This window comes from Papio anubis, chromosome 2 (genome assembly GCF_008728515.1).
Source record: "Papio anubis isolate 15944 chromosome 2, Panubis1.0, whole genome shotgun sequence".
NCBI lineage: Eukaryota > Metazoa > Chordata > Mammalia > Primates > Cercopithecidae > Papio > Papio anubis.
In genome coordinates, this window is record NC_044977.1 from 17,887,914 (window position 1) to 18,114,506 (window position 226,593).

General features: G+C 37.8%; 3 protein-coding genes and 1 long non-coding RNA gene across 16 annotated transcripts; 2 read left to right on the forward strand and 2 right to left on the reverse strand.

The window, feature by feature from the left end:
* The first annotated feature begins 2,911 nt into the window (after positions 1–2,911).
* Positions 2,912–40,926, forward strand: ARL6 (ADP ribosylation factor like GTPase 6). Of its 6 annotated transcripts, XR_001899493.1 has the most exons (10): positions 2,912–3,377; positions 6,514–6,663; positions 19,363–19,424; positions 19,821–19,889; positions 24,405–24,499; positions 27,613–27,742; positions 31,358–31,413; positions 31,541–31,553; positions 37,775–37,963; positions 40,508–40,926. XR_001899493.1 is itself a non-coding variant. In XM_009198692.2 (9 exons), the coding sequence occupies exons 2-9, from the start codon at positions 6,541–6,543 to the stop codon at positions 37,806–37,808; spliced, it is 582 nt and encodes a 193-aa protein (XP_009196956.1). In that variant the 5' UTR covers positions 2,912–3,377; positions 6,514–6,540; the 3' UTR covers positions 37,809–40,926. The 6 variants fall into 6 exon arrangements, 4 of the variants coding, with proteins under 4 accessions (XP_009196956.1, XP_003893881.1, XP_031518814.1 ...); XR_001899494.1 differs by lacking the exon at positions 31,541–31,553; XM_009198692.2 differs by having other exon boundaries at positions 37,775–40,926.
* Positions 40,927–61,622: 20,696 nt separating this feature from the next.
* Positions 61,623–186,392, forward strand: CRYBG3 (crystallin beta-gamma domain containing 3). Of its 2 annotated transcripts, none has more exons than XM_003893829.5 (22): positions 61,623–62,284; positions 83,102–83,168; positions 105,172–105,602; positions 116,697–122,868; positions 124,536–124,580; positions 124,819–124,934; positions 125,899–126,046; positions 131,490–131,626; positions 133,224–133,338; positions 134,245–134,280; positions 137,732–137,865; positions 140,826–140,952; positions 146,388–146,530; positions 146,647–146,773; positions 147,982–148,014; positions 153,579–153,688; positions 157,101–157,227; positions 175,100–175,239; positions 178,204–178,327; positions 182,581–182,739; positions 183,720–183,879; positions 184,658–186,392. In XM_003893829.5, exons 1-22 carry the CDS (start codon positions 61,824–61,826, stop codon positions 184,744–184,746), a joined length of 9,201 nt encoding a protein of 3,066 aa, XP_003893878.3. In that variant the 5' UTR covers positions 61,623–61,823; the 3' UTR covers positions 184,747–186,392. The 2 variants fall into 2 exon arrangements, with proteins under 2 accessions (XP_003893878.3, XP_009197033.1); XM_009198769.3 differs by lacking the exon at positions 61,623–62,284 and adding an exon at positions 77,621–77,639 and having other exon boundaries at positions 184,658–184,983.
* Positions 67,320–177,344, reverse strand: LOC103881073. 2 transcript variants are annotated; one of them, XR_004182024.1, is made up of 7 exons: positions 119,331–119,422; positions 119,063–119,167; positions 118,020–118,135; positions 106,346–106,473; positions 104,891–105,031; positions 73,877–73,965; positions 67,320–67,404 (listed from the first exon to the last, which is right to left on the reverse strand). It is a non-coding gene; the product is annotated as an uncharacterized LOC103881073 (long non-coding RNA). The 2 variants fall into 2 exon arrangements; XR_004182025.1 differs by lacking the exons at positions 118,020–118,135; positions 119,063–119,167; positions 119,331–119,422 and adding exons at positions 157,256–157,338; positions 176,316–177,344.
* On the reverse strand, positions 183,404–214,104 carry RIOX2 (ribosomal oxygenase 2). 6 transcript variants are annotated; one of them, XM_009198735.3, is made up of 10 exons: positions 214,009–214,104; positions 208,793–209,263; positions 202,917–203,036; positions 200,476–200,604; positions 195,810–195,913; positions 192,184–192,286; positions 191,242–191,410; positions 188,748–188,836; positions 187,217–187,306; positions 183,404–186,761 (listed from the first exon to the last, which is right to left on the reverse strand). In XM_009198735.3, the coding sequence occupies exons 2-10, from the start codon at positions 209,222–209,224 to the stop codon at positions 186,603–186,605; spliced, it is 1,395 nt and encodes a 464-aa protein (XP_009196999.1). In that variant the 5' UTR covers positions 209,225–209,263; positions 214,009–214,104; the 3' UTR covers positions 183,404–186,602. The 6 variants fall into 6 exon arrangements, 5 of the variants coding, with proteins under 5 accessions (XP_009196999.1, XP_003893879.1, XP_009197006.1 ...); XM_003893830.4 differs by having other exon boundaries at positions 191,242–191,413; positions 214,009–214,103; XM_009198742.3 differs by having other exon boundaries at positions 213,542–214,080.
* Between the last annotated feature and the right edge of the window lie 12,489 nt (positions 214,105–226,593).

The following is a 226,593-nucleotide window of genomic DNA, read 5'->3' on the forward strand; positions in this document are numbered from 1 at the left end:
AATCTAGATGCTCTTTAGATAATGTAGTAATTCCGGATGCAAAATCATAGTTGTAAATTTTTGAAATAATGTCTTTAGGTTTAAACATAAATTCACAGAAATCACTATAAAAAAACTAGTAAATGTTTTTGTAGCAATTTTATATTGGAAAATATTTTGTGAGATTCAAGTAAATTAAAGTGTTCATTGCAGAGGCAGTAGTGCACAGAAATTGCAGATGAAAAAAGGGTATACATAATATCAACTGTTGAAACACAGCTTTAAACCAAAGTTTACGCCAAAAACTTGCAGTAAGTTATAAATCAGGGATTATCTATATTCTTTTAAAAGTTGCTGGTGAGAAAATAACGCTAAAAGTATCCTGAATTAATCAATTAACCAGAACAGTGCTGTATTCATTGTATCTGACTCTTATTTTTTATAATTTTCTTACTACAGTTCTAAGTCAGTATGAAATTAAAACTGGTGAGAAGGTACCTAAAATTATCTTCTGTTATAGTTACCTTAAGTGGCTTTAAGGAAATCACGTAGCATTTTTAAAGCTTGTTATTGTCATAATACAATGAAAAGAGTCAAACTAACTTCTTAAATCAAGCAGAATAATTGTATCTGGGCCTCTGAATGTACTCTTGAGAGGAGTTTCAGTTGACAAAGCACCAAAACAGCAGATTCAACCATATGAAATATTTGTATGTATTTATTTTTAATAGAGATGGGGTCTCCAACCTCTGGCCTCCAGGGATCCTCCTGCCTTAGCCTCCCAAAGTGGTGGGATTACAGTGTGAACCACTATGCCCAGCCTTTATGCTTTTTGTTTCGTTTTGAGTGCAGGGTGTTACCCTGTTGCCCAGGCTAGAGTGCAATGGCACAATCTCAGCTCATCACAACCTCTGCCTCCCAGGTTCAAGCGATTCTCCTGCCTCAGCCTCTGGAGTAGCTGAGATTACAGACACGTGCCACCACGCCCGGCTAATTTTTATATATTTAGTAGAGATGGGGTTTCACCACGTTGGCCAGGCTGGTCTTGAACTCCTGACCTCGTGATCCACCTGCCTCAGTCTCCCAAAGTGCTGGGATTACAGGCGTGAGACACTGGGCCTGGCTGCCTTTATGTTTTTTTGAGGTTAGTATTTTCAAGGCTGACATTTTTTCTAGATTATTTAACTGTTTTATTTCATAACATTTATCTCTAATAACAAGCCATCTATCAACTATACTTATCTAAGATAACTATTTGACTAGCTACATTCTTGTAAAAGAATTAGCTGTCTGCCTTGGTTTCCTGAAAAGCTGGATGCTCAATGTGTCCATTATATTTCCAGTTTTCACCTAATGTTTCATACTAAGCTGAAAGAGGTGAACTCAACCTAGAAGCAGAAAATATCAACTCCAGGCAGGAAAATTTGAGTCTGTCCACGAAAGTTTTCTGAAATATAATATTTCTGCCTATCGCTAAGAAAAAAAAAAAAAATGTTACATTGTTTGCAAGCACATTAGCTTCCATCTCTTAAAAGTGAGTCACAACACCCAGGCACACAGAAAAGTGTTCAACACCTCCCTGTCAATGCATTCGGGATCAGAAGTTCAGAAGTTAAAGAACCACTACAGTTAGTGTTTGGGTCAATTTTGTTTATACAATAAAAATCTCAAGACACAAGAAGACAGGACATTATTTATTGAACAATAAATATGTGTCAAACATTTGTATATCTGTTATCTCTTTACTACTCAGAACTACCTGATAAGATAAATACTGTATTTTTGAAGGTGAGGATAGAAGCACGGAGAAGGGTAAATTGGGTTAAGACCACACAGAAAGAATGTATTTCCATATTCCATTTTACAAGGACATTTGTATGTTGATATGCATCCAAAGGGTCTTTGTTTTGTTTTTGTCTTTCAACAAGAATCACTAATCCAGGGCCGCTTTTGTTTTTTCGCTGTAAAAATGACAATTACATTTGGAAATTTGGAGAAGTGACAAAAGATAAATCACCCCATAATCACACGCTTACAACCGTCCCCCCTACCATATTACTTTGAAATAATTCCTTCTAGTCTCTTTTTGCACCCTCTTAGTCCATTTAATAGGCCAAATGAATTGACAGGCCAAAGAACAGGTAGTGCAGTAAACATAATACTAACTAGCTGAAAAGGGTCGCAGGCGGTGGGGGTGGGGGTGGGAGGGGTCAGAAATCCTACACCCATGGCAAACAAACAAAAAAAAGGAAGAGAGAGAAACCCCTATTTGAAGAATGAGGCCATTCACTGGGGGTGAGGTTAGTGGGGCTGGGCAGATTGAAAGGCTAGATCTGTAAAATGATTGCACCTGTAATGTGTCCGTTGGAAAACGCAGTAATAAAAGATGTGGGGAAGGGTATGCCTAAATATTTTCTATTTGAAGACTATTTGTGACTATGACTATAAAATTCAAGTGCAATTTAAGAAGGTGGCCAACTTTAACTATTGACTATTAATACCTTTCCTAACCACCTGCCGATTTGATTCTGGAGACTGTAATCTACTCACAGGAGATTATGCCTGGTAGAAATCTCTTCGGGAGACCAGACAACTAAGAAGCAGGGGTACAGGCATACTTTCTTAGCCGAACAACGCCTTTTGACTTTTTACATCAGTTCTCCCCTCTACCTTCCTGCATTAACAGTTTTACCTCTACAGGGACTCAGGGTGGCAGGCCTATCAGAGCCAGAGGAGAGTCGGTGCGATGGGCAGCGGCGGAACTCCGGCGCACATCTTGCCCCAGGGGGGACAGTAGCATCTCGCAGTCGTTGCCACCACGCTACGCTGGTGCCTGGTAACGACGCTCTCACCCAGTCCCTTGGATGCCCAGGAAGACCAGGGTCGAGCGACGCACACGCAGCACACGCCAAACGCTTCCCAGAAAGCTGTGCGCGCGCCTACAACTCCCATCATGCTACGCGGGGAACTGCACGGCTCCTCGCAGGAAATAGGCAGCTCACCCTGCCACCTGTGCACACATTTTTCTTCAATGTATAGTTCCTCGGCGCGCCTCTGGCTGTTTCCCGGAGCTCTTCAATCCCAGAAGCTACAGCACAACGGCCGAATCGCCAAGACCCCCGGGGAGGCGTGGCTTCAGCCGGAAGAAGCTCCTGTTGCCAAGGGAACGGTGCCTGCCAAGGCGCCTGCTCAGCTACTGATGCACAGGCTGCTGCAGAGGCTACCGGTTTTCCCAACTTGTAGAGACGGCTTTGCTCATTACCAGGCATCCTTCCCATGTAGGCGTAGAGAAGAAGGCTGAGGGACCCTCGCACCAGATTTCCATCCCAGAGACCGATACGAGTGGGTCCATTCCTGTTACCAGCTCCTACGCCTTCCGGACTAACCTCAAAAACCAGGTAATCTCCTCAACCCTGGTTTAAAGCCAGCGCCACCCTCTGCCCCCGTCAGTTTTAGAATTCCTCTTTGGCCTTTCCCATGTTTTTCACACCACGCGCGTAGTTGTTGCTAATGTCTGAGAAGTAGAAAAGAAGGTGAGTAAAAGAGGCCATAGAAAACTTACTAAACTGGTTTGGACGAATGTTTGTTTGGTTAATGGGTTTGAACAGAGCCCAACTTAGACCCCTGTATTTGGGGGGGGGGTGTGTGTGTGTGTGTGTGTGTGTGTGTAAGTGTAATTTAAATTCCATCATCAAAAACTGAAAGCCGAATAAGAATGTTTATTTTGGGTCATAAAAATAGGCAACATTTCAATCAACACTTTACAGAGTTTACTAAGTATCATTCGTGGTGTTTTCTCTGGGCTACCACTGTGTTTCTGCAGCTTACCCTCTAAGCTGTTAACTGTGGATAACATTCTAATTCCTCTGGACTTCTCTGGCAATATGTAATCCTTTAGGAAACAGTCTGTCAGACAATAACCAAGAGAATTTGGCTGGTGTGCAAAGAGAGGGTTACAGTAAGATAAGAAACAAGAAAGGAAGATTGGAGCCAGATTGTGAACAACCTTAAAAGCTATGCTTGGAAGTTTGAGCTTTATTCTGAAAGCCAGTAGTTGTCGATAGTAACTTCACACCGGAAACACTGGGTAGCTTTTAAAAACTACAGATGCCCTGATCTCATTTCAAAAATTTGGATTCAGCAATTGATTTCAGAGTGCAGCCAGGGTTGAGAATCATGGCTATCAGAGTAGGAAGCTGCAGAAAACAATTGTATCTGTCACTGCACACTTAAGACACGATAAATAAACGTTGAGTAGCTTGAATTATCTTTTATTAATTTATGCATGCAGAAAGTCAACTTATGGAAGGAAAATTGTAACTACTTGAAACGTAGAAGTTTAAAGGCTCTATGATAGTTGTTTATAAAGCAATTTCAATAAATGTGATTACCTCTTTAAGAAAAACTGCCTCCTCTTCTAAATTGTGTGCCCCAAAATATTTCAGTAACAAGTATCAAGTGATAATCCATGGAAAAGTGATGGAAAGTCACAATACAAGGTACTGTGAAAAACGAATATTCAAGCATCAGGCTTTAAACACTCAGTGCTTTATAGTAGATGCTTAGAGGGCGGAAAATGTTAGAAGTGGTCGTTTTTAAAAAAATAAGTTCTAAATTGTATGAAATGGAGAACAAGATATAAGTATTTATACCAATATGTTTACGCAGTAAATAAAGTGAGTAGTAGCAAATTTTGAAATCAAATGGTATGTGTTAATTGCTTCATGACATCAGAAGGTTAATTTAAAATAGAGTCTACAAATGCTGGTCCTTAAGCTGTAATTTAAAGAAATGGGCTGAATAAGATTTGAATCTCTAATACAAGGAGAAAAGTCGATTGAAGTGGCACAAATGGAAGTATCTAAGGTCAAACTCATCCTTGGGGAAAGACAAACGTGGTTCTGTTATAGGCCTCACCTTTTGGCATGGCGTTGTACCATCTCTTCTCTGCACATCACTGAAATTCAGTTTTGAAATTTCTACCCATAATCATGTCCCAAAAGGCCTAAGCAAAATGTTGACTATGCAACCTCCTTTTAGATACAGTTGTCTTGGAAGCCTCTTATTGATAAAGTTACTGCAGCCTCACATCCTTCAAGGTATGCCCTTGACTGAAATTGTATGGAATAAAAAGTATTGAAGAAACTGTAATATGATAGGTTGCTTATGCAACCTTAGATGGAGATGAGAATAAGTCAATTTAATGAGAATAAAAACATTAGAGAACTGTGAAAGTGACTGTTGTTGAGTAATGGGAAATATTTGGTGCAGAGATGTATTGTAGCAGTCCCTGCAACAGTAGGGGGCTGGAAAAAGGGATCTCCCTGTCCTCCTACCACAAAGTAATGGTTTGGGGAGCAATGGACCCAAAGTGAGCTCCTTTGAAAAGTTTAGTTTGGAGACCTGAAGTGTAAATTTAACAGTACCTTAGATGAATATAAACAGCCATAAAGTTACCACATAGCAAGTTTTATGTACATAGCAGTTTTATTTGACTTCCAAATACTTCTATTTTTGGATTGCTGATAGTTTTTGTTTTGTTTTGTTTTGTTTTTTTCAGTTTGCATTGGAAAGATTTTTTTTTTTGAAGAATCAATACAGTTGAACAAACGAAATGAAAACTTTAGGGACACCTTAACAAAGAAATTTTTAAGATTTTTAAAAAACTAAATTAAAATCTACAATTAAATATACGATGAAATTAAAATTCTTATTCTATACTAATATGATAAAGTTCTTTTAAAATAGCACTTAGTAGGATGTTTCTGATAAGTAACAGTTAAAAAACAGATATTTAGTAAAGTTCAGTAAATTGAATGTTTGTGTATTTATGCATAACCTTCACAAAGGGATTTATGGTGACTTACAAAGACGTATGTATAGGATAAGGGGAAATAAAGATAAGTATTTCAAGATTCTTTGCTTCTACTGACAGAAAACCCTACTTAAACTGGAAATAACCAAGCAAGCAAAAAAAAAAAAACTGAATTTATTATAACTTCATATTATTACAAAATATAACAATGGGGCTGGCTTCCGATAAAGATTTAACAGTGGCTTAAATGATATAACCAAAATCTCAAAATCTTTCTGCTTTTCAGATCTACCTTCTACTTTCTGAGTTTCAGTATCAGAATACATAAGCCCATTTGCCCATTCACTGTTTCAGATTTTCTGGAAAGGCTACAGCCTAATTTTTCCACATTTTCAAGTATCACAATGCGCAGACTCCAAATGATACTGAGGCTGACCATGTTTTATTGTTAAATATTATAAATTACAGAGAGAAATGTTGTTATTTCCAAGGCATTCTTCTGTGTTGCCACCTGTTATAAGCTGCAAATCTGCGTATCAGTTAAGGCTCCTTTCTGGTAATCAGCTTACACTCTGTTTACTAAGTGCGAAGCCACATTGACATAGTTTTCACACTATTATTATGTGTATTTAAATTATTACCTTTTAAAAATACATGTACCAATATTTTCCATAACTTAAGGTGCCTTTGGGTAATATTTTATTTCTTCTTAATTGCAGGTGGTTTGTAAATATTTGAATTACGTTATGGGATTGCTAGACAGACTTTCAGTCTTGCTTGGCCTGAAGAAGAAAGAGGTTCATGTTTTGTGCCTTGGGCTAGATAATAGTGGCAAAACAACTATCATTAACAAACTGAAACCTTCAAATGTAAGTAGCTTTGTTAGATTCTTTATGTATTTTCTGTCACTAAAGAATATTAATGTGCAGAATTATGTTATATGACATTAAAACCGCGTATAATCACATTAAGATATTCTGTTAAACTTTCAGTACCTTTAAGTGTCCTGAGCCATAATTTGCAGTGTATTTTATACAGCAAATCTTAATTACTAAACTGGAATATTATTTTCACTTGTCTTTTCTTTCAAAAGATCTTCACAAATATACTGAGTTTTCTTTTTGATATCATTGCCTTCCTTTTAGTTTCCTCCTTACAGGAGGAGCAAAATGAAGAGAAAGGTGAAACATTTTTAAAGGTTCTATGGACAATTAGACAATTCTCAAAAGTATAGTATGCATATTAGTAATAGTAAGCAAGATGATTTTAACCTACAAGTGTATGAACATATTGTAATAAGTGAAAAATATATAAAGCTAATACATTTAACATGTGATGTATAAGTTAAAGTCTGGTGCATATAAAGAAAGCCTATCTAATAGTGCTTTCCTAATTTCTGGCACCAATTCTTGAGCCTTTATGTTTAGGCAACTCTCCTGCCTTATCAGAAAAACTGACATCCAGGTCCAGGGAGAAGTGATTGGATTTCCTTTTTTTTTTTTTTAATGGTAATGGTAACAGCCAAGGAGCCACTTGAAATGGGACTTCTTGAAGGGTTTCAAACCTCTGTCACTCAGTTATAGATACAGATACAACACTTGCTCCCTTCCCACACCAAGCTCGAGAAGAGTCTCTTGTAAGCTTGCATCCACTACTAGAACATTATTTTTAAGGAATTAAATAAAATAAGTATAGAAATATACAATGCTCTAATAGGAAATGCCTTGCAAAAAATCATGCCCATCTCGTTTTATAGTAAAATTGTCTCACTTTTGTGGATAAAATCAGTTTCTAGATAAGTAGTTCTTTCCTGGACACAAACTAGTTTTTCCTATTAAGCTCTCTTTATGTGTATTTATTGTTAATGTACTGAGGTTGCTGGCATTTCTAAACTGAATAGGGAGAGAGGAAGGACATTTTAACCTGATAGCTTTTTTTCAAGAATCTAGTCTTAGCTGTCATGTTTTTAGAGATAGAATCTGTATACCTTTTTCAAAAATTTCAATCTTTATTCCATTCCCCAGTATGCGTGCTCGCATTGGCACATCATCCAGTTTTTATGTCATTTTTTTATTGATACATAATAGTTGTACAAATTTAGGGGTTACATGTGATAGTTTAATACATGCATACAATGCATAATAATCAAATCAGAGTCATTGGGATATCCATCTCAAACATTTATCTTTTTTATATGTTCAGAACCTTCTAATTCTTCTTTTCTGGTTATTTTGAAATATACAGTAAATTATTGTTAACTATAGTCACCCTACTGAATTATCAAACACTAAGTCTTATTCCTTTATCTAACTGTATTTTTATACCTGTTAACGAACCTCTCTCCACCCCTCTCTCCCCACTACCCTTCCCAGCCTCTGGTAACCACCTACTCTATGTCTCTATGAGATCTACTTTTTTAGATCCCACAAACAAGTGAGAACATGTGATACTTGTCTTTCTGCACCTGGCTCATTTCACTTAACTTAATGACCTTCAGTTCTGTCCATATTATTGCTGCAAATGACAGGATTTCAGTCTTTTTTATGGCTGAATAATATTCCATTGTGTATATGTACCAAATTTTCATTATCCATACATCCATTGATGGACAAAAATTTATTCCATATCTTGGCTATTGAGAATGGTGGTGCTATAAACCTGGGAGTGCAGGTATCTCTTTGATACATTGATTTCCCTTTTTTTGGATGTATTCCCAGCAGTGGGATTGCTGGATCATATAGGACTTCTATTTTTAGTTTCATGAGGAAACACTATACTGTTTTCCATAGTGGCTGTACTAATTTGCATTCCCACCAACAATCTATGAGAGTTCCCCCTTTTCCACATCTTCACTAGCATTCATTATTTTTTGCCTTTTTTGGTAAAGGCCATTTTAACTGGGGTGAAATAATATCTCATTGTAGTTTGATATATGTTTTTCTGATGATTAATGATGATGAGCATTTTTTCTTATGTCTGTTGGCCATTTGCCTATATTCTTTTGAGATATGTCTATTCAGATCTTTTACTCGTTTTTTTAGTCAGATTTTTTTTTCTTGCTACTGAATTGAGTTCCTTCTATATTCTGATTATTAATCCTTTGTTGAGTGGACATTTTGTAAATATTTTCTGTAATTCTGTAGATTATCTCTTCACTTTGTTGATTATTTCCTTTGCTATGTAGAAGCTTTGTAGCTTGATCTAGTACCATTTGTCTATTTTTGCTTTTGTTACTTGTGTTTCTGAGGTCTTACTGCCCAGATCAGTGTCCTGAAGCATTTTCCCTATGTTTTCTCCTAGTACTTTGATAGTTTTGGGTCTTAGATTTAAGTCTTTAATCCATTTTGATTTGACCTGTGTATATGGTGGGAAATAAGGGTCTAGGTTCAGTCTTCTACATGTGGTTATCCAGTGTTCCAGCATCATAAGACTATCTATCCTTTTCCCAAAGTATGTTCTTGTATGTCTTTTGGGAAAATGAGTTGGCTGTAAATACATTGATTTATTTCTGGCTTCTCTGTTCTGTTCTGTTGGTCTATGTGTGTGTGTTTATGCCAGAACTATTCTGTTTTGGTTATCATGGCTTTGTAGTATAGTTTGAAGTCAGATAGTGTGGTACCTCCAGCTTTGTACTTTTTGCTCAGGATTATTTTGGCTATTTGGGGTCTTTTATGGTTTCATATAAATTCTAGGATTCTTTTTATATTTCTGTGAATGTTATTGGTATTTTCATAGGGATTGCATTTGCTCTATTAATCTCTTCAGGTAGTATAGATATTTTAACAGTGATAATTATTTCAATCCATGAGCATAGATAGAATAGCTTTTCATGTTTTTATGTCTTCTTCAATTTCTTTTATCAGTATGTTATAGTTTTAATTGTAGAGATCTTTGGTTGGATTTATTCTTAAGTATTTTATATTTTTGTAGCTATTATATATGGGATTACTTTCTTGATTTCATTTTCAAATTGTTTGTTCTTGGAGTATATAAATGCTACTGATTTTTATATGTGGACTTTTGTATGCTGAAACTTAACTGAATCTCTTTATCAGTTCTAACAGTATTTTTGGTAGAGTCTTCAGGTTTTTCTAAATATAAGAACATGTCATCTGTAAACAAGGATAATTTGAGTTCTTTCTTTCCAGTACTGATGACCGTCATTTTTCTTACCTAACTGCTCTGGCTGGAACTTCTAGTATTGTTTTTGAGTAAAAGTGGTGAAAATGAACATCCTTGTCTTGTTCCAGGTGTAGAGGAAAGACTTTTAGTTTTTCTCCATTCGGTATATTAGCTCCACCAGTATAACATTAGTATATTAGCCATGGTTTTGTCATTTATTTGGCCTTTATTGTTTTGAGGTATGGTTCTTCTAATCCAATTTGTTGAGAGTTTTTGTCATAAAGAGATGTTGAATTTTATCAAAAGATTTTTCAACATCTATTTAAATGATCATGTGGTTTTGTCCGTGATACTATTAATGTTATGGGCTCGTATATTGATTTGTGTATGTTGAACCATCCTTGCATCCCTTGGACGAATCCTACTTGATCATGGTGAATGAACTTTTTAGTAGGTTGTTAGATTCAGTTTGCTACTGAAGCAACTGTTTGAAGATTTTTGCATCTGTGTTCATCAGGGATATTGGCCTGTAGTTTTCTTTGTCATTGTGTTCCTGACTAGTTTCGGTGAAGATACTTTGTTGAAGATTTTTGCATCTGTGTTCATCAGGGATATTGGCCTGTAGTTTTCTTTATCATTGTGTTCCTGACTAGTTTTGGTGTCAGATTAATGCCAGCTTTGTAAAATGAGTTTGGAAGTGTTTCCTTCTCTTTACTTTTTGGGATCATTTGAGTTGAATTAGTATTTGTTGTTTAAATGTTTGGTAGAATTCCATAGTGAAGCCATTAGGTCCTAATATTTTCTTTAATGGGAGACTTTGTATTAGTGCTTTGATCTCCTTACTCATTATTGGCCTGTTCAGGTATTTTATTTTTCCATGGTGCAATCTCAGTAGGTTGAATGTGTCCGGGAATTTATCCACTTCTATGTTGTCCAATTTGTTGGCATATAGTTTTTCATAATAATTTCTAATAATCCCTTGTATTTCTGTGGTATCAGTTGTTATTTCTCGTTCTTAAGTTCTAATTTCGTTTATTTGGATCTTCTTTCATTTTTTTCCTAGTTTAGCTAATGTCTTCTCAATTTTATATTTTCAGAAAGCCAACTTTTTGATTCTTTGATCTTTTGTATGTTTTTAGTCTCACTTTCATTTATTTTTGTTATGATCTTTATTTATTTCCTTCTACTAATTTCGGGTTAGATTTGTTCTTCCTTTTCTGGTTGCTCGAGGTGCATCACTGGGTTATTTGAAGTCTTGCTACTTTTTTTTTTGAGATGGAGTTTCGCTCTTGTCTCCCAGGCTGGAGTGCAATGGCGCAATCTCGGCTCACCACAACCTGTCTCCCAGGTTCAAGTGATTCTCCTGCCTCAGCCTCCCAAGTAGCTGGGCTCACAGGCATGCACCACCACACCCTGCTAATTTTGTATTTTTAGTTGAGACAGGGTTTCTCCATGCTGGTCAGGCTGGTCTCGAACTCCCGACCTCAGGTAGTCTGCCCACCTTGGCCTCCCAAAGTTCTGGGATTACAGGTGTGAGCCACCGTTCTCGGCCGCTACTTTTTTGATATGTGTGTTTATTGCTATAAACTTCTTGCTTAGTGCTGGTTTTGCAGTATCCATAGATTTTGGTATGTTGTATTTCCCTTTTCATTTAAGAAGGTATTAGTCAGGGTTCTCTAGAGGAACAGAACTAATAGGATAGATATTTATAAAGGGGAGTTTCTTAAGAAGTATTAGCTCACACAATCACAAGGCTCCACAATAGTCTGTCTGCAGGCTGAGGAGCAAGGAAGCCAGTCTGAGTCCCAAAACTGAAGACCTTGGAGTCTGATGTTCAAGGACAGGAAGCATCCAGCATGGGAGAAAGATGTAAGCTGGGAGGCTAAGCCAGTTTAGCCTTTTCACATTTTTCTGCCTGCTTTATATATTCTGGCCACACTGGCAGCTGATTAGATGGTACCCATTCAGATTAAGAGTGGGTCTGCCTTTCCCAGCCCACTGACTCAAATGTTAATCTCCTTTGGCACACCCAGGATCAGTACTTTGCATCATTCAATCCAATCAAGTTGACAGTATTAACCATCACAAGTCCACCCCTTGTCAATACACGTCTCCTGAGATCATACATAATGTTCAAATAAGGACAATAATAAGGTCATAATTACGCCTAACATAATACAACTATCCTTCTTACAACCAGAAATACACCAGTCCCCAACCCAAATGCTATTACATAAAGTCAACAGAATTTAAATGCTGAAATGAAGTTAGTAAATCTTATGTCACATGATAAAGGAAAAAGAAAATAAAATGAATATATTTTCATAGTACAAGTTTATACATACACAAACATGTTTTTAACAAAAGGAGGAAATGCTCATGGCAGTTACAGTCTTTGTTTCTGTAACTGTTCACATGGTCATAGCTGGTATTGATGACTACCTTTTTCTACTACCTATTCTGTATTCCCTTTGCCTTCAGCAAGCACCTCAGCAGGTCCTGTTTGTTTGTTTGTTTGTTGTTTTTGTTTTTTTCCTGGTGGAGTGACCCAAACCTTCATTCCTGAAGGGTCTGGTCTATATGTAGTCCTGCCGGATTGGGCTCTTTTAGTTTCCCATTGACCTTAATCACAGGGCATGGTAATACGAAGAGATGCCCTAATGGATCTCCTGTATTCCATGCATACTCTTCCTTACCTCCGTTGTGCAGTGATCGTCCGATTTCATCTTGATAGTCCCAGACAATCACCCCAGCCAACACTGTAACTCCCTTCTTAGCTTGTTGACTTAAAGGTAGGAGGAGCCCAAAGTGTCCAGGTGGCAATCTTAACTTCCAATTGAATGGAATCATTGTTGTATCCCCCTGTGGTAGCATTCCCCCTCTGGAACTAAGACCTCTAGGCCAGCTGTATGTAATGTCGTGGGAACAGAAAGCAAAAATTTTGCTAGTGGATCACTAGGGGTAATGGTAAGTGGTGCCACTTCCACTGTTAGATCTGACATACAGAGAAGAGCCATTAACAGGGCTCTTCAAAGATGCAGGTGCTGCCCTCACAAATCTATTTCACAAAGCACTGGTCAAGGGTATATCTTCTAGACCCACCCCACCCCCGGCCCCAAGCTGGGATAAGTAGGTCTAAAGTGACTAATCCATTCCACCAGCCCAATCTTCCTAAGCCTTTGGGTCCCTTCCTCTAAATTAAACCAAGGGAGATCAGGCATTTCCAGCTTGCTCACAGTGGGCCACCTTTTAATCCACATTTCAGCTGACCAAGCAAATACTATTAGAACCTTTTTTAACTCCCAGAGCTGCAACATTAAATGCAGAATCCCTACTTAGTAGGCCCAAATCAATAAATTCAGCCTGATCCAACTCTGTGTCTTCCACCATTATCCCACACTCTTAATACCCATCCATGCCTGTTCTCCAGATTACTGTTTATATAAATTAGAAAACTCAAGCAGTTCCTTTTGAATGTAGTGCACCACCTTGTGGATCACACTCTCAACCTCACCTCTAGGGGCCCCCCCAAGACTTTAGTTATAGTTCTAGAAGCAGGTAGGAGTATTGAGAGTGGCTCTTGAGGAGAATCAACATTATCTTGCCTGGCAACTGCCTCAGGGGATGTCATCACTGTTGCCCAGGCAGTGCAGGATTTATCTCCTCAGACAAAGGTGGAAAGGCTGATGGCAGCAGGGGTAGGGGAGGGGATGTTGCCACTACTGGGAATGGCAAAGCTGTTTGTTCTGGCAAAAAAAGTTCATCAGAGTTTATAAGCTCAGTGTCCCCAGCTTCATCAGGGTCCTCCCACAGGTCCCCATTCCAAATTGCAGGGTCCCATTATTTTCCAATCAATGCCCTCACTTTAACAGTAGGCTCCTGGCGAGGCTGAGCATGCACCTTTCATTGCAGGTCAGCAACTGATATGAGAACTTGTGCCTGTTTTTCCACAATTTCAGCTCTTTCTCTACAGGAGATAAGACTCCCACTTAGGGCAATCTTAACAGATTTGAGGCTCAGTATCTACTTCTGAAGCCAGGAGTTACAATCCCTGGGTTCATAATTTTCTTTCATTACTTTGTGCAGTGAACTTAAGAGTAACCAACCAACTTCATTATGTTCCTTGGTTCTCCTCCACATATGGTCAAAGGTATTATGTATAGAGTCACTAAACTCCATGCCTCTCACGAGCAGTGAATCAGGAGTGTCAAAGGCATTTATTTTGCATAACTCTCTAAACAGTTCATGCCAAGGACTAACAGTGTTCTCCATACTATTAAAAGTAGAATCTTTAGCATTTTGAGGTCTAATCATATTAAGCAGCCAACTCCAGAAACCCCCAAACCAGTGAAAGAACTCCATCCTTAATCTGTTCCTCTAGAACCACTCCTGGTACCAAAATCTGTATTAGTCAGGATTCTCTAGAGGGACAGAACTAATAGGATAGATAGATATACATATAAAGGAGAGTTTATTAAGTAGTATTAACTCACATGATCACAAAGTCCCACAATATACCATCTGCAAGCTAAGGAGCCAGGAAGCCAGTCCGAGTCCCAAAACTGAAGAACCTGGAGTCTGATGTTTAGGGGCAAGAAGCATCCAGCATGGTAGAAAGATGTAGGCTGAGAGGCTAAGCCAGCCTAGCCTTTTCAGGTTTTTTTGGCTGCTTTGTATATTCTGGCCACACTGGCAGCTGATTAGATTGTTCCCACCCAGATTAAGGATGGGTCTGCCTTTCCCAACACACTGACTCAAATGTTAATCTCCTTTAGCAGCACCTTCACAGACGCACCCAGGATCAATACTTTGCATCCTTCAATCCAATCAAGTTGACACTTAGCATTAACCATCACAAAGAACTTTTGAATTTCCTTCTTAATTTCTTCATTCACCCATTGAATATTAGGAAGCATGTTAATTTCCGTGTGTTTTTGTAGTTTCCAAAGTTCCTCTCGTTACTGATTTCTAGTTTTATTCCATTGTGGTTAGAAAAGATACTTGATATGATCTCTACCTTTTAAAATTTGTTCAGATTTGTTTTGTTGCCTAACATATGATCTGTTTTGGAGAATGTTGCATTCGATGATGAGGATAATGTATATTCTGCAGCTGTTGGATGGAATGTTCTATAAACGTTTATTAGGTCCTTTTGGTCTCAAGTTCAGTTTAACTTGGATTTCTTTTATTGTTGATTTTTCTGTCTGAATGATCTATTACTGAGAATGGGGTATTGAAGTCCTCTCCTGTTATTGTATTGCAATCTTTCTCACCCTTTAGCTCTATTAATGTTTGCTTAATATATTACGGTGTTCCCATGTTGGAGGCACATATATTTACAATTGTTATATTCTCATTCCGAATTTACTCCTTTACCCTCATATAGTAGTTTACTTTGTCTCTTTTTATAGTTTTGACTTGTAATCTGTTTTATCTGATATGAGTATAGCTACTCCTGCTCTTTTTTGGTTTTCCTTTACATGGAATGTCTTTGTTCATTTCATTTTTCAGCCTGTGTGTATCTTTATAGATGAAATGAGCTTTTTGTGGAAAGCACATAGTTGGGTCTAATTTTTTAAATCCATTCAGCCACTCTATGTCTTCTAATTGAAGAATGTAGTTCATTTACATTTAATACTATTACTGATAGGTAAGGACTTAGTATTGCCATTTAGTTAATTTTTCTCTGGTTGTTTTGTAGCTCCTATTTTCCTTTCTTCCTTTCTTAAGGGATATTACTTGTGCTAATCTTAGTACTGGATATTTGTTTTTGGTTTTCTGTGGGAGATATTGAAGCCTAATTGCTTCTTGCTTCTACTTAATTTTGGTGATGTTACCCTTATTCTTATTCTTATTCTTTTTTTTTTTTTTCTCTTTGAGACAGGGTCTCGCACTGTCGCCCGGATTGGAGTGCAGTGGCACAATCTTGGCTCATTGCAACCTCCATTTCCTGGGCTCAAGTGATTCTCCTGCCTCAGTCTCCCAAGTAGCTGGGATTATAGGTGTGTGCCACCACACCCCACTACTTTTTTTGTATTTTTAGGAGAGATGAGGTTTCGCCATGTTGACCGGGCTGGTCTTGAACTCCTAACCTGAGGTGATCCGCCCGCCTTGCCCTCCCAAAGTGCTGGGATTACAGGTGTGAGCCTCCATGCCTGGCCACCCTATTCTTAATAAGTAAAACAATCTAAAATTGCTCAGTTGATAACTTGCATATTCATTTGATAACTTGCTTATTAAATTTCTCTCATTATAAAAGAGCATAGGTTTTTCTCTTGTTCAGCACTGAATCTCAGATACCTAGAATAATGCTTGGCACTTTGGATGAGTGGATTGTTGAATGATTTTTTAATATTTATTTTTGGCCAGGGGATTATGATTGATACCACCAAGAATATCATTTTTATCAGACTTAAACTAACCAAACAGGATCTCTCTCAGAAATCTTATTCTCTTCCTGGTTATTTTGGTATATCCTTGACCTGTCTAGAATGTTTTGTTCCACTCAGGCAATACAATAACCACAGGAGATTTGTTCCAGGACACGCATTCCCCCCCACCCCCTTCCACCCTCCTACCTATATTAAATGGTATAGTATTTGCATATAACTTATGCACATCCTCCCATATACCTTAAATCATCTCTAGTTTACTAATAATACTTCAATACAATGTAAATACTATGCAAATAGTGTTTATTGTATTTATACATTCGTAATGTTTTTATTGTTAAATAGTATTATTATCTTTTTTAAATTATTATTTTCAATTCATGTTGGCTAAACCTGTGAATTTAGAAGCTATAGATACAGAGGGCAGACTGTAATTCCTATACTCTTCGTTTACTTTGTGCCATTCCCTGTCCAATTTTCAGAATGACCAAATGTATTTGTTCTTGGATAGAGCAGAGGGAGACTGATACTGTAAACTATCTCTTAGAATACATGGGAGGAAAATGAGTTCCACTTCAGTCTAGAAGCAATTGCTCACATATCTTGTTCTATCCTGATTAACTTGTGAAGTTTCTTTTTTTTCCTGATTGCTTTCTACTAGAACTTTTGAAACGATGGAAAGAAAAGAAAATTTATTAATTTTATTCCTACAAGTAAAATAGCAAGTTTCTCTGGAAATAAAAAGAGTTTGTGAAGAAATTAGGTGATCATGGGGAGGCTAGGGAAATGTTCTAATTACAGTTCATTGAAGACAGGGTTACTATTTTAATAACATTTTACATTTTAATAACCCTGTTGAGACTTCTTTAAACTTTAGCTTCCTATTTTGTTATTGTTATCTTTTTCCTCATAGTAGTAGCTGATGATTTTGTCACATGATTGGCACATTTAAAGTCCTTAAAATCAAAATAATGAAGTTGGGGGAACATTAAAACTTAGGAAACTTCTTATTGCAAAGGTTGTTCTGAAATGAAGGAACCCCAGGGTATGAGGCAGGAATCTTAGTAGCAGGAAATGAATTTTGTCTTACATAAACAGAAATATATTTTTGGAAAAATACTAGATCAGGTCTTGGAATGGATAGAAGGAAAAGGAAAAAGCTAAGTAAACAAACTTCAGAAAGGCAAAACAAGGGCAGCTCTGGAGGGCCTTTCTTCTAGCGCATTACCATGCTATAAGGTGACCAAGCTCCAGTGAATTTTGAGCTTCTGTCTTTCCTTGAATTTAAATTTCCCAGAAGTAGACTACCAGAGTGAATGTAACAGTGTGAGGCAAAATTTTTCCCTGTATTGTTTTTTTAATAAAAGCAACAAGATGAACTGAAGGGAAATTTTTTTAAAGTTATAATGACAATATGGGAAGAACTGGGGATGAGACTGAAATCAGTGAGCATATAATTATAATAATAGCAGACATTTGTTGAGCATTTACTGTGTTGAGTATTTTACATCCATTAACCTACGTAGTTATCATGATAAGTTTATGAGTTAAGGATAGTAATAACATATTTCACATTTGAGAAAACTAGGCTTAGAAAAAATAAGTAACATGTTCAAGGTAGCAGAGCCAAGTAGGAGCAATTAGGAGGCTGGTACAGTAATTCAAAGCAAGAAATGATAAGGGTCTGAACTAAGTTAGTGAAATAGAACCAAAAAGCGTAGAGCGTGATTACATAGAGAATGTAAAAAAACGGAGGAGTCAATAATAACTTCTAGGCATCTGGATCAGCAAGTGGATATATTTTTATTCAAACAGAGGAATAGTTTTTCTGGTGAAAGTGCTAGGAGACATTTAACAAGTTAGATTGTTAGTATAATACATTTTAATCGTCAGTGGGACTTGTCAACATGTCTGCTACTCTACTCTAACCCCCTTTCACTCTCTTCTCCACACAGAATTCCTTATCATTGCCTTCAAGCCCTTACGTCTCTTACCTCAACACATCGCTCTTTATCTTACCCAGCACACTTTAGACATTTAGGCTTTCTGCATTTCCTCAGTGGCAAGTTCCTTCCTTCCTCAGGATCATTGCACTGACATAGTGCAATGATCCCGACAAAGAACATTCTAACTGGAATGTTCTTTGTCAATAACTTGTCATGGTTCTTCCCCTCCTGTCATTCACTCCTGGGTCAGATGTCACTTCCTCAAAGAGACCATTCCTGAGCACCTTTCTTCCATGCCACCTTCCAGCTCCTTTCTGCTGCCTCCCACCCCCAAAACATTTGTTTTTTGCACTTATCTCTGCTCAAAATTGTGTTCATTTGTTGCTTAGCTTTTCAATTGCTATTTACCTCTTCTAGCTTGTAAACTCCATGAAGGCAGGAACCATCTACACATGAGGGCAGTCTGGAACGTACACAAACTCAATAAGTATGTGTTGAAAGATTAGAAAGTGCCGGGCGCGGCGGCTCACGCCTATAATCCCAGTGCTTTGGGAGGCCGAGGCAGGCGGATCACAAGGTCAGAAGATTGAGACCATCTTGGCTAATACAGTGAAACCCTGTCTCCGCTAAAAATACAAAAAATTAGCCAGGCGTAGTGGCGGGTGTCTGTAGTCCTAGCTACTTGGGAGGCTGAGGCAGGAGAATGGTGTGAAGCCAAGAGGTGGAGCTTGCAGTGAGCCGAGATTGCACCACTGCACTCCAGCCTGGGCGACAGAGCGAGACTCTGTTTCAAAAAAAAAAAAAAAATAGAAAGTCCTACGTGTGAACTCAGGGTGACTTATTAAACCATATATAAAACGCTTATGTCCTTGGTAACATGCCACAAGCCACAAATGTGAATAAACATTATGCAGATCCATAATTAGTAAACCTTGAACTTCTATAAAGAATTCACACAGAGTGATTCTATTGAAAAAATTATAAGTGTATTAAATCCTGTCATCTCCTTAGTGACAGATTTTAGAAACTGAAAATGTGGATACTTTAACTTGAGGAAAACTCGTTTCTGGTCATTGTAAATTTCTGAACTTTGTCTTTTCTCTTAAAGGCTCAATCTCAAAATATCCTTCCAACAATAGGATTCAGCATAGAGAAATTCAAATCATCCAGGTAATCCACTTTATCCCTTAACAAAAAAGTTACTAGTGAAAAATAACAATATTGGTCTACCTGGTCATTCTTCCTACCCTTAGAGAAAGTTATTTGTTGTTTCAGAATCTCATAGGTATTAACGTATTTCTACCACTATGGTTGGTTTATTTTTCAGAATTTAGAGTTTAGACAAACTCTGATAACTTCACTAGCAAAGAAGTTTTTTATGTTATTTATTGCAAAATCATGTTTATATTAATACATTTATTTCATAGAACTTTTACTTGTAAATTGGCCCATGTTGAATATTGCATATGAAGGATAATTTCTTTGATTGTAAGTAATTTAAAATTTTAAGTAAAAGTTATGCTTTAGTTAGTTTATAATGTAGTCATGCTTTGCTTCTTTTTGTAGTTTATCATTTACAGTGTTTGACATGTCAGGTCAAGGAAGATACAGAAATCTCTGGGAACACTATTATAAGTAAGTACATCTGTGAATGTTGCTAACTAGATGTTTTTATTTTGCAACTAATAATAATTAGAAATCCAAAGAATTATATGACTAAGTTGTTTGGCTTTTTTTTCATGTAATTTATGAACATTTCCTAATTTTAAAAATATGTAATCAGACTCAACATTGTTTGTCAAATGCTTCAGGTCCTTCATGACTTCGGGCCTTTGCACGTACTATCCTCTCTGTTTTTAATGCCCTATTCTATCCTACTTCACTTCAGTTTAAGGTTAACATATTCCTGCTTTAAATATCAGCTAAAAAGTCATCTCCTCTGAAGTTTCACTGTTCTGCCCAGTTATTTTGTCCCTCCTGTTCACATGGCACGTTGTCCATTTCTATCTCTCTAATCATACTTACCATATCTTGAAGTTATGTACCATAGCTGCCTCCCTAGTGGAAGTGTGAACTCCTCAAGGGAAGGGATTATTCATTATTCATATTATTTTCTCAAGACCTAGTATGATGCTCAGCATATAGACCCAGTAAATATTATTGACTAAATTTAGTTAAAAATAACAGTGTTGCCTAACAGTTGGTCCATTGTTCTATGAATAATTTAAAATGAGCTATTTTTCAGCATATGCAAGTCAAGTGCTCACTAATTTACAGTTGGCCCTTCATGTCCTTGGGTTCTGCATTCCTGGATTCAACCAGTTGTAGATCAGAAATATTTGGGGGAAAAAATGCCATAAAGTTCCAAAAAGGAAAACTTAAATTGCCATACACAAACTACTATATTGAAAGCAATGAACAAGGTCATGTGTAGGCATTGTATTAGGTATTACAAGTAATCTAGGGTGACTTAAAGAATATGGAAGAATTTGCATAGGTTATATGCAAATACTAAGCCATTTTATATAAGAGACTTGAGCATCTGCAGATTTTGAGTTTGAAGGGGATCCTGGAACTGATCCCCCAACAATACCAAGGGATGACAATACTTCAGACTAATGGCTGTCAAGTTACTAGGACCCAAATGTGTTATACCTTCTGGAGATTTGCATATGGTATTAAAATAAATTCATTAGCTTCTAATATTGTTAGGACTCCATTTAAGAGTAATGTAATTCACTGTTAGAGTCTGAAACTTAAAAACGGTATCTCTTAACTAAACTCTCTTTTGTGATTATGAACTCCTGCCTTGAAATGGTATGTGATATTTACCATATAAGATTTAGATTTAGATTAACTCTTTACTAATAATGTGAGACTAAATATTATATGGTATATATTTGGGATATGAACCAGAGGAGATTTATTCAAATTTTTTTTCAATGAGTCCTTCAATAAATTGAAGGCCTATTTAAATCATAGATCCAGAAGACTTCTGAGAGAGAGAGAAAAGATAGTGCTTCAGATACAAGGGTTAGTTTGGAAAAGGAAAAGTGGCATGTTTGTGGTATTCTGCATTAAATTCCTTAGGGAGATGTGTTTTATGTGTTTCTTGTTTGTTTGTTTAGGAAACCTGAATTTTCAGTACAGGATTTTTTAAATTCCTCCTCCAATTAGTTGATAAATGATTTCTTTTTAAAAATGTATTTAGCTACTTAAAAAATACTTTAATTTTAATTACAAAAATATATATAGAGAGAAAATAGTAAGAAAGTGAAGTTTGTTTTTATTTGATTTTAACTCCTTTTTTCTTCATACTGTTTTTGGATGAAATTATGAATTCTAGAATAGAGTGGTTACACTGTAGATTGAATGGAGAATATGATTACTATTGAAAAATCAACAATAAAAGTAAATTTACTTTCTCTATTTTCATATTTTTCTAACTGTGAAAAAAAAGTACATCTTGATCTATTAAAAGTACATCTTGATCTATTAGACTGAAAAAGGTTACAAAGATTAATAAAGTCTGCTCTTGTCAAAGTGAGCCACTCCTGTGAGAATGTAGTATCTTTTTCGGGGTAATTTATTGATATCTGTTAAAATGAAAAATGTTTATAACCTACAGCAAGCATTTTTACTTTTAGAAAAGTATTCTATGACCAGGGCTTATAGGCAAAAAATATACATAGAAGGTTGTATGTTAGCATTATTTATAACATTTTTATATCAATTATGTAAAAATGTTACTATCAGTATTTATCTTTACTATAAATATGTACTTGGTATATATAGAAAGAAGAAAGTTCTTAGTGGATTATGCACCAAACCATTAGTAGCATTTTTTTTTGGAATAGTAGGATTATAAGGGAAGTTTACTTTCTTTCATTTTCTTTTCTTTTTTCTTTTTTTTCACATCCTCTTTGGTGAAGAGAGACATTTACTTTCTAACATATATGATGCCATAATAATATTATGTAATTTTTACGTGCTGTTTTTACAACATAAAAAGATAATAGTATGCAAAAATATAAGGAATACACATTTTTTAAATTTGGAAAATATCGAAAAGAATATTGAAAACATGTTTCCCATAAATCTCACTGTTCATAAATTCACCATTGTCAGTCTTTTTGGTATCTTTCTTCTCCTTTTGAAATATATAACATATACTTTATATAAATAAGGAAAAAGGAACCATCTAAATTATGTATCATGTATAATTTTGTATCTTGCTTTTTTCAATTAACACTCTGTGGTATGCATAAATCAGGAAAAACATGCAATAAATACAGCTAACGGCTGCCTCATATTTTTTCACACAGCTTTGCCAAAATTTCTTTAACCATTTCTCTACTCTAGGACATGAAGGCTATTCTCAGTTTTTGAAAATTGTAACAGTCCTTCAGTCAAAATCTTGTTGTATAAGTCTTAGCCCCAGTTCATGATTCCTTAGTATGAATTTCAGAAATAAAATCACTGGCTCAAAGTGATTGAACGTTTTTATAAATCTTGATAGATGTTTCTGATTGTTCTGGTTTCTATATATACTGTTAATGTATGTCTCTGATAATCAGCATTGTCCTTTTTTAATGATAGGAGAAAATGGTGTATAAAAAGTTTTATTTTGTATATTCACTTGATTTTTTTTTTTTTTTTTTTTTGAGACGGAGTCTTGCTCTGTTGCCCAGTCTGGAGGGCAGTGGCGCCATCTCGGCTCACTGCAAGCTCCACCTCCCAGGTTCAGGCCATTCTCCTGCCTCAGCCTCCCCAGTAGCTGGGAGTATAGGCACCCACCACCATGCCCGGCTAATTTTTTTTTTTTTTTTGTATTTTTAGTAGAGACGGGGTTTCACCATGTTAGCCAGGATGGTCTGGATCTCCTGACCTCATGATCCGCCCAATCACATTGAAGTTTAAAATCTTAATTTATGACTAGAATAAGTGATTTGCAAAAAAAGTACAGATGTCCAATAAATATATGAAAAGATATTAAACCTCACTGGCAATTAATGAACTAGATCAAGATAATATGCTATTAGAGTGGCAGTTATTGATAAGAATGATAGTAGCCAGTGCTGGCAAAGGAGTGAGAAAAGTACTGAGTCATGTAAATTGATATGGCATTTCTGGAGGACAGTTTGGAAATGTTTTTCTGAAACTTTAAATTATGTATGTAGTCCTAGAAATGTTACTCCTAAGAATAAATCTTAAAGCATCAAGAACTTTTTAAAAATAAAGGTATGTAGGAGGATATTTGCCTTAAAGTTTTTCATAATGATGAAAATTGAAAATAACCTAAAAGTCCAGCAACAAATGTTTGATACAATATTTGATGACACATCCATGCAATGCAATACCTTAGAACCATTCAAAGAAGGTAGTGCAGAGGAATAATCAGTTATTTTTTAAGTGCCTGTATGATCCATCAGTGAATCCTTAACTAGTTCAATCACTGGTTATCAGCTTTTTAAAAAATCAAATAGAATAAAATAAAAGCTATTTGTAAGTATTTTTTTCAGAAGACTTTCACTTAAAATATATCTATATATACTTATGTGTCTACTGTATCTTAATGCAAAATATATTTCTTACTATGGTTTATAGTAAAAAAAAAATTTGACAAACATTGATGTAGTGCTTTAGCATTTCGTATAAAAGTAGTAAAACCATAGTTGTAAAAAAAAAGTCGAGGAAATTTACATATATATTGCAAAGGCAAGGTATAATACAGGATTCCATTTTAAATACATATATAATTTATTCATATGTAATATATACAAAGTGTGGCTTTATACCAAAATATTAATAATTATTGCATCTGTGTAATAGGGTTATGGTGTTTTAACTCATTTTCTCATATGCTGATATTTTAATGAAAAAATTACTCAATTTTTTAAAATTATGAAATAGCAAGTCATTAAATTTATTTTATTATCCAAATGAAAAGGTATTTTACATGAAATATGACTAATGGTTAATATATTTATCAGTCTTGGAAACTAACAAGAAACAGTACCAAAACTTCCAATGATAAACGGACATAGGACATAAGGAGGTAATACTTACGTTAGGAAATGCCCATGGATAATAAACAGGGAAAAATTTATAAGTAAAGCTTTAATTTTTCTTTTTCTTTGCATTACACAGAGAAGGTCAAGCTATTATTTTTGTCGTTGATAGTAGTGATAGATTAAGAATGGTTGTGGCCAAAGAAGAACTCGATACTCTTCTGAATCATCCAGGTATGTGTGTGTCTTTCAGTCTGTATCTGTTCTTTGGGGTTCATTTATGTGTAATGTTTTGTTCTTTGGGTATTGCTTACACTATGTAATTATCTTTCATTTAAAATTGTTGAATTTAAAACATATACATTATAGAGAATTTATATTTTGTGTACATCACCATATTTTTTAAATTTTGCATTGTAATGTAAATATAAAGCATTTTGCAATGTTTTTGGGGTCTCTAACATTTATTTCCTTCCTCAAAAATAAAAATGCCCTTTTTTTCTGATAACATAAGTAATTTGTGCCAATAGCAAAAAAAAAAAAAATCAGACAGAAAAAGAAAATAAAGATCTGTGTATTTCAACACCCATTAAAATTATTTGTTACCATCTTTTCATGCATTTCTCTATGCGTATCTGAGTTTGTGTGTGTGTTTAATCACAGCATTTCTTACATATTTCTTATGGGAATTCCTTTAAAACAAATCTTTTTTATGTTAATTTCCAACTGCCAGCTCCCCATCTCCTTTCAAGATACAAGTGTTTGGGTATTTTTTTCTTTCATACTTTTATGTATGTCATATTATGCACACACACACACACGCATATACATATATAGAGAGACACCAAAAATGTTGGGTTGAGGGCTGTGGGGACTATCATTGTTACTTACCAAAATGGAATCATATTCTTTACACTCTTCTATATGTTTCTATTCTCAATTAACACTTGATGGATATCCTTCCAAATCAAATTATGTGTAATTATGTAGTTATTCTTTTTACTGATGCCTAATATGGTTTACTATGAATGTACCACAGTTTATTTCATCACTCACCTGTTGATGTATACTTTCCTCCCGCCCAAGCCCCCGCTACAAACAGTGCTCCAGTAAGTAGTGTGGAACTCTGCATTTCTAGCCTTCCTCATGCCAAAAAAATTTAAATAGTGCTTGTGCCAGGACTTTCAAAAAAGGATGGTGGTTTAAGAGAACTGTGGATTTGTAAGAAATGGAATGGAAATAGTATGAGGCTTTCTAATAAATGTTACTGCTTAACCACAATATCTTTGGTATTTTTAACAGATGACCTCAAGCCTGTTCAAATTTTTCGAAAAAAAAAATTATCCACCCTGTACGTTTTATGTGACTTTTTCATGTTAAAAACTTAGCAGTCTTGGCTGGGCATGGTGGCTCACGCCTGTGATCCCAGCACTTTGGGAGGGATTACACGCGGGTGGATCACTTGAGGTCAGGAGTTCGAGACCAGCCTGGCCAACATGGTGATACGCTGTCTCTATTAAAAATACAAAAATTAGCCGGGCATGTGCACTTGTAATCCCATCTTCTCGGGAGGCTGAAGCAGGAGAATTGCCTGAACCTGGGAGGTGGAGGTTGCAGTGAACTGAGATAACGCCGCTGCACTCCAGCCTGGGCAACAGAGCGAGACTCCGTCTCAAAAAAACACAAAAAACTTAGCAGTCTTGTATCTAGATTGAGAATGCATTTTTGATTATGTCTTCCTTTCATATTAATCTTTACAGTTTTATTTCTAAAAAGTGTTGGAATGTTGAGCAGTAAAATGAAATAGTTCCTACAAAATATGCTTCAAACAATGGGGACTTTGGTTTCCTCAACTGAAGCCTTGTCTATGGATCTTAATGTGCTAGGTCCTTTATTTTATGGGATAGATTTCCAAGGGAGGGATTTCTCAGCTGAAGTGTATATTCACTTTTTTAAAAAAATTGACGGCCATAAAAAAATCTTTGAATAGCAAAATGTACTGTGAACAGATAAAGACAATGACAGGCAAGGGAAAATATTTGCAACTCATATAATAGCTACAGGGATATTTCTATACTACTTGTGTTTCTAAAAAATCAGAATATAAAAGCTTGATAGAAAATGGGGAAAGGACATAACAAGATAAGTCAACAAAAAAGTAAATTTAAACATCTTTTGAATATACGGAAAGATTCTTGGCCTTTCTATTACCTATGATACAGAAAATATCAAAAAGTTTCATAGCACTCTTTTGGCTAGAGGAGTGGAAACACTCATTCTTATACGTGGTTGTTGAAATGTAAATTGATATAATTTTTAAGAGAAAACAGTTTGGTAATCACTGTCTATCAAAATAGAAATTTATGTCCTTTGACCCAGCAATTCCACATCTCAAATTTATCCTAAGGACATACTGGCCGGTGTACAAAATTACCTGTGTACACATTTATTCATTACAGGATTGTTCATAGTTGTAAACTATGTAGCAGGTATCTGAGTTAGTTTCTAGTTAAATAAATTAATAGTACATAGTACTAAAAGAAGAAATAGTCCAGAACTGTTAAAATAAGGAAGAAGCTGCTCTGTATGTACTGATATGGGATCAGATCCAAGATATGTAAATAAATGAAAAGATAAAGGTAGAAACTGGTGAGGTTGGCCTGCTACTATTTGTATGAAAATAATATCTAATAATTATGTTTTCTAATACATAAAATATTTCTATGAAGATGCCAAGACACTGATGTTATGGGTTGCCTTTTCTACAGAGACCATTGTCCTAGGACAAAGTTAGGAAGGAGATTCTTTTACTGTATGCCATTTTGTGTCTTCTGAATTTTGAACTATTTAAATGTATTATCTATTCAAAAAAATGACAAATGTTTCCAAAATCATGACAAGGTAAAAATATCTTTTAAAAATCTAGCTTGTTACTTATTATATTGTGACTAAAAACTTAAAGAAGTTTCCAGTTTCTTTTCCTTCTACTTCTACTTGAAGTTTGCCTCCTTTCTGTTCACAATTAAAAAGGAAACAAACAAAATATTTAATGCTTTTTTGTAGGTACTTCTCTGTAATGCTCATTGAGCTCCCAGTCCCAGCTCACCCATCTTTGGGTAAAGCTCCTAACCAGAGGGTAGATGGTCTTAGGAAGTATTTTTTAAGTTTTCTTAGTGCTCAAATAACACGCCTAACAGTGCGACAGTATGTGTCTTTAAATGTTTTGGTATGTATGATATGAAAAAAAATTGATTAAAAAGCAATTTCATGGGTTTCAGTACTAAAGATTTGCTACAAAATGACCTAAAAAGCTGGAAGTGTGATGATAGTCCTATTTTCTCTTTTAGATATCAAACACCGTCGAATTCCAATCTTATTCTTTGCAAATAAAATGGATCTTAGAGATGCAGTGACATCTGTAAAAGTGTCTCAGTTGCTGTGTTTAGAGAACATCAAAGATAAACCCTGGCATATTTGGTAAAGTTTTATATTTACTTTTCACTTTGCTTTCTGAAAAACATACAAGCTTCAAAGTTGTTTCTTCTGACCTCATTTTTTAAAAATAAGTGGTCAAACATGGCGGGATATAAGCTAAGGATTTTGTTTTATAGAATTGTGGCCTTGTAGCTTTTTACAAATATGTTACTGTTAAAAATCTTTTTCAAATTTTTGTGGGGATAGGAAAATATAAACAACTCTTATAATGGAATATAACTTAAAATCTCACTTATTTACTGAACTTCAGCCACACTGATTTCCTTCTGCACATGGAGTCAGCCAAGCACAGTCCCATCTCAGAGCATATGCACTTGTGTCCCCATCCTTTGAATCATTTTCCAAAATAATTTTCCTGGTTTGCTAGAGTCACTATTACCATGTGACTGCTTTTTGTTTGTTTGTTTGTAGTCTGTCTGCCTATACAGGTATGTTAGCTCCCTGACAGCTGAGATTTTGTCAGTTTTCTTCACTTTAATAACCCCTACAATAGTCATAGTACCTGGTATGTAATAGGTACATGATGCATATTTGTTAAAATGAATAAATGGAAATGGAAATTTTAATTTTACTTAGACATCCTAGTAAGGTTGAACTCTTAAGTAATTAACGTTGAAATTGTATGCATTGTTTATTTGGAAAACTGTTTCTTATTTAACTCCTTTGTGCCTTTCTACCAAAATATTTTAATAAGGATAAACAGAGATTGTACATTAGATAGTATTTTTGCGCCTACCACTACCATATTAAACTCCCTTCTACCCACCCGCCTACCTCTCTGCTGTAAGAGGTCCTTTCCATGCCAGAGTTTCCCCCTTTTTATAAGAAGGTATCTATGGGGAAAGATTGGAAACAGAGGCAGAGAGATGCACTTCCACAAGAAGGTGAACTAGAATATGAAGCAAGGAGGTAATAGAGTTCAGAAAACAACTTTAGGAACTAGTTTTGGTGCTGAAAGAGTAATGTAAAGATCTTAGGAAAGCTCTTGAAACTTTCCAGTATTCAAAGCCTCCAGCACCTCTTCCCAGGAGCTCAACCCTGCATATCCCAAGTAAAACTTTCGTTACTCTAGGATCAGAAAAAAGTCAGTGTCTAATAAATGATTCTTGAGTTGGAATTTGAGGTCCTGTGGTATTTGGTAGGTAAAGAATGGTGGGATTTTGGATAAAGAAACATCTTGAGCTAGAGCCTTTATATTTCTCTAAATCATACCTAAGATGATTACTTCTAAAGTAGAATAATTTTTAATTTCTGTGTTGTATTAAGTATTGTGACTGCTTGATAGAAAGTGCACATTGAAAAACATGGATCTAATTAGTAAATAACCCTCTTTTCTACTTAAAATAATTAACCATTAAATTTTAACAGATTTATTTATTCAATTGTGACATCTCAGTATTTCTCTGTGAGAAAAAAGTAATATCCTGATGCTTATAAGGATGTAGGATGTTATAGTGCCAGTTGCTAGATTTTCTAGATAAGTTATAGAAGAAAGCAAAATGTTTCTTTTAAACATGTGTATAATTGTGACTTCTCCTTAATTCAAATTGGACCTCTTCTCACTAGGTTCAAGTTAATATCTCATTTATTCGTTTTGTTCTTTATTCTTGGCAATATTTTTAAAAGCATGTATAAAATTGAAAATATATTTATCCTTTTTCTATTTTAAATACAAAAGTAATGCTCAGTGATACAGAGACAAAATATTGTCTGTCTCCTGCCTTGGGTACAAGTAAATTTACTGAGCAATAAAGAGAAGATCCTAGAGAAGTATAGTCTGATAAATTAAAGAAAAATTTTGTGTTTTATATTTGACTATTGTACTAAACATATAGTCAGCTCTGATTTTCAGGGTCTGATTGTGTTATTCTTCTTCAGATGTGTTCTTTGACTCAATCCCTGGCATCATGATTGTGTGTGTGTGTGTTGTATGTGTGTATGCTTGTTTACCATCTTGTGGGGGAGACAAATAAGAAGCAACTAAATGTATAAAATGTCAGCTGGGTGGATGAGAAAAAATAAAGTATGATAAAAAGAGAAAGAATAATGGGAGTTGCTCCCTCTCTGAGACCTAATTGAAGTTAGGGAGCAATTCGTGTAAAGATTTGGAGGAATAATTGTCCAGAGAGGCCAGCAAGAAAAAGCCTCTTCTTGGATGAGAATGTACCTGTTGTGTTCCAGGAGCAGCAGGAAGTCCAGGTTGGTTAGAGCAGAGCAATCTAAGGGGAACTTGTAGGAAATGAGGCCACTGAGAAATAACCAGGGGTCATATCACACAGGGCCCAGATTTTTGCTTTATTCTTCCTTATTTGAGAGGAAAGATAGAATTCAAACATTTGTTATGAAAAGATGCAGTTTTTCGTAGAATAATGACACCTACACCAGAGGGGAAGGGTTTTGTTGTACTAATTGTTTGGAACTATAGGTGTATGATGAAATTAATATATTTCTCTTTCTTGATTTAAGTGTTTCAGTTACTGATGTCTTACTCTTACCATGGATAATCAGTAATTTGCTTTGAATAGTTGTGTATTTCATGTTGTTTGTTTCTTCCTTTGTATTTTATAATAATTCTATGATAAGCCATATTCTTAGTCTAACAAGTAATTTCTGGGAGATAATTTTTATTTTGATTAGAATTAAGTTAATTCTTTTAGGTACTTCACTATACTTTTTAAAGCTATGCTTCAGCATACTAAAAGGAACCCTAATCATTCAGAAAATCTAATTGTATATATTAATTGCTATTATACAATTATATTTTGAAAATAAATGCCTAGATCAATAACTGTACCTTTGAAAAAAGATTATCTAATACTCTAAAAATCCTCTGCATTTTATTTTAACTTATATACTTAATTATGATTATACATAAAATCTCACAATCACAATTTAAGTTTAGTCTCTCAAAAATGGAAAGACAATGGAAGCACCCTGTTTTAGGTGTTTTATCTACATACTTCAAGTGTTTAATTCTCACAATTACCATATGAGGTCAGTGGTACTATTCCGCACTTTACAGATGCTGAAACTGAAGGCAGAAGAGTTCAATGACCTGGCCAAGCTCCCTCAGCTAATAAGAAAATGATTGAGATCTACCAAGTTTCTGTTTTACTCTACCAGCTTACCAAAGCTATAATTATGAGTTTTTATCCTAAAGATATCAAATTCCATTTCAAAGAAAGGCACACCATAATATGGCTGTATTATAACCCAAGTCAAGCATTTCTAATAATGAGATGGAACCATTGGAACTGAGCAAAATAGGATAGTGGACTGTACAAAACTTTTCTACCACTGGAAAAATAATTCAAAAGTATTTGTTTTTTTAATGTCAGTGTAAGAACTAGTCCTAGGATAAAATAACTTTTCTGCGATATGGTTTTCAAAATCTGTTTATAAATTATAAACATATCTTGTTTCTGAGCACTCAGACTTTTATTTTCTGGTTTATTTTCAATTTCAGTGCTTAACCAGCTTTGCTCAGATGTATGTTATTATAATATATTAATTCTCCATATGGCAAAATTGTAATCCTTTATTCTTACAGTGTTATGATGTAATGAGATGGCTATGTTTCTATGGATTTTATTTCAGTGCTAGTGATGCCATAAAAGGAGAAGGATTGCAAGAAGGTGTAGACTGGCTTCAAGGTACATCACAAAATACTGTGTGTCTTCAGCCTTTGTTTCCTTTTTATTCATACTTTTATCTTTTTTTTACATTTTATTTTATTATATCATTGCCTTTTTTCCTCTTTCCATTTATTTCTGCTATCAGAAAAAATAATACAGTAAGTATCCAATACCTTGTTCCATTTATTTCTATAGCATATTGCTAAAGAATATTTTTACATAAAGTGTTTGAATCTTTACAGTCAATATATTTGACTCATATAGAAAATAACTTAAACTATGACAACAAGTTTCTGTCAGATCTAGTAATAGAAGCACATTTAAATTTTGGGACAAATGTTAGGCCCTACTGTCAATAACTAAAAATAAGTCTGAATGACATGTTTCTTTTAAGAATCATGCTGGCCAGGCATGGTGACTCAAGCCGGTAATCCCAACACTTTGGGAGGCTGAGGCGGGTAGATCATGAGGTCAGGAGATCGAGGCCAACATGGCAAAACTCTGTCTCTACTAAAAATAGAAAAATTAGCTGGATGTGGTGGTGCACACCTGTAATCCCAGCTACTCTGGAGGCTGAGGCAGGAGAATCATTTGAACCCAGGAGGCAAAAGTGTAGTGAGTCGAGATTGCACCACTGTACTCCAGCCTGGCAGCAGAGCAAGAGTCCGTCTCAAGAAAAAAAAAAAAAAAAAAAGAATCATGCTGTACTACAGATATAGCTCCATTTGTATATTACATGTATACACAACTTGTAGTACTCATATTTAGTATTACAGATGCTGATCTTTTATTGATATTTTGTATATTTGCAGTTCTGGTTGCTATTAATCAAAATAGTTATAGATTGGTACAGGCTTACTATATTAGGTAATAAATTAACATATATCATTTACCCTAATGGTCTCTCAGCCAAAAGAATGGCTTGAAGCACACAGAGCAGTAGATAGATGTGAATGAAACCAAGCTCATAGGTTCTTATTGCAGGATCCCAATGGCCAAGTCAGAAATTGCAGTTCTGAGCATCACAACTAAAGATCATTTCTATGGGGAATGTCTCTGCCCTGAACAAGAGTGAATAACAGGATATTATAAATTCTAGCTATAGTCTCATAGTTACAAATTCTTCTACACAAACCTTTTAATGCCAGTTGTGTCTGATTTTTTTTAAATCTTCTGCATGTTGCAAACAATAGCAGGGATATATCACATATCATGGTAGATCTAAGAGTAGCCTGCCTGCTCATACATCATAGTATTAATTTCGTTCAAAGTATGAAATGTGCATTTCATAAATATCTGTATGTGTTGTTGGTAAAATATGGTGGTTTAGTTAACTAGACAGACTATTATTGTATTTTTGTGTCTTTTATGTTTATGTAGTTATAACATCATTAAACTGCAAGGAACATTCAAGTCATATTTTACAATTAGTGACACTTAATCAGGAACCTCTCGTGGTTCTCAGAAGAACTAGCGGGATTTTTCTGTGAACCCAGCAACTTAGTTTCTTAGACTGCAGTAATGAAGTGTTCAAGGCAATGGGATGGATTTCCACCAGAAACAGGCTACAGAGGAATATTCCAGAGAAGATACCAGGAGTATGTTTTCAGCCTCATTTCATATTTGACAGAGTGCTTACCATTGCTAACAATGAAGATACAGCATGGATGGAAACCCTACTGTCACTCGTGATAATGTAATTCAGAGCACAGTATTTACTGAAAATAGGTTGATAGTCTTCTAGATTTTAAAGTGTGGTTCTCCATCCCTTCTTTTCTGGTTTTATTTTGTCATTAGCAGTTAGCCACTAGGTGTCAGTAGCAATCCAACATCACAATACCAATTGCCAAGTCTGGTCTTGATACCTAATTTTTGTTTCTTTGACTTTTCTGATCCATCATTATCTGTCTTACCGCCCAAGTTTTTGTAAGGAGGACACATTTTGGAAATACTTTTGTGTCCTTGTTTTTCCATATTACTTTATGTACCCTTTACAATTTTCTGCAAGGTAAGCAGTAGTACCTCTATTTTGTATAGAAAGCATTGACTGATAGTAAAAAAAAAAAAAAAGCTTAGGCTTTTAAGTACAACAAATTTATTCTACTACTTATTAATTTACCTCTCTGTCTGTTAGCTGAAATCTCTTACCTTGTGAAGTTTTTTTAATCTGTAAAATTGAAAAATAAAATGTGTTAAATTTTGTACAGATTAAATTAGATACTGTTTAAGTACCTAGCATAAGAAAGCACCCTGTAAATATTAAGTTTACCCTTTTACCTAAACACTCTGTTTTAAAAAGGAGGAAACTAACCACAGGATAAAAGAGTGTATCATTTGGTTTCAAATAGGAGATGCTTTGGTTATATTTTCTTTCCTTCTTTCCTTCCTTTCTTTCTTTCTTTCTTTCTTTCTTTCTTTCTTTCTTTCTTTCTTTCTTTCTTTCTTTCTTTCTTTCTGTCTGTCTGTCTCTCTTTCTGTCTTTCTGTCTTTCTTTTCTTTCTTTCCTTCTTTCCTTCCTTTCTTTCTTGCTTTCTTTCTTTCTCTTTCTTTGTTTCTCTCTTTTTTTGTTTTTTTTTTTTTTGATGGAGTTTCCCACTTGACACCCAGGCTGGAGTGCAGTGGTGCGATTTCGGTTTACTGCAACCTCCGCCTCTCGGGTTCAGGCAATTGTCCTGCCTCAGCCTCCCAAGTAGCTGGGATTACAGGTGCCCACCACCACGCCCAGCTAATTTTTTGTATTTTTAGTAGAGATGGGGTTTCTCACCATGTTGGGCAGGCTGGTCTCAAACTCCTGACCTCAGGTGATCCACCCATCGCCTCAACCTCCAAAAGCGGTGGGATTACAGGCATGAACCACCACGCCTGGCCGCTTTGGTTATATTTTCTGTGTAATAACAAATAGTTTACATTGTCATATTCCCAACTGTCTCTAGATTTGAAAAGAGATAAAAATCTATTTTTAAAAAATAAATAGCAGTAAATATAGGAGATTAGTTTGTGTTAGCTAAAGACATTTATGTGAATGTAGCTGTGAAAGGTATTCTAAACTTATATCTTATTTTGCTTCCAGAATTCTGGAATTTCCTAGTATAATAGACACGAAGGCCTTTGGTTCATTTGGGGCTAATTTAATCTTATTATTTAGAGTTTAAGGTTGGGGCCGAGAGCAGTGGCTCATGCCAGTAATCCCGGCACTTTGGGAGGCCAAGGTGGACAGATCACTTGAGGACAGGAGTTCGATACCAGTTTGGCCAACATAGTGAAACACTATTGCGACTAAAAATACAGAAAATTCATCGGGTGTGATGGTGCATGCCTATAGTCCCAGCTACTAGGGAGGCTTAGGCAGAAACTCTGGGGGTGGAGGTTGCAGTGAGCCGAGATCATGCCGCTGCACTCCAGCCTGGGTGACAGAGCAAGACTGTCTCAAAAAAAATTTTAAATAAAGTTTAAGGTTAGAAACTTCTTGGTGAAATATTAAATGGCACGTGTAATGGCATGATTCTATTGTCTTTGGAAACGGTCTCAATAATTGTGTATGTAGAACAACCCAAAGACAAGAATGCTTGAATAGACTAGGAAGTATTTTTTAAACTGCCAGAGAATAAACAGAAACTATTGCAGAACTGTAAGTTTTCTTGCCCTGAAACTTTCAAATTAGGTACTTTTAAAAAGAAATCTTCCCAAATAACTAATAAAATGTATTCATTTTATTGCTTTGTCTGCATGGAAAAAGTTACTGCTCCCAGATGTTAATATTAGACTTACAAACTATGCAGGAGTATTCCAATGAAAGAGGATTGATCAAGTACACTTAGTTTCATCTCCTCCCCAACTCTAACAGTAAAGAGACTTTAAAAAAAGATATAATATAGATGGACAAAAAGAAGGGAAGTAGTGAAAATGGCATCCAAATTTTGGAAGCTGAATATTTGATGAATGTTGAATTACTTAACAGACGTGAGAAAGCTGAATCTTAAACTACCAGTGGGGAAAACTGAAAAGCAGCCTAATTTGCATTGCAAATGCAAAGCCTCAGAAATCGGTGGAAATTGAAAATAAGGATGAACGTGGGATAAAAAGAAAAGATATGATTATACATCTTCCCTTTAAGATAAAATTGAAGGTTTATTTTCTGCAGAGTCAAAGACAGTGTCTCTGGACTAGAAAACCCTAGGTGCACAACTGTCTGGTGGTGCTGAATTGAAAAATGAGGAAAAAAAGTTTTCATGCTGAATATTATAACTCTCTTCTACTTCTCCTATTTCTCCCAGAAAACAATGACAGTAAGCAGGATATAGGAAGAGTTATCTTTGGGGAATCAGACCAGCCTAAGAGCAAAGATCTAAAGGTATTAATATTGGAGATCCCAAGGAAATGGCTTGGCCAGATGTACTAAAGGAAGACCACATTTAACAAGCTTCACACGTTTGCAAATTCCAATCAACTTTTTAGTGTTCACTTATACATAAGAGCAGATAGCAAAGGACGACCAGGCATTTGAGGATGAAAACATTATAAAATATGGGAATGTCCACAAACAATAAAAGTGGGTTCGAGTAAGTAGAATTTATATAGAGAGAACATTTCAAAAAACTGTTAAAGAGTATCCTCAAAGACATTAAGAGGTGTTATTTTCATGAATAAAGGCAAGAAACTACTTGAAAAGAAAGAACAAAAAAATGAGTTCTTGGAAAATAAGAATATAATAGTATAAATGAAAAATTTAATTTTAAACAGATGATAAAATAGAGGCAAACTCCCGGAAAGTAGAGCAGAAAGACAAAGAATAGAAAATTTGAAAGGAAAGAAAGGGGTCACGTTCAGGAGGCCCAATATCCAAATAATCGGAAATTCAGAAAGAGAAAACAGAAAAAAATGGAGGATAGCAAATCCTCGAACAGTATTTTCTAGAACTAAATCAATGAGTTTTCAGTTGACAGACTTCTCAAGAGCTCAATACAGCGGATAAAAATATTCCCACACCAGCAGGCATCATTACTAAAATTCAGTGCTTCAAACAGGGGAAGATTCTGCAAGCTTCCTGTGAAAAAAATGAAAAGCTTCCTGAGGAAAAAAAGAATAAGAAAACAGAGTAACACCAGATTTATCAACAGCAACAACTTGGAAGCTGTAAGATAATTGGGAAATGCCTGGAAGAGTCCAAGGAGGGAATAATAGAATTATGTACTCAGGCAGTATGAGTGTATTTTGACAGTAGAATAAAGACATCTTCAGCTATATAGCATCTCAAGAATTTACTTTCTATGCGTTTTACTAAGGTATCCACTGAGAATAATATTTTTCAAAAACAGGAAAATCTTGGTACAAGCATTATCAAAAAAAAAAAAAAAAGAAAGAAAAAGAAAAGGAAATAAACCAAGAAGAGAAAATTAAGGGATCATGACACAGGAAAACCAGCACAAGACAGTAGGGGAAGTAATCCCCAGGATATTAATGGAGACCCTGGAATGATAATGAAAGAAGATATTGTAACAAAATGACTGGAGCAGGCATAGAGAAAATGAGTATAGATTCTAGAGTTTTTTTAATAAGACTCTGAGGAAGAGTTATTCAAGAAGGCAAAGTTGATGGACTATGTAATGTACTTCATAGTAATAAAGGTTTAAACTCTGGGAGTGATGCAGTTGAATTAGAGTTAAGTACATACAACAATTAAATAGATGAGTTGGATGGGAGTGGGAAAGACAATTATTAACTCTAGAGGGATAAAATATAGAAGAGGAAAGGAAAAGTAAGTATACTACCTGTCTTAGCTGTGAATAGCATTTACATAGTCATCATATTGACAGTGACTATATTAGTGTATTAGGAGAATGGGGGTATTATAAGGGTTGCCTAGAAGCAGCATGGGAGTGTGAGAGAGCTGATGTCTCATATTACATTGAAGGAACTGATATTTGAAGAAGTAATAAAAGTATATTGTTTGAGGTATTGTAAGTATTCATCTAAAAGGGAGTTATAAGTAGTTGCCCCTGAAAGGGAGGAATGGAGATGAAGCAAAGTACTGCTGTTTTGCTTAGAAATCTCATAGAACTAGTTGACTCTATGCAAATGTACAACTTTAATAAAAATAATAACTGTAGAATGAATTGTGCTTTTAAAAAAGTAGATGTAGCTGGACCTGGTGCACACTTGTAGTCCCAACTACTAGAGAGGTTCAGGTGGGAGGACCACTTGTGCCCAGAAGTTCCAGTACAGCCTGGGCCACATAGCAAGATCCTATCTCTAAAAAATAATAATAACAAAAGCAAATGTATACATAAGCTTCCAACATGTTGTATAGATTTGACTTAGATTACTTTAGAAAATATATTTTGCCCTATAGAGATTAATAATTTTTGTTTCTTGTTATCAGATCAGATCCAGACTGTGAAGACATGAAAAGATAATAGTTGGAAACCTCTGCAATTTTCAATTCAAGGAATCTATCTAAGGCAAACAGAATACTTTACGTTTTGTAAAAGATGTTTATGCATCAAAAAATATAATTTTCTGCTTGCATTTATGGACTCTGAATGACCTTTTTAAGAACATAGGACTTCAGGTATGCTAATTGGGCCATTAATTATTTAAAAACTGAGTATTCCCTCAAAAGGGCTCCCTAAAATTATCAACTTCTTAGTGAAGGTCTACATTTGATTGTATGTAGAATGTCTAAAAGTCAGAGTTACAAGCCCATCATAATTTATGATATGTTCACTGTATTTTATTTTTTAATTGTCTTTTTTAAAAATTTAGTTTATGACTTTGCAGTATGAATTGTGCTTGTGAAAAAGAACTTTAAATATTTACAAGGGACCATGGGTAATTAATATATATTCAATTTTTACTATGTGTCACCGTCAATAAAATGTAAAATGTAATGTACCAACTAGTCTGCTTTGTTTATGCTGAAAAGAATAATGCTCTATTAGTATGGTATTTGGTGTCATACTGTGAAGCATTTGTAAACCATCTGAGACTAAGTTAAGCTGAATTTATTTATTCAGTGTATGTTGAACATCTCTACACCAACTAGTCAGGCATAGTCCTAGGCAATGATGATACGGGGTAAATAAGACATATCCTTATCTTCAGATAACTTAAAATTCATTAAGGGATAATTTGAGAAGCTTTTCATGGATAGTATCTAATTTTATTTCATTGGCTGAATGAAAATATTGCAACTTCAGATTAAGACGTATAAAGTAAATTAATGTTTGATTGTTCAGTAATCATAACTGACATCTTGTTTTTCCCTTTTAAATGCCTCCAATTTACCATAGCACTTTGTTAAAATAAATTGTGACTTTTAACTTTTTCATGGACATAAACTGCTACATAAATGTTCTTTATAATTTTAGACATATCTCAGACACACGAATTATTATTTCTTACAAATTAGAGACCACATATAATTGTGAACTCTAAATAGAAACCTTCATTTTAATCACTGAGCAACAGTATATAGAGCAATGTTGTTGATCCTGATAAACATTGCATATAAAGAAAAACCGTACTATATAATATATACCATCTCAAATGTCCTTAGCTTTGAAAATAGAAGACAAAAATAAGTAATAAAGATGTTATAGTAACTGCAGTAGTGGTATATGTTTCACAGAGATTTTAATAAAAGCATATAAAGCTACAATAAAAGTTTTATATTCCAGTTTCTCATAGTCCAGAAATACCAGTGATTTGGCATTTGGCAAATTGAAAGTTATCCAGAAAATTCCAATGGTGTAGCATCTTAGGTAGTTTACCATCTCTCTTGTACATTGTTTTAGAGGATACAAAATGAAAATCTTATTAATCTAAAGTTGCTGCAGATATGGAAAGTACATAATGATGGAAACAATGAATGTAATTTTTTAAAAAATTGATATGCTACAACTATTTTAGGATGGAGAAAGAACTGATTGAGAATTCAAATCCTCGCTCACTTATCATAAGGTAGTAATAAAATTAGTAAGAGTCACTACTATATGATCATTATATTATAAGCAGGTATTACACATACAGAATTTTCATCATTTAATCCTCCCAATAAGCCTATGTGGTAGGTGTTATTATTTCTATTTTATAGATCAGTAAACTGAGGCCTTAAAATGTTATGTAATTTGCCAAAGTTCAAAGAGCTAGTAAGTCTGGTACTAGGATTCAGTACCAAGCAGTCTGTTTAAGAGCGATGATTCAAGAGTATGGTAGATATTAGAAATACAGATATATCTACCAGAATAACAACTAAAATGATAGAAAAGGCTCTTTCTTGGGACAGCAACCAGGACAGGGATGGTAGAGGGAAGGTCAGAGACTAGAGACTACTCTTTGGTTTTTTTTTGTTTTCTTTTTTTAAAAAAAAGCTATTAGCTCTACTCAAATTTTAAACTCTGGACATAAATGACTTTGGTAAAAGTCCTTAAAACTATTTTAACAAATTATTTGGTATTCCACAAACTACAGTAGCTCATACCTATGCAAATATTTAGAAGAAGAAGTACCCTTTTTCTTGGTTTTCATGATCTCCAAAATCTGGTTTTTAGTCTATAAACATCCATCCCTACTCCATATTTTCATGTAAAGATCATGTAGAAATAAGTTGGGCAACAGTGTAGTCACAGGATGCCATATAAGTGTGAATAAGCTGAGATTATTGCATTTGTATTTAGCATATTATACAATTAAAATGTATTTTATTAAAGCTGAAGCAAGTTGTTTTTCATGTCTAGACATCACTGTGTTACAGAGTTTAATTCATTAAGCTCTGTATTTGAATATAACACCTTGTAAAATGTTTGAAACTTATCCTCTTGTGTGCTTTGCATTTAAATATTTGCATATGGCCCTGTTCAGCCTGTGCTTTGTAAGTCACAAAAGGGCTGGGTTTTATATGTTTGTTTTTTATTTCTAAGCTCTCTGCGAAAAAGTTACAAATTGTCTCCTGGTTGTTTAAGATATTTTTTCTTTGTAATTTTTTATATCATGTGTGATTTTCATAAATATGTGCAGTTACTCTTGATAATACTTGTCTTAGTCATTTCAGGTTGCTATAACAAAGTACCATAGACTGGGTGGCTTATAAACAACAGAAATTTATTTCTTACAGCTCTGGAGCTGGAAGTCTGAGATCAGATTGCCAGCATGGTTGGGTTCTGGTGAGAGCCGTCTTGGTTGCAGACTGCCATCTTCTTGTATCCTCACATGGCAAAAGGAGGGCAAGAGAACTCTCTGGAGTCTGTTTGATAAGAGCATGAATCCCATTACATCTTCACATGGCTCCTCCCAAAGACCCCACCTCCTAATATCATCACATATCATCACATAGGGGTTAGAATTTCAACACAGAAATTTTGGGAGAACACAAACATTCGGTCAGTTGCAATACTTAAGGCAAATTCATCTTGCTTATAACTCTGGTGCATTAAAATACTATTGCATCTTAACCGAGTTTGTACTTATTTTCTGCTTTCTGATTATTCCCTTTGTTCATAAAAATAAATGACTGGTATTACATGGTCACCTAAATAAATAGGTTTGTGTATGTCTGTGACTAGAAAGAAATACTATAGTGATTAAGAAATGGTTATTGTGTTTAATTGAATGTTTTAGGTTACTTAGTTATTACATTTTCATCTTTCTCCGTATGGATGCTCCTGCTCAACTTTGCCTGCCTCAGAACCTTTATGGCTCTTTCTTCCAATCACTTGATTTCAACACCAGATTTAGAAGCTTCGTCGGCATACCATGTTAAACTGCTTTTCTGGCAATTTAGAATAAACCAAGAAAGACATAAAATCCGTCTCCAAATTTTAAATCACCAAGTAATGCTAAAAGTCATCCAGGGACTAGATACGTTGAAAATAAAATTTGATTAGAAATGTAGTAGTAATGATAAACATCTTATAGCTTTTACAGTGTGCCCACACTTCATAAGCACTTTACATATATTCATTTAATTGTCATAAGAACCTTGTGAGGTAAATATCATCTCTATATATAGATCAGGTGACAGTAAACTGCTAACCCATTTTTGTACTGCTTTTAATGTTTATTTTACATTTTTAAAGAGTTGTTAGGCCAGGCATGATGGCTCTTGCCTGTAATCCCAGCAGGTAATCGGCCTTTGGGAGGCCGAAGCAGGCGGATTACTAGAGGACAGGAGTTTGAGACCAGCCTGGCCAACATGGGGAAACCTCGTCTCCACTAAAAATACAAAAATTAGCCAGGTGTGGTGGCATGTGCCTGTGCTCCCAGCTACTTGGGAGGCTGAGGCATGAGAGTCACTTGAACCCAAGAGGCAGAGGTTGCAGTGAGCCAAGACTGTGCTACTGTACTCCAGCCTGGGCAACAGAGTGAGACTCTGTGGGTGCAGCACACCAACATGGCACAAGTATACATATGTAACAAACCTGCACGTTGTGCACATGTACCCTTGAACTTAAAGTATGAAAAAAAAAAAAAGGTTAAAAAGGAGGAGGAGCAACAGAGAATACATGTGGCCTGTAAAGCCTAAAACATAAACTGTCTGATGCCTTTTACATAAAAAGTTTGTTTACCCCTGTAATAGATGATAAAGTGAGGCAAGAGATAGCATATTGCAAATAAATGGAAGAAACCAGATTTTGAGTCTACAAGATCTGGCCCTGGAATCTGTGTTCTTACCCTTTACATAGCTTTATAGCAAAGCTAAACGTTCTAAAGTGCAATAGAACAATTTGAAATTACTTTCTTCTTAAATAATTGTATTAAAAATGAAAAATTGGGTGCAAATGGCTGAAAAGCAATGCTCTTTGGAATTTCTTTAATTTCCCATTAAGAATGAAAAGTGTTAAGTCTTGGCCTTCTGGTTTTTGTTCTTCCTTTTCTTTAAATGGGTGGCAAGAAATAAGGCAGATGATGAAGCATCAAATATGTTAACTTTTAAAAGTATAGAAACATACAAATTGTCCCCAAGCATCTGGCTTGGACTTTCAGATTCCTTGATGATTTTTACCAATATTTTGAGGTAAATGATAGCTACTGTTGATAGTCTTGAAATGTATATGTTAGCATATAGTGAAGGAAACAAAAATAAAATATACTAATTTGGTGTATTTTTGAGAAAGCTATGCAGAGGGCCTGCAAACACAAGTAGCCCTACAAAGCTGTCTTTTGTGGGAAAGATTTTCTTCTGCAGAGAAAATCTGCGCTGATGCAGCGAAGCTTTCTCTGAGCCCTCCCATGTCTGGATCAAGGAAAGATTAACTGAGAGTCTGATACCTTTAACTGAGATTCTGCTGTCTGTGAGGTTTCATCTATATAACCAGACGACCTTTGCTAGCCAAGCCTCCTCTTCCCCGCTCCCATAACCTATCTTGCCACCATAAACCATTTTGGGTGAAGCGTCTAGCTATTCTTTCTGTAGTCTCAGGATGGTATCAAAACGCCGTATGGCCATTTCTTTGAGCCTTTATATTTTGTGTGACTCCTCTGAACATGACTGCACAAAATAAATTTGTATGCCTTTTTTCCTGTTAATCTGTGAACAGATCAGGGGAAAACCTTAAACTTCCCTGCAGGAGAAACATTTTTATAATTCAATTTGTAGATATTTGTATTTTTGAGTTATGTAACAAGTATAGCTAAGAATGTTTACTTCATTACAAACATTTCATGTTTATGCGTCAGTGTTCTACACTTGCCATTTGCCTAAACGAATAACATGTCCACAAAGGACTAGGCTCAGAATTTGGTCTGTCTCTTATAATCTCTTTGAAAAGTTTATAAATTCTTCCAAATAATTTATGAAGTATCAATGTTATATTACTAAAATTGATTTATGTGTCCTCCAATTAAATGTAATCCTTACTGTTGGAGTTAAAGCCAGTTTCACATTCACACTTTTCTTAGGCTCTGTGGGGTGTGTGTGTGTGTGTGTGTGTGTGTGTTTATAATCTCTTTGGGAAGTTTTCAAATTCTTCCAAATAATTTATGAAGTATCAATGTTATGTGACTAAAATTGATTTATGTGTCCTCAAATTAAATGTAATCATTACTGTTGGAGTTAAAGCCAGTTTCACATTCACACTCTTCTTAGGCTCTGTGGGGGGTGTGTGTTTGTATTTGTGTGTATGTGTGTATCAGGATGCATGCACCTTCCTAAAGTCATAGCAAGCTCACACTTTAGTGATCCCTAACTCTTCCCTGGGACTTTCTTAGGCAGATTTATAGTTATGTCTTCCAAGTATACTATTCTTACCAAGTTTTAGGGGTTTTTTAAAAAATATGTTGTTTTATGTAATTCTTAAATATGATATATCAGCTCTTACCTCTTGCCATTTCTGGGAACTTTATTATACATTTGATAGTGTTTTTAGTGCATTTTTAGATGCTGGGTTATTATCTTAAATGCTCTCTAATTCAGTGAGTTTATAGTTTCATAAAATATCACTTACTGCTTTTCACATTGTAAAACCCCCATACTGTGAATAATTTCATTTTATTTATGCATAGCAGCACAAGATTTTTTAAGAACAAATGAAAAGATTTTTAAGACCCTATATTTACATGGTATCTTGTTAATGTTTAAATTTGTATTTTCTAATACAGAATATATCTAACAGGACTTCAGAAAAAAATATTATTGATATGTTTCCTGATTAAAACAAAGTGTGAATCTCTATATATAAAGACAAGAGGCAGTATTTTTCTTTTAATAAGATCTTCAGATATAACAGAGATACTCAATTGTCTATGAGAAGAATGGGTAGAAATAGACTATGACTCTTTCTTAAAAGAGATCAGGAAAATCTTGAGGTGGAAGCCTCCGTTGATATCAGTACCAACCAAATCATACTAAGTGAGCAGCTTCTTAGTCTTTATATGAATAAAGCTTTCCCTAAAGTAGAATGAGTATGCAAGGAGCAACTATATTTATGGAGCCTACAATTATATTTCCCTTTGATATAACATTTGAATTACTGTCACCTCAAAGAAGACCTAAATTTATCTTAAAGATTATACAGTACCCTATATCTAAATCACATCAGTTTTATATTTATTTAAATTTTTGTCTTCACTCAATATATTCTACCTTCCAGAAACAAACAGAAAAATGCCTACATGAGATTATTGCATGACAGAATGAAAAGTTATAATGCTAAGAGTGTCTTATTCTAAGGAAATTTTTATATTCAGTTAACTCATGATTTTGTCTTTTTTTCTTTAGCACTACTTTAAATTGTTTTTCAAAGGGGCTAAATTCATATTAATGTATAGTCATATATTAAGATTACTAATGAACTGCAATCAGAAAAAAAAAAAACAGTGCATACCTCATTTAATTGAGCATCACCTGATTGTGCTTCACAGATACCCTGTTTTTTACACATTCAAGGTTTGTGACAACCCTGTGTTGAGCAAGTTTATCAACACCATTTTTCCAACACCTTTTGCTCACATTGTATCTCTGTATCACATTTTGCTAATTCCCACAATATTTAAAACTTTGTTATTATTATATTTGTTATGATGATCTGTGATCAGTGGTCTTTACTATTGTAATTATTTTGGGGTGCCATGAAACTCACCCATATAAAACTGCAAACTTAATTGGTAAATGTGCATGTTCTGACTGCTCTACAAACTAGCCATTCCCTAAGGGTCCTGTGGGATAACAGAAAAAGATTTTTTAATATATGCAATTGGAGGCTCACAGGGATAGGAAAGAAAGAATGGAGCAAATTTATGAAGAAATAATAGCTGAAAAAAATCTAGATTAAATGACAGGCATAATTTATAGATTTTAAAAGCTCAGAAACCCCCAAATAGAGTAAATACAAAACATAAACTTACATATGGCAAAGCTAATTGCTGAAAACCAAATATCAAAAACATCCAGAGGAAAGAAAACCTTATTTACAGAGTAAAAGTGATACAAATAAGTTTCTATACAAACTGATACCAAAAAAGAGTCCATTTTTATTAGAAACTATGCCAAATTCAGTAGTACAGTATCTTTTAAAGTGTTGAAAGAAAAATAAGAAAGTTAATCCAGAATTCTAAGATAGAAAACTAAGAAAAAATTCTGCAGGCTGGAGGGAAATTACACCAAATGAGAAGTCTAATTTTCAAGAAGCAATGAAATGATAAATATCTGGGTAAATGTAAAACTTTTTTAAAAAAATATTAAAATACATGCGAATGTTTAAAAGAATAACATATCCATGTGTGGCTAATAATGTATGTAGATTTCATACAAATAACATATGATAACTATAATTGAAAAGGATGGTGAGGGTGATAAAGGACCCAAACAGTTGTAAAACTTCTACATTTTACAAGGATTGATACAATATTGACTCTAATCGACAATATAAATTAAAGATGCATATTGTAATCCCTAGAGCAACTATTTAAAAATGTAGAAAAGAAATATTAAAATGCCAATACATTAAAATGGAATTTAAGAAATAATTAATCCACATAATAAGGAAAGGGGGGACAAAGGAACAAAACACAGAAGGAACAAACAGTCCTTAATACCATTATATCAATACTTGGAATAAATTTAATTGGATTAAATTCTCCAATTAAAATCAGAAATAAGCAGAATGAATTTTTAAAAAGCGTAACTCAACTATCTGCTCTCTACAAGAAATGCATTTAATATATAAAGATGTAGGCATGTTGTAAGTAAATGTATTTAAAAAAGATTATGGAAGCAGTAAGTGTAAGAAGATTTGAGTGCATATATTAATATAAGATAAAATAAACGTCAAAAGAAAAATAATTAACTGAGATAAAGACATTTCATTATGATTCATCACAGATGTGTGTGCATCCAATAGCAAAGTTTCAGAATATGTAAAGCAGAAATTGACAGATAAAGGGAGAAATAATTTCACAACTACAGTAGGAGATCTAAATACCTCTTCCTGAGCAATTGATAAAATAAGTAGGCAAAAAAGAAAAAAAAAAAAAAAAAAACAGTAGACATAGATGATCTGAATCAGCCAAATAGACCCAACTCCTATTTGTAGAATACTACACCCAACAACTACAACTTCTTTCAAAGTGTAAGACAAACAGTCCAATTTTAAAAACTGGAAAACAAGCTACATAACAGGAAAAACATCCACAATATATATATGTGACAAAAGAACTTGTATAATATATAAAGACCTATTATATATCAATAGAAAGAAGGCAACAACAACAACAAAAAATGAGCAAGCCACTTGAGTAGATACCTCACAAAAGAATATGGTCAATCAATACTCACAGGAAAAGATGCTTAATATCATTAGTCATTAGTCATGAGGGAGATGCTAATAAAAACTATGATTTGTTACCATTACACACGTACTAAAATAGCTACAGTTTTTAAAACTGGTATTACCTTGTGTTGGCAAGAACATGAAATCATTGGAATTCTCACACAATGCTGGTGGGGAATGCAAAATGGTATGTGGCGCCAATCAAGTTACGCATCTTTGTATGGAGGTGATGATAGAGCAGCAGGAGTGGCCTAGCACCAGTTGTTGGAACCCCCGTAGGATGACAAAGGCATCCATATTGCCTGGCATGGGATGTTGGAGCTTGAGAAGGGTAAAGAGGGCTCCTACATCAGATGTCCAGGGAGGTGGTGGTGGTAACAGGTGATTAGTAACATTTAGCAAGGAAATACTCTAATAATATATTGAAAATAATGGGAGTCATCCTCCAGAGTGTAGAAGAGAGTTACAGGTGTGGAAAGAAAACTAGTAGGATTGTTGGATTACTGTTGGAGGTATCGGTATGAGCTCGTGAATTTCAGTAGGTAGAAAGACAGAGATATAGATACAGAGATAGGCAGAGATGCTGTTTGTGTGTATATACCTGTGTATGTGCCTAGGGGCAGTGACTCTAACAGCAGTGAGAACACCTGGCACCCACATGTAGGTATCTTGGTTATATTGTCCACTAAAAAGAAGTAGGACTCTTTGGGAAAATGACCACTTCCATAACGGAGCGGAAAATGGACAGAATGAGCCTGGAACATTTTGTTTTTCCAGAAAGTTAAAAAATGCTCAAATAATGATGTAGACGTAGTAAAAGGACACAAAGACAGTTTGAAGGGGCATTAGCTGGCTACACCTGCGACATTTTGAACATCAAAATGAATAAAGATAGTAATGGACTATGTAACGACTAATGATGAGATAACAGTAGAACACCTACAAATAAATGTAGAAATAATGTTGGAATGAGAAAATCACCATTTGGCAATCATTGTAATAATTTATTCAGTTTAGAAACATCAATGGATGCTAAAAATAATAATGAAATGTTGTCAAGGAATGGGATATTTATATACCTTCAAATTATCTCTCCACAAAATACTAATTACAGAGAGGAAAAAAATAGCTTACAATTAAGGGAGCTTGCAGACATCACTTTAATCAAGTGATCCAAGTTAACATCATCTGTGATGAGAGAAATTGAAATCATGTACCTTAGCTTGGTGTGGTAGCAGACACCCATAATCCCAACACTTTGGGAGGTTGAAGCAGGAGGATCACTTGAGACTAGGAGTTTGAAGCCAGCCTGGGAAACATAGTGAGACCCCATCTCTACAAAGATTCCAAAAATTAGCGGGCTGGGTGGTGCTGCCTGTAGTCCCAGCTACTCGGGAGGCTAAGGTGAGAGGATCGCTTGAGCCTGGGAGGTCTAAGGTACAGTAAGCAGAGATCACACCACTGCACTTCAGCCTGTGCAACAGAGTGAGACACTGTCAGAAAGAAAGAAAAGAAAGAAGGAGAGGGAAGGAAGGAAGGAAGGAAGGAAGGAAGGAAGGAAGGAAGGAAGGAAGGAAGGAAGGAAGGAAGAGAGGGAGGGAGAGAGGGAGGGAGAGAGGGAGGGAGGGAGGGTAAGGAAGATCATGTACCACCTGACACAATGAGAATATAGCATTATAGAAAGAAAAGAAGGATGGAAGGAAGGAAGGAGGAAAAAGAAAGAGGGGAAAGGAAGGAAGAGAGAGAAAGAGAAAGAAAGAGGAAGGAAGAAGGAAGAAAGGAAAGAAAGAGAAAGAAAGAAGAAAAAAAGAAAGAATGAAGAAAGAAAAAAAGAAGAAAGAAAAAAGAAAAGAAAAAGAGAAAGAAGAAAGAGAAAGGAAAGAAAGAAAAAGAAAGAAAGAGAAAGAAAGGAAAGAAAGAAAGAAAAAAGAAAAGAAAGAAAAAGAAAAAGATTATGTACCACCTGACACAATGAGAACATAGGAACATAGTAACATACTTTCGGAATATTGCCAAAAATGTACAGCCTGAATCTAACCATAAGAAAACACCAGACATTTCCAAATAAAAAGATCCTGCTTACACCAAAATGTGGCCTGTAACAGTAAAAAATGTCACAGTCATGAAAGTCAATGAAAGACTGAGGAATTTTTACTGAGTAAAGGAGATTAAAGTGACAACTAAATGTGGTATGTGATTCTGGACTGGATCACTTTGCTAAAAAGAACATTAATGAGATAATTGTCAAAACTTAAATGGAATCTGCAGATAAGGCAGTAGAATACATCAACATTAATTTATTGATTTTGAGAGTTGAATTGCAGTTAGAATTTTAGGAGAATGGTTATGTTTGTAAGAGTTACACATCAAAGTATTTGGGACATCATTTTGACAACATAATTTCAAATGATTCAGGAAATAAAAAGAGGTTCTTCATACTATTCTTGTAATTTTTCAATAAGTTTGAAATACTTTCAAAATTAAGATATTTAGAAAAAATTATATGAAATAACAATATAGAGAAAATGGAATTTTACATAATGAAGAATTAGATAAAAGGTAGATGAGTGTTTTCACAAAAGAATGCCTGAAATGGTGTCACTCATAAAAATCAACTGTCTGAATAGATTGATAATTGCAACCAATATGGGAAATGTAAGTATACTTATCATATAAATTAAGTAATTCTTGAAAGTTATAGATATACTAGAAAATGCAGTACTGCTACCAATTAAAATAAACACTTTAACTCTTAATAATAAAGATGGACCAAGTGCCTTTTGGGATTTCATAATAGTAATGCTTACAACCTGCCAACTTTTGAATGAATTCCAGCTAATAGCTATGAGAAAAGCAATTCATGTAAGAATGCCACGCAGCTGTCAGATTGTTTTGATTCTTGTATACACTTGATTTTAGTCCTAAATTAGATATATGGTTATTAGTAAGACTTCTCCAGCTAGATTTACTCGTCTAACCTGTCTCAGGCAAGGATTGGCAGCTATAAATTCAAATTATGTAGGTCACTTTAGGATCAGTGCAGCAGTTTCTCCATGTGCCTATTTCTCATACCTGATCATTGTCATTTACTTTTTAATTATGCAATTATTTTGAAGAAGGTCAAGAGAATGTAGCAAAGAGTTCACTTAAAGGTAGTTTCATATTAACATTCCAAAGCCCTTATATGTTCTTGTATTACACATAGTATTTGATGATTCACAATGTAATAGCACTCATTCACTGCCGTATTTCCTAACCAAATCAGACAGCAAGCAAAAATTAATTCTCTCTCTTTTTTTGGCCTACTATTGCACTCCTAATTTTTGATACTGCTTTTTGACTAGCGTACTATTCCTAATATAAATGTTTCAATAGATTCAAAATCTGTTAAACAGTGTTTCCACGGGGTTCTGGTTGCACGTTTTCCATCCATGCTTCTAGAGCTGTGATTTGTGAAATCCATCCAGGACCCCAGGCACAGCCTGCCCAAATGATGGGATTTGGCACTTCTTCCTCCCTTTTCCCGTGTATAGACATACTTCAGAGATATTATGGGTTCAGTTCCTGACTAGCACAATAAAATGAATATAGCAGTAAAGCAAGTCGCATAAACTTTTTGGCTTCCTAGTGCATTCAAAAATTATGTTTATACTATAGTATATTAAGTATGCAATAGCATTATGTCTAAAACCATGGTGTACATGTCTTAATGTTTAAAAAAATTTTATTGCTTAAAAATGTTAATTATTATCTGAGACATCAGCTAACTCTAATCTTCTTGCTATAATAGTAGAAGGTCTTGCCTTCATGTTGATGGCTGCTGACTGGTCAGGGCGGTGGTTGCAAAAGGGTGAGGTGGCTGTGGCAATTTCTTAAAAGAAGACAACAAAGTTTGCCACATTGATTGACTCTTCCTTTCACAAAATATTTCCCTGAAGTATCTGATGCTGTTTAACAGCATTTTACCCACAGTAGAACTTCTTTCAAAACTGGGGTCAGTCCTCTCAAACTGTGCGCCTGCTTTAACGACTAAGTTTATGCAATATTTGAAATCCTTTGTTGTCATTTCAACAATGCTCACAGCATCTTCGCCAAGAGTGAAGTTGTAGATATATTAGAAAATACAGTACTGCAACCAATTAAAATAAACACTTTAACTCTTAATAATAAAGATGGACCAAGTTCCTGTCAGGATTTCATAATAGTAATACTTTCAACCTGCCAACTTTTAGCTATGAGAAAAGCAATTCATATCAGAATGCCACGCAGCTGTCAGATTGTTTTGATTCTTGAATATACTTGATTTTAGTCCTAAATTAGACATATGGTTATTAGTAAGTACCTACTTTCTTTGCTCATCAGGAGCAACTCCTCATCCATTCAAGTTTTCTCATGAGATTGTAACCACTTAGTCATGTGTTCAAGGTCTGTGTGCAATTCTAGTTCTCTTACTATTTCCAGCACATCTGCAGCTATGTCCTGCACTGAAGTCTTGAACCCCTCAATGTCATCCATGAGGAATGGAATCAATGTCTTCCAAACTCCTGTTAAAGTTGATATTTTGGCCTTCTCACAGGAATCATGAATGTTCTTTTTTGTTTTTGTTTTTGTCTTTGTTTTCGAGATAAGAGTCTCGCTCTGTCGCCAGGCTGGAGTACAGTGGCTCGATCTCAGCTCACTGCAACCTCTGCCTCCTGGGTTCAAGTGATTCTCCTGCCTCAGTCTCCTGAGTAGCTGGGACTACAGACACCCACCACCACACCCAGCTAATTTTTTTTTTTTTTTTAAGCAGAGACGGGATTTTACCACGTTGGCCAGGATGGTCTCGATCTCCTGACCTCGTGATCCATCCGCCTCGGCCTCCCAAAGTGCTGGGATTACAGGTGTGAGCCACTGCGCCCGGCCTCATGAATGTTCTTAATGGCATCTGGAATCCTTTTCAGAAGATTTTCAATGGACATTGCTCAGATCCGTCAGAAGAATCACCATCTGTGGCAGCTCTAGCCTTATAAAATGTATTTCTTAAAAAATAAGACTAGAAAGTTGAAGTTACTCCTTGATCCATGGCTGCACAATAGGTGTTGTATTAGCAGGCATGTAAACAACATTCATCTCCTTGTGCATCTCCATCAGAGCTCATGAGTGACTATTTCTGACAGGAATCTTTTTTTTTTTTTTTTTTTTCCCTGAGCAGTAGGTATCAAAAATGGGCTTGAAATATTTGGTAAACCATGCTGTAAACAAATGTGTTATTATCCAGGCTTTGTTGTTCCATTTCTAGAGCACAAGCTGAGTAGATTTAACGTAATTTTTTAAGTCCCTAATATTTTCAGAATGGTAAATGAGCATTGGCATCCACTTAAAGTCACCAGCTTGATTATCCCCTGAGGGTCAGCCTGTCCTTTGAGACTTTGAAGCTAGACATTAACTTCTCCTCTCAGTAATAAAAGTCCTGGATGGCATCTTCTTCCAGTATAGGGCTGTTTCATCTACATTAAGAATCTGTTGTTAGTGTAGCCACCTTCATCAATGATCTTTGCTAGATTTTCTGATAACTTGCTTCAGTTTCTACATCAGCATTTGCTGCTTCACCTTCCACTATGATATTATGGAGATGACTTCTTTCCGTAAACCTCATGAACCAACTTCTGCTAGTTTCCAACTTTTCTTTTCCAGCTTCCTCATCTCTCTCAGCCATCACAGAATTGAAGAGAGTTAGGGCTTTGCCCTGAATTAGGATTTGGCCTAAGGGGATGTTGTGGCTTCTATCAAGACTATTAAAACCTTTTCCATATCAGCAATAAGGTTGTTTAACTTTCTTTTCATTTATGTAGTCATTGGAGTAACACTTTTAATTTCCCTCAAGTTTTTCCTTGCGATCACAACTTGGCTAACACTGCTGGGCACAGAAGGCTTAGCATTTGGTCTGTTTTAGCTTTTGACATGTTTTCCTCACTAAGCTTAACCATTTCTAGCTTTTGATTTAAAGTGAGAGATACAAAAGAAGACAAGCATGCAGCCAACAGACACATGAAAAAATGCTCGTCATCACTGGCTATCAGAGAAATGCAAATCAAAACCACAATGAGATACTATCTCACACCAGTTAGAATGGCAATCATTAAAAAGTCAGGAAACAACAGGTGCTGGAGAGGATGTGGAGAAATAGGAACACTTTTACACTGTTGGTGGGATTGTAAACTAGTTCAACCATTATGGAAAACAGTATGGCGATTCCTCAAGGATCTAGAACTAGATGTACCATATGACCCAGCCATCCCATTACTGGGTATATACCCAAAGGATTATAAATCATGCTGCTATAAAGACACATCCACACGTATGTTCATTGCGGCACTATTCACAATAGCAAAAACTTGGAATCAACCCAAATGTCCATCAGTGACAGAGTGGATTAAGAAAATGTGGCACATATACACCATGGAATACTATGCAGCCATAAAAAAGGATGAGTTCATGTCCTTTGTAGGGACACGGATGCAGCTGGAAACCATCATTCTCAGCAAACTATCACAAGAACAGAAAACCAAACACCGCATGTTCTCACTCATAGGTGGGATCTGAACAATGAGATCACTTGGACTTGGGAAGGGGAACATCACACACCAGGCCTATTATGGGGAGGTAGGATGGGGGAGGGATGGCATTGGGAGTTATAATTGATGTAAATGACGAGTTGATGGGTGCTGACGAGTTGATGGGTGCAGCACACCAACATGTCACAAGTATACATATGTAACAAACCTGCACGTTGTGCACATGTACCCTAGAACTTAAAAATAAAAAAAATAAAAAAATAATAAAAATAAAGTGAGAGATACGCAAGTGTTTCTTTTACTTGAAACCTTAGGGGCCATTTCAGGGTTATTAACGGGCCTAATTTCAATATTGTTGTGTCTCAGGGAATAGGAAGGCCCAAGGAGAAGGAGAGAGACAGAGTAACGGTAGGTCCAGGGAGTAGTTAGAACACATACATTTATCGATTAGGTTCACTACATTATATGGATGTGGTTTATGGCACCCCAAAACAATTACAACAGCAGTATCAAAGACCTCTGTTCCAGAGCACCATAACAGATATAATAATGATGAATTATTATATGTTTGAATTATTACAAGAATCTCCAAAATGTGTCACAGAGACAGAAAATCAGCACATGCTGCTGGAAAAATGGTGCTGATAGACTTGCTCAACACAAGGTTGCCACAAACTTTCAATTTGTAAAAAGCACACTACCTGCAAAGCACAATAAAGTGCTATGAAAGGAGATATGCCTGTTCATATTTATCACACTGTTTTGTAATCTTATAACTGTTACTGAGTTGTAAGTTTCTTTCTTTGAAATTGATCTTCTTCCCCTCCCTCTCCCTCTGTCGCCTAGGCTGGAGTGCAATGGTGTGATCTCGGCTCACTGCAACCTCTGCCTGCCAGGTTCAAACAATTCTCCTGCCGCAGCCTTCTGAGTGGCTGGGATTACAGGCGCCTGCCACCACACCTGGCTAATTTTTGTATTTTTAGTAGAGATGAGACGGAGTTTCGCCATGTAGACTAAAGTGGTCTCAAACTCCTGACCTCAGGTGATCCACTCGCCTCTGCCTCCCAAAGTGCTGGGATTACAGGCGTGAGCCACTGCACCCGGCCTGAAATTGATCTTCTTGAGGGGAGATCACAGTGGGTATTTCGATTTCCAAATGCATGGCCTGGAAGTATTGAATAAATAAACATTATTGGATGGGTGGATGGCTACAAAATAACCTTGTAGATGGAATATTGGGGGTTTTTGTTGTTGTTGTTTCTCAAAATATATTCCTCCTACAAACTTCCCTAATCAAGTTCAAAGCAGCTAACACAAAAAGGAAGAAATTCAGGGTCAATGATTTAGATTCTACCTAGATATTTAGTTTAGAAGTTTTATTTTTCTTGTTTTTTTTTTTTCTTGAAATGTAGAATGACTTATAGACTTTTCTGAAATGTAGAGTGATTGATAGACTTTTCAGAAAATATGTATTTGTTATTTCTCTGACTACCTTCCTGAGCCACTAAGCAAGTGTTCTGCCCATAGCTATTTGCTAAATTTTATTTAAAGGTGCATCTTCAGCATCATGCAATATTGCCATGTAGCAAACCTGCACATGTACCCCCCATATCTAAAAGTTGAAATAAAATTAATTAATTTTTAAAAGATGTGTCCTATTCTAAACTAGACTGGGTTTTACTTCAATTCCAGTGGTCAAATTTACCTATAGAATACACTTGCATGGCGGGAAGTACTGGAATGAAAATGGCAGAACTCAGTAAGTTTATTTCCCTGAGACTGCACTGTGGCTAATACTGTTACAGAGACAGATTTTATATTGTAGTATGGTCAGCTGTTTCATTTGATGATGTATATAGTTGATCATTTGAATTGGAATTTCTGTTGAGCCAGATGGAGGTGAAACATCATTCTAATTTTTGGTGTTACTTAAAGTTAATACCAACTGGGTGGTTCATAAAAACAATTTGTTCATTAATTGTCTTCTGTACTCAATAATAAAAGTAGTATGTCAATACATTTACCTGTATGAGAAGTAGACCAAATGACTTACACAGAAACTGACTACTTAGAAGACCTTATTTGGGGAACTGAAGAGAAGAAAAATGAAATAGAAGATAGGATATAGAAATGAATGAAAACTTAAGAATGGTTATTAATATGAAATCAATTGAGAATTATCTTTTTACTTTGATATTTCAGCAAAAATAATTCTATTGAATGCTTATAAAAATAGCATTCCTTTTGCTTTTTGTTCTTTACTAAATGGAATGCTTCTGCAGTGTCTAATCAAACCCCATCATAACAGGGGCTTGGATAGAAATTACTGTCCTTTTCAAGTCAAGTACTCAACATCCTTTCCAGTAACTTTTTTGGTTTTTTTTTTTTTTTTTGAGACAGGCTCTTGCTCTGTCACCCAGGCTGGAGTGCAGGTGGCATGATCATGACTCCTTGCAGCCTCAACATCCTGGGCTCAAGCAATCCTGCCATCTCAGCCTCCCAAAGAGCTGGAACTACAGGCGCTTGTTCCCACACCTGGATAATATTTTTCTTTTTCTTTTTAGTAGACATGAGGTCTTACTATGTTGCTTAGGCTGGTCCCAAACTCCTGGGCTCAAGTGATCCTCCTGCCTCTGCCTTCAAAGCCGGGATTACAGGTGTGAGCCACTATGCCTGGCCTCCAGTAATTTTCAAAGTGAGAAATAATTGTGAAAATGTGACTAAGTACATTAAATAATACTTATGATATCTTTTCATGTTGATATGTGGTTTTTTAAAAAAAGACATATAGCTAGGCATGGTGGCTTGTGCCAGTAATCTCATCTTGGGAGGCTAAAGTGAGAGGATCACTTAATCCCAGGAATTCGAGGCTACAGTGCAGCAGTGAGCTAAGATCACAACACTGCACTTCAGCCTGTGCAAAAAGAGAGCCCATCTCCAAACCAAAAACAAAACAAAAACAAAAGGACAAATAAAACACATTTTAGTATCTGCAGTCTCATTCATAAAATTTCCAGAGGTCATAGTAAGGGGCAAAACCAAAAAGAAAACCTAACTTCTTGTCTTCTGTTTACCTCTTTTCATAGGTAACTCCTTTTTTTCCTTTACCAGTGAAAAGCTGACTAGAAGAGGTGAGGAAGGAATTCAATTGGTAGGACAAACTAAAACATTGCTGTCTGGTTCTTTTGTTCATTATTTGCAAATCCAGTTAAGTTATACTTCAAATAATTTTTTACAGGTTTTTCAAAATGAAAGTGGGGTCATTGAGACATATACCTGCCCCACTTTTAAGAAGTAAAAAATTATGTCATCTATACTAACATTTGGTTTTATAAGCTCCATATGGATTTTTTTGCTACTACCTTTAGCAATATTTTAAAATAAATTTTTCTGGAAGTTTGTTAACGATATTTTCTTTCAGAATGGAGTAAGATTTCCACAGATACGTCAAGTTTCTATTCAGCACAATATTCATCATTTCATTACTCCAAATTATAATCAAAGTGAATAGATTTCTATTTTATTCTATGCAAAGAAAATTCATGTATAGGAAATAACGTTAATCTCAATTTTAGATTAGGTAAAGTTCCCATGTGAAAACTGGTCCATTTTATATGACAGCATGTAGCATTTCCAGCTGCTTTCTCTCCCTAATCAAAACATTTGCTCACAAAAGCAGCTGCTACTATGCCTTGTTTTTAAACCATTTGCAAGAAATCAAACTGAGAACAAAGTATCCGTAGTAAAAAGCTCTAGCTTCTGGGACATGTATACTACAAAATGTCAGAATAAGATAAAAAGGAAGCCAATTCACAACCAATTTTTTTTGTGTTGTTTGTTTTGCTCCAAAGCTTTGTTTCATAAAGCCCTTAAAATTTACAATTAGCACTAACATAATGCAGTCTAGAAATTTATAAATAATTGTTCTTTATGGAACACTTTTAAAATTGTATATCAGAAGTGCATATTACAGTGCAGAGTTTATGAAGTCAGATGATCAGATGATATTTTGGGAAAACAGAATACAGAGGATGAATTTCTCATCTAATAGCAAATTATTATTCTGAGCCATTATCTACATTATGCTTATGAAGCTCCATTAATAAAACTTAATATCTTACATATGACCTTGTATTTTAGATAGCATTTGACTTAGATAAAAGACACACCACACTGAATTGGTGTGAACAACCATTTTGGAACACATGTTATAATCAGTGTTTGCCAAAGACATGCTACTCCTATTTATATATTTTTAAAAGTGCGACGTTTCAATCTTAGCAAATTTTGTGCTGTTTGAAAGCTACATATTTAATTTTTAATGTTAATGTTATATTTTTGTAAAGGACTAATTTCTCTTTGAAGTATCATCATATCAAAGGGAGAAAAGTGTAAATGTAATTTAGGTCAGACTAACACATTTTACTTAATTTAAGCATTAAAAGATGTGTGTTTGAAAGATCTCAATCTCCACATGTTCTGCAAACAAAAAACAGACAAACAATACAATAAAACATCATGCATCTCATAGAAGTTGGAATAACCAATTACTTAAAAATTTTACCATCTGTTCTCATTGAAGCAGCAAGACAGGCATTTCCCCATGTTACAAACCATGGTAATTAGAAAGTAACAATGAGAAATGCTAACATCATTTTTCCCCTTTCTTATTTGCTGCGGGGGTTCTTAATGAAAATTTGAGCATACAAACAAAGGAAAAGAGAGGATATTTCCCCACCCCACCTCCTAATTGAGTGCTTATATTCAGCAATAGCTTTTTGCTGCCCTGGGCAGCATGACACTGCCTCATTTGGCCACGCACAGCTATTATTCTAGGAGGCAGCTAGTGAAGTGCCCCAATCCATCTGCTTGCTTTTTCATGGGCTGGTGCTTTCCTTGATGTTGACAGCTGTCTTAATATTCCTGGGCCACCTGCCACACAGTAAATACTGTGCTCTAAGATATATACAGAAGTTTATTCCCCGGTGGACTTTTCAGAACAAAAAAGCTTAGCATTACTAAACTACTCTTGCAGTTTAAATGCTTCAAGGATCAACACTTTCATTCTATTCTCATACCTTTGAGAATGGTACTTACGTTGTGGGAATGACAATTCAGTTACAGTGTGATGAACTTCAGGATTTCTCATATATCACACAAGTTATTTAATTATAGTATTATAGGTGGAAATCAGGTGCTAAAAGGAGGCAGAGAAGAAGAGAGCATATTGACAGTTTCTCCTCTAGTGAGCCTTCCAGGAACCCATCAGACTGAGTTGGGGATCCCTCCTACATTTCCCATCTTACCCTATTTGCTCATCTTGCCCAATTAAACTTGCTCCTTGATGTTAAGCATTTGGTCTTGTCTACCACTGCATCTCCATGTCTAAGAATGAGCATGTATCTGACACATAGTATGCACTAGAGGACATATCCAGGTTTTGTGGGATCTGAAGTTTTTACAATTTGGAGGATCCTCTTTAAAGAAAAAGGATTTTAAAATAAGAACATTAGATACAAAAATGAATATATTGAATGAAAACATAAACCATGCAAATTACCAATTTTAAAAGGTGGACTAGAAAAACAATATAATTTTCTTATTAAATGTCGTGCACAACTCTATATCACTTTTTTCCTATATTTTTGGTAGTATACTCTTCAATAACCTTTCATATGATGATAATTTAGTAATATTATTTTCTATAATAATGAAAAGATAATGTAATCTTTCCTCTAGTTCTGTTGCTCTTATTGATAGAAGGACTGTGTAAACATGCAACACTACACACAAACACACACACACACACACACAGAGCTTGTGGTACTGCTACACGTTTGTACTCACAAACAAGAATTCTGATAAATTCTATTTTACATGGTTTACATCAACAATAAAAAATGTTTTGTGTTTACAGTTATAAAAATTATTTTGGGCAGCTGAGGCTTGTGGCCGAGGTCAGGAGTTCGAGACCAGCCTGACTAATATGGTGAAACCCCATCTCTACTAAAAATACAAAAATTAGCTGGGCATGGTGGCGGGCACCTAGCCCAGCACTCTCCTGAGTGGTTGGGACAGGAGAATTGCTTGAACCTAGGAGGCAGAGGTTGCAGTGAGTCGAAATTGCACCACTGCACCCTAGCCGGGGTGACAGAGGGACACTCTATCTCAAAAAACAACAACAACAACAAATATATATATATAGTATTATTGAACATATTATTGCTATGAGAGAAATTATATCAATCGGAGGTAATTCTTCCTGTTGAAACTTTGTCTTCTGATGCCTGGAATAACTTTCCACATGCCACCTGATGCTGCTTTACCTTTCAGATCTTGTCTCACCTCTATCACCCATATATTTTCAGTGTCAGAGACCACAGAAGATATGTCCTCTGGCTCTGCATCTTGGGTGTAATACTTGGTGAGCTGTGCTACAGAGAAATTGGAATTCAAGAAATAACTATATTTTGGAGAGGCTGAAAACCACATAAATATATTCCACTAAGTCCAAACTAAATATATTCCCAACTGAAATTCCCTAACAGATTCCCAAATGCACTCGATAACTCTTAAGTGGAAAGAAAATCTAAGTGGACATCTAAGTGGAAAAAAGAGAGATTGTGGTCTTAATCACATTATTCACTTTGGTAAATTTTAGAAAACTGGCCATGGATCACACTGCTGAGTTCACACTAGAAGAGCCTGTGCCAGTAGGGAGTCAAGAAACTTGAGCCTCATCAGCTTCACTGTAGATGAGCTTCTACGGCAGGCACTCACTAAACGTTGGGGAATAACTGGATGAGTGAATTAATGACACTGTGCTAAATTAGTATCTCTAAAATCCTTACAGCTCTAAAATTTGACATTTTTACGGGCTTCCTAATGCAATCTTAGAATTTAGTATTTAGAAATTGGTTAATATGAGTTCAGGTTATAACAATGTAGGACATACAGAAAACTAGTAAGTGTTCAGAAAGCAAATGAAGGAAAATTCAACGGTCATTGTTTTATGGCTTTAAGCTATTTTGTCATAGACGCAATTTGTCTTAGTGTAAGCATGGCATTATTTGTATTTAACAATCACTTAAGTGCTTTGCTGTGTCACCAAGTGGAGATCAGAGTATTGTTAGACATATTATTAGTTAAAACCATAATTTGTTAATTAAATCCTACTGACTCCCACCCATTTTTATCCCAAGAAAAACTTCCTGAACGAAGTACCCTCTGGGTAGGCATTGGGGCCTGGTTTGATCACAGAACAAGTGGGGGACAAATATACTGATTCAATAACACGTTGGGAAGACAAATTATCATTTCGACCTTTTAGCTGGAAAAAACAGTTTGCTTTATTACTCTCTTTGGGCTTTTTGGTAAGTGGGTCTTCAATGGAGATTCTCTTATAATAAAGCTAGAATTGGGAACTTTACTTGTCTTATTCTAGTCTATTATCTTAGATTTTTTCTATTTTCTCAGACTAGGCTCACAGAGAAGCAGGAAATATTTACCAACGAGTAAAAAAGAATTAATCTTGAGGGATAGACTGAGATGAACCCGATTGATGGAAACCGGGTTGACTGAACTTTAATGGGTTAAATCCTGCCAGAACAAATGCGAGTGAGTGCCTTGGCTCTATTACAGTTAGTAGGGGCCGGAGGGCTTCTGGGAGGCAGTGTGGGGAGGCAGGGAGGCCCAACAGCCTCCAGCAGGTGCTGAAAGGACTTGGGGCTTACAGGTATGCAATCTACTCATGCTGCTTCTCCTCCATCTCCCGAAAGCCAGAGGGGAGATTACTCCAAGGTTCGCCTCTGCTGTGGACATTTCATTTGTATCTCATTTACTTGTACACATTGTTTAATGAACAAACACCATATCACTTCCTTGATGCCTACCCCAGGGGCAGCTCGCCTTCAAACGAAAACAAAACACCTGGGGTGAATGAGCCTCTTAGTATCTCCTGTACTAGCTGCTAGGGTATGAAAAAACAAGAAAAATCCATACCACTGTACTTAGACTTAAAACAAGTCTTAAGGACCCTTTGGTTCCCAGATTTCAGTGGCATCTGTGTAACGACTGCTAAATATGTTTCAGCACTGACAAGCTTGAAATCATACTTTTTGATCAGTGCCGTTTTTGAAAGAGTTCGCAGGGGAGTACGTAGCGTGGAGTGTGAAAAGTGTGAAGCACAACGCGGTTAGGAAAAGTCACACCACAGAAAGCCAGCGGAACGCGCCGGGAAGTGGTGACCGCCTGACAGGTACCCCCTCTCCCTCCCGCCGCCGGGTGCTGGGCTAACGCGATTTCGCCCTCAGGGCTGGAGCTGTCCCTGCGGTAGCTGTTTCTTAGCTCCCAGGAAGTTCGGGGCGCCCCGGTACTGCAGTTTGCCAAGTGTTTTCACAAACCTTAGTTCATAAACCTCTTTCAAAAGTCTGGAGAAAACTGTTTGTGTGCTCTCACTGTAGGATAGAAAACACAACGGTCACAGAAAGTAATTGAAGGCAAAGCTCAACAGGCTGCAGCCTGAACTCTTTTGAGCGGGAAGCTCGAGCCTAGCGTCGCTCGCTGGGCGACACCCCTCAGGCTCTCAGGCCGGCGCCTTCTGGGGACCATGTCGCGCTCCGGCGGTGGCGGCTGCGCCCGGCTCAGGGCGGTGCCGCGGCCGCTGGCTCCTCCTGGGGGTGGGGCGGGCCGCGCCGGGCGAGGGCGGGAGGAGGAGCAGCCGCAGCGGCTTGAGGAGCTGCAGCGCGAGGAGCGCGTCGCGTCCGCATTTCTCCCGCCCGGGAGAGACAGCCGCGCTGGCAGCTCGCGTCGAGTCGATCTGCCCGCGCCGCATCCCGCGGCGCCCGGTCGGGCTCCGGGCACCAGGCACCACCTAGGCAGTTCCCTGCAGACGGCCCCGGGCCCGCGGCCCCCTCGGGAAATGTCCAGCGGCCGGAGAAAGGGCAGCGCCCCCTGGCACAGCTTCTCCCGGTTCTTCGCTCCCCGAAGTCCTTCCCGGGACAAGGAAGAGGAAGAGGAGGAGAGGCCGGGGACGAGCCAGCCTCCGGCTCCAGGCCGGTCCGCTGCCAGGTGGGAATCGCGGAGGAGGTCGCGGGGGGGCCCTGCGCGTACTCGCTAGACGAAGGCTCCCGGCCTGACCGCCGGCAGCTGGCCGCTCTTGGGCCAGGCTGCAGTTCGCCACTTTCTGTTCTTCTTCCTCCATTGCTAAAGTTTCCTCCTCCTTGCCCCGTTCCCGTGCCGCACCACTCGCCTCTCCTCTGCAGGTTAAATCGGGCAGAAGTTCTTGCCCGGCGGCCGGACGCATATCCCCCGATCCCCGCTTGGCTCCGCGCTCTTCCTTTCCCACCTTCCCCTGCCGGAACGTGATTGGGTTCCCGTTCCACACACGCTCTACTCTCCAAGTTCTGTGGCAAAAGCGATTGCCCGGGCGTCCCGCCTGTAGTAATGGGAAACACTTGTGAGCCGAGCGGAGCCGTCGGCCAGGGGAATTGAGGGCGCGATCCCAGCACCACTTGTGGGGGAGGAGATCGGGGCAAAAGTGGAAAAGGTAAAGCTTTGGGGCGTCACCCCCTCAGCTAAGATGGTATTTTGCCATCTTATTTAAATTTTCTCAAAATGATTTTTAAAAGGAATTGTGATAATGCGTTCCCAAGACTGTCACCAAAAGGGACTGGCCATGTAAACGACGCCACATTTCTTTACTTCTCATCTCTCCTAGAAACAGCTGCCTCAGGTTCCCAAACAGATTCTGGAAATCAAGTTTCCAGCTGTCTTGGTTTCAGTAATCAAAGGGTACCCTTTCTCTGTAATATTTTTATCTTTCCTTCACTTTCCTATGTTCAAAAATCAAAAAGTTTTAGACATGCCTCATTTAAATGCGTATTTCTGAGTCTTTTCATCCCCCCTGAAGAAAGAGGGGTTAAGTAAAATGCAGCCCGCTTTCTTAAACTAATGAGAGGCTTACACTATCTCCTCCCGAGATTGCACTAGAATGACCATTGTCATTGGAAGGACACTCCAGAAAGCCATGTTTACTTCGGACTCAAGATTTCCTGGTGGGCTTAAAAAAAAATGGATAGGAAACAGAACTGAGAGTGAGCCAGTTCCATTAGTATTCAGATTTTGTGATGTGATTTTGGTGGTTTTTGTGTTCCTCAGTTTACCCGCTTGTGAAACATTTTCATTATGACCGTCTGTTAATCACATGCCACATATTTCCAAGAAAGCTCCTACGATAATTGAGTGGTTAATCTCCTGGGACGTTTCAGCTATTATTGCTCTGACTGTTGAGAATTTAAAATTCAAAGTTACACAGTAGTTAAAAATAGTTTTGAAGTCTGACAGATCTCATCCAGGGTGTCAGCTAGTTCTGCTGGTGTGGGCAGGCAGCCTGTGGTGCCTGCCACCGCCGTAGCAACACTAACAGTCTTGGATAATATGAACGCAGCCTGCAAGGAAATCCCAAGTAGGCTCAGCACAGTTGGGGACTTGAAAGTCAGTGTTAGAAAGGAGTAAGCAGGTCAGTTTCAGGGTCATGTCAGTAATGGCCTGAAATCCTACTGGTCTTTCCGCCCCATTTTGGCTTTTTAAGGCACTTCTCAATTCTAATTTCTTTACTGACTGGAGCTGACCACTCCAGCAGCTAGTTCCTTGTTCACCTACCACTTCTCTATTCTCATCATCTCCAGATTGGCAAAACTGTGGCTTTTTAACAATGAAGGTTTTAATTGTGCTTATATCAATGCTAATTTTGTTCTCATCTTTTTTGGAACTTGCCAGGTGTTAGGGGGATAGCAGATGACCCCTTGTGTGGGTGTTTTACTGTTTTAAATGAGCTTACATCTTTCATTTCAAGGGCATAAACAAACACAAAGCCTTTATTGAAAATTTAATAAAACAAATGGAACCTCTTTGTAGTAATGAATGTCCCAGTAACACAACACCCTGATGTTAACAAGATTGGAAACAGAATTGCAATTTGTCACTATGATCTTATTTCAAAATGAAAGGGTGTTTTGGCTATTTCTCTTTGTGGGCATAAAAACTCGTGTCATTATGAGAGCTGGATATACCTTCTGTAGAGGTGATTTTAGATGAAGAGGAGTCAGTGCAACAGACAAACGGGGTTGGTGTGGTAGGGACATAAAGAGTAAGAAGAAGGGTTCTTTGTTTAAGAGCTATAAGAAGCTGGGAAGACCACTTGAAAACATTAATATGAATCCCTATCATATGTCTGGCACTTTACAAAGTACTTTCAATAATATTATTAAACATGACCTTTGACCAAACCTATATTATCAATATCCCCATCTTACTGTAAAAAACAGGGTTAAGGAAACTTACTGAAAGTTATGTAACTACTTTTCAGTCAGTGAACATGGTATCAGATGTGCCTACAATTCTGAACATGTAATAAAGGTTATTGTCTGCATCGTGGCTTTTTGATGTACTTGAAAGGAAATGCACTCTCTAAAACCTGTGTTTTGAAGTCTCCTTTTTGCATCCCCAGTGTTGATTTGCATGAATTTTTTAATGTAACATGTACAAATATAAAACAAGACATAAGTTCCTTAAGAACAGAATTCCTTGTTTCTTAAGTACAAAATTAAAAAATAAACTAAAACTTAATTATGAGACCCATAAAAGTAGAATTTACAACATCCTGAAACTGTTTTTTTGGTTACTCACAAAATGCATACTGGGACAAACACCAGGTCTTTGGGGAGTTGCCATGCCTTGATACAGCTCTTCCAATATTTTACTGTTTTGAACCATAGGAAAATCTTTGTTTTTATGGTGTGCTGTGAGTTATATGGGCTTCAGTTGGTGAGAACACTTCATTATGTTTTCTTTGTTGCTGTTCTGATCTCATTAATCTTTCACAATTAAAGAAGGCCTATTAGCATCAACACTATTGTATATCCCAACTTAGGCGTGGGCACTCAAATTGCTTGATAGTACTTATATCAGGTGGTTGACCATTTCCAGGAAATGCTTATATTAATTTATTTTAGATGATATAAAAAGGAAAACTGCAATTGAAGTTTTCATAGAAAACTCCAAAACTCCCAGAGTTCTGTGGATCCTAGTTTGAGAATCAGTGCTGCAGTGTTAAGCCCAGTTTATAAGTATACAAGGAATGGACTCATTAGAAGTGATAGGGGAGACCAGGAAGTGCTTCCTGGTAGGGATGATTTTAACTGGGTCTTCAAGGAATTGGTGATGGTTCTATACAAAGAGAACTTAGGAAAAAAGAGAAGAGGGAACAGGTATTCCAGACTGAGCAAAGGCCTACAAGGGGTTTATGATCTGTTAGGGGCTATATACATTAATTGGACAGAGTGGAAGGAGCAGTGAGAAAGTTAGATTGGAACTGGGTCATAAAGGTCTCTAGACAAAGTGTTTGGCTCTAGATTTAAGGCTCAGAGAATTTTTGCAAAAGCCTGTTATACAGATATTGCTGAAATATGCAACTTGGAGGAATTCCTGCTTTATTTTATCTGCTTTGAGAAAATGATTGCTCAACTTTGTTTCTTGGCTGTATCATGCATGATGGACCTGTTTAAAATGAGTTCTGTGCAATGTTTGTAACTGAAGAGAGATGGTAAGGTGAGAACAGTATTTATCAAGGGCTGACTGTGCACTTACTCCTGGGCTGGGTACTTTTACTTGCAACATATCATGTAAATCTCACACTCAGCATGAAAGGTTGGTCCACTTATTACCATCTGACAATTAAAGAAACTGAGTTTGAGAGAGCACTCAGTGATGGATGCTATGGGCGTTTTGAATGGAACAATTCTTTGAACTGGACTCTTTTGTCCTTTGTAAGATATTTGTTATCCATGATTCCACACACTAATTGCCAGTAGCATCCTCTGGCCATTGAGATAACTGAAAACTCCTCCACCCAGGTGGGTGGGAGGGAGAGTGGTACCACTCCGAGTGGAGAGTGATTTACCCTAAATCATGAGAGGAGGTGAGAGGTGACGTTTGAACTTAGGTCTCTCTAATGGACTCTAAAGTTCTGGTTCCTTTTTTGACACCATCCTGTCCACCACCCTTCTGAACTCTGCTCCTTCAAAACATATTTGAATATGTGAGGCAATTGGATTGTTCCTTACTTTGTTCTAGAATGGGTGACACTGTGGCCCATTTCAGCTATATTCCTTTTGGCTGTTACTTTGACCAAATACAGTGTCATTGATGAAAAGAAGGTGAAACAGGATTACTAGGCCCAAGGTCAGGGCCTGTGTCTTCATCTTTGTGTCCCCTTCATCTTTGTGAACCCATCTCTTGGGTTCAATAAGGTGTCTACCAGGTGGCTAATTTGGGAATTCTGTTTTTTGCTGTGAACATTCTTTGGAAATGGACTCAATTGTATGTTCTGAATGTGTTAAAGTTGCAAGGATACCACAAATTGACCTGCAGTAAGTTTATGTAACCAGAACTTCTAGCTTTATTGATAGTTATAACATTTTTAAGTTTTTTTCCTCATCACAGTGGAAAATATGTAAAAAGGGTAATAGCAAGTTTTGTAAAGTAAGAGAAAATATTCCCTCAAGATAAAATATTTTCTATCCAAAGTTCTGATGAAATATACCAAAACCCAGATATAAGAAATATTAGTTACCAATTATTAAACAAAATGGTAGCAACAAACCGTAGGTGGTTGTAAAATTAAGGAAAATAATCCAGGCTATATGCTGAAAAGAGGGAATCTGTGTGAAGTAAAAGTTAAGAAGGTAATACTTTGAGTCTGTTCAATCCATAAGTTAAAGTGGCTGCTTTGTGTCCCACATGGTGCAAAGCAATGTGAATATAAAAATAAATGAATGACCAAATATGCCTTCATAGAATTCACAGATTAATGGAGGAGATAAAAGTGTACATCTCTGTTCTTAATATGAACTCAGTATAAATCAAACACGTCTTTGGAGTGTGTGACTTGTTTCATTCAGAGCATACTTAATGTTTCACGAATGTCATACATTGTATGAGAACTTTAATTGGGCTTTCAAAATACATTCTCACATTATTAACTTTTCTCCAAGCATGGTTTGGTGAGCTTCCTTTGCCAAGCCAGCATAGTGAGGGAAACATGATAGTAACTGCACCATCAAGGTGAATGGAAATGCTGCCCCTTGGTTCTGTTGCTCTCCTCCTTGACCCTGCAGGCTTTGCAAGTCCTAGACAGAGGCAGAAAAGTGCATCCTTTCAGGAATCAACATTCCAAATAAGTGGCAGTGCTTACACAAAATGACTTGAAGTTGTTAGAGAACAAATCGAAGTTTTCAACTAGTAATAAGTCATTCTTAGTGTTTATTTGGCAGTTGTATGTGGCCAAGTAATGGTACCACTCCATCCAGCGGGACTTCCCTGAATGTTTGACTCCCAGGAGTTCCTAATTGGAAGTATGCTAAAGCACTGAAACAACTGCTTAACCAAGTGTGTGTGTGTTTTCGTTTTTCCTAATCAATTAATGATGACAAAACCAAACTACCCTTTATTAAGGCACTACTCAGATCCAAGCCCTGAGCTTGGAACTTTAAAAATATCAAATCACTTAATCCTCAGAGCAAACGTATGAGAGAGGTATCTTTACTGCCTTTTACAGACATATAATTTAAGGTTTCAAGAGGTTCAGTAGGTAATCAAAAGTCTCACAATATTGGTAGTAGAGTCAAGAGTCAAATTTTCCTTCCTGAATTCAAAGCCTACACAGCATTATGTGACAGCCTCCTCCGCTTAACTTGGGAAGCCTCGTAAAAGAAGGCTGCCCTTAGAAAATGGTTTGGAATGGAAATAAAAGACAATGGCATGCAGCTGGACATCTGTCCAGATGGACTGGGTCAGGGCTATGGACAATCAAGAATTATACTCCTGACAGTTGGGAGAGGAAAATAAATGTATACATTTATGCAGATTATAGATTTATATTTAAATACAAAGAAAGGGTCAGTCTCCTTCAAAAGAGAGTTTCAAATGGAAACTATAGCAAGATACCGTATTCTACCTATTTGATAAGCAACACTCCAGTTCGATGCTGGAACTCTCATACACTACTAGTGGGAGGGTAAATTGATATACCACTTTGGAGAGAAATTTGACAGGACCTATCAATATTGCAGATTCACATACTCAGCATTTCTTCTCTGGGAATTCCACTGAACATGTACAGTTTGCAAACAGGCCAAAAGTTGCCTATAGAAGTTAGTCATTGTGGCATTGTTTTAACAGCAAAAGATGAAAAATAGAGTAGAATGCCATCAGTTGTGGACTAATTGATAAATCATAGTACATCCATATAGTGAAATATGATGCAGCTACCAAAAAGAATAGGAAAGCTTTTTACGTACTGTTAAGGAAATATCTCCAAGATACATTAAGGAAAAAAAAAAAAAAAAAAAAGGCCAGGTGCGGTGGCTCATGCCTGTAATCCCAGCACTTTGGGAGGTAGAGGCGGGTGGATCACCTGATTATCAGGCATTCGAGACCAGCCTGAACAACATGGTGAAATCCCGTCTCTACTAAAATACAAAAAAAATTAGCCAGGTGTGGTGGTGCTTGTCTGTAATCCCAGCTACTCCAGAGGTTGAGGCAGGAGAATTGCTTGAACCTGGGAGGCTGAGGTTGCAGTGAGTCAAGATTGCGCTCCAGTCTGAGCAACAAGAGTCAAACTCCATCTCAAAATAAATAAATAAATAAATAAAAACCTACAACGAATTGTGTATAGTATGCCCCATTTGTATATACAAATGAAGGGGATATGAAATCTGTTACTAGTGTTGCGTAACTTATTTTGGCGGTATGGGGAACTGAGTGAAGGGATGAGAGGCAGGAGAAAGACTATCTTATGCCTTTGTACACTTAAAAATTATGTGAATTACCTATTTCATAAAGTGAGAAAAAGACTGGATTAAAATCTGGTGAATATCTGTGGTTAAAAGAAGGGAAAAAAAAGAGAATTTATGATCCAGAGTTGGCAAAAATCCTCCAAAGAGAGAATACGCTACATGAACTTATTCAAGTGAGAAAAGTTTCAGTTAAGGATATAAATAAATAGAAGTAGTTCTTGTAATGCAGAGTAATTTGATATTTTGACACTTTGCACAAGTAGGAGTGAGGCTTTTCTATATTTTTACTCTCTAATGTGAAACTGGGTAGAGTTGACACAGCCACAAATTTATCAACATAACTCATTTTTACGTGGTCACCTGTCATCCACCTTGACTTCTCCAGTATGACCCAGGACAGGTTATTAACCTCAGAGTCTTTTGTGATAAATCAAGGGAGTTGGTTTTCATCCGTAAGGTTTCTCTCAGCTTTAGCATACCAGCCAAAACTCCATGGCTATTAGGTGTATACAAAATTGATATGCCTTACAATTAGAAAGATTTATGGTTTTTTTTTGGGAAAGTCACATATGAAAATGCTTTAGTTAATCCTCCATGTGATCCTAACATTTTGGTCATTTGATTTGAAAGCTTCACCTGTGTTTAAAATGAATTAATTTAGTGTCGCTGTGTCAAGCACCAGTCTAGGTCCTGGGAATCCAGCAGTTAACAAGGTGCACCATTGTCTTTGCCTTAAAGCACTGATGCAGTTTTGTGGGGAAGGCAGACATTGCACAAATTTTTCTTTTCACTTGAAGTAAGTACCAAGGTAACATGTAGGGGACTGTAGGAGCATTTAACAAATGTGAGCCCATCCTTGAGGCTCTCAGAGGAAACTTTTAATCTCATTTAAGCTATTTCTCCTGGAACATGTGTCTAAGTAATGTCTTTCTGTTCTTGATTTATAAACTTTGGACAATATATATTGACTTCTGGTTATGGTGGATGAGCACTTAGCCATTTTATACCCTTCCACATCTCATTACTTATCCAGCCAAAATAATCATTATAATTGGAAGATTAAATAAACCTGTAGATTTCTATGACTATGTAGCTGTTGTTTTCTGCTAAGCCAAGTGCTGTACTATGGTTACTTTCTTTGTGTGATATTTTGGTTTTCATGGAGTAAATTACCTTGTTTTTCATTTTCTTATTGCTGCTACTTCTAGAATGCACAAATATTCTTATAAAACCACCACTTTCAGTGTTTTTTTTACATCATTAAATCACATCTACCAGTTTACCCCATGCCTTCCAAGACCTTTCTCTTGGTCTCTGTGTCTTCCTGTAATTTGTGTCACCTAGTAGTTCCCAAGCTTCCTGCACTGATCTCTACTACTCAGCCCTATGTGAGAGCACCTATTTTTGGACCTCATGTATTCCTCTTTCTTGGTTAACTCCCCCTTTTGTTGGCATATGTCTAACAAGAAAGGGTGCATCTTAGATAATTTTTTTTTTTTAGTCTTTGCCTTTTTCTACTCTAGTAAATCATAGTTTTGGTATAAATTTATAGACTCAAAATTACTTGCACGCAGATTTCTGAAGACATTTTTCTATTAGCCTTCTCTTTAATTCTGGATTGTTGGGAAATCTGAGGCTAGTATAATTTCTGGACCTATTTTTGTGATTCATTTTTTCTTTGCAAATTTTGAAATCTCTTTTCAATGTAGACTCTACAAATGCACAGTAATGAACCTTGCACAGTGCCTTTTTAATTTATTTTGCTGGACAGTTGGCAGGCTCTTTCTCTTGAGAGGCTTATATCTTTCGATTTAGAATGGAGAGTTTGGCTCAAGCTCCTTGTGTGTGGTCTGTGCTTTCTATACTTTTATTCTTGGTATTCCAGAGTCTGGAGGCTTCTCTTTTTAAAAATTGCTAGGCTCCTGCCAAATGTTATAATTTGGAGATGTGAGTTCACTAAGAAATCAACTGACAAGAGGAAGATTAATAGGAGAAATGACATAGAAATTTATTAGCATGCAGGGCGAAAAAAATCACAGAGTGACTACCAGATATCCCAGTAAGGTACAGATGCTTATATACCCCACCTCTTAGGAGAGAGGAAAGTGGATGATTTTAGGGGACTAGTAAATGATTTTTATGGGAACTCAGTGAGCTTGAAGAACATAACAAAGGCCTGGGACAAAATCTGTTGGGCCCACGGAACAGACAGTGGTTTATGACAAAAGTCTGTTGAGATATTATGACAGACTTCAGTCTTTCTTCTTGTGACGTGAGTTCAGTTAATGAAAACTAGGGAAGGGACTAGAGGTAATTGTTTTCTTCTTTGATGGGTCCAAACTTTAAGCAGATAAGAGAACTTCAGAGAACAGAACTTCATTCTGTGCTTTGGGAGAGACAGAGGAGCAAAGACAAAAGACAAAGGTGGAGTTCAGAGAGACCTTGAGGCTGCTCAGTTCAGCATGTCAAAGTGCCATATTTTGGGATATGGGATTCTGAGTTTTTATCTATTCTTTTTTGTAAAAGAATTATTGATACATAATTATTGTACTGTTTATGGAGTGAGTATATGTGATATTGTGTTACATTCATGCAATGTGTAATGAACAAATCAGGGTTTTTAGGATATCACTTCAGCTTAGCACTTCACTGTTAGTGCAGGAGGGAGATTAGCGTTAACAATAGTGTATTATAAAATAGCTAGAAGATAAGATTTGAAATGCTACCAACACAAAGAAATGATAAAAGTTTTATTTATTCTAAATTATATTTCTGCCTGTTTTTCTTTCCTTTGAAAATCTCATCTATCCTGAATGCTGTTATTCTTCATCTTTTTTTTTTTTTTAACCTGGTAGCTTATTTCCTCTTATTAATTGCTTTACCATCATTTCCATGGGACAGAGTTAAACGTGTTCACCTATACTGTTTTGCCAGAAATAGCTAGAAAATCTTTGTAATTATCATTGTTGCCAAACTTTTTAATTCTTTGAGTGTAAATTGAACTCCATAACCTAACCTCTCAATGATGGCTATGAGGAAATAATTGCTTGCTCATGGATAGGAAGAATCAATATCGTGAAAATGGCCATACTGACCAAAGTAATTTATAGATTCAATGCTATCCCCATCAAGCGACCACTGACTTTCTTCACAGAATTAGAAAAAACTACTTTAAATTTCACATAGAACCAAAAAAAAGAGTGCATATAGCCAAGACAATCCTAAGCAAAAAGAACAAAGCTGGAGGCATCATGCTACCTGACTTCAAACTATATTACAAGGCTACAGTAACCAAAACAGCATGGTACTGGTACAAAAACAGATATATAGACCAATGGAACAGAACAGAGGCCTCATAAATAATGCCACACATCTATAACCGTCTGATCGTTCTCAAACCTGACAAAAAACAAGCAATGGAGAAAGGATTCCCTATTTAATAAATGGTTTTGGGAAAACTGGCTAGCCATATGCAGAAAACTGAAACTGGATGCCTTCCTTACACTGTATACAAAAATTAACTCAAGATGGATTAAAGACTTAAATGTAAGACCTAAAACCATAAAAACCCTAGAAGAAAAGCTAAGCAATACCATTCAGGACATGGGCATGAACAAAGACTTCATGACTAAAACACCAAAAGCAATGGTAACAAAAGCCAAAATAGACAAATAGGATCTAATTAAACTAAAGAGCTTCTGCACAGCAAAAGAAACTATCATCAGAGTGAACAGGCAGCCTACAGAATGAGAGAAAATTTTTACAATCTATCCATCTGACAAAGGGCTCATATCCAGAATCTACAAAGAACTTAAACAAATTTACAAGAAAAAAACAACCCCATCAAAAATTGGGTAAAGGATATTAAGAGACACTTCTCAAAAGAAGATATTTATGCAGCCAATGAACATATGAAAAAAAGCTCATCATCACTGGTCATTAGAGAAATGCAAATCAAAACCACAATGAGATACCTTCTCACATGTTATAATGGCGATCATTAAAACGTCAGGAAACGAGATACTGGAGAGGATGTGGAGAAATAGGAATGCTTTTACAATCTTGGTGGGAGTGTAAATTAGCTTAACCATTGTGGAAGACAGTGTGGTGATTCCTCAAGGACCTAGAACCAGAGATACCATTTGACCCAGCAATCCCATTACTGGGTATATACCCAAAAGATTATAAATCATACTACTATAAAGACACATGCACATGTATGTTTATTGCAGCACCGTTCACAATAGCAAAGACTTGGAACCAATCCAAATGCCCATCAATGATAGACTAGATAAAGAAAATGTGGCACATATACACCATGGAATACTATGCAGCCATAAAAAAGATGAGTTTTTGTCCTTTGCAGGGACATGAATGAAGCTGGAAACCATCATTCTCAGCAAACTATCACAAGAACAGAAAACCAAACACCACATGTTCTTACTCATAAGTGGGAGTTGAACAATGAGAACACATGGATACAGGGAGGGGAACATCACACACCAGGGCCTATTGGTGGGTTGTCAGGAGGTGTCTAGGGGAGGGATAGCATTAGGAGAAATACCTAATGTAGATGACGGGTTGATGGGTGCAGCAAACCACCATGGCACGTGTATACCTATGTAACAAACCTGCAGGTTCTGGCCATGTATCCCAGAACTTAAAAGTATAATAATAAAATTGCTAAAAGATTACAAAACAGAGGTTTTCTGCTGTCATAGTCTGTGTTGTTACATAGCTGTGTGCTATAAAGGAATACCTGAGGCTGGGTAGTTCATAAAGAAACGGGATTTATTTAGCTCACGATTCTGATGCTGGAATGTTAAGACTGGGCATCTGCATCTGATGAGGGTGTCAAGCTGCTCCCAGTTGTGGTGGAAGATACAGGAATCACTTGGGAAGAAAGGAAACAAGGGGTCAGGAGGTGCCAGGTTCTTTTTAACAGCCAGTTTTCGTGGAACTAACAGAGTGAAAAATCACTCACCACCACTCCAGGGAGGGCATTAATCTATTCCTGAGGAATTCACCTCCATGACCCAAACACCTCCCGCTGGGCCCCACTGCCAACACTGGGGGTTGAATTTCAACATGAGCTTTGGAGGGGACAAACATCCAAACCATAGCACTTGCATACTTCTAAAATCAGATATGCTTTTAAGTGCTGCTTTCAAGTAAGGTGTTGGCACAAAAATATAACCCATTGTAATAGGCAGAATTCCAAGATGGACCCTAGCATAGTTACAGAAAACAGTTAAGGAAAAATATTTTATATGTTATTTATGACAAACAGTACAAATGGCAGTGTCAGAAGTGAAGTGAAAATGGTATTTGGGTGGTCTCACCAATATTTGTTTTATGTAATTTTTAGAAGATATGCTAGAAATTTTTATCTTTCATATTAAAATTTATACAAAAGTGGTTGCTACCTCAGTGGCAGATCATAAATTTCTTGTAACTACCATGCTTCTTATGACAAAGAATGAAGTATTTTGAATTTGATGTTTTAATAACCGGGGACAGATTAGGTGAGATGTAAAGTCTCTTGCCTTTTATTGTCTTGTCAAAGCACAAAGGCGCATTCACAGGCTGGAAGGATGGCATTGTGCTTTTTATCAGTAAGAGCTGAAAATGTGAACCGTAATAATGGTGCTTCATTGTTCTAAGTAGGCAAATAAATTTTTGGCCATGTTGCATATATTATGATACAAAGGAATTAACATTAGGTAATATTTGCAGTATTTGTATTTTGTTATTTAATTGCTTGCATTTTTTGCACTGACTTGTTTTTGCTTTCTTTTTCATCAGCTATGCTACTTTTTTTTTTCTCTTTTTGATAGTAATATTTGCTTTTACAAAACGGGTATAAAATTATAAGAGGACCAAAAAGCAAAAGCACACTCATAACCCTACCCACTCAGAAACATATATCGTTCTTTCAAATGATTCCCTATGGGTTTGTCTAAATACGTCTTCATGTCTAAATATTTTTATAAAAGTAAAAGTTCTTCTTCAAGAGTTTGGAACTTGAATTTTTTTCACTTAACAATAGTGCTGTAACATTTCTGACAATAATACATTTATTTATATGTTGTAAAAATAATTTAAAATTGAATTATTAGAACAACTTAGTTGTGTCATCACTTTTCAGAATCTTGTTTGCATATCTAAATGTGTCTCTACTTACATAGGGTTGTATTCTAATGGGGAGGGAAGAAAATATCTAGATTAATATATAATATGCTTTGAAGTAAAAATAAAATGGGGAGGGATAAGGGCATAATGACAGTGGTGAGTCCAGGTAGGGTGGTCATGAAAGGTGTCTGTATTGGGTAGCATTTAAGCAAAGACCCCGGTGATATCCGGGAGTGGGGCATGAACAAGTCTGAGGAAAGAACTTTCTGGGCAGAAGGAACATTCAGTTAGAAGGTCCTGGGGCACAGTCATGTGGCACAGATGCCAGTGTGGACAGAGACACAGAATTAGAGGAGGAGTGGGTGTTAGTGACATGGGGAAGAGAGCCAGGGGCCAATGAGGTAAGACTTGTTAGTTCATAGTAAGGAGTTGAAATGATGAGTTTACTTTTGGAAAGTATCACTGGGCATGTGTTTATATGTGTTTGTAAATGTGTTTTTATATTCACATATATATTATCGGTTTATCTGTGTCTGGAAGAATTTACAGAGGAGGAAGGATTTCAGTTGGAGGGGAGGTCAGCCCAGGTCAGATTCTGGGGAGCTTTGCGAGGGCACAATCTCGGGTCTCCAGTTCCCTGTCCTCAGAACAATTTGTTGAAAGATATGTGAATGAATGCTCCATTTTAGAAAGCAGCTAAAATACTGTTGTGAGTTCACATCACAGCAAGAGATTCAGGGTATTGAATCTTGCGGGGGTGAGTCAAACATTCAGAATCTGAAGGTTATGAGGTGGATGGAGAACTTGGGGAGAATGGAGCAATCACTCACAACACATGTATGGTAGACAGCTCAGGCACATCTCAGACGTACTGAGATTCTCACTCTGCAGCCTGTGATTTAACTGTAATTATGGGTCTTATTTTGGGGGCGTGAGTTGGGGGACAGGAAATAAGGCAGCCTCAAGGTAGATACATAAATTATAGGAGAGGACTGACATTATAGAGCAAAGGAGTGTCAGAAGTCTCAGATTGTGAAGCAACAGAGCCTCATAATCATGCCTACCTTTCCTCTCTCCTCCTGATTTTTCTCTAGAATTTTGAAATCATTCAACTGCCAGATGTTTGGGCTAAAATATATGCTGTTTGAGTGCCTTAAAATTGCAGCTTTTAGTTACCTTTTAATTTGAAGCCCAGAAATAGTGCCATAACCACCTGTTTTATATTCTGTTAATAGCCATTAAAAAAATACAAGTACCACTCTACTGCTGGCAGACACCATTTGTGAATGGACAGTTTTCCAGATGGTGGTTTGCAAATCATTGGTGTGGAACTCTATTTTTCTTCCCATATCATTGGACCTGCTGGATGGTGCTCCAGGCCGGTGCACAAAAGTCAATTTAATCCATAATGCATCTGCAGTATAGCTTTGAACAAAGAAAATTATAGAACTTGTCACGTGAGGCTATATTTCTAAGAAAAATATCCCAAGGGTAATGTAGATCCCATGGCTTGAGCAGATGCTTTGGGAGGGTGTGAGGATGAAGTCCTTGCTGTATTTAAGGACCCAAAAGAGGGCCAAGAGGTAGAATCTGAGGGAATAGAGGGCAGGCCCAGAGCGAGCCTCAGTCATTTTGAAATAAGGAACGGTAGACATTTCTGCCTCTTTGTTATGGTGCCCTCATGCTAATTTAGATCTAAGTTGGTTTCTTGGCCGTAGTCTTTCTCATCTTTTACCAGAAAAGCCTCAAGTTTAGTCTACCTGTTTTTTTCCCACCCATTCTTCTGTTGTAGAACATAGCAATGTGGGATTTTAGATCTGACAGAGATCTCATATCAGCTGGTCTGAACCTTTTTAATTTACATGGTTGTAAACCAAAAACGTTCATTTTGACAAGTGCATTTTGTCCTCAAGGTGCTGTCTCTGAAACACACAAAAGTTCATTCTGAGTTGTTGCAAAGCATTTTACTACTTATGACAGAAGGAGAGGGAGTGGATGGGTAAAGATCTCGTCTTGTTCTGCATTATTTTTCATTTAGTCCAAGGGAAAGTCTCACCTGGAAGACTGGGGTATTATTTGATGACATTTTAAGGGAAGGATAGGTTCTGGCTACTTTTAGGACTTCATCACAGGAGTTGGGTCAGGTGGGCTGTGTGGTGAGGAAGAACATACCAGGAAGGAAAGGCCTAATGAAGCTGAGGTAGAAGGAGAGGTGCTGCTGAGTGGACCAGGCTTTTGGAACCAGCAGTTTTACGGTAGTAGGGGAAGATAAAATGATGGGGAGATTTGCCCTGATTCTTTTTCCCTGTTCTCAACAGTATTGCTGATTCTTCTACTGTATACCACACCTCATGTAGTAGAAGTGAAAATCTCAAGTGGGAGGATACTTTCAGGCAGCATCAGTTTTGAGTGGAGTTGGAAACAAAGGAGAGAAGGTAAATCGGCCCTGGAAGTGGAGAAATGTCCCTGTGGACAGAGGGTTGGGGTGTGCTGTTTAGATGTAAGAGCATTCCCAAATTAGGGACTACCTTATGTTAAGTGACCTCATATTTGGGGGTGCTCTGAATTGCTGCCAGTGATGGCATTAGCACCAAAGATCGCTTCCTCTCTCATAAGGGCAAGAATTCATAGACTCTGGCATCCATAGAGAAGTAGACAAGCCTCCAGAAGACGCTTATGGAAGCTGTATTCGTCTTTACCGTTTCCAGATTTTCCTGATGCAGTCACGGTTATGTGTGAGAGAAAGGCATAGGAAGAGGAGGTGCCCAACAGGTGCTTACAGGAGGGGAGGAAAGCTTTACTCTCCCTTACACCCTCCACTGAGTGTACCCTTTGTTTCTGTGCGTCTGTCCTGTGGCCATCCAAGAAGGTGTTTTCTTACCTCATGAGAAATTGACTCTGAGAGAGGCCCGGAAGCTTCCCTTGTGCTCCAGTCTGTGGTATGGACTGAATGAGGGGAATTTTTTCCTTCCAGGTCCCACCCTATACTTTCAGTGCTATATGTGCTCATTAGGGCAACACTGCTTTTCTGGATGGAGGAGCTTTGCTGAACAGCAGTGTTGGAAAATGGGTAGTGTTTTCTAAATAATTGTTACCTAATCTTTAGCCACACTTAACATATTTAAATAATAAATGGAGATCCTCCTGGTCAGATTTTTCTCTTCCCTCTACATCTATCAGTTGTTGATGTCAGCTAAAGATAGAGAGGCTCTCAGACCATTGTTTATCAAGAATGGGGTCAGAGGGCCACCTGCCTTAGAACAACCTGTGGTAAAGGGTGATTTGTAGCTCAAAATGGAGATTCCTGGACCCTGTTCCAACTGGATTCCTTGACAATCAGGCCCAGAAATCTGTTTGAGAAACATAGATACCCCAGGTGATTCCGATGAATATAGACATGAGTTCTGAAAGAATGAGGGCAAGGACCTGTCTGGTTTGTACATTGTGCAACCCCCAGCACCAAGAACGGTGCCTGACACATACATGTGTGCACTAGTAGTTTGTTGAGTGGGTGAGTCCTTCCGCCCAGTTTTCCACTGCTTGTCTGCTATTGGTTAGGGAATCTTGTTATAATTTAATTTTAAGAAAATAATATATCTTCAGTGACAGGTTAGGAGTTCTCCTTTATGTAAATTATTTGAAATTTAGAAGGTTAAAGTGATCCTTTTTTTGCATTGCTGATGAAAAATATTTTATGTCTGGCACAGAGTCACATAAAGGCTAAATAACTATATGTTGAATTCATTTTCAGGCATGGTCCAAATAAAGTTACTTGAAAGATGAGGAGCTTTTATGTTACATTGACCTTCATATTTGAGCTATTTTGAAAGATTAATTCTTAGTTCTGTTAGCTAAGGTGAGGCTATTTAGAAATGTTAGGTGGTTTTATTTGTGCCTACGTGTGATTTTGAATTCTGCTCTTCACCCTCTGCCATGAATAAAATGTCTGCTTTCTAAAAATATTCCTAATTGAAATACCCTGGGTCCCAAAGGGGGTTAAATTGTGAGCAAACAATAGGAATGGATTGTGGTCTCTCATGAAGTTTGAGGCGAACATGTTTCTCTCTCCTTGGTATTTATTTTTTAAGAGATTGAAAATATCACCCCAAGCCTTTTGAGCCCTTTTAATTTTATTTTATATTATATTTGAACTAAGCAGACATCTGAGTGTTCACTGTTTTTGAGTATATTTAGCTACTGTGTTCTCATTTTTTGTGTGTTTTGTTTTATTTTTAAATCAACTGAAAATGACCTTGTTCTTGTTGAGTGATTTTTTCCCACCAGCCCCACTCCCTACTTAATGGTTTTAGAGAAGTATGTTGTAGGATAGGAATGGCTGGCATATTCTTTCAAGAGACTTATATGCTACCTCCTTGAGAAAAAAAGACTGATGTTATAATTATATTGTTCCCAGTGTAACAGTGTTTTCTGATGAGGGTAAGCAGGCACAAATGGAAATATGGTTATAGATTTTTTTTTTTTTTTTTTTTTTGAGACAGGGTCTCACTCTATCACCCAGGTGGAGTACAGTGTCATCCTGAATAGCTGGGACTACAAACGCGCACCACCATGCCCAGCGTTTTTTTTTGTTGTTGTTGTTGTTGTTGTTGTTGTTGTTGTTTTTTTTTGTCAAGACAAGGTTGCCATGTTGCCCAGGCTGGTCTCGAACTCCTAATCTTAAGCCATCTGCCTGCCTCAGCCTCCCAAAGTATTGGGATTACAGGCCACACTACACCTGGCCTGGTTATAGGTTATTTTTTAAAAGTCATCTAACAAATACTATTTGAGTGCCTTCGTGGTGCCGAGTGGGATGCCAGGCTCTGGGATACAGACATGAATGATACATCTTCTGAATTAATAAGTTTATATTCTCATTGGGAAGATGGACAACTAGCTGTTAATGATAAAGAGTGGCAAATATGTGGGAGGTATTGCTGCATGCAGTGAGAGCACAAAAAATACAAGTAAAACCAGAACTAGGCTGTAAAGGATTTAGAGTTGATTAGGGTGGGGAAGGATGTTGCAAGCAGCAGATTAAAGTGATTTGTAGGTGTGTAAACTTTGGTATATTCTAGTAATGTCAAGTGGTTATGGGTAACAGTTATATCAGGAGCTAGGGCATGAATAATGTTATCTATGCTAAGAATGTTTCATGTGGCAAAGTGTTGAAATTTTAATAAAAGCAATGATTTTTATCAGTCAACCAAAATCTTAAAATATGTCGTTTGCTTTAAAACTCAACACATTTTAAAATTTTGGTTTAGTAATAAGAATCATGCAACTTAAAGGATATAAGGGAGAATTTTAAGAAATATCAAGTAATTTTTCTTTTGGTGATTTTAACTTAAATTCTTTCATTGTTTGCTCAATACTTACATGCTGATTTCCTGCTGTGTTTTTCTGGAATTTGTGTGTGTGTCTGTAGTCTGTACTTGGAAGTGATTACTGGTACTTGAAAAGACTGAGTTCTGCCATAATCTCATGAACTTAGCTGCATTTTCTGGAGAGCTTTTATATTAGAAAGGAAACCTTTACCGTTTTCATTTACAGTCTTAGGCAGGAGGTTTATAGAAAATCCTGTAAACACACCAAATGAAGCAGAATTTCAGGAATCCTGAAGCATGAACTAGGAGACTAAAATTAGATGTTGTATGTTTAGATAGTTTTTAGGTAGATCATTCAAAATAGATTGTAGTTAGATCACTTGTCGAGGTCAGCATTATTCTTAATTATACCCCAAATCTTTATAACATGATCTTTTTATATGTATTTGCCAGTTTGTTTTTGTTAATTTGAGCTGAAATAGACCAAAATCAATTCACATTTACTTCAAAAAAAAAAAAAAAACCAAAAACTGAATCGTAAACAGCCTTTTGGCAAAAGATAAAGACTAGTAAAATAGAAAAAAGAGATAAGAACTTATTCACTTTTAAAGAAGCAATTATGAGACATTCTTATTTTATACATATGTACAGGTTGCAATTCTGTATTGTACAATATTTTCTATTGTTTTGTTCTTGATTTTATTCCTGAATTGCCCCACAGAATTTTTTATGTGTTTAACACACAGCTTATGTGTTTTTATATATGTGTGTGTGTGTATATATATGTGTCTGTGTGTGTGTGTGTATACACACTTTTTCTATTGACATTTAGAAGGTTTAAGGATCTGTCTAGCTGTATCTGTTTGGTCCATGTGTTTGTGCATGGAGTCTTGGACTTAATGACATTTTATCCATTGTATTTTCCAGGTGTTCATGATTTATTTTTTGTTTCCATATTTTGACCATGACCATTTGTTTCTTGGATACTGTGCATAATAACATAGACTTTTATGGATAGAAAATCTAAATGGCATAAATCGTGTCCTGTCTTTCCATCTGATCTGCTTTGGGACGGCCTTTATATACTTCCTCCTTTCCAGGCCTTCCACCACCAGTGACCACTATTCGACATCTGGCCCACTCTCAGTCATCCTCCTGCTTATGCTTGTCCCCTCCTTGAAGGCTTCCCACTGCATGTAGGACAAAGGTCAGATTTTGTAACAGGTCAGGCCTGGTCTTCATAGTCTGGGATCCACTAATTTTTGGTCTCAGTCTCATCCCTTGGAGGATTACCTCTGTCCTTCGCAAGCTTTGTGCTCCAGACTTATATTAAAAGCAAACAAATAAAACTTGGTTTTCAGAAAATGCCTGATTCTCTATTACCACCTGCTTTTGCACCTCCTCTGAGGGTACTTTACTGAGCAAGTAGAATTGGTTGTTCCTTGTTTCTTTTATGCTTCATAGAATTTTGTTCATTTAGCAATTATAACTCTTATGAAACTGTATTAAGGTTTATGTATTAGTCTCTCCAACTAGACAGAGTTTTGCAAAGAACCTGACGTACTCATTTTTATATCCTTAAGGCTAAGCACAATCCTTGGCATATGGTAGAGAGTCAATAATCTTTAGAGTGAAGCTAAAAAAGAGATATAAATATTTAGATCTGGAAGCTGGGCGCAGTGACTCATGCCTGTAATCCTAGCACTTTGGGCCAAGGTTGGAGGATCACTTAAGGCCAGGAGTTCAAGACCAGCCCGGGCAACATAGTTGAGACCCCCATCTCTACAAAAAATGAAATAACTGGGCATGATAGCATGCACCTGTAGTCTTAGCTACTTAGGAGGATGAGCCAGGAGGATTGCTTGAGCCCAGGAGGTTGCAGTGAGCTATGATTGCACCACTGCACTCCAGCCTGGGCAACAGAACAAGACTATCTCTAAAAAAGAAAAAAAAATCTTAAATGTGTATTGGGAAACTAGTTTATAATGACATCCCAGAAGGCATCTGAGGAGGTATTCCAGACTAAAGACAGTTAGAAGTAACTATCTGGGAAATCAGATTTTAAGGTGCCATCTGGAACACGTTTGGGGCTAGATAAGCCTACATCTATTTTTGAGTATTCCCAGAATTCACTAGATAGACCTAAATGTTTATAGTGATTTGCTGAATAGAAATGCATTCTGTTCCAAATAACACCCAGCATAGGCATTAAAAAAAGATCTGGCTGTGGGGAACCTTCACGTAAATAATATCTTAGAGTGCTAGCACTTGCCAGTGTTATGAAAGTAATACACAGGTGCTCTTTTGTTCAGATATATCGTTACTGTGATGTTGACTATTTGTATAAGAAAATATGAGGCACAATGAATTCTCACAAATATCTGAAGCCTAGATGAACATTTTTGAATGCATTTTTTGAGTTTAGAGATTCAAATCAATATATCCTTGGTATAACATGGTGTATCAGTCTTTGGGCATGGAAGATAGAGGACCTTTCAGTTTAGGTTTAAATACAGAAAACTTTTAGTTTAGTAGTTTTAATTTCAAAAGAAACTGTGGTTTTTATTTTTCAGTGTTGAAAATGAGCCCATGAGCACAAGTCAGAAAAAGGAAAATGTACTTTCATCAGAAGCAGTAAAGGTATAGTTTTAAATTAATATTACTTTATATCAAGTAAATATCTTAAATTACTGTTAATTCTTTTAGATTCTATCATCTTATTTTACATTTCAAAAAGAACACTGTGTAATTACTATTTGTGGAAATCCAGCCCGGCTTTGTTGGACACTTGCATCGGGAGGTGGGATGGGGGTCTGGACGGGTGGGGAAAGGCTCTGAGAATGGAGTATACAGAGTGGTGTTCTTGGCTTTGCCACTAACCCAACTGTGTGATCTTCAGCTGAGGCATTTAACTTCTTTATGTCTTTGTTTGCTAATCTGTAAGTCAGATTACATGACCTCCATGGTCTTTTTCCTAGGAAGTTCTGGGATTTATGAGTTTTCTGAGATGTTGCAAAGTAATAGTGCTTTTGGAGGGTAGAAGTTAATAATCTGTTTCTACATATCATTGCTCTGTGTTAGGTGTGTTTTGGTTAGCTTGCATGTCATTCTTGGCTTCTCTAAGAGGACAAGCACAAAAAGTAGATACCTACACACCTACATAGGGAATTCTCCATGAGTAGTTGAAAATCCTTGAAAACCACTAAACCTTGTGATCTCTCTTTTTATTCATAAGTGATTTTCTAGAAATTTGATGTTTCCAATTTCTAGGTATGTGATCGTGTTTTGGTAGCTATCCCACAATCATGGCTTTTGGTCCCAGTTGCTTTCTTTTCACATGATTTGTGACAGTCAAGGAGAAAATTTGAATCTTCTGGGAATTTCAGAATAAATTAGCTTGGTCAGTAGAAAGACTAAAATGTCATCTCAATTCTTCATGACTGATATGGGCACTTTGTAATATTTTTAAAAACTATATAATGCCCAGCGCATTACACATTATAAAGACAAAGTTGTTTTAATTCTTTATGTCTACCTTCTCCATTATAATAAAAAAAATTTATTGAAAGGAAAAAATGAAGATCACCTTGCTTTCCTTTCTTTACTCCTTTGTGAGTCTGGCTACCAAATCCTTCTCCTGGTGGTTTTATCATGTATCTCACTTCTCTTCTGCAATCAGTTGCTAGCCAGCCTGCTGGTTTACCATTGTATGGGCTCTATAGCTGCTGCTGCTTTTTCAGTTTGTACATGCTTCGAGTTTCCCTACTCAAGACTTTTACTTCTAATGCAATAAACGAAACTTGCCCTTGTGTTGTTTCATAGGAAGGCTGTTACATCTGAGATCTCAAACTTCCCAGTTTCTTTGGTTATCAGCTTTTGTCATTCCGTCTCTTAATCCCTTGTTTCCTCTGTACTCACTCTTGACGTTTACCAAACCTTCCTGCTTTCCTTACTCCCTTTTCTTCTCTTAGTCTCTGCTTCTTTCCCCATTTAGCCTATACCTGATGGTTTATTTTAGCTATACGTTCACCTAAATAAATCTTTAGTGTTGAAACTTGAATAAATTCAGGCTCTTATTTCCAGTAGTGCTGTTTTCCACCTGCAGAGGCTCTGAGAGTTACGTCTTTGTGGATTCAGTAAATATATTTGGCAAATAGAATAGCTGGGCCTCTATGCTAACAATCTTTTCTGTCCATTCTTAACATCTTGTTTTGAGTGCCGAGGATAATTTTATTTTGGCATCTAAGCCCCTAATACCATGCAGTCATGAGACTGTTTCTCTTGTGATTTGAAGCCCATAAGCTTACTTATATATGGAAACTGCAGTTATCCCATAATAGAAAGGATATCGTGGCACTTTTTCTGGGGTATCCTGTGCATTTTGGCTCATGTAACTTTTAAAAAAACCTTCTGGAAGCTACTGGTAGGATTTCTTCAACCTAGCCACACAGACCCAGTTGTTCAGGGACTGCTGCTACCAGGCATCATAACAAATATGTATTTTGGTAACATAACTTAAATTTTATAATGCTTTCTGTGATAAGAGAAAAAATGTGCAGTATTTCCCACTTGATCAGAACCATAACAGATTTATGTAAACATAACCTTATATAGTCTTCTTTTTGTGTTTGACCTTGAGATACCCAGTGATGATGTTGAAGATTGTTGGTTGCAAGACAAGTTTGAGCTACAAAAATTTATTGTATTTTTAAACAATTTTAGATTATGTTTTATATTAACTTGGGACATCATTAAATTTTTGATTGTTAAAATACCACTTACATGCTACACAAATTTTGCTATTTTGCTAACATCAGTGGCTACTTCTAACATTTACCTCTATTCTACTGGAATACGTATTTTATGTTAATAAGGTTTTTAATCTAGCTGGAGATGCTTCCAGAAATTTAGTCCACATTCTATCATTGTCTTGTAGCCTTAAACTCTTTCTTCATTCACATCTACTTTGTGTTATGCCCTGCTCTCTTCTACCTATATCAGATGAATATTTATCCCTTTCTCCCTTGTAAGGCTAAATTCCCTTAAGCCCCCACCTTGACTATACCATGTGCAGTGGTATTGGTGTCCTTACTTTACTGCCTTTCCTTGGGCCTTGCCTTGACTACTGCTATCCATCCATCTTCACTGGCTTCTGATTTGCATCAGGTCTCTGTTTCTCTTTAAATATATAAAATTAAAAACAATGTTTTTGTTTTATTTTTGTGAGTCTGGTTTCCTTTCCTTTCGGTCTGTTATTTTACTTTACTCCTGCCTTTTACTTCAAAATTCCTTATGAAAGTCTGTCTTAAGCATTGTTCAGTTCTTAATGCTTTCTGCTCTGATTCCTGTTTCTCTTTTAGTTCCCTCTGACATGGGAAGCCTGGTACTGTGTCTGGCACATGTGTCATGGATGCTCAGTACGTAGTCGCTGATTGAATGAAAGCTATTCCATGAAACCAGTTACATTCATGTTCACCAGTGACCTTTCGCTGACCACATTCAGTAACCTTTCCCTGGTTCTCATTCTATTTAACCAATTGAAACACTTTTTTTCCAAGTCTTTCTCTCCTTTTTAGAAATGTTCTTTGGTTTATTTTTGCTTCTGTGATATTGTCCTTTCTTGGTCCCATCCCTACCTCTGGCTACTTCCTTCAGTTTCAGTCACTGATTTCTTTTGGCTAAATACTTTTTCATGAAGATGTTTCTCAAAATCTTCAGTTCTCCTCAGTGTCAGACCTCTGAAGTAATATCTTCCAGTCTTTTGGTGTCATCTTTTGGCTCCTGTGTCTTTATCTGACATCCATCTAGAGCTCCAGACTTTATCAATGATCCAGACATTTCCCTGTGGATGTCCCTTTGATCTCAAATTCAGTTTCTCCAAAAGCCTTAATATCTTCAGATTTTTTTTAGTTTTTCTGTTTTTATTTTTTCTTAGGAGTGTTAGTGGTGGAAAGTAGGGAGGATTATCTTACTGTTTGGGTGAAGGAAGAGCCCTTGGGCTCAACTTTCCTATGTGAAGATTTTCAAGCAAACTCTTAGTTTTAATCCCATGTCTGACACTGCCTTAAGTGGTACCTAGTGTCTTGAAATCCGAAGTCATTTCAGATTGCCTATGTGATGGATTGTTTTGTTCCCCTTAGGTTCAGAGTCCCTTCTTGCAGTCACTTAGGTAGAAGCTTTCTCTGCTCATTTACTATGCATCTGTCTGCTTTTGCCTTCCTAACGTTTTCTGAAATCTCTTGCCTGCTATGTCTGGCCGTTTTTGCATTGCTCTAAAGAAATACCTGAGGCTGGGTAATTTATAAAGAAAAGAGGTTTCATTGGCTCACAGTTCTGCAGGCTTTACAGAAAGCATGGCACCAACATCTGCTCGGCTTGTGGTGGAAATCATAGCAGAAGGCAAACAAGGAGCAGACATGTCCCATAGCAAGAGCAGGAGTGAGAGAGAGGGGAAAGCTGCCACACACTTCTAAACAACCAGATCTCACCAGAACTCACTCGCTATTGCAAGGACAGCACAAAGCCATCCATGAGGGTTCTGCGCCCATGACCCAGACACCTCCCGTCAGGCCCCTCCTCCAACACTGGGGATTATATGTCAGTGTGAGGGGCAAACATCCAAGCTGTATCACCAGTTATATCTGTTCTCGTCTTGTCTTTGTACTTATAACTAAAAACAACAACAAAATAACACACCCTTGCTGGCCGGGCGCGGTGGCTCATGCCTGTAATCCCAGCACTTTGGGAGGCCGAGGCGGGCGGATCACAAGGTCAGGAGATCGAGACCATCCTGGCTAACACGATGAAACCCTCTCTCTACTAAAAATACAAAAAATTAGATGGGCCTGGTAGCGGGCGCCTGTAGTCCCAGATACTTGGGAGGCTGAGGCAGGAGAATGGCGTGAACCCGGGAGGTGGAGCTTGCAGTGAGCCGAGATCGCGTCATTGCCCTCCAGCCTGGGCGACAGAGCCAGACTATATCTCAAAAAAAAAAAAAAAAAAAAAAAGTCTGCCATGTATATTCTATACAGAATGACAAATCCAAGGAGCTAAATATTTCCATTTCTTAAATTTCATTTGAGTAAATCCTACTTGTATAAGTGTATTTTGCAAAAAAAAAAAAAAAAAAAAACAAACAAAAAACAAACAAACAAAAACACCCTTTCGCTGTCATTTTAGAGTATTTAGTTCAAAAGAAAAAAATCAATGTGTATATTCTATGCACAGTGTTAAACGGAATTTATATCCCTTTGTATATAGTTGAAAAAAGCAAATCTCAAATTAAGTCACTTGACACAACTCCCACTGGTAATGAACAGAGGCAAGAGAATTTAGAGAGAATGATTCTTCCCATTCGTGTACTGAATTTATAAGCTATAGTCATAAACTTCATTTATCAAAGAAATCCTATTAAAACATAAAAAGAACTATGGCAGTAAGTCTTCTTCCAGAAATGAACCATGAGCTAAATAAGATTATTATATCTGGACCACAGGTTGTAGATTCTCCAACCCAGTCCTTAATACATTGATGATTATTATGCATATTCTCCATAGCTTGGCATCTGTCTTATATAAAATCTACCACTGGTCCCAATTTAGGAGTGGTGCTCATGACTAATCAGACAACTTTGGTGAAGGATTTACCATCTTTTAAGAGGAAGTATTTGGTGTATGCCTGTGATATTCCTGTAAATAAAATGAAATTAATAAGTATCAACTTAATGCACATCAGTATCAGATGTTTATGACACATAACACTTATTTCTAATAAGTAAATCACTTACTACAAAGAACCATATTTTTTGTTGCCACTGTTTAATAATTGACATGTGGAAATGGAAGAATTGTAGCTCAAGAATATTTCACTGAGGAAGAATGATCACTAATTGTTCTTTACATTAATGCCTGTATTTAGAATACAGAATTATATAGTAAGATGAATATTTTAAATATATGCATCTGTTCATATTTTGATTTTATGTAGCTCCTCTTTCCTTATTAGATTTTCAACTCTTTCTCAGTGAGAGTAAAATGGTAGTCAAATTTAAATGTGTTAACTGTTGTCTTGGTTAGAGGGAAATTAATTATTGAACTGATTTTTAAAATATTTATGGCTTTAGTGTATGCTTGCTATCTTTGTTTGTTGTTGTTGTTGTTGTTTTGAGACGGAGTCTCGCTCTGTCGCCCAGGCTGGAGTGAGTGCAGTGGTGCGATCTCGGCTCACTGAAATCTTTACCTCCCGAGTTCAAACGATTCTCTTGCCTCACCCTCCCGAATAGCTGGGACTACAGGCATGTGCCACCATGCTCGGCTAATTTTTTGTATTTTTAGTAGAGACGGGGTTTCACCGTGTTAGCCAGGATGGTCTGGATCTCCTGACCTTGTGATCTACCCGCCTCAGCCTCCCAAAGTGCTGGGATTGCAAGCATGAGCCACTGCACCCAGCCTGTTTGTTTTCTAACAGACAGGTCTTGCTATATCCAGCTGGCCTCAAACTCCTGGGCTCAAGCAATTCGCTCACCTCAGTCTCCTGAGTAGCTGGGACTACAGACAGGCATACACCATTGCTCCCAGTGCTTGCTGTCTTTTTTTCTCAGGAATGAAAATAGTTGTAGCAATATCATGTCAGTTTAATGTACAGATTTTTATACGTCTCTTTTTCAAACATAAAAGTGCCCCCACCCCAACAATAATTGTACTTGCAACCCCGCATATAAATAGATTACAGCAAAGTTTTCCCTGTTGATGTTGGGAATGATTTGCCCGGAGCTTCCCAGTCAGCCACTGTTCTCTGCCCCTGCCATTCCTGGCACCTCCTTGGAACAGTTTTGAAATTACATGTGTAATGATGGAAAGAACACAGTCTTTGTAACCAGATATGCCTGGACTTCAATCCTAGATCTTCCAGGTGGTAGCTTGGTACCTTTGGGAATGTATTTAACCTCTCTGAATTCTGGTTTATTGACCTGTAGTGGGGTGGGTCCTTATTTCACAGAGGTGTTTTAGAATTAACTGAGATAACATGTTAAGTATTGTACAATGCCTGACACAGAGAAGGTACTTGGTAAAATGATTGCCTTCTTGCCATATAGTCTGACTAAAACTTAGAGATACTGTGAATCGTTGCTTGAAAATGGTGGTGATTTATTCTGGGTGAATAGTATAGAAGGCAGATATTTGAAATATTGATTCTGCATGATGTTTGAGAAGAAGGTATGTACAAGAAGGCATATCATATTTAACTTTAGCTGGAAGTCAAAATCTTGCCTCTTGATTGCTTCTGAAAAAAAAAGTGTGTGCTATTGGAGTGCCCGAAATGGAAAATGCGCTGTGTGTTACTGCGCTATCCAGATGACCAAATGGACTGCCAGGGCTTAAGCCTATCATTGTGGCTGATGGTAGTCTGGGGACTTGACATCTTGTAGTTATTGAATTGATTGTGTTGTAAGGTATCTGCTTTGATTTGCAGTCACTTCAACTATGGTGTACCTGGAATAGTCCTACATTGTGGTATGAGGGAGTATCTTATCAAAATGAAAACTGAATATAAAGGATCATGTATGTACTCTAGATTTTTATGAGAAAATTTGCCTTTACAGGTGTCAGATACTGATTCTGGAACACAAGAGTAAGCCCCAGAAAGCTCTCAGAGAATCAAAAGCATTTATTATTCTGGCCCAGTGCTTTTGCTGAAATACTTACATCGTAAAAGGAGGGAATGGCTTTCCTCCCGTTCCTTTTCTTGTTCTTTTCTCTTCTCTCTTTATATACCTGCCCTGGTTGATTTGATTTCTGCCTGCATCTTGGCCAATGACTAGCTCATATATGTTCCTTTAGCCCAGCATATATCCTGAGCTTCAGGGTGATAAAGCCTGCTATTTCATGGACCTCTCCTCTCAGCTAAAGTTTGACATACTCAAAGTTGAATTCATTTTATTTTAGCTTTCTGCTGTTTCTAGAAGTACCACCACACTACCCAATCTTGACACCTGGGAATGAATCTAGTATTTTATCCCCCTTCCCATTGAACTAAGGCCCATCAACAGCCCTTGCTTCATAGCCATACCCATGATACTGTATAACTCATACTTTTCTTATTTAGATCAGCAATTTCACCCATATTTTTTCTCTGATACATGTGAGAGGTAACTGTTTTGGGTCACCTGTGGGTAAGGGTACTTATTTTAATAGTACGTGTAACTACATCTCTTTATCAAAAATTATATGTATTTGAAAACAGTGAAAGTAACACTCCAGATATAACTTTGATTCTATACCAGAACATTTTTAGAAGGTAAAATTTTAGCTTTTAAAATAATCTTAGTAATAAGTTATTAATTACATCTTAGAACTGATCATAACACTGATGTGTGATGATATAAGACTTGCATATAGCTTATTGTTTTAAACTATAACCAGCTGCATTCAGGCAAAGTAGTTGCCCACCTACCTTACCTGTTGTCATTTTCTAGTGAAAAGAATAATTCTGTGATAACGATCTAATGTTATCTTTGAAGTAAAATTATTTTAATAATAGGAGTATAAACAATTCATCTTTACAACTTAACATTAGTTGTAAAATCCATTTATTGAAAAATATTGACATGAATATGTATCAGTACTCACTAAGGAGTTAATCAGACAACCCACCACAACGAAACTGTTTATAAAGGTACTGATTTTGATTTAAGATTTTAACATCAGCCTGTAATCCCAGCACATTGGGAGGCTGAGGTGGGTAGATCACTTGAGATCAGGAAATGGAGACCAGCCTGACCAACATGGTGAAATCCTGTCTCTATTAAAAATACAAAAATTAGATGGGCGTGGTGGGCGTGTGCCTGTAATCCCATTTACTTGGGAGGCTGAGGTAGAAGAATGGCTTGAATCTGGGAGGTGTAGGGTTTGTGAGCTCAGATTGTACCACTGCACTCCAGCCTGGGCGACAGAGCAAGACTCTGTCTCAAAAAAAAAAAAAAAAAAAAAGGGCTTTATTCCCAAAATTGGGAATTTCAAGTATTGGTGGTGGAATTTCAACTTTTGGCAAAATTTCCAAGTAATATGTGGCAGCCAGATGTCTTAGTAGAACATTAACTAGAAATATTTTATAAGGAGCGGGTTTTAGTTTATGAATGCCAAATTTTAGTTACCGTTAATAACTTCAGTGATAGTCCTACTCATGATGAAAGTATGTAAGAGTATTGTTTACCTACACCCTGTGGTGTCAAGGAAGACATAGGATGTTTGGGATATACACTGGAAGAACATAAATGTAATTTCCATCCTGAAAAACTTGGATTGTAGAAGAAATTTTCCAGGCAAAGAGAGCAAGGGATAAGTCCCAGCAGTGGGAATAGCATTGTGCAAAGATACACAGTAGTGTGAGAGAGAGAAAGGTAGGGAGGGAGAGAGGAAGGAGGAGATAGTGAATAGTAATGCTTATGAAGACAGTAGGCATTGCAAGCATTGTGAGTGGTCAGAGATGAAACTGGAGAAAGCCATGGGGGCTAGATCCACCAAGACCTTGAAGGCAATGCCAGGGAGCTTGGATTTTATCCTGATGACAATGCTCAGCCATTGGAGGGCTTTAAGAATGATCATGTTTGGCTTCTAGAAGATTGCTGTGGTTTTTGTCTGGAGAATAGAGTGGAAAATAACAGATATGGTAGCAACAAATCCAGTTAGGCCACTGATAACACTGTTCTAGTGGTGAGGTTATGGTGATGGTGTCCTGACGTTTTCTCTGACTTTAACAAGTGGGAATTTTAAACTTTATAGAAGGAAGAAAGGAGACATAGCATAGCCAAGTTCAGTTTGGAATGTTTTGAGTTTGAGGTCCAGTGAAGCATCCAGGTATGGAGATAGATGTCTGGTTGATAGTTTAGGAATCTGAGCTAGGGATGCAAATCTGAGGATCATCGTCTGAATATTTGAGTCTGTGGGCAAGAGATTTCATAAGAGCATGAAGGAAAAGCTGATATAGGCTGGAAATTGGAGGAGCATGATATATGAGGAATGGCTACAAGAAGTGAATGTGAAAGAGATGAAGAGAGTATTCAGAGAGTAAGAAGGGAAACCTCAGAGTGATGCTGTGGAATCTAAAGGAAGAATGGTTTTCAGGAAGAGATTCCATCTCACATTCTGCAGACACATCATTTAAGATCAGGACAGAAGAACAGTCCATTGGATTGATTAGTCATTAGAATGGTGCCTCTGAAAGGTCATGGTTAGGATTACTGGGGAGGCAGCCCAATTGTTGGGACTTAGGAAGTGATTGGGAGCAAAGGGAAAGAAATGGGGAGGATTGGTAACTCCTTTCTAAGGAGGTTAGTAATGAGGACAGAGGAGAAGGCTGTCTCTGGATATACTTTTGAATGGTGGAAGCTCACGGAAGGGCCAGATCAGCAACTGAGGTTCCTCGGTGAGGGACACCGAGGATTATGAACTGGTGCTCTGGTGAAGGAATTAGCTTTGGGAGGTGGAATTGTTTCTCCTTTTTGCAAGGGTCAGTGAAGGAAGTGGGCTAGATGCTGCTGCTGCTGTTGTTGCTATGGTTGTTGTGATGTAAGTAGTGACAGGACTGTGAGGGAGTGTCTCTCTGAAAAACAAGGCTTTCTGAGCTCTTCTGAAGTACTCTTTCTGATACTCTTCTGAGCAAGTGAATGGGATAGTCGAAGGGATGGCTAAAAGGATGCGAGAAGGGTTTGAAATAGCTGCTGTGAAAAATGGGAAAAGGTTGCAGACTGATTTTAAGCTGAGGCTGTAAATCATGAATGATTGGCACCCTGAATCTGTATAGCTCTGCATATCCCTGCAGAGTTTTTAAGTGAGACTCAAGTCACCTATTTGGAAAAGAGAAATCTGGAGTTTTCTGGATAGGGGTGACCAAGGAACAAAAGAAAGAGACTTTGAGGTAATTGGCCATATTTGAGATCTGGATAGAGAAGATAGGAACATTTTTTGGAACTGAAAGGGACAGAGTAAGAATCAGGGCAGAAGCTGTGATGAGGCAGGAGAACTGGTGTGATGGGTACACCTAGGACAATTGGGTAAGGGAGCTGAAAAGATGAGCAGGTGTGAACGCGGGGGAATGCCTGAGATGCAGAGCCCGAAGCAATGCAGTTATGGGTCAGGACAAGGGCGAGGATTAGCCAAAGGGCAGGGAAGTGGGGAGTCGAAGTGGAGGGCATTGGAGTTGAGAGTGCCAAGGAACCCAGGTGGGGTGGGGAGTCAGGGTGGTCTAAAGGGTTGTACTTGGTATGCACAGTGAAGCCAAAGCCTGTGGTAGAAAGGAGGACCAAGCCAGGTGCTAGAGACAGTAAAGGAAGAATTACTTGGCCATTCCATGTTTTCTACTCAGATGCTTTGAAAAAATTGACAGGTAATCGTACATATCCATGCTGTACTGAGTGATATTTTGATACACATATATAATGTGTAATTATCAAATCAGGGTAATTAGCATATCCATAACCTCAAACATGTATCATTTCCTAGGAAGACTCAATGTTTTTTCTTTTAGCTATTTAAAAATACACAATAAATAATTGTTAACTGTAGTTACCCTGAAGTGCTATATAACTCTAGAATTTATTCCTTCTATCTAGCTTTAATTCTGTATCCACTAATCAACCTCTTTTTAGCTCCCTCTCCTCTACCATTGCCAACCTCTAGTAACCACCATTCTACCTCTGAGACCAAATGTTTCAGCTTCCATATGTGAATGAGACCATGCAGTATTTCTCTGCTTGACTTATTTCATTTCACATAGTGTCCTCCAGGATCATCTACATTGCTGCGAATGATGGAGTTTCATTCTTTTTTTATGGCTGAATAGTATTTCATTGTGTGTACATAAACCACATTTTCTTTTTCCATTTGTCTGTTGATGGACACTTAGGTTAATTCCATACTTGGCTGTTGTAAATAGTGCTGCAATAAACATGGGTGTGCAGACATGTCTTTGACATACTGATTTCCTTTTCCTTAGATGTGTATTTAGAAGTGGGATTGCCGGATCCCATGGTAGTTTATTTTTGGTTTTTGGAGCAACCTCCATACTGTTTTCCATAATGATTGTACCAATTTATATTCCCACCAACAGTGTATAACAGTGTCCTTTTCGCTACATACTCACCAGCATTTGTTACTTTTTGTCTTTGTGATAATAGCCATTTTAACTGGGGTGTGATATCTCATTGTGGTTTTGAAGTGCATTTCCTGGATAATTAGCAATGTTGAACATATTTCATGCACTTGTTGACTATTTGTGTGTCATCTTTGATAAATGTCTATTCAGATTAATTGCCCATTTTTATTTCTTCAAATTATTTTAATAGTTTGAGAGCACAGGTGGTGTTTGGTTATATGGATAAGTTCTTTAGTGGTGATTTCTGAGATTTTGGTATACCCGTCACCCAAGCAGTGTATACTGTACCCAATATGTAGTATTTTATCCCTCATTCCCCTCCCACCCTTTCCCCCAAGTCTCCAGAGTCCATTATTATCATTCTTATGCCTTTGCATCCTCTTAGCTTAGCTTTCACTTATAAGTGAGAACATACGATGTTTGGTTTTCCATTCCTGAGTTACTTCACTTAGAATAATGCTCACCAACTCCATCCAAGTTGCTGCAAATGCCATTATTTCATTCCTTTTTCTGGCTGAGTAGTATTCTATGGTATGTGTACACACAGACACACACACATATAATACACACATACAAACACACACACATGCATTTTCTTTATCCACTTGTTGGTCGATGGGCATTTAGGCTGGTTCCATATTTTTGCAATTGCGAATTGTGCTGCTATAAACATGTGAGCACAGGTGACTTTTTCATATAATGACTTCTCTTCCTCTGGGTAAATACTCAGTTGTGGGATTGCTGGATAAAATGGTAGATCTTCTTTTAGTTCTTTAAGGAATCTCTGTACTATTTTCCATAGTGATTGTACTAGTTTACAATCCCACCAGCAGTGTAAAAGTGTTCTCCTTTCACTGCATCCATGTCAACATCTATGATTTTTTAATTTTTTAATTATGGTCATGTTTGCCATAATTAAATATTGTGGTATTGCAATTGTGGTTTTAATTTGCATTTCCCTGATAATTAGTGATGTTGAGCATTTTTTCATGTTTGTTGGCCATTTGTTTATCTTCTTTTGAGAATTGTCTATTCATGTGCTTAGCTTACTTTTTGATGGGATTATCTGTTTTTTTCTTGCTGATTTGTTTGGATTCCTTATAGATTCCAGATATTAATCCTTTGTCAGATGCACAGTTTGTGAAGATTTTCTCCTACTCTGTGGGTTATCTGTTTGCTGATTATTTCTTTTGCTGTACAGAAGTTTTTTAGTTTAATTAGGTCTCATGCATTTATCTTTGTTTTTGTTAGATTTGCTTTTGGGTTCTTGGTGATGAATTCTCTGCCTAAGCCGATGTCTGGAAGAGTTTTGTGGATGTTATCTTCTAGAATTATTATGGTTTCAGATTTTAGATTTAAGTCTTTGATCCATCTTGAGGTGATTTTTGTATAAGATGAGAGATGAGGATCCAGTTTCATTCTTTGACATGTGGCTTGCCAATTATCCCAGCACAATTTGTTGAATAGGCTGTCCTTTCCCCACTTTATTTTTGTATGCTTTGTTGAAGATCAGTTGGCTGTAAGTATTTGTCTTTGTTTCTGGGTTCTCTATTCTGTTCCTTTAGTCAACATACCAGTACTATGCTGTTTTGGTAACTATAGCCTTGCAGTGTAGCTTGAAGTCAAGTGAAGTGATGCCTCCAGATTTGTTTTTTTGTTGTTGTTTATTTTTTGCTTAGTCTTGCTTTGGCTATGTGGGCTTTTTTTTGTTCCATATAAATTTTAGGATTTTTTTTTCTAGTCCTATGAAGAATGATGATGGTATTTTGATGGGAATTGCATGAAATCTGTAGATTACTTTTGGCAGTATGGTCGTTTTCATAATATTCTACCCATCCATGAGCATGGGATGTGTTTCCATTTGTTGGTGTCATCGATGATTTCTCTCAGCAGTGTTTTGTAGTTTTCTTTGTAGAGATCTTTCACCTCCTTTGTTAGGTATACTCCTAAGTTTTTTTTGTTTTGTTTTTTTTTTTTTGTTTTTTTTGTTTTTTTTTTTTTGCAGCTGTTGTAAAATGGATTGAGTTCTTGATTTGTTTCTCAGTTTGGTCGTTGTTGGGGTATAGCAGTGCTCCTGATTTGTATACATTGATTTTTTTATCCTGAAATTTTCCTGAATTCATGTATCAGATGTAGGAGCTTTTTGGATGAGTCTTCAGGGTTCTCTAGAAACACGATCATATCGTCAGCCAACAGAGACAGTTTGGCTTCCTGTTTACCAATTTGGACCCTTTATTTCCTTCCCTTGTTTGATTGCTCTGACTAGGACTTCCAGCACTATATTGAATAAGAGTAGTAAGAGTACCATTCTTGTCTTGTTCTAGATCTTAGAGGAAAAACTTTTAACTTTTCGACATTTACTATGATGTTAGCTGTGGATTTGTCATATGTGGCCGTTATTTCATTGAGGTACATTCCTTATGTACCTATTTGTTGAGAGTTTTTATCAAGAAAGGATATTAAATTTTATTAAATGTTTTTCTGTCTCAGATGATCAAAAGGTTTTTATTCTTCATTCTGTTGATGTAATGTTTCTTGCATTGTATATGTTGAATTGTCTTTGCATCATTGGGATAAATTCCACTTAATTACGATATATAATCTTTTTTATGTACTGTTCGATTAATTTTGCTAGTATTTTATTGAAGATTTTTGCATCTTGTTATTCTAGGATAATGGCCTGTAGTTTTCTTTTGTGTGTGTTTATGTGTCTATGTCTGGTTCTGGTATCAGGGTAATGATGGCCTTGCATGGCCTTGAATGATGAATTTTTGAAGAATTCTGTCTCCTTCAGTTTTTTGAAATAGTTTGAGAATAATTGGTGTTCTTTAACAGTTTAATAGAATTCAGCTGTGAGGCTGTGTAGTCTTGGGCTTTTCTTTGTTGGGAGACTTTTTATTACTTATTCAACCTTGGTACTAGTTACTGGTCTGTTCAGGTTTTCTATTTTTTTCTTGCTTCAATTTTGGTAGATTGTGTATGTCTAGGAATGTATTCATTTCCTCTAAGTTTTTTTTTTTATTATTTGTTGGTATATCATCATTCATAAAAATTTCTGATGAGCCTTTGTATTATGGTGGTATCAGTCATGTCTCCTTTTTCAATTCTGATTTTACTTGGGTCTTTTTTCTTAGTCTAACTGATGGTTTATTAATTTTGTTTTTATAAAAAACTGACTTTATGTTTCATTGCTCTTTTGTATTATACTTTAGTCTGAATGTCATTTATTTCTGCTCTGATTATTGTTTTCTCCTAATTTGGGAGTTGGCTTATTCTTGCTTTGCTAGTTTCTTGAGGTGTACTGTTAGGTTGTTTATTTGAAATAATTTTTTTATGTTGATGTTGCTGTCAGCTTCCCTCTTCTGCTTTTGCTGTATCCTATAGGTTTCTGTGTATTGTGTTTCTACTTTCATTTGTCGAAACAAATGTTTTAATTTTCTTCTTTTTTCATTGGTCATTCAGGAGCATGTTTAATTTCCATGTATTTGTACAGTTTCCAAAATTTCTTTTGTTATTGATTTCTAGTTTTATTCCATTGTGGTTAGAAAAAATACTGGCTATGATTTTGATTTTTTAAAAAATATGTTGAGACTTAATTTGTGGCCTGAAATATGGTGTGTTCTGAAGAATATTCCATTTGCTGGTGAGAAAAATGTGTATTCTATAGCTGTTAGATGAAATGTTGTATAAATGTTTGTTAGGTCTATAGTGAAATGTAATCTGCTATTTCCTTAAGTGGTTTTTTTTTTTTTTTTTTTTTTTTTGTGGTCTAGATATGTCCAAAGTTGAGAGTGGGATTTTGAAGTTTACAGCTCTTATTATATTGGGGTCTACCCCATTGGATCTAATACTATTTGTTTTATATATCTGGGTGTTCCTGTCTTGAGTGCATGTATATTTACAGTCGTTACATCCTCTTGTTGACTGGGTCCCTTTATCCTTATATAATGATCTTCTTTATCTCTTTTTGCAGTTTTTGACTTGTAGTCTGTTTTCGCTTCCATTTGCATGGAATATCTTTTTCCATCCATTTACTTTCATTCTGTGTGTGTCTCTATATGTGAAGTGAGTTTCTTGTAGGTAGCATATAGTTGAGTCCTGTTTTTTTAATCCATTCAGCTAATCTATATCTTTTCATTGGGGAATTTAACCATTTACATTTGTGGTTATTATTGATAGGTATTATTGTCATTTTGTTAATTTCTGATCATTTTGTGTATACATTGTTCCTTTCTTATTGTTTATCTTTGGTGGTTTTCTATCATGATAAGGTTTGATTACTTTATCTCACCTATGTATCTTCTCTATCAGTGAGCTTTATACTTTTGTAGTTTTATGGTAATAGATATTGTTTTGCTTCCAAATGTGGGACACCCTTGAGCATTTCTTTAAAGTCTATGTAGGGGTGATGAATTTTCTCAGTTTTTGTTTGTCTGGAAGGGACTTTATTTTTCCTTCATTTCTGAGGGATAGCTTTGCTGGGTATAATGTTTTTAGTTGAGTTTTTTTTTTTTTTTTCTTTCAGCAACTTGAACGTATCATTCTATTCTTTTCTTGCCAATAAGGTTTCTGCTAAGATATATGCTGTTATTCTGATGGAGATTCCTTTGTATGTGACTTGCCATTTTTCTCTATTTTTAGAAATCTCTATTTGTTGACTTTTGACAGTGTGATTGTAATGTGCCTCAGAAAGGACCTTTCGAGATTTAATCTATTTGGGGACTTTTGAGCTTTCTGGATCTAGATGTCTATATTCTTCCAAGACTTAGAAAGTTTTTAGCTATTATTTCATTAAATAGGGTTTCTATGCCTTTTCCTATCTCTTTTCCTCCTGGGCTTTCCTTATTCCTTTTTATTTTCTGATTGGATCATTTAAAAAAGCCTTTCTTCAAGTTCAGAAGTTTTTTCTGCTTCATCTAATCTATTATTGGTACTTTCCATTGCATATTTTATTCACTGATTTTTTTCAGCTTCAACATTTGTTTGGTTCTTTATTGTGACACCTGTCTTGTTGACTTTATCATTCATATCATAATTAGTTTTTCTGATTTTATTGAATTGTCTATCTGTATTTTTTTGTATCTTGCTGAATTTACTTAAGATTTTTATTGTTAATTTCTTTTTAGGCATTTCATAGATTTTCTTTTCTTGGTTTTCTGTTACTGGATAATTATTGCATTCCTTTGTGTTACATTTCTTGCTTTTTCATGTTTCTCGTGTCCCTACTTTGTTACCTATGCATCTGGTGGAATAAGTACCTCCTTCAATTTTATGGAGTAGCTTTTGTAGGGAAAGATTTTTTCTTGCAGATGTGATACATGGTGTCTGGCTTTGGATTTGGTTCTAGGTAGGCACAGTAGTGTAGTCACAGTATGATTTTTTTTTTTTTTTTTTTTGGCTGTCATCAACATCTGTGAGTGCCTCAGTGGCCTAGACTATGTGGGTCTGTGGAGGCAGTGAGATGGCTTTGGTTTTGCTGGGGGCAGGATCATCAGTGACAGTAGTCACCTAGCAGGCCTGTTCCCAGTTTCTGAGTGGTGTGTGTATACCATTCAGCTCCACTGATGAAAGGGGCACAGTCACTGGTAGTGTCAGACTCCTGGCAGCCTGTTTTGGGGCCCTGTGGTGAGGGTGCACATGTGATGCTTAGCAGTTTCACTGCTCAAGGGGGCAGGGCAACATTATCTGCACGTTGACCTTGTTTACTGTACCCGTTGCCACAGCACCTATCACGTGCTACAGGCTGCTTAAGGAGGTGACAAAATAATGCTAATTAGACCTGCAAAAAAGTTCAGACATCACTAGAATGTAGGTACCATGAAAGCCAGGATTTTGGTACATTTGTCACTATTGCATCTAAATGCCTAGAATAGTGTCTTGTTGATTCTTTATTGAATGAATCAATACTTTAAAGTTTACATTGAACCTAACTGCTTTTTCGTTTACCTAGTTTTAGCCTGTTCATTTGGGACTGTATTCCCCAGAAACATTGTTTCAAATTCTCTAAATTTTGAGAACCCAAATCCTAGTTTCACCTTTTTGTCTCTCCTTCAGCTTTTCTCTCCTTTCACTTTACTGAGGTCAGAGCCATTTGTTGAACCTTACTGTCTTTTCACTTACAAAATTTATAAGGCTTCAGCCACTCTCCTTGCCACTTTACTTGGCAGAGAAAATGTCCTTCTCTCCAATGCTAATACTTTGTCTTTATTAGAAGTATTAGAAATTATATTGTTCTCTTCATATCATCACCTCCTTCCTTTCCTTCTGGAACCTGTCATCCATCTCTTTATACCATAGTCACTCCCTTTCCAACAAGTATAGAGCTGATTCACAAAACAGTAAGTTCTGTCTTGGAACTTAAAATGTCTTTTGTCTTTCCTTCCTTCTAGTTAAACATCTCTGAAAAGGTTTCCCATCTACTTATGACTATTCATATTTCCTTGTTAGCTACTCACTGTTTAGCACCTCAAGTTTTGGACTGAACACATGAATTCTTGAACTGTTATGACTGTTTCTCCTGCATTCTTAAGGCTTTTCCATTTCTTCATTTATTACTCTAACAAACATTTGAGCATCTCTTATTATCAGGCATGTTTCAAGGTGGTAGAGATACTGCAGTGAATAAAATAGACAAAAACCTTTGGCCTTATGGATATTACATCCTTAAGGAAGAAACACATATTAAATGTTGTAGGTGTGTGTTGTGTGTGTATTTACTATAATAGTAAGTACAAGAAGAAAAATAAAACAGAAGGAGGATAGGCAGTTTTACAGTGGAGGAGTCTGCTATTTTAGATCATGCTGAGAGAATTTTCACTGGTGAGATGGTTTTCAAGTAAAGGCCTGAAGGAGGTGAGAGAGAGTGAGTTCATCTGGGGGATGAACATTCTAAGTGGAGAGAGGAGTAAAGGCAAATTCCCAAGGTGGGTGTGTGCCTGATGTTTTTGAATATGAATGAGGAAGACAGCCCTCATCTTTCTTGAGCTAACAGTGGCATTTGACATTCTTGACTCCCGTCTGCCTTTTGAAGGGTTCTTTGTTTCTTTGGAGATCTCTGGTATTCTATAGAGACTAACCTGGTCTGGTTTTGACCTCCATCTCTTTCACTGGTTTCTTCTTTTCATTGTTTTTGCCTTTTTATCTTTTTTTCCATAGGGATCTTTTTGTTTTTTCCTCTTTTTTTCCTGCTCACATTGTATATTGCCAGACTGCATTCTTAAAATGTGCCTCAGTTTATCAGACATCTCAACTTGTATATCACAAGGGACCAAAAATTTCACATTTGACAACTAAATAGTTTGTTGCCCTACCTGCCTCTTACCCAGAGCCCTAATTCTCACCTCCCTTTCTATTTTCCATGTCCATTTGTTTGGCTTACCTACTCAAATTGTTGTCTAATTTAGAGAACTCAGTTATCTGTGACCATGTTATTCTTCACCCACCACTTCTAACTGGTCATCTTATCGAACTCTTTATCCTCTGTGCTCCAATCTTTTTCAACCATATCCCTGCCATAGTAAACATATTCCAAACTTCTGTGTCTTTGTGCATACCATGGCTTGTGTCTAGAATATTCTTAACACTCTTCAGAATTAAGCTCAAATGTTATCTTCTATGCAAAGAAGATGGTTTCTCTACATCCCCACTCATTAATTATGTCTTCCATTGTGTACATATCTCTTGTAAGCCCTCTACAGTGATACTAATATAATGAGTATCTTCCTAGCTTGTAAGTTCCTTGAAGACCTCAGCTAAATCTTATTAATCAGTATACATAATATTTTCCTGTATTTTGTTGTGTTGGGCCCCAGCATAGCAAAGAGAGTAGATAGAGAAATGCATTTGGACTAAAAGTACTGCATTACAACATATTGAACATGAGGGAAAAACATTGAAAATTCCAAAGATACATATGCCTTCATCAGTAACATTCATATAATATATACATAATACCAAAATCTTGGAGAGCAGCTAGAATGAACATTTTGTTAATGTTTGCCTGAATCCTGAGTGCTTTCATTCTACTCATTCATTGCTACAATGGTGGACAGTCCTGTTGGCAGACAGATGTAGGGCCCGCATAATGAGGGCCTGTAGGCAGGCTGAACTTGTCTAGGCTGAGGGTGAAGAACAACTGCTTTAGATCAATCTTAAAATTTTAATTCTTTGTTATTTAATTTATTGCAGGTGTTTACTTTGAATAGCAGTGTATTTTTCCTGCTAGTTTTGTTTCTAAATTCAGAAACTTTTTTGTTGTTGGTGTTTTAATTACTAATACACGTTTCTCATAAGATTATGAGGGAAAAATTAAGCAACTAAAACATTTAAGGGAACTAAAAACTACTCTTTAGTAAACTTATAGGGATCCTGGAATAGCAAAGAAGCAGACAGTTGAGGGGAAGGAGAAACAAGTGATTTTAAAAAAATATATTTACTATTTTAAAAAGGTTAAATATAAAGTCTTTCATTAGTTTCACAAAATGTATCTTCCTCATTTGGAAAGCAACCTCTTACGCTTTGAAAGGAATGAGCAAGTTAAAATAATAGGGAGATAAATACATTTTTGACAAAAATTACTTTTTTGAGATTTTAATGATGTTAAAAGTGGTAATCTTGTTCATTTTTCTTCTTTTAAATCACTGCCCAGATTATATAAGACTCTTTTGCAAATTTCTGAAGCATTTTAAGGATGTTTATGATATTTTAATGAACAGCCTGTAGTTTGCTTTCTTCAAGTGGCTACATAGGAAGAGCAGCCGCTGTAGTCACTGTTCTTTTCACGTTCCAGTGCTCTTTTTGAGCTGGGGAGAAATATTGTGGCTAAAAATTACAATAAACCCAATTGTTAACAAAAAAATGTATATCCTTCATATAAATGACCAGTTTCAAAATGTTGACTGCATATCTTCTACTGCCAGACTGAGAGATCATTTATCCTGTTTATATGAGGAGAGGGCACAGGTGACTTATAGTGTCAGCTCTCAGAATGAGCAGAAGGTTGGATGGGTGAGGTGGAGACAAGTGGAATCAAATTGTAGTTGAAACTGGTGAAAGGTGAGACGTGTAGTGTCTCTAGAAGGCTGGTGGCATTCTAAATGTAGAGGCTCACAAGATGTATTAAATCTTAACACATCAAAAAATGCCATGTGCACTCAGAAATCCCCTTTGACACCTATGGGAACAAACTTAAAAATATTGTTTGCTTGCAATCAGTTTGCTGAGTTAATAGGTTTTAACATTTTCTCAACCTTTCATATGCTATATCTTTTTTAGTGGTTAGTGAAATCCTCCTTTATATTAATTTGAACTTAGATCAAAACATGGAATGAGGTGAAAAAAATGGCATTATAATTATGTTCTTGCCTTCTTGAAGCTCGTGTTTTTATAAAACATTGTCACGTGAACCTAAAATGCCCTAAGGTGGTTTTGACTTGGTGTCCTGATTGTTTTCTGACTCAGACTCAACCTTTCCTTTTATAAGGGCTAGCGAACATAACAGGTGACAGAGACTGTAGGATGGGCATTCTTTTTACAGTTATATGAGTGAGCATGTTTGGAAGGCAGAGTGAGTTGGCTCATGGGCCTAAAGCTTTTTAGAATCTGGAAATAGCACGAAGTGGAATGCCAACATGCTCTTTGATGTAGCAGCTCAGTTTTGCCTCACTCAGTATGCATTAATTGAGTTTGCTTTACCAGTAACTTAATTACGAGCAGGCAAAATGGACTTCTGCAAGTGTTTGTCTTCAAGAGTGCCTGATGCTATCCATGGTTTGCATTAACATTATGTATCAGGACTTCCTGTTTTACCAGGAAGGGGTCACAAGTGGGCTCTTTCTCTGAAGTACCATGTTACTGTCTTTTCCTCATGTTCTTGAATAATGTTACATATTGTGCCAGCTTTATAGGTTAACACAATGCTGAAATGATGAGGTCTGTTGAGGTGTTATTATCTCAAGTACCAGTAATTTGAATACTCTCCCTTAGCTCTGTCATAATAAAGGCTAAATTTAAATACACATGTTTACTGTGGTCTCTTCTCTCTCCATATTTACCTCTCATGTCATTTTTGTACCCTAACCTCCAGTCATATTAAACTCCCTTAGGAGCTGATACCCCACTAAACACACACACAGATGCATAAGTATCACATAGTCACTTTTTCTGTCCCCTTCAAAGAGTACACTTCCTCTAGGAAGCATCCCCCAAGTTACCTTGTGTGTTCTCACTTCCGCCAAGTCTGGACTCGTTACTCCTGTTCTGGGTTCCCATGTGTGCGGTACTTCTCCCCTCATGACATTTACCATGTAGCTTTTTAAAGGTCGTGCTTACCGTGCCCTTCCGTAGATTGTGAACTGCCCAAAGGAACAGAAGCCATTAGTCTTATTCACAAATATATCCCTGGTGTCTACACAGAGTCTGTTTTGTAATAGCTTATCAGTCTGTTTTATTATTTAAATAATGATGCTTATTATTGTCTATTTTGTTTTCAAAGATTCGCCAAAGTGAGGACAAAAGGAACCATGCTGAGAAGTCAGTCACTCCTCCGGTGCAGGAAGATCCCAAAAAGGCATATGATGTTTCCAGTTCCACTGCAGATACCAAAATAGGAGAAAGTGACAGACAGCCAAAAGAAAGCTTTTTTCAGTTTCTTGGTAACTTATTCAATATCTCGGGAAAATCATCTCTAGGTGAAGCTAAGCAGTCTTCTTTCAGAGATGACCATGATAAAGCTGAGAAAGATTTACAGAATCCCAGTGACCATCATGAAGAAGGGATCAAAAGGGAGAGAGAGATTTTCAGTGGCTCCCTAAGAACCCAGACACATCCAACAGAAGAACAGGACTCCAACTCATCCGAACTCTCAGATGCTTTTTCTTTGGATACAACACAAGACAGTGAACAAGAAGCCACTAATTTGCTAAAGTAAGTTTAAAATTTAATCGAACCAAAAAATTGAGCTTTTTGGATCTAGCTTTTCAGCTTTAGTTTTAATCCTAGTAATTGGTGGGATTGGAAGAGATATTCTGTAGTGTCCCTACTACTGGGTCAAAAACTTTATGATTCTCTGTACCATACAAGTAATTAATCATGGTACAGAGAACCATACAGGTAATCCAGGGCCTGCTAAATTTGTCTTAGTAAAAGATTTATTTTTTCCCTGCATGGTAATGTTTTCTGTTGCATGAATTCCTCCTGTGTCAGGACAGGCAACGTATTCAATATGTGCATTTTGAGGGAAAATGGTCCTCAGGTTTGTATTCTTATTCTGTCAATATCTTTATTCTGTAAAATTTAATTAAAGCAGTTAAGAAAAGCAATTTAAATGGGCTCTATTCATGAAACTAGCTTTATGAACCTTTACAGAGCTCCAAGAAATGAAAATATTGCTTGAATTGAAGGAACATTTTACCACCACTTTCTTCATTGTTTGATTAGCAAACACATACCAACTTGTTTTTCCTTTTACTCTCAAATGAGGTAGAAGGAATATTTTGTAATTAAGGAATGTTTATCACATTGTTGAGTCCATTCGATATTTTGTGTGACATAAAAGTATTCATTTGTAACTAGTAAGGTTTTGTTTTATTGATTTTACTTTTACCTCTGCTCGAGAATTTATTATTGAAGAAGCCATCAATAATATTATAGTCAGATATAAGCATTACCTTATAGTTATGCAGTTCTTTTTAGTTTCCAGGAAGTTCTTTATAGTTTCCAGGTGCCTTTATGTAGGTGCTTTCAGTTAATTCCTCATAGTAAACTTATGATACAGGCACAGACCTATCTTACAGCTCTGTGAAAATAGATTAGAGTTTGTCCATGAAGAATAATGTTGTGGGGCTTGTTCCACCTGATGTTAAAATGTATTGATACAGCTGTGGTATTTGAAACAGTGTCATACTGATGTAATATTTGCTAGACATTTAAATCGAACAGAGTAGACAGCCTAGAAATAGACTCTCTTATATGTAACTTGAACCCTAGAATGTGATGTCATTATGTGTTCCTCATCTTTGTATTAAAGTAAATGAAGATAGAGTAACAAATATTAAAAAAAATAAAAATGTTAAAAGCAGCATTTGTACATTTTTATTTTGGTAAGAAATGACTTTCTAAGCATAATAGCAATGGAAGGTATCAATAAGAAGATCAGTAGATTAAAACTTATTCCCAATTTTCAAACTCTTTTATGTCAAGTAACATAAGCAAGAATAAATTTAAATGGAAAATGAGAAAATTATACACAAAAAAATGACAGAGAATGCTTTAACTGATAAGCAATTTAGACACCAACTAACCAACAGAAAAGGCAAACAATATAAACAAATCTTTCAAATAAAAGAAGTCTAATCTGTTAATAAGTGAAAAAAGTTTATTTTCACTAACAATCAAGGAAATGCAGGCCAGGTGCGGTAATACCTGGGATTACCTGTAGGTAATTACAAGCTGTAATCCCAGCACTTTGGGAGGCTGAGACGGGCGGATCACAAGGTCAGGAGATCGAGACCATCCTGGCTAACATGGTGAAACCCCGTCTCTACTACAAAATACAAAAAACTAGCCGGGCGAGGTGGTGGGCGCCTGTAGTCCCAGCTACTCGGGAGGCTGAGGCAGGAGAATGGCGTAAACCCGGGAGGCGGAGCTTGCAGTGAGCTGAGATCCGGCCACTGCACTCCAGCCTGGGCAACAGAGCAAGACTCTGTCTCTAAAAAACAAAACACAAGCCAGGTGCAGTGGCTCAAGCCTGTAATCCCAGCACTTTGGGAGGCCAAGACGGGCGGATCACGAGGTCAGGAGATCGAGACCATCCTGGCTAACACGGTGAAACCCCGTCTCTACTAAAAAAATACAAAAAAATAGCCCGGCGAGGTGGTGGGCGCCTGTAGTCCCAGCTACTCGGGAGGCTGAGGCAGGAGAATGGCGTAAACCCGGGAGGTGGAGCTTGCAGTGAGCTGAGATCCGGCCACTGCACTCCAGCCTGGGGGACAGAGCGAAACTCTGTCTCAAAAAAAAAAAAAAAAAAAAAAAAATCAAGGAAATGCAAACTAAAATGAGAATTTTTCCCCATTAAATTGATAACAATAATAATAAATGATAATGTCCTGAGTGAGTCAGAGTTGATAAGGCTGGCACTCATATACCCTGCTAGGAGTGGAGTACAAATTGGTAGCATTTTTTAGAAATTCAATTGGCAATATATATCAGGAACCTTAAGTTTGTAAGTTATTTCTGAGAATGTACAAAGGTGTTCATTCTAACATTATAGGAACGTATATTTGGAAACCAGTATCCAACAGCAGAAAAGTGGCTCAATTGTGCTGCATCCATAATATGTGAATACGATTGTCTAACGCAGTACTATTCAAAGTCTGGTCCTTGGAGCAGCAGCAGCAGCAGAATCACCTGGGACCTCATTAGAAATGCACATTATCTGATCAGATCCACTGAAGCAGAATCTCTGCAGGAGTGGGGCCCAGCAATATTCTAACTGCCTCTTTAGATGATTGTTTTGCTTGCTCACATTTGACATCTAGCATTTTAAAGTAACTTAAAATGGTGATAATTTGGAGGTTGTTATAGGAATTGGGTAGAATGGGAAGTTTGTACTTTTTCTTCTTTGATTAGTTAGGTCAGATTTTTTTTCTTTGGTACTAGTCGATTAAAAAGAGAGAAGATACTTTTCCTCTTATTTTTACCAAATAATAACTTGTTAGTAGACTAATTCCTTGTTAATAGAATAATTGCTTAAGGCAGTTCTCCAAAGTCTCCTCAACAAAGAATGGTGGTTCTTGATTTAGGAGGAAAGGGAAAACCACCTGACTGCCAGTTTGACTGAGATGCCAGCTTCCTTCAGGCCTAGCTTTGAAAATCTCACAGTTTACCAGGCTTAGAATTACAGTTTCAACAACTTCCTCCTGACATCTGTCAATATACTTAAGAATTATAATTTAGGCCAGGCGTGGTGACTCATGCCTTTAATCTCAGCACTTGGGAGGTTGAGGCAGGCAGATCACCTGAGGTCGAGAGTTCGAGACCAGCCTGACCAACATGGAGAAACCCCGTCTCTACTAAAAATAAAAAATTTGCCTGGTGTGGTGGTGCATGTCTGTGATCTCAACTACTTGGGAGGCTGAGGCAGGAAAATCACTGGAACCCAGGAGGCTGAGGTTCTCATGCCATTCTCCTGCCTCAGCCTCCTGAGCAGCTGGGACCACAGGCGCCCGCCACCACACCTGGCTAATTTTTTGTATTTTCGGTAGAGACGGAGTTTCACCATGCTAGCCAGGGTGGCCTCGATCTCCTGACCTCGTGATCCGCCCGCCTCAGCCTCCCAAAGTGCTGGGATTACAGGTGTGAGCCAATGTGCCCGGTCAATATATGTAGAGAATCCTTTACTATTAATGATAATTTTGAGAATCTGTATTTTATTTTAAAGTTGTTTTGGCTCTGTGATATGAATTATTAAAAGCAATGATATATTTAAGTTTTTTATTCATGATCATGAGTATATCTCAAATATAAAACGTTATTTTAAGAGCTTATAGGGAGAGGATGATTAATGGATATAAAATTACAGCTAGATCTACATAGGAGGAATAAGTTCTAATGTTCTGTAGTACTGTAGGATGACTATGGTTAACAATAATCGATCATATATTATCAAACAGCTAGCAGAAAGGACTAAATGTTCACAACACAAATGATAAATGCTTGTGATGGATATGCTGATTTCTCTGAATTGATCATTACACAGTGTATACCTGTATCAAAATATCAGTCTGTACGTCATAAGTATGTACAATTATTACATATCAATTAATAAAAGAGCTTATGCTTTTGAAATTACTAGGAGATTTCAGTGTCACATACAAACATTTCAATTTTTTGATATTAGCGGGAATGAATTTACTTAAATTTTTTCATTGCCTTTTTCATGGACGAATGCTCCTACTTTAAAAAAATAAATCAAGGCTTATTAAAAAGGGTTAATAGCTTAAACAAGGTAATAAAACATCCTATACTGCATAACAGATGCTCATTACTATGCTATCAAATATAATTTTCCTAATTACCATTAATACAGCTTTCAGAATTTAGACAAGTTATTACAAGTTAAGTATCCCTTATCTAAAATGCTTGGGACCAGAAGTGTTTTAGATTTTCAATATTTTTTCAGATTTTAGATTTTTTGGGGGGCGGGTATTTGCATAGGCATAATGAGAAATCTTGGGGATGGGACCTATGCCTAAACACAAAATTCATTTATGTTTCATTTGCATCTCATACACGTGATTTAGGGGCATGAAGCAAAGTTTGCTCCTGAAAGTTTGTACCCAGAAAGCAAAGGTGCTTGTTGATTTGTTTGAGTTATAGATTGTAGATATGAGACCTTTGTCAGATGCATATTTTGCAGATATTTTCTCCCATTCTGTAGGTTGTCTGTTTACTCTGTTGTTAGTTTCTTTTGCTGTGCTGAAACTCTTTAATTAGGTACCACTTGTCGATTTTTTTGTTGTTACAATTGCTTTTGGAGTCTGTCATGAAGTCTTTGCCAAGGCCAGTGTCCAGAATGGTATTTTCTAGGTTTTATTCTAGGGTTTTTATAGTTTTAGGTTTTATATTTAAGTTTTTAGTCCATCTCAAGTTGATTTTTGTATATGGTGAAAGGTAGGGGTCCAGTTTCAATCTTCTGCATATGGCTAGCCAGTTATCCAAAGGACATAAACAGACACTTCTCAAAAGAAGACACACACCTGGCCAACAAGCTTAAGAAAAAATGCTCAATATCACTAATCATTAGAGAAATGCAAATCAAAACCACAGTAACATACCATCTCTCACCAGTTAGAATGACTATTACCAAAACATCAAAAAACAACAGGCTGGTGAGGTTGTGGAGAAAAGGGAACCCTTGTACCCTGCTGGTGGGAGTGTAAATTAGTTCAGCCATTGTGGAAGGAAGTGTGGTCACTCCTCAAAGAACTGAAAACAGAATTACCATTTGCCCCAGCAATCCCATTACTGGGTATATAACCAAAGAAATATAAATCATTCTACCATGAATACACATGCATATGTCTGTTCATTGCAGCAATATTCACAATAGCTAAGACATGGAATCAACCTAGATGCCCATCAGTGGGGGACTGGATAAAGAAAATGTGGCGCAAAAACAGCAGGGAATACTACACAGCAATTAAAAAGAATGAAACCATGTCCTCTGTAGCAACATGGATGGACTAAGAGACCATTGTCATAATCGAATTAACCCTTTTATGCTTAGCGTTCCACTAATGGAACGCTAATGTGGGAGTTCTTTACATCCTGCTGCTCAAGCTTATTGCCAAGGTCTGATTTTTCAAACTCAAAAAATTGCAAACTCCCACATAAAATGCAAGAACAGAAAAAACAAATACTGCATGTTCTTACTTCTAAGTGGGAGCTAGACATTGAATACATGTGGACACAAGGGAGCAACAGACACCAGGGCCTATTTGAGGGTGGGAGGAGGATGAGGATTGAAAAACTACCCACTGGGTATTAACGCTGATTAGCTGGGTGACAAAAGTATCTGCACATGAAACCCCTGTCACATGCAACTCATCCATTTGACAAACACGCATGTGTACTCCTTGAACCTAAAATAAAAGTTGGAAAGAAGAAAAAATGATAAATTTTCCACTTGTGATATCATGTTGGTGCTCAAAAATTTTTGGATTTTGGAGCATTTTGGATTTCAGATTTTCAGATTAGGAATGTTCAGCCTGTATTTACTATGTAAAGTGAGTTTAAAAAAAAATCCTCACCAAAAGGCAATGTAAGTGATTTGATCTTCACTTAATAGTTTTGTCATTGTTTTTAAATTATAACTGACTCTACAAATTTTGTTTTTAATATCCATAAAACCTTTATGAAAACCTGTGTGGCAACATTTTTAGATTGTTTTCTGTATATTAACTCACGTTTCTAGGGTAGTTTACATAGGAAGCTACTTTATTGTTGGGTTAATTTTTTTTTCAGTTCTATTTTTCACAGGTACATATGCATAATGCTAAACTCTTCTGTGAAAGCTCCTGTGATTTTTTTTTTTTTTTTTTGCTTTGCTTTCCATAGAGAAGTTAAAAAGCCTTTTCTATTATGAGAGAAGATATTCTTTGTAATTTGAAAGGAAATAAATCTTACTGCTAAAAAAAACAAACAGTAGCTTAGCCGGGCACAGTGGCTAATGCCTGTAATCCCAGCACTTGGGGGCGGCTGAGGCGGGCAGATCACTTGAGGTCAGGAGTTCGAGACCAATCTGGCCAACACAGTGAAACCCCATCTTTCTCTACCGAAAACATAAAAAATTAGCTGGGTGTGGTGGTGCGTGCCTGTAATCACAGCTACGCAGGAGGCTGAGGCGGGAGAATCACTTGAACCTGGGAGGCTAAAGTTGCAGAGAGCCAAGATCATACCACTGCACTCTAGCCTGGGTGACAGAGCGAGACTCCATCTCAGAAAATAATAATAATAATAATAATAATAATAATAATAATTTGCCATATTTTCCTAAATGTGAATTAAGTACTTTTGGTATAAGTCTAGTTATTATGTTCAGGCTGCTATTATAGAATTTTCTTTGAAGAATGATACATGTCTTTGGTTAACCTTTGTATTATCAAGTGTATCAAATTTTTCTAGAATAGAGCATAGCTGTATGTATTACCTAGAGGCTTAATAAACCTTCATATAATGAGTAATTATGTATTGGGCTAAAATCTGTAAAACCTTTTCAGATTTTCAATACGTATGCCTACTTCCTTAAATACTCGAAATTTTTAGATATTTTACTTTTTTTCTCGCTGTTCTTTGGATTATGTACCTTTGGTGTGTAGCGTAAGCTGTAGATCCTATGTACAATTACAAAATGCGTGAAGTTAATACTCCCTTTTCTCTATGTAGCTTGTGAAAATACAAATGATATAAATATAGAATAAAAATGTGATGGTAACTTCCGTGTGAGAGAAAACTAAGTACGAAATTCTGTTCTTACATATGAATCCTCCTATTGTTAAATACAATGTGGAAAAAAAAGTTTTTTAATTTTTAATTTTCCATCTTCAGCTTATTTCTAGCTATATGCTTTTTGGCATTTATATTTACTAGGGAAAAATTAAAAATTAAATAACAACTTTATGTTCCTAAGATTATTTAATTGTATGAACTCAACTATACTCCATGAAAGATGATCTAAAACATAATGTTGGCTTGACTTAACCTTTTAAAAAGGGAGAGTTTTAAAAAAGATAGAGGGAGTGTAGCTCATTAGTACCTGAAGGGACTGACTATAACATATGAAGCTGAACTTGTAACTTTGATTTCCTATTCTTTAAATATAATATAATTGTTTAGTCTAAAGAATGTATGTTTTAATTACAAGTATATAATTCCACTTCCAGTGCAGCATATTAGTTAGAAATTTAAACCAGTGCATGTAACTTAATATAAATTAACTTAATCAACTTTGTTGAAAGTACTCAGAAAGCCCTAAAAAATATAAAACAATGATTCCCACCACCTACCCTGCAAAGGACCCCAATACCAAAAGGTATCACTATAGTGAGTTGAAATGTAATGGACTTTTTCTGTTTTTTATGAGAAGTCTTTTTGGATCAAAAGTTGCATTGATGCAGGATAAAATGCTTTGAGGTTTGATTAAGAGAGAGTTGGTAGCAAGAGGACCTAAATTTACTACACTAGAATAAATTTCTGTTCCTCATCTCTTATTTCCACTGACCATAAACATTTATTGGTATTGATTTCTTCAGAATTATTTTTGTGATCTTTTGCAAAAAGAAACATTGCAGTCTGTTTACAGGAGGTTTTAGGTATGAAATGTTAAAACTTTGAAAGAAAAAAACCTGTCATTTATTTAGACTCTGTACCTTCATATGTTGTTCTGAAAGGCTTTTGTATTTTCTGAATAACTTACATATTTTGATATGGTATTTTACCAATAGCATTAATTTACCTATTTTTTTTCTTCTTGCGTATTTTCACGAACTGGTTGCCTTATCCAACTTTTTTCTTTCATTGTTTTATTTTTATATTCACCATTCATTCATTCATTCATTCATTCAACTTTTGGGGTTTTGTTGGTAGTTACAAATTAAATGTTTAATCCTATTATCATATAGCTTACTTTGAATAAAACATGATACATTATTAAAATTGGTATGAAGTATCTCTACTTTATGAAACAGAAAATGTTTGGTACAAAACTTTTTTTCCATATTGCATATAACAATAGGAAGATTCATATGTAAGAACAGAATGTTGTACTTAGTTTTCTTACACATAGAAGTTGCCATCACATTTTTATTAGATATTTATGTCATAGTTGGCTCTGTGCAAGAGGCTTACATAGAGAAATTAATAAAAACAATACGTTGGGCTCTGTCTTCATAAGGATTAGATTTTTAAAAAATACCAATGAGGAAAGACCCAAATGTCAAATAGTGGTATCCTATCCAAGTTTTTTTCGTAACAGTCCTTGATCTAGCCTGAAACTCATGCAGCAACTACAACCATTTTTGGAACACAAAGCTTTTCTTTTTGCATCTCCTTTAATGCTTTATAATGGACAGTAAAAATAAACGAATATAACTAACATAATTTTTTACAGTGCTGATGCATTAGTATTTTAAGGGGCCAGGAAATATATAGGTTGAAATGAATTATTTCAGCTAAAATTTAAGAAGTATTTAAGAGACACAGTTGGTGAAGTTTTTACATGTCAAAAGAGATATAATTTCTCTTTTATCAATTAGACAAATCTAGAACTCTTAATGTAACTGCTTTCAAGTTGACAATAAAATGTATTTTTTAGGTATTGGAATACTGATAACTGAATTTCTAAATTGTTCATGTTTATTTCATAGTAATGGTTTGGTTAATCATATGTCTAATCAGAAAATAATCAAGTAGAACACACATCCGATTTTTCCGCCATACTGTTTTTTAAAAAATAATTTCTTTTTTTTTTTTTTTTGAAACGGAGTCTTGCTCTGTGCCCCAGGCTGGAGTGCAGTAGCGCGATCTCGGCTCACTGCAAGCTCCGCCCCGCTGGGTTCACGCCATTCTCCTGCCTCAGCCTCCAGAGTAGCTGGGACTACAGGCGCCCGCCACCTCGCCCGGCTAATTTTTCTTGTATTTTTAGTAGAGACGGGGTTTCACCGTGTTAGCCAGGATGGTCTCGATCTCCTGACCTCGTGATCCGCCCGTCTCGGCCTCCCAAAGTGCTGGGATTACAGGCTTGAGCCACCACGCCCGGCCTAAAAAATAATTTCAACTTTTATTTTAGTCGGGTGCATATGCAGGTTTATTACATGGATAAATTGCGTGTTGTGAGGGTTTGGTGTACAGATTATTTCATCACCCAGGTAATGGACATAGTACCTGACAGGCAGTATTTTAGTCCTCACCCTCTTCCCACCTCCCCACTCAAGTAGGCCCCAGTGTTTATTGTTCCCTTCTTTGGATCCATGTGTACTGAATGTTTACCTTCCACTTATATGTGAGAACATGTAGTATTTGGTTTTCCTGTGTTAATTTACCTAGGATCATGGCCTCCACCTGCATTCATGTTGTTGCAAAGGACAAAATTTTCTTCTTTTTTCTGTCTGCATAGTATTCAATGGCATATATGTACCACATTTTCTTTATCCAATCTACCATTGATGGACACCTAGGTTGATTTCATGTTTTTGCTATTGTGGATAGTGCTCATATGAACATATGAACATATGAGTGCATGCTATTTTTTATAGTCAGGAAATTGAAAAGTAATTAGAGTTCAAAATTTAAAACATTTTAATTATCACATATAAAAATGAAGACATTAGTTTGAAATAGATTACTTAGCACTAAGTATCATTGCTTTACTTATTCATTAATTCATGAGAAGGTATTAAGCATATACAATTTGCCATATCTTGTGTGGGGCACTTAAAAACAGAAAGATGATTAGGACACAGTACCTTCCCTCAAATAGCCACCAGGCTAGTGGGGAAGATAAATAAGTGCATAGATCTTTATGATTTAATGTGACAAACGCTGTGCTCTGTGCACCCGGAGATCAAAGACTAACTGTCCATCTTAGTAGTGGAGGGATAGGTTTGCATGGAAATTTTTTGTGTGCTGAGTCTTAGAGGGCATTAGAGTTTCCTTCTGATGCTGGCATTAAAGGACAGAGAATGATGCATGTAATTGGCTGCAAGATAGTATGGCATGATGTGAGAACTCGTGGGGGTAGATTCTCCAAAGGAAATTGGGTGCTGAGAGCATCAGGATCTTTATACTGGGGTTAGTTTTCTATACTTCCTCTAGACATCTTTTTTGATTTCGGCATTTGCCCAAGCAGTTTAATACTCACTATACTAATTGTATAGTGAGAATTTTGATGCAGTTTTGTCATTTATTGAATCAACAAATACATACTGAGTGCTTACTGTGGGCTAGATATCTTGCCATCTGTTTTCCTTTAAAATGTTTCCAACTTATGTGCTAAATGTTGCTGTTCAAATTCACATCTAAGAGTAAAGGAATAGAAGGTCATTATGATGCTTTAATGTGGTGGAGAAATCAGTGATGTATCCCTAAACTTGTCGTAATATGAGGCCCAAAGTCAATCTGGTTACTTAGAAGTCAGACACTCCTTTGAGATTAGAACTAGGACCCAAGGCTTGAACTCATATTCTGTTAACCACAGTCAGAGCTATGTATGTAATCAGGTAAGAAGGAGTAATTCTAAGGAACTCAAACATTCTTCATGCTGCATTGACATTCAGGTGCTGCTTGTTAAATTTTTATTATTTTTAATAAAGATAAATTTAAAGCATTCTATGATTTACTCCCCAAATTGGTACATATTAAGGGAAGTGGTGTTTAAAAGATGTACTTTTACCACAGTTGCTGGGATTAGTAGTAAGTATTATTAGTTGTATTTCCTGATACTCTCATACTTTCTTTTTACAGACAAATCGATGGTAAACCAGAGGAGCCTTCAGTAACATATGCAACATATCGAGGCCCAAGTCACATTAGGAAATATTTAAAGCAACAGACGGGCTTGGCAACTGTGAATACCTTGGACACAGAAAATGAAAGTTCTGACTCTAGTATAAATAGACACATTGACCCTGGAAGTGAGATTGAGGCTAGGATATTGCCACTGTTGTTATCAGCTAGTACAGACTCATCTATGAAAGGAAATCTACTTGAAGGCCCATTAGAAGACTCTGATTGTAGCAAAACAAATCTCAACACAGAAAGTTCTTTGACAAATAACCCAGAACTGCAGAATATTGCCTCTTCCAATAATTTTTTAAATAAAAATGCTTGGGGGGGTAATGAGAGAAATAGGTCATCCCCTTCTTCTGTGACGAACTCCAGCTATGATGGAGAATCTGACTCACAGCACCATTTAAGTTGTGAACCAGTTTCTCAGACTAACAGAAATTTGGTATGTTCAGCATTGTTCACAGGAAGTAGCAGTAGCAATGTCCCTTGCAGCCCAGATTTTCAGAGAGTAACTACAACAGAAAATACAATAAAAGAAAACACTGTGATGAGTAATGGGACATTGGTGCAAAGAGAGGAGCTTGTTGAGCCTCAGGGCCCTGCTATTTCTAATTTCTCTTGTACCAAATCTGATGGGAGTGACACTACTGAACAGGAAAGTACAAATTTGCCAAGTCCAAATAAATCAATTAGGCATGAAGATCTGCAGTTGCCAGAGAGTGAGTGTTCTGACAAGCAAACCATAGATAACTCATCAAAGCAAGCTGCCACTCACACCAGTGTCGTTGCTCTTCAGAGACATGCTGTGACAAACACAGAACTTGTAAATGAAGGAAAGAGATTGTCTGCCCAAGACTCACAGAAAAATGTGGTTGTTAGAGAAATCAGGCAAGAAACAGAAAGTGCCTCAGCTAGTGCATCCATAGCTTCAAGTCATGTAAAAGCTCCAGAAGATAAAATTGAGTCATCACCCAAAGATACTGACCAATACTTTGAAACCAAAGCCAAAAAGCTTGATTTTAGGTCCCATGATAAAATTCCTCATATTAGAATGAATAGAAAAGACCGGACCTCCTTAAATTACGTCAGTGAATCAGCAGTTGTAGCATGCTTAGTAAATAAAAATGCACCTGAGTTGAAATTTGAACTTAATAGAAGTCACATTTCAGAAACTCCTCTTGACTCTGAGAGTCCTCAACAAACTAAAGTATCACCTGATGCTAAAATATGTCTTAGCCTTGACTGTAAAAAACTAAATTTCAATATTTCACCTCCTACCTTTGTTTCTGGAGTTGGGATGCTGAGCAAGTTGGATGTTCCTGATTTAATGAATGAGGGTTCTCCTGTGCCCATTGAAACTGGGAAGGTCAACACTGTTGGTATTTCCTGTCAGCCTAGTAAGTGTAAAGAAGAAAATGTGAAAAACCATGTTGAGGCTGCAGGCGGGAAGAGTCCTCCTCTTTCCTTTTGCCTTGAATATACATCTGCAATTTTTGAATCCAAGGAAATTCTTTCTAATAGTGAAAAATGCCAGGTTCTTCCAGATTCTGAAGCCAGTGGCCCTCACTTAACTGGGATGGAGCTATTGAGCTTTGACTCTGGAAACCTCTCTAAGGATTGCAGTTCCATTTTATCTCAAGACCCTAATAGAGGAATGTCTTCAAACACTAAAGCAAATATGAGCATAATAGAGAAGTCTGATTCTCTTTCCTTGGAAGCCAAAACTGCTAACATTGTATCAAAAGCTGAAATTGATGGTCAGAACAATGTTCCTGTGGAGTCACATTCTGGAAGAGGAAAAACTATATCCTTGTCCAAGGTATCTTTTTCACAAGCGGAGCCCAGAGACATTTCTCAGGATAAAATGTCTTCTTTTCCATTGAAAATTACCCATGTTCCAGAAAAGCCTATTTTATCAGAATTAACATTTCTAGAAGTTGAACAGGACAAAAGTTTTCAATCAATTAATCATAATGAGATTGGAGAGAAATGTTCAGACGCTGGCCTAAAAGAGAATTGCCAAGCTGAGCTTTCTCCTGCTACCTCCAAATATGAAGATATACCAGAAACAGAGGTAGATGCCTTAGGCTCTCCTCCTGCTCTTCTTAAAAGTATTATATCTGGGATTTTACCACCTGCTCGTGATGAGAAAGTCAGTAGGCAAATGGCACAGAATTGTGAAGCTAACACTTACATGATTCATCAATCTTTGGATATTTGTGGGACTAAAAAGATTTCTGGTCACTCAGAAATGGCAGAACTCAGCTTAGCTAATATTTTCCATAAATTCCAAGAAACTGGCAGCTCAAAAGTAAATTCACCTTTTCTGGATTCTGATTCCAGTTTGGGAAAAAATGTTTCTGCATCTGAGGACTCAAGCTTCCTTAATGTACCTTCTGTGCTGAGATCAGAAAAGAAATCCTCATCTTACAGAAAGAAAGAGAACATCCATTTTTTAAAAGGTGGTATTGATAGTGTGTCATCTTCCTCTAGTTACCCTGAAGAAGTTAACGTGATAATAAATTCACATAAGCCCCAAAATAATTTGGATTCTATACAAGTTACCAAAGATCTCACACATGAAGGTACCTCTGTAACTGACCCGTTGTACCCTAACACCTCTTATTTGGAATTTGAAACATCTATCTCAATTGGGACAGAAGTAACCCCATTTCAGGAACATTTTGGGAAGATATCCACTGATTTCCCAACCACTGCCCGATTTGACAATCCCGTGGAAGCAGAGACTGGAGCAGTTGCTGGGCCTGCAGTGTCAGTTAACAGCTCAGGCCAACAGTGTTCTGAAGCCTCTGCTGAGCACATAGAAGCCAGGGGAAGAGCACATGACCAACTTTTGGACCTCGAAAGTAGTTTACTCAAAAAGGCCGACACATTGATTGGTGAGATTTTTAATTCTGTCAGGGAAGAACTAAAATTCAAACACACAGTGAGTACCTGCCAGGAGCACATAGCCATAGAAGGCATAATGAATCAGGGTACCCTGAAAGAAGACGTCTCTGAGAAAAACCCATTAGAAGTGACACTAACAGAGATCCAACAGACAGAGGGTTTGGAAGAGCAGGGCATGGAAAACATGTCAGAAGTCGAAGAGAAGCCCTGTGATTCACCAGCAGTTGGTGAGAAGAGTCTTCTTGTTGATCCTGATAGTATGAATGTATCTTGTTTGTTAGAAGATAAAGCTAGGGAATTAGTCAGTGAGATTATTTATGTAGCCCAAGAAAAATTGAGAAATGATGCTTTTGAAGATACTGAGGATACTTGGGATTCTGAACTTCAGGCAGATCCTTCAAAAATTCTGAACAGTGATAGTGTTAAGCCACATGATGTAGTTAGAGAGTTCTTGGTATCAGAACAGCCAGTAAATCAAAGCACACAAATTAGTGAAAATAAAGTATTAAGTAAATTCTTCTCTGTAAGTAACTTAGCTAGTGGCACAGAGTCAATTAAGGGAAGAGAAATTGTTCTCTACCAAAAATCCCCATTTTCTGGAAATGGATCTGGACTGTCTGATAGTATAAATTTGCAGGAATCAGATACGGTTTTACTAGCTGAAGACATGTCACGTAAACGGTCAGATGATAGGGTAAAAACACATTTATTTTGCAATGAGGACTGTAATGAGACAATGGAAATAGAGAATGTGGATAATAACAAAACTGAGACAGAGGATAGAAGAACTCTTGTATTAAATTTCAAATGGCCTCCACTTGTGAATGATGACATCCATGCACCTGGTACATCTAAAAGCAGTTTGTCTGATAGCCTTGTATGTATATCTGAAAAAAACTTGCCAGGACACAGTAAAAACACACCTCTTGCAATGTCAGAAGTAGGGAAAGTACACAAGAAGGATAATGAAATAAATATAGGGAAAATTGAGCTTATACCTTCCATGTTAGAAACGGGGAAAACAAACAAAAAGGATGCTGAATTGAATATTCTGAAATACGAGGCAGTCCCTCCTATGTTAGAAATGGGAAGAGTACATAAAATGGATGCTGAAATGAATGTCAAGAAAACTGAACCAAAAGCTAATGTTTTTAAAATGGGAGAAGTATACCAAATGGATGCTGAGAGCTGTATTGAAAAAACTGAGGGATCACCTGTCATTTTAGGAATGGAAAAAGCTTATAAGATGAAGGATACCGAAGGGGATGTTGGCAAAATTGAGGTGATACCTGTTATGCCAGAAGTGAAAAATGTCCACCAAAAGGATGCTGAAGGGTATATTGTAAAGACTGAGATGGCACCTGTTACAATTCACATGGAAAATATTTACCAAACGCATGCTGAAGGGGATATTGGCAAGACTGGGGCAATACCCTTGTCAGAATTGGAAAATATCTACCGAAAAGATGGTGAAGGGATTAGTGAAAAGGCTAAAGGAATACCCATTACATTAGCAATGGAAAATGCTTACCAAAAGGATGCTGAAGGGGATATTGCAAAGGCTGAAGGGATGCCTGTGAGGTTAGAAATGGAAAATACTTACCCAAAGGATACTGAAAGAGATAGTGGCAAAACTGAGGTGATGCCCGTTGCATTAGAGGTAGTAAATACTTACCAAAGAAATGCCGAAGGGTTTACTGGGAACACTGAGGGATCTATGTTGAAAATGGAAGCTACTTGCCAAAAGACTGCTGAAGAGGTCATTAAGAATACTGAAATAGTACCGTGTGTGTTAAAAGTGAAGGAAGCACACGAGGCAGCACCTGCCCCCTTAGAAATAGAAAAAGCATGCAAGAGAGATGTTAAAGACACTATTGGAGCAACTGTGTCCTTACCCTCTGTGATAGAAATGGAAAAAATATCCCCAGAAGATTGTGGTGAGAATATTGGGAAACACGAAGTGTTACCCACAGTGGTAGACATTGAGAAAATACATGGACCAGGACTGGGATTGACCATTACACAAGTGGAGGCCATGCCTCCTGCATTTGAAAGTAAAACACTACAAGAGTATGCTGAAGGGAGTGTTGGAGAAACAAAGGAAGAACCTACTGAAATAAAGGAAGGCTTGATAGCACATGAGAATAGACTTGCTACACATTTCAGGGGTTATGAATCCCCTACATTAAGTAAGGATTATGAGGGCTACCCAGCCCCAGCAATGCCAGATTTTCAACCTGGAGATACCATAGTAAGACTAGACAAAAGAATGTCTCTTACTGCAATACATGACAAGAGGAGAGAGACAGATTATAGTGGCAAAAAAGGATATAATTTAGCTTTTGTTCCTCAAGATGAACAAGAAAATTCTTCCTTTACTATATTATACGAAGAGCCCCTTCAAGAAGAGGACAAGTATGCTTCCGCGGAAGCAAGCCAAACACGGTCTGTCTTGTTTCCTGATACGTCCCCTGACAGCATGCCTGTTCTGGCATGTGAAAGGTCTGAGAGTAGAACTGACCTTGTCCATCACTTTGAAAAAGGTACTAAATTAGGTGAGACATTTGATAGTGATAGTTCAGAAATGTTCTTATCAGTGGAGGCCAAAAGGTACAAAATTTATCCTTTAGCATTGTCTCCCATTTATGAGGATGACAGCTCACAGGAGGACATTCTATCCAGTGAGGTTTCACCTGGTCACCATGGCCCCAGGAAATCAAGAGAGAGTGAAAACCAGCCCTCTTCTGTTTTATCCCTTCTCCAGTCAGTGTCAGAGCGTTTAAAGATGAATTTTGATGAAGATGACAGAGAGGCAGCTGAGGAGGAAGAAGAGGAGGAGGCAGCAGTATTGCATAAAGATCTGAGAGCTGGAAGCGGGGAGCATGTTACCTTCCAGTTGCCAGATCCTTCTATCACGTTTTACCCTGATGACCAGGAAAGCATTGGAATTTCTAAGAATTCATATGTGATGCCAAGTGAACCTACTACCTCCAATCTGCAAGTTGGTCTGTGGCCAGAAAAGACCTCATTTCTCCAGAAATCTGACCTTACTTCTAAACTACATTCTTCTTTAAAGAGTGCTTATCATCAGTATCTGCAGACTTCCCAAAGTCATTCCTCAGAAAAAGGAGCCAGATTTGGTGGAATTCTTCAGGAACCAGTGTCCAAGTATTTCCGTGTTCAAGACAACCCAGGCAGATTGAGCCCATTTATAGAGGTAAGTTATTTTGTTTATTATATTAATAATAATTATTAAAGCTTTGGGTCATGAAATTATCTAAAGGCTTATTAAGAAAAATCAATGTTTTGGCCAAGCATGCTGGCTCACACCTGTAATCCCCGCACTTTGGGAGGCCGAGGCAGGTGGATCACGAGGTCAGGAGTTCAAGACCAGCCTGGCCAAGATGGTGAAACCTCGTCTCTACTAAAAATAAAAAAAAAATTGCCAGGCATGGTGGTGGGCGCCTGTAATCCTAGCTACTGGGGAGGCTGAGGCAGAGAATGGTTTGAACCCGGGAGGCAGAGGTTGCAGTGAGCCAAGGTCGCACCAATGCACTCCAGCCTGGGCGACAGAGTGAGGCTCCATCTCAAACAAACAAAACAAAACAAAAAAGAAAATCAATGTTTTGAGTTTGTAGAAGTTACATAAAGTTTGTTTCATAAAAATACCAGATTTATTCTTTGGTTGAAATATATCATAACTCATGTATTTTAGCTGGACTACTTAGGAAACAATTGCTTGGTCAGAATTTAAAAAGCATAATACTGAAGCAAGGTTATTTTGAAGTATTTTGCTAATATTTTTCAAGCTAAATTAAGTGACAGTCTAAATTTCTCAAGGTACTGTATGTGAGAAAATTGTCAGTTTGCATTTAGCTTATTAGTCTAATGAAAAATCTTTCTGTTAAGTAAAATTTTTAAGTATTTGACAGCAGCCTCTCACTACAACAACTCATGTTGTTGTTCATGCAACGCAGGGCAGTGAGCAACCTAAATCAAACAAAAAGAACTGAAAACATTATAGCTGGAAAATGTTTTAAATTAAATTACATTTTTCTTTGATTTAGAAAATTTAAATATTTAATGTAGAATATTTATTAAATATGGGACTTTCCTTTCTGGCATTTCCAATATCATGGTACTTTCAAGATAAAGATAGAGGATGTCCAAGGCCTGTATCTTTACCTCAAACAATCTTCATGGCAAATAGTAATACTCAAAGACCAACCAAAACTTGCAAAGCAAAGTCGTTTTAAAAGATATGATGGGATTTGAAGAAATATTTCTTTCATGGTTCTCCACTGCCTACCAAATCAAGTGGCACCTCTTAACTCTGCATTATAAGGTCCCCAAGTTCTGTTTTGCCAGCCTTGTCTCCCCACACTCTGGGTGCACACTCTGTGTTTCCTACCAGTGCACTTTTCCCCAGTATGGTTCTCTTCCTAGAATTTCTTTATTCACTATCCCGTCACAACCTGCCACATTTTCCATTCACTGAAATGTTGTTTTTCAAGATCCCTCAGTACCACTTCCTCAGAAAAGCCTCTTTGAATCTCTGTGTGCCCTTACCTCCATGCTTGTGCCATTTCCACAACCTAGTGTTTTCCTTGTGTTTTACCTGTGAATGTAACTTAGGCTTAGAAGAGCTATGCAAATATGATCATCTATTTACCCATTCTAAGCTATGTACTTCTTGAGGGCAGAGACAACGTGTTAATTTCCTGTATGTTTGTATTTATATCACTTTTATCTAGAGAAGCACCTCGCTCATAATGATCACTAACTAAATATGTGATAAATTGGATACATGACTGCTAAGAAAATGAATTATGCATCTTTCACCGATGTTTCTTGAAGCTTACTTTACCACTTTTATTATTTCAGAATGTTGACAAAGAAACTCTGAGATATAACCCAAGACCTGGGAAGGTAAGGATAACTTTCTCAAACTAAGATAAAGGTTAAAGATTAGGTAACTTTCAGGCTTGAGGAATTTAATATACTTATACGTGACTTAGAAAATGATTTCAAGGATTTAACATCTAAAGTAACATTTGCTTTTGCATATTTAGGATGTTTATTTCTATGTTCTAGGACATTTTAGAATTTAAAATACATTCTAAAAATTAGTTATTGTAGCTACTTACTGCTATTTACTGTGTTGCAGATGGTTATCTATGATCTCCATGAAAGTAAATATAAACAAGAAGTCTACTGTAATATTCCCGATGCTACATCATGGTCTTTTCCAAATGGAGTGCTAATAAAAGTTGTAAGGGGCTGGTAAGAAGTCTCTTAAAGTTTTATAGCATATTTTCTTAAAGTAAATGTGTCTTCTTGCTGTTAATGCTTTTTTTGCTATTTTTTATTAAAGTCATAATTTCCTTCCTCTACTTTTCGACAGAATATTTTGAAACATTGTTGTTAGTGTGTTATAACTTAATTGTTCTCTTTATTTACTATGGCATAAAATATAATCTGTTTTTAGTGCTTCAGCCAGTAAGTTGCAAGACTTAATCTATACAATCAGTACCATTCTGTAACTGCATTATTAGCGGATAGATTTGGCAGGTTTGGGTGAATGCTTCAGTTGAATGAAGCATAGCTTTGAAAATGAGTTCAGAATTTGTGGGATGCTGAGGAATGTGAAGGCCACATAGTTAAAGTTGTTCGTATAAATTGCTCAGAAGTGAAGGAATCTTTGTATGGTCTAAAAATGAGGGGCAACCGCATCTGTTTATTATGGACCATGAGCCATGGACAAGCTGGAGCCAAAATTTATCTGTCCAGTGTTTAGGCTACCCAGGTAAGCATTCACATCTTAAATCATATGGTGTAATCTCATCTTCATATAATAAAATGGGACTTGTGTCCTGTGTTACTCAGCAACAAGAAAATTAGAAGTATAATTTGGAATTGTTGCACTATTGTTTTTAATGCAACTGTATAGTTTTGTATAGACCACATCTATAAAGAGCATGCATACCTAAATATAGACATAGAAATATATTATGGTACTATGTTCAGAAAGTATTTCTATTCCCAAGGTATATGCACTTTTGTTTTTTCTTTCCTATTCACCTATACTTAAATTAGCATATAGCATTGTTTCAAAAAAATAGTTATATGTTAATAGTGGAAGATATCCCAGCTTAAAAAATTTAAGTAGACAAAATGGTCTGTGACTTATACGCCTCAGCTCTTAGAAAATTAAATATAACTCATCATTGCATTTCTCTTTATTTAGCTGGATTTTATATGAGAAACCACATTTCCGAGGTCAGAAATGTGTGCTGGAAGAAGGGGAAAAGGTGTTAAATCGTGACTGGATTCTTCAGAACAGAAGGCATCCACAAAGAAACTTTGTATTGGGTTCTATCAAACGTGTGTTAAAGGTAACAATGTAGATTTTTCTCCTGTTTTTTATTTGATTTTATTTGTCATATAGTAAACCTGTGCTATGACCTGGCAATGTCTACAAATCATTGCTAATTTTTGTGCTGTTACTAATCTTCATTATCATTGATAATCTTTTGAGTTTATGCAAATAGAGTGAATGTAATTAAAAATATTAACCAGAGGTAATCTAGTTATAAAATGTTACATGGGCTGGGCGCGGTGGCTCATGCCAGTAATCTCAGCACTTTGGGAGGCTGAGGCGGGCAGATCACCTAAGATTGGGAGTTCAAGACCATCCTGGCCAACATGGTGAAATCCTGTCTCTACTAAAAATACAAAAATTAGCCGAGTGTGGTGGTGCAAGTCTGTAATCCCAGCTACTCTGGAGGCTGAGGCACAAGAATCACTTGAACCCAGGACATGGAGGTTGCAGTGAATCAAGATCGTGCCACTGCACTCCAGCCTGGGCGACAAAGTGAGACTCAGTCTCAAAAAACAATAATAAATAAAGATATAAAATATTACATGATGTACTATATATTTTTAATAGGATTATACTATTGCTATTAAAATATGCTAATAGGAATAGTATACTCCTATTGTAATAGTATACTATATACTATACTGTAATAGTATACTACTATAGTAGTATACTACTATATTAGTGTACTACTATAATAGTATACTACTGCTCCTACTGTAATACTCCTAGTGGTATATAATAGTATAGTATTGGCTGGGCACTGTGGCTCACACCTGCAATCCCAGCACTTTGGGAAGCTGAGGTGGGTAGATCACTTGAGGTCAGGAGTTCGAGACCAGACTGGCCAACATGGTGAAACCCTGTCTCTACTAAAAATACAAAAATTAGCCAGATGTGATGGTGGGCAGCTGTAACCCCAGCTTCCCAGGAGGCTGAGGCAGGAGAATCACTTGAACCTGGAGGGCAGAGGTTGCAGTGAGCTGAGATCATGCCACTGCACTCCAGTCTGGGCAACAGAGCAGGACTGTGTCTCATAACAATAATAATAATAACAATAGCAGCATAGTATTATAGAATACTCCTAATTAGTATACACTGTTCCTAATTAGGAGTATACTATTCAGGAATATTAGAGATTCCTTATTGATTTCCAGATATACATTTTCCTAGTGTAGATTGCTTCTACTTATTATAGACATGTGTGTGCATGCATGTGTGTGTGTTAGGGGAAATAAGGGAGGATTGGAATAGGAAGGGAAGGTATTGTTTTTTATTTTTCTGTTTAAACAATATTAATACTAAGATGAAAAGGGTCTTCCAATATAATAAAATATTTTGTATGAAGTTCTGTGGTAGTATAGAGGAGGGGTTAATTAGTGATAAGGACATCTCAGATAAGGACAGAATTCTCCTCACAGGTATTCTTAAGATTTCCTTCAACAGTAACATAATATGTGATACAATACAGTTACTTATGTGACAGTCATGGATATATGTAGTTTTCAAGTTATGGAGATTTCATTTGTATACATAAAAAGTATAAATTGAGATGAACACTATCATGATGACTTGGATTGTTATTATTAAACTCTTCATAGTGGTCTGTAGCATTCAGAGAAATTAAATACAGCCTGCAGAAAAACTCGAGTTATAAAGTTATTTTATGTGAATCAATACTGTCTGCCAAACTCTAAGTAAACCTATATTTAACAAATATTTGTGTCTGCTTTTGAGCCAATACTGTGGTGTGCACAGGGAATAGAAATACAAGTGAGATACGGTTCCTTACTTCAGGTTGCTTAAAGACTGGGGGAGAGCAGCTGAGTCACATGATTATATGATGGGAGAAGTGTTCTCCAGGGTCCTCTGGGCACACAGAAGAAACAACTCACCTTGGGGAAGAGGCATGTCAGCTGGAGGAGGTGGCACCTGTTTGGAATGTTGCAAGGAGTAACAGGAGTTAAGCAGTCTAGGAGATATGAGGGAGTTCCTGGCAGAGCCACTTTTGTCAGATGCAGAGGTGAGCTTTGGTGGCCTAGTGTAATGCAAGGAGATTAAGATGGCTGAAGTGGAGAGAGCAATGTCCACTTTCATTGAAAGATTTAACTGCAGTCAGTTCAGTTCTGCAGATAACTATCTGAGTGCTCACTCGATTAACTCAACTAGAAATTCCTTGAAAAAATGACTAGTTAGTTTGTGACTGTACTCTTTTAAGATTTATATAACTTGTGGTTTTGTGCTTTCTTTGTGAAATCAGGCACTATGCCAAGGCCTAGTAGGAAAAAAACAATTTATGGCAAACAGCCACCTTTCTCAACCCCTCCGAAATCAAACAATAAAATCAAACAGGTTTAATCTGGTGAGCATAGATATTTGAATGGATATTTGCACGTCCACCATTTGTTTAGACTATATTATAAGAAAGAGTAAGTCAGGCTTGTACTTTTTCCTCCAGTGTTTGTTCTTGGAATCATTTCTTTTTTTAGTTGCAGTGTTAGTGCCCGTGTATCTCCAACAGGTTAACAACTTTTAGTGAGGAAGGAAAATGAAACTATTGAGCATTGAATGAAAGAGGCATAAGCCTTGTTTAAATATTTTACAAAGTAATAATTAGGCATCAAACTGCTTCCTTTTTCCAACGTTGTCAAAATTCTGCCTATCGATGCTTCACTTTCATGGTGGTTGTTTCCATGCTGGATTCACTTCTGCCTATTCTATGCCAACTTTATCTTGTTGAATCATCTTCATTTTAGTTGTTTTCATCGTTGTAGTCAAGACTTTAATGTCCTTTAAAGATAATTCTTTCATGACGTATTCACTTTAGAGTACATCACCCAAACAAACATTGTTTGTACAACACAATGCAGAGGAAATTTGTTTGTGTGACTCAGTTAGTTATGTATTTTGTTACTGTAACTCAGATCCCTGGGGGGACATTAATATGGAAATATTTGAAATATTGTTACTAGAACTCTATTATTAACAGCATACAAAAGAGCCTTGAGGATTGACAGGTATAGCAGACACCCTGAGTTATCAGTATGTAGATTCCAGCTAAGGGTTGTCTTTGTCCCCAGGGAAAATAATTGGGGGTGGAGGTAGTAACATGGTGAATCTTGATTCAAGTGCTTTTGTTTGTAAAATTAGAATAATTTAATATTGCAAATTACTATATTTACTGTGTATTTAAGTCTTTTTTTAAAGATATGACATTTTTCTTATGGTAAAATCTGTTGTTAGATCCAGAACTGAGGTATCTTATGTAAGGTAGAGACAAATAGATTTTCTTACTGTGTTTGTTAACTGTGATTTTGTTAACTATAACTATAAAACTGTCTTCATTCTAATTGCTATAATAGTTTACGTTTGCAAATTTCACTAATCTACTTGCAAAGTGTAGCAGGACTACAAAAGTATACAAGGAAGCCATATAAACTTAAATTGCTTGTTGTTTCTAGGTTACTATAAAGTGCCTTTCAGTTGCTGGTGTTTGACTTTCTTTGTGCATCAAGAATTATACATAAGTTTTGCAAAGCATGCTATTTCTGTGAATAGCCACCATGAAGATAGAACTTAACAGTGAAATATTTTTCAGTCAACTAGAGCAAAAATTAGGTTTCTGGTGAAGATAACAGCAAACATATGCCTTCTCATTTTTGTTTATTTTCATTTTTTAGTGATTACACTTTTGCTATTATACTGTTTCCATCTGTGTTGTTGTAGACTTGAATGCTTCTTAGCTTTTCCCTTTTAGAGTACACCACCCAAACATTGTTTGTACAACACAATGCAGAGGAAATTTGTTTGTGTGAGACAGTTAGTTATGTATTTTGTTACTGTAACTCAGATCCCTGGAGGGACATTAATATGGAAGTATTTGAAATAACGTTACTAGAACTCTATTATTAATAGCATACAAAAGAGCCTTGAGGATTGACAGGTGCCTGTTCTAAACATTTCTGCTTATTTTTGAAATGAAACGTTAGAACGAAGTATGCTTTTATACTTTAAAGGATATTTTTAGATTATGCTTCTTTAGTATTTTGTATTTTAGAACCAATTTTCTGAAAATGAGATGTATAAACTTGCTTGCTTTTGTATGTTAATAGAATGATTGAGAATTCAGTTTGGGGAAAAGTTGAAAAATCAGAATATTATACTTTTAGAATTGCAAAACTTAAATAGAATTGTTCAGTCTCTTATAAATGCCACCCCTGTTATTACATTTACCTATTAAAGCGTATGCATTTGAATCTCACAGTGTCACAGGGGATAATTACTAAACCTTGAGTTGTATCGAGTTCTATCATTAAATACTCATGAGTATTGAGATAGTGTGTTCAGACAGAAGTGTATCTGTAATTTCAGAGATGGGAAACAATAATTGTAATTTTGATTCCCTAAGAAGGGATGAGGCCTTTTTTGAGTTAGAACTTGACTATTAGAAAAGATTTTTGAAAGTAAGAATACAAAGAATTATTTCTTTAGTCGAGATAGGGGAAACATCTGCAAAGCTTACAGAGGCTGGAGTGGAAGTGGAGGTAGCATGAGGACCAATATGACTGCAGAGTTGTAGGAAGTCAGTGTGGATCACTAGTTTTGTGCCCTATTACAGAAAGACACACAGAAACATGAATTTGATGTGCTTGGGTCTGAAGCCAATGAGTTTCTTGAGGAAAGTGATGTTCTAACAAGTTCAGCTACCTAAAGAGTAGTAGCTAGTGCTTGACTAGTGGTTGTAAGTAGGCCTGTAATCAAAGTTTGGGCCTAACCAAGGGTTGTGACAGTGGAAATATGTAAGAAGAGATATGCACAAGGGAAATTTTTAAGGAAGGTCTCACAGGACAATGAGTGCATAATTTTTTAAGACTGTGATGGAGTAAAGGGTCAATTACATAATGCTTTTCTTCTTCAAACCTACTGCACTAGGAAATGCAGTCCTACAGGGAGGAAAACAGATTTCCTTCACCCTCACCTCTAATGACTATTTCTTTTGTCAATGTAAATTAGATAAACACTGAAGAGGGTACTGCTTCTCTACTTGTTTTTTTATATCCCCGATGAGATCAGCTTTTATTTAACTCTCTTCCTCCCTTATGGTTTTATTACACTTCTAAGAAGGAAGACTTACAGACATTTGGCACTCAAATAGTTTGGTAACTCTGAAATCTGAACTCAATTTGGTAACTCTAAGCATTGCTTAATGGAAAGAATCTTTAAAAAACAAAGCAGAAAAATTGGGACAATAATTTTTCCATAAAATGTGTAATTTTCATGTTATTAACAACTTTTTAGAAAAACTTATTTTTTAGGAGAAACAATATTTCCTTTATGTTTTCTTTGTGAAGAAATTCAACTCGATAATGAGAACAGTGTAACTGTATGTCCAGGACATTGAGAAGACTAGACTGTGTGTCTCTAGTTGATTTCAAAGCCAAATTATTATTTTTTTTCAGGACTGCAGCATTCCAGAGATAGAGCTTTTCCCACAATCTGACCCAGCCTGTTGTCCTGTCTACATACAGAGAGCAGTCCCCAACTTGGAAGAACTGAATATCTCCAAATCTATGTCCTTCACTGTGAAGTCAGGAGTGTACGTATCAGTTCCTTTTTATTATAGTGATTGATGGCCACCAAAGTTAACTTTTTGTTTCGTATTTCAATAGATGACATACATAGTTCTAAAGTTTCTAGCTAATGTTTATACTCTCAGTCACCCAAGAAAGACTGCAGAGGTTAAAAGATTCTTTCTTTGGATCTAACTAGAGCTTTGATATATGACTCACAGGAGCAGGTATAGAATTCTGAGATGTAGTTCTCGATATATGGATCTGTTGTCTTTTCATCCAACAAATTCTGTGATTGAGAAATAAAAGCATGTCCCTGGCCTAAAATTTTGGAGCCTGAACTATTTCTAGGGTGTCTAAGTTCTAATAGTCACTGATTGCCTCTGTGGTATCAGGCACATACGGCTTTTTTGCTTATGACTCCTCTGTTCCTGAAAAGCAGATGGTGTTACTCTCATATTATATGTGGGTGATTTGTCCTAGGCTACTAGCTGGTACGTGTGGATTTGATACTAGGCCTCTCTGTTTCTAGAGGTATCTGTAGGATGATGGGTCTAAGTTCAGTCTTAGTTCATTCCCAGATTGACTTGACTCCAAACCCTGTGGATATCTGGCTCAACATGAAACCCTCTGCTCCCTCACTGTTTTTGTTTACTCTGGTGATGGTTGGTGTACAATTTGGGGGTCACTGTAGGACAACTTTTTTGTCCCCCCTACATGTGAATTAGAACTCGTGAGCAGGCCAGCCGTGTGTGGTGGCTCGTGCCTGTAATCTCAGCACTTTGGGAGGCCAAGGTGGGTGGATCACCTGAGGTCAGGAGTTCGAGAACAGCCTGACCAACATGGAAAAACCCCATCTCTACTTAAAAAATACAAAAAAATTAGCTGGGCATGGTGGCACATGCCTGTAATCCCAGCTACTCGGGAGGCTGAGGCAGGAGAATCGCTTGAACTCAGAAGGCAGGGGTTGCAGTGAGCCGAGATTGCGCCATTGCACTCTAGCCTGGGCAACAAGAGCAAAACTCTATCTCAAACAAAACAAAACAAAACAAAACAAAACAAAACAACTTTTGGGCAGGCCAGTAATTGGCCGTGTCCATGAGGAATGTCTGTAATTATCAAGCTTAGCTGGAAAATGGGTCTTTTGGGAATCTGATTGTGAATACTCTTCCTTAGGCAGCCAATAGAACTGATATTGATTCTAAAAATGTGGCTCAAAATGTAAAACACCTTGTGGAATCCCTGCCTCTGATTGTTCCAGTTTAAAAAAGAATGGAATATAGTAAAATTTGTTTTGATTTTCTAATTATTTCCCACTTGAATTAAAGGTGCCACATGTTTTAGGTATCGGAAAAATAAAAGTAATGCCTAATGATTGGAAAACATATTAGACTTATTAAGGACAGATAGCTTATTATAGGATGGATAATGTGTGAACGTAAATACTTAATAATATGGTAACTGTTATCGTGATATAATGTCTGGCTCTCACTTTGAGTGTGTTTTACTAGTGTAATTCTGTGATGGAGGATTTTGTTTTTTTATTTTGGTAGCACTTTTTACCTGCCGAACTAGACTAAATCAGTACTGTTATACTTTAACTAACTATCTATTTTTATATAGTTGGCTTGCCTACCCAGATATTAATTTTAAGGGACAAGCTACAGTTCTGGAGGAAGACCATGGGCTCTTTGAGATTTCTACAGCAGAAATGAAATCATTACATCCGCTTCAAATGGTAAGCAAATTTAAAAAGAAGCATTCCTTTTCCCAAGTACCCATGAATCCAAAATTAAATAACCATGATGGTTGCTCATGCATCTCAATCTCAAGAAGTGAATATGTGTACCACTGAATTGGCAAACTATTGTACTGTAGTGCCTTCAGTATTTACAGTATTTCTTTTTTGTTGCAAACATTTACTTAGTGGCAAACTGTTCAATTAAACATTGGCTATGTGATAAACCATTTTTGGTTAGTCCATGCCCTTTAAAAACATAGCCACTAGGACAAACTGAAACATTTTAAGAAATATCACAATGTGGAGTAGCACTTGAAACAAAAAAAAAAACCCTACAGAATTGGGGTTTTTGTAGGGAAAAAGTTACTTTTCATGCTGTTCAACTTTGAGGTCACAAAGACAGTGCATGTGATCAAAAGTGTTGGTCGAACTTGGAAAGGTTAGTGTGGTTAGCTCAGTGCTCCAATTTAGAAAGCCCAAATAATTCTAGGGAAGACTTTTGGATTAGCTGGCTAAGAAATCTACTCTGCTGAATGAGATTTCTAAGTTTACTAGCAATACCACTCTTCTTTTTGGGACACTCTGAAGTGGGATTAAATCTTAATTGGTCATGTGTAGTCAAGGGCTAAAGCTCAGTTTCCTTCCTCATAGTAGTTGTAATCTGGAAAGTGTATCCTTAAGATTTCTTGCCCCATCTACATTGATGAGGAACACTATAACTTGGTTTTGACTACTATAGAGTTCTATATTTAGAATTTAAAATTTAGCACAATTTAAATTTGACTGATGTGTAATCTTCACTGATTAGATTTTTATGTAACCTACATATATCACTTTCAGATATTACGTTCAAATATTTTAAATATTTACCTGTCTAATATTAAACTATCTTGTCATCTTAAGGGTGGACTGAAAGTGGAAATGCCCATGAACTTAAAGGTAAGTCTTGAACTGATTTTTGTAGCAGGCTAAAGAGTCTCCGGATTAATATTTAGGTATTTTGAATTATTGGAATAAAAAGTACCTCCACATATGATTATACTTAGCTAATGGATTTGAGGGAGGTGGGAAGTGAATGCACAAAATGTTTGATGAGGGCCCACCCTGTGGCTGTGAATGGAGAGTGGGATCAGTCTGCAAAGATGGAGGTCTGTACCAATAAATCAGTCAGACTCACTAGATTTCTGCTGCGGGGTGGAAAGGTGATAGGTTTGATTTTTGTTTTGGAGGAGGGGACTTGAGATAGCAGGTAGTTATTAAAGTGGAGATATCTAGCAGGCCTTTGGGAGTGATGCTCAGGAAGGTGATCAAGGCTGATCAAAAGGAAGTGTAGGTAACTCTTATCAGATAGATGGCAGTTTGTAAGTATGAGCATCCAAAGGGAAGAGTAGAGGCGAGGCAATGAAAATGGGTGGCAGTGGTGCCAGGATCAAGCAAATTCAGGGAAAGAAAGGAGGAAACAGAATTACAAAGTATTTTTAGAGAAAGAAGGCAAACCAGTACAGTGATAAAAGATGCAAACAGGCCTGCCTATAATTTGGTTATAGCACCTGCAGAGGCAGGTGTGGAAGCAGGGATTCATTTGTCTTCCTCTTCTCTAAAACAAGACAGAATTCCTTCAACTCTACCATTTCTGGGCTTTCTCATTTATGGAACTGACTTCCATTCTCTCAGACACATAGATGGAGTCTTTTAAAACTTCTGTGTCTGAGTGTATCTAATATATTTTGACTGCGTGTTGGAATTATACATATTGGAATTTTAAAAGATGCTTGTGCCTGGGCTGCACTCCCAGAGATACCATATTAGTTTGGGCCATGGTCAACAATTTCCAAAGAGTCCTAGGTGATTCTATTTGCAGTCAAGATGTAAAAGGTGTAAATTAGCTGTGGTGCTGTCTGAATGCCTTCTGTCTCACGTCTCCTAGTCTGGTCAATCAGGACTTCAGTTGTGACAGGCTGGATCTTCCTTGGACATTTGCAGTTTGACAGGTTGTAGGTGTACATGAATGGATTGGTAATAACAATTTATAAGTCGTTTGATATTAATTTGTGGCTTACTCTTCAAAGAATTTGTATTTCTTACTGAGTTTGAATGTGGTCAGCATATGTAACATGTATTAAAACCAAATAAAACTTTGTCATTTCAAATATAGTACCCAGTGCAAACCTAACATGGAAAAGTGCAGGATCAGTACTATATAAATTTTCCCTAATATTATCAGTTTTTAGTCATAAGGCAGCTATAACCTTTTTGATTTAGTGTTTTTAAGCATGGGGTTTATTTGGCAACATATTGAGTTGACATTTGTGCACAAATTATTCCATTACCCACAAATAGGACCAAGTGAGAGAATGTGGATAGATAAATGCTGTTGTCACTTCCTCATACTTAATGCAGCTGGTATTTGAGAAGTAAAAAAACAGCAAAATAGTAAAGGAGAAATACTATTCCAATCCAAATTTGAAGTAAATGCCAGAAATTTGTTTCTGACAATACGTATTGCATCCCCTCGATTTAAATCAAATATCCAGTCTTTAGAAATAATATTTTTCGATAATTTCTTATTTTTAAGTAAGTTTTGTATTTAAATTCTAAAATTGGCATGTCTGTTTCTTCTCAATGAATAGTAGGCCATAGAAGTAGTTAGTTGTAAGAAACAGTATGTATTTTTAAAAGTCAATAGATAATTTATTGTTATACCCTGGAATCTCAAGAGGTGCTTTAAGGGAAATTCAGTAAGTAGAAGGAAGGTCTATATTAAATTCTGAACACAGGGATATACTTACAAAGATAATTCAAGAATCAGTTAGTTATAAGGCAGTTTACCCTATGAGATGGTCCTAGTATTTGGGTGACCAAAACAATGTAATCACACTCAAGTATATTATTATAATATGAGAGAAACTTATTATTAAATAAGATATTTTACCTTTATGATGATAAAGACTCACATATTCTTTGTGAATATCCAACATTGTGCTATACTGTAAGTATACATGAGGGGACTTCAAAATGTTCATGGAAAAAATGGAATTAAAATATAAAAATAAATATAGACCTTATTTTTCATCATAAGCTTCGTCACTGTCAAGACACTTTCGTAAGCAGTCATACCAGCTATTTAGTCCATCCCTAAAGAACTGAGGGTCTTGGTGAATTAACTATGTCAATGCAGTCTTTTTTACATTATTAACTGAAGGAAAGTGGGTTCCCTTTAAAATTTTTGTTAGGATTAGGAAGAAGCCAGAAGGAGGCAGTTCAGGAGTGTAAGGTGGATGCCTAATGATTTCTCATGGAAACTCTTGGGAAATTGACCTTGTTGAGGAGAGAATGAATGGGAGCATTGCTGTGGTAGAGAATGACTTCCTGGTGAAGCTTCCCTGGTTGTTTTTCTGCTAAAGCTTTAGCTAACTTTTTCAAAACACTTTCATAATAAACAGATGTTGTCCTTTGGCCATCCAGAAAACCAACAAACAAAATGCCTTGAACATCCCAAAAAACTGTCGCCACGACCCTTGCCATTAACTGGCCTACTTTTGCTTTGACTGGATCACTTCCACCTTTTGGTAGCCATTGCTTTGATTGTGCTGTTTTCAGGATCATACAGGTAAAGCCATGTTTCATCTCCTGTTATAATTCTTTGAAGAAATGCTTCAGGATCTTTATCCCATTTTTTAAATTTTCAGTTGAAGACTCTGCTCTCATCTGCAGCTGATCAGAGCATAACGGTCTTGGTACCTATAGAATGGAAAGTTTGCTCAACTTTAATTTTTCAGTCGAAATTGTGCAGGCTGAACTAACTGAGATATCTGTGGTGTTGGCTATTGTTTCTGCAGTTTATTGTCAGTCCTTTTCAACTAGAGTTCAAATAAGATGAATTTTTTCCTTTCAAATTGATGTGGATGGTCTGCCGATTCATGCTTCATCTTCAACATCATCTCTTCCCTTCTTAAATGAGTTATCTATGTGTAAACTGCTGATTTCCTTGGGGTATTGTCTCCATAAACTTTTTGTAAATCATCAGTGATTTCACCATTCTTCTACCCAAGCTTCACCATAAATTTGTTTATTCTTGCTTCAATTTTAGCAAAATTTGTATTGCTCTGATAGGGGCTTTTTTCCAACTTCTGTTTCATTCTTCTTAGTACCTCAAACTAGATCCTGTTCAGATGTGTTATAACAAGTTAGTAGGAGTTGATTTGGGTGCAAAAAATTTTGCAATCCATGCATAGCTTTTTGTAATACACCTTTTCCGTGAACTTTTTGAAATCTCCTCATATTAATTTAAAAAAATAGATAGTAGTCCCTGTACATTTTGTGGTCTTTTGTGTCACTTAAGTAAATATGTATCTATAGTAAAATATAAACATGTTAAATACTTTTTCAGGTTATTATTTATGAAAAACCTCAATTCCATGGACAGGCTAAAGAGTTTAGTGAGCATATAGATTCTGTTCCTAACTTTTTGAAAAATGATGGAGATTTTCACAGAATTGGATCAATTCGTGTCATTGGTGGAGTGTGAGTATCATATTTTTAATATTTGCTCTAGTAGTCTATTTTTGAAGGTCAGCACAAAAATGTGCTAAGCGAAGCAAAAACAACGTTTTTAATCTAAAAATATACATTTCTTCTGTAATATGGAAAGTAAAAAATATTACTTATGGTTTTCTGTGGACTCTTGTTTCTATTAAAGATTTTGAGATATATTAAATGTAGAAAATAGTTTCTAAAACTTCAACACCTTGTATTTCTGAACACAGGATAGACTATAAGAATTGCAAAATAAAATTAGGTTTTCACAAGTTATGAACGTGAATGAGAGCCCCAGTTTTTATCCACTATTCTGTTGATCATACTTGACTTATGTACCAAGGACCTTGGCAGTGAGCCTTCCCTTCTTAAAAAAGGATCTGGGTTGTATGTTTCCAAAGTCAAGGATTTTTGACATTGGTTGCCCCCTCGGACTCTGAACTGCTTTTGAGGAAGCTCTCTAGGAACCCCTGCATATAATCCCAAGTGTAACCATCATTGCTACCATCCCAGTCTTAGTCAGCAGTTACTGTGGCAGAAGCCTCCCAAATCTATGATGAGCCTGGGATGTACCTTTATATTTGTATCCTGGCAGGTGAAACAATGAAGAAGAAACTGTCCTCATTGTTTATTTATCGTTGTCAACCCAATGCTGGAATCCCTCTAGAAACATTCTGTTGTCTCTCTGTTGATACATTGGTTTTTTGGGAATGTTAATTTGTTTTAATTATCAGTATCTCTTGATATTTGCAGTAACATCATATAATTTTGCTAATAGCTACTCTAGTAAAAGATGCTACTAAAATATTTTATTCACAAAAGTTAAGTGAATTATTTGAGATCACTCAAGGGTCTATATTTAGAGAACTAGACTTTGCAATTTCTGACAGTAAATTAAGTAATAGCCATACTAGTCAAAATAAAAATGTAAGAGATTATATATGCTGGATATGTAGATTATATCATTATTAGTCTGACATATTAATCACTTCCTTGTCCTTCAATTTAAAAATTTTATTTGGGTCTTGAAGAACAAATATGGTTTGGATAAACACATTTTTATTGTGTTTATTTGTAATATTATCTGGTTTGTGAACACACATGTTTCTTGTTAACCCTGCTATAAAATATTTTTGCCTTTTCCTCCCTTTGAGATCTAAATGTTTTTCCTATTAACTAGATTGACTTAGGTTAAAACCAATTTTCTGCTGCATAGAAAATTATCTGCTAAAATTCTGTGTGATGTATATTGTTATTCTCTAAGGTTTTTTTTTTGAAAAATAGCTATTTTGTAAAAATCCTAAGTAAACATGACTTGTAATGCAGGATACAAACTTTCATTTGTCTGTGACAACTGCAGAAGAAAGATGTGATGTCCCTATTTAAAGAGGAATAGCTGATTATTTTTTCACAACTTCTACCATTTTTTGGTTTTGGTGTTTAATTGTATCTGTAGGTAGCATGGACTCCATCCCTGTAACCATCTTGAGGAATCTGGGGAAAGTAAAACTAATGTTTCTTAACTTTTCTCAGATAACCCTTATCTTTAAATATACCAGATGGATATACAAATTGAATCTTAACCAAAACTTAGTCTATTAAGAAAAACTGAGTACATCGTTATTGGACTGTCATATAATGAATTTGTGAATCTTAATCGATCCTTTAAGGTCTTTTATACCTTTTATTTCTTTTCCCATTCAGATATAAATAAAAGCGTGTTTTGAGTAGCCACACTTACATAAAATAAAGCTTAGAATTTAAAAGTTGTTTTGTGAAATTTATTTTCATATAACAGTTGAAGAATAAAATAATGTTAGTTCATTTCCATAGTACAGATATACTGAGATGTATAAATAGGTTTATAGGTTTATTCCAATTCATGTGGACCTTGTGCCCCACCATCATACCTATGCTTACAGAAAGGGGAGAGGGTGTAACAATTAATGGCTGCTATTTTGTGCCCTATGAAAACAATTATTTGGAATATTTTCTGTATCTTCACAACCACAGTAGGAGTGAAGAAAGAAAAAGCAGTAGTAGGCAGCCGTCCTAGGCTTTATTTTGTCAAGCTCCTGATTTTCAAAGTTCCCAACCCTGGAGCTCAGAAATAGTCACCCTTGGAGTCTGCACTATTGGAGGGCCTCTCAGCCTAACTACGCAGTGTGGCTAAAGGCAGATTCGAGAAGGCCAGCTTGTTTCATGAGCCATCTATGCCCACGTTGCATTAGATACTGTGGATTAGTTTATAAAAAGGTAAGCTTTATGGAGGAGCTTAATAACTCATGGTATTTATCAGTGTCTTATACTGATAGTTTTAGATTAGAAGTCAAGAAAGTAGTGGGACCAACATTCCCCACCTGTAAGTATCTACAGATGTCCTTGTATACCTGTAGGGCCTTGAGGCTAATAACAGCTTAGTCGAATTTCTTGGTTCCTCTTTGATAAACCATCTTGTATTTTGTTTTAGAACCGAAGCCTGGTGACAGATTCGCTTGATTTAAACCCTGAATAAATGTTTCATGTAAAAGTCATTCCGCTGTTCCAGAATGGCTTAATTAGTAAAATAAAAATGATTATCTTTGGATCTCCATGTAAATTTGTATCTTTTCTCATTGGCTCTATGCACTTTGTATTATATTTACTTGACACACTGTTCTCTGACCCCCTTGTGCTGTAGTATCAAGTCACACCATAAACATTTAAAAAGCATTGCTCTGTTGCAATTCTGTAATTAACCTTTTGTTGGGAAAAGCCTCCAAATTATAAAAATTATTGATCTATGAAGCACACACCATTTGTCTATCTTTGTAAATGAAACAAAACTAATGTGCTGCTTTTTACAATATGGAGATGAGCCACTATGAGGTTTACCTTGATTGTCTCTGTTTTGCTTTCTTGACTACAGTTTTATTAATGGGTCATTTGGGTGTCCCCTGTATTTCTAGGTGGGTTGCCTATGAAAAAGAACATTTTAAAGGCCAGCAGTTTCTGCTTGAAGAAGGAGACTTTGAAGACAGTAATGCTTGCGGTGCATTAAGTGGCCCTATCTTGTCTTTCCGGTACTTACAAGCTGTGAGTTAGCTTCCTTATCCTTAATGTTCTACCTTTTAAAAAATCTGTCCACAAAAATTGGACATGACTCCTGATAGAACATGCGATTGTAAAATAGAAGAGCATTAACCTCAACTGCTTATGCAACTTGCCTATTTTTCTTAACTGCAATGATTATTATGGCTTTTTTTAAAACTTTTCACCCATTGTTTCCATAATCATTTTTTGAGTACCTTCTTTGTTAGATGCCAGGAGTGGCCAGACTGAGCCCCCACATTTACACAGCAGGCAGTCTGGTAAGGAAGATAGCACTTATATAAATGTTTGGTATTGCTTGGCTATGATTGTATTAAGTACAAAGTACTCAGGGTTCCCAGAAAAAGGTCAGTTGGTCAGTTATCCCCACTTGAATAGAGAGGGCTTCATGGAAAAGATGACAGTTGGCTGAAATTTCAAGTTCAAAAAAGAGTTAACCAAGTGAAGAAGTTCTAGAACAGGGTGAAGGAAAAAGGTAGGTGCCTGTTTAGCAAGAGATTAACACGTTAATGCGTAAAGTCAAGGTTATAAGCCATTGATTCTCAACTGGGGGTGATTTTACCCCTTAGGGGGCCTTTGGCAATGTCTGGAGACATTTTGGATTGTCATATCTGGAGCAAGGGTGCTACTCCTGCAGGGTAGAGGCAACAGTTGCTGCCCCTAGAATGTGAAGGACAGTCCCCAACAACAAAGAATTACAGGGTCCCAAATATTAATAGTGCTGAGATTGAGAAACCCTCATGTAAGCGAAATTTTGTCATGTTTAGGGAAATGTGGTTAACTTGGGATGTTAGGGAGAACTTTGGAAAGATGAGTCTAAAGCCAGATAATGAAGGACCATATTGAGGAGTTCAGATTTTTTTTTTTTTCCTGAGTTGACCATGAACTGTTGATGGATTTTAGGCCTAGTAAGCATGATTACATTAATTACTTAGAAAGATCTTTCTGGTGACTATACCAAATGAGTTGGAAACTAATTCTACCTGAAAGAAATATAAAACAATCCACTGAAGATTAGGCACTGGGATTGCTTGAGCAATAGATAAATAATTTGTGATGTATTTAGTCTACAATTGTAATGCACAGGGGCCATGGGATTTTCTTTATTTAGCCATGTCTTACTTGATATCTAAAAGGTAAGCAAGACAAAGCAAGACAGAGCCTTCTTTATGCTTTAGATCATTGTGACCATGTACACTGAGGAAATCATGGCTCATTATTCAAAGCATCGTCCACCCAGTATTGAATAATTTAAAATTTTCTCCCAGCTTATTTAAGAAAAAGTTGGGTGGCGCATTGCTAATGCTAGAAATGTTCATCCCTGAATTTGATGGTGTCTTCTAAAGATGATTTTAAAGCAAGCATAACAAAAGACCAAACCCCAAGTCACTAGTTGAAATCTCCCAGTAGTAGAAAATGTGGAAAGTTACAAATATTGCAACTACATAGCTAAATAATTAGGAGATATTTGATATAGACAGAGGCTAAAATACATAATAGAAAAAATAGCAGAGACAAATATGCTAATTACTACTGCAAACAAAAGTTCTGGGCATGTACAAAAATGATGACAGTTTTTTGGGGGTTTTTTGTTTTGTTTTTTTTTGTTGTTTTTTTTTTGAGATGGAGTCTCGCTGTGTTGCCCAGGCTGGAGTGCAGTGGCACAATCTCGGCTCACTGCAAGCCCCACCTCCCGGGTTCACGCCATTCTCCTGCCTTAGCCTCCCAAGTAGCTGGGACTACAGGCGCCCGCCACCATGCCTGGCTAATTTTTTGTATTTTTAGTAGAGATGGGGTTTCACCGTGTTAGCCAGGATAGTCTCGATCTCCTGACCTCGTGACCCACCCACCACCTGCCTCAGCCTCCCAAAGTGCTGGGATTACAGGCATAAGCCACCACACCTGGCTGGTTTTTTAAAAAATATATAAGTAAAAATACCCTTCAAACAATATCTTCTCTTCTGTCTTCCTTAAATTAGATTTTAAAAAAATTAAAATATTAGTTGTTAACTCATAGCTAAAGATGTTATTATAATCCTCATAATAATCTTAACATTTATGAAGAACTTACTAATAGCTTTATATGCATATTTGTACTAATCTTCACAAAGACTATGAATTGGAGACTCTTATGATTCCTGTCTTAGAGATACAGAAACTGATTGTCTAAGAGGTTAAGTACTGTGCCCAAGTGTAGACCTGTGATTTGAGGGCAAGTCTGTCTTACTCTAGAGCCCATGTGAGATTATCCATTTTCCATTGCTCCAAAATGCTTAAACTTAAAAAGTACCTTAACAATAAAAAACTGGATTTCATTCAGACTTACCAGCATTTCATTTGTAGCTATAAATATAGGATCACATTACAGACCAATATGCATATATAATAAATACATGATTTTCAGACACTTTATCATTTACATTTAAGTTCACTAAAATATTTTCAGATGAAATACACTAAAATATCTACATGTATTTAGACAATATAAAATATATATGTACATACTGTGAAAATGCTTTAAAAACTTGCTTATCAAATTATACTTAGAAAAATTGTATATTCCCCAGACACAGCATTATTATTGGAAAGGAGTTCTTAAAGTTCTTGTAGTTGTGACAGCCCTCTGTGACTTAATATGTAGAGTTAATGTGAGACATTGTTACCCCATACAGAGGCTGACATGTCTCCAGCCTGGGGAAGAGTGAAGCACTGCATTTAAGATCTCCATTGAAGTAATATAAAATACACTAGAGGACAGATAGAAGAGCTGCATAATGCAATACAGTTTTCAAATGTCCTGGCTCCAGTATATGGAACACTCTGGATCTACAAAGGTCAAATACCGGACATGTTCCTTAGGGATCATGTGATCTGTGTCATGGAGTGCTTTGGAGAGGACAACTAGAAATGTGTTCCTAATTCCAAATGAGTCATTCAAATACATTGGAGTTGATTTTTTTTTTCCTTTTTTTTTTAAGGCAAGGACCAAAAGGAATATAACAGTATTTAGGCTCCAGGGACTAGGGAATTTTTATTCCTTGACTTCCTCAATAACACTTTCTTGGTGTGCTTGTTTTTCCCTAGTTTTCTACTAGATTAATTTTATATTTGCTTTTGTTGCGATTTTCAGACTTTAGGCCTCTTTTCAGACCTTCGACATCAGGTTGGTATGCAGCGGAGACCATTTTTCTCTCCTAAATTAATGGATACATCAGATCTCCACCAATGTCTCATGTCACATTGCCCTCTGGAGATTGTAATGCAAGGACTCAGCTGAGGGATTTTATGGAATTTAAAAGTAATCAAATTACTGATCCTTAAGACTTATCTTTGGGCCTGAAGCAATTGCTCAATAGTGTTCTCTTAGTAGCAGGCAGTCCTGTGCCTGAGATTCTACTAACTTACGCAAGTGCTTTAAAATATAAAATGGAATACAGTTTTTAAGGTAGTTCCATCATTGTTCCTTAGTCTCAAGCAGAAGAGCTACATTTAAATCTAGGTGACTTTGGCAGTTACTTAATTGTGTAGAAAAGCAGCGATGGTAGTAATCTAGTCATCTCACAGGGCTTACCCTGGACTTTATTCTGTTAGTTGGTTAAAAACTCTTAATTATATTTAATATTCCATCAAGTGACGGATGAAGTAAAAGTCTTATTAAAGTAAAAGGCATATTAAACCATTGGACATTTACATTGTTTACAATTTTTCACTATTGTAAATAATACATTTTTGCATACAAGTTTCTCACCATTTAGTTCCCTTAGGAGACTTCTTAATTCAGAAAGGAATTACAGGGTCAGAGAGTGTGAACAGTTTCTTTTTAAACTATTTTTTAAGCCATTTTCTAAAATAGATGTTTAATCTTGTGTGCATCAGCAATGTTTTGACAAAACTGAACTTTTAGATCTTTCTTTAAGAAATGCAAGTTTTAATCCCAGCACTTTGGGAGGCCGAGGCGGGCGGATCACAAGGTCAGGAGATCGAGACCACGGTGAAACCCCGTCTCTACTAAAAATACAAAAAATTAGCCGGGCGCGGTTGTGGGCGCCTGTAGTCCCAGCTACTCGGGAGGCTGAGGCAGGAGAATGGCGGGAACCCGGGAGGCGGAGCTTGCAGTGAGCTGAGATCGCGCCACTGCACTCCAGCCTGGGCGACAGAGCGAGACTGCGTCTCAAAAAAAAAAAAAAAAAAAAAATGCAAGTTTTGAGCCAGGCACGGTGGTTCACGCCTGTAATCCCAGCACTTTGGGAGGCTGAGGCGGGCAGATCACAAAGTCAGGCGATTGAGACCATCCTGGCTAACACGGTGAAACCCCATCTCTACTAAAAATACAAAAAATTAGCCGGGCGAGGTGGCGGGCGCCTGTAGTCCCAGCTACTCCGGAGGCTGAGGCAGGAAAATGGCGGGAAGCTGGGAGGCGGAGCTTGCGCCACAGCACTCCAGCCAAGTGAAAGTTCTGGCAGGGCGCAGTGGCTCATGCCTGTAATCCCAGCACTTTGGGAGACCAAGGGGGCGGATCACCTGAAGTCGTGAGATCAAAACCAGCCTGACTAACATGGAGAAACCCCATCTCTACTAAAAATAAAAAATTAGCAAGGCGTGGTGGCACATGCCTTTAATCCTAGCTATTGGGGAGGCTGAGGCAGGAGAATTGCTTGAACCTGGGAGGCGGAGTTTGCAGTGAGCTGAGATCACACCCTTGCACTCCAGCCTGGGCAACAAGAGCATCTCAAAAAAAAAAAAAAAAAAAGTGAAAGTTTTATCTAATTGTTTTAGTTTGAATTTCTTTAATTTACTAATGAAATTAGACATTTGCATATTTATTTTCTCTTTCGTGAACTTTGTCTTTTGCCAAAAATCTATTTGAGTCATAGAGATTTTCTTTGTTTTAAATGTGTTGACTCACTATAAACTTTTCTAATTTCTTATCGTTATTTTAATTTTTTAATGAGCATTTTTTGTTTAGCAAATTACATGTATTTTTCCTATTATATTTAAGCTCATAAAATCCTGTCACACATTGCCAAAGTACACTATTTACTTTTGTTTCATAGAGTTTTTGTTCCTTAGGCACAAGTGAGACTGGTTTCCTTGGCAATTAGTGTTGCTTATGATAGCCTATAAGTCTCAGCAATTTACTAACTGTTTATATAACTAAACTATTTAAATTACTAGCTGTTTAAATAACTATTTATATAAAAATGCAATATCTTCCCAATTAAAGTAAATTCAGGCTGATTTTTTCCTTTAAACGATGTGGAAGTAATAACTATCAAATTGTTTCCGGGGCCATCTAAAATTGTTCCTGGAGTTATCTGTGTAAAAATTACCCCAACAGTATGTGATATTTTGCTAAGATAATAGCAGTCCATGAAACAGAATATGTATGTTTTCCTAAACTTTCCTCTTTCTCCTTTTAGAATTTTATAGAATCTTCTGTCACACTGTTTGAATCTGACCTAGAAGGTGGGAAGTTTATTGACATTACAAATCAGGAAATTTCTGATTTGGAAGAAATTGGCTTTGGCAGTAAGACAAGATCCATTCATGTTAAAAGTGGAGTGTAAGTTGCCCCCTCCTCTAAGAACCTTGAGAGAGTCTTTGGTATTTAAAATTGTTGTTTGCTCAATTGTGTATCACTCGTTTTTATGTTTTTGTTTTTTCTTTTTTCCCTACTAGATGGGTTGCCTACCAGCAAAAGTTCTTCTGTGGAGAACAATACATTTTAGAAAAAGGGAAATACAAATGCTTTTTTGACTGGGGAGGATCAAGTAATATAATCATGTCGATACGACCAATCCAACTGGTGAGCGAAGTATGAATATAGCCAATGCTGCATCATGTAATAGTATGCAATTGAATATGTGGAAAACACTTTTTAAAAGTGGAGTTGTTGAATGATGTCATGTGTGTATATAGAAAGAAAATGCAATAGCAATTGAATTCCTGTAGACTCCATAGAGAGTGGTAGATATTAACACATGAATGAGATGACTTCGTAATTTGATCAGTTCATTCACTTAACAGCATTTATTTAGTGTCTCTGATGTGTTGGACACTATGCTAATCACTGGAGATAAGAATTGAATAAGACTGTCCTGATGATTCTCTGTTTCCCAGAGGAGATACATGTATGGACAATTAATGGTAGTATGATTAGTGAGAAAATGAAGTGTGTAGGCAGTGCAGGGGAGCAGGGAAAGGGAACACTCAGTGCCTGGGGAATTGAAGACCTTGCCTCAGAATAGGATGTATTGGTGAACTGAGTGATAGTTTAAAGGATAAAAGCAATTTTTCTAGGCAGAAAGGGCATTTCACAAAGAAGGAATAATCTCCTTGTATGCAAATTCATGAAGTTGTAGAAGAGTGTGGCCAGTTTGGATAATAAACCCTGCAGAACAATAAGAGTGCCCATGAGATAATGTTCAGAAATTCACACTTCTTCTTTGTAATGGGCACTAGGCCGTATTTTTCTTCCACCTACAATATTACTTAAAAGTGAATTAGTTATAAATACTAAAATTATTATAAGAGAATTCAGTAGGTTATTTGAGAGCCATAGCCAATTCTCAGAGTCTCATAAATAGGTCAAACCATGAAAAAATTTTTTCAAGCTGGTTGCAGTGGCACAGGTGTGCAATCCCAGCACTTTGGGAGGCCAAGGTAAAAGATCGCTAAAGCCTAGTAGTTTGAGAACAGCCTGAGCAACACAGTGAGATCTCCTCTCTACAAAAAATAAGCAAAATTAACTGGGCGTGGTGGCACATGACTGTAGTCCCAGCTACTTGGGAGGCTGAGTTGGGAGGATCGCTTGAGCCCTGAAGATCAAGGGTGCAGTGAGCTGGGACTGTGTCACTGTACCCCAGCCTGGACAACAGAGGAATACTCTCTCAGAAAAGCAAGGGAAAAAAAAAAGAAAAAAAAAATTTTTTTCAAAGGATATTTTCAAAACTTTCAAAAAGACAACTAAGATTATGTGATTACAATTTTGAAAATGTTTTAATATGTTTTCAGGAACCACTTGGGATAAATGAACCTCCGCATTTGGTATGTTTTAAAATATTCTTATAATTGTTAAATTGTTTACTAAAAGCATTTATACCCTTTCTCTCAAATCTTTCTCTTTTCTGCAGATAACTTTTATGTGTCTCTCTGGCAGAGCAGATTATATTGCACTTGGTATCTATGAGTAGAAGAATTTACATCTTTGTCAGTGGTTGTATTAGACTGGGTTTGTCACACTTCCTTTTGTTTTCTCCTGACAGAGCTGTAGCTCTGATCACTTTAGGGTCATTTTGAACTTCTGGCACTCTTTCTTTCCCATTGTCCATTCTTTCTTCAGTGTCACATTCTTCACAGAATATTATATTTATCTCTGGAAGAGCAAACTTACCATGGAAAAGTCACTGTCTTAGCATGCTTGTTATGTACATGTATTTCTAATACCTATAATCAAATATTTCTGAGCTAGTGAACTTCAAACCCTATATTCATTTCTACTGTATTAATGGTTTAAAGGGAACTGGACAATACTTTGGAGCCCAACATTTGTTTATTTTCTACTGAGGGCTAGAAATTGTACCTATTTAACATTTCTAATAAGTCCGTAAGGTCAGTATTACTCCCATTTATAGATAAGAAATCTGAGATTCAGAATTTAAGTAAGTGCCATATACACAACTAGAAGTAGCAAAAGAGACGTTTCTAGTATGGACCACACTTGACAAAACCACATGTTCAGAGTTTTACATCAAATAAAGACATAATCATGATGCGAGCAGTACAACTATAGAAGGAAGAGGGGGTGAGAGACGTTGCTTCCTTTGTTTTATTTTAAATTACAAATTCAGAAAAATTGTTGTCAAAAAGCCAAATATAGTGATTACTTTTAAATATTTGGCATTTGCTGCCTTTACATAATGCTCAGTGTTTTTCTCTGAATGTGTATGTTTTTCATATTCATGTCAGTGTTTATTTCAGACCAGCTTAGTTTAACCATGTTTCCATTCACAATGCTTTTGGGTTTTATTATTTTCTGATTAGCTCAGGCCTATTGGGAACATTTCCTTTCTGAATATAATTGAGTTGTTGTATTTAGAGACACTTCCTGCCAAATTTTTATTTTGAAATTTTGAAAACTCCCAACTGTGGATTTTTAAAGTGTTTTTTCACATGAATCAAAACAACATGAGTAGATAGAAAAAAGAGAAATTATTTCAAACTGCGCATTTTTTGAGTTCTAAGTACAGATAAAAAGCCTCGTTTTTTAAATCTCTGTTTCTCCTGCTCCTACCTCCTTGTTCTTTTTTTATGGACTTCCTTGTTTGGGGCAGATTGCTGAGAGGATTTTCTTTATAGTACTTCCAGTCTAACTGGAAGAGAGGAAGCCGCAGAAAACGCCCAGTGAAATCAGCTCCACTTCATTTTTCTGGGTATGGCTAAGGTATTGCCTTGTGGAATAAGCATTTCTGACAGGTGTATGATAACTGGATATTTAGTAACACATGAACAAAGCATTCTTAGTTTGCCCAGTATCAAAGGTCTTGTTATTTTCAGTGGATCAAATTTTCAGACATTCTTTTTGTGTATACTTACTTAAACAGATCTTGGCTGACACGCTGGTTCTGTTCTATAACTAGAAAGTATTTTCTCTTCAACAGGCAGTAGTTACAACAGTCAGATTGGCAATACAGATGCTGTGTTCAGATGGGGTACTAATTTTCCCTGAGGAATGAGGAGGAAGTTTCATTTCAGAGCTCAAGTCAGAGAGGGAATTTTTTTATGCTGGTAATTTTAAGGGGAACCTCAAGCAACCTAAGAGGGGAAAAGCCAGAAAATGTAGGTGTATAGGGATTAGTATACATTATGAGTGTTATGATGATTGAAAATATTGTTAATGACTGTTCTGGAAACATATCATGAGGAGATGTGGCTTATTTGAGATATTGGTGGAACGCCACCTTTTATTTTTTAATCTTATTTTTTGTTTTGGGATTAGGAAAGTTTTATTTTGTTTTAATTTTTTGTCTTTATTTCTTCTTTAAAAAAAGGGGGATACATGTACAGAACGTGCAGGTTTGTTACATAGGTATACGTGTGCCATGGTGGTTTTCTGGACCTACTGACCAGTCCTCTAAGTTCCCTCCTCTCACCCCTCACTCCCCAGCAGGCCCTGGTGTGTGTTGCTCCCTTCTCTGTGCCCATATGTTTTCAATGTTCAACTCCCACTTATGAGTGAGAACATGCAGAGAACACCACCTTTTATTGAGAAGATTTTTTTTTTTTTCTGAAGGCTGAAGCTTGGTCATTATGTCTAATTAGCAACTCAAGATATATAGGATCGCTATAGAATTCTTCACTGTTAGCAAGTGACATTTTTTTTAAATTTCCCTCACCAACAAAAACCAAACAGAATATGTATTATCTGCATATCGTCATCATCTCTCTTACCACAAGTCCTGAATATTGGAATCTAGTACTAGATTAAATCTTATAACAGTGACTTTAGTTTTCAGAGGCGGTTGTAGTTAGGCATCATTCTCTAGAAATTCTAACCAGTTCTCCCCTTTGACTCAACCAAGTACTTTTTGTTTCTAGAATCTTTTTAAAGCCCGTTTCCAGATATAATTAAATGTTTGGATTTGTTTAAATATTGAGCCCCTGTTCCATTTTATGCATGCTTCTCACCAAGAAAAACAACTAGGTATTTTCTCATATTGGATAATTTAGCCTCACTGAATTTTACAGTGATCACAGGATCTGTAATAACTGTTGCTACTGTTTTCATGTATGGGGATAGGAAAGTGACAGCTTTAGGCAAATACAGTAAGATTTACAAGCGGTAAAGAGAAAACACTTCTTTGTGGCACTTTAACCAGATCATTTTTATAGGAGCCAAATCACAGAAATACTTAGGAAGAATTATTTCAGTAAAGAAAACCTTTATGATTAATAAGGGAAATGAAATCATTGTACATTATATAACCAATATGAGAAATATATAACACTGCAGTATGAGAAAGATGTGATGTAATAGAAGAATAGAAACAAGACTTTTCCTTAATAATCAACATATTTCTATGAGGGAGGCTCAGAGGGCTAGAGAAAGTCTTATTTAGACAGGGAAGAAAGTTTCTCATAGAAATTATTTTAGTATTGGAGTAAGTCAAATTACATTAAAAATAATGCTGATATTGTAGAATAAGTAAGCACAGCTTCTTGTTTTGTCAGTAGTTCATTGCATTTTTAGTTTGTCATATTATATTAAAGATATATATTACCACATATTGTTAGCATATATTATAAATGAAAATTATGTAGCAAAAAGAATTTCTGTGAAATCTTCATAATATAGTGGAGATAATTTCTGCTCAAATGGTAGTTCTAAGAAAGAAGTACGATAATATATGTGAAAAGCAAACCAGAGGGATACTTTTTTCCCTTCACTTCTATTTCTAGTTGGGGAGCTGTTAGGGATTGAGCCGTACCAACGTGGCACAGAAGGATGGGTATAGTTTGGAAAACACTCATCTCTTGTTTGTCTATTTGCCTTAGTTTTAAGCAACCTGAGTTGTTTTGTATATTTGTTATCCATTGTTCTGTAAAGGAAGCCAACATGGTCATTTATCCAGCTAGTTTTTCCAAAGACTTAATTTCTCCAAGGCTCGGTCACTTAATTTCACCAAGAGTAGAAACCACAAGTTAATTATTATAATCAGTAAGCTCAGAGTTGGTTTCTGTATGGTCGATCCTCAGAACATTATCATGAGAATTGTTCTGTTTTGAGGATTGATAAGGTGATCAAAATGAGGTATATTTTTGTAGAGTTGGTCTAATTCTGGGTGAATCATACCGTATCTCATCTAGTAAACTCAGATAAGCATTTAACCCAGTTTTTAAAGTTTGGACAAAGACTATTTTAACCCATCAAATCAAGAGATACTTTATAACATTATTTCTGCATGTGTATATGGATTTTAATTAATTTTTCTGGGTATGAAGACTGAGACAAAAAACTGGAGGTGGCTACTATATATACCATCTGAAATATGCTTCACTGGCATTATCAGTAGTCCAGGATTTGATGTTTCATGGCTTCATGGTGAAAATGGTGAAGTATAAATCTTCAATTCAGCAGTATACAACTAATTAACTGGGAATGTAGTTAGTGAGCAAGACAACATGTCTCTCTTCTCATGTGGCTTTTCTTTAATTTTTATTAAGAATTTCCATGCAGGAGAAATTTCTCTGCATTTTTTGGAGGTTAAAAGTGATTTGCTTTTTAGCCTCACATTTTATATGTCTTTAAGTTAAAAAACCTAAGTATGTCTTGGTTTGGACTTCATTGCTTTGCTATCCTCTGTATCTGCTACAAGGACTACAACAGAAACTTGCTGGATCACATCTCCTTAAGGCAAGAAGTCCCTTGATGTTTTAATGCTCCAAATACAGCGTGGTTTCACAGTAGGAAGTGGTGTTGTACAAGCCACAGATGATCATGGGGAATTAGTTTTCTCACCTCCCTGATTTTGACTGATCTTTGACAACAGATCAAGTAAGGCCAGAGCAGAATGAGATAACCAAGAAACAATTCTTCTAAGAAAAGGCCTTTGGGAAGACGAGGGAGGTGAACATTAGCTGCTCAGAATAGCCTTATCCTCAATGACAGCACGAGCAGATGGTCTGTTATGATGTGTTCTGTGCCCTAGTGCAGGCCTGTCAGTGCAGGGTGGACCTGTGGGCCATGTTGTTCCAAGTCTCCAGTGTATTATGAAATTTTTATGGGCTCTTTAATTTTTTTCATTCCTATTGTAGATTCAAGGCTACTAGAGTTGTAGATTATTATATATCTGGTCTAAAGGGAATTACAGTTGAGATTTCATGGATTTTTCTCGACAAAATTGACTAAAGTAGAAATGTAGTTGTATATAACTATAAGCTGCACATTTAAGGTATTCTTATCAGAAAACCGAAGCCTGTAAGCTGAAATACATGACACAGATATCTTTCTTTCTTCACCATAAATCTTCCGCTAATCTCGTCATTATTATCTCCTCTGCCATCTGCTCGTGTGCCCTCCTGGGTACTCTTCATGCTTGCTTTATGGGCATGCGCTCGTGCTCTCCTCTTCTCCTTATATTAACTGGGGATCAGGAAGAGCTAGGGAGAGAAGCATCTAACCATGTAGCCTTATACTAATCTAAGCCTCTTTCATGTTTAGCACTAAATTTCTTCTTATTTTATACATCTAGTCTCAACATAAGGCACAGTGATTGTTTGAGAGAATAAAGGACCACATGTTAGTGGAGGAAGGACTCTAATGTATTCTTTTATAGGCAGAATTGTTTTCTAGGCCTCTGTTCCCACAATTTGGTGGAAGAGAGGCAAGAAAATGGTAAACAAACAGTGACGTTCCATTCCTGAAAACATGTAAGAAAGCAAGTTTAAGGAGCGTATCATTATCCCTAATATGAATTCATTGATAATAGGTAAAACATGAGTCTGATATTTTGCTACATTTTATAAATTCATGAAATTAAAGGTTTTTATTTGCTTGTGATCATCTAAGACCATTTTTTTTCTGTTTAACTGTTGTGGTGTTGTTCTCGTAGCTCAAAGTATTCAGTAAACCAGGGTTCCAAGGTGAATGTATAGATTTTACAGAAGAAACTTCTGATTTGACTTCACTCATACCATGTTCTTTTAAAGTTCTTCGAGGTTGGTAAGTATGCTTACTTAGTGTTTTCTGCTGTTATTTAATAACTAATGTTTTTAAATTTACAGAGATATATTTTTTTGCATGCACAGTGAATCTTTAAAATTTATCTTCAACAGGCATTGGTTACCTGCTAACTGATCTATATTAATTTTGCTTAATTTGTATTTTGAGCTGTGATGGAATACAGAAAAGCAGAATGCTGATTAACCAACTTAGGGAACATTTTGATTTTTGTCTCTCACTGTGATCTTAGATTATTTCCTAAATATTTTGAATGTTTATATTGTATATTTTCTGTCTCACACAGTAGAATGCGATAAAAATACCTGGTGTTTTTTAAAGTAAGACATATTAATGCTAATTTTTTTTACCTTTTAACGAAGTGTTCATCATCCCCCTTTCACAGATGTGGAAACCAGGTTCAGAGTTAGGGTTTCCCAAGATCACATACCAAATTTCAGACCCATGATTCCTTTGGTCTTTTTTTCTCATCTCTGAATTGGATATTCTTCCAATTGCAACAATAAACTGTATATTTTTCACATGTATATGAAACTACATGTGATTCTCACAGCTAAAATATATTCTACAAATTTTTTATTGTGCTAATAAAATATACGTAACATAAAATTTACCATTTTAACAATTTTTAATTGTACAGTTCAGTGGCATCTCTATGTATCAAACATCTACCTAGCAGCCTATCAAAGTCTCTTTTCTTCCTTTAAAATATATTAAGTTTGTCAGTTTTCCTCCCTTCTCCCTTGAATCATTAGAGACCTGGGCCTTCTATTTTTCACTTCAAAAACTTCAGTCTCTTAGCTACCCCCTGTTTCAGTGTCATCTAATTTCTAGTGTTTACCCCAAACAAATCACAGTCCAATTATGTGTCCCAAAATCCCGTTTAATATTTTTGCTAATGCTTTAATTCCCAGCCATTTTCTAGTACCAGTCCAATCAAGTTCAAGCTCTTTCTTTTCCTGACCTTACCATCAACTAGCCTCCTTTTCCTATCCATTTCCCATCCTATTCTCTTTTCTAACATTTGCTTTCCTCCATACCCTCTGTACCGGGGATCAGCACACTTTATAAAGAATCAGATAGTGAATATTTTTGACTTTGTGGGTTCCACAGGCTCTATCCCAGCTACTCTCAACACTGCTATTAGACATAGCACAAAAGCAGCCATATGCAATACACAAACCAATAGGCACAGCTGCATTCCAATGAAACATTATTTATAGACATTGACATTTTAATTGTATGTAACATTTACATGTCATGAAATAGTCTTCTTTTAAAATTTTAAGCCCTCTGAAAATGTGAAAACCAGTCTTAGCTTATGGGCTGTTTGAAAACAAGCAGTGGGGCAGATTTGGCCCACATGCTGTGGTTTGCTGATGCCTGTTTCATACCAAAGGTTGGAGGTCTCTGGTATATCTAGCCAGCAGGTGTCATTTGTTTGGCTTATACGCTAGGTTAAAAAAATTGTATTAATACAATTTTTACAAATGTAATACATTAATACAAATGTAAGTATTAATACTTACATTTAGGATATTTTTCAGAAGAAGCTGTTTTCCACCTTCTCTTTAAAAATCAGAAGATTTTATGACTTGTAGAAAGCTTTTGCCTTTGTCAGTAATTAGCTGGTAGTGAGTAGATTGCATATATGCTTTCCAGCATACCATAATCACCACTATTCCCAATTTTTTTCCACCTGGTACACTACTCAAATATGCATTACCTGTGTGGTCTCCTGAAGGTATATAAGTTTGTGACCTCTGCTTAATAATAATTCAGATATATCCTTTAAGGTTCAGTCCACTCCATTATTTCTGTTCACCTTCTTGATTAACCCTAAATCAAGCAGTCCTTTCCTTCTCCTATTTCCTATAGCTCTTCTGCCTTGAGCCTCCTTGTATTTGTTTTTGTTTATATACTTACCTCTGAAAAGGAAATGTGAGTTTTACAACATTAAAACACAAAGTAGGGCACAATAAGTTAAATAGAGATCTGCAACTCTAATAAGAAATACACACACACACACACACACACACACACACACCCACACACACCAAGTACCTGAAATAATTTTGTTACTATTATTTGGCTCTGAGTTCCTTCTCCACTAAGATAGAAGAAAATATTTTACAACATTTAGGATCATTGTCTGTTAATGAGAAACACTGAAGTTTTTCTGGAGGAAAATGTATTTTTCTTGACACTGAATAATAGGACAAACTAGTCACATGTCTCTTCATGTAGGAAATATACAACAGCAGGATAAAAGAATAGAAGAACTATGACAATTGTGTAAGCACCTGGAATGTGTGAGAGACCTGGATTTGAGCCCAGTTCCACCATTTTCTAGCTATGTAACTTTAGGCAAAATGAGTCATCTCTCTGAACTTCAGCTTTCTCATCTGTAAAGGAGGAGTAATAATGGTACCTACCTCAGAGGTTTCTTACAAGGACTAAATAAAATAGTACACTAGCTTTATGCCTGGCACACTAGAAACCTTTGATAAATGTTGACTATGAAATGCTGATTACAGTAGAAGACCTGACAGTAAATATAATGTCACACAGCATTTCTACGGTTATCCAAAGTTAAACTGGTCTGGCAAGAGTACAGTTCTGGTGATCTTAAAATACAGGGCTAGAACTTAACCACACCAAAACTAAATTAGTAACAGTCATTTAATTTTTCCCTTGGGCTCATTCTTTTCAAAAGGGTGTGTGTTTAGCTATCTTTTGATGAATACTGTATTGAAGATAACTCACTATTGAAGATTCTAAGGGGTTTATTTCTTTTTAAAATTTTCTATTAGTTGTCAGATTTGTAGGTGACAGGTTTTATATACTCTTGTGTGATTTAAAAAAAAAAATCTGTCTTCTATACTCATCTAAACTGAATATAAACATTTTTAATTTTTCCCAAAAAGAGCTTATAATCTGTTCAGGTACTTAATAATCACCCTGATCTAATCCCAGAGTGCTATACGTGAAGGCACTAAATAAAAAGAATGTCTTTAGCTTATAGCATACATCGTCTCATTTCAAACTTCATCTCTACCATTGAGTAGTTTGAGGAACCGTGGGAAAATCACCTTACCTTTCTGATCTTTACTTTTGCTGCCTATAAAAATGAGGATGTTCCTGACTCATAGAATTATTAAGGACACCATGAAATAGTATATGTCAAGTGCCTAGCCTAATGCCTGGTGCATCATAAGCAGTCGAGGAATAATAGTGGTAGCTGTTGTGTGGTTTTTTTTTTTTTAAGCTGGTGTGGTGGTGCTCTGCACCACTTTCTATGCCCTACCCCTACACCAGTTCCCACAGCAAAATAATGAGCCTATACTGCCAAATGAATGCAATTTGACTGAATGTTTTACTGCTTGGCTTTTAGCTGGCTCCTCTATTACCAAGAAGACGTGTTTGTTAATCACTGTGTGTTAGAAGAAGGCCTCTATGCTGACCTTACTTCCTGCGGTTGCCCAGCATCTAAAGTCAAATCTCTCAAGCCCATTGACTATGTAAGTACTTTGCAAAATGCATACTTACAAGACTCTTTTTCTTGTCCAGTTTAATTACCACCAATGATAATGTGAAGTTGGAAGAAATGATAAAAGGAGAAATATCAAAATCTGAAAAATATGAATAATTCATTTGTCAATTGTAAAACTGAGGTTCACTCATGAAATCCAACCAAAATGTAATATTGATATTCTTTTTTAAAAAAAGCAGGGGTGTAAAACTCAAGAATTAGAATAATGTAGGCCTTGACTTAACTCCCAGTTTGATACTTTAATCAATTTGAGTGACACTGGCAAAGTTACTTGGCTTACCCATCTATAAAAATAAAATAATAACAATAGCACTTACAAGGGCACTGGGATATTAAATGAGATGATGCTTATAAAGTGCACAGCATATGGTGAGTTCTCATTTAAATGTTAGCTATTAGTACCATGGTTGTTGTTATTATAGCTGCTTAAGTATAAAAATAACCTGACCACTTTATTATTCTACTAGGTAAGTCACATGACAGTTTGTCTGCTACTAAGGTAGCAGATTCTAAATTCAAACCTGTTTTTGGGAACAGGGCCTTTCTGTCTGGTGTGTGCAAAATGATCTGGGTCACCTTGGAGGCCCATATTTACAGAGTAAGTAGGTCTTCCTTTCCACTACATTTATTTAGAATTTCAAATGTGAGAAAAATGGGATCACAACTCCAGGACATCAATTCTGGACCCCTGGTCAGTAGAATCTGTGCAGAGGAGGTAGTGAGGATCTTGGATACTTTCAAGATATCTAGTTATGACAATTCCTTGGCAATATGTTTGGTCAAAGCTTCAGTTTTACACAGAGCTGATTAGAAACTCTACATAATAGTAGTAGTGACTCAAACCTTTCTGTCAGAGCTGACTCCAGGGATAATGGCCAGGATCTTTGATCTCAACCTAAGCAATGTAGTCCTATTTCACAAGGCATTCCTGGATAGAGTATTCTTGGTATCAGACTAATTATAGAGTCTTGGCTGAGAACAAGAATATAAATAGTGTTCTTGGTCTCTCTCAATGGCTCTGTAGACACCAACATGGAAAAAATAAGTGGCTACTAACACTTTTTGTCTGTTGGAGGAAAACTGGTTTAAAAAAATATATATATATATGATCTGGCAAGTCTCTGCAGGCTTTGATAATGCTGGAAAAGACACTGGAAGGTAGTAGTCCACATTTACTGGAAAGCGATTTTTTAAACAATTTTTAGTGGCCAAATCAGCAGACAGATACTTATTTGGTATTAACTCTAAAAGCAAAAGATAGAGGTCTAAATTTGAAAGTATCATCCCGAAAGGATTTTGTACAACTCTTAATTCAGTGAACTAAACCAACAAAATTTCTAGGGAGGGCATTTTAGAAGCAGGGTCAAAATTAATTAGTGTTACTGTTTTTCTTTGAAGGGTTATAATTCCTTTAGATTCATGAAGTGTAAAATGAAAAATTTGGGATTAAAATAAACAGAGATTTTTTCATGTAAGTTGTCATGTGGAGTTGCATGTCCCTAGTTTTGGTCCTGTGGAACCCAGGCAGCATAAGCGAAGGTGCCTATTGGGAAGGACTTGAAATCTATAGACGTTTCACTTCAAGAATGGGTTAAAGAGTATATTCAGTTTATGTAAGGGTAGCACGTTAGTTATCTTAATGCCATTCATAATATACTGAAAATATTTGAAACATCTTTTGCGAAGATGTGTTACAGCAGCAGGTTTGGTGTTAAAATGGGAGGAGCATGAGGGAGGTTGGATATCCTACAAAGATCTGCAGATTGACCATGAAGACACCTCAACAGGGATCCCAAAGCCTTAAGTTGATCAGACCTAGGGAGATTGATATGTAAACCAGAAGGTCAATTTAGTATTTTGTAATAAGTGGATTCTAGTGACTGGAATGCTCGAGAATTCTGTCCTGGGCATTTTTTCCCCTCTCTGAAAAACAAGGGAAACTGAATTAGTCATCGGGAGGTTATTTGTTGAGCATAAGATTTGGGTAAAATAGGGTAGATGTCTTGCGATTAGCCTGTAGGCTAACGTTCCTCCCAAAAGAGTCCTTTCACTATCTAGGTCCCAGTTGCTCACACCCTCTAGATTCTGTCTCGTTTCCCTGGACAGTGCTAGATACACTATCTATTCTGCTTCTCTCATTAATTCTGATTCTTTCTGTGATTCTCCCCACTATCTTTGTACTTAGGAATTGATATGCCTTTTTTCTTAGATTTCCTAATACTGCTGCCTATGCCACAATCCAGTGTAATTCTGGATTCATTCTAGGAAATGTTTCTGTGTAATTAAGTTGACATTATGTAATATGAGGTAATCCTTTGCTTTCGCTTTTATTAGTTAAAACTGCAGAATTCGAGGGATGTTGCCTGCAGTTGGTATTGCCAGACATGCTATGGCTTGGTGCTTCAGTGTCACAATGGTATCATATTGAGGAGTCTTAAGACTTCATCTTCGTAGAAGATAAGTATATTTTGAAGATGACAGTTTGCTTCAGGCAAACTTCTGTTGGTACAGGTGAAGGTAACATTCTAGAGGGCCGTCAACACATAATTTGCAGTGTTGCAGTCATTTTATAATGAACGGAGCTAGGAGCGTAGTTCATAGTTCTGCGTCTAACTAATATGACCTTAGGCAAATCTCTTAATTTATCTGTATCTCAGTTAATTCTTCTGTAAAGAAGCTGTTAGAACAGGTATTTTCAAATATTGGACAGCCTCCAGTTCTGTTGCAAATAAGTATCCTCGTCATATTTCTAACTGGATGTGAAAAAGAATTTATCCGGCTTTAGGATTCACAAGGTCAGAGGGAATAATAAGATCATGTATTAACTTTCACAACAGTCTCCAGAGTCATAGTGGTTGAAAACATATGTTCATTTCATTTTCATATTTTGTCTCAAAATGGCAAGACAGTTGCATGGCTTCCACTTTAGGCTTGTGAGTTGGATTTAGATACACTTTTGATATTTGCTTTGCATTGGGACCAAGCTAATGGGAGCACCTCCAATTGGGGACATGACTATTTTCATGACAGGGGAAAGAGGGAGCAAGGTCACAATCACAGAGTTACATTTGAAGCTTCTGCTCAGATTCATTTTGCCCAGGCACACATCATTGTGTCCACTCATATTCTGTTTCCAAAAGCAAGTCATTAGACCAAGCCTGACATAAATGGGGCAGGGGAATAGACTCTCACTTGGGCAGGGATGAAGTCGACAAAGTATATTCAAACAATAATACAATCTACCAGAGATGTATAAACGCATAGAGGTGTTCTCTATTACTATATTTTGGAGAAAATGAAAGGAGATGAAATTGTAATAATTTCTCTCTGCTACTGTAACAGAGCTAACTTCCTTTTAAAAACTTGAGATTAATTTTTAGTGACAGTCTGGAGGTGGTTTGGTGGCTGTCAAATGAAGTATATGGTAGACAAGTAGAAAAGTCTGCCTCAGAATATGGTCCCCAGTTCTCTTTCAAAATTCCTTTAGAATTCTAAAATCATCAGGTTATTTAATATAGGGAAAATTAATTTAATCATACTAAGACAGCTCTATGTAAGCATCTGGGAAAAATAATAAATTAAGTGGCCTAGAATTAGGAAAGTGAACTAAGACTCAGGGTTTTCATCAGGCTCTTCACAGAGATATAATAATATATATGGAAAAATTACATGTCTAATAAAATGCCTAAATATCTATCTCAAAACATGGTGAATTGGTTTCCACTGACTTCTCTTTAAGGTTTTCAGTAGCCTTGGTTTGGTAATGGCTTGACTGCTTAACAGTGATTACAAGAAGACCTTTTAAGATGAAAAAGATTGAATATCATGCCTAAGGAAGTTTAAGTGTTTTGTGGGGGCTGAAACCAAAGCCTACTATATTTAGGAGTAGTCATACTGGGTGTGAAAGGGCAATAAAATGACTTAAAAAAAAAAAAAACAAAAACGCCTAAGATGATGCTTGGGGCATTGGTGTAGAGTTCTGTGAATGAAAAACACATCTGATTAGTAATTTTGTAGAACAAAGTTTAAAGGTATTCTATTTTGCTTTGATCAAAGAAAAATATTTAAGGTGGCTGAATTATTTCTCCCATCTCAGCCTCCAAAGTAGCTGGGACTACAGGTGTGCACCACCATGTCTGGCTAGTTTTTGTGGTTTTTTGGTTGAGATGGGGTTTCACCATGTTGCCCAGGCTGGTCTGAAACTCCTGGGCTCAAGCAGTGCACCTGCCTCAGCCTCCCAAAATGCTGAGATTACAGGTGCAAACCACTGCACCATCCAGCTGAATTATTTATATAAATATCACAAATGCTGCACAATAACACCATTGCTGAAGATGCATTTATATTTATTCAGTCTACAGTATTGAACATGTGCTCTTTACTAAATACTGTGCTAAGTACTGAATATGAATAAAAAAAGAATTAGCGTAACAAACTCATCAAGTCCAAATGTTATTTGATTCTTACTCTTGGCCTCTCAAGTATAGATGTTTCTCAGATACTTATTCTTGGCCTTTCCTCTCCTGTACTTAGAAATTTTCATTATCATAAAGATGATTCGCATTTGCAGATATCTAGAGTAAGCAGTACTCAGTTATTCCCTGAGCTTCATTCGCAGATTCCACGTGGGTCTTCAGCATGTTTTGCCAGCATCCCATTTTCTCTCATAGACTTGTTCTTCTTTTCTGCCCTGTTTCTGTTGAAAGCAATCATCATTACTCCCTCCCCACCTTTTTTTAGACGGAGTTTGACTCTGACACCTAAGCTGGAGTGCAGTGGCACAATCTTGGTTCACTGCAACCTCCGCCTCCCAAGTTCAAGGAATTCTCGTGCCTCAGCCTCCCAAGTAGCTGGGATTACAGGCACTGCCACCACTCCCAGCTAATTTTTGTATTTTTAGTAGAGACGGGGTTTCACCATGTTGGCCAGGCTGTTCTCAAACTCCTGATTTCAAGGGATCCGCCCGCCTCGGCCTCCCAAAGTGCTGGGATTACAGGCGTGAGCCATCGCATACAGTCCCATGATATGTCTTAAGCTTTTCCTCTTATCTCCTTTCCATTGCCATGACTAAGTTTAGAGGCTCATTCTGTCTTTCTAAAACTATTGTGATGGGTACATAACTAATTTTCTTCCTTTGGCCTCTTTCTTTTGCAGTTCTTATTTGCAGCATTGAGCATGTAACCTTCTCATAAAGCCCAGACCCTGGCATCAGGTCCTACTTTTCCAATATTATTGCTCAATTGTTTTCATGTATCCTGTTTACAAGCTTTCCCTCCCCCCTTCCCCCCCAATACCTTCCTTAAACTTTCTTTATTTTGTGTTTTTATGTGGAAACATAGAATGAAGTTAGAATGAAGTTTTTCTTTCCTGTCTCTAAATTCTTTGAGATCTAATTTAAAGGACCTCAATTCTAGGAAGCCTTCAATGACCTCATTTCTTAAAGTGACTTTTGTCTGTCCTGAATATTCTTTCTCTGCATCTCAAGATGCCTTTCACTTTCTCCTTTTCATCACACTTACTGAAACTGTAAAGCCATTGAGGGGATGATTTATATTTATTGTAGCTTTAAGTTCTGTCACCCTTATGTCCCCTCTACTTAGCACAATGCTATAAAAATATCAAGAGTCCATTATGTAATAAGCCAACTAAATAAACTCATTTATTCATGCCTAAAAATATATAGGCAGTAGTTGTATAAAGTTCATTCTTCTACTTCAGAGCTCATTCCATAAGAGGGGTTGTACTTTGGACTTACTATAGGTTTGTGTCTTATCCATTTACAATATTGTAATAATAGCTTTAGAAGTTGGGGGATGGTGGGGAACCTAAGTTAAAAAAATAGTAATTTACAGCTGCTAACTATTGATGAAATGTTTTAAAGTCAGACTGGGTATTAAAAGAATAATGGCATATATAGACTAGGAGCAAGATACATGAGAACTTGTTGATTGATCTAAGATGGAGTTAACTGCGACTTTCAGACTATTGCATAAAACATTTAAGCACGGACCAGGAGTGTGTGGGGTAACCTGTTTTATTGCATTTCCATGGGAGCAGTACTTAGCTGGTTACTTCTCTTATTTCTCCACTGGGGCGTTGGAATGGAAGTTTGGCTGCCTTTGAAGTAATAATCGAACCCTGGCAGCTCCACGGAGGCAAAACCAAAGAATATTATAACAAGAGGCTGAAGAAAAACTTCAGATGAAATTAAGACTCTGATGACATAAGTGATCTTAAGAGGTAGAATAAGAATTGGCAAGACAATCATTCATTCTGTGGAAGGATACTGAATAAGAGGCACAGCTACAAATAGAGGGAGACTATAAATCCAACCTCAGAATGAAAGGAAGGAATGAGTTTATAAAGTGTAGAAGACAAAAATTAATTCAAGATGGATTAAAGACTTAAATGTTAGACCTAAAGCCATAAAAACCCTAGAAGAAAACCTAGGCAATACCATTCAGGACATAGGCATGGGCAAGGACCTCATGACTAAAACACCAAAAGCAATGGCAACAAAAGCCAAAATAGACAAATGGGATCTAATTAAACTAAAGAGCTTCAGCACAGCAAAAGAAACCACCGTCAGAGTGAACAGGCAACTTACAGAATGGGAGAAAATTTTTGCAATCTACCCATCTGACAAAGGGCTAATATCCAGAATCTACAAAGAACTTAAACAAATTACAAGAAAAAATCAACCCCAGCAAAAAGTGTGCGAAGGATATGAACAGACGCTTCTCAAAAAAAGACATTTCTGCAGCCAATAGGCACATTAAAAAATGCTCATCATCACTGGCCATCAGAGAAATGCAAATAGAAACCACAATGAGATACCATCTCACAGCAGTTAGAATGACAATCATTAAAAAGTCAGGAAAAAACAGGTGCTGGAGAGGATGTGGAGAAAGAGGAACACTTTTACACTGTTGGTGGGGGTGCAAACCGGTTCAACCATTGTGGAAAACAGTGTGGCGATTTCTCAAAGATCTAGAACTAGAAATACCATTTGACCAGCCATCCCATTACTGGGTATATACCCAAAGGATTATAAATCATGCTTCTATAAAGACACATGCACACGTATGTTTACTGCGGCACTATTCACAATAGCAAAGACTTGGAACCAACCCAAATGTCCATCAATGATAGACTGGATTAAGAAAATGTGGCACATATACACCACGGAATACTATGCAGCCATAAAAAGGATGAGTTCATAGGGGCATGGATGAAGCTGGAAACCATCATTCTCAGCAAACTATCCCAAGGACAGTAAATCAAACACATGTTCTCACTCACAGGTGGGAACTGAACAATGAGAACACTTGGACACACAGTGGGGAACATCACACACCGGGGCCTGTCATGGGGTTGGGGGAGTGGGGAGGGATAGCATTAGGAGGAATACCTAATGTAAATGACGAGTTAATGGGTGCAGCACACCAACATGGCACATGTATACATATGTAACAAACCTACACGTTGTGCACATGTTCCCTAGAACTTAAAGTATAATAATAAAAAATAAATAAAGTGTAGAAGAATTTGGTTACTATTAAACTTTTTAGCTGAACCTATATATATATATAGTTAATGGTATTAACTATTATGCACATTTTGAAAATGCAGGCCAACAAAAACTTACAGTAAACATCGCACTTCCCAGTGAGATATCTGAAACAGTTCTCTTTAAATTCAGGTGGAAGACAACGGTCTCCCTATTACCACTACTATTCAGTATTCTGAAGTTCTATCTAATAAAAAAAATTAATCTAAAAAATGAAATAAGATTAAAACAAAAGGAAAAAACAAAACTGGCAAGAGCATCTATGGTGTAAATGATAAATTATTAGGGCTAAAGCACATTTTTAAAGTTGCAGAATATAAGATAAATAGCAATTAAACTATAGCAATTAAGGGTATTTAGAAATAAATCTAACACGAGGCAATACGTTTTTTTCCTAGAAATTTTATAAAAACTCTTGAAGGAAGTAAACATTGGAGAGATACAATCTTTATAGGTAAAAAGACTCAATATTATAAAGATATGGTCTTCCCCAAATTAATACTGTTTCAGGCAAAACACAATGTTCTGTCCTTTTAGGGGGTAGAGGTGGGGAGTAAAACATGACAAGCTTATCCTATGATTAATTTGGAAAAGATAATGGGTCCAAAATCGCCAAGATAATTTTTAAGAACAACATGTAGGGTCATTTATCCTACCAAATATATATTGCTTTATACAGTAGTAATAATTAGTGGGAATCAGTACAAGGAGAGACAAATGGGACAGGGGAATAGGGTAGCATGGAAACTGACCTATATAGTAATAGAATTTGGAAGATAACAGCATTCCAATGGAGCTATGATGAACTGTTAAATAAATGGTGTGGAGACAATTGACCCATTCCATGGAAAAAGACAGTTAGAATCCTACTTTACTCCAAACACAAAAATCAGTTCCAGATGGATTAATAACAACCTAAACGTGAAAAGCAAACGTTACAATTTAGAAGAAAATATAGGAATCTACCCTGATGATACTGAAGTAGGATGGATTTCTTCAAACAGAAAAAGCACAAATGAGTAAGAAAAAGGTGAAAGGCAAATGTATTAGTTTCCTATTGCTGATGTAACAGATTACTGTAAACTTAGTAGCTTAAGATGACAGATATTTGCAGTCTTGCAGTTCCACAAGTCAGAAGTCTGAAATTGGTCTTACTGTGGTAAAATTAAGGTGTTGGTAGTCATTTCATCTGGGAAGCTCTAGGGGAGAACCCATTTCCTTACCTTTTCTAGCTTCTAGAGGCCACCAACATTCCTTAACTCATGACCTTCTTTCATCTTCAAAGTGCATCACTCCAGTCTCTGCTCTTTATCTGCTCTCTATCTCTGACCCTCCTAACTTCCTCTTACAAGGACCCTGGTGGCTACACTGGGCTTACCTGAGTAATCCAGATGATTGTACCCATCTCAAGGTCCTTAATTAATAATATCTGTAAAGTGCCTCTTTACCATGTCAGGTAACATATTCACCACATTCACAGGTTCTAAGAATTGGCATGTGAACATTTGTGGGGTAGGGAGAGGAGGCAGGCATTAATTATTCAGACTGCCACAGCAAGCCACAGAATATATTTGCAGTCCGTATAACCTGCAAAGGTTTAGTGTACTGAATATAAGAAGAGCTCTTAGCTGGGTGCAGTGGTTCACACCTTAATTCCAGTGCTTTGGGAGGCTGACCTAGGAGGACTGCTTGAGTCCAGAAGAGCCTGGACATTGCTGGTCCCTGTCTCTACAAACAATAAATAAAATAATTAGAAGAGCTTTTTCAAACCAATTCAGAAAAATCCACTTCAAAAACCAACAGAGGATATAAATAGGCAGTTTATAGAAGAGGGAAAAATGGCTCAGGACGTCCAAAGGATGTTAACCCTCACTAGTGATCAAGGAAATACAAATTAAAACAATTATGAATAACACTAGCTTACTCTAGCTACAGGCATTTTAAAATCTGAAAATACTAAGGTTTGTCTTAGTTGCAGGGAAGTAACATTATTCATATATAGCTAGTGGAAGAAGTGTTAATTACAATGGTGCGGGGAATAAGGATGTCTGTTGCAGCTATGATGGATGAAACAATCAATCACACATTCCTATAAGGGAATGAAATATAGTAGTTACAATGAATTGGAGAGCTACATGTATGAAGAGTCAAATTTCAAACACAGTAGGCAAGGAAAGCAGGCTACTAAAGATGTTACAGTAGAATACATTTTCTGTAAATGTTAAAAGCAAAAGATGCATAACCATTAATAGAAATAGAAAAACATGAGCTGAAAAGATTTACAACTTGAGCATAGTGGTCACCTCTCGGGGAGGTGGGAGTTTAAATTCATCTGTATTTGCTATGTTTTATTTATTTTAAAAATTTGATACAAATATAGTAAAATTAAAATGTAATACTTCTGGGTTTTAGGTACATGGTCATCTATGTTATTCTTTTTAAAATGAATCATAATTTTTTTAAAAGAGGAAAACAAACACCAGTAAGAAAGGTAAATCCATATTGAAACTGACTTTCTAAACCAAATGAGAGAGGCTCTATGAGAAGGATTATAGTTTACTGGTGAAGAGTTTGGTTTGAGTGTCTTGGAGACCTTCTTGGTTCAAGTCCCGACTCTACCATTAATAACTGTTAGATGAGTGACCCTTGGCATGTTTCTGACCACTCATTCTATGAGGCCAGCATCATTCTAATACCAAAACCTGACAGAAACACACGGAGAAACAAAACTTCAGACCCATATGCCTGATGAACAAAGATGCAAAAGTCCTCAACAAAGTACTAGCAAACTGAATCCAGCAGGACATCAAAAAGTTAATCCACCACAATCAAGTAGGCCTTATTCCTGGGATGTAAAGTTGGTTCAATATATACAAATCAATAAATGTGATTTATTACATAAACAGAACTAAAAACAGAACCCACATAATTATCTCAATAGATGCAGAAAAGGCTTTCAATAAAATTCAACATCGCTTCATGATAAAAACCCTTAACAAACTAGGCATTGAAGGAACATATCTCAAAATAGTAAGAGACATATATGGCAAGCCCATTGCCGGCATCACACTGAATGAGTAAAAGCTGGAAGCATTCCCTTGAAAACTGCAACAGGAGAAGGATACCCACTCTTACCTCTGCTGTTCAACATAGTACTGGAAGTCCTAGCCAGAACAAGCCCACAAGAGAAAGAAGTAAAAGGCATCCAAATAGGAAAAGAGGGAGTCAAGCGGTCTCTCTTCACAAATGATATGATTCTATACTTAGAGAACTCCATAGTCTCTGCCCATAGGGTCCTAGATTTGATAATTAACTTCAGTAATATTTCAGGATACAAAATCAGTGTAGAAAAGTCAGTAGCATTTTTATACACCAGTAACATCCAAGCTGAGAGCCAAATCAAGAATGCAATTCCATTCACAATAGACACAAAGAGTAAAATATCTAGGTATACAGCTCACCAGGGAGGCGAAAGATCTCTACAATGAAAATTATAGGACACTGCTGAAAGGACTCAGAGACAACACAAACAAAGGGAAACACTCCATGTTCATAGATAGGAAGAATCAATGTCATTAAAATGGCCATACTGCCCAAAGCTATTTACAGATTCAATACTGTTACTACTGGAGTACCCACATTTTTTCACAGAATTAGAAAAAAGCTATTCTAAAATTCACATGGAACCAAAAATGAGCCCAAATAGCCAAGGCAACTCTAAGCAAAAAAAAAAAACAAAGCTGGAGGCATCGTGCCACCGGATTTCAAACTATATTACAAGGCTACAGTAACCAAAATAGCATGATACTGGTACAAAAACAGACACACAGGCCAATGGAAAATGTTAGAGAACTCAGAAATAAAGCCTCACACCTACAAAAATTTGATCTTTGACAGAGTTGACAAGAATAAACAGTAGGGAAAGGACTCCCTGTTCAGTAAATAGTGCTGGAATAATTGGCTATCCATATGCATAATATTGAAACTGAACCCTTTGCTTTCACCATATGCAAAAAACAACTCAAGAGGGATTAAAGACTTAAATGTAAAACCTAAAACTGTAAAAAACCCTAGAAGAAAACCTAGGAAATACCATTCTGGACATGGGCCCTGGCAAAGATTCTATGAGGAAGCCTCCAAAAGGAATTACAACAAAAACAAAAATTGACAAATGGGACCTAATTAAACCAAAGTGCTTCTGCACAGCAAAAGAAACTATCAACAGAGTAAACAATCAGCAGAATGGGAGAAGATATTCACACACTGTGCATTCAACAAAGGTCTAATATCCAGAATCTGTAAGGAACAAATCAACAAGCAAAAAACAACCCCATTAAAAAGTGGCCTACATGACATGAACAGACACTTCTCAAAAGAAGATATGCATATTGCCAACAAGCATATGAAAAAATGCTCAACATCCCTAATCAGTAGAGAGATGCAAATCAAATACACAGTGAGATACTATCTCATACAAGTCCAAATGGCTGTTATTAAAAAGTCAGCAAATAACAGATGCTAGTGAGATTGTGGAGAAAAGGGAATGTTTACACTGGTTGTGGGAACGTGCATTAGTTCATCCGTTGTGGCAAGCAGTTTGGAGATTTCTCAAAGAACACAGAACTACCAGTTGACCTAACAATTCCATTACTGGGTATATACTCAAAGGAATATAAATCATTCTATCATAAAGACACATGCACATGTATATTCAGGGCAGCACTATTCACAATAGAAAAGACATGGAATCAACCTAGGTGCCCATCAGTGTTGGACTGGATAAAGAAAATGTGGTACATAGCCACTATGGAATACCACGCAGCCATAACAAAAGCAGAATATCATGTTCTTTGCAGCAACATGGATGCAGCTGGAGGCCATTATCTGAAGCATATTAACACAAGAACAGAAAAACAAATATGTCATGTTTTCACTTATTAGTGGAAGATAAACATTAAATACACATGGACACTATGAAAGGAACAATAAACACCAGGGCCTGCTTGAGCAGAGAGGGTGGGAGGAGGGTGAGGATCGAAATACTACCTTTTGGGTACTGTGCTCATTACCTGGGTGATGAAATAATCTATGCACGAAACCCCTGTGACATGCAGTTTTCCATGTAACAACCCTGCACAGATACCCCAGAACAGAAAATAAAAGTTGGTAGAAAAAAAAAAAATGAGAAAATACAGTTCTACAATCCCTAAACTGAATGTATTTCAGGATTTATACTTTTTCAAATTTTAAACAGTAATATGATTCATGTATGGCCTATAAGGAAACACAGCCAGCAGGGTTCTGGACTGCACCCCTAATTAAACATATTTCTATTCCTATAATGAAATTTATGCACAGCTACACAAACTGGGTAATATTATAAATAGACTTCAATTTATTCAGGTAGAGTTTTGTTGACTAGGAAAAAAATTTTGATTTTAAAGCTTTTTGGATTTCAGAACAATGAATAAGGTGTTGTGCATATATATCTATGGATAGATACAGATATAGGTATATAACTTGGAACAACAATTCCCAGCACATATTAAGTGCTATATATGTTAGTTTCTACTGTTATTGTCACTTAAATTATTTAAATTATTATTTTAGTTGATGGGATGAGGAGGAACAATGAGTTTTGTCTTTTTTCATATTGAAATTTTCATTTATACAATTTGGTCTAGTATTCTTTTTCTTTGACAGCTACATCTTCCTTTTAGAAACTGTATCCTCTTTGCATGATTTAGACTTAATCCGGCAGGAATGTCCTGTTAACTGCTGACATCTAAGAAGAACCTTTAGCCACAAATGGTTGGCCAGCTTCTAAGTTAATGTGGACTAAGGCCAAGACATTTGTAGAGCTCAAACTGTAATCAATTTTTTTTTTTTTATGGTTGGAAAGTTCGGATTACTGTGTCATCTTCAGTTTTAAAGATTTATTAATAGTTGATCTCTCTTCCTATTTTCATGTTAGGGAAATGTATCAGAAAAATGTATTTTAAAATATTAATTGTTCTTCAATACCATTTATTTCCAAAAGATTATTAACCAACCCCCATCATCCTGCCCAGGTTAGCATTGTGTTGACTTTCCTAATCTTCCTAACCTTTAAATACATTTATAATTCAAGTATACTTATAAATTAAATATTTAAATTAAAATAAAGTAGAAAAAAATCAAAGCTTCAAAACAATAGATCTTCTTAAATGTAAAATTTGATAGTTGGATCACATAATGATATCCTTTTGTTGTTGTTTAGGAGAGGTGGGATATTTTTCCACATTGGTTTATTAGCTGTGTCTCTTCTTTGGTTAATGCTATTGACTTACCTTCTTTGCCCATTTGTCCAATAGGTTTCTTAGAGTACCCTTACTAATTTATATAAGCTGTTAAAATGTTTCAGATATTTTCTGTCATCTTGTACAATGTTTTTCCTCAATATCCCTGCATCATTATTTTTAAAAACATAGAGGTTTACACATTTTTTGTTCCCTCCATCGAGCTTTTTATCTTTTCTTGAGATACATTTTTAGAGGTAGAATTGCTAGAATCAAGGGATTGAATTTAATGGCGTTTCAGTGACAATACCAGCCTTTTGAAAAATATCTTTGTAGGCATTCTGCAAAAGGAAGAGGAAAAATGTACCCAGGTCAGTTTTTCTTAGAATAATGCTTAGCATGTAGATTACTTTCTCATAATAGGCTTTTAGATTTTTTCCCCCTCTGGGATATAAAACAGTTAACATCATGTAACCAGTAAATGCCTTTGATGTAGATGTCTGTTGCTCTTACCCCAGCAAGCTCTTCTCTGAGGAGAGTGCTGCTGATTGTTGACTTGGAGCACTGGCCAGGCTCCTTGCCATCTGCTCCTCCTCACTAATCAGTAACTCAACAAGTAGATGTGTGTAAAAAGGGAAAGTGGAATACTTTCTAAAATCTTGAGGGTGAAGATGTTGAAAAAAGTCCACCAATATAGTCAGGGTTGTGGATTTTTATTGTCTGCTTACTTTCAGTTAATTTTATAAACTGTTGGGATGCTTCCAATTTATTTTGCAGATAGCAGAAGAGGTGCCTAACCTTGCTTGTAGCCACTCAATAACTCAGTGATTAGAGATGAGTTTTTATTCCTGGTGCAGTCAGTGGTGTCTACTGAGGGAAAATCAATGCTCCTAGGTAGCTTTTCCATCTTAGCTTATGGTCTCACTGCACACAGCAATTGTGAGATTCTTTGCCAGTATCCTCTAACTCCTAAATCTGTACTGTCCAACACCATAGCACTAGCCACCTGTGGTTATTTAAATTAAATTTGATTCAGTCCCTTGGTCACACAAGCCACATGTGGCTAGTGGCTGCCATATTGAAGAGTCCAGATACATAACATTTCTATCACTGCAGGAACTTCTTCTGGAAGATGCTTTAAACTTTCCTTGATCAGCAGACAGTGTTGGCCACATAATGTAAAGAGAAATTTATTCACACATTTCCTGATTTTAAATGGAAATTTCTTAGCATCCTTTTTCTATCTTTCCTTTTATTTCAGAGGTGGAGTTCATCCTTTCCAAAGTGATCTTTTTCCTCATGAACTGATGGGAAGCAATGGATTGTACCTCTCCCTGCTTCCCTGGAACATCCTTTTTGCCTTGCAGTATTCAGCTTCTCTCTATTTTACAAAGTATGCTCATAGGCCACTACCCCGTTTCCCTACTGCTCTTCACCAAATTTTTCTAATAGTCTGTACACCTATTATAGCCTATACAGTTTCTCACCACTTACTCTTCAGCCCTTACAACCTAGATTTTAACTTAATTTCTGACATTGTGCTGATACAGCAGTCATAGGGTTACCAGCTGCCTTCTGATTGTCAAACCCAGATAGCCTTATCTCAGTCACCTTCTTCCAAGACATGGAAATAATTCGATGCCATGGGGCAAGTCTTCCTTATAATTCTCTTCCTCCTTCACTTCTACAGTGTAAAGGGGTTCTGTTTTGGCTGTCTTCTCCTGATTCATTTGTTCAGTCACTTCCACCTCCCATGTTTCATTATCGCCCACCTGTGTATGTCAGTGCAGTTCTAGTTTCCTTGCATTTCCATTTTCTCATCCATGGCTCTAGTTATTACCCACTTTCTGAGAATTCCCAAACGATGTCTGTAAACCTGGTCTTTTCCCAGAACTCAAGATCAAAAGGTCCAGTATATGCTGGACGTCTCTGTTAAGATTATTCTGCCTCTATCTCAACATTAAGACATCTGGGCATGCTTTCCTCCTGGTTTCTTTATATATGACAGATTATACCAGCATGTCCCAAGCCGTGACTTTTCACATTTTTCCTCACTTACTGATTCCATTTGTTTGCCTTAGCTAGCATATCTGTGTTATCACTGTGATATTAATAGTCTTCCTGGCCATCCCTTACTCCTAACCTTCCCCCTAAACCCATTTTAGGTCTGGGTCTATTTTTCTCTGACCTCATATATTCCACCAGTACTGGTGCCATTACTTCCATTCTCTCTATTCTTCACTCATGCTGTTGTTAGACAGATTTCCTGAAGACCATTAAAAAATGCATATACACAACGCAAACGTGTAATAATTACCAACTTAATAATACCAATTTAAAATAAATATTCCCATGGTTCAAAAGTCAAAATGTACCAAAGGCACTTAGTGAAAAACTTTGCTCCCACTTGTGTCCTTTATCTTCTCTTATGCAGTCTTCCCAACAGGTAGCCATGGTTACCGGTTTATTTTTTAGAAAAATTTTAATGTGTGTACCAGCGCATATATATGTATGTGCACAGAAATTTTCCTTTTCTGCAAATGTTAATATATGAAATATGCTTTTCATACTATCCTTTGTGTTTATTTCTAAAGAATATATCTTGGTGATCTTTCATAAAGAGCTCCTTATTCTTTTTTTACAGCTGTATAAGATTCTTCTGTGTATGTACCATAATTTATGTAACCAGTCCTCTCTTGATGGGCATTTAAATCATTCCCCACCCTTCACTGTTCCAAACACTGCTGCAAAGAAAAACTCTTTGATAAGTCATTCTTCTCTTATGCAAGTATAAGCAGGTCCCTTGTGAGGATCACTGTGAGAGCCTGTTATTTTCTGCCTGTTCATTTACTGTTCTTTGACCCTCCACTGCCCATGCTGCTAGTGCTTTGCTTCTTATGTACTGAGTTGCAGTTGCTTCAGCCCACTCATAGTCCTTAGTTCAGAAGCCTTCAAGGACTGTCCGTTGGGAATAGATCTGTCTCTGTCCTGTCAGTGTGGGAGGAGAAGCAAGCAGTGCAATTCACCATAACAAACTGTGGGAGCACTTGCCGCTGTTTCCTGTTGGGCTGACTTGCCGTTCCCCCAACATGTTCCATGTGTTTCTGTTGCCTTGCTTTGCAGAGTGTTTTCCCTCTGTTCACCATCTTCTTTCCAGATACACTGCATCCTTTGAAACTGAGCTCACAAGCCACCACATCCATGAAGCTTGGTTCCTGCTCCCTTCTGCTAAAAATAATCTAGCTTTCTACTGAGGACTCTAACACAGCATATCTTTTTCTGTGCTGGATTACAGTATGTGCAGTTCTAATTTAGCTACTCATTAGTAATTCCCCAGACACAAGGATAGATGGTGCCTTGTTTTGTCATCCCCCCAAAAGTCTCTTAACATGGTGTCTTGCATACACTAATGAATGAAAAAGCAATATTCAGTATATTCTTGTCTGACATGATGGGTTCAAGAAATACTTTTAATGCAGAAATCACCACCATTCTTGTGCATTTCAGCTATTTTTTTAAATTAAAAATGCCTTTATTCTTCCTCCTAGGATATTTTGAAGAGTTTACCGTCACAAAGTCTTACATTCCTAGTGACTGCTCCTGTGACCTCCTAGAAATGAGGGTGCCATTCCATTCCATATTTATTCTGTTGCCAGCTAAAAGCACTGGCAGAACTAATTATGGTCCATATTACAGTACCACAAGACCTTAATCTGTGATTTGGACTCATGGGTCTCTTTATTATAGCTGTTTTTATTATGAGATTGATTGCTTTTCTGATAACTTGAATTTTAATTTACAAAAAAGTGAATAAAAATTATTAATAAAATCTAATCTTTCCAGTGCAGTTTTGACTATAGCAACCTTAGCGAGTAAAGCAGTAAATTCCATGCATTTAAGAATACAATGGATCCAGGGTACCCTGTGTTCAGACTGGGATGTCACTGAGATATGGCCACTCCTATGGTGACGACTTCTTTCTCTGCTAATAGGTTTTTGAAGAACCCTCCATCAGCCTTTTTGCTCTGGAGCATTGTGAGGGAAGAGAGTTACATCTAGAAGAGGCTGTGAACTCTGTGCTGAACAAGGACCTGCACTTCTACACCCAGTCTGTGTGGGTAAAAAGTGGACTGTAAGTATGGGAGAAAGGCTTGGTCTGGTTCAGTCACTGTTTTAAGGCAGAGTTGCAAAGTTGCAAACCAAGTCCACTGTGTAGTAGTATGCATTCAAGTGGTCTTGAGGAAGAGCCTTTTGGGAGAGAAGGGCTACCATATGGTCACAGCATGTATCGTAGAGTAGATCAATCAGATGACTTTACCCAGTTGAACTGACTTTCTTTTCAGAAGAAATTTCAATATCCCAGCAACTTTGGTTAAGACAGTTTCCTGCTTAAGGCAAGTGACTGCTGGCCAGACGAAGTGCGGTGTTGTTTTTTAATAGCTGTGTATTCTAGAGCAGTTCCCTCTGGGGTACTCACTTGCCTGAGGACTACACTGGTTGGCCTAGGCTGCCTACCAGTATTGTTGTTCATTTAGGTTATCAGTCAGTCCGGGTAGACCCAGGGGCCTGTGCTTTTACAAATTACAAAGCTGCCTTTAAGAAAAAATTTAAAATTATGATAGAAATATTAGATATGAATGTGAACATTTAGGACAGAAATGGTGAGAAGTCTGCAAGTGAGGGGTCTTGAAGTTGAAGCTCTATTTGCTTCCTGGAAAATCTGCCTCTGAAGCCATTTCTGAAGAGTCCGGCATATAAACCAGTCCCCGCTCCTGCACTGTTAGTGTTCTGGTAGCAAAAGTCAGCTAAAAAAACACACATCGCTCTTGACGGTTAATTAAAAGTGGCTTTAAAAGTTTGTCTATGACTTTGAAATTATGTGATAATCAACTTTGCTGGTTTAAAGAGAAAGCCAATAATATAGGTGGAGTTGAAAATTTAGCAAACTATTACAATAAGTGGCTTTTATATTATATACATGTATAATAGCTTCAATTTTCTTCTGTAAAACATTTTAAATGGTTTGATGTTTATTCAAACAAATTGATTTATTCTATCTAAGCATAAGATGCCCATATATTATTTAACAATTAACTAAATTTTACATCCCTGTGATAGAGGTCTTTCACAACATTTTAATCCATTTCTTTCCTTTACATTTCTGAGTGAAATTGATATTTGACTCACTTCTGAAAATTTCTCACTTACTTCATTTTTTTCTGGAACACTGGTGCCATTTTATCTTGACATTCTTATTTCTTATTTCTTCTCTTTGGCTTGTTAACCACCTACTCTCACCATTCCAAATTCTCTTTAAAAAGAATTTGAATATGGAATAAGGAACAGGGAAGGCTGCCTAAGGATTTTCCTAGGTTACAGAACACTACTTAATGTACAGCCAGCTTCCCTTAGTGGCAAGTTGGGTTTGTTTTGTTTTAATCCCCATGCTGTGCCACATCTTTGATCTGTGATGATGTCAGCCATGCTTAAATGCACCATCCCACACAGTTTTCCAACTGTAGAATTCATTTAAATCAATACATAATTAGGTACATTTTCCTAAAATCTTACCTAGATTTTATAACTGAAACTTCCCTGCCTGTTTAAATCTGCGGCGGGAGAGGTGGCCAAGCCTGTCTGTGGTCATGCTGACCTGCCTCTGCACCAGTCTGATTGATTAGATTTCTGTAGGAAGGAGGGGTCAGGAATGGGCTCTCCATTTCGTTCATCTCTCCAGAATTTGGCCAGGTCTGATCTTGGTTGTGGGGAACAAGGAGGACTTTTATTAGTGGTGGTCAGGTTAAGTCAGTCATCCCTACCCAAGCTTTCATAGTTGTAATACATCAAGCTTTCCTCAGCTCTTCGCTTCTCCCCACAACTTACGCACAAGTTGATATCTTTTCCTGCATTACCTGAAGCACAAGTCCTTAAGGAATATTGCACTTTGTAAGTTTTAGAAGTTTTTCTCTGGAAAATTGAGGGGCTGAAGTTGCTGCCATAGCAGCACAAGCAACCCTCTGTAGCTTGCATGCTAAGCTCTGGATGACCCTGTTCCTGAGCTCTGGTCCATCTGATAAGCAGGCTGCCTTGCCTGTTGCTGGTGCTCTTTGCCTCATCCACAAGGCTTTACATCCCTTGGTGCAAGCCAGGACAAACCCTGCCATGATTCCAGGTTCTTTAGCAAAATAAAGCAAGGCAGCCATCTCATCCTCCACACGCTTTCTTAAAGCACTGTGTACACTGACCTTGAGTCCTGCTGAGAATTTCAGGTCCTGTTAGTGACTCCGGCACATTCTCTTTAGTCATCAAGCTTAGTAATCACCTCAAGTGGTGCTCGGAAGACTTTTTCTGTATAGAGCCAGAAAGTCTTTTCAGTTTGTGGGTCATTTGTCCGTGTCATAACTACTGAAGTTGCTATGGTAGTGCAAGAGCAGCCGTAGCCAGTCCTTAAAGCAGTGGGCATGACTGTGTTCCACTAAATCAGTCTTGAGACTCCAGACTCCAGACTTGAGACTCCAGTGTACTTTTACACACTTTAATGCTGCCAGAGTTGAAGGCAAGGGTCTGGGGGAGGATTCTCAAAGGAGGTAGGCCTTGAAGAAGGAGGGTGATGGGGAACTTCTGTGAACAATTCTAAGTAGTCTTGGTGGCTTTGGGGAAGCTGTGGAGGGAGGAGTGGAAGAAGATATGTCTGGAGAGTTCACTGGAGCCACACCTAGAGGCCCTGAAGGACACGTGATGTGACTCTAGGGCAGAAGTGTGTTTTTCTGCTGGTTAGGAGGTTATGGTCTGCCTTTGAATGTTAAAATGCTATGACAATGTTATCACAGGAATATAGGATTTCAGAGATGGAGGAAACCTTACATTCATTTTGGAAGAAAGGAAACCAGCATTGTAACTGGAACCCAAATCTTCTGAGTGTAGGCCAGTGGGCTTTCTCCTACACCTCCCTCATTTTTGTTAGGAAAAAATGTGGTTTTAAAAATCTGCAAACCTAGAAGTTTATGAACGCTATAAGGCAAAGTGCAGATACTTTTGATGAGGGATTGCTTTTTTGTTTTGAAGTACACTACTATTTTCTTTCTTGTTCTCATAGATGGATAGCTTATGAAGGATCCAATTTCTTGGGAAGACAAATCCTACTCAGGCCTAATGAGATCCCAAACTGGACAGCATTCAGCAGATGGAAGACAATTGGTTCCCTCCGTCCTATGAAGCAGGTAAGGGGAAAAGAACTGTAAGATTCCAAATAGCTTGCTTTTGTGGTAGAAATGTCATAAACCACAACATCTGAAATGATGATCATTTAATTTAGTTTGACATTTACATAGTAGGGGGAGTGAATTAGGATGCAGATATCTTGTACATTTTAACCAATTTGTAAGACTGTATCTAAAGTCAACATTGGATTTCAGTTTTCAGTCCAAAGCCTCATTGGCCATGTTCACTTTTCATGGAAAACTAAGATATCATAAGTTCTGTGGCAAACCTTGGTAACAGGAATGAACTTTGATACTGTACTAGTTTTAATTTCTAAGCATTTGGATATTCCCCTCCCTACTTATATAATACTCAGGAGGGATCCTGGCAATTTAATTAAAATAAGTATTTACTGCACACCTACTGCTTGTCAGTCTTCTGTTCAAAAGCTTCCCACTGCACTTAGAATACAATCTACCCCCTACCCCACCTTGCTCCTCCAACCTCATCTCTCACATGGCTGTGTCACAGGCATCTAAGTACAGAGTGCTTTCCCACTAAGACTTTTAACATGGGCTGCACCCTCTGTGTAGTGTTCTTCCCTCATTCTTTGACTAGTCATCCCTGTAAATTCTACTTAAGTGTCAGGTCCTCAAGAATGCCTCCCCCACCTTCCCTCCCAATCTACATTAGATCATAAAAGACCTGGGGGTTCTTTTTCTATAAAAACACTGTATGCCGTTTATAACCCTAGCATTATAGTTGGATTGGGGTCTCTCCCACTCTGCAGAAAACCCTGTGAAGTCAAGGACTGTGCATGTTTTGCTCATTGTTCTACCCCTAGTGCCTGAAACAATGTCTGGAGTATTGTAGGAGCTGAGGAACTATTTGTTTAATGAAGGAATGAATATATCAGTGGATGGACCGATGATATTATGCAAAGTATAATGGAAAATATAAAGATAGATGTGATTTCTGCCATTATTATTGAAGCTTACATTTTTGTTGGGTAAAACATGTCCAACTCAAAGCAGTAACATAAAATGCAAAACAATGCATAATTATCCAAAAGCCACAGGCAGTCCCTGGTTCAGAGAAAGGAAGTATCAACATGTTTAGGAGTAGGAGGGAGGTTTCATGGAAGGTGGAAAACCCAAGTGAAACTGTCAGGGGTGTGACGGCCCGTGGATATGGCATTAGTACCTCTCTCTGATCTCTTTAGAACACTATATTGCTTGAATCCAACAACAGTCCTTTGAGGTAGGAATTATTCCCATCTTCTAGTTGGAATAATAAGGCTCTGAGAGAATAAGGCTCCAACTGGAAAATGGGGATAATGATTCCTACCTGTGACAATAGAAGCACATTGACGAAAGTCATCCAAGTGTCAGAACCAGGATTTGAACCCAAATCTACGCTTTAAAATCTGTGTTCTGAAGCAACCACACTCTACGTTCCGTCAGCCTAAGATGAGCACTTACAGAGTACCACCTATTTCAGGCACTGAGCTGAATACAGCCTAGTGGGTCTAAATGCTGAGGCTCTGATGTTCTGACCTGACACTTATTTAACCCTCACTGAAGTGTTAAATAAGTGGTAACCAATAAAATATTAACCTAATTTATCTTCTCTCACCCTCTTCACATGCACACGTGCACACACACCATGCTTATCCCACCACTCATGAGTTCTGTTGATTCGAATCCTGGCTGTCATTTGTAAGCAATGCAGCTTGGTGAGTCACTTCATTTCTTGGCACCTCAGGTTTCTCACTGGTGAAGCAATGATCACATTGCTTACATCTCATTGCTGTGACGGTTGAGTAAGATAATGTGTATGAACAGTCTGATATGGCTCTGGCTCATATTACTATGGTAATATACTGATTTTGAAAGTGTGTTTTTTTATTGTTCACAATGTCCCTTGAGATGCTCTTTTGAGGGATACTGAAACATTAGTGGCTTTCCTGGCAGAGTGTGTGGTACAGGATCTCATGACCTTTACATCTTGCTTATTCCCCACTCCTATCATGTGGAACAGGAAGTAAGCCCACTGAAAAGCCATCAGAAAAAGCAAAGTAGAGATAGCAATTCAGTTTAGCTTTTACTAACTACATCATAATGCTGACCCTCTGTTAGACATTTTAGTAGCTAAGTTCAACACTGAAAATATGTTCCTCATTTTTTAATGGTGGTTCCTTGTTGGGGAAGGATGTCCCTGCCTATTGCTCAGGATTCTCTGGTAAAGGAGAGAACAGCCACCTCTACTTTTACAAGGAAGTTTTTTTTTTTTTTTTTTTTAACAAGAATAGTATGCTGTTTTCTTTCATTGTGCTTTAGGAGCTACCCGATTCCTCTTCTGATTAAACATTTAATTTCAAAATAATATTTTAATAGATTATTTTTCCTGTTGTTTATTTAGGTCACAGTTTTGAAATCCAACAAAGGAATTTGAGTTTCTAAAATAGTAGTGTGTGGGTCACATTTAAATTTGTGGTAAGGTTGTTGGTACTGCTTTAGTTCATATTCTCGTTTAGAAATTCAGGACTAATTAAAATGTGATCCTCTTTGAGGCTGGGAATTAGGAAGTCACTAAGGTACTTATAATGTATATCAGTGTTTTTAAGTATAATTACAGAGGAGTCAGACTACAAATGTGTAATAAGGGTAATTAGTACCTTGCTTGAGTTAATTGATTAAAACTGTGATGTTTGGTCCTAAAGTAATTGGAATTCTGTCATCTGTGAAGGTCACGCCTGTTTTCTTATATGTACAAGGTAATGACAATGTAATAAAGATATACTGAAACCTCAAGAATTAATAATTGCAGTGGGAGATCAGGCTGAATTATAGACATTTAAGTACACTACTGTTGCGTTGTTAATGTTGGAAGTAGGGATTTGAAACATTTAAAACATTTTGCCAAGTAGAGATCTTGTTCACCTGCTTTAAATGGCCAGATAATTTGCCTTTCTATTGCCTTAAGTGCTGAGAATGTGTATTTCCTTAGGAAGGCTTAATTACCAAAATTCAGTTGGCTTCATGTTGATCTATCAAGTTTCAAAAATAGTAGACTGTTCATTGGTGCTCTTACCATATTACCTATTGCATTTACCTAAGCACTTATGTTTCTTAGCATGAAAGTGCTCTCAAGTAAGAGACCATTTGTTATTACTAAGCCAGGGTCCTAACTGGGATGGTAATGAGATGAACCAAAGGTGGGGATGTTGGGTGCCATGTATCTTATTACATTAAGCCTGGAGGCCTAAGTCATAGGGCTGAAATAATGGTTTCTGTTGTGCTTCGATTATGTCCCCTGCCTTTCATTGTCTTACACGGCCACCTTTGGAATTCGTCTCTTATTCCCTGTGCCTAAGAGCAACTAGTGCATTTCAACATAGGTCTGAGAGCATCCTCGTTAAGAGGAACCTGGCTTCTTTGTATCTGTGTTCACCTTATTTGTAAAACTAGGGTCATAATTGTACTTTCTTAATAGGTTTTTGTGGTTATTCTGAAAAATAACAATGGCACAGAATGCATTTAGCATGCTGCTTACACATACTACATGTTCAATAAATATTAGCTATTCTCCTTAGAGGCAAGTCCCAGGTTTAATATTTTAAAACTTTTTATATGTATCTTAAAACTTCCAGGCCAAGGGGACGAAGTCCTTTGTTACACAATTTTTGAGTACCTCAGTATAGTCATTAAACGTACATGGTCTCTACTTTTGAAGAAATAAAGGTCTTATGTAAACAAGTAATCACAGCTACTAGGGCCCTCAGCTGTCTGGGTTTTTCAAGACATCCCAGGGCCAACTTAATGGCATTTAGTCATAGCTCCACAGTATGTCTGATTGTCTTTCTGAAGTTGTTACAAAATCCTTGTAGGTAATACCTTACCCTTATTCTAACTCGCCTACCTCCCTCAGCACAGCTGGGACACACTAGTTATTGAATGAAACTCATCAAGTCCCTAATTCTTTACCACCTCACTCCTCACCACATGGAATTCTAGTGAAAGAAACTTTTACTTTATGCTGTCAAAAGGGCCCTTTTCACAAAGTGTAATAGAGACTGTACAATTTAAGCTTTGTGCTCCATGGCCTACGGATTTACCATATTTATTTATGCAGATTTACTACAGGGAATAAGAGTGAAACTGATATAACTAAGACAGTTACCTCTCACTTTCCCTCCCAGCTTTCCTCCTCTGGAATTATTCACTTCCAGATTCAAGAGTTTATTTCTAAATGGCTGTTTCTCCTGTCATAGCCTGCAGTGTACATCAGAATAAAGAACCGTGCCCAGGATGAATATCTGACAGTCACTGGAAATCTAGCAGACACCAGGGCAACATCTGTGTGCATTTCTCCCTATAGTGGAAAGGATACTCAGATCTGGCACTACTGCCGAGGACTCTTTAAATCCAAGGTAAGCAATCCCACTGATACAGTACACCACTTTCTGGCCTCAGTTTTTTGTTTTGAAAACTAGAATCTTAGTCAAATCAACTGGCATGATAAAACAGTGCAACTTCTTAGAAACAGGTGTTGATTATAAAAATACTGCCATATATTACTAAAACATTTATATAAAATTAATTTTTTTATCTAGATAATCCAGTTTCAATTTTTAAGTAAACACAAAGGTTATCACATACTATGGATATACCTAAGTGATTTTTTATTTACAACCAATGGTATAAGTCACCAGATCTAAGCTGGACAATGTGCTTTTGCAAGATGTTCCTTACTTGATGGCCCAGATAAAATCAGCTATCTCTGATTCTAAATAGGTTGAAACCCTTTCACTTTCAAACTATACAAAAGAAGCAGTAGAAAAAGAAAGCTGTTATTGGAAGAAGCTTAGAAAATAAAATTTAGGGTTGTTCTTTTCTATGACCCTCCCATTATGTTTAATGCATTGGGAATAGAACACTAGTTTTAAAACATTCAAACTGTGTTTTATTGTATCACCAATGGATTATCTACTTTTTCTCATGCTTCAAAAATGAAAAATATTTAAAAGTAACTATTTTCTGGATATCTTTAGCCCATCATGCAATGTTTTCGTAAGAAAACCAAGTTCAGCATAATACATTTTAAGCAAACAAGGGTTTAACATTTAATTCCAATTCAGCAAATCTTTATTGAACATCTGTGTCAGATGTAGACATCCTATTAAAAACAAGTACCTCTATTTCAGTTGGTTTATTTCTGTACCATTTCCTACCCACAGCCATAAAGAAGACATTAAAAAAGGCTTACTGAAATTATACTATATAGTAATTTTTTTAGACAAGACAGACATACTTCATGTCTATGATTTGTTTACCTAAGAGAAAAGGGACCTAATTCAACTTACTTTAGCAAACACAGTACTGCCAATTAATCATTTCTTAACCCTTTTAGGCCAGTGATACATGTCTTGACGTGATTGGTGGCCGGGACACACCTGGAGCTAAAGTAGCTCTATGGACTGAACATGGGCAATTCAGGCAGAAGTGGAGACTGAATCAAAATGGAACTATCAGCTCTTATCTCAGTGATCAACTTGTCCTCGATGTTAAAGGTGGGCCTTTAATGATACCCAATGTTGGGTCCCTGGATATTAGTTTCAGTTCCACATCTCCTCATTTTGGGTAAAGGACATCCTTATGTATAAGAGAAATGTTATGTCATTTAAAATTATGCTTGAAAAAAAGTTAAGACAGGCAGTTATACAAACAAAACAATTAGCAGAAAAAGCCAAACAACAAAGCTTAGGGTTTTTGTTCATTAGTACAGTTGTAAAACTTGCATTTGCTACATGAACTCAGAACAGTTCTAAATTTGAAGCACCATAAACCCATGAATATCATCTGTTTCTTAGAAACATCTCCAGCTTTTCGCCAGGAATTGCCATGGTCCTTCAAACACTCAGCTCTAATTTATGGTAGGTCTCAATTAACCTTGTTTTTGAATTCAGCAAGGTCAGGGCCAGTATTATTCATGGCTGTTGCTTTAATTGGGTTAGTCAGTTTTGTTAGTGTAGAAACAAAAACACAGTACCTGACATTCAGCCAGAGTTCTCTCAGAGCACTCTGTTCTAAAGAATCGCATTGTTAAGGCATGCCGCTTATACAATCATGTATTATACCTTTTAGTATTTCAATTTGAGTCATAATAAGGTCCAATTTGAGGTGAATAATGGCTAAGCCTGTTAAGACTCAGCTTCCCATTTCAGACTTCTTTGTAAATGACACATTAATCCACTGAAATGGTGAGCTGAACAGAAGCTTGTGAAAATTGTGAAATTGCTAAGCACCTGCCTGAACAAATAATCTTTTCTTTTGGAATTTCTATTTTAGGAGGAAATTATTGTGACAAGACTCATGTAATTGTAAATCAGCCCCTGGAGGGAGAAGAAACACAGAAATGGGACATTGAAATATTATGAGAGAATCAACATCCCTAGAAAGAGTGAAGAAGAAGGAAACTCACATCTGTCATTGTCTCGTGGACATGGAAAGGAAGCTACTATCCTCACACTCCTGGATCACTGAGCAGAATGAACATTCTCTCCAACCTCTGAGACTATCACTCTTAACCATGGAAAAGCTCAAAATATTCTTGCCATTACTCAGTGTTCCTATAAAGAAAATATTATGATGTCTGGCAAAGGTTCTATTCCTGATCTCCAGCTGTGGTGAGCAAGTTTCCTGAAGTGTTTATTTTCTCTCCTATCCACCAAACGTGAATCCTATTCCTGATGGCCTGTTATTGGACACTGGTGATGCTGTTATCCTGTAGTATTTATTAATATCCTACCTAGATGCTTGTATGAGTACAAAGCATAAAGAAACAGATTCCTATAGGTCAAGTCATACTTTTGCAAACAGATGAGTAATTTTTTAGCAACATCTGAAAATATATATTAAACTTTCCTAGATAAACTTTAAGGTTTCTATACTGAGACTTTTATAACACACCTCATAAGTATTTATTTTTACTTGTAACTAACCCCAGGCAGGGACGTCAGCTTTGTTAGGAATAAGGCACAAGTAGTAAAGTATTTTCTGTAGCTATTGTTTCCTCAGTCCTTCAAACTAGAACAGTACAAATAACCTATGACCAAACTTGCACTCTTACATGTTAACCAAGACATCCCTTTAGGTGACAAGACTCTACAATAGTAGTTACCTATCTCCATGCTGACACTTCATCCTAGATTTAAGGAGAGGCATTTTTTTTTTTTTTTTTGCCTCAAGTGAAGAGAAATTTCAAATGTCCAAATTAAAACAAAGTAGCATTTGAACCTTGACCTTACCATCTTTTTAAATAAATGTGGAGTTGATTTCTCTACTAAATAATAGAAGCCTCACTTCTTCACTCCCATGGTAAGTAACTTTTATTTAAGTAAACTCAGGCAGGAAATCACCTTTGACTTGGCTTCCAGTAGTCATGACCACCTTTTACTGCACAATTCACAAGCGTTTTTTTCCTGCTGAATGGGATTGAGACTTACATTAAGACAACTTTTCCTTTTATCCCCAACTTTTGCCAGAAAGCAGAAAAATGCTCTATTTTTATAAAGATTAAATTCTCTGGTGATATTTTAAAAAATATCAACCTATATGCACTTTAGAATGTAAAATAACAGTGAGTATTTTAAACTCGAAGACCCACTATTTTGAGTATTTTTTATAGACTTAGTTTTTCCATGTAAATACTGGGTTTTTTCCTCCCTCAATTTCAGGCTTTTCTCCATCTTTTAAGCAGCCTCTGTAACTCCCTTTTGTCCACAGGTGGTGTGTGCCTCTCATTTTGGGGGAGTATTATTTAATAAAATTTATGTTACAGGATAACTTTTAGTGGGCATGGGCTTGTCTATACACAAAGGTATGTATATTTTCACTGTAAAAAAACAATTTAAAATTTTTTCTTATTTTAATTGTTGGAAATTTTTCTAGAGCCAAAGCAGCTCTTTAAAGAAGTTGTTTCTTCCAAAGAACAAAGCCAGGTTAATGACATTCAATTCTAAATGATACATTGGAATTGTGCCTTTTCTACCACACTGGATTAAATAAACTTGTCAAAATATGGTTTTTTCATTTTCTGAGACACTTGATAATTTGCTGTTCTTTCATGTGCCCCTGTTAGTACACTTGGCCAAATGACCACCTATAATAGGGAGGTCTCATGTTAATAGATACGCAGGTAAGGAAACTTGAATTCATCCTCTCCTCGGCTCAGGTCTTCGCTTTTCTTTTAATATGTGCATATAAAATAGTAGCATTTGATTCGGCAAAGGCACTAGACTACTTGAATCAAACATTCTGTCCAGAGGGATAATACCAGGCCTTCCCTTTCCTCGTCTGTAGTAAGTTTCAGGTCCTTGACAGAAATAGTGGAACTGTTCCAAATTTGCTTCAGTGCATCCAAATGTGACAAAGGAAAGCGAAGTCCATGAGACTGAAAAAGGATACATTAATTAGTCAAAAATATGTATACTACTTATGTCACTGAAGTGGCATTTTCCTGTAAATTTATTCTCAATACATTATTTTTGATACCCTTCATGAGTATTTTAGATATGCTACAATTAGATGATAACATAAAAGATGCCAACTTTTATATAAAAGGGATCCTAATTTATGTAGTAAGTGATATTAGTAATTTGAAATGCTTTACATTATACCATTCCTATAAGGCTACAGGTCCCAGCTAGTAAGCTTTAAAACTGGTGTGCATGTATCACAGAAATGTCTGACTTAATCATCCCCATGAAGGAGCTCTGTGAGTAGTGCAAAATGGTAAGTCCACAGTGCAGCCATAAAAAGCATATTACCTATAAATAAAAAATAATCCATTCTTCCCAACCACCACCCAAGGCACAGGATAGGCATTTGTTTTCAGTTGGAACAAACCTCTGTTTCCTCCTCATTCCCCATCATGTGTGTCTCTCTCCTATTCTTTAAGGAATGATAGATGTACACCATCTTTTCTTGAGCTTCATCCTTTGGGAAAAAAATAAATGCATTAGGCCATCAACAACACAACACTGAGGATGTCAGTGCTATAAAGGTTTTACAATAGGTCAACATCAAGAAAAATCTTAAAAGCCTTGGTATTCAAGTGAAATTTATTGAAAACTGTAAAGAATCCTTTTGGCAAAAAGTGATGGGTGTGTGCATCCACACAATGTCTACACTTCATTAGTCACCACAGGTTACTATTTGTATGTGGCAATAAGTTGTTAAAACAGCTGGAGTGCTACCTGGAAGAGCATCCTCAGGATTTAATGAAAAAGCAATGATTTATGTATCAACTTATCAATGAAATGCTGTTTTTTAAATCATACCTGCACTGTCTTTTTTGGAATCAAAAACATCTGACATTCCTAGGTATAAACTGACAATTTATGAACATCATGAAGTCATTAACTCCTGAGAAATACCAGCTGTGTGATCTATAAAAAACTCCATTTCAATTACAGTACCCTTTCACATGGTCCCTATCTCCTTTCACCCCCCATCTTACACAGTGCAGTTTATCGTCTCTTCCACAGCCTTTAGTCATTCTTTGTCACCTCTTAGATAAGGGCAAAAAAATCTTAGCCTAGCATACAATGTCTCAAACTGACTGGTTATCTGAATCACTGTTTTTTTTTTTTTAGACAAGGATGTAGGAATGTATACTTTTGATTCCAAAAAGACAGGGCAGGTAGGATTTAAAAAACTGAGCATTCCAAGTCTGGCACGGACGGCTGGAAAATCTGGTTATTGAGACATGTTGAGAACCCCTCTTATCCCCCTTGATCATTCATAGGATAGCTCCTCAGAGAGCTGATTAGGAGGAATGGGGAAAAGCCATATGGTATGAGATGGTTCTTAGGACTGTACAGAGAGCTCTATGAAAACATAAATCCAAAGGCTCCAAGACCAGATGAAACTCAGGAATTTATAATTTTAAAAAGCTTTCCAATCGACTCCGTGATCAGTTAGCCAGTTTGGGGAATCACTGGGCTAGGAAGCAAAGTTACAGAATATAGACTTTGTTCTCCATAATCTACAGGATAGAGTTTAAGTAGATGCAATATCCACAAAACCACATAGAGAGACAGATGTGCACAGTGTGGAGGACTGGGGCTGGGAAACTCATGAATGAGGTCTGTGGCTGTCCAAGCAGGAACAGTAAGGCCTGAAGTAGGATGGGAAGCAAAGACTAGACATCAGTCACCACATAAAGGGAATGAAGGAATGTTCTGTGAGGATGAGGGCAGGAAGATATGGAATTGGAACTGTGAGATTTGGTCATCATCTGACCTGAAGAAATGGCATGAAACTGAATGCAGGTGGATTCCTAAAGATGGGCAGAGACCAGTGATTAATCTGATAACCGAGGCCTCTGATGAAAAACACCCTGAGAAGAGAGGAAATCTCCCTCTTGGATACTCACAGATTGATCCTGATCTGGCAGTACTGTGAGGACAATGTGGTCTTTAAACTGCAGTCTCACTACACTGTCCAACCTCGGTAACTTTCCACCTAGAAAACCCCAAAGAGAGAAAGCCGACCTTCAAAAAAGGAAACAGGCAGATTCAAACTTGCTTACAGACATAGGAAACACATTTACTAACAATTTACAGGTGAATCCAAACATGGCATACACTCCAACTGGACTTTGCTTACCCCAACATTGTACTGATATTATAGTTCACATCGTTATGGAGCTCATTCTTACAGTAAAGACAGACATAGAATTAGATAAATACCAATGTAAGTTTATAAGTACAATAAATAGACAAAAATAATACCATCGAAGTACACACATGTAAGTATCACAGCACATAAGGCTGTGGTGCTTTCTGCACAGAACACTCACTCCTCCAGTTTCTCTCCTCTACAAGCTTCTTGCTCAACATGTGGACTCTGGAAGGACGACCTGAGTTCAAAATTGCACTATTCCACCAATTATTAGGTGTGTGACCCTGGTCAATTATTCAGTCTATGTAAGTCAAGCATAGTATCCTATAAAAGCCATCTAATAAAGTCCACAGAAAAAAAAATTTTTTTTCCAAATTGGATTTAACTTAGTGGAACAATACAAAATAAAAACAGACTAGCCTTACAGGGTCATCTGCGTGGGGAAAGAGTTGTGAGGGATCATCACTTTATTGAATATAATGGCTAAGGAAAACACTGAAGTAATCTGGGCCATAAGCTGGTGCATAAGCAAACTGTTCTGCTAAAGATTAAACCATGTGCTTGTAAAACATTTGCTATTTTGAATAGATACAATCAAAAACAAATCCTAAGCTTCCTCCAAAGACTATAATAAACATGTATACAGAATCAGTGTTGGAAGGGACCTTATAGATTATCTCAGTGGTTCTCTCTTGGTCATAAATAAGAGTTTTATAAAAGTTAGTAAGAAATACTCTTTTCACTCAACCCTGAGAAAGAACAGCAGCCAAAAAGCTGGCCTGGCAATCACAGCTAGGTCTTGGTGTTCTCCTGTTGAACACAGGCAGTTCCACAGAATGCTAACATCAGAGATCACTCTGTGACCGTGATAGGTCAAGACAAAACACCATCGCTCCATACATACTCATGTCTAAACTCAGGCAAGGCAAGAACATATTCCAAACCACAACACTGACCAAACGTCCCCCTACTCTGGCTAATGAGTGACCACTTCTGCTTTACCACTGATAACTTCAGCCTCATACATTCCTCTTCCTACCTACCAGATAACATTTAGGAGACTTAATCCTAGAATCCCTTCCATTTCCTGACAACATCCAATCCAGAGCAAAGCCCTGCTTCCTTGAACCCTCTCCAAAATCACCTTACACCTGAGTCCTATAAATCTTTTCTAACACCCTTTTACTGAGATGCCCTGCAGTCCCCAATGGTGTGTGGTCTTCCCACTGCACCAAGTCAATAAATCCAATTTGGTCTGAATTCAGGAGTATGTTCTTGGTGGTCTTTGCTATAGGACATTGAGATCATCCATCTGGAAGTCATCAATGACATCATCCATCCAGAAGTATGTTATATCAATTGCAGGCTAAATCTCATAAATTAGGCACCTGTACCTTGAAGAAGGCTGACAATAATCTTGGACATTTCTTGAATCTCACTGGCTGATGGCACCCGTTTTACCTATGCTATGATTTGGATGTTTGTGCCATCCAAATCTCATGTTCAAATTTGATCCCCAGTATGGAGGTGCAGCCTAAGGGGAGGTGTTTGGGTCACATTGCGGGGAGCAGATCCCTCATGAATAGATTAATTCCCTAGGGTTGGGGGCGGTGAGTGAGTTCTTGTTCCATTAGTTCCCATGACAGCTGGTGTTAAAAAGAGCCTGGCACTTATCCTCGCTCTTGCTTCCTCTCTCACCATGTGTTCCGCAAATGCTGGCTCCCTTTCTCCTTCCACTGTGAGTGGCCTGAGGTTTTCTCCAAATGCAGATACCAGCACCATGCTTCTTGTACAGCCTGCAGACCATGAGCCAAATAAACTTCTTTTCTATATAAATTACCCAGCCTCACGTATTCCTTTAAGCAACACAAACAAAGACAACCCATCCCTGACTTAATTCCAACAAGATTATTTCAATGTTCAAATTTTTAAAACTTCCTGAAGACTATGAATACCAGAGTACCTATAAATATACATATTTCTCACCCAAAAGGACAGGGCTCTTATTTCCCATCAGGCTGGGATACAAGTTCTTTCCAAATGACTTCTAAGATGCAGGTTACTAAAGGTTGAGTGCAGCACATCTTGTCTGACCATATACACTAAGGATGGATGTAGGTCCACATTAACATGAAAGCACTTCAAACTGTTCCACTTTCCATCTGTTCGAAGAGGCGCCTACCCAGAAAAACCGCAAACATCCTGCATTAGCCTCTGACCACCCAGAAGAAAACAGCAAGCTCCACCTGGTGTTGACAGCTCTGCCCCATCTCCCGCAGGGTAAGGGGGGAGTCTGTGCATAATAAAATCCTTCTTCATGTCTGAGGAAAGCAGTTCTTTGGTGCCCTCCAGCCGGTCCGCAAGCGTCCTCAGGAAGCCACTTAATCGTCTTGTTGCAACAGTTGTGGATTCCACCTGCTAGGAACACAGAAGTGAGTCCTGGCCCAGATGCCAGCAGAACTTACTGCCCAGCTCAGTCTCCACAGTAGACTGCAAAACTGCCAGCCACCCAGGATGGACATTAATCCATGTCATTCCAAAGGGGAAGGGACAACCTGAGCCCCTAAGAATATCTCATCATTTCCTTATAAACACTGTTAATTCTAAGCTGCCTGTTGTTTGCAAAAACTTTTCAGAATTTTGTCTAGAAAGAGAGATCCTTGGGAAAATGGTACAGTCTGAGCTCTGCCTTTTGGAAAGCAGGTCACTGTCCTAAGACGAATGCTTCAGACAGAGAAAGCAACCTTTGCTCAACTCGGCTCTAATCCACTCATCTCAAAACTAATCAAATAACACCCCTGTTTCAAAAGGTAATAAAAGAACAGGAGGCCAATGAATACACCGAGGCCAGGGTCTCCAGTACAGTGAATCTCTCTTAACTAGTAATCTGATGTGTGCTAAATCTACAGTTCTCCTGGCCATATTATTCATTTACTCAACCAACATTTTCACACTGCCTGCTACTGCCATGGTGAAATACAGAGCTGTCTGTACAACATCACAGTTCTCTGGATCACCACGTAACACACGGCACTCCACTCATTCTGCAAATCACACAGCTCAGCAGTGCAGCACAGTAGACAAGCCTGGCTCATGTGGGAAGAAGTATCCTGTGGTCCTTAAGGTAGGACTTCAGCTGGCCTGGGCTGCAGCTACCATCTTTCATCCTAGCTGCCTTTACTCCTTACCAGGAGCAGCTGCCGGGGTATGCCGGCCCGTAATTCCACGTCTTCCTTTGCAGTATCAAATACAAGCCCCGAGATGGTATCCAAAAGGAAATCTCCCCATGAACTAGGATATGCACCAAGGGGGGAAAAAAAAAGCCAAAACAGTGAGCACATACGAAATATACATAAAATAGTTATTGCTAGTAAAGCCAAAAGCTACAGATTGGATTATGGCTTCCCTGTCCAGGCATTTTGAGTTCCATTAATTGGACATTACTCAGCATGGAAATCTAAGACCTTCATCAACCACCCTGTGTCCTCCCTCCCCATTCCAGACGCTCACTTGCAAAATTAAAAGTGGGAAGCTAGGCTCCAATACTGATTTCTCTTAAAAGCTCTCAGAAAATCAACCATAGACTTCCATAAAACAGGAAGTTCAACAGACCAAATTTTTAACAAAAGTGTCTATGAGAGGAGATTTGTAGGAAACTTAAACAGTCATTATAGGACCTAAAACCAAATTTTATGTGCAATAAATACAACAGAAATTTGGGGTAACAGCAAGATCTCTGGATTGTGTAATTATTTGAACAGTTGTATGTTACATTTTCCTTGTCACTTACAACAAGGGATGCTATTCCTGAATAAAATATCTACCATCAATAATTCCAAAACAATTATGTCTAGCAGTGGTTTTACCAGGGGATAGAAGCCAGTGACTAGAAATAACATCTAGGGACAAGCATCCCTATTCAATTACCTTTGCTTTCTCTGGGGTATCTGGTCCTAAGTGTGTGCCGGTATAAGAAACGCACTCTGTGGGGATGCTCTCTTTAAACATTTCTTAGCAATTTAACATTTTCCTGTGTCACCAGCAGATTTCAAATTGCCGGAGAGTGGAAAATGGAAATTCACAGTATGACTTTTACTTCTCACTCAGTAAGCAAAATTAACACTGTTATGCTTCTCTCCCAGAAAAGTTGCAAAGGAGGACAAAAGCCACATGAGAGACAGTTTTCCCAAGACGTCTACTAGCTGGCAGCCTCACTGCTTTGTGACTTAATGTGATATCCAACCCTGCATCTTTCGTTGAGTCTCAACCTGGAGGGTGTATGCAGATCTCTCAGCACATAAAATATGTGCTTCCTTTGCAGGGTTTTGTAGGTGGAAGTCATACAGCAACAGCTCGTGGAGGAATTTAGTAGAAGTTAAATAGTGCTCTTCTAAGAATATTCGGAATAGACATGGGGACTTCGCACAATTTACGAATATCTCTTGAAGGGTTCACTTTGGTAAAACAACCAAATCAACGACATACAGCAGACCCCCAAACACTCCAACAATGCTACCTTGAGAGGTGTTAGGAAGAGACCCCAAATATTCACCTTTCCATGGTACCTGAAGGAGCATTAGGCTCAAAGCACAGGATCATTTCTGGGGAGCAATGGCCCGCAAGTCACATCTTCTCATTCTAGCTCCAGCATCACTGACCAAGACACAGGTCAAAATCCAGCCTGGACACATTGATCATGGTACCCACCCACAACCCTAGGCAGGCAACTTCTGTAACTTAGGAAGCTCTTCTCCAGCCCCAGCTGAATGGAGAAGAAATGAATAGGAACCAGGGGCAGCCGGCCAGTTCTTCACTCTTGGGACTGGGAAACAGAGAATGAGTCAGGTCCTTAGCAGAAGCAAAAGCTAATAGGATCAATGAGATAGAGGGAGGTCAGAGCACCAACTGGTGATGGCTTAATGTTATGAGTAAACAGAAGCTACAGAAGGAATAGAAGGGAGAAAACACCAGTCGCTAGAAAACCAGTTGGTAGCAGCAAGAGAAATGGAAAAGAGAATTACAGAAAGGGAGTAGCTAAGAAACATTAATGATGGGACACCAGCAGATGCACGATGTTTAAAGGGCCAAACTATGCGGTCCAGAACTGCTCTGAATCCAGAATGGACTTCTGATTCCAGCCTCTCCGTGGCCTGGCCCTTCTATAGTTTCTAGGACTCACTCCCTCAAGTGACTCTGTGCTTCTTGGGCTGGCTTTGGTGACTTTCTGTCCCTTAAGATGCAAGGAACCCACGTAGCCAGTGATGAGGGCATTTTTCAAAATGGAAGCCTAATACAAGCTTGGGCTTTCTACTTGTGGGAAAGGTAGCACTAAACTAGGGCCAGACCTCAGCTAGTTCCTCCAGTAAGTCTTTTAAATGTTGAGGTAAAATTCACACTGAAAAGTCTGATGAAGAAGCAGAGGTATGCTTACTAACTTGTTTTGCAAGTTCTGGCCTTGAAGGTAGGAGGGGACTTGCCATTCCTTGGACCTAGAATGTCCGCTCCTACTCTGATCTGCTGACCCACCCCTACTTACTCATCCTTAAAGACTCACTCAGCACTGGTGTTATTTCTGAAGCCTTCTCTAACGCCCCTACTTAGCTAAATGCATTCCTCTAAGCTCCAAGAGTCTCCTCCGCAAACCTACAATAGAATTTATCACACCATCTCTTCTACAACCACTTCCAAAGTATAAGCTCTCTCAAAGTCCCTTCAATACAATCTTTGAATTCCCAGCAACAAACACAATGTCTAGTACGTATCTGCTTAACACATTAACTCATGACTAGTATTTTTTTTTTTTTTCCTGAGACAGAGACTTGCTCTGTCACCCAGGCTGGAGTGCAGTGGCGAGATTTGGTTCACTGCAACCTCCACCTCCTGTGTTCAAGTGATTCTCCTGCCTCAACCTCCAGAGTAGCTGGGATTACAGGTGCACACCACCACACCTGGCTAATATTTGTATTTTTTTTTTTTTTTTAGTAGAGACGGGGTTTCACCATGTTGGCCAGGCTGGTCTCAAACTTCTGACCTCAAGCGATCCACCCCCCTTGGCCTCCCAAAGTGCTGGGATTACAGGAGTGAGCCACCATGCCTGGCCATGATTGGTATTTTAAATATGATTTGGGCCAGCAAGGTTGCTGCTTTTTGGATATAACTCACATAGCACTGCCACCCAGTGAGGAGGTACTAGCTGAAATGAAACAGGATTTTAATTGGAACTGCTGTCAGCACATGCACTTTAGTTCCTGCTGTTCCAGACTGCCTGTCCGACTTTAACTTCATGGACTGTAAAAAGAGAACCCCTCAAAAGAGATCAAGAGATTTCAATGGGTCCAGAGTTTCTGTTGGAATAAAAATGTTTTAGAAACGAACAGTGGTGATGGTTGCACAAGAGTGTGACTGTAATTAATGTCAAACTATATATGCTTTAAAATGGTTCAAAATGATATATTTTATGTTCCATATATTTTATATTAAAAATAAAAAGAGAGAGTATGAGCCCAGCCTGGCATCGCTAACACACTGATGTACTCACAGCTCGTCTCTTTCTCTCCAAACTATAGGACTCTCTATTTGGGAAACGCCCCATGTCCTACATAGAGTCAGGTTCATGATGTCCCCAGGGGCAAGTCCAGAGGGGCCAGTCACATACATGGGACATCAAAGGAATGTAGAAGTCAGCAAAGGACACAGAAACCCTGGGGTCTGCATAGGAGGTAGGGGCCAACTCCCTCATGTCCCTCCCGAACATGGCTGCTGTGGCCAGGACTCGGCGCCGTCCTAGCGTGCGCAGCCGGGAGGCCGTGTTTACTTGTTCTGGTAGGTGCTGATGGTCACGTGAGTCGAGTGGGCCAGCCCCGCAGGAGTATCCGCTTGATGAATGGTTCCTCTGGGAAAGTACAACAAATCACCCGGCTAAAGGAAGGAATAGGAAAGGGGAGAGAAGTTAATAACTATTCCTTCTCAGTCCTCCTTTATTTCAGGGAGATAAATATGGGCTTTGAGTCTCAGTTCGCCATTCGAGAAACCGCGACCTCAAGACGCAGTCGATACGCTGGGCTCAGGTCACGTGCAGCTAGTCTAGCTTCTCTGTGTCCGTGGGCCTGTCACTGTTAACCACAATCCACGAGGGGCTCTCAGTGCCTGAGGAACTCTCTTTTCATTCTCAAGCTGAGACTAGACTCACCTGAGACTACCCTGTCCTGATATAGGGATGAAAGATAGTAACACCCTGTGCCTGGGAAGCCTGCTTCCTCCCTCTTGCATGCTTCAGTGGTTAACAGGAGGAGCTTTAATTTAGAGGAGCTTTAATTTAATTTAATTTAATTTAGAGTCACATAGCCCCTTACTGGCTGATGATCTGGCAATTACCTGCCCAAAGTCTCAGTTTCTTTATCTGTAAAATGGAGGTTCATAGCCCCAAAACTTACAGGATTATTCTGAGGGTTAGAGGTGCTGCTTCCAAGCTCTTAGGGCCATGATGGGCATGTGATTGGATGACATGATCTTATCTGCCAGTTTCCCACTTCCTGATAATTTTTGAGTACTCCCAGGCGCAGGGTCTGTATCTTACCCTCTTGTCTTTCTCAGAGCCTACCCTAGCAAAGCACCTAGCACTCAACACAGGCTCAACGAATGTTGGGATGAATTGAAAAACTATACAATCCTTATTTGAACTGAAAAATCCGATGTAATCAAAGATTCATCATTTTCCTAGGCAGCTGAGCCTCCCCTACCCTATTCCAAGTGAGTGGACCAAAACCTTCTCCCCACATTACTCCTGCCCTGAGCTACCTCCTTCCTAATCCCACTCAGGCCAAAACATTCCATACAGCAGCTACCTACAGAGAAAAGAGGGAATCTGGAGGGCAGCTCATCTTCTCTCTGCAACTACAAGAGTCAGTCTAGTGCAATGGTTAAGACCATGAGCCCTGGAGAAAGAGCTCAAGAAATACGAGCTTTAAGCAACAGGAATATATCATGATGTATATTCATAAGAGCTATCTTGGTTGCAAATTTTCCCTGAATGACAACAAACTGACAGTACTTCAAGTAAATGCTTTACTGATAATTATAACTATCGTTCACTGAGTGTCTCTGTGCCAGCCTGAGTGAGACTCTTATGTATACAGTCACACGTCACTTAACAATGGGGTTATGTTCTGAGAAAAGTGGTTTGTCACTGTGCAAACATCAAAGTGTACTTACAGATCGAGGTAGTATAGGGTACTACCAAGATTACATGGTGCAGCCTACTGCTCCTAGGCTCCAAACCTATACAGCACGTGACTGTACTGAATACTGTAGAAAACTGTAACACAATGATGTTTGTGTACTTAAACATATCTAAATGTGGACAAGTAAAAATACAGTATAAACAATAAAACATGGTACATCTACATACTCTGGGCGAGCCCGTCAGTGATGGTAAGTGAATGGGAGAACCCAGGACCCCACTGTACACTTTTATACGACTAGCAAAGAAGTAGGGTTGTTTACAGCAGCATCACCACAAACACGTGAGTAATGCTTCACACTACAACATTTTACAACGGCTACAATAACACTAGGTGATAGGATTTTTCAGCTTCATTATAACCTCATGGGACAACTGTCACATATGTCTGTTGTTGACTAAAACGTCAAGTGGCACATGACTGTATATTTCATTGATTTCATACACATTTGCCCCACCCTCCTGGCTGGAAAAGGCAAGTAAACATCCTCCCCCCAGTCTCCTGAAGGAATGCAGTACAGCAACCCCAGAGAAACCCCTTTTGGGCTCCTGACCTCCAGAAGCATAAGATAATGAATTTATTTGTTTTAAACCACTGATTTAGTGGAAATTTGACAAGAAGCAACAGGAAAACAAGACAGACATACAGATATTGCCTCTAAAGATTTTTCTTTTTTTTTTTTTGAGACAGAGTTTCGCTCTTGTTGCCCAGGCTGGAGTGCCATGGCACAATCTCGGTCACTGCAACTTCCGCCTCCTGGGTTCAAGTGATTCTCCTGCCTCAGCCTCCTGAGTAGTTGGGATTACAGGCATGAGCCACCACACCCAGCTAATTTTGTATTTTCAGTAGAGACGTGGTTTCTCCATGTTGGCAGGCTGGTCTCGATCTCCTGACCTCAGGTGATGCACCCGCCTCGGCCTCCCAAAGTGCTGGGATTACAGGCGTGAGCCACCGCACCCCACCTAAAGATTTTTATTGTAAAGGAGGCAGCAAAATAAAATTTTTCAATCCTCATAGCCTACAAGGTAAATATCATGATCTCCATTTTAATAAAGAGGAAACTGAGATTTGGATAAATAACTTGACCAAGGACATACAGCTAATAAGTGACAGCAGCTGAATTCAAACTCAGATCTGTCAGATCCCTGAGCCAGAGTCGTATTTCCATCACAGGGGTGCTCTCATCCTGGGAGTCTGGGTCTGCAGATGAACCGCACGGGCTGCCACTGGTGTAGGGGCAAGAAGCAGATAAGGACTCCAAGACCCCCACTGTCACCCTCCCATGCCCATCCCCCAACCACAACCACTCAGCCTATTTCATCTTTGGGCACTGACACAAGGTTTCGCCTGAAAAGGCCCACTGGTTAAAAGCTCAAATGTGGGCGGGATGCGGTGGCTGGGCGTGGTGGCTCACGCCTGTAATGCCAGCACTTTGGGAGGCTGAGGCAGGTGGATCACCAGGTCAGGAGTTTGAGACCATCCTGGCCAACATGGTGAAACCCTGTCTCTACTAAAGATACAAAAAATTAGCCGGGCGTGGTGGCGGGCACCTGTAATCCCAGCTAGTCGGGAGGCTGAGGCAGGAGAATCGCTTGAACCCGGGAGGCGGAGGTTGCAGTGAGCCAAAATTGCACTATTGCCCTCCAGCCTGGGTGACAGGGCGAGACTCTGTCTAAAAAATAAAAGAAAATAAAAATAAAAAAAAAACCTCACATGCACATACACATACACAGTTGAACAACACTGCACAACATCGTCTTTCTCCGTCCAGGAGACTCAGGGCATCTCTTAATGGACTCTGTTCACTGCGTGTTTAATGGGCATGGCAACAATACAAAGAATCCACACCCTTTACACTTAAAGGCCACTATGAAGCCTGACCTTCTCGGGCAGAGCAAGTAGCCAGGTCATTAGCCTGAGTAACTCAGCCCTGACCTCCAGACTATTGATGGCTTAGTCTTTAAAGATAACCAACCACGGATCTATGTAAACATGGTGCAACAAAAGCAGAAGCTGGCAAACTCTGTGAAGAGCCAAATGGAAAGACAGTACATGTTTTTGGTTTGTGGGCCATGTGATCTCTGTGACAACTAGTCCGCTCTGCTGGTGCTGAGTGAACACAGTACATTAAGGAATGGGTGTGGCTGTGTTCCAATAAACTCTTCACAAAAACGGGCAGTAGGCCAGATTTTCTGGCCCATGGGCTACAGTTTGATGACCACTGACTGAAAGCATTAAAAACCCAGTAAGGTTACCTTTACTGTTGTTTATTTATTGAAGTATCCTATAATATAGGCACCCATCCTAAAAAGCAAGATTGTTTCCCTTCGTTACTGGGAGGTAGGAAAGGATCTTGAAATCAAGAAACACACAAGGCACTGAGTAAGAAACAGACTAATTATAACTTCGAGACACAAGAAAAACAATAAGTATATGCAAATGTGTCAGGTTGGCAGAATCTTTGGAATGGTTTAAAATGACTATTGTTTTAATGCTAAAGGAAATTAAGTTACATGTTTTAAGAAAGAGTATAAAGTTGAATCATGGAACTACTATCCCCGTAACATTCTTTTCCTCAACAACCTCTCCTGCTAGGGACTGGCTACGTTCCCTTCGATGTTAACTGCTCAAAGACAGATTTTCTCAGCAGTAAGATGCCAAGGAACCTGCACATGATCAAGCCACCCGAATCCCCGGAGAAAGAATCCTCAAGAGCTTTCCTGATTACTACTGTTCTGGTAACTGTATGCAGGGGCTACAGAGATAGTGTGCCATAAAACCAGGATGAAAATGAGTCACACCGGAATTTTAGCAACAAAAAAAAACTAAGGGATCCCTGGCTATCCTCTGCCTAAGCAACTTCCAGCCCTGTGCTGACCACTGTCGTAGATGTGGAGAAGCTGACCAAGGCCAGAGCTTCCCTTTTTCCTTTAGAGCAGTAAATGGTTCACTGAATTCTCTTTCTTCCTGTTGAACTTGAACTGCACATGAAGACAGGTTATTTGGGAAATGAACTTAATACGTCCTTAACTCACGTCTCCAAGCGCAAACCACCAAGACTCCTTCAGAAATTGCATGTGCTGGCTGACGGCAATGAGAGCCACCCTGCCCTGAGACCCAGGGCTCCATTCCCATGAGGACCAGCACACGAACTCTAAACCTTGAGCCTGAACTTGTCTTAGCAACAGAGAAAACCACAATGGCTCCAACAATGAGGTGCCCACAATGGTCATCACATACCTTCAGCATGAACTCATGCACCGGCCTGCCGATCCTTTCCTCGGCCTCCACGCTGTATTCTCGTGCCAGGGGCACAGTGGGGTGGTAGAGGCGCCAGTGTTTCTCTCCCTCCAGCTGCAGGATGAAAACCTAGAGACCCACAAGGCCCAGGAGCATCAGAGAGCTTCCTGACAAGTCACACACAAAGTGCTTCCGGAATATCAGCCCTCTAAGGGTTTAGAGGAATATATAGGTGAACCTTGAACAACATAGGTTTTTTTGTTTGTTTGTTTTGTTTTTTTCTGTTAGAGACAGTCTCACTCTGCTGGCCAGGCTGGAGTGCAGTGTCACAATTTGGGGTGTTGCTTTGTTGCCCAGGCTGGTCTTGAACTCCTGGCTTTAAACAATCCTCCCGCCTTGGCCTCCCAAAGTGATTACAGGCGTGAGCCACTGCACCTGGCCTGACGGCATGGGGATGAACCGTGCAGGTGTGCTTACATGCTGATTTTTTTCAATAAATACATTGGAAAATTTGGGGGAGATTTGCAACAACTTGAAAAACATGAAAAATATCAAAAGAATTAAGGATGTCATAAATGCATGCAATATAAAAATGTATATAGATATTAGTCTATCATCTACTACCATAACATATTCACAAATCTATTACGAAAGGTTAAAATTTATCAAAACTTACCCATACAAATACTTCCAGACCATACATGTCACCATTTGCAGTCAAGAAACGTAAACGAACTTAAAGATGCAATATGGAATAGCTGAATAAAATTAACTTTAGTACATATTGTACTACTGTAATAATTTTGTACTACCTCCTGTTGCTATTGCCATGAGCTCAAGTGTGATGCTAATTATCTCCACATGAACCGTTCTTCTCTCCAGTGAATTGTGTATCACAGTAAAACGTGATCTCTCAACAGTTCTTGTGTATTTTTCATCATGTTGAGTGCAACACCTTAAGCCTTGAATAATACCATGGGACCCATATGAAGTGCCACTACGGCTATTCCAAGTACTCCCGAGAAGCAGAAAAAAGTTGTAACATTACAAGAAAAAGTTGAATTGCTTCATGCATACTGTAGACTAAGGCCTGCAGCTGTGGCTGCCCACCGTTTCAGATGGACAATTTAGCTTGTAAACAAATGATGTAAACTCACAGTACTGATACAGTACTAGAAATATATTTTCTCTTTCTTCCAATTTTCTTAATAACTTTTCTCCAGATTACTTTATTGAAGAATAAAGTATACAACACATATAACATACAAAGTTAAGTGTTAACCAATTTATGCTATCAGTAAGATATCTAGGCAACGGTAGGCTACTAGTAGTTAAATTTTGGGGGAGTCAAAAGTTGCAAGCGGATTTCGGACTGCACCAGGTGTTGGCGGCACTAACCCCCACTCTGCTCAAGGGTCAACGGTACAAGTTTCCCACAAAAAATAAAAATGAAAGATGAGAAATGCATGTCATTCCACAGCTAAACGGAAGTTGCCACTACTGGGTTTTATTTTTAAAAACAGGGAATCATGAATCCTGACACTTGATATTCATTCTTTTCACTTTCTTAGAGCCTCGCTGAGTTCTTTATATTCCACTATCTCATTCCTTTAAATCTTCTATCAGTCAGCTGAAAGCCCATAATCTCTGATGGAAAAGCCAAGCTTCAGATATTACTGAAGGTCTAAATCCTGAATGTTGAAAGGGCCTGGGCAGACAGGAAAACTTAGCATTTTTTATTCTTTAATCAGTCAAAGATATTTTAATATTCTATTAAAAACATTAAAAATAACATTTTGGGAAAATGTATTGATGTCAAATTGCTACCACAGGAGAAAAAGGGGACTTTTTACTAATAACTCTGTGTTTACACCTTATATGAGGACAAAAATAAAACTATGGAATACATAAGCCAAAGAGTTAAATTTGTTTGGCAGCCACGTCAGAGTGAAATCAACACTTGTCAAGATGCCAATACTTAAGTGAAACCATGACCCTCATTCAAGCTGCCCCAAGATTTTCACAAATGGAAAATATATACATATTTTTGGCAGCTACTGAAAAAGAACAAAATGAAAGCAGATGAAGGATTGTGACCTCACCTTATTAAAGACCATACTTTGTGAAATTAAAGGAAAAGCCAAGCACACCTTTCTGTAGATAAATCCAATAAATATTTGTTTCAAAGGAATGTGTGGCTCTTCAAATTAGTAAGGTTGGAAACAATCTCTTCCTTTGAGACAGAATGGGAAACCAGTTTAGTGGGATTTACTTTGGCCCAACATTTTGATGAAATCAATATCTCCAGACACTGCACAGAAAGAGTGAATACAGACCTAAGAGCCTTAGAGAATAATGTGAACTCACCCTGACAACTCTACTAAACCAGGCTCTCAACAACTCGTTCTTCCCAGCATGGACCAATTTTCTCCCTCTCTTACCTCGACATCATCATAATGGGGCGGTAAGCCCTGAGATCCTGCGGGAGTTATGTACACATTCGAGCCAACCAAGGAGCCAAAGTAACATTCCAGCTTCTCCTGGATCCTCCAAAGCTCATCCTTTACAAAAAAGGAAAAAAAAGGGTCGGGGGGGGGGAGTGAAAAATGTATTAGAAATAAGAGTAAGAGCATGCTCTTGTTCACTTAGGAAGTCTTTACTGTGCAACTATTATATACCAGACACTGGGAATTATGCAATGATACAGCCAATACCCATGGCCTCAAAAATCTTCCATTCCAGTGCAGAAACACCATGCAACAGATGTGAACAGACAAAGGGGAGACTGACAAGGTGGGCAACTGGGAGTCCGGAAGCCTTTTAGGCAAGGAAGGACACAATCCAGTTTACATTTTTGAAAGCTCACCCTGGTTATTGTGTGAAGAATGCACTGTAGAAAAGAGTGGAAGTCAGAGAGACTAGTGAGGAAGCTTCTCAGGCAGCAGCTCAAGCGAGAAGTGACTGGGGTGGTAAGAAAGGCATGGAGGGAAATAGAAGAGTGGGATGCACTCTAGAAGCAAGACAGACAGGACTTGCTGACAGACTCAATGTAATGGAGAGGAGTTAAAAAAAATACTCCTGGGTTTTTGACGTGGGCAATCACTTCCCCTTTCCATGTAATGAGATGCAAAAAAACTTACAAAAAACAAGTTTTCAGGACAAAAAAAAAAAGAGTTTTATATTAGGAATGTTAAGTTTGGGATGCTAAGACCCCCCACATGGAGATGCTTTTAAGTCGGTCTGAAGTTCTGGCAGAAACGAAGGACTGTAGATTTACACTTGGGAATTGCCTACACAAACTGGATATTTAAAGCAATGGGAACAGAAATGATCACATAGGAAGAAGGTACAGACAGAGAAGGAATAACAGGCTGGGTAATGTTCCCTCTCTCTACTATCAACTCTTTAGAGCAGACATCAGACTGAGGGGCCTAGCGATGGGCCATATATTCCCATGAGAGAGAAAGAAGTCTGATTTTACCAAGGCTGACGAGAAGAGAGGAGGGGGCAATTAGGCCATGTAGATATTAGCACTTCCTATGTGCCAGGCACTGTCTCCAAGTGTTTTACACATATTAATTAAGCAACCCTCACAAATAACCCTGCCTCATAAAGACAGTACTATCATTACTTTCAGTTTAGAGAGGGTACTATCATTATCTTCAGTTTACAGACAAGGAAACTGAGGCATGAGAACATGCAACTAGTAAACGATGGAGCCAGGATTCAAATTCAGGCAGCATGGCTCCAGAGTCCATACCCTTCAGATAATTTAAGAAAAGACAAATCACACAGGACACTAAAGAGACTAAAGTTTTAAACATACGAATGTATGGTGCCTGGCACACAGACTGCATGACAATATATTTGAATATTTGCTGAGCAAATCGATGACCACAGCTTGGGAGTCCCTTCTACCACAGGAGTGAAAAAGAATCCACTGTATTAAAAACATCAACTGGGAAGAACTGGGTCAGTACGAAAAAAGACTTTTAAGACACAGTCTGCTCTGTCACCCAGGCTGAAGTGCAGTGGTGTGATCACAATTACAGTTCACTGCAGCCTCGACATCCCAGACTTAAATGATCCTCACATCTCAGCCTCCCAAGTAGCTGGGACTGCAGGTGCATGCCACCTTGCCTGGCTAATTTTTTTCTTTTTTTTTTTTCTTTTTGTAGAGATGATGGTCTCACTTTGCTGCCCAGACTGGTGTCAAACTCTTGGATTCAAGTTATCCTCCTACTCTGGCCTTCCAAAGTGCTAGGATTACAGGTATGAGCCATGGACTTAGCCAAGGACATCTTTATACAGACCACTGGGCCTCTCTATTTATAGATCTCAGAGTTTCTACTTAACACAGAAAAAATAATGTAATATCATCTGAATAGCTCCAAAGAGTTAACAGAGCTCCAAAAGGGCCTAATTTATTTCAGGGAAAGGCCAACAGGACCTGGTTCTGCAATTATTTTTATATAGTAACTGGAACCACTAGAAAACCAGGGCTTCTCTCTCTCTTTCCCTCTCTGACGGTATGAGAGGTCTTTCAGAACTGTGTAGGTGATTGTATGGTTCCCGACCCAACTCTCAGGGTCTGTAACTAATGCATATGTCTCTTTTCTTCTTAAAGGTTACTGAAAATGCATCAATGGCACAATTTTTCTATTTCACCAGGACCTTTAGCCCCTGAATCTGCCAACCGTGGCCTACTAGAAGAGATCTGGAGCCAAACCACCTCGGTTCAAGTTATAATTACAAGCAAGGTGACTTCAGTTGTTTATCTTTAAGATAACGATATTACCAGTCCCACTCAAACACTGTGGCGAACAGCATAAAACAACTTATCACAAATCCTATTTAAATTGCAAAGCAGTATACAAGCGATATTGCTTTACTAACATTGACTCAAGCACAAACAAGGCTCCTGAAACCTGTCTTCTCCTTTACCACAGGACTCGATATCCGGCGAGTCCAAGGAGGAACTAGAACAATGAAACGGAGAAGCCGGAAGTCTCTCTCTTGGCTGGCTGTGACCTCCTCTCTCCACTGACCTACCCCTCAGAATCCAAACTCAAGGCCATGGCTAAAATAGAAGTCCGCGTATATGCCTAAAGAAAGGCAAAAGCAAACATACAAAAAGCCCCACTAAATTTCAATTTACATCTTTCAAAGTATGGTAGGAAAATGCCTTGGCCGGGCGCGGTGGCTCAAGCCTGTAATCCCAGCACTTTGGGAGGCCGAGGCGGGTGGATCACAAGGTCAGGAGATCGAGACTATCCTGGCTAACATGGTGAAACCCCGTCTCTACTAAAAATACAAAAAACTAGCCGGGCGCGGTAGCGGGTGCCTGTAGTCCCAGCTACTTGGGAGGCTGAGGCGGGAGAATGGCGTGAACCCGGGGGGCGGAGCTTGCAGTGAGCCGAGATCGCGCCACTGCTCTCCAGGGGGAGAAAAAGAGAGACCCGGTCAAAAAAAAAAAAAAAAAAAGAAAATGCCTTAAATTTGAAGTCAGAAACCCTTATCAGCTTGGAATAGCTATGGAAAGCTCACATCTGTGAACTCGTTTTTTCACACAGAAAATGGAGTCCACAGCCAGGTGCAGGAGCTCATGACTATAATCCCAGCATTTTGGGAGGCCAAGGCAGGTGGATCACAAGGTCAGCAGTTCGAGGCCAGCCTGGCCAACATGCTGAAACCCCATCTCTACTAAAAAAAAAAAAAACAAAACCAGCCAGGTGTGGTGGCATGCACCTGTAATCCCAGCCACTCAGAAGGCTGAGGCAGGAGAATTGCTTGAACCCAGGAGGTGGAGATTGCAGTGAGCCGAGATTGCGCCACTGCACTCCAGCCTGGGTGACAGGGCAAGACTCTGTCTCAAAAAAAAAAAAAAAAAAGAGAAAGAAAAAAAGAGGAACAAAAGCTGCCCTATTTCAAATGCCTGTTAGAAAGTTCAAAAGTTTAAATATATGAAATTACTTGGTAAACTCTAGTCTGCTAAGCAAAATGCAAATAATTGTGATAATTCCTCTCACCAGGACTTTTAATATATGGATTACCAAAAGCAAGTGCAAACAACTTATTATGGCTCCCTGGTTGCCCCCTTACTCGTTTTTAAAGTAACTATACTAATAAGCTGTGCACAGTCTGAGACCCAATAAACAAAGGGTGGCATGTTCACTCAACCTGGCCAGGGATAAACTGCTTCTAGACTTCCTCTATTCTGATGTTAATAAGCCCATTACTAAAGAAACACACACAATGCCAAACCACCTCATAATATACTACTTAGAATCCAGACTCTAGTGGAAGAGAGTGAGCTCCTATGGCTTACAGGTCTCTCCAGTATGGGTGGTAGAAAGAGATTGAAAAAAAAAAAAAAAAGGCCCAGCACAGTAGCTCATGCCTGTAATCCCAGCACTTTGGGAGGCTGAGGTGGGTGGATCACCTGAGGGCAGAAGTTCAAGACCAGCCTGGCCAACATGGTGAAACCCTGTCTCTACTAAAAACACAAAAATTAGCCAGGCATGGTGGTGTGTGCCTGCAATCCCAGCTACTAGGTGGGCTGAGGCAGAATGATCACTTGAACCTGGGAGGCGGAGCTTGCAGTGAGCTGAGATCATGCCACTGCACTCCAGCCTGGGCAACAGAGCGAGACTCAGCCTGGAAAAAAAAAAAAAAAAAAAAAAAGGCACATCCTAGTCTGGCCTGAGGGCTGAATTTGGGCTGAGAAAGGTCATCCTTCCTGCTTTAAGAAACTCAGCCAGAGCCTAGTCAACAAGGCAAAAGAAACAGGTTGTTGGACACTGGAATCCCAGACGAGAAATGTGCAGGGCTTTAGTGGATGAGCAAAGTCCTGCGGGGAGATGATTCTAAAGTAGAGAAATGACAGCCACAGTGGATACCACACATACGCCAAACATCACCTCTCTGCTGGTCTATGACCAAAGTACACGCAATCAAATTCACTGAATTCATTTATGTTTATACAGTTTTCAGGTTTCTAAACACCACTCTTACAAGTGCTACTTCTAGTCAAGGACTAGCTCAGCAAGAAGCATTTTATTGATGGTGTCCATATTTTCTGAATTCAAATCATAAGTTGGTCTGACAAATGATTTGTACATTCTTTTTGAGTGCCTAGGCCACAAGGTTAGCATTTCAGGGACATTTCAACTTCGTATGATTGCTTGAGATGGAATAGCTGGAATCAGGACTTGTCTTGAATCTAAGAGTACTCATACTTCATACAGAGTATGAATAGGTTCAAGATCTTTTAGACAAGAAAGAAAGAGAGGGGTATTCACCAGATGAAGGCCAGTGGGATGTAACAAGCCACCTCAAGTTAAATCACTGGAAACACTATTGGTAACTGACAACAGAGCCTCAGAAACCATCAATAAAGCCAGAATTCATTCCTCTCAATATGGAACCTCACAAACCCCGCTCTTTCTCCTCCCATGTTGCCATTTTGACTTAACGGAGGGTCACAGAAGGGGGTTTCTGAATGGGGATAAAAGTTTATCTAAAATCCAGACCAGCCCCTCACCTGTTCTGGGCCATCTGTCATGAGATGAGATACAGATCTCAAACCTTGAGGAAAACAAATTAGCTCATACTAAATCTGCATTTTATAAATGTAGAAACCGAGCATAGAGGAGGCAAATTATTTCCCAAACGTCAATCCCTGATATAGAAAAAAAGTTAAAAATTTGCCAGTCCTCTGCATTTGCAAAGCAAAGATTTCCTCCATCTATGAAGCCTTACCAGGAGCAGTTCCAGGACCCTGTACCTCAATGTCACCCATTCGGGTGTCATTAAGGGTGAAGTCTCTTTATCGAACTTGCATCTAGCATGTGATCTGGTCATAGCTCTGCAGCCTCTATTTAGATGCAGGCGGTAAAGGGAGGCAACTTCGGGAAAAAATGATCACCTTGATGCTATCATGCCTTAAATTACGGTGATGTGACAAACCAAATAGAAATGTCTATCATATAGAAAAACATAAACTGGCTCACAGAACATACTCCTGCAGTTGTACTGCCACTTTAATGACTTTATAAACTTGCAGTATAGTTTTTGCAGCTCGATGATACCCAACAATGTCTACCCTGAGTTGCTGGAGTTTCTAACAGTTTAGCCAAAACATAACACATAATCTTAAACCTAGTTAGAATGCATTTAGACCAAAGAGGTGCTACCCCTTCTCAAACTGGCAGGAAGCTAACCATCATCAAACTATGTATTCACCCTTGAGCTGGTATGTGGCCAAATGTTAGTACTTTAAAATGTATGAGGATTCTGCAATGGGGAAACTGGTTACCTTAAATCTCTGAGGTTGGTGAAACTGAATCGTTGCCCTTTTCTGATCAAAATCTTTTCTCAGCTGAAGAAAGTGTGCTTTGCCATCTTTATTTAAAACCTTCTTCTTCCCATTGACACACCGGCAGACATTCACGTCTCTTCCATAGTACATTCCCCGGCTGCACAGACTCTTCAGATCTGTTAGCTTGAACAGGGACCCATAGTATGTGGCCAGTGCGGGGTCATCTCTCCGAATGAGAAGGGGCTTCTGCTCCCAGAATTCCTTGAAAAAAGTCTCTGTCTTGATGGGCGAGATTAAACTTTCAAAGAGACTACTGGGACTGTCAAAGTTTAAAGCTGAAGGCCCCCCAGTTGCTTCTACCTTCATCTGCTTACAGGGAACCGGCCCCTCTTCCTTCCCACTCCCTGCAGGCTTTGCTTTCTTTGGCATCGTTCTGTCTTCAAGACAAAGCAATAAAGAAATGCAAACCTACCAAAAGAACAAAACACATATGGTTAGGTGCCAGGATTGGTGTTAGTGGATCGCACACACGCAACTGAATGACCATTACACCTTCATGAGAACTCTCATAGGTCAAAGCTACTTCCCCCAGGAGAGGAGACAGCCTTAAGCCAATGTCGTTTCTTCTAAGATATGATTCAGCCTCAACCACCACTCAGATGACATATTCATCTAAAGAAGAACGTGTTTTTCTTTTACACAAGCACTATGTCATGGTATTATTTATTAGGCAGTATAATTATCCCAAATAAACCTATTCAACTGTCTCAGCAGTTCCTACTCATAGGTTCAGCCTGTGGTCATTGACACAGCAAAGTCAAATATCTTGGATTTGGCTCCCATCAGCATCAGGGCCCACATCTAATTAGATGTACTCTGAGTTACAAACATTCGACTAGAGAACAATTAACAGCCGCCCACTTCCAGGTGCTCCTCACCGCAGCACCACCCCAACTGTTGCGCAGGTCAATCAATGCACCCTGGACCCACAGTGTCTCCTGGTGGCGGGAGCAGGCCACTGCCTTCTCCTGTCTCCACTAACCACCTGAACCTCCTCACTTCCAACTCTGAGCTTATTCCTGAAAACTGCCACTTTTATCAAAAACTCCCCTTCGTTTAAAGAAACAAATAAAGCCCCTAAAGGCTGAAAAGTGAAGGTTAAAAGTAGTTACATCTAAATTCTTGAAAAAACTATAACTTTTTAACTGAAGATATTAAATAATACCAATATCACTGACCCCTAACACAGCACTTCTCCAACTTTAATGTGCACACAGATCACCTGAGCATCTCAATAAAATGCAGGAGATGATTCACTAGCTCCAAGGTGGAGTCTGAGAGTCTACATTTCCAACAGGCTCCCAGGTGATGCTTCTGCTGCTGACACTGCTGAGTAGCAGAAGCCACTCAGCCAAGCCTTGCAAAGCTCCTTCAGAACTGCCTCCAAACCACAACTATTGATACTTAAAGGCTAGGTCTCCCTCATCTGTTTCCAAGAACTGTAATTCAAATTATTTAAATTTCCTGAGACTGCAAAATTCTATCTTAAAGTCCTTTCCCCCTGGGAAGAGACTCCATTGCTTTCAGCAGATTCTTAAAGGAGTCCCTATCTCCCGACAAGGTTAAGAACCACTGTGCTTATAAAAACCAAAATTTCTCAAAGACTTGTTATTTATAAATGGTATAGTTTCCTACTTTGGTGAGTTATCAGAATTGCAAGAATACTGTTCTCTGCCCTTTTGTCATTAGAACTAAGCAGTATTTCAGCTACACTGTAGACTAAGTGGAATTAATGTTTTGGCTTGGGAAGTAAGCATCCTGGAACAATGTGTTGCATACTGTGTGATGTGTTGCGACTTAAGAACCTTTAGAATGAAATCCAGATGTAAACTGAACAGATTAAGAAAGGAAATGTCAAAATATAAAACCCTCTAAACAGCTCAGTTCCTTCAAAAGGCCAAGTGCTTTTGATAAGGAAACGCAGGACATGGTGGAAAACGAATACAAATGGATACTAAAATCCTACAGGAGAAGGGTAAAGCTTTAAGCTTAGGAAAAAAAAAAATAAACTTTCGTGTTTAGGATATGTGGTCAGTAAGACACATTTTCTGAAAATGTTTCCTTTAAGTGAAACAGACCAGCTTGAATTCTCAAGGAAAGAACTAAGGCTTCGGGAAGGCACAGCATAGCTAGTACATGGAACTCTCAAGTGATGGAGAAATACAAAGAGATACAAAAATGGATTCGGCAAGGGGTACTGCTTATGCAGAAGAGGTTCCATAACAGGCCTGACTGCTATCCTTTGAAACTGCAGCTTGTGGCCGACGTCTGAGAACTTAAGATTTTGGAAGAGTTTCCACCACCATTAACTGATAGGAGTGGTTCACCATGCCTAAAACGTACAATCATTACGGTTTATACCAACACCTGCTTTCCTCTAGGAGTCTGGAAATGTTGGTATGTGCCAGGCAGGGGTGGCCTAAGTGACCAGCCCCCAGTAAAAGCCCTGGGCACTGCGTCTCTAACAAGCTTCCCTGGTTGGCAACATTTCACAAGTGTTGACACAACTAGCTGCTGCAGCAACTGAGCGCAGCCGGTGTGGCCGCTCGAAGACCCTTGGAGTCTTGCACTTGGTCTCCCCAGAACTTCACCCCATGTGCCTCTTCCCTTTGCTGACTGTGCTTGGCATCCTTTCCCTGTAATAAATCAGCCAAGTCCTCCTAGCAAATTGCTGAACTAAGGATGGTCTTGGGGACCACACACATTGCTCACGTTTAATTTTTAAAAACCTAGATGGGTTTATTAGGTTTGTATTACTAAAGGCACCCTATACAGTAATTTTATATTCAGCCACACATCTCTTATCGCTCACAATTGTTCCGTTTAAAATTTAAGGGGAGAGAGCAGCAGGAAGATGCAAACGAAAAGCTTGTTTTCTTTAAGCATAATATATGAATACAGTATAAGCACATTCACCAGAAAGTGTGGCTAAACAAAGAATGCAAAACACTTATGCCAAAAAAAATCACTTAAAAGAATCTTTCCCATCTACAATCACTAACAAAATATACCCCAATACTGTGTAACAAATGCTCTCCTTAGAATATAAATTTCACTACCCATACTGCAAAAAGTTACATCATTTGTTTCTCTATGTTCATATTGAAATGATTTAAGGCTCAGTTAATTGGAGCCTAAGCTTAGAGGTTTCTGAGCAAATAAACTATTTCTCTGATTCTCACACTACTCATACTGTAAGACAACCGTTCCTCTTAACAGCTTTCTAGAGCAGAGGGAAGAATAGATGAAGCATCCTACCACATTAAACATATGAAAGTCTTAAGCTACATATCACAATTTCAGGAACAGCAAAAAGTAAAACACATTATCTTAGAATCCAATACTATAGTAATTAAAGAAGACAATGCTTTGTCTAGAATAGTACAGCCAACACAATCTTGCCCATAAGCCTCAGAGACCACCCCAATAGGAGTAAATATTTCTATAAAATCACAGAAGTTTTTGAAAAGCAATTGTTTTCCATTTCAGTTGACTATAAGCATTAAATGTAAAAAGACTAAAAGATTTACGGTTCATACTTTGGTGACTACCCCACAGATAAACCCTGTAAGAAAATCAATGTTGACAACCATACTACAGGTAACAGATAGAGAGTCACTATATTTTAAAGGTACCCTAAACTCCTTTTCCATAATATTTGAGGACATGAAGACGTGAGGAAGCTCTTGAAGGAAAGGATTTGTATATCCCCAGAAACAAGCAAGGTGTGGTACATAGGAGGTCCTCAAGAAATGTTTGCTGAATTTTTCACGTTTTCATCTTTTGTCTGTATACAATTTTGGAGACAAATCACAAAGGCCTTACACAAAACAGTTACGGAAAAAACAGACGGTTTGTGCAGAGGGGATTATTTTTCTGATGGCAGCTGTCACTTCAGGATTCAACAGTATCGTAAAAGCTAAAAGGCACTTTAGACATCAGTAGTTACTACTAAAGCGGGGGAGGGAAGTATGAGTTTCCACATCCCCTGGGCACTGTTTTACCGAATATAGTTCAGAGTTACCAGCAAGGTTGTTAGCATGCAAATTTCTGGGTCCCTTATCAAGCCCACTGGATTGCCACTTCTGACGGCTGCGGCCGAGAAATGTGCATCAACGTAATACGCTCTCTAGATGAATTTTCGGTCCACTAATGGAGGACAACAGTCAAACGCAGCTCAGTTAAACACACACGGCTGTCAGAAATTATATATTGTTTGTAACAAGGTTGCCCAGACCTAAAACATTTCTTTTTGGCTCAGAGACATGTTAATCAATCCAGAGGGAAAACTGGTTCTCCTATTGACCTAAAGGGGTGATCAGTAGCTATTTTTTAGTTTCATTTTAGAGAGGAAACGGACTATACCTCAATGTATTTTGGTGACTTTGATGTTACAAAGCTTGATGTCCTGGAGGCAAAAACCAGCACCAGCAGAAGCTGGGTCAATCAGGTTCCTCCGCTCAAAGATGAGCCTAGTGATATGAAACCCGAGACACCAGATTTACAGCTAACGAGTGGTAAAATCAGATCCTCTTCCTCCCAGTCTATCCTTCCTGAAAACAGTGAATAACCTGGTCTCAGTAACCTGTTGGACAACCCAGCTGTCGGCCAATCGCTGTGGAATTATTTGCTGGTAAATGAATTGGAAGCCTATGATGTAACGCAGCTGCCCTTCTCCCCACACACCTGAACTTCAGGTTTCCCAGCTGTAGAGCGTGTCTCTTAGGCCCGACCTGACGCCTGGCGGCGCAGCCCACGTGGAGGCCGCGCTCGCACAGGCAGTTCTGCCAGCAGCGGGCGGAAGCCGGCACCACCCTCCTTGCCAAACCTCCAAACTTTCTGCGCGCTCGTAACCCGGGTCGCGACCATTAGCAGGGCACTTGTGCGACTCTCTGTGCCCAAGGCTTCCGCGACCATACCCCTAGATCCGGGCTGCACCCACCCCGCCCTGGTCTCCGGGGAGGTGGGGCGCCTGAGCGCGCGTCCCAGGTCCGGCAACCATAAAGCCTGCCACCGAGGCTTCCCGCCGACCGGCAGGTCTCCCACACCCGCACCCGGGCCCAGGTGCCTAAAGCAGCAGCGCGCGCCCCGCGGGATCCGGCACGACCAGGCGTGCCCCGGCGCTGGGCTGCCAGCGAGAGCGCCCCACTCACCCGGCACGGCCTGTTGCGCGCGGCCGCGAGCCCACTGCGCGACGGCGCGGCGGCTGGAGGCGGGGCGGCGTGGGCACGCTCCGGGCGGTGCTCCAGCCCCCGCCCCGCCACGCCGGCCAGCCAGTGGTGGGAGCCCCGGGGCCTGGCTACCCCGCGGTGTTCCGTGTTCACGCCCGGGCGTTTCTTTAGTCCATAAGGAGGGAGATAAATGATAAATGGACTTTTTTTTTCTCTCTCTTTTTTTTTTTTTTTTTTTTTGGTATGTGAGACAAGGTCTCACTCTCCCCAGGCTAGAGTGCAGTAGTGCGCTCTTGACTCACTGCAACCTCCACCTCCCGGGCTCAGGCGATCCTCCTGCCTCGGCCTCCCAAAGTGCTGCATTATAGGTGTGAGCCACCCACCCGACTCTCTTTTTTTTTCTTTTAACTTGGGGCGGGAGGAGGGGTTTGGGGGAGCGTTTTGCTGCAACCCCGCTCCTTTTATGACTAGAGAAACAGGCCTGAAGAGGGAATACCAGCTGTGCAAGTTTAGGGAGTTGGTGGTCCGGATTCTCCCATGGCTTTCTCATGGGCTACACAATGCTGATTTGTACAAGCCGAGTGTCGTTTATATCATCTCGCTCCGGGAGAGAGAATCAATCCTGGTTTTAAAAGAGTGGAAATTCGTTGCGACGATGGCTATAGAAACAAAGAAGAATTGCAGTTATTTGAGTCCTTTCGGCCTAACACTCCCTGCTTTGGAACATTTGGGTCCGGTCGGGAGGCACAAATGAGTGGGCAGGGAAATGAGTGGCGGGCCTGTGCCTTTCTTTGCTCTGTAGACAGCCAGAGGACCCAGAGGAAGTCGATATTTCATTCTGTCAAGGTAACTGAGACCAGTGGCTGCTTCTAATGGTCAAATGGCACATGAGCAGATGGGAACAAAGTACACCCTTGTCTAACATTTGTCTAAAACTAACAATAATAGCAAGTCTTGAATTGAGTTCTTCCTGGCTGTAAGGCACCACGCTGGGTGTTTCAAATACTCCTCACTTCATCCTCACCACAACCTTGCAATTACCTCCATTTTACAGTTGAGGAAACTGAGTCAGGAGAGGTTAACTAACTTGCACAAGGTCACACAGCTAGGAAGATGCAGAAACAAGATTACAGCCAAATCAGTCAGTCAACTGCTGGTCTTTTTCACGTTTTACTAACACTTGTGTAACTAGTAAGCTTCCTGGCAGGTTCCAGTTGGAAAAACTCAAGGGTAACATCAAATTTAGCCCTTACAGGAAAAAAAAAAAAAATAGCCAACAACAAAAATCACTAGTTGATATGATATTGGTAATGTACTTTGCTCTTTATTTTGACTGCAGAGTATCTACTCAAGATAATATAGAATAATATTGCTGTTCCTGGGATTCAGATAAAGGTAAATTCTCATACGTCCACCAGTCGGAAAAACAGTACTGTTGTAGAAAAAAGTTACAACGTCAACATAAAATACCATTTTCTCAGCATATAAAATGGCCCTAGGATGTCTAACAGAACAAAAGTACATATTGAAGTCAACTCTGCGGGGGGAAATCATACATATTGTGTAGGAGTTCCTCTAAGGCAAAATTAGTCTATCAGTAAGTTCTCTCTGTTTTTTTTTTCATTATAATTCCGATTTCTTAGCATAGTAAGCAAAAGTCATGATAGTTCCATCTTCAGACCTAAACAGTGCCTATTATGCCTGTGAAGAAAAGGAGGAGGGGCCGGGTGTGGTGGCTCACGCCTGTAATCCCAGCACTTTGGGAGGCTAGGTGGGTGGATCACCTGAGGTCAGGAGTTCAAGACCACCCTGGCCAACATGGTGAAAAACCTGTCTCTAACATAAATACAAAAAAATTATCCATATGCAGGAAAGCCTGCCTGTAATCCCAGCTACTCAGGAGGCTGAGGCAGGAGAAATTGCTTGAACCAGGAGGTGGGGTTGCAGGAGCTGAGATTGCGCCACTGCACTCCAGCCTGGGCAACAAGAGTAAAACTCTGTTTCGGAAAAGAAAAAGAGAAAGAAACTTAGTTTGTGCTTGGGCGACAAGAGCAAAATTCTGTCAGAAGGAAGGAAGGAAGGGAGGGAGGAAGAGGGGGGAGGAGGAAGAGGAGGTGAGGAAGTAAGGGTGGGGTGGGATGGGAGTGGAGAATGGTCTGCAACCTTGCCTGGGAGGCTTCTAGAATATGTGGCCTTCCTAAATGTATTGTTTCTGGGTTTGTTTGTTTGTTTGTTTGTTTGTTTTGGAAAAGTTCTTCCGGAGAACAAGATGCAGACTGCTATCCAGTTCCCACCAGAGGTTCATTTAAGTCAGTTATTTTGTTTCTGTAATTAATTTTCTTATGAAAACAATGCTGTAGATGGCAGCTCTCAAGATCTGCCGGGAAAAGACTTTAGAAGCCTCCAGATTTCTGAATCAATGGACTAGCACTCCTCCTCTGGATCTGGGGAACAAGATGCCAAGGAGACAGGAGAAAGGAGAGAATTCCCTTCATGTCTTGGTCATAAATCCAGAAACAGACTTGTCCATGAGCCTTATAAAATAAGTTACATTTCGGAAGAGGTGCTTGATGCTCACACCCTCTGGGTTGCTTTGTTAAAAGACTCTTTTAGAGCCAAGTTTGTCTTCCGCTTCTGTGGTCTCTTAGGCTCTTCTTCCTGTAGAGCTTTTGGTTTTTAGCCACCTCACTGTGGCTCTGCACCTGTCCAGCCTGGGCATCAGGCTGCCAAAGTTCCTCCCTGTCCTACTCCCACCTCCAGTCACAATGATGCTGGGTGCAAAAAAAAATCTAAAAATGGTAGTGTGTAAATGTACTTTTTATGGTTATTAGATCTAACTCTGGAGGGGCCAGGTATATGAATTTGGAAAACTCTTTTTGCTAACATTCACTCTCCTCATTTATAAAGTAAGATTGCACCAGATGTACTGTGATATCCCTACTGGCACTCAACTTCCATAAGCTTACGGGTCCGTGCTCAAATTTTCAAAAGGCATTAGAAGAAAAATCAGTCTGATTGGAATTACCTTCAGTCTATAAACACTGAAGAACTTATAAAATGATTAATATTTGTATGTTTGTTTAAAGCTTTATTTTATAATGCTACTGTGTCGTAAAGCTCCAGGCAACACACATTGCTTTAAACTATGTGAGTACTGCCCCCTATGTGTTTGTATTCACTTTGGTCCAGAAAATATCTAAACCACGTCTTTCTTGTATATGACTTTAATATTTATACCACTATATTGGCCTAGCTTTTGAATATAAGGAAACAGACACATCAAAATTAAATAACTTGCTCAAAATTACATTTGATAATCCATGTTTTTCATTTGGGCTGCTATAAGAAAATACCCAAGACTGGGTGGCTTATAAGCAATAAAAATGGACTTCTCACAGTTTTGGAGGCTTGTTCTCTAGTTCATAGAGGACCCCTTCTAGCTGCATCCTCACATGGTGGAAGTGGCAAGGCACTTCTGTGGGTCCTCTTTATAATCCCATTTATAAGGCTTTACCCTCGTGACCTAATCTCCTCCCAAAGGACCCACCTTCTGATCACATTGGTGATTCTGTTTCAGTGTATGAATCCAGGGTGGGGACAAATATTCAGACCATAGCACCCATACTGCCTATCGAGTAATATTCTTTGAACTTCTGTTTATGTTTCTCCAAAAGTGGTTAATTTCACCTAACTCAGAAAGATGCTGTGAGCTTCGGGTGAGATGGAGTAAGTAAAAAGAGTTTTAAAACTGTAAAATGCTATTCAGCATGAGAGGCATTACTGTTACATCCCATATGACATCTTGAACATGATTCCATAGAATGAATTAGATGCAGTTGGGCCTTTTATACATGCATACTTCACTTAATTTACACAACTCATCAAGCAGGGTACCTTCAAATTGATGTCATATCACCATGGGATAATCTTGGTGTCTTAGTGCCTTCAGAAAAGTCAAATTTGTTTGAGAATGACCCAGGCCGAGGTCTTTCAAGACTATACAGTTACGATACAGCTCGTAGAACTCAACATATTCAACTTGATAACAAGCATACCATCAACGTTTGGGATTATACTTTGCATATTTATATAACTATGGTTTAAACTCGTTGGGAGCAAGAAATGAGCTGCTTTAATTCTGAGAACTGCAACAGAGTTCTTCAGAGTAGTTACTCAGTGTTTACAAAATTCAATTGGGTAAGTATTCCTATTTTCTTTTCTTGCTTAGAGTCCAATTTCTTTTACAGCCTGTGCCTACAGGAAGGTTGGTGTTAGGCTGCATGACTTTTCTTAAATGATTCTGCAGACCTCCTTTCTCCAACAACCCAGCACTTGCCGGCGAAAATATGCCTCAGGATTTTCCAATGACTTTTCCTTACAGAGATGTTTTCTTACTTCACATGTTACCATAAATCTTGAAACTGACTTGCCCATGATTCTTATAAAAATATATACTCCTGCAGAGGTGCTTTCTGCTCATACTCTTTGGGTTGCTTTGTTAAAACGTAAACAAGCTCCTATTGAAAATGTTTCCCACAAGACTGACAGAATGTATATATGGGTGAGGAGCCCCCAACATTATGATGCCACATTAGTTTACTTATTTTCCTTTAAAATATCATAATGACCTAAAAATGACCAGCTAAGGTGGTACTAGTCAGGTACTGATGGGTCTGTGAATGAAGTTTTTTTTTAACTTTCAAGGAAGAGAAAAATATACCTCATATAAACTGTTTCCAAATATAGAAAAGGAAAATAACTGAAAAAGAAAATTACAGACAAATGTTATTTATAAACCTAGAGGCATATAACCTCTGTGGGATTTCGACTTGAAATTTCAGTTGAATCCCCCAAACTGGAGACAATCTTCTTATTTTTTATTTGTTCAACACTTGCCACTTTCCATTTTCCAGGCCCTTTTAAAAAACTGAGCACATAAACTTATTAATACACACGACAATCTAAAAGGAAGATACTATAACTCTCCAAGTTTTAATGTGAGGAAACTGAGGCACCAGGAAACTAAGTTATTAGCCAAAGGTCACAGAGTAATAGGAGATAGAACCAGTATCTTAACGGATGCCACCCGGCTTTAGAGCAGGGTTTCTTAGCCTTGGTAATATTGACATTTCGGTCTGTAATTCTTTGTGTGGGAGGCTGTCCCATGCATTGCAGGATGTTTCACAGCATCTCTGGCCTCTACCCACCAAGTGCTGGTTGTTCTTCCACCCCTAGTTGAAACACCCTAAATTTATCTAGACATTGCTGAATTTCTCCTGGGGGTCCCTTCTACCCCAGCTTCTAATCTCACACCATACTGCAGTTAAACAGCACATTTCAATATATTCTCAAGAGGAGATGCTAGACATTGCCCTGTAGGGCTTACTGAAAAGGCCCAAGACGGTCCTGTGACCATCACTCACATTCAGGCTATATAAAGAGAAGGAAAGTTAGGGGAAATTTGTGGAAGTAGGGAGTTTGGGGAATCATAGATTTTCAGCCTAGCTGAAATTTCTGTAGCATGTCCCTTCCTCCCCCAAGCCAAGTGACAGGGACTCCAGAGCCCAGGCAGGGAGGCTTGGATTCTCTGCAGGAGGGTGTCTGACTCGATGCTTGCTGAGCTGTAGGATCTGCTGGTCTGCTCTGGGCCTGCTGTCAGAGAAGATCCTATTGGGGTTGGAAAGTTCTTGCACCCCGGAGATATGGCCCTGGGAATGTGAAGGCTGCTTCTCACCTGGCATATTCTGAAGAAGGAGTTGGCTGGTGACCTCATCATAGCACTCTGAGGCAAAAAGGCAGTGTGGGGGCAGCCTGCTCTCACACAGATTGTTACATCAAGGACCGTTGAACATCTTCTGGGCTGAGTGGCTGCTGTGGAAAGTAGTTAGGCTTGGACCACCTGGAAGGTGACAAAGAGAGTGGCATAGTGGACCAGGAAGCAGTGGGGTCCATTGGCCCAGACAGGAAAAGAGACACAGGGTCTCAGGCAGTCTGTCAGAGATCTCAAGGTTAATTTCAATAAACCCAGTACCTCCAAATCAACCTTCTCCTTGTCAACTAAAGAAAAAGCTAGACTTTCAAAGAATTAAATTAATTTCATTTAGAGTCTTACTGACAGTTTCAACCAAGGAGAGCCTTTCAGAGTTCTGTTAGACTGTTCCAAAGCAGTGTTTCAACCCATACCTTATACATTACGTGGTGGAGGTTCCGTGCGTGTTCAGAAGTTACATAAAATGTACTCAGAAGTTACATTAGAGCAAAATCTCATCAAAGTTTGGGTGCAAGAGTACATCTGGCTACGGATCACAAAGGTATAATTATTAATCCTGTCAGATGTTATCTTATGGACAGGAAGAGGCAAAATCTAGGATCACTGAACTTATCTTTTCTAAAAATGCAGTGATTCAGGCAAGAGATGGAATCTGTGCTCTGTTCTGCTTATCATCTTCAAGGCATTCTTCCAGAGGGCTGTGCTTGTCACTGAGCCAGGGGTTTCTGAAGGTAGGCTGACAGGCAGAATGAGCAAACATTGCTTCTTCACAGCAAGGGCCATGTGGCTGGCCAGAAGCAGACATTTACTACTTTATCTCACACCCTGCATTCCTTGAAAGCTTCCCCATTTGAATAGCTGTCACTGGGGCCAGCTACATAATTTGTGGGACCTGTTGCAAAATGAAAATATAGAGCCCCTTTTCAAAAGAGTGCCGTTAAAGGTACTAAAGTATAAAACCATTCCCTTCTTTTGTCTCTCATTCTTTACTATCAGGGTGGCATCTTTTATTTGCTACTAAATGCCATGCTCTACCCTGGTGCAGGAAGGTGAGTGCCGACATTCATAGGTACCCAGGGCCCTGCAGGACCATCGGGTGCTGCTAAATTAAGAAAAAAAATCATAAAATTGGAAAGGAAAGGAGACTTTATTTTCCATAAAGGATTATACCCTGCAAGGTGCCCATCCCTCAGACAGGGAGGTGTGCCTCTGGCTAAGACCAGGGAGAGGCACTTTCAAAGGAGCGGGGGTGGGGGTAGGACCTTAATGCTGAACCAGTTGGTTAAACATACATGCCCAGCAGGTTATGGGAATAGCTATGAATATTCATGAAGGTGGTCCTGCCACTTGCATATTGAACAAATATGCATGTATTTAATAACATATGACCCAGGTTCACTTTGAGGTGGAGATTTAACATTTAAATATATTGCAATTAGGCTCTGTATGTCAAGAGGGGTTTTTAGGATGTGAAGTCAGGCAAGTACACAACCTCTGTAAACCGGCCAGAGCTAGTCTATGGTTGGTGGTTTTCTTATCAGGAGAAAGTTACTGAAATCTTCTCTTGTCCAATCAAAGCTGAAGTTATGGCTGGTAGAATAGGAGGTCAGTTAGTTAGTGTCCAGTGCTAAGCTACAATTGTTTTAATATTGCTTATCTCAAGGCCAGTACTTGTTTAGCTGCTAGAGAAAACTAAAAACCTTGTAGCAGTTAGAACATAGTTTACTTTTCTTTAAGTGCAGGGGTGAGTGTCTTAACCCTTGCGTGGCATGGCCTCAGGTCCTGTTTATAATTTGGTATCTTATTGCCATGGACTCTGCTCTGTCAGTCTTAAAATCTCTATTTTGGGCCGGGCGCGGTGGCTCAAGCCTGTAATCCCAGCACTTTGGGAGGCCGAGACGGGCGGATCACGAGGTCAGGAGATCGAGACCATCCTGGCTAACACGGTGAAACCCCGTCTCTATTAAAAAATAGAAAAAAACTAGCCGGGCGAAGTGGCGGCGCCTGTAGTCCCAGCTACTCGGGAGGCTGAGGCAGGAGAATGGCGGGAACCCGGGAGGCGGAGCTTGCAGTGAGCCGAGATCGCGCCACTGCACTCCAGCCTGGGCGACAGAGTCAGACTCCGTCTCAAAAAAAAAAAAAAAAAAAAAAATCTCTATTTTGCCATACTTTCAGGTCAGTTGTATCAAAACCATAAAAGGGAGGGGCATAGAATGAGGCTTTTCTGACCTCCTGTTCCATCATGACCATGAGCTCAATTTTAAGGATTTTCTGGGGTCCCTTTCCCCGCAGGGGGTTCTTTCAGTCAGGAAGGGGCTTAGCATTTTATTTTTAGTTTAGTGCCCACGTGTGTGCAGGAGCACATGGTCACAGGCTGCTGCCATCTCCCCGCTGCTAGCCACTGGCTCAACACTGCTGTGCCTGGCCGGGGATGGGAACATCAATCTCCCCAACCCTCAGCAGATGGGTGAACACCAAGAGATGGCAACCTCCCAGCCAGGACACACTAATTACTTGAATAGGGAGTGGGCAAGGGGTTTGCTCCAGCCTGGTGGCTCTCCAAACACACTGTAGCACTGACAGCCCAGGGCACAGCTGGCTGCCACCATGACCAGCCCCAAATGCTATGGAAAGTGCATCCCATCCCAGCCTTCTCTGCATCTGTGTCTAGGCCTCTACCTGGGGCAGCAAGCCGCAGAGCATTGGGCCTGGCAGGAGAGGGGGTTGGGAAAGAGAGGTCCAGAACGATCCCACAAGGTGGGACAGAGGCAGAACTGCATGTGCCACACCCACATACCTGCAGTTTCCTCCCTTCTTCCTTCAGACTTCATTCACAAAACGAATTCTAAGATTAGATTATTATGAATTTCAAGATGGTGACTCCAAAGCATTAAACCCCAAGGTGAGGCTCCTGGTGAACTGCATACTCAGCCCTGCCTGCCACCTAGAGAACAGCAACAAACCAAGAGGGCTAAAGTACACATCATTAAGTAAATAGACTTCTGCAAGTTCTTTCCCTAATCCTCTCCATCCATTCCCCACTCCAAACCTGGTGGAATGAAGAAGGATGGGGGAGAGGTATGTATTAAAGACCAGATTCTACCTTATTCCTTATTCCTAGGACAGTTTCCTCAGTCCAGGGTTAAGGCCTGAACTAGTTGGGGGGTGGGGGTAGGGAAAACACACTAAAATCAGACAAGGCTTTATAAATGACTCCTGATATCCCAAAAGCTGTGAGATCAGCCTGAGGTGTCAGCAAGAGGCAGAGAAAGAATACCCAATAGAGCATGTTTGACAGCAATTGGTGAAAAATAAAGCCATTTTCTGTCTGTACCTACTACAAGTTCAGGTTATTTTGTATAAAACGTGGTTCAGCAATATAATATGTATAGCTCACATTAACAAATTAGAACTCACCAGGAATTCCATCAGTACAACCCATTACATACAAGGGGTAAAAGATAACATCATGATAGAATCAAGTAATTCAAATAACTTGAGTGATTTGAAATGGGCTGATTATTTTGGTCAAAATGGCATGTTGTATTGATTACTTGGTGACCGACATGCAATTAATTGCTCTTATTGCACAGAGACACATTATCTTTTATACAAATGAGCAATAATAATCTGATTCCATTGATATAGACCAGGGTAGTATTCCAAATAATCAAATAGACTTTATACTATTTTCAAATTCAAATCTCCCCTGAAGATATACGCTGTGGGACTTTAAGGACATCATTTTGTAGAGCAACCATATTTTAAACTTCTGTCCTTGTCTTTCTTTTACCTTTTTCTTCTTACCTGCTTCTAATTCATATTATCTTTATAAATCATATTCCGTTATTAAAGTTCCTTTTCACAAAACATTCTCATTCTCTTCTGTCTATCTGAACTGCATATTTATTTAAAAGCAATTTAGCTGGTCCCAAGGCTACTTTCCCATTGATTCACGATTTAATTTAGATATGACCTTACCCAAGATACAACCTAATTAAAAAAATATATTTTAAGTTATTTTGGGCAGTGTGATTGCTCCAAAAATTTATTTGATGTGTGGGTTTCTGTTTATAACACTTCTTTGAAGTGCAAAATCCTTGAAACACCTGCCTTGATGTTCTCTGATGAATTAAAAGAAATTATGTAAGTGTAAGTACTTCCTCCCTTACTTAGGGTCCCTTGTTGAGTTAGCTAGTTTTGGAATTATTGGAACATATATGTCACTTTTAAAGGACACTGGCTTGTACCTCAAACTTCAGAAAGTCTTATTTCACAATACAAAATGTGTTGCAAAAGAGTTGCTAATGACATTATAATTTCACCTATTTTTGATTGTCTAAGGTAAGGAGGGGTCAACTAGCACCACAATTTTGTAGAAAAGCTTTGAAACACTCTTGCAGAAAATAAGTTTCTATAATGAACTGTACTGATCCTAGAATTAAGAATAATAGCAAATCCTTCAAATAACCTAACTTAATATTATGTATAATGTTAATAAATAAAATGTAGTTCAGTCTTTCCTACAACAAACTAAATATCAGTATATTAAAAAGAAAGCTATTGTAATTTTTTCTCAGTGACTTTGTGAAATCTCTTTTCTACACTTGGCCCCATCATGGACCAGAAATAGCATTATGATTCAGCAGGGGATTGAAAGGGAGGAACAACTGACAATGTTGTCCTGACAATGCTGACCTTCATCTGAGCCTGTGTGTTCCTGGAAAGTATCAAAGGTCTGGAAATCCCCGCCACATTTTGTATTCTGAGAAATGACCACTCTGCTCTCACATATTCCAAGATCAGGCCCACCTCTACCCTTCCCCAGTGAATGTGACTCCCTTGCATACCTGGCTCTTTGAAGCTCTTGACCTCCTTCCTTTTCTTGAGATGTTTCTCATTAATAAATGCCCTTTCTATTGCAGTAAACTGGAAAAAAAAATCATCATCTTAAATGTCCAGTGCATTTTGTTTTTCATGGTTTCTTTAAAAGAGAGAAAAAAAATTATGTCTAAGTTATTTGTTAAATCCAGGAAAGAAAAAATTTGCAGTTGGAAAAGCAAGACACTTGAGTGTGATAGAGTGTTTTAAAGCAGTGTTTACGGAGAAAGACTAGGTGGCTCCATTCCATAAATGAGGTAGTTGGAATATAACATTGCCTGCTTTGCCTAAGGCCTTGCCAAGAAATAACAGCAGCGCCAGTACAGAATTGATGTTGAAATAGCAGTTTTCATGTCACTTCTTTCTCTTGCTTCTTTGAGGGTGTTGTTTATTCTCATTGAAATGTTGATCATAATAATGGTTATAGAAATAAATATAAATAGATGTAATTCTTTCTCTAATTTATCTCCATGTTAAAAAAAAATTGTATGTACAGGGGTGTGTGTGTGATTTGAACAGGCTTATAAGTGGCACAATAAGGAACAATAGATCTTACTCCATGAAGATTAACCCACCTGCAAGGATTAAGACAATGCAGTCACAAGTTACTTATGATTTTGTAGCAACTCATATGCAAATATTTGCAATCTCAGTTACTCTCTTACTTAGAAAGATGGCAAAGGTTTGTAGTGGTGATAGCAGTCATGGAAAGAAGCAGGTTTTCAATACATAGGACTGCTTCAATGTAAGTATTTTAGACAATGCAGAAACTTCCATTATGAAAAGGGAATGCCAGCAGACATATGTAAGAAGGCTCTGCTTCTTGGGGAAAATGAACTAAAAATTTAAAAGGTTCTTCAATTACAGTAATCTACACCTCAGAGCTTCTAGGCAGACCCATGGGTGAGTCTGACATGGCGGGTTCTAGTTGCAGACAGGGATTCTTCTAAAGGAAATAAGTGCAGAAATTTGAATATGGCTAGACATTTCATTTTATTGAAAATAATTTTACTTCTAAATGTTCTTTACATTGTTAGTTGCAACCCATTTGTAATGGCATACAATAGAAAATGACAATAATGTCCTACAGGACGAGATGGGTTAAGTAAACTATGGTGCACCCATTCAGTGGACAGCTCTGCAGCATATAAAAATCAGTTTTCAGGAAAAAAGACATGAGAAGTTGTTTAGAATGCAGAGAAGAAAATCTGGCTACAAATAGACACTTTCCCCAACACAATGTAAGTTCAATAAGGGGAGGAGCCACGTCCATCTTTCGTTACTGTATCCCCAGCAGATAGTGCTTGATACAAGTGCTTAAATTAATAAACACAAGTGTTGACAAAAGGGTTCCATTTGAAAAAATGTAAATGATGTACAGAAAACCTCTAAGAATGTACATTAAAATGTTAATTCTGGGTAGATGAATTTTTTTTTTGCCAGTTGGTATTTAAAAATTATTTTTAATAATGAAGCTTTATTTTCTAACCAGAACAGAAACAATAAAACTAAGTTAAAATATACAATTTCATGGGTTTTCCAAAGTAGTTCCTATAAAATAGCCCATTTCTATATTTAGGCAGTTTACAGAGCTAGCTGGCTTCTTCTTAATCATAGAAAGCAGCTTATTTTCTGAAATCCTTGCATTTTATCCAGGCTTATCCCTCAGTGAACAATCATGCACAGTCTGTTCCGGATTGTGATGAGTAAATGAAGTGAAAATCAAAATGAGGTAACTCTTATATGCTGTCTTCACTCTTATGTTTTTCAGGTAAACTGTGGTTTCAATTCTTCTTGGAGTAAGAAGCGAACAGAAATCTTGTTGCTACCAAGAAGAAATGAAGCTAATGGGAACAGCCCTCTCTTCACCGTCTTCACAAGCCACCAATCTCGAGAGAAGAAAACTGGCAAAACTC

Bases quoted from the DNA above. Each gene is read 5' to 3' on its own strand.
- ARL6 (XM_031662954.1), top strand. From the start codon at position 6,541: ATGGGATTGCTAGACAGACTTTCAGTCTTGCTTGGCCTGAAGAAGAAA. The intron at 6,664-19,362 runs GTAAGTAGCTTT...TTTCTCTTAAAG, and splicing joins ACAAACTGAAACCTTCAAAT to GCTCAATCTCAAAATATCCT. The intron at 27,743-31,357 runs GTAAAGTTTTAT...ATTTTATTTCAG, and splicing joins GATAAACCCTGGCATATTTG to TGCTAGTGATGCCATAAAAG.
- CRYBG3 (XM_003893829.5), top strand. From the start codon at position 61,824: ATGTCGCGCTCCGGCGGTGGCGGCTGCGCCCGGCTCAGGGCGGTGCCG. The intron at 131,627-133,223 runs GTACGTATCAGT...ATTTTTATATAG, and splicing joins TTCACTGTGAAGTCAGGAGT to TTGGCTTGCCTACCCAGATA. The intron at 157,228-175,099 runs GTAAGTACTTTG...CTCTGCTAATAG, and splicing joins CTCTCAAGCCCATTGACTAT to GTTTTTGAAGAACCCTCCAT.
- RIOX2 (XM_003893830.4), bottom strand. From the start codon at position 209,224: ATGCCAAAGAAAGCAAAGCCTGCAGGGAGTGGGAAGGAAGAGGGGCCG. The intron at 200,605-202,916 runs GTAAGAGAGGGA...GTGGGTCTCTAG, and splicing joins CCCATTATGATGATGTCGAG to GTTTTCATCCTGCAGCTGGA. The intron at 195,914-200,475 runs GTATGTGATGAC...TCCTTCCTTTAG, and splicing joins TGCATGAGTTCATGCTGAAG to CCGGGTGATTTGTTGTACTT.